The sequence below is a fragment of the Mugil cephalus genome, chromosome 4, assembly GCF_022458985.1.
Source record: "Mugil cephalus isolate CIBA_MC_2020 chromosome 4, CIBA_Mcephalus_1.1, whole genome shotgun sequence".
NCBI lineage: Eukaryota > Metazoa > Chordata > Actinopteri > Mugiliformes > Mugilidae > Mugil > Mugil cephalus.
Window position 1 is genome coordinate 9,154,842 of NC_061773.1, and position 285,932 is coordinate 9,440,773.

The window sequence follows — 285,932 nt, forward strand, 5'->3', positions numbered from 1 at the left end:
ATTTTTTTTTTATAACCACGATAAAGCAAAATCGATTCATCCTTTGTGTCCCGGAAACAAACAATTCTTCGACATTAGATATCCATGCATATATGTATATTTTTAGATTTTTGTTAGAGCCAACACTGTTTAATAAAACATGTTCTGATTCTGCTGGTGTTATCCCCAGCTAGAAATTGGTTGCCAAGCATTGCATCATTCCTTTCATGTGACTCCCATACGCCCCAAATTCGTCCTGGCCGTCTTATGACTGCATCACAATTGCTGCTCGTACAAACTATACAGGCCAGTGAGAACAACCAGCTAAGGCAACATTTGGCCCCACCCAGGTGTGATTCCGGCCACCACATTGGATGTCGCCAAGGAAAAGATCTTAAGTCCGCTCTTCTGATTGGACCGACGCGACGTCAGTCATCCACATCCATGTTAGGTTGTGGTAAGACTAGCTTCCCATGCATAGTTCGGTTGGCCTCTCCCTCAATATAAACACCACCGGGAGTTTCCGTAAAATCACATTCTGCCGTCAAGACTGAACAATGGTTAACATGAGCTATCACCAATTTTTACTAAAATATCTACATTCGAGTTTAAGACAGTCGAGAAGGCGAGCGAATAAAAGAAAAAGGGTAAGTGGATGTTCTTGTTAGTAGTGTTGGCTTATAGTTTGTCGATGTTTTTTGGTGTTTATGGGTGTCACTTCTCTTGAAGTGGTTGGGGTGTAGTGGAAAGAATTTTTTTTATCTATTTTTTGGCAGATATCCCGGTGCAATTTTTAGAGTAACAGCTGTTTTAATCAATCATAATGGACATCTACTTGTTTTATGCGTTTGGTTTGCTGAGTTGACAAAGCTCATACGGACTTCTAAGCTAGGAAGTTTGGATGTTTTGACCGCTGACCGTGCCCAAAGTCTCAACGTGATTTTTGACAATTTTGTTGCAACTCAGAATTTTAGGTGTCATTCATTTTAAACACTTTTGACACATTTTATCATGTCTACTTTTTAGCGCTTGACAGTAACTGTTAACTAATGGAGCTGTCGATTGGAAATGAAACGGCTTTTATTTTTGTTTCCTGAATTTTTACAGAAGACTTTGACAACGACGTTCAGAGTACCTATAAGCATCTTAATTTATATTTTGAGACGTTTGCAACTAATTTTACAGGCGTTTATATTATGTTGTTCCTTTTCCCAACCCATTATTATTTTCTTTCTCGGTTTCCTTTTGTTTCGCCCATTCCTGCTGCTGGACTTAACATTTCCATGACGTAATTGTCTTGGCTTACAGTGGACATGCAGCCCAACTAAAACACAAAAATATACAACTATCGAACATAAAATAGTAATTTTAGGAGGGGAAAAAAATAAGCGTTTGATTTGCCGATTTAAGGTTTTTAAATCCGGCATGTCCACGGTCCCTTGGGAAGTTTGACATTTGACACGTGACGTCTAAATAAGGAGGATTTCTTTATTATTGTGTAACTTTACATTAGTGATTGAAGGTTGATTATTTCACGACAAGGGAGAACGGTGACGATCCTTATTTGTTTTATGTACAAGCTTCAAATCCAGTCGTTTCGATATCTATTGTCAAGCAATGTGTGTTCTTCCTTGGCATTTAATAAAAGCAGAGCGGACTATCAGACCTGGGGAGATTCATGCCTCTCCTCGTCGTTTTTTAACCACTTGTTTATCGATCCTAACCTGTTTTGAGGACCGTAAAAAGCAGGGGGCGCAGTGGAGAACATGTTGGTCTTTGTTTACAATGGTTATGTGACAGGAATTTTATTGCTTTATCTATTTTTGTTCATGATTTTCTCCAAATTTGGATCATTTTCATTTAACTGTATTCTTATCACTCTCCATATCAAACATTAATGCTGCTGTTCGGAAGCCCTTTGCTCCCACTCTAGACTCGCTCTACATTTGAACAAATCATCATTTTGATTCTGAAATCTCAGCAAATTTCAGGTGTGAGAGGAAACATTTGAAGCATTTATTTAGCACTGACCTATGTGATGCCCTTTTCTTTCAGAATTGTTGGGACAAGCTATCTCCAACAAATTGGCAGACTTGATTAACAGAGACTTTTTTAAAGGTAAATTGGACTTCTCATATTTGACATTATGCATGTTTGTGAAGATCTCTTTTTACTTTTAACGTTCAGTTTAAGTAATATGGTTCTTTATGCATTTTTTTTTTTTTTTTTGCAACTTTATGTTATGAACATTTTTGTTTTGGTGCAGTACAATCATTTCCTCACTTAGTGTCACTGTTATCCTGTTTTACAATTAAGTGGATTACACAATATACTGTACTTTAATGCTCACTTTATCATGGAGTGTATGTAGTAATTATGAAGAAAAAAGGCTGGTTGCATCATTTTCAGCTGGTACACACCTTCCTTCATTCATGTACACTCAACATCTAAACTAAACCAGTTGCAGAACAGTGACGATTAAAATGAAGGTGGAGTTATTGTGACGTGTCAGTCATCTAACGTGCAGCTGCTTTGCACTCTTTCCTTTATCTTTCTGGTTTGCCGTCCCTCCTCGATCTGGTGGCTGCCCCCCGCCCCCCTCAGGTCCAGTGTGAACCGTGTGGCCGAGTATCTGTGCTTTGCGACTGATTGGCGAGATGACTGCCGAGTGGCTACACCTGCCCCCGCCATACCCCCCTGGTGTGGGGCCGTTGTATGGTGCAGAGTTGGAGGCGTGGTATGAGGACTTGCAGGATATTCTGGGCTCCGACACGGGAGGGGCAAAAGTGGCACGTGCCCCCACATGCACCGAGGTCAGTACTTTGGAGAACCAAATGGGTGTCACACCCACGATGAATGTGAGCGTTTTTGCATGTAGTAGTTTCTATGTTTTTGATTCATATACGAAGTAATGTTAAATGTATCGGCGCTGTGATATAAGACATGTTTTAAAAGGCGACATTTCTGTTTTGCGCTTGTAGAAAGAGCCGGAGTTTCTGGATGTTCTGGAGAGTTGTTCTCTGACATGGCTGACTGATGGAAGCCAGACGTGGAGCGAGGGTGTCCAGAGGGCGACAGAGGAGATCCACAGCACCCAGCCTCTGCATCACACCTCATCATCGTCCTCCTCTTCCTCCTCCTCCTCCTGCATGAGTCCAACCGTGGCAGAAGAGAGGCAGGTGGAGGCTGAGAGCGGGAGAAGTGGCGATAGCTCGACGGGAGGCGGCAGTGACTTGCTGCCTCCAGAGTTCTTTGAGCTGCTGAGTGATGGAGGGATGGGAATGATGGATCAGAGCGGAGCAGTGATCAGCAGTGGCTATTATTACCACCACCATCAACACCACCAGGCTAATAATGTCCATCCTGCATCTCCCTCAGCCAGCGAAGAGGAACTGCCTTGTGTCCCCGATTCTCCATCCTGCTCCTCTTCAGCCTCCCAGTCACCATCCCAGAATTGTTCTTCTCCCTCGTCACCTGTCCCTTCCCCCTCTGTATACCCGCCCTCCCGCCTGGGAAAACGCAAGAGGACCACCAGTGAGAGAGCCAACGGTGCCTTGTCCTCTTTTGCCTCCTCCACACAGCGCTCATCTTACTCGTCTACCAAAAAGAGTCGCAAAGAACGAGAGCAGGAGAACGAGAGGAAGGTACAGGAGCTGACAGAGCAGAATGAACGACTGAAAGCAGAGATTGAAAGGTTGGGGGAGGAGGTGCAGAGGACACGAAGAGCTCTGATTGAGAGACTAGTCAACACCAGGAAGTGAAGGGGGAAAAAAGAAAGATAGGATGGAAGACTAAAAGATGATAGGTCCTACAGAATTGGAATAAGCAATGGTTGGGAAAGGTCTAGTGTGGGGATCATGAAATGCCTCTTAGAGAAGAATGAAAACCAAAGATACATTTTTTAAGTGAGAGGATGATTGAAACAGGCAGACAGGTAAAGATGGCAAGAAAGAGGAAAGTGATGAAAGTCAAGACAATGAAGGGTATAGAGAGAAGGGGCTGCAACAGCATTGCGGCAAATAAAAAGACACAGCATGTAAAATGGAGAACAGACAGCTCTAAGTGCTAATCATGCAGTGATTTTGATGAATGTCATATTTAAAGAATGCCTAACCTCTTCCATCAACATGGGATGGCAGAAATAACAGTTACGAGCGTCTGATGATGTGCATGTAGGACAGAAAGGAACTTACTTCAGAGAGTGCATTTCTTGTCATCCTTTCCCACCATTTTGCAATAAATTGTAACGTTTCCTTTAAGGGCTGCAATCTGGCTATCAGAGATTATTTGCCCCAATATGTGGAGAGTTTAGGAGCTCAGGAAAAGTTTGAAAGTGCCCATTGCAGTGTGAGTATGAGAGAATGTTTTTGTTTTGGGGATTAAATTCATTAGCTTTTCTTACTTTTGTATAACCACTGGCTTGTGTGTATGTGTATTTAGATGAAGCAAGTAAGACCCGGCTATACTTTCTAAGCTGACCTTTTCTATTATTATCGGAATTAGCGGTAGACTTATTAAGAGTGGTTCTACCCTTATTAACTATTTTTTATACAATGCTGTATATAAAATTGTACTGTAATGGCTTGAACTGTAATATGCCAACATATCCATTGTTATTTTCCCATTGTACTCACATAGATTGTTAATCGTAGAATAATATGCATGGCTTTTTTATTACAGACTGCATCAAATTCATGTATTTTACCATATTGTTTATTTACTCATTCATTGTAATCCCAAATTTGCAATAAAGAAAACAAAATGTGCAATTTTAGTCACGTATGTTTATTACTTTTTTCATATGACTTGCGGCATCATATACATATTTCGTAGAAAATAGTGTATACCAGAGATATTTGAGAAATGGGGAAGGAGAACAATTTAACTTATTATTTTATTATTATTCAGTTTATTATGGATCTAAAAGGGGGTACTTGTAGCAAAAAGAAATAGAAAAACAAAACTATTTTCCAGAGGATATTAAAAAAAAAAAAAAAAAAAACATCTTGGATGCGCAACACACACCTTCCACCGCTCATATCATATGCTGACTTTATCACAGGGAGAGTATAAAATCAGTTTCTTTTGGTGTAGGGATTTGGAAAAATCCCTCCATTCTGTAGCTGTATTCATTTGACTCTCTCTTTGTGTGTTTTCATTTCCCCGTCGGCCTATCCAGCATTTCATTAGTCCTCAGTGCCAATACCACATTGTCTTAGATCCTGTCACGGCTTTGCCTTAAGCTAATACCCTCATCCTCATCTCTCTCTTAGTGTACATCTTGTTCCCATTCTCTACTATCATACCTCTAACCATCTCCGCTTCCCCTTCCTCCGACTCTTCCTCTAGCCTCCATCTTTTTTTGCCAGTCTCACTTCTTCTTGCCCTTCTGAGGTGCAGGCTCAGGGCTCTTCCCCTCAGCGAGGGCCAGCTGTTTCTTCAGGTCCAACAGTTTGGCCACCTCTGCTGTGACCACAGCCTTCTCCGCTTTCTGGGCTTTGAGTGCGCGAACCTTTTCCCCCTGAGATAAACAAGATGACAGCGTTTAAAAGATTTCTCACAGCGAAATTTGTCTTGGATTAAACACTTTGTCGTGATGTCATTAAAAAACAGCAAGCGATTTACTAAAGCGTCAAATTGTGAATTTGAGATTGTACGCTTCTTTCTGCGTTTTGAAATACTGAGAAATAAGATTAGATTTCCAAATATTTAAAAGCCATATTTATCGTAGAAACTAATAGACAATTTAAAGACAATTATTTTTAATCAATTTACCCGAAACCTACTCACAAAAAAATAAATTTCCAAAAAGAAATACAGACTAAATAAAGATTTTAAAAACGGCCGATACTCGTTTTGGAATTTTTTTTTTTCGCGGGCGCAATTCGCTTTATGAAGAGAGCGTTATTTTATATAACAAAAGATCAACTGTATCTGCTTTACTATCCAGTTAAAGACTAAAGAAGACTTAAGAGTGAAAAAAAAAATGTAAAATAAAATTAATTTTGTTAAGAGTTACTCAATTAACTGGTTTAACGACAAATTTCTGATTCCAAAGCGTCGTTAAAATGTAAGAAGTGCATTTGCTTTTGAAGGCTTAGTGGTGCGTTGGTGCCAGTCAGAAATCTAACCTGCTCAGCCACAGCCTGTGTGAGCTGCTTGGCTTTCTCCGGGTCCGCTCTGTTCTCTGTCGCCACCTCAGCTGCAGGAGAAGCTGGCGCAGCAGCAGGCTGAGCGCTCGCAGCGTTCTGAAGGTTCAAACAGACGGATGAAGATGTTTGAATTTCAGGCGTTTCAACGGTTATTATTCCTACCGACCTCTCACTTCAATTTCAGACAATAACACTCATCACTCAAAATGACGAAGGGATTTTATGAGTCACGGCGCGTGAATGGACACTGAATCACACTGGATATATATATATTTATATATATATGGGTAGAAATGAAAAATATGAGGGCGTTAAATTATCAGCTAGTGTTAGTGAAGGCATGCGTTGGCACAGCAACACCGGTCCGGACGGACTCTTCACAGACAAATACCACTCAGTACCTTCTTTTGAGTTGGTTCATCTTCGGGCTAGAGGCGAGAAGGTTTAGAGAGGGATTATTTTCCTCCGATGGATGTGTGATCCATAATATATACATTTACAGTTTGCACTCTTAAAAATTAAATCGAGTTCAAATTCTTAGTGATGACGATGGTTTGACAGACCGTGAACGGTCAACAGACATGCGTCATCAATAATTTCTTATTTCATTATTCATAAATGGTGAACCTATATACGCAGACGACCTGACTGAACTCAGTCACAGACCCTTAAACATCATGAACATCAAATACCTGCTGTCCGCCAAATCTCTTCTTCAAAGACTCAATCTGGTCCGCCTCCAGTTTCTGGAACAACGGGCTGACCTGCAAATGGAGCGGGTGGGCAGAAACGATAAAATAAGTAAATAAATAAAAATAATATATATGTATATATGTATAAATATATGCAAGAATTTTCAAAAAGTTTCCAATTGTCGATTCAGCCCCAGGCCAGTGCAGCAGAAAGTTTCACCTGGGGGCTCTGTGCTCATCTTTGAACAAAGAAAATTATGCGTGTAGATAGCCGAGTATGAGAGTTTCAACGATGATCGCCACTCTTGAATAAAACTCAGCGCTCGTAGATAAGGCTACGATTCATCGTACATCTCTTTGTCTGGAAACCACAGTTTTTAATCAAATGCAGGCTGCTGCGCACAGGTTCCCACAATTAGACCTAAAGGGACAAATGGCCCGAGAGAAACTTGCAGTTTGCTCGAAGGCTGCGGCCTCCAAACACAGTCTGGGCTATTATTGTTGAGTGTGGGTATGTGTGTGTGTACACGACAATATCCTCAAGAGTACTGAAATACTGACGGATTGTTGCATCCTCGTTGTATCACCCACAGTCAACCTACGCGAGGTTTGAGCGCGTGCGACCCCGCGTATCGCACGTCCAGGTCGTACTCACCCTGCCGATGCGGTGGCCGGCTCTCAGGGCGCACACGAAGCTGCCGCTGCCTTGGAGCATCGTATCTATGCACGACTGAGGGGCATTGAGTTGATCCCGGATGATCTGGCTGACTGCTGGCATATACGGAGAGAGCATCACCGACAGCAAGCAGGCGATGTTCACGGAGACACCAGTCACTGTGCCCGCACGCTGCCTGAAGGAAAGAGACGGACCAGTCAGTTTGACACATCATGAATGAAAATGTTTTGGCTAAACTTATAATGGGCAGGATTTAAATCCTCATCACTAGGTCGCTACTTCAAATATTTCCTTCTAAGAACTGATTTTATTCAGCTGAACTTGCACTAAACTAAATCAGAGTTAGTCAACTGAGTCCTTTGACAACGGGTTAACGGTCATTTCTGTTTCAATGAGAACTTGCGCGTTTGACTCTTTGTGCGACGCTACACGCTGGTCAAGGCCGCCTCACCTCTCCGTGTCACCTCCCTTGATATTCTTCCAGGGTTCATTGACCTGAATGTACTGGTTGCCATGGCGAGAGATGTTCAGGATGTGTTTCAAGGCGTCGCGGATTCTGGTGAAGAGAATTAGACGAAGGAAAAACAGGTGGAAAAATATTAGGGCATCTTACAACCACAACCCACGACACGGAATCCACTTCAGCTTACGTCCAAATAGGATACAATTTCAGATTTAACATTAAACTAAACCAAAGATTTACAGGTTTATTTTTTAATATATATCAATTTGAATTAGACAAACTGAATTTAAGAATTTTATAATTACAATTTTACATTTTAAAGGTGATTTCAATTAAATAAAAAAAAATGAATGCATTCTAATATTAGACTCTAAAGACAAGATTTGTCTTCATGAAGAGGGAAAATAACTGAAAAAGACATTGATTCAACTGTGGTTTCATGGTAAATTACTTTAATTAATTTAATTGTGTTGTGACACACGTTTCTGTTATTTTGACAGAGGACTCGGCTAAATAACAGAAACACTTTTCTGCCCAATTCAATCCAGTGTGACGGAATGACAAACTACATCCTCCAAAATGACCACACAGTTAAATGACCACCTTTCATCATAAACTCAACATTATAACCTTCATGGAGAAGGATTTAGTGCAGGGCCTTTGTATTAGAATGCATTTGTTTTCACTGGTGCTCCCAATTAAATGCAAAGCGAGTGTAAACTTCTGTCTAAATGTGATCACGCCGTCTGAACCGCTGCATGTATACGATTCATGTGTTCTCACTTGACTTTGTCCATGAGCTGGATGTACTGCTGCAGCTCCCAGCCCACCAGAGCCAGGAGCTTCTTATCTTCCTGCTGTAGCTCCATCGCAGGCACGCAGCCTTCAAAGAACTTAGTGACAAACATGCCGGCTCTGGAGGAGAGAGGGGGAAGAGGCTTTGAATAAAACAGATGAAAAACAGAGGTCAGAGAAACATGTTGGAGCAGAGACACGAAGGCAGCGAGAGGAAAGCGGGAGCGGGAGCAGAATGAGGGTTACTTGACTTGCTAATTGTTTATAAATTATAGATTTTGTTGCCGTATGTAATACAGTGCTCTTCCAGTGTAAACTAACACGACAGTGCGCTGCATCAATGCACTTCACAGCTCTAAATTGTAGCTGTGGAACAAGCGATATTTGATATGAGTTTGATGTGTACATCAGGAGGATGTTCATGCTGAGAAAGTTTTGTCATGTCTGATGCAACATGCTGTTCTATATTTTACGCATCTCTGAGGAAAGTCTGGCCGACCAAAACGCTGGGGCAAGAATGTCAAATTCCTAATGTGTATGTTCTGTTTGTTTTACTCTTCTAATTCATGAAGCAGGTTTCTACTGTTAAACACAAACAGACTTAACCATTTAGGTTTGTCTCACTATAACTATGAAAACGCTTTGGTTTAACAGCGGACAGCCCAGAAACATCTATAAAACTGGAAACGCTGATATAAGATGGACACGCTGCCACTAATGATGTAGCGTTTCAGGGATCGGATCCGGGCTAGGACGGAATTTCTTTTCTGAAGCAGAATACGTTCTACCTCCAGCACCTTAGGCTGGATGCAATCTACAAGATATTTTTGAACCAATTAGGCATCAGCGTTGCTGCCCGAGACCAATTTTGAAGATCAAGGTACTTAGGAAAAAAACTGCTGAGAAAAATCTTTGATGTGGGATTTAACCCTGATCTTTTAAAAATCATTTGAGGCGATGTAATTGGGGCTAAATTACGCCATCCCAAACAAATTTAGAAAACTAGGGTGAGCCTCTTGTAATAGTTACTGCGGTAACAGACTTTTTTTTTTTTTTTTTTCCCAATGAGTACAACAATCTGAAAACTTAGTTGCTAATTGGACTGGGTGACGGTTTTGCTGCATTTTGTTTTCTGAGAGAAACTTAAGAATAAAGTTTGAGCAAGTTGAAGTCGATTGCCCCATTTTTCTTTCCATTAGTGACTGATTATCATCATAACAATTACAATTAAATAGATTATAACAAAAAAATCAACCTTACAGCACAATGGTGCAGGTAAGCTTGTTATTTCAAGCCAGTTCTGAGGTGGGTTCTTGTCTCTGCGGATTTGTTAATTACATGAAGAAATTAGGGATTAGTTTTAATTCTCAACTACCAACCTGTTGATGAAGTTTCCCAGGTTGTTGAGCAGCTCGGAGTTGTTCTTCATAGCCATGTCGGCCCAAGAGAAAGCTGAATCCTGTCCCTCTGGACGCACGTAGAGGAGGTAGAATCGCCACACATCAGACGGGATGCCCGTGTCCTTTGCCATGTCTCCGAACACACCCACGCCACGGCTCTTGGAGAACTTCGTGTCCTCGTAATTCAGATATTCTGAGGGAGAAGTCAAAACACAGGTTAACGTAAAAGCCCTCGGCCAAAATACATAATCAGTCTGACAACACGGCGTTCTTTGTGCCATTTGTGTGTTCTTATAACGATTTTAAGCCATCTGGTGTGAACATCTATGTCAGCCAAAAAGACCTGTCACATGAGTAATTATTCGACGGGTGCAATCAGTCAATCACAATAAGTGCTCACCAGTGGCAACGAGGTGATTGACAAGGGTGTAGTTGTCTTGGGCTCCCAGTAGGGAGCATGGGAACACCACACTGTGGAACGGCACATTATCTTTGGCCATGAAGTTGTACAGCTCCACCTGGTGGCAAAGACACAACGCTGCACTGTGAGATGACATCATATTAGATCATCATGAGATCATCCAGTTCAAAGAGGACTTATCAGCTCTCCCCAACCCCCATCTCTCCCTCTCTTTACAAATACATGGCATCACACACTCATAACAGGGACTCAATCCTGGGGCTTTAGTTGGAGAAAGATGAGATGAGTCAGTGAGAGTGAAGAAGATGGTGATGCTTATGAGAGAAAATGCCAGACTTTTTGCTATAAGGTTTAAGGTCTGTTGTTGTTCATCTGATTGAAAGAGAATCCACAGTTGTTTCATCTTCGACACTTGTCACTTTATGTGTAGCAATTAAAATGTCAGACTCAAATGTATACACAATACGTCAAGTGTTTTTCCCGTCCATGTTAAACGGAGGAGAGCATCACCAATAACAGAAATCTAAAACACATGATCGTGTTGAGACCTTTATCTCTGAGTAACACAATTCGGACAGAAGTAACGGTATAATGCTTTCACTGCACTGCGTGTAAATTATAACCGTTGGTGTAGAACTGAATGTTAAACTCATTCATTATCAATGAAGTTTCTTTGTTCGATGTCAGGGTCATGTGGGGCTGGTGGGTGAAAAAGAGCAGATGGAGCAGTAAAGAAGCAGCAAAGAAGCAACCAGACCGTTTCTGTGCTGTAAAGACGACAGAAATCAGTGTCGGGCTTGAGCATCACTACTTTGTGTGGCTCGTGTATTTTGACACGGTGTGGGCTGGCGGCTGGTACCTGATGAGGATTCTTCCACCATTTTTCCCATTTGTCAGTGTAGTTGGCGGTAATGGACAGATAACCGATGGGGGCGTCAAACCACACGTAGAACACCTGCAGAGACAGAAAGACCGTTCGTTAAAGGAACCAATTAAGGTTGACATGAGAAGGAGCACGAGTAAATACTGTAGCATTAACTCAGGCATTAATGTGGAAGAACATTTCTGCAGCAGGTAATTGAGTGCTGTTAAAAAGTACTTTGCATTTTTACCCACTTCCCTAAGCTCAGGTACACTAGTGAAATAAATGCATTCTAATATATAATATATTCTAATATATAATAGTCTACACTAAATCGCAGCTGCATGACTGTTATAATGTAGTTGTATGATGTAGTTTATGTGAAACAAAGCAAAGATGGTAATTTAACTGTATGATTGTTTTGGAGGAAGCTGTTTGTGGTGCTGTTATTTAGGCCAGCTCACTGGGTGAATGGGTTTGTCAGACGTGTCATACAACAGTCAATTCAATCGTACCACGAACCACAACCTCTGAAATGAAAGCACAGCGGAAAAAACTCTGTTTTTTAACAAATGCTGACTTTTAAAAAACTAGAATGTATTTATTTTCACTATCGGACCTAATTACCTTCCCCAACAGCAGGGAGAATTGAGCGGGCCACTTATCTTTTACACGTTATGAGCAAATACAAAACTAAAAGGAGACTACAGCTGTAATATGAACAGTGATGTGCATTATACGTGACAACCGCAGACCTTCTCTTTAAAGTCAGGGTGAGGCACTGGTGTTCCCCACTGCAGGTCCCTGGTGATGCAACGAGGTTTGAGTCCATCTCTCAGCCAGGAGCGGGTGATCTGTTTGGCATTTGCTGTCCAGTCTCCTGTGCTGGTTGACTTGTCCAGCCACTGCTCCAACTGACTTTCTAGCTGCGTGAGAAAAACAGGGAGAATGCAAATGCTGCCAAAAACACCCAATGTCTAAACCCTAAACCACAGCTTTAGAAAGCATGAAGCTGTTACAGCACTGGATTATAATGCGCCTTTCCCAGTGACCAAAGAAACAATGTATAAGTGAAAAACTGCAGTGCAGTGTGGGAAGCATACCTTTGGCAGGTCCAGGAAAAGGTGTTTGGAGGAACGAATGATGGGAGTCCGCTTGCAGACTTTACACTGTGGTTCCTGGAGGGGAACATTCGTCAGCACCGATCATTATTCATTTAAGAAGAATTTAAGCACTTATGCAATTATAAATGTTATACATGTGTTACAGGGAACATTATAGACACCATTCCTCAAGTATAAAGAGAAGACATTGCACTTGATATTTATTTTTTCAGGGAAGAATAAAAGTGAACAGCCTCTGGTGTTTCCTCACCTACGATAGTGTTTCCACAGTTCTTGCTCTTGTTTTAATGAATGCTGCTCTTATTTGTAGTGCTTCACAGGTTATTAAATTGCGTGTCTGTGTGTGTGTGTGGGTGTGTGTGTGTCTGTGTCGGGCAGAGTTGGGCCACATTTTGTATGAAAAGTGCGACACAAATAAAGTCTGATCGACTGATTGAACTCCAACATCTCTGCCAACTTTTCAGAATGTCTTTTTTTTTAAAAAATGCGCTCGCATGCTAGTTTCACAGCCGCACATATTTTTAGTGTTTCCTGACTAAACAGACATTTAAATGAACTAAAGATCTTGATAAGCGGCAAACATTTGGCAGCTGATAAAATCAGTGAGAGAATAAAATTAGTTAAGTTTATTTAAGTTTTTGATGAAGTTGACACAGTGTCATGAGACTATTAGAGTTCTAGCTGCCGGTAGAGACACTGTTTGCTACAGGTCTGATGGTGTGAAGAGACAAAGGAAGGTTTGCACAGACTCTAATCTTTTTATCTGCAGGTTTACTGTTCCAACAGCTGCAACCACTTGAAGTCTAACATTACTGTCTACATAAGAACCGTATATACCTGGGGACGTTCTACTTTCCCTCACCATCGCTCTCCGTGTAATCGCCAGAGACAGATCATGACAAGCCTCCACTTATCCTCCGCAATTACTTGAGATGCACAGCCTGCTCCTCAGAACTCACCCTGAGCTCCACAGCGTTGATGAGCCGCCCACATTTGTCACACTGATCACCGCGAGCTTCTGGGTAGCTGCAGTGTGGACAGATGCCTTCCACGAAGCGGTCGGCCAGGAAACGCTGACAGCTTTCACAGCGTAGCTGCTCCACGGTGTCTTCTACTAGGAAGCCGCGCTCGTGGAGTCGCCAGAAAATATTCTGAGCTATCCTGAAACCAGATGAAAGAGGTTGGTTGGAAGACCTTTGTTGGTTTGTAAGTGCGATACAAGACCGAAACGGCTCCTGTCTTAAAAGTAAACAGACGGAGGCTTACGTGGGAACTGACCAACCCTTATCAAGGGTTCAACGGAAAAGAGTTTGAGTTATGGATTTGGTAAGAAAAATATGTAGTAAAATGGTATGAAAAACAAAGAAGACAGTCATCTTTGGTTGGAGTATGGTAATCTAAAACCTGAGACCTACATCCAAACCACTCATGAATCAAGAAAAAAGTCTCTAATCTCTGGGGTGTTTTCATTTCCAAAAGAACATGGTGCTGGCGGTGCACAGTGTTTGATGCTTTTTATATAGTCCTTTATCAAAGCAAAGGCCTATAAACAAGAGTTTTTATCTCTGTAATCCTTTTTGAAATACAAGCAAAAAAAGGTTTGCTCTAATCTTATCTGAAAAGATGTGTAATGCATTTTTATCCCATTTCCCATTTTAGTACAAGCCAGTCCACATGAATTATTTAAACGTCAATACAAAAAAACAATCCGAGACCATCAGCACAGTGATAAGAAATAAAACTCTCTCTCCATTACTTTCTACGCTTCAATACTTCCATGGAAGCACAATCCATGATTCTGAAACAAAAAATGAGTAGTTTAAATACATTTTACTCTTACTCTGGCAATACCTCGGCATTACTTTTCTTTTAAAATCTTGCTTTTGGGAAATGATGCAGCTTCTTAAATAAATACAGGCGCACTACTCCACTGACTTTTTTTCAACTGTTAGAAGAATAGAAAGTATTTGTTAACCCCTGGGAAGTCAGCAGTAGTAACCTACATATCCCACAGTCATGCTCTATAATCTACGAGATTAAGAAGAATTTACGGTGGACGGGGCTGAACATCCACGCCAGTATGCACGGCAAGATTACACTAATCCAATGTTATGTAAAGCGTATAGTAATCATATGGAAGCACGTTTGTCCTCATGCTACATCAGATCTCGATGCAACTCAGGACACGAGTCTTGAAGCCTTTTTTTTTTCTTACGACTGGACACTCTATACTGTATTTAATTATAAGCTTGTTTCTTGAAAGAAAAATTGTGTTAAAGTACCACCAGATAACACTAGACACTGGTGGCGCCACACAGGCCAACACACTCACTCGGTCTGCTTCTCCGTGGTGGTCCTGCCAAAGAAGTCGAAGTCGACCTGGAACCATTTGTAGATGCTGGAGTGAACAGCGTGGTACTTATCGCAGATCTGCTGCGGTGTCAGGCCCTCCTCTCTGGCCTTGTTCTCTGTAGCTGTGCCGTACTCGTCTGTGCCACACACAAACAACATGTTCCAGCCTCGCAGGCGCCCATACCTAGAGGAGTAGATTGACAGATGGAGATGGAGAGGGGGAAGACACAAAGACGATGTGTCAAAAGCAAAAAATAAATAAAAAAAACGAGGGAAGGAGAACGAATGGAGTTATACAGTGCTGTCCATCATGTAATGTGACATTATGTGATGGACAGTTTCATTTTAAACTCTACGTACCAGATGTTCTACGTTTCTAAGTTCTGAATATAAAGAGTGTTTGCTGCCAAGTAAAATGTTTCGTACACCATTATCTATCCCTCTGAGTGTTGTACACAGAAAGGACTGAGAAGACAAGTTTCAACTCCCACCTTGAGAAGACGTCAGCACTGAGGACACAACCAATGATGTTGCCCAGATGGGGGACATTGTTGACATAAGGCAAAGCACTGGTCACCAGGATGTTTCGCCTGCCCTCCTGTGGCAAACTGATGGAAACAATAAACAGAAGTGAATGTGAATCTGCTTTATTATAACCCCTGTCCAGATTCTCCTCGTGATCAAGCTCATGTGTTGAGTCTTTATACACCGATCAGCCACAACATTGAAACCACCCAACTTTGAAATGTTTGTTTTGATTTCTTTTTTTCTGGGAATCCTGAGGCCTGGCATGCATGCAGCTGTTACTTTGAAATCTACCACCACCTGAACACTGCTGCAGATCAAGCTGACCTTCCAACCTGGTCCCATATGTTCCCCAGCTAAGCGGCAGACACAAACACGGACATCCACGTGATGCATGTGGTTAATGAACCTTCTTCCACAACGAGGTGGTCCAGTTCTGACGCTCACATGCCGACTGTAGTTCAGCGGTGTGTGTTCTAACACCTTTTTATCTGAACAAGTATGAACTTTTTCAGCAACATGACCTTAAGTAGCTGTTGGATTGGACTATCTGGGCCTATCAGCCTTCACTCCCCACATACATTAAGCCTTGAGCCCAATGTCCCTTTTGCCGGTTCACTGCTATTGGGCCATTTTTGATTGTCTTTGGAACTATGTTAAGTTTAAGTAAAAAGAACTGAAGTTCTGGAGATAAAGCGTCGCTCTTTGAGTCAGAGTCCAAATGCTGCTTCCAACACATTGAGTTTGAGGACAAAATGTTGCCTAGCTGTCTAAAATATGCGGTTGCGTGATAACCAGACAATCAGTCTTATTCACTTCCCCTGCCACAATGTTATGGCTGATCAGTGTATACAGCACGTTAGATGAGACTTACCAGAAGCACTCTTCAAAATATGCTGTACACATCTAAAAACAAGCACGTATCTCCACTCTGCATATGACTATCTCCCTAAGGTATTGAGTGTAAAATATGACTTTTACTTGCTTACATTGGGTGTTGTCTGCTTGTAGCGACAGGGTCGGTGTTCAGATCCTTCCTCCATGTGAGAACAGCTGCTTCCATTTCCTCTTCTGAAACAAAACGCTCACTTTCTTCGCACTAAACAAAGACACAGAGAATCATTAGATTGGATTTAAAGCAGCATGTAAGGTTAGCAATGTCCACACACAGATAACTGTAATCTCTTTTCTACACATTCTGCTACTACCTCTGACTGCTTCTACTAAATTTGACTGACACAGTTTGAATTCTCTCATGCTTACACAAGACACAGTGCAGAGGGTAAAGAAATGCTGCATGTCCTATATCCTCACACAGGTGTCAATTTAGCTTAAACTGAGCCAAATTAACTCTCACTTGGAGACTGAAGCTCGGACAAAGAAGTTTATTTTAAGTGGGCTGAATTAAAGCCACACTACAGCACAACAGAGACACAAAATGTGGGGAAAGAAGTGTCTGACAAAATGTGTCATAACAGCTGTTTTGTTTGTGGCAGCACATCTACAGTTTTAAAAAAAAACTTAAAAAAAGACGACGGATCTTCCCTTTAAATCTCACACGTACATGTTTCTTGAGGCAAACGCACATGTGCACTCAGGCACTTAAGTTCCTTCGAATCCATATTGTTCAGTACTGTTTAAGCCTAATAGTTATTCTCATGATCTAGCAGATACCTCAGCAGGGTTGCTGTTGCATGGCTGTGTGTCTCTGCACTGGCTGCTCTGAGGGGCAGGCTGCCTCTGCATGTAGCTCTTCATGCCCTGCAGGCCTTTTCCCTGAAGCACTTTCTGAGCAGCAGGCAGACAACCGCGCACAGAAGTCACACGGTCAAACCAGGCTTTCAAAGACTTGTGTTCACCTGAAAGAAAGACAAGGAAATTGAATGGAGGGAAAATGTTACAAACCGATAAGGAGTCTGAAAGGTTGTAGAGCAGACCTTATACATAAAGATACAGACAACGATGAGAGAACGAGGGAGTAGATAAAGAACATCTCAAGATAAAATAGTGGGATAGTTGGTAAATTATGAAAAACAATCATTTAATAAAGCAAAAGGCGAAGGAACGAGAAGAAGAGAAGGCTGGTTCATAGATGAACTCTATGTCCATGGCTAATAAATCATTTCTGTTGGTACTTACCAACTGTTAGTGAAGGTTCAGACAAAACAGGGTACAGTGCAGCCCACAACACAACATCAGCAAGTGAAACAGCTTCCTGAAACACAGCACAATTAAAAATAACACAACTTTTAAGCAACTAACACACATACTCTATTAAAAACCTGACACAACACAAAAGAGGGACTCAGAAGGAGGGCATTTAATCTTCTACATCACACAATCATGCAGAGGACTCATTATGGCAAGTCCGTTTTGTGCGCTAAATATGGACTGTATGTGCCGCTGTAACTGCTTCACCGTGTCTGTTTACCAGAAAATGTACCAGATGAGGCACAGCAGAAGTGTTCAAACAGGCTCTAAAAATAATAATAATAATGCATTGGTTTTATATAGCACCTTATCATAGACGCTCAAAACGCTTTACAATTGATTGCATTACTCATGCGTTCGCACAGTCACACCCTGGTGGTGGTGAACTACCCCAGTAATCACAGGGCAGGGTGATATAAATGTGGCTGCCAATCCATGTCTACAGCCTCTCCAGCTGCCACCAACATCCCTCACTCACAATCATACACTAGTGGAGTTCACACTGGGAGCAATGTGGTTTAAGTGTCTTGCCCAACGACAGAATGGGGATAGGGCGGAATCGAACCGCCAGCCTTTCGGTCATTGGACGACCACTCTATTTATATTATTCAAATTTTTTTCCTTGACTCGTATTCTTATGTCTATGTTTGGTCACATTTATGTTCTCTGTCATCGTGAGACTCTTGGACAAAACAATTTCCCTGCAGGGATCAATAAAGTGATCTTGAATCTTGAATCTCACTCAAAAACCTTTGGTAAACTAGTGAAAACTGATACATTCTAACAGAACAGTCCTGCACTAAATTCCCTTGATGACTGTTATAATGTTCAGTTCATCCTGAAACAGTGTCAGAAAAACTGTCTGATCATTGTGGAGGATGCAGTTTGTGATGTTGTTAAACACTTAAGTGTTTTTGTTATTTAGCCTAGCCCACTGACTAAGATGGGTTTGTCAAAATAATATGGACGCAATACAATAGCACTACTAACAACAGCCTCCAAAACGAAGACACACTATATAGGATCAGCAGCTCTCTAATTTATTTATTATAATACCATAACCTTCATGAAACAAAGATTTAGAGCAGGACTGTTGTATTAAATTTATCTATTTTCACTGGTTAGCCAGAAAACTGGCAAGTGAGTACACGTGGTAAATGAACAATCACTGACAAATATAAAAACCAAACAATAAATACTTTACCCCAGTAAGATATAGCACGCTCCCCTTGCTCAAGCTTTGGTCCAAGACATTTAGGGGGCCCTGGAGGACCTTGGACACCTCAGAACCCTTTCCCTGCAGCACTGCCATGTGAAGAGCCTGCAGCAGTGCAGGCTGTGCAAAAAAAGACAAAACAGAGGTTCATTACAAGTGACCAGGTCACATCAGATCAAACAGTATCCAAAGAGTTTAAACAGTTAATTTCCTTGAATCATGCACAGGCAATACAGATCTGTTTCTTAGCCTTGGATTCTGTTCATTGTTCTTTTAGAGCCACAGTTTAAATCATTTAGCTGTGTTGAAATATGTCTGCTCATGCAACAGACTGAAGCATGGCAATTCTGTACAAGAGGATGTACAAAATCCATAAAAACAGTCCAATAGACGGTACGGTCTGTTCATTTATGTAGAGCTTACCTGAAGATCTCTGGCCTCCCATTCCAGCCACTGATTGCAAAGGTCACTGGATTCTTGTCCGTTTACTTCAAACAGGTATCTAAGGTGTTAAAAAATGATGGGAAACAGAAGGAGCTGCTGTCAGTGTTTCAGCTCATTTAGTGTTAAAAGGGAATTTGTGCCAAACACATGAAACACAAATACATGGCTCACCAAACATACTGTGTACATGTACCACCTCCAACAGGTAGACTGTCTATATGTCTCCAAATGTAGATGCAGTATAATACAAATTCACATATTAGTCATAAAATTATATAGTTCCACCATTACTATATATATATATATATATATATATATATATGATTATATGATTATCTTGGTATAGTCATATAAATCTAATTATACAATTGTCATTAAGATAAACTTTTACCTTTAATAAACTCTACCTAAGCACATTTTTGAAAAAAAGTGCAAAACATATGGTAGTCTTGATTTTATCAGCCCAAGAACTGAAACACTTATTTCAGAGATTTCTTTTGCCAACCTAAAAGAATAAAAATTAAGGAAATTTACCTAATTGATGGAGATCATAGTATTAAAACCTGGAAAATAAGCCCAAACATATCTTATGGCTACCAAGGTTATTAGTGTTTTTTTGTTTGTTGGTGAACAGACTCTTGGTGATTTGAGGCAGCAATTAACATTCACGTCAAACTGGCCCCGGCATTCATAACTAGCCGAGCACAAAGGTCTATGTACAGTCTACTGACCTGCAAATGGCATTGGCACTGAATAGGTGTAGTCCGCTGGGCAGGAGCAGAGCTGGCAACGCTGGACGGCTAAGGAAAGGCACCACGTTTTCTGAGATTGAAAAAATTAAATGATTTAGATAATGCAGAATAAAATGCTCACTACAGCACACAAGCCTATTTCAAGTTAGACGGGTTCCCCTTGTGTTTTGTTGTGTTCTGTTATTAAGACTTACTAGATTTAAGGAGATCTGGACAACGTTTTATGGTTACTTAGCAGACACGATTATACCATATTCACCTGCTTAAATGAGCGATATTCCATACTTGGCAAAATACTGACAAAATATTAAAGAAACCAGTGCTATCAACATCTTACTACACTGTACAGCTTGGATAGGTCACATCTTGTTAGGCACAATTTTGTGTGCTGGTCCATGATGTTCCTATTTATTCACAATTATCGTCCACATCTCAGCGAGGACTAGCACACATCTGGGATCAGACCATGAGTCCAAAGCCGGGATGCATCACCATTTCATCAAAACATAATTTCTTTATGCAGCAGCTTTCAGGTGATTGGTCGTTGACAAACTGGAGGCAAAACAAAATTGTATGTTTTGCTCAGTTTACTGTTATTTATTCTGTAAATATGGCACAAGAATTTCCTTTTGCATTAAGTACGTTCTATCTTAACTTATCGTATCCGAATGAGTTTGGCCAGTACCTGACAAATACAAGTATTCTATTATTGGATTAGTATTGGATGTGCGCACACACAATTAGTAATTTGCTCAAAATCACCTTGCCGTGATTTCTGACGCCCTCTGTAACTGAGGTAGGCACTTCCTTTGGTAAACACGTTTTCAGGTTTTAGGTCACTGGTTACCAGGCCTGGCTTTTGGTTGGTGGTTGTTTGGTTTTTCTTTTTTAAGAGGAGCCGATCCTGCTCGGCAAGTTTAACCTGCATGTGCAAGTCAAGGACCAATAACTAGCAGGTTCAGGTACACTGGAGGCACTTTCTATGCTCAACAATCAAAAAGTAAGGTGACTGAAATTAGCCCTGAAATTCTGCATGTCATGTATAATTCCTAACCTTTTTCTATGGTTCAAAAATAATATGAAATATTTAAGAAAACACACCTGCTATTCATATCTAGATCGCCCATTTCATGTCAAACCATTGGACTAAAAATAACATAGTTCCACAAACTAAATCCAATCCAAACAAAAATGTGATACTGTAGTACACTGTACCTGAGGCTTTGCTCTGCTAAACAAAGGCGTCATGAAGCTTCCGCATGTAAACTAACAATACTAAAACAAGACAAACAAAGGAGCGATGTGCAGTTAAGAGTATTTTCTAGCTGTTTCTCAGATACCGATGGTGTCCATTCATCGTTGACTGACACTGACAGGCAGATGCCACTCACTGAAGGCTAGTTTTACAGCTAGCTAGTTATTACACAGCTACAATCAATAACTACAGCAAAAATTCAGCTCAAACTTGACAAGACTAAATCAAATATTTAGCCAAGGCTGGTTTTTAGGAGACGACAGCTGTTGGTTGTCGCATTTCATGGACTAATGTGAAGCTAATCATGCTTTCTTACCTTCGTGGTTGACATACTGAACGTCGCACTGAACTCCTGTCACTTCCACCGCAACTAACACCTTGAGACAGTGCGGGTTACCTTCACTTACGAACAGCTTCATGTGGCCGTTGGCAACTATTCCGCTATAAAACAAAACAAACACCGGGTTTAATTTTTGTTACTTTAAAACAATGCAAGCTGCTTCTGGTAGTAACTTTGCCGGCGAGTGCTGCTCTCCACGCTGATGCAAGTCGGATCTGTTAAAAATGGCGGCGTTGTAGTTTTACGACGGCATCAGCGTCCGCCAGGTTGAAAGAGAAGTTATCTCTTGGAGGACTACAACTCCCACAAACCTCTACGAAAAGTGCAAATTTGGGGTTTGTTTGTTGTATCTTTTAATACAGTTACACCGGGCGGTATTTATCGCTCACGTTGCACATTATGTGCCGGGCGACGCCGTATAGTTAAACATGTGCATGTCAACGCCGCCATTTGACGAATCTGATTGGTTGTGTGTGAAAATCCGTAGCCAATCATAAAACATCAAACCCACACAGCGCAAGCTATTTTTTTCTGCTGAAAGTGCGACGGAGGTTTGTCATCATGATCTGCGAGGGTAACTCAGTGTCCATGCTTGGCTGTAAATAATTTGCAAAAGTATACCGCGGAGTTACTCTCTGTGCTCGCATTAGGTAAATTATGTGAAGTTATTTTAACCTCGTGAAAAGAAAATCGCAGCAAACTTACCGAGACGCAACTGCTGATCCCCCTCTGCAGTTCACCCCCAAAACACAACTGAACTGTCACCGCGACGCTGCAAGGTGAGTGATGCTCTGTCCCTCACATGCTACGGTTTTGGAATTAGTGCTTGCGTATAAATATTTATGCATGATGTTTTACTGCGTGTTTGTAATGCACACCTCTGGTATTTTAATCAACTGTGGAATTAGACTGTGGAACACATACATACATATAATGGAGTTGTTTTTGTCACATTTGAGTATAATAAAAGTATTTTTAGATTGGATATAGCCTAGACTTTTTTGTTTTTATGATCATCCTATTTACTTCTTACCTCACTATGTTACTATTTATGACAGTTTGTTATGCTTTATTTTGGAAAAAAAAATGCATTTCAAAACAGTTTTAAGTCTTAATTTGGTAGTATCAGTATCTTCTTTTCAGATGTCGTAATGTGACTAAATTTACCTGCCAGTTCATTAGGGACACCAATTAATTGGAATACATTCTAATATAACAATCCTGCACTGCAATCTTAGCTTCACAGAGGTTAAGGTATTTAACATTGATTTAAAATAGCAGTAAGAGTTGTTGATTCAACTGTGTTTTCATTTAGTCAGTGAGGCAGTGATTTGTAGAACCATTGACTTGTTTGTTTTACTGACATTCGTTTCTGTTATTTTGATGACCCCATTTTCACCACTGGGCTGGGCTAACACTTTGGTGTTTAATTCAGTCCAGTTCACCAGCACCACATACTACACCATCCAAAATTATGATACCGTTTAATTCTTTATTCAACATAGCTGAACATTATACCAGTCACCAAAGAGGAATGCATGTTCTTGCAGTGTTGCAGAGTCTTTAAAAAAACACCTAATTTTTGGTCTCAGTACCTGGATGTGTGGGTCTGTGTCTAGCACATTGATGATGAAAACAAAAAACAAGTTGTTACTCATAGCCCACTGCTTCACCTTATCTATTCTGCCACAACCAATGGGTGGCACATGTAGTTTCACAGTTATTAAAATAACGAATGTACTTTTTCCAACGCAATATATATTTTCCACGCCTTGGTGTCAAACCACGCGAAGCCCTTTCTGGGCGCAACTGCTCAAACTCAGCTGGGGCACTGAAAGACGGTGCCACAAAGGGCCAAGCTGTAGACCCAACGTACAGCTGAAGCGTTTTAACCTCGAACCATTTCCTGTGGAAGAGCACTTTCCACTTTTTAGAGTTTCCTGTTCAACTCCTCCCCATATACTATTATGCAGTACATATATTGGTAAAAATACGCACATCTTTTGAAATATTTACAGTTTCCATTTCAAAATATTTTTAAAAATTATTCACCCATGCTGTAAGGATGCAGGCTCCATGACCTCATTAGTGGTCGTCTCCATAAATATCCCCCTGATAGGAAATGCTAACGTCATTGCTTTACATGACATACATTTGGTGCATGCAGAAGTATTTGCATGCTCCTGCAAGCGAGTTAGCCCTTACGTGCTTCACAGGCTTTGAGTATGGACGGGTAAACCACAGGCTGCGTTGAAAACAGTTTCAACTCACGCATTGCATTTTTGCTGTTCCATAAACATTCTTAAGTCCATGCAAAGCAGGAGATTTGCTCCCTTTTTTGCCTGCCTGTGACGACACTAGCTCCAAAGATTATTCTCCCCTCGCAACTTTGCTGATTAAAAGTATTAGGAGGACGGTTACAAGCTGTAATTACTGGTGTGCTCTACATGCTGCTGTTGTCAATGCAGCGTCAGAGAGAGATTGAGAGACTGGAGCATTTCAGATGGTGGCTTGTTGCTGGTCGGATTATTCTGCTGCTCTTGGATATTTGAGCCTACCATGAATGTTGTTTTTTCCCCCTACAGTGTTAAAAGTGTAACTTTTTGCATGTACACTGTGAGTTGTGGTGATGACGTGGCACATCCTGAAGTGCAGCCAGACCAGGAGACAGTCACGTTACACTCATAGCTCCACGTGCAGATGTGTGACTTCTGCTCCCCCAAATCGTCTGAGAGACAGGGATGTTTTTCTTTTTTGATTTGTCATGTGGTTTGAAGGTGTTGTAGTGGTGATAGATGCGTCTCTAAGACAACTGTGTTACTTTACAAACATTCTCGTAAAAGTAAACGGCACCGCTGAGGTGCTCTGTTGGATTATATTAAATAGTTGTATGTATAAAACACATTGACTTTCACATTAGGGAAAACACAGATTTATTCATGAAGCATTCCACTTAGAGGAGGATCTGCTTTTTTTGTTCACTGTCATGGCGCACTGGGACATTTAATGGGACTGAGTCATCATTAATACACCTGTGATTTCTCCGTGTGGCATGTCATTCTTATTTAGAAGATTATAGTCGACCCAGTTAGTTGGTTATTTGATGCACGCAACAGAAATAAATTGAGTCTAATACAAGTCAGCCATAAAACTTTCGATGTATCAAGTTAAACTGAATGTTTAACTGGGTTTGAAAAAATAAAAACTAAGCACAGTTCTTTTAAGCCTGATCACGTACAAAGATGTTTAGCAGCTGTATGTATGAAATCTGTTTATTTTATTTATTTGAAGATTTTTTTTTTTTATAATTTGAGTAATTATTTACTCCTTAAAATGTCAAAAGCATTGTAACAAATGCAGTTGTTCCCAGAGGTCTTCAAACCGTATACACCGATCAGCCACAACATTAGAACCACTGACAGGTGAATTAATTATTTCACTATCTTGTAACAATACAGTGTTCTGCTGGGAAACCTTTGGACCTGCCGTTCATTCATGTTGATGTTGCTTAGACACGTAAGACCCACCTAGACCAGACCAGGCACCCCCACCCCATAGCAATGACAGTCCGTGGTGACAGCATCCATCCCCAGCAGGATGCAGCCTGACACTGACACACACACAAAAGTGGTTTAGGAACAAAGCAAGGTGTTGACCTGGCCTCCAAATTCGGTTGGTCCCAAACTGATCAAATATCTGTGGGATATTATAACATATTTCTTATTACTTAAACAGCAGCATATTCTTGCATATTAAAAACTGAAGTATTTTCTGACGTATTTTATTTAATTAAATTAATGCAACTTTTTAAATATCAACCTATTATTTCTGCTGTAATTAATTATGTTGTAAATTGCACTTATTTCTTTGTCACGAGCAGCCTGTGTCTTTGAATTAGACTAGGTGGCTTTGACCACACCTGCCAGAACAAACAAGGTGTCTTATTTACTCTCTATGCTGCACTGTGTACATTAAGCAGCTTTCTATGTCGTAACTACTCCAAAGCATTTCATTCACATCTGTGCTCTGTTCTTTTAATCCAGTTAATCCTGCTTTTACTTTTGACATCAGTGCAATCACTTTCTGCCTGCTGGTCATGTTATGCATAGGTACAGTACTGCAGACATCATTGGTTAATGCTATTTCATGCACTGTCACAAGATTTAAATTGGACAAAGTCCGCGTTAGAGTGGGAACAATCAGTCCATTGCATGGTAATTGATGGTTAATTGATTGACATGTAGTAAAATACTGCAGCTTCTCAAACATGGTGGTTTCCTTACACTGTAAACTAAACATTTTGAATTCATTTTTAGAACAACAGTGACATCAGACTTAACATAACCAGACCAGAGGTTCCGGTGCATAAACACTTTAACTGATTGCTAATGTTTGATGCATCCTAATGCTTATTTTAATTTGTGTAATGTTCCGTCACCGAGCACACAACCCTTTTAACCCTGTGAATGCATGTCACCTGTGTCTGTGTGTGTCTCTTCTCTATACCATTTGCCCTGGGAGGTTTGCCTGCTCTTTCTTGTGCCCCAGCAGTATCGCGCTCACTTCAGCTGCACATAGCTGAAAGTGGGTCTTCGACTCGCCTGATAGCTTTTGACAGCTCACTCTCATCCCCGGTGGATCAATGGAGCTCAGCGCTCTTCATTAGAAACATCAATGTACCACACATTCCCACAGGCTCAGCAACAACCCACCAGCCCAGGCAGGGAGGGAAGGCTTTTTTTTTATTCTTAAAAAAAAAAAATCTTTCTTCACTTACATGTGATATTTACATTCCCCTGGATGGAAGCGTTAAAGGAATATGGTAAATGAAGAATTGTGTGCAAAGCAGGTCACACGCAATCTTCAACAGAGGAAAAACACATTTGTTTATTTTGTTCAATAAATAATTTGAACGTATCTTATTTTTCTTTGATATCAGTACACAGCAAAACTGATTTTTATTGTGTTTTTGTGGATACCTATATCAATCCTAAATTGGACTTTAACAAAGAAATAAATCAGCCTCTCTACTTCTACAGTGTAGTTTTAGCTTAAAGACACACATGAAGAACAAAATAATACTTTTTTTCTTCCTGCTAAAACAATTCGTCACGAGTTATTCAATTATTCAAAAGGCATTCAGTAACAGAAAAATAAAAGCCAAATATCACGCTCCTGGTTTCTCAGCGTTCTCTAGTGTTTCTATATCCCTGGAAATGAAGGTGGCCTGACTCAGTTCTCATCAGAGAATGAGTTTGGTAACACGGCATTTGAATTTCATTATGTAGTGTGATTCAACTGATACAGAGAAGAAGAAAAAAAAATCTGAAAGCAACTGGATCAACTTCAGCTCCTCTGTGCTCTGATAATGTGGTTGGATCACTACATCGCCGTCACTCTTCTGTCAGTCACTGTGAAGTTAAGCAATGTGATTGGCCAAGTAGATCTATACCGCAGCACAGTCCCCACAGAGCATCTTAGGGTTGCTGCAATTTCTTTACTGTTTTTTTCACACTCAATTCACGCAATTCATTTGTTGCCTTATTAATGAGTCTGTGATTGTCTTTGAAACCAAATTCATGCCAATTAATTGCCTTAAAAACATCATTTTCCCTCAGCCAAAGTAAAATCATAAGATGAGATCAACATTTTGTGCTGTTTCTCGTGCGTAAGCTGCTTATTGAAATAATAAGAGGCTTTTTCATAAGCTTATTCCTCTACTACTTTGTTTCCTTTTAAACTAGAAGAATACCAAAGTGTGTTTTCACCTTCAATTTTTTTCCCCCCCTGTAAAACATGGATAAGCTAATTAAAAAATGTGATGCTTGAATTCATTCTTTCAGGAGTTTAAAATGCCCCCTCGGCATTTCTGTGCTACTTTGCCTCGCTGGCAAACCCTGGTCTGTCTGCTTGTTGTTTGTATTCAAATAGGGGAGCTTGATTATTATACAAGCGAGCCCTCTGAAGAAGTTTGCTATGCGTCGATGCAGGCTGCAGGGTTCATTGTAAACACAAGTGTTGCGTCAGCGGCGCTTGAAATGATGGCATCACACATATGAAGTGTTGTTATGTGCAACAAGACAAAAAATAACACGTACTGGAGCCACTGGAGATGGCAGTTGGTCGCAGAGGTTGTTGTCATGATGACAGTAGGGAGTCGGAGCCAATGGCTGCTTTGCTGTCATCATGTGCTTTTCGATTGGTTCTCTGGCAATTTACTCAGCTAATCACTGAAAGAATCCAGCCCACCTGTTTAGCCCCTTGCACACACACACAAACACACACATATCTACACACATATTCAGCTGCCAGCCGTCACACTGGGAAACGCAGTGTGTGTTTCAGTGTCTCTCTCTGGTCTGATCATCAATAATGCATGGCTCTGGGAGGATGAAAGGCTGTTTTGGCTCCAGGCATGTGTCTCATATGGAGAGAAAGACATCAGTGCTGGTAGTTCTAACTGTACATCTATAGACTAAGTGAATGCTCCTCCGCGTGGCTTTCCTCCGTAGGACTGTTCATCACGCTGCGAGAGGTCTGATTTCAGGCTAAATATGTAAATTATTTTATTAACTAAAGTCAGAAAAGAGATTTTTAGTTGTCTGACTTGAGAGTCTAAATGAAGACGTGTGAAGGAGAAATGCAATTTTTGATGTGTCTTTTGGTGCAGCAGCAGTTACGTTGCCAATAGTACTTAAGTAAATGTAAGAGTTAAATTTTAGCTGTCATTATGTATCAGTTGAGTCATTAAGACATCAAGTTTTAAATGTTGCTTTACTATTTCTTTCAGATTAGTTTAGAGAGGATTATGTAATATATTGGTTGGCATTTTTATCATATGTTACAGCCACTGACTACATATGAAAAGTGCCAAATCCTCCATTATATCACATTTTGGTGTCTTGAAGCCCAGCGTGGTGGCTCCGGAGGTGGCCATCATGACAGTGCCTGACTCTACTTAAGTTGTTGCTGATTTGAAAATGAGCAAAAAGGCGAAGCTAAGACGAGCAAGTGACACCCAGAGCGATCGCACTAAGTGTTTACTCACAGTGGCCACACCCTGATGCATACTTGCTTACACCAGACTGTTACATAGGACTGACACAAAAGCTTAAATGTTGCTTAACTCCATGGCAGACAGGAAGCAATCTATTGCGTCTCAAAACAGCCACACACTTAATTATCCACAACCTTAAGCCGTGAGAGAGTTTTAATAGGCTGGTTATATAAAAGTTCATCGTGTTCAGTTGAACATGGAAATTATCTATATTCAGCTCTATGTATCAGTCTGTAAACATATTCATTTCTCTTGTAAAATTGGGCATTTTAACATGCATTGACTTGCTTTTGGAGCCATCCTCAAGCGGCCATCAGAGAAACTGCACTTTTCGACGTCATTTTGTAGACTGCTAGGTTACAACCTATTGCCCATAATGTACGATGTGATGCAAGATTTCACCTCACGAGTCTTACCTGACTATTCAGTAAAGTTTAACTGCTGTCATACGGTGATCATGCACAAGCCCCGTCCCTCGTGCCATTCTGAAAAACTTAGATACGAGCAGCTGTTTGCCTGACACAGTTATTAAATCATGTAAAATGAATCACGTTTTAACTTTTGTTCTGGCAATTAACGTCAGAACGCCGGGTCTCTCGCGCAGAAACTATTTTTTAAATGTGTTTTCCTGCGACGCCTTCGGATGTAGACATTCGTGTGTAAATACAGTACGGTGTGCGTGCGTATCGAGTGTGTGTTTGCCATGTGGACACGTGGGAGTGCACGCAACAACCCTTTGAAGTTCCTCATTCACTCTACACTCCTCTTGCCCATGTCTCAGCTCTCTTTGAACACCATGTAGCCATGATTATTAAAGCCGCCCTCTTCCCACTTCAAACATATGGAATGAATGTGGATATGATATGATGGCAAACTCTCCACCAACACCCTGCGCTCTGCTCCGGTCCTGCCATGCGTTGAACTTTGATAGGTCCAGAGATCTTAAATAATCTCTGTTGGAGCTAAACCCGCCATTCACTTGTTTGTCTTCGAGTGGAGGTTGGACCTACTTCCAGTAGGTATTGCATAGATTATCTAGAGCTACGAGGGAAATTTCAATATTAATATTTTTCTTGACATCAGCTCATGGGTGCTCTGCTTGTTTAATCCCATCGATTTTAATTTGCATTCAATGTTTCTTTCTGTCCTGGCCTTCACCCTCAGGACGTCACGGAAATGTTATCTTCGGGTGGCTTTGCATGCATGCCTTAAATCACAAACCACAGTATATGGGGCTCATTGTTTATAGTGCCCTTGAACACGCCAGCGACAAAAGCTGCTTGCAGCTCTAGGTGACAATACTATTTATAAAGTGATGTCATGGCTTCCATGCACGGTAGAATTGTGTCTTGCTCATCACATTCCCTAACAACTACCTCAATCTGTGTAGATTGAGGTAGTTGTGTGTACTATTTGGCTCTAGATAGCTCCTTTAATTGTGAACTCGTTCAAGTGGGAAAATGTTTGTGTGCTCGCTTTTGATATGGAAACTCAGAAACTTCAACAAACACGGAAGATTTGCTGTTCGTTTAAGCACAGAAATTAAAATATTTGCATGTTCTGTATTTTTCAATGATGGACAAGGAATAAATGGACTGGCTTAATTTATAATCAATTAATTAAGATTTTGTTTGAGTAAAAACTATACCAGACACTCAATCTTAATATTTACGTTAAAAAAAAAAAAACTGTCTGGGAGAACTTTTAACCAGCAGATGTTGAATGTGATGTGATAATTAGACTTTATTGATCCACAGTGGAAATTGCTTGGACACAGTAGCACAGAGAAATATATCTAAACATGTGTGAATGCTTTGGAAAATGATCAGCTACACACGCAAAACCACCAACAGGGCTTATAATACCTAAAGTACTTAACTCAGTCAAAGCAGTCAGACTAAACCTGTGATGGTTTGTCTAAATAAAAATGTCCTCTCACAGCCAACAGCTGTGGGGTGGCTTGTGGTGTGACCGGCCAAGTTCAGATCAATAGTTCAATCAATCATGTGGTCTGCTGCCTGCTTTTGTTTGGTCAGCACACAGGACCCGTTTGTCTCTCTTCATAGTTTGCAGTCCCAGATATAATTTATTTGCATGAATGGGTAGCAGCCAGCTGATGCTCTCTGTGTCCCTGCCACGCCCTCTGTTTTCATCCATTGGGCGTAATGCTGGCTAAATGAGGGAAGGTAGGGTCAGCAGGGGTTCAGTCAGTAGAGGCTGGATAATTTGGCTGCACAGGATTAACTGTTTGTGCGTTCGTGAATGAGAAGCAGCAGCTGTATTTCACTCTCTGCAGGACGGAGCTGCCTAACTTGTGTCAGTTTTAGTGGTTTTCTGCCACACCTTAGCACATGCTTAACATAACCTCCTTTTTTTCCCCCCTCTACATGTGCTTAAGGCTCATCGGACGTTGGTGTCAGACTACAGACTGAACTGGTGACCGTGTTGACATAGATACACTCTTCAAGTCAATGGTGAGTGGCTCTGATTCTCTCTTGCATGCATGCACAAATTGTATACTTTCCATTTCTTCAGCTCAGTCTGCACACAGAATCTGAGTTGGAGTGCAAGCATCCCGCTTCACTTATTTCTTCCCTCCATGTTTTGTCCTCCGTCTCTTTATTTAGTGTTTGTTGATACCACGTCACGAGCCATGTGGCTTCGCTCTCTGGCACAAACTGCCGCTGCCTCTCAGCGGCCGTGACAGAGTGCCCATGTCTGTCTCTGACACCATATGGCCTTCTCTGTATGTTGGCGTGTGTGACGCCAGTGCCCCGACCTGCAAATAGAAACGCAGTCTGGCCTCATTTTCCCTTTTTAGATCGTCATTTGTATCGTCACCGAGAAATTTAGGTTGCGCCACTCGCGGTAACATTACACCGGCCTAATCAAAGTTGTAATGAGCGTTTCCATTTTTATTTCGTTAAAAACCTCAGTTTACGTCTCTGGCGTGAATCAGACACAACAACTATGATTAAAGCTGTGAGTCATGGGATAATGAAGGCCTACACAACTTGGCTTATCCTGTCTCCCCCTCACCCTTTGGGAGCTTTGTGCCCAAAGCCACAATAATACAAAAGGGACTTTAACCCAGCTTTAACAGCCTAATTTGCTTACAGCATTTTAATACCTCCTCTGCTAGTGTGGAAGGTTTGCGCCTGTGACATCCTGTTTCTTACTGCACAAATGTTCAGTTAGGTAAAGCCTCTCGCTTCTTTTTATCTGCCGGTTGTTTTGAGCAGCAGAGAAAGACAGGAAAAGGCATACAGGTGTGCAGTGGCATCATTAAAGCACTTCCTGTGTGTGCATGGAGAATGATTAGCTTTGCTGTACGCTTTGGTTTTTCTTTAAACCCGGGCCATGTTGTAAATGTTGCCTGCGCATTTCAATGGTAAGTTAAAGCTAGGCGCAAAACTAGGCTCAGTTGTCGTAGCAATTGATGCTGCTCGCATTGTTTGATGTATTGACGGGCCAACTGGTGCAGCTAATAGATTCTATTGGCTGATGGAATTGGAAAATATAACGTAACTACAAAAGACACAGGAAAAACAAATGCTGAGATAGAGAGGATATGACTGGTGGTTGAACCTTAGAGTGTCTAGGTTTCCTGTTTGCTCGCTCATCTCCTGTCGTGACTGTGTCTCTGTCCCTCCACTGTTTAAGGGTTTAAAAGCTGAAAAAAAGAAAGAAAGAAAAAAATTAGCAGCTTATTGTTTTTAATTTTTCCAGAATACCATTTCAGAAATCTTATACTCTTCTACTCTCAGATGTTGTCTACTTTACATAAGCGTGAAGAACGTTTTGCATAAATAAAATGTAGTACGTTGCAACTCGCAGCTGCATTATATACAGCTTTGTCCTGATATACACGCACACATGCAGCATGCATGAATGCAGAGGAAGCTCCTGGAAGATGTAATCAGTCCTGTGACTCAAATAACTTTACATTTATTTTTTTTTTTTTTAAATAAAAAAAATCTACTGAGAACCAGCTTGAAACATTTTGACATTTATTCACAGGAATGTGTACTGTTCACATCTCTCTAATCATTTAATCGTTTAGAATAAGCCAAATCTTGTGATATTTTTTTTCAACTACAACCACACAGACTAAGACTATGTAATAAAAATAACATTATAAAAAAAAAACACATAGTGTATATTACAGAAATGAGAAGTTGAATTCATAAGCACTGAAACGCACTTTTTCTCAGCTCAAGCATTCATCAGATTTGTTACCTTACTTGGTCTGTTACCTTACTCGGACCTGTAGCATATGTTCGCTGTTAGCAAACATTAGCTGCAGGCTAGTTTTTGATCAGTTCCCCAACTAACTCATCACCTAAGACCACAGTAGTCATCACTCATGCATGAGATGAATCTTCATAGCTCAAATTAGACTATTTTCTGCACTCTGTATGCCCTTTTATTATTTAGTTCCTGTATCTTTAGAATATTGAATAAAGGGACACATATTGACTTTTTTGTCACTCACACAAACTAGTTGGATAGAACTCACTTGTGGCTCCACCAGCTGTTTCATATATATTAATGTGTTGCAGCTACTCCTACAGCCTAAACCACTATCTGTTTTTGTCCTGTGAGAAAGGGGCTTTCTTTAGTTACTCTATTCATAATGTATGTTTGGTCTTTATTTCGTTACATTGTGGTGAAGTGCCTCGTAAAGGCTCCTGCGATGCTTGCAGTGAGTGTCTTGCTAGCGTTAGCCGGCCATCCGCGCAGGGAGTGCTCCTGCCCATATGCTGGTACAGAGGGGTTTTACTGTAATTCTCTGCAGTCGTGGGGGTTACAGATTCATTCCCGTGCTTTAATAACAGTGGGATTATCAAGGTTCAGTCAGCTATCCCTTCCCCTTCATTACATCAGCTCACAGCTTCATCCAGCTTCATCCATTCCTCTACTGGTCAGGTTTTTCTTATTTTCCCATCTAGTCCTTACTACCTGTTCCTGTCGCACTGTTTGGCTTTAAGACTTCTCTTCTTTCTCTACCTAAGAGAGGTTAGGTCTGATTGTTGCTCAGTACTTTGGGATGCCCCCCCCCCTTTTAGTGTGTGTTGTGTCATTGTGACAGTGAGTGCATGCACTGCGTGAGGCTGCATTTCTATTTGTCTGGCAGAAAGTTAGATGTTCTCTTATGTAAGTGCATCTTGGCTGGGTAAAGCAAGGGTTTAGCTTGGGGATGCTGGCTCAGGTGGAGAGATGGAGACGGATGCTATTTTGGGTGTGCTGCGCTCCTTACATCCTCCGAGCGCACGAGTTATCCACTCACATGGATCTCTTAGTTCTAACGGGATGAAAGGACAATAGAAAAAGCGGTGTGCTGCGGTGGTGTGAAAATATCTGCACTTCATGCCATGTCTGTCAAGTGTACTAAAATTGGAATGGGGGGGGGACAAAAAATCATTTAATTGCATGGTGACAGTGATGTTGTCAGTAGCAGTGAGTTACCTCGGGTGGCAGAACATTTAACACCAACTCTTTTGTTATTAATCAGTTAATCAGTTGTAAGAAAGATCTCCCAGGCAATTAGTACAAAGGCAAAGCCTGAGACATAAATAAAGAAGATATAACACGTTAAGATGTAGCAGTAATCAGGTTTACCTTTGGAGAGACCCAGGCTTCATGTTTCCTCCTCTTTTGTTAAGCTAAGATAACAAGATGCTCGCTATAGGACATCATTCATGTTGGTTCATAGTGTCAGAAAATGCATACAGGTCAATGTGAGGTCCTCATATCTGTGCTTTATGTAAACAACAATCCAAAAGCGTTCTTCTTTTAATTATTCAGAAGAGTCCTCTCATGTTTGAGGAGTTGGAGTCACCATCTTTAGCATTTTTACACTGAAAAATGAAAAGTGATTTTAAAAACAATGACTGTGCTGCGTAAAATGTTCTCATTGCTCTTTAAATGCTGATGGTCTTCCCCAGATTAACACAGACTGCTGCTTTTTAATATAAAATGATTAAAATTATTTTGAACCGTTACAGCACAGGTTGACGTTTTTACATTGTTCTCTCACAGCTCTGATAATCTCTCTCTCTATCTCTCTCTCTCTCTCCCTCCCCTTCTCTCTCTCCGTCCCTGTTTCAGAGCATGGCGCTGGCCTGGCTCCAGTCTCACCTGCCCCGCGCTATCCCAACCCCTGTCACACATCAGCGCACTCCCAGCAAATCGTGCTGAACAGGACTGCGTGGAGAGCCATGCTGTCTGGTACGTGGCGGCGCTCCGTGGGCCACCAGCAGCCTGCTGCAGCGCCCGTGGTCAGCTCCAAGATGACGGTGTGCGGGGTACCCAGTGGCACGGTGGTCCTCGAGGCCCAGTATGACTACAACTACCGTGGTGCAGATGGACGGCAGGTTTGCATAAGAGAGGGTGAACGGTTTGTTCTCCTGAAGAAGACCAATGCTGACTGGTGGCAGGTGAGAAAGCCTTTCTTCATTCGTTTCCCCTGGTACCAGTGGAATTATGAATATTAGAAATAAAGGGATATAGCGTTCATAATGTTCTGTAGGTTTCTGGGAGTTGAAGGATGGCGTAATTTTCTGTATGTTTAGTATCAGCTAACTCATAAAAATAACAAATATCTGATACTCGCAGAAGATTATACTTTGTATCATAAAGAATTTCATCTTTGCAAAAGTAATTTTAAAGCTCATTTGATGAAATTGTATTTTTGTTATTTTTATTTGGAGCAACACATTTAACTTGCTAGTGAGTATTTACATAGTAAACAGTATCTTGGATGTACAACTACCTGAAATTAAACCGCAGTTCTCAAGTTCCTCAAAATGGAGGAACCCTGTCATTCAGTGCAGTGCCATGATGCTTTTTTTCTAAACTGACAATGTAGGTCAGTGGCGCAGAGTAATACCCTATATTAGGCTGTGGCTGCACAGAAATACTTGCAATTAGGTTGAAATTAATTGTCGGTTCCTGACCTTTTTATGGGATTTTTTAACTGAACTGTCCTTTATCTACTTTAGAAGCATCTTAATCAGTTTTGTGGCCGCCCAATAAGTGCGCTACCACTTAGTATTAAACAATATGGAAGAAATCATGTGTGCGCAAATCTTGCACCGTTGTTTTTAATGGCCTAAAACACCCAAAGATATAATAAGACATATAGTGATAGCTTATAGTGTGAGCTTACTATGGCAAAATGACGACTGACAGACTGACTGTCAACCATTATCAAACTACTATTAGTCACTGACACTTAAAATCTTGTGTAGAAAAAAAGGAAACTTGAGAAGAGAAGTTGTGGGTTGTCTAATTGCGTCTGCCTGGATGTCACAAGAACTCTAGCGTTGTGTATTTCCGTACTGGCTTCAGCTCTCAGCTCTGTTTGCTGCCGATCGGTCGGACAAAGTGGATTTACGTGGGGAAGAAACGGCGAAAGCGCATTGAAATCTGTTTGTTCTGCGACAGGTGCGGAGGATTGGAGCGGCCAGCAAAGCAAAGCCATTGTACGTTCCTGCCACATATGTGACGGAGGTACCTATTGCACCAATGCCCTCGCCACAGCGCATGGTCATGTCTTCCTCGCTGAACTCCAACCTCAGGTTACTCCCACGGGCATCACTCTCTCCCACCTCGACAGGGACTAATTATAACGGACAGCACCAAGGTAATGTGCAAGAGTGAGGAAGACAGTAAAAGTAAAGGGCTAAGAACGTCTGTGGTTTGGGCTGTGGTTGGTCTGTGGTAAAAGAGCCAACGACGAACTAATTTTCAAATCTTCCTCGTGCAGTGAACAAACCTATCTATCGCTCCATGGAAAACCTCAGTTCCAACAGTGCCTTCCGGGGGCTGGGCAACAACAACAACAGCACGGTTGGAGGCCACTTCCCCACCCTGCCCCTCTCTGGATTCACCTTTACCCCCAACTCTCCCACCTCCCCGTCAGGCCACCTCATGGTTCCAGGTTCCCCCGAATCCTTGACCGGACAAAACCCGCCACAGAACCCCAGGGTGGTCCCCATGATCACTCGGAGCCAGAGCTCCAGCAACCTGCCAGAAAATGTGACGGAGAACCCGTACGATGAGGTGGGCGGTGGCTGCGGCAGTCGCGTCATCCACAGGGTCCCCAAGAAGTCCAGCAGCCAGGGGGACGTGGTGGGGACTTCACGCAAGAACAACCATCTGCAGGTAGGGAGACATGAAACTCACACAGATGTTACTGTTACTTACACGTCCGGTTCAGCTTTTTGGAATGACATTAACCAAACATTCATGCTTTTGAAAGTAATTAGTATGAAGCTGTGAAGGTGAATTGTGGAAAATGGGTCAAACAAATCCCTCGCACGCAGCTGACGTTGAAGGAAGTGTGGGATTAGATTAATTTTGACTTCATTTCATTGGCAAAAAAATCTCTAATCTCATGGATTTACAGGTCAAACCCCCAAAACTGCAATAACCCAGCTGGTGGGGTTTTCACTAACGCTGTGAGTAGGCAGGTTAAATTTATATAAACCAGGTACAAAAATATAGGTTAATGTTGCCACTGTTTGTGTTTAGATGCACTGTGCAAGTCTTTGCTTAATCCCAATTAATCTGTTTTTCTGACTCACTATTTAACTTTACACTATTTATACTTTATTCTGCTCATTTATTACCTTTAACTTAGTTTTAACTTCTTTTTAACTTCTTTGTAAGTCATTCCAGCATTTATCTGGAATGAATATGTGTATTGTAGTTAAATTATGCACTGTGAGCAAAGGTGACGAAATCAGTAAAACAAGTCTAAGTCTAGACAACATTTCCAGGTCGCAAAGAAAAGCAGGAATGTCTGTAAACAAAAGAAATTACAAAGCCTACTATGACTTATTTGAATTCCACGAAATGATTGAGTTCAGCCATAGCGACAGAAGTTGTGTTTGATTTACGTCAGTGCTTGACCTTAATAATCCTCCTAGAGCAGCAATCAAGCTAGCATTGTCGTGACGCCACTGCTTCGCTGTATTACATCAGCAGGGATTACACAAGGCGTTGCTGGTGAGAGGAATACTCAAGGTTATCCTTCCGTCAGCTGAGGGAAACTCCCATAGCCGAGTGTCTGACCTGTCTCTCTAGATGGACTTTAGTGTCTCCACTAAACCGTGCATGCAGAAGTGACTGCAGACTTTGAATAGGTGTGTCAGTAGAAATGACAGTGCTGGTTTTCTACCTTATCTCTCTCCCTCTCTGTTTGTCTCTTTCTGCCATTGTGTCAGTTCCTATCGCTCTCTGAAGACCCTCTTTATTCGAGCCTTTAATACCAGTAAGCAGGATTATTGCAGCCACATTCAGGTCATAACTCTCTGTTTTTTAATCCAGAACACGCTCTCTGAGCATACATTTCTGCCAGCCCTTTTTGTAAGTGTTGCCACACTCATGATGAATTTCAATTAAATGTAATCTTAGTCCTCCAGGGGAAAAATAGTTTGTATTTGAAGAAATAAAAAGGACTGTGTGTATTTTTTTCAAATGTGTTTTTGGCTACACTGTTGGATACTGCATGGCCACGGGCACATGGACACCAGAACGTTAGGTGTCCATGTGTATGAGTGATTTTCATTTTTCTCTTACTGTCTCGGATGGTGACTGAACAGTAAGGTGTAGCTTGGTCAGACTGATTTGTGGTAAAGTTAGGGGTCAGCCCACGTCACCAGTTTATTCATTTTTATTTTAATATATTTCTGACTGTGTTCACAGGAGCACGATCATGTTGAAACAATAAGACACTACCATTACCACTACACACTCTTCCACAAAAATTTCAAAGTAGAGCCCACTGAATTTTATCTCATCTCATCTTCGCATATACGTGTAAACATGCCAAACTATAACGAGCTAACTACCTCGCTAGCAGACTGCTTTTGTTCAACAGTGACATACGGACCTACATTTGCTTCAGGGAGTAAAAAAGTGCGTCATACCCAATAAAGTCTGACCACTGTTTAGTGGAAAAGCTTTTTGAAGACTGCTATATAAACCAACAGATACTGACTGCACTGATACTGTTGTCAAGCCAGTATCTGATTAAAATCAGGCGACTGATATATTGGCAGCTATCAAATGCGGAAAACAATAGATCACCTTTAATACTATGAAAATGATGTTAATCTGCAGTGGTTTCACATATTTAGATCTCAGTGAATTGCAGCCTGCTACTGAAAATGACAAACCGTTGAAACACACGCTATACAAACTACGCACGTGCAACACATACCGTCTAGACTCCTGCTACCACAGAAACCAAGCCGTTCAAGCACAACATGTAAAGTTTTAACATCTGACGTATTCACACCTGCAACGATTCAAATTCCCAACCACAGGGATGAAACATTAGTATCAAAGTATTGACACTAGTTAGTTGTGGGACCAGACGCAGATTCACAACATGTCCAAATCAATGCGACACTCACCACTTCTCATATGGTCTATAAATAAAGTTTTGCTCATGTCAGAACTGACAGTTAATAATCTCTCAGGCATCAAAGACAGAAAGTCTTTCACATCTTTTGCTAAGAGATAAGAAAATATCTTTAAATCTTTTACAGACTAATTCATAATTAATCAGTGTATAGTTTTGTATATTTATGTGTATGATTTATGTTATATTTATGTTTTGTGTGCAAAACATAAATATATTGGACACATTGCAAACTATATTTCATAAGAATTTGTAAGTACATACAAAAAGACACCACTTCGTTACATTGCACACTGAACACTGCAAAGGTCTTTAAATGACTAATCTGACACTGGTAGCTTCTTTAATTCTTTAGGATTTAACTGTTCAACTGTTTTTAGTGGCAGTCTATTTGTCAGATGTTTGAAAAGGCTGTTAAGGTGCTTTTCGGTGCATAATTTCAATCAGATAAGGCCTTCAGAAGTACGTCAGATCCAGAGCCAGTGACATAAACAGAAAGAAACAGTGTGACAGGGAACTTCAGGTGAGTTCAAAGACTCTGTGCTGCCCCCTGGAGTTAAACTATGGCCTCAACTCTTACCTCAAACACTTGTGCATCTCTACACACCATGTTTCTTCAGTTATCAGATGAAATACTGTGTTATATAACAGGGATCAACCAGCTTGTCTGTAAATCAGTTACTGAATCATGTCACGGCTGTATTCAGCAGAAATCTTACATGCATACCCAATTAATTTCACTAGATTTATAGTCCTTGCTGCCCAGCTGTGCTGCTTTCTGTCTGGGTGAGCACACGTTTGTCTTACATCTGTCAAATTAATCCAACGACAGGTTACTCAACAGTAAGAAGGAGATGGATTTATTTGTTTCTGTCTGAAATTTATCTGGGGTTTCTGTCTCATGTTTACACACTTTGATCTCCACTTTTGTTCAAGCCACTACAATCAGTTTCCTAATCTGTGCTAGTATTTTTTTTTTATATATATATATATATAAACTAAAACTTAATAAAAGATACTTTAAAAAATACCTTTAAAAATCATTTTATGTATTAGTTTATGTTGCTAGAGGCATCATTTAGAACTTTTCAATGTTCCTCTATGGGTTTAGACTGTATGCATGATGTTGAGGTGATGGTGCTGTGATACATGGTACATATGCATAGCTCTCCTGCCATTCAAACAAAGCAGCTGGACTTGCAGGAAAAATTAAGTCGAAAAGACAGCAGTGCCACAAACCGCAGTTCCTTAAATCATCACTTGCTGCTGCCTCCGAAAGTGAGTCAAAACTATTTTGGAGTCTCTTGCTTATTTATTCCTTTGTGACAACTGTAAAACTTTATTTGCAAACTTTATTTATAAAACACCTTTAAGACGACAGCAGCACAGGGCAAAGGATATATACAAAGCGAAATTAAAGAATAATAAAAAGATAATAAAAAGAGGAAAAGAACTGTCATTAAAAACGGTCAATAAATAAAAAGAAAAGACAATAAAAACAATAAATAAGAGCATTAAAAACAATTACAATTGTAGTAAAACAATCAAAACTACAATACTTTTTTTTTACAGTTATTTTTTTATAGCACAGTTACAGTGTGCTCATTTGTGAAATGCCAAGGTGAAGAGGTGAGTTTATAGGGAGGATTTAAAAGTCTCTAGGGACTGGGAGGTTCTAACGTAGAGAGGGTGAAGGTACCTGTCACCACTAGACTTGAGTCTAGTTTTCAGAAACTCCAATCACAGCTGTTCCGAGGACTTTAAGGCTTTGGTTGGGGTGTAGCAACACAGGAGCTCTAAAGTGGCCGGGCCAGGGAGAGCTTTAAAAACGATTGAGAGCAATTTGAAATCAGCTACAGTAGACTTGATGTGGTCACGCTTTTTCTTGCCAGAGAGTAGTCAATTAGCAGAGTTTTGGATGAGCTGAAGGTGTGAGAATCAGAATACTCTATTAATCCTTATGGGAAATTGTTAAAATTGTTGAGAGATGACTGATTTAAGTCAATTTATAGTGAGTTACAGTAGTCTAATCTAGTTGTGATAATGGCATGGATAATCTTTTCAAAGTTGATCCTTGAAAAATAGGACTTGGTCTTGGTTAAAACACAGAGTTGAAAGAAGCTAGTTTTCACAACAGCTCTGATCTGCTTATCAAATTTAAAATGGCTATCAAAAATTACACCAAGGTTCCTAACACAGGACTAAATGATGGAAGTCAGAGGACCCAATATAAGCAGAGCAAGCTGTGGGGGTGTTTCATCCAAAAAGAATCAATTGGGTCTTGGATTTGTTGAAAAGATTTCTGCATGGAACCTTTGCCGGTCGATTTGGAGAAAATAACTTTTGTGTTTTTGAAACACAAGATGCAACAAATACAAAAGAAAAAAATAGGACCCAGGATTGATCCTTGAGAGACTCCACAGGTCAGTGGGGCCATATCAGAGCTAACATCTTCTTTCTTTATGTAGAGTCAATGATTAAAGCTCACTATGGCAGTAAATATTTCCTAACAAACACAGTATTTGCTCCATTTTGAATAATATTTGCTGAATATTACAATGCCAACGTATTTTAAGAATACATACATACTAATCTGAATTCTTTCATCTCCATATAAACTTTTGCCCTTGTCTCTCTTTTTCTTCTCTCCTCCATCCACCTTCAAGGTCCCAACCGAGTCGTACATGTCCCAGCTGTCCTGGCAGGAATCCCCTCTTTACACAGGAACGCAGCAAGAAAAGCGTCAGTCACAGCAAGAGCCACCTATTCCTGAACCGGGTCAGCAGCCTGTTCAGATCCTGGACCTGTGGGAGCAGTACTCTGATCCGACCACAGGTAGATGGTTCTACGTCAACAGCATTACCAAGGAGAGGTCCTGGAAACCCCCTCGAAGGGCCCGCAGTCAAATTACCCACAAGGTAAAGCATCCAGCATAGCAGGTAGTCACTACTTGTTACTCTTCCTGAATCCTGAATATTTTGTGACTTAAATGGGGAAGGGTTGGCATTTTCTGAGATGGATGAAGGTGGCTCCCCTCAAAAGAGAGGGGAGAAAAGGTTCAGGATGTAGAATGAAAGAGAAAGATCATTTATATGCACACATGGTTTAACTGTGTCAGCACTTAAATGGGCCTTTTCAGTCAAAGGGCTTCATAAAACCTAAAGGAGAGCAGCATGGTTGGCATTTATCTCTTTACTTAACTATAGAGACCTTCAAACACAGCTGGAGTCGAGCGCGTGAGGGGAGACTCCCATATGAGTTTAAATAGTAGATGTACTCACTTTGGCACTAAGTCACATTGAGCTTTAAGGGGTCCTGTAGAGGTTGTTTTATTTTATTTTTTACCTACACTTTCATCCAAAACACTTATCACCACTTCACGGAAACATTAACATGTAACTCTAAAGATATGACTTGTGGCTGGCTAGCTTAGCTTAGCACAGAGAATGAAAACCCAGGGAAAATGATTGCCTCTAAAACCTCACCACCTTAGGGTTAGGGTTTGTAGTAGTGCACACACAAATAGTCAAGGAGAAAAATATCATGAGGGGTACTTGCAAAACAATTTCTTGGCTTGGCTATTCCCTCGAAAGTATTTTGTTTTTTCCAGGAAGACTTTGCACTAGGTCAACAGCCTGTCAGGTAAACAACCCTGCAAGAAACTTGACTTCATAATTACTATACAGACACAGGAATAATATCAACCTTGAGTTATAAACCTCAGAAAACAGATCAGCAGATTACCTCATTATTCAACAAACTAAATGGTACAAATCAGTACCAACCCGCATTTAACGTTTTCTCAGTTCATCATTGTTGAGATTCATGTTTGGGCATATTCAATAACTATAGCTAACAATGTAAAACATTGCCTGTTTCACAATCTGTGTGTATGTTTTTTTTCTTTATTTATTTCCTTTCCTGTTTCAGGTCGATCCGGTACAAACTCAGACATTACCCAGGGACACCAGCCATCTGTCACTACCACTTTCTGAAGCTGGCAATGGCACTATGCATAAGGTAAATACAGTATATTGTTCTTAAACTGATGTTCCCTAGTGATTGTGCTGCAGCTGCTTTAGCCGTTCGGTCACCGTTCCTGCTGGTAATCAAAGGACATATTAGTGTTTAAGATGGAGGATGCAATTAAGCTAAAAAAAAAAGAAGTGATATTGTCAACGTGTGGCCTCCTATAAGTGGAAAATCATATGACCTGCTGCTTAGATTGTTTTCAACATGTGTTATTAGTGTTAAAAACAGGTCAGCAGCAGGCTCAGGTTGCTGAAAGTCCATGTCAGAGCGCCTTCATATATTGTAGTTTGAACATCTGTATCTATATCTATAACACATGTAGTATTTTAATTATATTGCACGTTTAGTTGTGACACTTTCTGCTGTCCGTGCATATCCATACATCCCAGTATTTGGAAAATCTTCAGGGAATTTCTTCAAATTTGGCACAACTGTTCACTTGGACTGAAGAGTAGAATTTGGTTGTCTGAGGTCCTCATGTGTGACCAACCCAATTTCTGGTTGTAACTCAAGAATTAATTCTCTGATTAAGGACTGAATTTCTAATCAGTGGTACCTGATAGCTGGTTGAGCAGGAGCCTCTTCCCCTTCCTGCATGTCTCTCACCTCAATACTTATCGTCTCTCCCCACTGATGGCTATTAAATAAAGATATAAAACTGCCAAAAAATCACACATAAGGAAAAATAAATCCGGTCCTTCAGTTCCTCGAATGGCCACTTGAGGCTGACTTCAAAAGGGAGTTAATCCCCACAGACATCCATGTTACAGCAAAAACTAATAACAGTTACGGCATGGATAATCTTTTCAATGTCGATCTTTGAAAATAGGACTTGGTCTTGGCTGAAACACGGAGCTGAAAGAAGCTAGTTTTCACAAACGCACTGATCTGCTTATCAAATTTAAAATGGCTATCAAAAATTACACCAAGGTTCCTAACACAGGACTAAATATTGGAAGTCAGAGGGCCTAATATCAGCAGAGCAGGCTGTGGAGGTGTTTATCCAAAAAGATGAATTTCTGTCTTGGATTTGTTGAAAAGATTTCTGCATGGAATCTTTGCCCTTTTATGTTTTTGAAACACAAGGGACAACAAATAAAAAAAAAAAACAGGACCCAGGATTGATCCTTGAGGGACTCCACAGGTCAGTGGGGCCATGTCAGAGGAAATGTGTCAGGAAGGGATCTTCTTTCTTCATGTAGAGTCTATGACTAAAGCTCACTGTGGTAGTAAATATTTCCTACAAACACCGTATTCGCCCCATTCTCGGTAATATTTGGTGAAAAATACAGTGTGCTGATATTTTAAGAATACATTCTAATCTGAATTCCCTAATTTCCCCATTGATGACAGATGGGGGTATGTTTTATATAATTTACATGTGTGAATTATATCAAGGTTTAAAGTTGTACGTCATTTAAAGTGAGGCCACTTATGGATGGGTGCCATCACAGGCTAGCTGTCGTAGCTCCACTTTTTTTCAAAAGGCATTTGAATAAAGGCAACTGGACTTGTAAAATTTCTTGAAAACGTTTTCCCACTCATCTGAGTAGCTTCTTCAGTTCAAGAGATTGGTGGGAAGTTGAGGTTTAAATAGAAAAACTCTGTGGGTAAAACCCATCAGAAACAGACTGACTTATTTCTGTAATAACCAGAAACTGGTGCCACCTCTTTTCACATTTTAGTATTGACTGGGAGTTTAGATTTTAGTAAGTAAGATTTTAGTTGTATTTTTTTACATTTTTTTCCGAATCATTTGGTGTTTTAAAATTCACTCCACTACACTGACCTTGGTGACCCTTGTAATGGGGAAGTTAGCACAAATCAGGAAGCTGTGCACAGCAAGTATTCAGTCTAAGAAGTGGGTTTTTAGATGTGTAATGAAGTGTTAAAAATCCTACCCCTTTCTCCTTGGTTGGTGTAAATCTGTATTAGTGGTTTTTGACATTTATAGACACAGGCAGAGAGCACAAACCACAATGAGACACACACACACACACACCATTCTTCTTTGGTATGAATGAATGTTTTGTTGGCCTCTGTCTGTCACTCATAGGGAGCACAGCGTCCAAACAAGCACCATGTTCCAGATTAAATGCGACAGAAATGCTGAGTTCAACCAAATTAAAAAGGCGATTACGTCCTTCTCGTCGCACCCTCATTCACTGACCGACTCACCTCCTCATTTATTTCTTTATATATTAACTGCCCTCCGAAGTCCACTTCCTTTGACATGATGGTTTTTGTTTGTTTGTTTGTTTGTTTTTTTCGCTGGGCTCGTCCCGGAAGGTAAACAACAAGCTAATGCCTCTTGATCTGATCCAGATGAGCAGAAGCCATTAGGGTCACACTGAGGGAGACGGCAGAGTGTGTACAAAACGTTATGAAACGCTGCTAAATTTAAACCGCTCGCTAAAACTTCCCATGGCCTCAAACCACTCCCAGACATTCACAGATGCTGTCGCAGTAAAAACTTCCAGTCTATTATTCACTGCACTCTCTTTTGTAAATGTAATTTTACAACACACGTTTATACTCTTCAGATGAGAAAGTACTTCTGTAGCTCCAGACGTAAGGCTTTGTGGCAACAGCTGCCACTGGCTGAAATTGACCGGCTCGCCGGATCGGTGACGACACCGCGTCTTGATCGAGATTGTTAGAGATAAGCATTTTACATCTCAAGGTTGCATTGCCTCAACGTTGCATCAGTGTTTCAAATTTAATGTTGCTCATCAAAAAAAATATCCACATGATCAAAGCAGTGATTCCCCCATCAAGTCAGTTAGAGATGCTTTCTGTTGACCTATATCTGTCACATTTTATTCAGTGGTACATGGATTACCAAACAGGAACTGAACTATTGATGCATATTGCATGCTGCATGTCGTGTGTGTTTATGACCCAGGTGTTGAAACCCAAGTGGCCCACATCACTTGTTGGCACAGAATGTTTTTTAATTTTAATCTTTATGTTTTCACCACTTTGCTTGTGAGCGAATCAGTGAAGCTTTATTTAACTGGTTCTGAGGTAATTGCTGTGTACTTGCAGCGGTTTCTTACGTTGCTCGTGGTTTCTCATGTTGAGGTGCGCTGAACTCTCATGGCACACATACACCTGCGCCTAACATAAAGTCAAAAAGTCAAATTTCTGGTGCTTTTGTGGAACTCGAATTTGCTGCATTCTGGTCATTTTATTGATAAAACAAGTCGGTCGATATGAACTAATCTTTGTGATATTAAGAGGTATTGTTGTTTATAAAAACATGAAACTACACTATAAGTGGCAAACGTTTAACTTTTGTTTGTTTCTCGTTAACCAGTAGGTGACACATTGCATAGACTGTTGCTTGCACTTTTACACCTGTGCAAGTTTGGTTGGAGTGAATTTGCTTATTACAGTAGACGGTTTATTACTTACTGTGGCAATAAATGTACTAGAGATCAGCCTTTATTTCCTCATATATTGTTTTGTCTTGACTGAGCTTTTCCACGCACCATCAGAGAACTGCTTTTTGGATTAAACTTCCAAATAGTATATAAACAAGGTTGAGCTGCAGCATTAAAATGCTGCTTTCATGCTAATGCATCAGTATTAACCATCCCCAATAACTAGAAAAAGTTATACTTGCAGGAGACTTTTACTTATATAAATATCACTATCTCTTACTGCAGATCTTGGAAAGACAAACAGTTGGGCAGCAGTTGATGTGGTAATGTTAGACAAGTTCTGGTATGATTATACAGTTGAGCACACACCTTCCTGACTGGGCTGCTTTACACGAGGGTGATCGTGCTGTCTGATAAAGGCAGCTTCCCTCTAGAATGGGGAAGTAGATGTGGGCTGTGAGCTGTGACAAGAGGGAGAGCTGAATGGTTCTTAATTTCCTACACTCTCGGTAAAGAGCGGCGTGACATGAAAGGACAGAGAGCTGAGGACACAACAGATAGAAAGCCCCCACACATAAAAGATCGTGCCTGGATTATACGTGTCGAGTTATAATGAGCACCTACGCTGTAAGTTAATTTAACTTTCCTAATGTTGGATTTTTACTTTTCAAATGATGTTGTCGAATGGGTCACAATACTCTTCATGTCAGCGTTGTCGTAAAACTCTTCACTTGTATTTACTTTCCACTGACTTTTATCATACTCAAAATTGCTCATACTCAAGAGGCTGATTTGACTGGATTTATGATGACATGTGTGACGCGTAACCCTGTTCAACAGCTACAAATCAACGTGTTCAAGTCAAACGAATACTACGCAATGAAGGTTTCAGTCTTACTGAGCAGCAACTGTCTCATCAACTTCAGATGAACACAGGGGTTTGTGTCTCTGTGCTGCGACAGTGAATTAAGTAGCACTTTTGCCTGGCAGGATGTTAGCGGGACAGAGAAGTAGTTTCAGGGCTTCGGGGTGAGTGATAGCCCATGCTGCTATTCTGGTCTTAACTGAACAAATTTGTCAGCATCCTGTTTTTCACGTGGGTGTGAAATTTGCTCTGCCATTTTGGTTCAGACTTGCTGTTGCAAAAAATGTAACGTTCACCAAAACTCACGAAAGGTACCAATAATTATATTGGTAATAACACACACAAGTAGACTAAAAGTTAAATAAATGCAATCAGTAGCTGTTACCCATACTGACACACATCTTTGTGTTTCCCTTCTCTCGTCATTCTCTCCTTTCTCCTTATCTCCAGCTGTCGCCTGATTTTGTCTTCGGGAGCCACGAGAGGAATGCTGACGGTGGCTGGCAGATGAAACAGGTAAACCTCTTCTCTACCTGCTGCACCCTTTCATCGCCGGAGGGCATCTAATTCATTTCACCTTGACTTTAACCTTGTGAAAAGAAGAACGCCAGTCAGAACCTGAAGGAGATCATTTACTCGTTTGACATGTTCTCCCTGCACAACAGGATGCATTTGCTCAACAAAACGGGTCATCATAGGACTTTGAGGATTTTCGTCTGCCAACTTAACTTTCTCGCTGCTTCACATCACACCTGAATGCAGTTTCCACCTCCTGCACGTGGAGATGTGTATATTTACATATGTAGTATATTTACATACTGATATGTAGATGATTCTTAAACGCCTGTTCATCGTGGTTTAGATAGAGACCCTTTAATTCTGCTTGTTTGCATATCTGACCACAAAGGTAATCCTAAGTGTTTTGTCAGCGTTTAAAGAGTTTTTGAGGAGGGTATTTTCCTCATGAAAATCAATGAGCCCAGGTCATTAGATTTGCAAAAACTGCATCTCCACTGTATTACTGTAGAATACATTAAAGTAATGCAAGCTGTGCTCTTTAGATTCCCAGAGATCAGCATTTATGCATATCAACTTGGCAAAATAGCAACTCATGGTGTAAAAAGAAAGGCTGTTACCCAAGCACTTCTTACTGCAACATGTTGCATCACGGTGGGGCGTGGGTGCACTTGGTTTAAAGCCCTTTAAAGGCCCCTTTTTAGCAAAGGAGCAGATTTGGCTCTTAGTGCTAATCCTCCTTGCATCAAGAGATGGCAAACATTAGGAGGCATATTTAGTCTGATTGTTGAATCTAGGTTGCAGGCAGGGATTGGGAGGGGTGCTGCCGCTGCATGAAAAGTTGGTGTGAATTTATGCATTTGTGGGCAGTCATGCGCCGTTTACGTTCTGTAGATGCACAAGATAATGAGCATAAATGCGTTGTGTGCATCACTGTGTCTCAGGTGAACTTGTGTTGTGGCTTTGTGTCAAGAATTCAGTATCGATACTTGTTGTGCCAGAATGATGCAGTTCATATTTACAGATTCGGTGGTGGCGTACGTAGCACAACTGCTGCTTTATTGTCATTATTTTTCCACAAAGACTTATTACTTAATTGCTACAACTAAGTTTGGATTGATATGACGCATGGCATCTGCGCGGCACGTTATGTGGCGACTGCCCCTGCGCTGAGCCAACAGTGAACGGCGAGCAAAGCCTCTTAAAGTGCTGCTGCAAAGGAGGTTTGTGTTGTTTGCTTCATTTAAGAAAATGTGTGATCACAAGTCAGTATTCAGAGCAGAGGCTGTGCCACTTTGAAGGTGAAGTAATTGTTTTAGATGTTTTATCCAGAGTACTGTGTACAGAGGTTGGTTTATAGGTATCAGAAACACAACAGTCTCAAACGTCACTGCTAACAAAAAAAAAAACTAATGAGGGAGAAAATGGAGTTTGAGCTTACACAAAAAAATGGAGAAGTATGGGAATAACAGCACGCTCAATTACTTTTAAAGACCTTGACCTTTGTGTTGCTCTTCACTGTTCGTGATTTTGATTGTTTGGGTATTTACTCTCACTGCACTGCTGCACTGAAGTTGCTTGAGGCAGGAGCGTGAACTCAATACTAAAATGCAAAGTAAATATGTCATAAAAAAATCAATTCTTGTAGGATTTCTAAAAGCAAGCAATTGAAGCGTATTGTACTCATATTTCAGTTCACACACAATGAATCACAGATTGCCCTTTCCCTTGTTTGTCTTGCTCCACCTCTCACAACTCATCCTAACCTTTTGACATTGAAGAACATGCACCGTGCCGCCTCCTCTGCCACCCTGAGCACGGTGGCATTCACTAACCCCGACGCCCAGCGCCACAACTCTGCACCCCTGCACGAGGCCAAGCAGCACCTCAGCCACTCCCAGTCCATGATCCTGCCTGAGAATGGAAAGGTATTCGCACGCATGCACAGCACACGCGCACACACGCTCATAAACTGCGCAAAGAGAGAAGAGGAAATGCTGGTAAACTTAACATACAGTTTCTGCATGAAATGCTGCATTCATGCCCGCATACACACAGACAATAGAACACAGAAGGTGATGCCCACTTCCTGTTTTTCAGCTGGTCCAGCAGTGCAAAGACTATTCCTGCAACGTGACCAATATTGTAGTGGAGCCTCCGTCTCCTGAGAGCTCTCCAGACAGCGACGGCTGCACACCGGTGAGAAAGCGACTTCTGTTATTTTGTAGATGAAGCGCCACAACAAGACGTGTATCTCCAAATTGGATGGTTAGGGATGTTCTCCCGATAAACTGAACTATCACCTGTTTCTCTGAGCTTGCAGAAAGCTATTTTCAGGCATTTCCTAGAATTCTTTTCATTCATTTTTAAGGGTGCATGCATAGGTTTTCTAAATGTTTTGAAGCAGTATCATGCATTTGTTTTCAACGATAACGGTTTAACGTAAGTCATGAATACGTTTTTCAACTTAATGTCTCAGTGGAGCAGGAAGGACATTTTTTCTGACATTTTGTGAATGCTCATTTCTTTTTAAACATATCTCAGACTGGCCGCAAATAAACCCCGCTATCTACTGTTGCTCACTATTTAGGGTTTCCCTTTCTCAGTTCTCTCTTTTAAAATGGTCCTCATCCCACTGTGATTCAGGTTGTTCCTCACTGTCTTTGTTATAGTGCTATCCTTCATATTTAGCATGAATTCTGTTCTCTAGCACCTTAAACGGGGCCATACCGCAGTGGGAGATTTTCGAGTGGCTCCCCTCCTGCTATTTTTTTTTTTTTTTGAATGATGCAACAGTCAAGTTAAATGGGTTTGCTCAGGATGAAGTACCACAGAGAAAAAGCTCTCCGTGGTGCTTTTCTGTTGCAGTTCCAGTTGGTCGTCAGATATTCTTTTTTGCCCCTCCAGAAAGATGTGTCTGATATATTTGCTTGTATTGACTGATGGCATCAATGCGATAATGTAAATAATGGTGACGGTTCTTATGTGCTCCTAGGAGCTGGAGAAAGCAGGCCTGTTAAACAAGACAAAGATTGCAGAGGGCGGCAGAAAACTGAGGTGAGTCTGCTTCCATTGAGGACATAGAGGAAAAAGCTTAACTTTATAGTATATATTTTTCGCATAAATACAGAAATACAGTTAAATTAAGGCAAATATGATCTGGTCTAATGAAATCACGTGTGTTGTTTGGACTACAGAAAAAACTGGAGTCCGTCCTGGGTCGTGTTAGTCGGCAACAGCCTGGTGTTCTTCAAGGATCCTAAATCACAGACACCTTCCAGCTGGGTACGCAGCCAACTCTGTGGCATCAAGTGCAGATGTCATTCTCTGCCGTATATTGCACTTTCACATTTCACCATGAACTCGTGTGACTTGAATTCACAAATGGGGTCACGCAAACCTGTTGCAGGTGCTGTGTGCGAAGGTTGGTCAGAATGTAAACAGTGTCGAAATAGGGCAGAGAGTTGTACATCGAAACATTCTGTTTTTAGAAACAGAAATGGGTCAGTGGGCCAGTGGAGACGTGAGAAAATAATAATATAAATATATATTCAGTGCTGTGAATAAGTTTGAGGCGTGTCTGGACCTGACTCTCAAAAGTGGAAGCATTAGTTTAAATTGTTTATTTTCATTGATTAACAAAATGCAGTTAATGAACAGAAGAGAAAACAGTTACCCAAACAATACTTGGTCTGACCACTCAATACATCTAGGTGTACAGATTTTCTGTAGCTGTAAAGTTTCTCAAATCCTCACTCCAGGCCTCACTTTCAGGACGTCTTGTTCTTCTTCACGCTGAAGATAGTAGACCTTGGCTCTGTGTCTGGGGACTTTGTAGAATATATTTGTTGCCAGTCATATTCCTCCCTGACAGTATTGCATGATGGATAAGTATCTGCCCGTATTTCTCACGATTGAGGACACCATTAATCCTGAATCCAAATTTCCAACTCCCCGAACTTGCATGGAAGCTCCACCATGATTCACTGTTGCCTGCAGACACTCATTATTGCACCTCTCTCCAGCCCTTCGGGGCAAACAAATTGCCTTCTCCTACAGCCAAAATATTTCAGATTTTTTTAAAAATTTTGACTCGTCAGGCCAGAGCACCTGCTGCCATTCTTCTGCGCCCCAGTTTCCATGTTTCTGTGCACAGTTGAACCACCTGGCCTTGTTTCCATGTCAGAGGGTTGGCCTTTTGGCTGCAACTATTCCAATTCTGGCCAGACTTCTGCGGACAGATACCTGACTCCCACTGGCGAGATCCGAGCTGATAGCGCTGATGTTTTTCATCTGCTGCACTAAATTTCCTTGGCCGACCACTCCTACAAGATCCATGAGTTTGTGCAGCTGTGTCTATAGGAACTGATGTTAGTTTGAAGACCTTTGCCACATTAAAGTCATAAAATCAGGCAGGAAGTCTCAGCATTTATCCTACAGTGGTTCCACATGCATCCTGAATGTGTGATAGAAGCCTGACAATCGGTTTAGAAAGAACACGAATGATGGACTTGATTAAGTTATGATTTTGTTCGCTCACGTTGCATTTTGGAAATTGATAAAAATGAAATCAAAAAATATCATTTCTATTTTTGAAAGTACTCTTTTTTTGTGCTTGTCACACACAGAGACCAGGAAATAGTCGTCCTGAGAGCAGTGTGGATTTAAGAGGAGCGCAGCTGCACTGGGCCAATGAGCTGTCCAGCAAGAAAAACGTGTTCAAGGTAAGGAACCAGAAAATGAGCAAAGGTCACATACGCAAGGTTTTAAATGATCTCACCCTCTGTTTTTGACAAATCACTGTTGTGATTGAGCATAACCTTCTGTTTGACACTTTTATTAAGCAAAATGCTGTGTGTCAGGGTCTTTTAAGCTGACCTAGACTGAGGACAGACAGGTCTTCATTTCTGAAGGTAGTGAGAGTGGGAAATTTTCTTAACGCCAAGTGACTCAGCGAGCAAGAGGAAGCAAGAAAAAATAGTTTTCTGGAGAATTGTGGTTGACTAAATGCAGGCATGGGCGACAGTCTGTCTTTAAATTCAAAATGTTGTCTTTCCAGCTGATTGAACAATGTTAAAAATGGGTTCATGATAGAGATGTGAGAATGAAGCCTTCCTGTGGACAACATGTCATGTGTGTCTTTTAGCTGAGGACAGTGACAGGCAACGAGTTCCTGCTGCAGTCAGAGACGAACTCTCTGATCAAAGAGTGGTACAACACCATCCAGAATGTCATCGACAGGCTGGTGAGACGCACGCACACGAAGAAATACACTCAGATGGTCCTTTTTTTATTTTACCACTTCTCTATTTGTGGCTACAATGATTTCCCTCTGGAGCAGAAGATAAAGTTCATGCAGCGTTTAGCTGAATCTAAAACATAACCCCGTTATCTTGCTCAATCGCTTTTTTATTTTCTTTAAAAATTTTAAAATGCCATTGAAATGTCAGATGTTTAATCGCAAAATTTTGCATATCTCATGTAAAGGGATTTCAAATTGCTCTGCTGTGTATATAGTTCCTAAAATAAAATAAAATAAAAAAAAACTAACAATGATTCTTTTAATTAAATACACATAAAAAGGAGGTATAATTGTCTCTTTAGGTACATTGTATTATTTTTTTAATGTGTCTCAACAGCAGGTAAAATGAGCCGTTCTGACTAGACTGCCGAGAAGCAATTTGTTAAGAAATGTTTAAAGTAAAAGTGTCCATGGTGTAATTCATAGGTCTTCAAAAGGGGGTCCGCAGAGGTACTGTAGGGTGGTCGCAAAATCTTTGGTTGATTAGACATTTTTTACATATTTTTTTAACTTTCCCCCACACATTTAAATTTCTTTGAAATACACTTTCAGATGAGTCCAGGGTTAGGGTTAGTCAGCGATACAGGAGCTGCCATTTCACACTAGCCAAGACCTGTCAATCCAAACTTCCTGTACAGAGTAGGCTCCGCCCCTATCGCTACTGAGCCAATCATGAGGCTGCATATTACACGCTGATTCTGTCAGGTTCCCAACAATTGTAGGGCCTCTTCAGCCCCCAGATGAAATATTAGCAGAAGAGAAGCTAACAGTGCGGCTCACTCCCATCAGACTGGTGTCCCTACTACATTTAGCTGTGTTTAAAGTTAAATCCTGGAACTGTCAGCTATTTAGCTGATAATTTAGAACCTGTGTATTATTTGGCTACCATAATATTGAATGCAAAATGATAATAATAATTATAAACAGCACTAGGCCGAGGTTAATATAGAACACGTATAGTAGGTAGGTAGGGGGCCCCTACTTAATCTCTGCATCAGTTTGTGGGTCTTTGGCCTGAGAAACATTGAAGACTCGTGGTGTAGCTAACACACAAGTCACTCCATCTGCTTTCCAGGATCGTGAAAACCCGTTAGACAACGTCCTGTTGTACTCCCTGAGGAGGGCTGGCAGCGTAGAGATGCTGGACCACAGCGGTGACGAGGATGACAGGAGAACATCTCGTAAGTCATCGCTATGTGACGCGTCTCATCGCTCCGTAATGCCTTCCTTCCTTCACAGAGCCGCCACCGGAAAAAAAAAAGCCGGCTCTGCCCTCCGCTCCATTGTACTCACTTGCTCCATCGCCATCACTCTTTTTTTTCCCCCTAAACCTCTACACAGGCTTCTTGCACCCCTCCATCCTGTCCTCCATCCTCTCCTCCATCCAGCCCACTTACATTTTCACTCAGCCCCCATGGCAGATCATCCCTCCGTCAGTTCTGTCTCACCTCCGCCGTCGTCCGGCCCTCCCGCTTTTCATTCTCACCACCATCCCCTCTCATCTGCTGTCCTGCCCGGCACTGACCGAACGCCCCGCACTGACCTCCTCTTCCTCCTTCTCTTGCCCCTCCCCCACCTCCTCTTCCTTGTCTCCCTCTGCAGTTCCTCGCTCGACGTCCAACCTGGAGAACACCGAGAGGAAAAGAGTGAAGACCCGACTGAAGAAGCTGATCCTGAAGAGACCTCCGCTACAGGCCCTGCAGGAGAAAGGGCTCATTAAAGGTAAGATTTCTTTTTGAAGCTGTTCTTTTTGAATTCTAAAACTTTCTATATTTTATTTTCTATCTCTTTTAATGTTGCAAGAAAGCTCTTAGAGCAGAAGCTGTCCACAGGACATTTTTTGTTAAGTTAAAGCTTTTTATGCATCATCACGCTGTTATAATGGCAGACAGGAAGTCTCAACATAAATAGCAGTGATGCCACATGCGGTCCCGAATGTGTGGCGCAATCTTCACCATCTGTTTAGAAAGAACCTTTCAATGATAAAGTTTTGCAGCTGCAAGCAAAGCACCTATTTGTCTGCTCTTAAACGATTCCTGCCTTTTTGTGTCTAGTGAGTAAAATCTCAATCTCGCTGAACACCTGCATATGATTTTGGACCAATGTGAGACAGTTCTCGACGACTTTTATTTTATTTTTTCGACTTTTTCTTTAGTTTTGTACGTCTGTGAAGATTGATTCAGGTCATGGAATTACTGAAACAAAACTAAAACAAAGACAACTGGACCTGACGTTTCCTGAAGACGTTGAATCAGTCACCCAAGTGTCTTCTTCAGTTCTGACTCACGGGGGAGTTTTGATTTTAACTTTTAGACCGTCTGTGGGTGGTGGTGAAACTTACATGACTAAAGCCGCTCGATGAAAAATCTAACCGAACTCCAATAAGACCGCAGCTCATACGATGTCACCTCACTGTTCACATGTATTCCCGGCCTGCAAGTGAATGGTAACAAGAAACTGAACCCTGCTAACAGTCTATCCAACAGAATCAATATCAGCCACAGACCACATGTTTGTCTTGCTTTTGATTTGCCTCACTAGAACCTAGATCCTTTTAAACGAGAGTAGGCAACGACACAGCTTTGCTGTGGGGTCATGGGTATTACCTATAATCTCTGTATCAAAGAGACCCATTAACCCCTTTAAGTATGTGGATGAAACCTGTGTTAGTATCAAAACTCTTAATATAGTGTAGTGTAGGTATAGTAACATTGTGTAGGTCTCCTTTGTGCCTCCAAAACAGTTGTGACGCATCAGACATGTGTCTTCTGAGGGTGTCCTGTAGTGTTTGGTAATGGGATGTTGTTAGTGGGGGCCTTTGGGTCCTATGGGTTGAGGGGAGAGTCCTCTGTGGATCATCCCACAGATACTTGATCAGTTTGGGATCTAGTGAATTTGGAGGCCAGGTCGACACCTTGTGCTGTTCTTCATGTTGTTTTTTTATGTTTTTGTTGTTTTTTTTTTAGTTGTTTCTAAACCATTTTGTGTGTGTGTCAGGCTGCATCCTGCTGGGGATGGCAGCTGTCATTGCTATGGGGTGGGGTAGTCTGGTCTGGCGTAGGTGGGAGGTACATGTCTAAAGCCGGATTTCCATACATGGCCTACCCCCACACCGCTGCGCACCGCCCACTTTAAATCGCTATTTCCATTGCTAGAGGGTGGGCGGAACGAGGCCAAAGTCATACTTTTCTGGGTACTTTGGGGCTGAAAATGTGATTGGTCAGAAAAAAATCACTCCTAAGTAATGGAAAATGTAGTAAAAAAAAGTTGGTGAAGTGTGGGGGGGTGTAGAGGTAGGCTGTGTGTGGAAATCCGGCTTAAGTAACATCCAGGTCCAAAAGTTTCCCACCCGAACAATGTATTGTCACAAGATGGTCAGTATTATTCACTGCCAGTGGTCATAATGCTATGGCTGATTCGTGTATAAGCATTCGCGGGGTTGTCAACCTGCCTTACTCATGTGAGTTTTGTGTGTGTGCACCACCTCAGCTTCCCGCTAGTCAGTTACAGCTGAAGAAGCCACTGGGATAAGAGAGTTTTGAGGAACCTCAGGCAAATTGAGTTGCTTGTTTTAACCTTAATCTGGATATGAATTGATCTGTGTGAGAGCCAGACAGCTGTGGGCGACGCCGCTGGAAACTCAAATCACAAATGGTCTATTAAACACCAACACTGATGATTAACCTGTGTGAAGATCCTCAGTGCGCTACGTCAGTGTGTGTCCAGGTTAAGACAAAGACAAGTGCACTCGCTTGAGTTCTCTCAAAGGTGTTTCACCACACACCCAAGTGTCAGTTCTGTATGTTTATTTTCCTTTGCACGGTTAATACCTCTCTAACCTGTTAACGACCAGAGACTCTCTAGACTCAAAGTGTGAATGGGCTTGAATTCTCTTACGGAGAGCTGCCTGGTGTGTCTGACCTCTCCTTGTTTAGAGAAGGGTTTTTAATTTCACGTAGAGGTCTTTCTCTACTCCTCCTTTAAGCTTTCCAGTCTTCTCTTACCTGAGGACCTGGCTCTTCTTTGTCTGTTTTTAAGCAAATTGCAAAGAAGAGAAAGTGTCATGTTCGTCCCATATTTGAATATTTTGAGCAGCTGCCGTGTCCACAGGTCTTTAACACATCTAAATGTCAAGGTTTATTGGGCGTCATGTTACTAAAACTGCAGTTGCAGGTGTGAAAAGGCAGCTACACACGAGACAGCCGAGCTTTTGTGAAAGTAGAGAGTCATCTGGAAACTAATCTATGCATCTTACAGTTACTTTCTCGTAAAACGGTACTAACCTGCAGCAGTGTAATGGTACCGTCCTCCACAGTAAAGGATTTCGTGTGAACATTTTCACCCTATAGTCTATACAGTACAGTTCATGGGTTGCATCATCAAGTGTGAGAGCTTCCTTGTCTGCTGGGAACCGAGTCAAACGTGGAGGTTTTCTCCCATGGTGAACAGAAAACTTAACAGTAGATTAACTTAAGCTCGAAGCTCTTACATCACAGTTTTATCAGAGGGGGAAAAAAAAACAAACTCCTAAACAGACATGAAAAGTGTGTGAAAAGTTTGTGTCCATCTGTCATCCCCCCTCAGATCAGGTGTTCGGCTGTAGCCTGGAGATGCTCTGCGAGAGGGAGAGGAGCACCGTCCCTCGCTTCGTCAGGCTTTGTACCGAGGCCGTGGAGAGGAGAGGTACAGTCGCTGCAGACACGGCTAATGTGATTCTCAACTCAAAGCGGCCGCATGAGAGAAAAACACCCTCAGCCCCCCCCCCCCCCCCCCACCAGTTTGGCGCATTCGCCTGACAGCGGCTCAGAGCACTCTGCTCTTAAAGCTCTGTGACATAAATCATCAAACTGAAAATTTACTGAGAAATGTTTGCGATTGCCCGACAAAAGGCAGAAAGGCTAAGACGCTCAGGTTCAGAGAAGAAGTCGTGACAGCTGCCAGCAAGAGAGAGGGCTAAATGAGAGAAAATTGAGTTGTTTAGAAAGTGTTCAGCAACAATGCAGCGATAAATATTTAATGCAGAGAAAAAGCAGTGTTTTAGGGGATTTAAAAACCTGGTTGTGATGAATTAAATATGTCGAGGGAGTAGCGGGTTCAGATCAAGAGATTTACATTTAAGGCTGTGGCACACTGAAAAAACTTTTGGAAAAAATCAAGTAAATTGTATTGACAGCTCTCATAGCTATTGGATGTAGTTACTGCGATGAAGGTGGACCCAAGGGTCTAATGAAAGAGCATGCCAAACTCTGTGCCCCGGCAATTGACATTATCGGTTAACATCGTATTATTTCTGTATCAGGCCTATAAACAACAACAACAACAAAAAAATGTAATTTACTGTCACGGAAAGTTGAAGCCAGAGATTTATTTCATTGAAAATATTGGTTTATTATTAGTTTTCTCAGTTAACTCGTAATCTAATCTTCAATTTCTAATACAGATCAGAAAGCATCTAGGGTGAAAATGAAAACTTGAATGAACCCTTTATATTTATATGCGACATAAGTCCTCTTCCATGCAGGCCAAAACAAGCTACAGTCAGCTACTTGCAACTAAATTGTGCACTTTGTTCCTTTAAACGCGTGAGAAAACCTGACAACAATAGAACAGAAAGCTAACTTGATGTAATTTAGATCAAATCCGATGTTCACAATGGAGCAAATCAAAAGATCCGCTCGTAAGCAGCCATTAGTGTCACAGCTGAAGCTGTGTAGTTTGAACACAAGTCAGTCACATGGATACTGCTAATGATTCGTTCAGACTGTCACAATCTGCTACTCCTCAGAGAATTTATCATCCATGCGCCAAAACTCCTGAATTTTTCCATCTTCTGATACCGAAACTGGTGTTCAGAAAGCAGAAACTCTGCCTCATACGTAAACTGTCAAATGCTAAGAGGAAGTTTAAAAGTATTTTTAGAGGATCATGTGAACGTGTTAACTCAAAGTAGCAAACTCGTTTTCTACTTTGTCCTACATGTATTGCCACACCACCATTCACCACTGAATTATGGATTAGGAGAAAATATCTGCAAATCACTGACTAGAAAAACAATGTTACAGTAGTTGTGCCCATATCCATTTAAATACTGAAACATGTGACAGTTTAACCAGAGTAGGTCTTTCTTGCGGTCTTGTTGCAGGGCTGGACACGGACGGTATCTACAGAGTATCGGGAAACCTGGCAGTGATTCAGAAGCTACGCTTTCTGGTGAATCACGGTGAGCAAACGGAATAAATACTGATGACCCGTGCTAATTCTGTCTCTGATAATGAAACCCTAGAGGGGAAAATATGTAAAAAGGGGAAGGATTAGAAGTGTGTGCAGCATGTCTTTTGTCACATATCATCGAATTGATCACATTCTCCTTATTCGGCTTCCTGAAATCAAGATACATGTCATCAGATGCTGTTTTGTCTGGGTGTAGATAACACAAACCCGTAGCTGTGTGAAATGTGCGACCGTCTCACTCGATCCACGTAACATCCTCTCGCTAGAGCGGCGGCAGCGCGAGTGAAGTCATCTGAGTAACTGTTGGTTTTTGCAGAGCGAGCGGTGACTACTGACGGCCGTTACATGTTCCCAGCGGAGTTGGTTCAAGGTAGATTCAGGATTCAGACGCAGAGAGAACCGCCTCTTTCTTACTCAGTCTGCTTGTTTTCGTGCATCATGTGTTGCATAAATGTGAACACCTCAATCAAAGCTACCCAGCCGCAGTCTTGACGCGCAGAGCTGAGCAGAAAGACGGACGGCGGGCAGGTTTTTTTTTTTCTGTTGTTGTTGTGCTACCATTTGCTTAATGTATGTGTGTCCCTTAGGCTTTTGTGCTTTAAGTTTTCTGATGTAATAACGCGCAGCAGGTTGTACAGCTACTCGCACACAGTCCATGGCTGCCACCAAGTGGACAAAGCAGAGAATCAGCTGCTTGTGGAGCTCTCTGATCCCACAGTAACGTCTCGCTGACTGAGACATCACAGAGTTCACGTGAACATCAGCCCTATTGACACTGATCAAATTAAATCCTCTCCTTGGGCTCTCAGTGGTGCAATTGGAGAAGTCATAAAGTAGATGTGCGTGTTACTCTTTAAATTGTGCTTGCTTCTGTGTCTTCTCCTACTTCAACAGACCATCTCTATCTCCCTCCTGCAGCTACAAGCCTTCATGTTACGCCTCAACGCTGAACTGAATTCACACTCCGTTTATGTTAAACGTTGCCGTGACAGCAACTCCACTAATCCAGCTCTCTCTCTCTTTTTTTTTTTTCGAATTCCCTCGCATTTCATTCACTTCTTCTGCCTCCTCCGTCCCTCCCTCCCTCCCTGTCCTCAGAGGAGAAGCTGAATTTGGACGAGAGCGAGTGGGAGGACGTTCATGTCATCACGGGAGCTTTGAAACTTTTCTTCCGTGAGCTTCCCGAGCCCCTGGTGCCCTACGGCTTCTTCACCGACATCGTGGAGACAGTCAGTGAGTGACCGGACTGTGTATTTTACACGCTGCACATAAATACAAGTCATAAAGCTCGATCTGAGAAGTTAAAACACCCGTGAAGTATGTGTGAACCAAAGCTACACGATAAGTCGAATAATCTGCTTTACATTTGGGAAAACTTACAGTGCGCATGGTTTCTACATCCACGAGTTTAGAGTTAAATATGATGGAAATTATGCAACCACGCAATCTAATTCTTGAACATCTCGCCCCCGTAGAACCCTTTTTAATTTCACCTCATGGTTGTACCTCTGATCTCGTGTTATTTTGAATACTACTGTGGTCTTAATGAGTCAAATTGGAGCCGTCTTGGTTAGAGAGTTCACTTCGTTTTCACATTTTGTCAAATTGTGGTTAAAAGTAAACTCCACTGCCACAGAACATGAGCCACTCTCAGGACCTTGTCCTCACCTTTAGATGATATCACGAAGATGTATGGATACAGCAACAGAAAACAGTGCGTATCCAACAGAGAACTGCATGCATTCCAAGACGAGAGCGGTTTAATTATATACTGACAGGAAGTGTAATTCATTGAGCCGTCTCAAATTAAAGTGAAGCGATACTTCTTTGATTCTTTGGAGTATAAATCTTTATATTTCAGCACGGTTTACTTCACGCTAGAATTCTGACTCCACAATATAAAGGTTAACTGGTTTTTTTTTTTCGTTTTTTTTTTTTAATTTTACTTCTTGTCCGCAAATGCCATGATAACTCTATCAGATCAACAACACATTAGTTCGTCTTTCTGCTCTTCACAACTTCCCTAAACCATGTTCCTATGGCACTTTGCTCATTTGTAACAAAGATTTAAAACTTTAAAAACAAGCCACAAATGCATAGTTGCGTTTAAATATTTTCCTATGACCGGCGAATGTTTAAGTTTTGAATCTTTTCTGCTCTTGCGTTCGTGGCAGTAGGGCGATGTTGAACTGACACCAAATAAACTGCAGAACACAGTGAATCATGTTCATCTCGTCCAGTGCAACAGTGTGGCCCAGTCATTCATTTAAAAGTTTTTTTGTGCAACAGAAAAATAGTAGATCCATTGCACCAGATCAGAATTATTTACCACACTTGCTAGTTGTCTCCATTGTCTGATCTGAATTGTCTGATCTTTTCGTGGGATTTACTGATAGTAAAAAAAAAAAACAAACAAAAAGAAGAATCAAGCTTTTGTGCTCTTCATCAGTTAATTTGCATGATCCTTTTGATATTTTGATATGTATCCATTGACAGTAGTAGATAATGAAATATTTTAAAATAGACACACATTTTGCATGTTAATATATATATAAATATTCAGTGTAAGAATTATGAGTGCATTCATTATATGAACATCCTGTTCTTTATCAGTTTATGGGACTTTTTTTTTAACACACGCATTAATCGGCAGTTTGGTGTTCATCAGACCACGGTTAATAATTGCACGCTGTTGGATCAGATTAGATGGTGGATATGTAAATGAGGTTTCACACACTAATAAACTGCACAAACAGAATGGAAACGATGACAAATGTATTACGATACAAAATATGTGTCTCTCGATCTGTGTCGCAGAGATGTCAGACTACATGGACAAAGTGGATCGACTGAAGTGTCTGGTGCTGAACATGCCTCCTCCGAACCACGACACGCTGAAGTTCATGTGCCGGCATCTGAAACGGTGAGAGGGTGGAGGAAAAAAAACACGTGCAGAGCATCTCTGCTGATGTGTCTTTATACCCTGTAATGGCTTCAGTGCCTTGAAATGGGTTCAGTTAATAATGCAGAGTAGCTCCCCGGGGCATTTTGGCACAAGTGCGTGAACCTGATGCCCCGGCAGGAAAGCAAAAATCTCCTCTTCATAAATCCTCTTTTTAAATCCGACCACAAGAGGGAGTAGTTCCCTCGGTGGAGGGGAGTCGTTTTCTGTCAGGGATTCTTTGGCCACGGCTCTCAAAGTATGCCAGCCCAGCACTGTACCAGGATCACACTGTTGTTAAGTTTGGGTCCCTGTGAAGATGAAAAGGCTGGAGGAAGATGAATGGTGTACAATGTTCTGCGAGCCAGTTCCTTTTACAGTACATAAAATGTGTGTTTTTTACCGCCTATGGTTTTTCCTTCCACTTCAGGGGTGAGTGTTCGTGTTCTGAGGCCGATGTTTGTGCCAGGGTGTGGTGGGCCCCATGAATTTGTCAACTCTGTGTCTTTCTCTTATTTTCTCTCCACTGTCATTCCTTTCTCCCCTCATTCTGTTTCTCATTTATTATCTCCCTGCTCAATCACCCCCCTAACCACCCACCCACCCGTCTCCCCTTCTTGCTCTCTCGCTAACTCCCTTTTCCCTACTTCCTCTTCACCCTCTTCCTTCTCTTTTCGTTCTCCCTTTCCTCTTCCTCCCCTTGTCCTCCTCTCCTCATCCCTCTCTCCTTTTCTCCCCTTTCCTCCTCCTCCTCCTGCTCCCTCTGCTCTCCCCCTCTCGCGCTCCTCCTTGCCTCGAAGGTCCCATGGGAGCCTTGTGGTTCGTCTGCTGGAAGGCATACCAACACCACCGCCGCCACCACTGGAACCTCTCTATTCGCTCTCTTCCTCGCTCTCTCCTTTTTTTTCTCTTCCCTCTCCTCTCTCCCTTTTTTCCTCCTCTCTTTTTAATGTGGAAGTTTTGAGCAATTGCTGGCTGCTTCTGTGGCTTAGTGGGAATGGCATTTTTAGAAGAATGCCTCATGCTGTGGCTTTAACCCATTCCTGTGTCCCCCCCCATCACACACACACACACACACACACATGCTCCGACGCACCAACATAGGTGGATACGGGCGGTGGATTTAGAACATTTCATCGCATAAATCTAGACCGTAAAATCCAGATGCATGTGTGTGAACGTGCACTCAAAAGCACGATGTCGCCGGCAACGTACACACAGATTCTTTAAGTTGTTTAAGTTGCTCGCTCTGAGTTTGGGTAAATTATGAAGATGTGTCTTCCTGACCACAAACTCGAAACCTCGAAAATGCCTCACATACACATCTGAGAGTCTACAATCTTACCAGCAAATCTGTAATGCTGGCATGCTAGCCCGGCGATGCAAATGTTACTTTAAAGCCCCCTTTAAATGGATACAACTTCCCTTTAAAATAATTTTTTTTAAAAAGTAGCAAAGGATGCCGCCCTCTCTGACTGGTCAGCTCCAGCGTCCAGTGTGAGCAGACGTTGTCCCTGCATGTTTGAGTTGAGATTGGAAGCCAGCTGGTGAAGGAAGCATTTCATTACTTAGTAAAATTAGTGGACGCCCCCGAGTGCAGGATAAGGGATCAACATTTTTAAACATTTTTCCAGGGAATGGCTATATAATACGTCTATAAACCACAATGCTGATGAGTAGGTAGGCAGGGGCGTCACAAGCGGACAGGCAAACTAATTGAGAGACAGCTGTTATTGGTTGAATTTTCTAGTACATCTCTAGTACATCTAGAACATGAAACATTGAATTTATTTTTATTTTTTGGTGGGAGCTGCCTCTTGTCTGGGGCCCACAGAGTGTCTTGAAACAGCCCTGTGTGTTGGGGGCATGCAGATGTATCACACCAACACATTTTAACATAACATTTAAAGGCTCCACTGATTGGCCATGGTCATTTACATAGTTTATTGTTTTTGCGATATAACTTGTAAGTAGTTTGTCCTTATTTCTAACTGCGTAAAGCTATTATTTATTACAATTAATCCTGAAAGGGGCCGTTCATGGCACTCCAGCAGCTTCGCATCTGAGCCGAGTGACACTTATCATCTGTAGCGCCATCCCACTAGTGCGACAGAAATAAAAATTCACAAGCCGAGTGGTATTAAAAGTGCATCTGCCTGGCTCTCCTTTCCCACAGAGTGTTGGAACATTCGAACACCAACAGAATGACCACCCAGAACATCGGCATCGTGTTTGGGCCGACGCTGATGCGCCCAGAGCGGGACAACGGCAACATGGCAGTGAACATGGTTTACCAGAACCAGGCGGTGGAGCTCATCCTCAGCGAGTTTGACCACATCTTCGGAACAAGAGGCCTCTCTTGATCTTTTTGGACGAGGGTGGGGGGGCGGGTTCAGAGTGCTCCTCGAGATCAGACGAAAGTACTGCAGCGCTCGTCCTCTTTGCCTGTTGACTCATATGGTGTAAAATGGATTTCACATCAAAAGATAATTATGGGGTAAAAAGAACCAGGACACAAAGCTGCTAATCATGACATCTGGCCTCCATATAAAGCCATGCTAAAACAATAATAGTAAAACAAGCCAATTTTAGCTGCAATACTTATGCCTTTAAGTGCAGATGTGGAGCCCAGCCCCGGTGTACTTCTCCGCTGGAAGAGACGCCTTCTTGTCACTTCTCCTTGATGTTTCAGATGAGGACAAAGAAAAAGCCATAAAAGTGATAAATCTCCTCCAGCCTCTCCAGCTAGCGGTGTACTTTGCAGTTATTGATCAAGGAGGGACACATCTCGACGTAGCACTGAAACAAAACTTAGCAAAACCATCTCACTGTGAAAACACGCGAACCAGCACGTCTTGCGGGACGGACGGACAGATCCCACCTGCAGCGAATGTGCTGCCGATTGTAGGATGAGATAAAGAAGGACGCACGCTGGCTGTGAAAACGTAATTGTGCTCAACTTACAGATGTTACAGTGTTTAGAAAAAGTTTCTTTTCTCATTTTAAAGAGGTAAAAGTGTGATTTTGACGATGGGATGAATGTGCCAACTGGGCAGCAAATGTACCTTTGTAGCAAATAGTACTTTTTAGTAGGTGGACCCTCAGAAACCTCCCTTGCTGTACAAATTTGAACCCACCTTCTATTTTTATTAGTTCAAACTCCTCATTTTAAATGAAAAAATATTGATTTGTAAATATGTGAAATACTGTCTTTGTCGACCAGTAGCACTTTGCATACGGCGTGTGTACCCTTAACATTACGTAATTCAAACCGATGCGTTTGTTTTGAAACGAACAATTGTGTTGTTGAAATATTACTGTTAAAGCTCCTGCAATAAACACATGTGAACCAACTGATGCGATCTGGTTTGTGATACTCGGTCAGGATGTGTCTGTCAGGTTGTTTGTACTGCGCGACGGGTTGCGTGAGAGATAGTAGAAGCGTGTGGAGGTATGTGGGTCTCAGAGACTCGGGCGGGCGGAGGCATCCCCTGTGATTGGTGCAAATGCTGCTTTTAATAACAGAACAAAAGGGGAACTGGAAATGCATATGTTTTAAAAATGTGGATTTTCCCCCCCAAACCCTCTCGCTCTGTGGCTTGGGTAATTTTATATTGACTGTGGGTTTGGCAAAAGACAAAAAAGAGCAGTAAAAAAAAAAAAAAAAAAAAAAGGCACTGCTGGGGAGGTGGACTTGTGGATTCTGCAAAGTTTTATTAGATGTATTTATTCATTTTTTATGTTTGTATTATTTCAGGTCATGTGAGAGGGCTGGGAGGGGCTAGAAGTATGTGTAGCTGATTGATGGGGAGTCATCCAAACTTGATCTAGCGCTCGCGTCCAAGGACGGCCCTAAATGTGATTGACTCGGAAACATTTCCACTTTCAACAGACAAACCACGCTTGTTTATTTGACCCACATGCACGACTGCGTGGCCATATTCGCGTTTACCCAGGCTAATATCGGACTTTAAATCTAAATAAATAGTCAGTAAGTAGTCGGTTTCTCAGGTTGAGCTGAAAAATGTTTCCATTTATTACGCTGTGAAAAATCTAACGGCCTGAGAGCATCCATCCAATAATTTATTAAGTATTTTGCTGTATGGTTTGTTCTCTTTCCAAATTCTGAAACTAAAAGGATTTTTATCTGTCAATAAAACCCCAGTGCCATTAAATGGCAGCAGACAGAGCTCTGTGATGTGTTTTATTTTACTTTGGTGCAATGGTGCTAATCACCTGCTAAAATTAGACTGAATCCATCAGAGACACAATCAAATGCCCCTCCCTCCTAATCAACAGTTTGTTGGCAGCAGAAGTGCACATCTATTACTTCATCCTTTGTTCTTTCTTTCTTTTTCTTTCTTTCTCTCTTTCTTTCTTTCATTCGCTCTTTCTTTCATTCGCTCTTTCTTTCATTCTCTTTTTCTTTCTTTCATTCTCTCTTTCTGTCTTTCTTTCTTTCTTTCTTTTTTCTTTCTTTCTCACTCAGACTACATATTAAATGTTGCCTCTGTATAATTAGTTTAAAAACAGACTTTTGGAAATGTTTTCTTACAACAGCGTAACTTTTGACACATGGACAGATGAACTGTTACAACTCAAAAGCAAAAAAAAAAGAAAAACAAAATTTTTTTTGCATCTGTAGGTGGTTATTACTGTGTTGCCACATAACTTAAAACTAAATAGTTTTTGGTCTGTGTACTATTTACTAAAAACCTTGGAAATAAGAGAAACGGCTGGGAAGCGTTTTTCATCTGTTACGTGTCCCAAGCAACTCTCAAAATAAATAGATTTTGGGTTATCAATATAAAACGAAGCCCTTTTTTAAACCTTACTTTGAGATCATTGACAGATTTTAGTGAATCCCTCTCTGATTCTTTTAACCTGTGAGAGATTTACTTCATATTCTATTTTGTTGGCTTCTGATATTAATAGTAGTTTAATGTAACTTTCCACCTTCCAGTCTTATCAAATGGTCCTTCTCCTTTACTTTCTATGTAGCCCAAATGTCATGTTTCAAACTGCAGGCAGAATGAAGGAAGTCACTTTAGAAAGATAAAAGCCAACAAGTTCTTGACCTTGCTGTAAGAAGAATAGTTTTTCTCATAAAAACACATCTGGAGCTGTGTTCTCTCTGACAGAGGCTTAAGGCCTGATACTAGGAATTGAAACTTAACAATGCGCATCCCGTCAGACCACCTGCTGCTCACGTGTGGGACCCACTGCAAGTGGTGTTCTCTGGCTGAGGTGTGTTGCGAAGGAAATTCTCAAATGAATGTCATTTTACTCACGGCTGCCGCGGCTGACTAAACGCTGCTGACACATGGCGAGATCAAACATGTGTCACCCAGCACGGTTTGTTAACATCACGGTGTAAAACTAAAGCTCAGTGTATCAAATATATGCAGAGCCTCGCAGCCCCTGCGTGCACACACAAACACACACAGGTTCGCAAGTGAAAGCGGGCACTTCTGATGAATCATCATGCAAATACACAGAGCCACAAAAAGTCAATGTCACAGAGCAGCTCAGAGATCTTCAGTATTGATGGAAATGGTTCACTCTGATGGGAAACCAAGTGGCCCAGGCCACAGCCACTGTCTTATGCAGATGTGTCTGCTTACACCCAAAACTCGGAGAACCATGATCCTTTTGCTGTGATGCCTTTGAGTGTCATCTAAGACCCTGTCTAATTTCAAATAGCCTCACATTCAACGTCATTCTTACTTTCATATGATTATTATTATTTATATACAAATGTTCATAATTAGGTGGAGTACTTTGTAAAGAACTTTATGTTCGGTCTAGCAAACTACACATCCTGAGGTTATAAAGTACAACAGGAAAAAATGTCAACGTTTTAATAATAATAATAATGATGATAATAAAAAAATAATAAGGAAAAAAGATTCTGATGACAACGTATGTACATTTTATTACAAACAACCACAAACATGCAAAAATATATATATATATGTATAAAAAGTGAATACAAAAGTTGCATTTACTGGAACAGACACTTCCTAATATAAAACCATGTGCAGACACAGTGAAAGTAAGGCCCAGAAATAACAGGTAAGGAACTATGCAAGAGCAGAGTGGCAGTTGGTGTGTCACATATGTATATCTTTGGCGATAAACACACACACACACACACACACACACACACACACACACACACACACAAAGAAAGATTTCATGACCAAGAAGTGTCTTTGGCGCCCGGTATGCATGAATGCTGCAAGCTTAGTCACACCTCATGCACCACCGTCTTATCTCACCGTACCAAAGCTTTGTCGGATTACTCACAGAGTCAGAGTACATCTGAGGCACTTTTCACGTTGACTACACCGCAGTCAGAAAGAGGAAGTAAGAAAAAAAAAAGAAAAAAAAATGGTGCATGTGTCCTGAGTCTTGACCCTCTCGCCACACCTCAACAGACAGCCCGAACGTGTGACACATTATTATTCAGGGGGTGCGAAAAAACGCTACAGCACATGTAAATTATTACGAGAAACAGCACACATCTTAACTTTAAATCAAGCAGCTCCATGTGATCATTACACCGTCAGTGCAAATTGTGTTTGCTCCCTCAAGGGAAAAACCCCAAAGGCTGACTGCATCTTTTGCCCCTTTTAACATCCCGTACGGGAACACAGAAATGACTGTCCCCGAGCAAAGCATACAATTAAGAAGGTGCAGTCGGCTGCGTTGAGTTTTTTAAAAAAAATAAATAATCAACCACATTTAACTTCTTCCTCTTTTTGCTGCCAATAAAATTAAAAATTGCTGATGGAAGAAAGCCAACGAGAACCACAGTCGACCTGAAGAGATGAGTTGGTTGTTCCTTATGATTTCACAGTATAAATGATAACTTCTACTGTTTACACTCACACATTTGGCTTCGTGACTAAGTGATAGCTGCATTTTAACTAAAAGAAACAAACATTTTACACTTATTGCTAGTACCTAAAATAGAGGTAAAGATGTGCATCAAATCATACCACAGGATGTTAAAAATGGAATGTCATTTGCACTCACAATGAGGAATAAATAAATAGCTAGACCCCAGGTGAATATGGTGATATGACTGCATATGTAACCTTTGACGTCAGGCCCTGACAACAGGTTAATTTTAGAACCAGAGATCTTTCCTTCCTCCCAACATTTCCTTCAGTGTCTTGCTTCTGAGCTCACTCAGCTGTGTAAATCTACGCATGAAGAGTCAAATGGTCTTAAATGTTGTAATAAAATACAAAAATCTACTAAATTAGGAATACTGTCACTGTGTTGTGCAACAGGCAGCAGCAGCAAGCATGTGAGATAGAGAGCACCTCTGAAAATGTGACATGGCCAAATATTTAAGCTGTTCCAGGAAAACAAGTGAACTAAAACACAAACAAACACAAACATACAAAAGAAAAAAAAAAAAAACGCTATTTTACATAAAAACACTATTATTTGTATTGTCACGTACATTTTATTTTAATGGCTTCATCCACTTTAAGGCCAGGAATCCTTTGGCAGTTCTGTGCATTTTTCCATGTTGAAAAATGAGTGAAAAACATTATATATATATATACATAATATGTATGTATGTGTATGTGTGTCTGTGTGTGTGTGTGTGTATGTGTGTGTGTGTACGTGTGTCTGCGTCTGTGTGTGTGTGTGTGTGTGTGTGTGTGTGTGTGTGTGTGAAAAAAATATCAAAAGTCTTAAAATATGCATTATATGTATTAAAATGGCTTGTTGTGAAGTCACCTTAAGTTTTTATCCTGGGTAACTCTGTTATATCCAGGCTCAGTTCACATTTGTCCAAGTCTCCATTCTGGTCCTCAGTGTCTTGCTCCCAGATGTGGTTCTCTGTGCTGTCAATATGGTTTCCTACGTCATAACCATTCCTCTCACTTTGCTCTCCGTTCTCCCTCGGGGGTGATCTTTGGATGGGGCTACCTCCGAGCTCCCCTGCTGCCTCTGACAAGCTCACGTGTGCCTCTTCCACGTGGCCATCACTAGCTCTCGCCTCCTCTTCTTCGTCCTCCTCTTTGAGGGCGTCCGGAGCGCCGTCCAGACTGGAATCGCTGAGAAACGAGTGGGGAGTTTGTGTGTCTTCCAGAGACAGGGGGGTGTCTTCAGTGAGGCGGCCCAAGAGACTGTTGCCTGCGCCTGGGGTGAGGGGCATCTCCTCCTGGTCCTGGTCGGGATCCTGGTCTTTGCTGCAGTATGCGTAGCGGTGGTTCATGTGCTGGGAGTAAGAGCCCGAGTGAGAGAAGCGTTTGCCGCATTTGTCACATTGGTAGGGTTTCTCTCCAGAGTGCAGGCGGCTGTGCTCAATCAGATGGTGCTTGTGCTTGAAGGCCTTGTTGCAGATCTTGCACTCGTGAGGACGTTTTCCTGTAATGAATACAGAGAGGATGTGTCTGTTACATAATAACAGGGGCTATGATGATATCAAAATGTTTAAACGGTAATTCTGTAGGTGTATGTTCAAACACTCAGGGAGTCGCAAGATTGCTGCCATCACCGTCGCTACTTTCCAAGAGTAGTGGGATGCCTTCAAGAGTAACGGTATCAGCAAGTTACTCGCTTTGTTCCAGAAAGTTGTTGGTCTTAAGTGATCTCTGACATTTGCGCAAGGGCCACCGTGACACTGACATTTGTGGTTTGTAATGAAGAGTGCCATGAAACTTCCTACACAAAGCCACATCCCTCCCAGAATTAACGTAATGACTTTGATACTTTGTATTTGACCATCAGGTCAAAGTTTGATTTATCCGGTTCTTTCAAATACCACATCTTCACCTACAGTTTGCATGTTACGTGTTAAGTGGTGCAAACTAAAAATAGACATTGCTCATCATTGCTAAAGACCCCATTAAATAAAGCCTCATGTGGGTTTACCCTATGCGTCACCTATGTGTCAGTGCCTGGCTCGACATTGACAAAAAGTTTTTTTTTTTTTTAAATCTGTTTTAATAGTGTGCAAACTGGGTATTATAAAAATCTTCACAAATCTTCACAGATTCATACAATCTAAATACTGAAGCTGTATTTAAAAAGTATAAAAGCCACAGCTTAGATGTTTGTATATATAATGTGTTTACACATGGGCAAATTTGTGTATCTTACAAATGAAATGACTAGCAATGTTTAGAAAACGGGTAGAAAATGAGAAATTAAGCATTTCATTGTCTACTTTTTCAAAAGAGATCAACCATGTGGTTACAATGGCAGTCAAAGGGTTGAATATTCTTTACATTATATTAAAGTTTCATATCCTGGAAAACTTTTTTGAAGTGTAGACATCCTACCGCTGTGATGTGCACTCATTTTACGTCCAATTAAACACTTGCTTGAAAGTTCATGCCCCTCCCCCTACATTGTTCATTCACTGCTGGCGTTGGTTCTTGACTTGAATGTAATACCAGTGTTGCCTGGAGCTGACTAATAAGAGTACATTTAAAGGTTTTGTTTTTTTTTTTTTTCAGTGAAGGTGTAGTCACTTCCTTAACTCTGTTTTTCCAGGAAACACATAGATGTGCATAACCAAACTCGCTTAGCTGCTTCGTGGGGACTTTAACGTTGATTTCAATGCAAACTGAATTGCCCTGTTTGGGATAAATAAAGTAGTTTGAATTGAATTAATATACTTTGATAAGAAGAAATAGCCTATACAGTCCTGAGAGTTGCATCGATCCATTCATTTAACTGTCAGCAAGGACGTTTGTCAAACTATTCCTTTAAACACTTAAAAACAACTGTTGCGGTTATCTATAAATTCCAGGAGAACCAAATGCAGACACTCTCAGAATTACTGACCTGTGTGCTCATATTTGTGTCGGAGGAGAGAGCTGCTCTTCTGGAAGGTTTTTTCACAAATGTCGCAGGCGTAAAGCCCTTCGTCTGTCTTCTTCAGTCTCTTCCTTCCTGGTCCTCCATCTCCCTCAAACCCTTCATCGATTAGAGAGAGGTAGTCCAGAGCACCTCGGTTCAAGGCCTCACCCTGCAGGGGAAAGCATGACGATAGTGGTTTTAAAGATATAATAGTTGAGTTCTAAATATGTTTATAGCATTTAATGGGTGTATTTCTTTGACTTTTTACTTGTATTCACAGTGCAATCTGCCTTACTCACCATTAGGCCTTGTCTCTCCTGGTAGATCTTTTTCAGCTCTGCATCTGCCTCCATCATGTAAGCCATTGGAGAGAGAAACCCAGCGCTGTTAGTTGTGTGGCTAAATGGAATTGGTGTGATGCCGTCATGCCCTGAAAGCCCTACACCGGACTGAGCGAGGAGGGGAAACCCATTGTACAAGGAACCTGGAAACAAAGGAGGTCCCACCCCGCCAAAGAGCGGGTGCTGGTGCAGGGGGAGATGTGAGGATGGGCTTGGTCTACCAAGTTGTTGGGTCCCGTGCTCTCTCCTCTCTCCTCTGGCTGAGATGCCGTTCACAGTTTTGTTCTTCCCCGCTTGGTCTGTGTGCTGCTTGGGCAGGGAGAGGTCCAGAGGTTCATTCTGCGCAGACCAGGGGCTGCCAGTCTCTTTCTTGGGTGAGGACAGCTCGGGAGGACAGCTGGTGAGGTCGAGGCAGGCAGGGGAGCCGAATCCTGAGGAGGGAACTCTTTTTCGGCCTCGAGGTGATGGCAGCTCTGGGGAATGCGGAATCAGTTGGCTTGGGCTTCCCTTTTCGTGGCTGGGCCAGTACATTCGTGAAGACAAGGCATCGTGGCGGGGCTGCGTCGGGGAGTGCATGGCAACCAAGAGCTGCTGTGGTACAGAGTGCCAGCTGGGCTTCTGTAATGGTGAACCGTTTCCAGAGAGGCCATTGGTGACTTCACTTTGCTTGCTGTTCTCTGGTGGGAGGGCAGATCTGGGGAAGAATAAAGGGGGTGATGTGTGGTCTTTTCTGCGTAAACCCTCAGGCACCTCCACTGCTTCTCTGTTGAGCTTACAGAGGTAGCGCTCGTGCTGCAGGAGCACCGCCACGCTGGGGAAAAGCTGCGAGCACCAGCGGCATGTCACCCCAAGAACCGCTCTCTCCTCCCCCGGTCTCACTGCCTCTCTTCTCCTGCCAGGGGACACCGTTCTCTCGGGTCCTCCTCCATTGTGAATGGCCCTCCTTTCCTCTACTTCTGATTCTCCTCTGTTCACGTCTTCATCTTTTTTCACATCCCTGTGAAGCATCTCCTGCAGCATCTGCTCGAATTTGGTTCCTGAGTGGAGATAAGGCAGCAGAGTAGTCCCTTTCAGAAAACTGGCCCTCATGGAGAGCTCTGCCGACTGGTCCCAAAGCCTGGCCAGGTCTGATGCGCTGGGGAAGCTCGTGGTGTTCTGGCTGAGGTCCTGCAGTGAAAACTGGTGAGCGTCCGCTGCTGCCCGACCTAAAGACCTGGCATTATCTTGGTTCCGCAGAGCCAAAACAGAGCCCTTGTCATTAGTGGGGGGAGATGTTGGGAATGAGTGGTGATAGGAGCTTTGGTTATGTCCATTAAATGGTCCGCTGGGTCCTCCGGCGTTTCCCCCTCCGTTTCCTCCGCCACTAAGGCACTTTTTGCTGCTTAAATGGGAGCTGTAGGAGCCGGAGTGAGAGAAGCGTTTCTTGCAGTTGGAGCACTCGTAAGGCTTCTCTCCTGAAGGATGAGACAGAGAGAGAACGTGCCAAGATGGCAAGTTGAAAATACCTTCTGCATGGGTGTGATCTTTTTCACATTTTTCATATTTCTCTTGCACCGTTGTGAATTATTTTAGCTTTTCTGTCAACGCTTCAATTTGGATATAATTTCATAACATGTAATTTGCACAATAAGTGAGGGTTAGTGATACAGTGGAAACAATAGCAAATTGATGGGTGAGTACAGCTGTTTTGATGTTATTTTGTCTCACCGCTGTGGATGCGGAGATGCTCTTTGAGGTGGTGTTTGTACTTGAAGGCTTTCCCACACTGCAGACATTTAAACTTCCTGGTCTCTATGCCTTGGTCCAAAGTGATGGCAGTCTAGGATGACAGAACATTATCACTGTTTCTACTGGAGCACTTTTAAGAAGCAATGTCAGGGTGTGACCGTCGCTTCTATAAAAACAAAGTTGCAAATAAATCACCTCGTGACACCAACTAAAATACCAGTGGTGATTCTGAAATGCCTCGTTCCAGTCATGAACGCGATTTTTATGTTCAGTTTCCTTTTGGTGTGTAGCTCACCTTGTCCTGTACTTGGTTGTGAAGGGCCAGATGCCGCTCCATCTGCGACCTAAGGGTGGCAGTGTATCCACAAAGCGGACAGACCATGTGTCCCCCCTCCCTCTCCTGACAGTATTTGACATGGTCCCTCAAAGCGGCTCCTCGCTGATACACTCTGTGGCAAAATGGACAGGCCTGCTGGGTCCTGCCAGTATCTGGGGTTCAGAGAGAGGTGGCATTGTAAACATTCATTCATTTATTTTCCGTAACCGCTTGTAGGGCTGGAGCCCGTCCCAGCGGTCGACGTTATAAACAGTTTGATTAAAATTTTTAAATATATTCATCCGACAGATGTTCCCTAAATTTATTGTGGGGCCTCGGAAGAGTCTCAGCACACCCTAAATGTGTCAGCAGCACATCCCAGGGCCACGGTACATATTCATCATCACATTAAATAACTGTTGTATTTATGTATATAAATATGTGTAGAAGAATACGTACTGAACTAAGACGATAAATCATCTGAATTACTCATGTGATCAAGATCTGAGTAAACTGAGAGTTGTTGTTGTTGGATGCTTTAATGAAAACACTGCACCCTGAGCCCACTGTTTACTCATTTTATAAATGCGTAGACAAAATTCATAAATGTCTTTTTTATCTGACTGAGTAATCTTCAATCATATGCTTCTATTTTAGTATTAAAGTAAACACACCAAACTGTTAAACAACTTTAATATGAACTTGGTAAATTTGATATGAAATTGACTGATGAATAAATGGTGACTGTAAATGCACGTATTGCCCTAACGATGAATGAATGTGTAAATGCCTTGGCCTTTTTGGTGCCCATGTGAAGGTTCTTTGTTGCCCTATTAAAAGTTGATAAGATGATGACAACTGATTGCTCGGAATGACATCACTATATACTGCACAATCTGATATGCGCCTTATCGCTCTTGTTCAGTCTCGGCCTGCCGCTGAGAAAACTAATAATGACTAACTTGCGCTGATTGTTTTATTCAGCGCCGTCACAGCTGTCGCGTAGTAGCCTACCTGCTGCGTCAGGCGAGCAGTGTTGAGCCCCTGGTGACCAGATCGCGGGAGGCAGCTCCTCATTCCTAACGCTCGGAAGGTACAAAGCTGCTGTGCCATTGTGGTTCACGTGGTCCAGGAGGTTGGCTGAGGACGCGGTCTTCCTCAGCTGGGCCAGGAATTCATAGTGAGCTAGGTCTTCAAAGGTATTCTGGGAGTCTGAGTTCTTACCTGCAGGACAGAAAAAAAGATAAAGAAGACCGGCCTGTGTGTCTACAAGAGGAAATGTGTTTGTGTTGTGCATTGTCTGGCAAAAAAAAAAATTCACGCCCTTTCAAGACGTTATGGGAGGAATTTGCTCCAAAACTGTTTGCATCTCTTCAAATCTATTTTTTTTTTAATTATTAGTATTTTATTAAAAGGGCTGAACGTTTTGTTCGAATATAAATCGTGCACAAAAACACAAAAGAAAATGTATAAAATGCAGTATATATATATATTAAAAAACGTGAAACATACAAGAGAGTCTGCTGTATTAATAACATATGTTTGATGTTTTGTGACTTTAACTAACTAAGTCTGGGTTGTCTAAAGGCCTTTGATGAACGTTTCCCGAGACGGCCACCGTCCTCGACATCTGCGCGTTCGAGCCTCGGCTGCTGTTACATTTCCATCTACCGCCGTCGTAAAGAAATTATTCACAGATTGTTTTCTCTCCGTGTTTGTGCGAGCGTACGCGCTTTGTTCAAATATTCACGAGCGCGAGCATGTGTGCGCCCACTGTGTGAAACTGTACAGTGACACCGCAACTGAATCTAATGGGACTAAATTGTTTATGTAAAGGCTACAGATGAAACAATAAATTTGGGGAGCGGCTTGGGCAGATATGAAACGAGATTGGAGAATTCTTTCTCGTTCGTGTCCCTGAGTGCAGTGACAGGCAGACAGAAAGAGAAAGCCACAGATGTACATGAAGAAGAGAGGGCGCCTCCTATCACAACTCAAGCCAATCAACTTTGCTTACAGCGACTCTGAGAAAGATTTTTCAAATGTTTGCAGATGTTGGCATATTTTCAGCTGTATTTTATGTGGTGAAGGGAAGAGCTTGTGTGGTTGAGTGTTGTAAAAACTCAGCTTTGCCTTCATCAGGCAAGGCCGAATCATACGAGGCGAGGAAGTTAAGTGATTGTTAGTAGGCAAGCCGCGTGAGCCTTTGATCTCTCCTAAATAAAAGGGAAAGCCTCACGTCGCGCAGTGCTGATTTCAGTACCGTAACGTCACCTCTTTGATGCATGGAAATATTGTGACATTGTGTGGGATGAGTTCTTTTGTCATGCTTTCAGAAGGCAGCCTTTTCAAAGAGAGGAGTGAAAAAAAGGAACAGCCTGTGCGTAAGGAAGGCATGGTTTCACAAGGAGCCGATATGAAGGTGTATCTAGAGGGCTCTGAGAGGCATCGTGACGCTGGCAGTGTCTTGCATCAGAAAACCACGACAAACTTGTTTACACATACAGTAGTGTCCCACAAACGGCCTCGCATATATACAGTACATATTACATTTTACGCAAATATTGCGTTGCTACTGCTCTGCACCGATCTGTTGAAGCAAATAAACGGCGGCGTAGCTTAAAGGGAGCAAACGTTTAGTGGTTTTTTTCAAACGAGGCGGTGTTATATTTTAGATTTAAACTCACAGTACATCCTCAGAGGTTCCTGATCTCCCTCCCTGTCCGTGGATGTGTAGGAGGCGTCCCCTGTAGCCTTGGCCTCAGACTCCACCTGGCCCCAGCAGTTTCTGCCTCCAGGGCTGAGGCTGTGGGGCCTTGTTGAGTGAGCAGGGCTACTGGGCTCCTCCGTCCCCTCACTGGGGGTCAAGCTCGTCTTATCCAGGCTCTCCTGGCAGTCCTGGGGCTCCACGCTCCACAGACCCACGTCATCCTCCCCTTCAGATCCCAGTGAACTCACTTGCTCAGCGTCCACTGCGAGAGGGAGAAATGAAAGTTCAGGGTTAACAGAAAATTCGGGCCCAAGGGGCCCTTTAAAAAGGAGCAAAAAAAAAAATCTAATAGGTTCATTTTCAGCTTAAAACTAAATTATAAAAATATGTCTTCAATCTGTGTTTAAAATTAGATGCCACTTGGTATCCAGATCAATAGAAGTTTTGGATACACAACTGACAAATCGTCAGCATGTGTTTCTTATCCTTTCAGATGAACCAGACACAATGGTACATAATTTAAAAAAAAAAAAAAAAAATGAGTGAGTGAGTGAGGAACTGAAACCTAACATGAAAAAAAAGCACGACCGAAAGACAAAAGAGTATTATTTATCATAATTCTCTATTTGCATTTATTTATTATTCATTGTTGTTCCTGTGAGGGAAAGAGGACTGAGATAAGGCAGATATTTCATATGTCTCTGTGTGGTTTGATGTACGTATTATGATCAATAAAAGCTGAAGTAATTTCTGATCCGTTTCCAAAAGTGATGGATTTACCCTGACGGTACCAAGAGTAAAGACTGGTTTTCATTTCATGAATTGATTGAAAACATATTGTTAAAATATATGCAATAAAGTCGCGATTTTAAAAACTGACTTCAGGTGATCAAACATCTTTTGTTAATCATTGTTAAAACCTCATTATTACAATAACACTTTACCTTTTTGTTACTCAGACCTGTTTAAACGTATAGTTGCTCTGAAACAGGTTTCTGTATATTTCTGTATATATATATACATATTGTATGACTGTATTTGTTTTTCTAGCACATGTATGATATATTCCTTGCACAACGCATTATGACAATAATGCAGCAAGAATGTAGTGCAGCAGAAAGAAGAAAAGATTCATAACACATTGTAATTTAAAAATATACCCTCTGTGCCCAGACTGCAGCAAAGCACTGGAAAGGCGCATTACTTTTTCCCATGGCAAAGACAATAAATGACAATCACAAACACATGCCTGGGATTTCAGCTGTAGGCTTTTATTTCTGAGGCATTTTTTGGGAGGAGGTTTTCCCTCTGATTGGCAATATCTAATCACAATCAAGTGATGACTATTTAAGAACACAGATAGACTCCTCTAAATTTGTCATCAGACAAAATCCAAACCATCTTTGAGGGAGTAGCAGGGGCCGTGCCGACATACAGTGGGCTGTATCTTCTTCTGTTGCATCGGAACAGGGTCACAATAAAACACTGCTGTGCTTCTTATTCACATTAAATATACTGTTGTCTTTAGCCAAGAGTACCTCCTTTTCATTATATCAGAGGGAAAATATGGTTTCACAGCTCATTAAATATCGCAAAACACACAAGTTTATTAATTTAAATGTCAAAACAGCACTCGCTCGCCCCTGAAAGATTTTCGCTTTTGCTTGAGCTGCTCCAGCTACCTGCCTCGGTACAGGCTGGTAGACGCAACACATGAGAAACATATTACGACGCCGTGCCATGGAACAAGAAGGTAGATCTAACGGAAAATGTACCTTTACATCTTGAAGACACAAACACACGGACTCAATCTGTAACCGAAAGAGCAAAAAGGGAGCCCACTGTTACGGAGGGGGCAGCCCACCAGCAACTAAAACACTCGCAAGTCACCGTATAACAACTTACACCCACCTTTCTGATTAGTATGTTGGCTAATCTCCAAATGCAACACCTACATGTGTATCTGTTTGTATCAGCAAAGGCGTGTGTCCTGTCCCGGCTTCATTACACCCGTGTATGAAGTGCACTCATGCAAGGATCTGATTCACCCGAGGGCAGTCACCCAGTGCATGCTTCGTACGGTGCTGCACTACTAACCTGGGGAGGAATGACTTGCTCTTATGAGGGGTGAAATTGGTCATCAAATATGCTTTACTGTAGCAGGCAGCTATGAAGTTTTGAAATGTAGTTGAGGTTGACCTATCAGGCCCACAGGAGATTCCTGAGATGATAGGACATACCGCTCGGACAAAAAAAAAAAAAGAAGAGGAAAATCTGGTCCATATTAGCATCAAATTGGCTCTAATTTTCTCTCCCATGACAGTGAGTGACACTGAGTCTACATGTGCTGTCATTAAAGAGCACTGAGCTGGAATGGCTTTCATTATCTGGCCTGTTGATTTATTTATTTGGATAGCGACCGCATCCTTCAAATAGGTTCTTATTTTTTTTTTTTATTATTTTCATTGGAGCAGGATAGCACATAGTTTTCGGGTTGGCTGCAAGTAGACGGCGAAGGTACGGAGGGTCTTGTGTGTGATGAATGTCACGCAGTGCGTGAAAAGTTTTAAACAAGTATAACTTGTTGGAACACAAAACAATGCACAGCACCGAAGAAAACAGTGCGCCGCTGTGGTGCATGCACCGTATAGTGCGTGGGAAGATTTTGACTCATATCCAGAGAGTGCTAACCGAACTGTGCTGCATCATCCTTGACATTCTCGATCACTCGGCCTTTTGGGGACTGTTTCTGATAGTTTGACAACAACACTGTGCTCAGATCAAACGCTGCAGAACTATTTTAATCTGTCGACACCCTTCCCTGCATGACGGTGACTGAACATATGAGAGGCTGACAGGCTGCCTACGACAGATGAGTGTCCTTAATTAGTTCGGGGCGCCGGTATTTTTACCGTGAGAATACCCATTGTTGTTTTTGTTATCTTGGGAGTCATCTGATCAATCTGGAATCTGATCTGAGACATGAAGAAATGATGACCTATAGTAGTTCTTTTATCCTCTACACAGTTGAGTAAGATTTAGAAAGACAGAGGCGAACAAAGCTTAAATAACCTTGTAAGCACATGTGTGACACAGAAAGATAGATTTTACACAACCACATTAAGAAACACAAAGGAAAGTCAACATTTCTTTCACGGCGACTGCATTATATGTGAGGCAGCAGTTTCGGTGCCAGTCTAACGCGGCTCTGTTTATATTACCAGGGGGCATCTAGTGTACAGCAACACGCTGCGCTGCAGTTTATTTTATGATGCACACATGTGATCTGGTATTGGCTCAGTAATTACGCGGCTAAATGGTAAGCACGCAATAATTACCTTGAAATTACCTTGTTTGTTTCTTTTGGTTTTAAATGGCAACAAACAAGGCCGGGACCAATTTACCACACAGCGTAACAGATTCCGTTTTGTTGATTCCTACAATTCAAAGATTGTTACAGCAAAGCCAGAATAATTGGGACGTTATATTGTTCGGGACACTTAGATTTGCATTCCCCACATGGCGTAACAACAACCAATTAACAACTACAGATAACACTAAATAGCCAAGAAAATAGTAGTTTTAGTAGCTGTCAGAAATATGCCTCTAAGACAAACACATAATCCTTCTTATATTTGTTTAGAATATTGTAATTCCTTTGTGTGCTTTTCTGTTTGCGTGTCCACGACAACGTCGCAGTGTTTGTTAAATACCAATTAGCGACATGCTACTAAAATTAATAGAAACAAAGATTTACCCAAGATTATATTTAAATATCAGCTTTAGGATTTGAGTTTGTTTCATGTGTCAGTATTTTTATTAATGTTTTTTTCCAGATTTACAGCATATTAAAACACTTGTGAAAATATTAACAAAAGGTTATTCAGCTATCTAAAGAAACCTCACAATGTGCGCCTGTACACTATGACATTGGCATGTGGTGCACACGCCACATTACAGTAACATCTGATGCATTTTATACGGTACAACATGTATGTGGTAAAACTGTCAGAAGTAAGCACAGGTTCAACTGAAAACACAGAGGCAATGTTAAAAAAAAAAAACCCTACAACTCCATCACATGTTGAACCTGAACTCCCTTTGACATCAAAAATACACTCAAAATGTTGTATTCAAAAATATCTGGTCCAGGTTTAGTTAATGTATGAAGTAATGCTTCTTCTGTGCTGGTAAAACTGTAACAGTTTCACAGGAGACAAGAGAAACTCAACATTACTATTTTTAAACTCAATAAATTACCACAGGAGGTTCGTGGACACCCACATGCTAAACAAAAGACAAGAGCAGGAAGATGTATGTAATGTCATTTTTACAGTACCTACGAGAGCAGTTCAGAGACGAGGTAGATCCATATTCATCTGCACAGCGCACTCGTGTCGACAGTGACTGCCTCTCTTTAAATATATCGCAGAAATCAAAGATGCCATTTAGAGAATTCTCACTGTGGCAGCTCTCTTATTCATACCTGCTGTCTGACATTCGTACAATGAGTCAGGGGAGGACTGCAACCAAGAACAAACACCTCCCACCTGATCTCCTTCATCTTAGCGGCAACTCACACTCTGTCTGTCTCTCGGGGTGATGGCTCCTTCTGATTTTGGCACCTTGGCCTGCCCTGCTTTTTCACTTCACCTGCTTCCCTCAGTGAGTGAAAAAAGGCGCATTGATGCCTGTGTGCCAGTCATGTTTTATCTACTCCTAATATATCAGGAAAATTCCCTGGATATGAGCAGCAAAAAGAAAACCCAAAAAGCTTTTGATTTTACTGTGTTTTCAAGTATTCGTAGAAGACCACGGAAGACAAACATGGTGCATTTTCTTTATGTTATTTGTGTCTTCATCACTTCTACGTGCGTGGCCTTTCAATTTTCCCAAATGTTTTACAGATTATATCAGCAAATTGAGAATTAAATGCCCGAAATTACACGACAAACAACAGGAATGGTGGTAATGTAATGTTTTGCTGCATTTTTACTGCATTTCTGTGGCCAGTGAAAAGGAAGTGCAAACATTCTTGTCTAATGATGGTGAACATAACCACAAACACATTGATATGAAAGTTGCACAGTCAAGTTTTAGTTCAATTGATTGCAGTCATTTCTTAGCTGGTAGGCAGTAGGACACAGACACGCACACACACACACACACAAACCCAGACACGCAAGTAAGCAAATGGCTTCTGGCGAGAATAAAACGAGACTGAAAGTGTAACACTGTGATTATAAAGGTCATATTAGCGCGGAGGAAGAGATGCTAAAATGCAATGTGTGTGGTGTCTGGTAGAAAGGGTGAGGGGGGGCAACAGTGAGATAAAGGTGCACACACACACACGGCAGTGCGCGAAGGATCTTGCAAGAGCAAAGACAGAGAGAGGGATGTGAAAGAGAACGATAAGATAGCGACAGAGGAGTGAGGAATTCGAGAAGAAAAAAAAAAGAGAGACAGAAAGCAGCGGTGTCAAACTGTCCCCGACACAAATCCTCCAGCTGATGTCGAGCTGTGAAAACACGTTAGAGAGGGAAATTCCCTCAACATATGCGCACACAAGCTAGGGTATAGAGAAATGCAGAAAAACAAACAAACACGACTTGTGGGCAAAAAAATGGGGAGCAAAGCCCACTTGCCGCAGCAGAACAATGCGATCAAACGCAGCGAAGAGCTACAAGGCAAATGAGCGTTTGCGGGGCTCCGAGAGTGTCTGAAGCGCCGTCGCAGACAGAGAAGAAGTGGCCCACACGATGCCACAGCAGCAAAGTCACAGCTTTTTTTCTTTTTTCTTTTTTTCTCTTTTTTTTTCGATGCCCTGCTCATTAGGAGACACCACCCCGTCACAGTATTTAAACCACCACCGTGGAATGTGCAGCCCCTTGGGGCGACATCCGCACTTTAAAAGACACCGAGGCGCACGAACCGATCAGCTCGAGAAATAAGCACCGAGCTAATTTCCTCCTGCGGATTCAGACAGCATCGACACCGATGCAATTTTGCACATTAAGCAGTGATTTTTTGAATTGACACCAAAAACACCGTACTGAAACTATTGTGCCTTTGTTCGGTGTGGCTTTTAATGATTCTGTTCAATTAGGGCCCTTGTGACACAGAAAAAGAATCCCTTTTGGTGTTTTATTAGGTTCAAAGCCACTGAGTCATTCAGTGATACTCACAGAGTTGATTTGTCAACAAGTTTTGCTTTTAGTGTCACTGCACTGGGGATGGTTTCGTTATTCACTATGAAAGACTATAGCCTACTATGAGCTTTCAGTGCGATTTCAGTGGATGCTTGGCGAGTCAAAGTATGGCCTGCAGACACAATGGCAATGCTGTAGCGTCGCGTACAGCAGCTCTGCAGAGGCCGGAGCGTTTGAAAATGGATTAATATCAGTATTACTGATCTGTTCCCCTCTATCTACATGTCACATCGCTGCGACAAACACCGAACCACACATGTAAATAGAAACCTGCTCTGATGTAACGTCAATAGTCCAAGAGATTCAACCAGCAGCAAGTCGTTTCAGATAATGTACAGTTCAAACCACCAAACAAAAAAGCTAACAAAGCTGTACCAGCTGTACGTCGCACGGTAAGCTAATCTACCTCGTGGCGAAACCGAGAGGACAAGCACTCGCCTGCATTTCTCTTTATCTTTCAAGTTCAATCTCAAACCATTTTTTCTGATAGCTCTTATCTCCTCCTACTCACTTTTCCCATGTGTACTGCACATCTTTACTTAGTAATGACACACACAAATAATATCAATACAGCACATTTCGTGCCGCGTCTTTGCGTCTTTATAATAAAATATGCTAAACTTTTCTTGTCTGCTGCTGTTTTTCTCTACAGAAAGAAAGAAAGACAGAAAGACAGTGAACAGGGTGAGGGACAGTAACAGGTCTGAGTAGTTTGTGGCCTATGTTGTTAATCACACTACAAACGTGCATATAGTACATGCATGTCAGTGAGGTTGTGAGAAAACTGTGACTCACTTAAAGGTACAAAACACAAGAGGGAGTGTGAAGAAGGAGGAACAAACTCATCCCCTCTTGTAGATTCCCACCCCAGCTCTGTATTCTTAGATTGTGGTGAGTCAACTCTAGGCATCTGTGATATATTTTCGTAGCCTATAATGATGTTAACTGAGCCTCAACGGGAACTTCAAAATTAATGGCTTCACATGTCTCACAGGTAGAGTTTCAAGAGGAAAGGCTAATTAGTGCACCGTCATAACTCTTATCTTGTTGTTATAAATAGTGCGTGCCGCTTTAATTTGTGCGATCTCAGCTAGAGTTAAAAAAAAAAAAAGGAAGCACGCCTTGGTTTGTCTTCTACGAATACTGAAAACACAATAAAGCGGGAAAGGAGGAAACTGAAAAATAATCAGAAGTTAAAATGTCTTGTCTAAGATGTACTTTCTAAGAAAAAAAAAACGTGAAGAGAGAAAAAAGGGTTGTTGCTCCGACGCCAGCACCTGTGACCGTTTAGGTGTTTATCAAACAGACACATCAATTTGTGCGCAAAAAAATAAAAATATGTGGCAATCAGTTTTTCTCTTTGCAAAAATGAGGCAAGGTGTGAGTGAAGAGGTGTGTAAACAGCCTTTGTGGTTGTGTGACTTCTTCCTTTGGAGGTTTCCTGTACGCTGCTGCCTGCATGTTTGCCACTGTGTTTACCTGTCCTGTCGACCACCACAGTGACATTTATCAGAAAAAAGAGTCACCTTGTTTGACAGCAGCTTTTACCTTCAAAGCGAATCCATGTGGTTTTATGCATCTGTGCTGGGTTTGAACTTCATGAACGGCTAGTAACGCTGACACACCAGGCAAGAACTGAGCTTTCTGCTGTCGGAACCTCTGTTGAATACCTTTAATATTTCTCATTTCTCGCAATGTTCTTGTATTTTCTGATGAAAAATCTCATCGCTTTTTCACGCTTATTAAAATCACTACAATAACAATGACTTCCGCTGACTGCATGAATAGTCATTGTTCTCATTACTCATCCACTCTCACACACAAAACAATTTCCACTGATCTGTCAGTTAAACTCACACAAGTAACATCATTCTGGACTTCCCTAATATGTCATACTGCCTTTTGAGTTAGTTACCGTGTCAGTGACTCACCACAAGTGACAAATACGCTTAACAAGTATATGCACATTTAGTGCGCACACGCGAACGAAGCTTCTCTGCCGTGTTCGAGCGCAGTGTCGGTGCCATTTCGTCCCTGCGTGCGTGTGCTTGCGATGGAAGCGGGGCCAGTGTTGGTGAGAAAGGTTAGCTCGGTTAGAGGAACATGTTATTTCGAGTTGGCCCTCGGCCTCCTCCCGTGGCCTGCGCTGGTTTCCGTGTACCGAGGGATCGGTGCAGGAATGCAGTAACAGTCACAGAGGGACCCACGCGCTCACCACATTGTGAATCAAACCCAAACTCCACTTCATTAGGCTCCTGTCATTGCAAAGACTCTCACACCACTCTATAAATACCCCTGTCTCCCCCCTCCAAATTTGTTTTCCCTCTTTTTTCTTACACATGAAAATGCTCAGGGACTGTTCCAGCCTTCTGATGTGGCTCTTTATTTTGTACGTTGGCGCAAGAAAACCACACAATAGTGGCTCCTTTTGAATATTAAAACATTCTCTGACAGGGTACAAAGGTTCTGAAGTTTTTTAATAGGGGTATGAGCTAAAATAAAACTTCTCTTTGAGCTTAACAGTTATGCAATGTGGGATTTGGTTAGTTCAACTTGAGTTGCAACTTTCAGTCACTCACTACAGGAGATTTGCCGTGAGGGCGAAACCAGCCTCCGACTTCAGACATCTGTATACAAGATTTCTTGGAGGTGATGTAAAAAAAAAAAGAGTAAGTCTATTGTGTTATATGTCAAAATATCCTAATTTAACCACTCAAAGCTGATTTGAAACACAAGATACAAGAATTCTGAGGAACCCACATTAAAATCCAAAAGCCCAGAGCAGACCGCACGAAGGTATTCGGCACATATGCATGCAAGGAAACACATTAAACTCTCACTGCTTGCGTTTCCCTGTACTTTCAAGCGCGGGAGTGAAAAATAAAGAGTAGATGTAGCTGTAATATTGTGATCAAATACTTTGGGGCCTAAGAACACAGTGTGTTCTACAAGACAGCCTGCGAAGAGGAGATCTGCCGCTCAGCTCTCGAAAGGTTAAAATACAGATGTGGCGCCATCCTCTGGCCGATGCCGTCAGTACACCCTCCAAATGAGAGATGATGTTGCACTGAAATGTTTCCAGTGGCCACAAGTGACCTCGAAGGCTTTGAAACATCGAAAAAAAAAAAAAAAATGTGTCACTCTCCTTTTATTTTCTCTGTCCTTCTATCAATCGCTCCTCACATGCCTGCACACCCACGTCCTCTTTCTCTCCGTCCCTGCCCGTCTGCTTTCTTCTGTCACTTTTTCTGTTGTTAAAGCATCGACACATAAACAAATGCAGACAAAAAAAAAAAGAAAAAAGAAAGATGCTATTAAAGTGGTCTTTCTGCGGTTGGGCCGCTCTCATTAAGAAGATGTATGAATCATACTGCATATTAATTTACACGCATCGGCGTATTAGATTCAGCTTGGTTGTACGAGCTCGCGCGCGCACTGTGCATGTGAAGCCCAGACCAATGTCTTGAAAAAGAAACTAATTAAAGTCATGGAGAAAAATGCAAAGGCAGCAGAACCGCACAAGAAAGTGTGTGCATGTCATTACTGACCTGGCCCATGCTGGAGAGAAAGAAAGAGATGGCAAGAAGAGAGGGAGAAAGAAAGAGAGCGAAGGAGAGTGTAAAACCTCAACCAGTGAAATAATGTACATAAAAAAAGACTCAACAAGAAAAACGTTTAAAAAGCAAACTTGGGGAGTTTAAGAGGATCTTTGATGTGTATCAGAAGAGGAAAGCAGCCTTGCGACTGGGACGACAGTAATTTTAAGTCAAAGCAGAAGGCTGGCTGACTGGCTGCCTTACTGGCTGGCTGGCTGACTGCCTGGCTGACTGACTGTGGTCTTTGATGGCGCTGGCTGTTTGAAGTGGTTTTCGGGGGATGGGAGCAGCGTGTGGTGTCAGTGGGACAGGGGAGGCGCTCAGGGAGGAGGGGGGACATGATGGCGACCGTACAAGGCTGGGGGAGCCCGGCCTGGGAGGAGAAGGGGATGGAGAGATGGAAAGAGAGGAGAAGAGAAAGAGGTGAAATAATGGATAAAAATGGAAGGGAAAAAAAAGGTGAAATGGATAAGGGGCGGAAGACTTGAGATACAAGGAAATGGGGATGACGGATCAAAGGGTTGATTGAGATTGAAAAGCCAAGAGACTTTAACAAAGGAGAGAAGAAAGAGGGGCAACAGATGACAACCAGAAAAGTTAAAAATATGTGGAGTGGATGAAAAAAGACGTTACCGAAATTGAAGTCGAGGAAGTAAAGCTTCCAGAAATGTGTCTGACGTACAAAGCCCGTCTCAGTATGAGGTCTGGACACATTCACACCTACAGTACCTCTTACTTGTATCATATAGATGACGTTACCCCTCTCTGATATGCTGCCAGTACGCCTTATGACTTATTTTCCCTTCCATCCCTCCAGCAATGCAGGACACATGCACGGTATAATCATAACTACGCTGTTTCCCTGAGGTACCAAAGTCGACCGCACAGCCGAAAAGGAAAAAAGAAATTGATTCTGTACAACTTCGGAATGTTTTTGTCCTCCTTGCATATTCATTTTTATTATAACTGAGTGGCCTTTTTTTTAATGAAAAAAACTGCCCGGTTTAGGAATTTTGCAATAGCTAACCTGCCATGTACCACGAGAAATTAAAAGCAATCAGATAAGACTACTTACTAGATTGTCACATGGAGATAAATGACAAGACTGGACCAGTGCTTACAGCGCTGCTTCCTTTCTAGCTCACAAAACTTCCGCTGTATGGATCCTGTTCTTTATCATACCTGAGCTAAAGATTAATTTCTCACATCACACGAGTTATGAGTCAGCGCTGGACTGGTGGGTTCTGTATTGATCAGGCCTAAAGAATCCTCCAGTTTAAGACACAACCCTTTGCAAGAGACAAACATTTTCACATTTTCAGCCTCCTTCAGCACACTGATCCACAGCGCTGCAAATTACAAATGCACGGATGCATTTTTTGCTAATGAAACACATCTGCTGAGGCGATGCGTTCGCTGTCTCTGAAACCGTTTGATGAAGACAGAAGTGTAAAAGTTCTTTCCCCACTGCCAGACAAAAAAAGAAAAAAAAAGGATTGAATGTTAAAGATGTTTTATCACTGAAGTCAATGTGTTCTCTCCATAACAGTATACGGTTAAACTATGTGTATGTATATTATCTGTGTGTGTGTGTGTGTTTACATGGACCAGAGAATTTGTGCGCGTCAGATGAAGGTGGTACCAGGTTACCACAGGTACAGGGAGAGTGGGGAGTTGGCTTGTATCTTTTTTCCACCACCTGGGCTGATAAAGGGTGGTGGTTGGGGCTGCAAGTACACCGGTCTCAGGTCGGGTCAGCAGGACAGGCAGCTTTTCAGTATACTAAGTATAGACCGTCCGTTTCACGCTATTTCCCCATTCAGGCCATAACTTCTGACCTTGGCAACCCAACTGCGAGTGAACGGCTTGAAGTTGCCACGGTCTGCAAAATGCGCCTCCACATGCACCACTAGTCAGCGCTCTGTATGCAAATAAGTACCGCCATCGTTTGGGGCAGGGTCGAATATTGTAGCAGCTGCTGTCTATAATGGTATCAGAACCACAGACAGATGTTCGTTGTGTGACTTGGGGGTGTGTCACACATTTTGGAACAAGCGTTGAAGTCCCTCTCTCGTTAAAAGCACAGGTAATCTCTGCAAAGACCTGCTCAAACTCGGATTAGAACCAAACCCTGGAAGCTTACGATCGCCGTTGTGTTATTTGAAGCAGTGACGAAACAAAAATCAAAAGATCACATCAATAATTATCCACAACTTCTAACACCACACAGTGTGCTCGATTTAAATAATTCCATTTCTTAGTTTTTCCCTTTTCAATTATAATCGTGTGTGAATATTTAGTCATTCCTAGTTGTACCCCAAGGGATGTTATTTTATCTATAACCAGTTTTTGAACCGATTTTCCATAACACGTACCATGTTATGCACGCTGAAGTATGACACTACACATCCTATAAAAAACACATGTATCCCAAACGCTAGCTCCTATTGCTTCACATTAGTTAATTCATACGCCACACCACATTAATCTATCTGGTGCATTTCTGTGGTCTTGGGAAATAAGATCCTTAATATGTTTTTCAGTCACCAGAAAAGGGCACGCAAAGCAGAGCTAAACACGTTAGCTGTTTATTTCTCTTTTGATGCCGCTATTAAGTTACACAATAATTTTAACGTGTGTCAGTGCAGGATACATGTTTTAGTGGAAGGACAGATGCACACAAGAAGAGGGGTTCACGTGATGCTGATTATTGGTTTTGACAGAGCTACACAGGGAGAGCAACTGTGGCGATGGAGATGGACTAGCAGAAAGCAGCTAAGAGCAACAAGAGTTATGAACATGGCTCGGGCTCAAATCTAAATTGGCTGTTTTGTTGTGGTCAGAAAATGGAACACTATCTAGGAAGCATCCAAAGGATTTCTGAATATATACAATGCATTGACAGTATTTGTGTGATTAATCTCAAGGCCAGAAGTGGAAACCACAAGTTCCTTGCTGCAGCTTTAAAACTTGAAACGAATGGAGGAAAACTGAGTAAGAGACTGACACAAAAGTCAGAGTGTTAAACTGACGAATCCACAAACAGGGCTTTCTGTCAGGTGCAATGTTTTTTTTTTGTTTGTTTTTTTTTTTTTTCTTTCACCACAGAGGTGATGAAGGGTGAACTAAAAGAAATACTGCCCTTCTCTTGACTGTTGCTGAACGCCACCACATATCAAACTGTTCCTCATTCAATGCTGACATACCATATCTGGTTCCTTCAAATCCTGGCACACTCTCAGCCAGCTGAGTGGGCCTGCCTGCCTGCCAGGCTGCTCTCCCCTTGCCTCTCTTTCTGTCTCCCCCCTCTCTTTTCTCTCTCTCTCTCTCTCTCTCTCTCCCTCTGCCACCCATCTGGCCCTTGTAATACATGACAGCTGAAGCAGGGTTTCCAAATTTAATTTGAGGTGTGATAAAACAGCACATATCTATAAATTGTGTGCAGAGAGCCTGCCTATCTGGATAGTTTTAACCTCTTTCTTCTGTCAGACATGTGCAGAATATCAAACACACAAACCCAGACCGTCTGCAATAAAGGAAGATCCACAAATAGACTTAATGGCGAGCAACGTTGCCAATGCAGTGACAGAGAACATAATAATAACGCTGCAAATGGGATAAGGCAAGAACGATAGATATCGCTTTTCGGCATCAGAGGACATAGTACGTAAACCTGTTCTATCGTAAAATAGAAGTGCCGTACGATAAAGTGGCTGCCAGAAATACAGTAGGTGTTAAATGTGACAAGAGCATACCCAGTCACCTATATATACACACATGCACACACATGCACACACACCTCATGAACTCTGCGGCCACGAGTGTTATCTTACAGTTTAAACCAGCATGATTCTTAGACATACTGTACACTCAGCTTGTGAGTTTCTAATGTGGTCTTGTGTTCAACAATGTGATATTCTACACTGCGTTCACCTTTCATCAACTAAGGGATCAGAGCATGACTGGTTGAATGTAACGTTCATTTCCGTCAGTTCAAATTATCTTCTTCGACTTCTTCGACAGAAGTGCTTACACTTCCAAACAATCACGGAGCGCAGGAACTAATATGGCGAAAAAAGAAGAAAAAAAAACTCTTTCATTTCTTCATCTTGCAACAGTAAGATTTTCCAAATTTATTCCTCTTAGAGAGTGTGGCAGCCATGCGGCAGGAATGTACAGTAAAACATGGGGGCTTTGCTTACATCTGAAACATCAGAATGAGCAATAATTGAATGAACATGTGAACAAATACCAGAAGATCTCAATCAAGGGATTCCCCATTACTGCTGTGTAGAACTGGCAACTGAACGCGCACAGAGCAAGGATGGGAGCGATCTCTGTGGGAACGTTGAGGAATAAACGAGGAAACACTTAGATTATCCCACGTTCTGTCACCCATCCTGTCTCTTCTGCCTCCCACACGCCCCTCAACCCCTTAATCCCTTGTCTTCTCATGCCGAAGAGCTGTTTTTGCTGCCTCCAGCCCTGTCAACCCCATCAGTCCCCCAACTCTGTCATCCTCCTCTCTCCTCCTCCTCTTCTTCTTCTTCTTCTTCTTCTTCTTCTTCTTCCCTCTCTGTCCCTCCCACCCACTGGTGCTGACGCCTGAGCTGAGCCCCTTGAAGAGTCCTGGTAATAAACTGTGGTGCCTGAGCTCTTCATTGCTGTCTCGCGCTCCCCACCCTTCATCCCCAAGCGGCGATACATCTGCCGTTAAAGTAGGCTCGGTCCAAAAGGCCCAGCCCCTCCGCCCCGTACAGTACAAGCCCGTCAGTCTTCGGCGTTCCAGCGCTTTCCCCCTATTCTCTCTCTTTCTCTTTTCCCTCTCTTTTTTGTTGCTCGAGCCCTTTGTGTACAGTGTGCTATGCTCACAGTGGCAGCAGTGTGCCAGAAAAAAACCCACACAAACTCACACACATGTACGCATGCACATACACAGTCACAGACACACAGCTGGGGCCCAGCTGCACACAAAGACTGGGGTTTGGAAATCAATGAAGGAGAAAGAAGAAAAGGGGAAAGGAGTTTAAATAAATTGGCACTTGAAAAAAGAAGAAAAACGAGAAAGGGAATGAGGGAACACAGAGGGACGGAGAAAGCGCTCTCTTAAAAAGGCACATCCACTCAACGGCGGAGTGAGAAAGTCTCTAATGAACTTGAGAAAACATGAAGTGCAAGGTAACAGAACGACACATGTTTGCGAGTGTGGGCACGGAGCACAGACCTACATCTGACGGAAGAGCAACGTTTGGTTGAGTCTGATCAGTAATTCTAGCAAACATGTTGAATTTGAGAGCAGGGGAAAGCCCATACACAAAAACATTCAGGAGGAACAACTGACAGAAACTGTCAAAGCAGGAATCTAAACAATGATGCCTCCGCTCCACATCAGTCATTTTGTTAGATCAACTAGAGATAGAGAATGAATGTTAATGCCACAGAAGCCGCAAAGGCACAAAAATAATTATTGATAAATGTGAAACAAGTCCTGGCGTGACTTTTGTTTAGGAAACGTTGTGCACAAGCACTTTTAATTATTAAAATATATCGAAGCAATTTCAGGAAAGGGGTCTCCGCTGTGTATGAATGCCTGGAGTGAGGCGGGTTGCTATTGGTCCGCAGCTAATTAATTCGCACGTTTTGAAATGCTCACCTACACCCGGGCCACGTTTTCAAATGTTTTCAAATGTCACGTGTTTCCATGTAATCCCGGGACGGCTCTCACTCTGGCAGCAATGAGGGGTTAGAATTTCCTCACATTTCTTAATATCGCTGAACACTGATGGTTTTATTGGGGGAGACAGAGACATAATCAATAGGCGCCTTGAAAAGAGAAGAAAAGTCAGCCAGTCATTTTTTTTTCTCTTTCTTCTGGCTTGGGAACGATCCCCAAATTGCTGTCTTATGAGTTGGGCCTGCCAAATTCATTTGGTTTTATCAAGGACCTTTAACTCCCTATAACGCGGCCGCCTCCAGCCCCAACACATTCCAAATCCTAAATCCTACATACAGCTTTAACACACACGTTTCTTCCCTGACATGAGGATGCAGCGAGCACACCGCAAACGCGCACACACACAACTTCTGCATTAACGCCTGCGAGACACATGCTACGTCTGAGCACCGGCTAACTCGGGCAGATCCACCAACGGTTCATGAAGCAATTACAAATATATGTAAGAGAGAAAATGTCGCCTGAACTGCCATCTGTGTGGAATATATCAAAGACAACATCCATCAACTTGCCATTTAAAAGCATTTCACATCAACGGTTGAATATCAGTTTATAATCAGTTTCCTTTTCTTCCCTCTCCGCTGGCTTTTGAAATTGCGTTCAGTTTATTAAATCCTCATTATCTAATGAATTTAACTGTAAATCGCGTGTAGGTGATGTTTGTCTCTCCTCTGAGGCCGCTGCAGGAATTAAAGGAAGTGGACTGTTTTTTTGTTGGTTGTCTCATAAGTGACAGGTCCTTCTCGGTAAGTGTGCTTAGCTGATAGCTTTCACAGTTGTGTGATGCTGTTGATTTGCGAAATAGAGTGGAGTCGGTCGACAAACTGCTACATGACAGTAAAAGGTGAGAGTGTGTGTATGTGTATGCGTGTTAGTGTACACATGCCCACATAAGTACCCGTTAATGCTAAGCAGCTAGAGAGGATCTCACCCTGGTGACACTCTGCTCGGCTTCACACCTTTCTGAATAAAATGAGGAAACACTAACAACTAATAAACAAGCAAGCAGGCTACTTACAGAAAATAGGTCTGCTGTAGTTTCACGGCAGATAAGAGGAAAAGAAGAACGCGACATGTTTTGTGATGGGTTTTGTGAAACTCGAGAGAGTCATGACAGAGGCCGACGTGTTTGTGTGTTCTCTTACACCGGCCTCGTTCTAAAGGCAATGTGTGTTGTTAAGTAGCGTAAGATGACAAATTAACAAACTGACCGACTTAGTTCTGCTTTTTTTTTTTCTGGGTTAAAGGCCTCATCTATGTTTGGAGTTACGTGTTTCACTGAAATATAGAGCCAGCAGCAAGGGTCTTGATTGTCACTCATATCCCATATTAGCATATTTTGTAATAGGTTAAACAAATGTTTTGAAGAGTCATTTAAATCAGGGGCTGTGAGTCAAATTTAGGGTTAGAGAAACTTTCAATATTCAGTGCCGGGGATAATTTTAGAGTAAGGGAAGTAGGGTTTGATTCTAACGTTCCAGTCGTCATCAGGCGACTAGAAGAACAAATGTTGTGTCAAATGCATATTGTCTGCAGGTGTGTGTCTCCTTACATCTGTTTGTGAGTTCAGGGCGTCACACAAACAAGGCACTGCATGAACAAAGCCTCAGCGAGGTCTCGAAATTCATCGTCTTGTCTCAAAGTTCCTCACGGTACTAGTGATAATGGACATCATTCAAGGTCCACTGCAGTCTTAACTAATTCTTGATCAGGCGATTAAAACAATTTGAAAAGTGCAGTATTGCAGAAAGAAATACAGCTAAAGTAGAGAGCATACAAGGTACCAGTGCACACCTCATTCAAATTTTGTTTCTGTTTATGAATTTTATTCAAAATGCTAAATTTTATCCAATGTATGGCACTGAAGATGTATTTTTTTTTCTTATTTCACATGCTGTAAAAATAGTGTCCGTGTAAAACACTACACTGCATTTCTTAACAAGGTCTAGAATATATAAAATAGGGGAACAAGAGCACTAAAAGTTTCAGTCTGAAAACATGTTAATCTTTTACAATGTTAACTTAAGACTAGATTAAGAGAAAGGCACTTTAACGTTCAGTGCACTGTGACAAAAACAATGTTTCTTGGTGAAAACAACAAACTGACTGGCTGCTAGAGGTTCGTGGCGGTGTGAATTCCTCTTAATTTTGGACGATTTGACTTTAATTTGGAACTGTTTTAATCGCGTATATAAAGCATATCACGTCCATGACATTTCTTCTCATGGATTTCTCGCCTCGCACCTTTTATTGAACGACACGTTTGAGCACATGGATTAATCCTGTGAGAGCCCGACCGGGACAGAAGTGACTGCTGCCTGCTCATCCCCGCAGCTTATGCAGCAAGTCATGCGCAAGCCATGCGCATAAAATCTAAAATAAAAGATGTATTGAAAGTCTGTGCAGCCAACTGCCATACACATAACATGAGCGGGTTTCACCAGCGAATTCCGGAAGAAATCAACTCGTTTCGCGTGAGGTCCCCTGTCCGCTGCAGCGACATCTGCCCGCATCATTTACCAACTTATCAAAACTTTCCAGCTCTGCATGTTTCTTACCTCGATTCCTCCTCGGGTTGGCTTGTTTCCTGCGTTTCCCCCTACTTTCGTCTGTCATCATTACGCTTTATTTCTTTAAATATAAAAAAAAAAAAAAAAAGGAAAAAAAAAAGAAGTCCGGTAAGCGGTGCGAGTGTGCGTCCTGAGTGCCTGCCTGAGAATGAATGGTGCTGAGGCATCGCCTTCGGTCACAGCGGGAGACTCAGACCTTGATGGGACTCCAAGCGGAGGCGACGAGCCGTGAGCAGTGATGTCAGCAGCAGGGTTGGCCCTGAGGTCAGTCTTGGCATCGTAAACGTACACCTTCCCCAAAGCCGTAAGACCTGCTCATATAGGCTGACTGTAATAAGCCTCCCTTATACTTTCGCAATATATTGTCCCGAATTCGCTCCATTGCACATCCTCTCCGGAGAGGGAATCCCGGGTGCGGCCCTTGTTCTTAGTTCCTCCAACTTTAATGGAGAAATATAATGAGCGGCTTTAAGTTTTTATTCCATTACACAGACCGATTTTATGCATGAATATCATTTATTTCTATTTAGTATGGTCTAAATCATCTTTGATCATTGATTAATTATTTTTTTTAAAAATGCGATCGATTTCATCTTCAGGTTATTTTGCGTGTTTAGTTTACACGTGTACTTTTCATGCTAGAACTATAACATATGCACAAGTTGCCTTGTGTTTCATCTGCTGCAGCGCAAACTCTCTCTCTCCCTCTCAGACACAAACACGTGCTATTCGCGCCTATGGGCTTTTTTGACGAGGTGCAAATGGGGCCGTTAGCTCCAGCGGCTCATCTTGCACCGTTTTCACCGAGGAGACATTATACTAAGCACAGGTTAATGAGAACAGGTATGTGAGAACCCCCCTCTGCTCCCCCCCAGTCCCTTCTGTTTTATGACATGACTGTTATGCATGTCGCACCTGCGCTCAAGTACCCCGGAGTGGACCCCGTCCTGCGCCCCATTCACCCGTGCGCGGCTGTAGGAAGTGGTGCATTGACAGTCCTTTGTGTTGCAGCCTGGACCGTAATCTGTTTTGCAACTGAAAAAAACATCCGAAATAAAACTCTAACGCGGCGTTCAGGACCCCCACCTTGGCTTTCTAGTGCCCCCCTACCTTCAAGTGGCTCTGCGAGATAATAAGAGCGAGACGGGTAGCTTTTCACTGCGCATAATGTGCCCCGCTATAGAGTCTGTGCGCAGTAAACAAACAGGGATCTGACACAGTGACACAGATTAAGTAAATTAAAGACGAGAAAAGAGAATCTTTACTGAGCGAGAAAAACATCAATCACCCGTAAAAGTATTACAACACTGCCACAGGAAAAAAATAAGTAAATTCTCTTACAGCCCCTTTGTATTTGCTTTTTAAAAAGTCTTTCATATCGACTATACCACACATAAGACTTCACATAAGCACATTATTTTATTGTTTAGGCATTAAAACTCCAGACATTTCCAACGCACTTCATGTTCTTCCACTTCATGAGCTCAAGTTCACATTTTGAACCAGATCAGCTCAGGTTAGAAAAACTGAAATGCACAGCCCTGCGCTCCCTCACCCATCATGACTGCTGGGGGGGTTGTTAATGGATTCTGTAAGAGAAAGCATCCTGAAGGTGGGGAGGGAGCAGAGGGCTGAAGAAAGAGAGGGACAGAAGGGTCATCACGGCCCTTTGTGGTGGGATGGATAGAGGAGAGGGAGGAGAGAAGGTGGACGAGGAGGGGGCAATAAACTTTGCCACAGATGAGGGTCATAGAGGTGCAGAGGTGCCTCAGAGGTCCTGGGAGCTGTTTTTTTTTTTTTTTTTTAAATTATCTTCATATAAATCTGAGCAGAGGATATTTTCATTTAGAATTTCATGTGGTTTTCCTCCAACCTCAGCCCAATTTGTTTAAATGTATAGCAGCTTGATGCTCAAACGTTATAGCTTTTGCATTTCACTCTACTTTTAATTAAAAAGAGCCATATTACACTTCTGTAGATAAATCTACTGCTCGCTGGTAAACATTTTCTGATGGATTGTATGAAATGCCTTTGTTTGCTCTAAACTCGGTTAAAGACTTGTGTACAGTAATAAGGATGCCGCGGTGCTGTGGTGGTATATTTTGAGTTTTCTACTGTCTTGTTAAAACAACTACTTACTCTCCCTCACACACACACACGCACTCATACAAGAGGGAGCATGGAGGAAGCAGTCCCACTGGGGTTTTGTCCCAGTCTGTGGTCTATGAGTTCAAAGCTTCTCGCATGGGGAGGAGAGCCCTTACACAGCATATTAAGCAGGAGTTAATTATATGCCAACCTAAGTGACAAAGGAAAAGAAAAGCCTCCCTCTGAATGGCAAGACAAGAAAAGAGAAAAGTCATTATGCTGCCCACTTCTTTGCATTTGAAAAACTCAGTTCTTATTTTGGCATTGCCATTTGTAACACTAAAGAAAAGTGAAGATACCACTGCGGAGAGGTGACAACTCTACGTTTGCTTCAAATTAATCTGACTTTTTACTTTAGATATTTAAGAGTGTTATTCTTCAGAATGGTATTCTTCACATGCGCACGCTTTTCAGAGAAAGGAAATGAGGCATTTGCAAGAAACAAATATTTCCTATTTTGAGGTCTCAGTGGTTTAGATGTCACAGCGTCAAACAAGGTTACAGTATGTAGTAAGCGTTAAACAGTAACATCACCCATTTCTTCTTCTTCTAAAAAAAGAGAGTATCTCTGATTTAGTATGTGTACCCTGAACATCTAATCTGATGCATTTAAAGTGCGACCTCTTAAACTTTTTACAGGCTATACAGGCCTACAGATGTGGTAGCAGTAATTGTTTCTTGTGCTGTTATTTTGCGAAAATGTTTAGTTGAAGCTGTGACTTGTCTTGTGTCTGCTCACCCCTGCCCCAAACACCCTCCGTAACCCCCTTTGTGGAAACTCAGCTATTGTTTCAAATCACAAATCGGGATATGCCAGATTGCGAATCAGTAGTCCGTCAGGAAAACTTCCCCTCGCCTCGGAGCAAATGAGTCAGCTTTAGCACCACTGCCAGGCTGTAGTGGCTGCCGTGTGTCTACTGTGCCATGCCACAACACCACAATGCCAATATAGCCTAAGCACACTGGGGCCCCCCGAACCAAAACGAGCCAACGCTGTAGAAAGTAAAGGTGGGGACTTTTGTTTAAATAAACAAAACAAAAAGTCACTGTCAGTTAGCTTTTCGGCCTCACCAAACACAGGAGATTAAATTAAAGGTATTTAGTGAGTTTTACCAATACGTTGCAAAAATAAAATTTTAATAATATCCGGATATTTTTACTCACATACACTAATACCGCGTGTGCTGACACTAACCACAGACGTATTTAAAAACTTGCTAAAAACAGAGCTAGCTTGTTAAGCTAGTTTGTAAAGGAGCAGGTGAAGATACCGTTGTTATGGTTACTGAGGATTAATACCTATTTGAAAAAGTGATCAGGTGAGTCTTGACTTTACATGTTTTTAAAAGGCAACTTCATGCAGGAAAAATATTACATTTTTAGTAGTTATATTTTCAGTACTTATTTACAGTTGGGCTTTAAGTTTTACCTTGAAGTGTAGTAGTAATTGTACAGCAGTGGTTCACAACCTGGCGGAAGGATATCTCAAACTATGTTAACTATAGCAACCAACACTGAACTACTATTGCACTGTGTTTACTGTACATGCTCCCCTAACTATCATTCATTTTTACTTTAAACCACATATTATTGTTGATAGTTTTTCAAAGCAATACTTGTGCACCTTTAGTTTTTTACAGTATTCAGCAGCCCATAGTGCCAGTCCCCACTGACCACAGAGAGTCTGCCCAGGCACTGATGTCATCAAGAGCAGCCATTTTTAATACTCATCCACTTAATCGTAGGAGATCACTGTAGCCCACCATAACAAGGGGGTTTCCACTTACCCTGGGGGATAAAAAATGGAAGGATGCTTTAGGATATATATCCATTTCGAGAGACTAATCCATTTCGAGAGAGTCATTTGGTCCATAATATACTGATGTTTAAGGAGCGATAGACTATGCAGACGAAGTATGTGGCATTCAAGTTATTCTGTGGGGGCTCAATTTGTAGAGGATGGAAGTGAAATGCTTGGTGCTTGTTCCCATGCTGTGCTGCACTCTATTGGAGAAAGGGGTCATTGCATTAATCCACACGGAACAAAAACAGATGTCTTCCAGAAACACCAAGCATTTTTACCTGCGAAGTCATGGATCAGCGACTCCTCATCCTGAAGTTTTAATGACATCCATATGCCACAAAACCCGTGACTTGAGTTGTGTCAGTGATGTAACAACACGCATGAAGAAGAAACATCAGACAAACATTCTGCTTCCATCCCAAACTGAACAAGTTTATTCATAAAATGGTAAAATATAGCACATATTATAAAAATGTAAAAAATTGTACACAAAATATAACACTTGGCTTTTATCTAATATAGTTATTGCTACTATTATAGCTTTCTTTTGCTAAATGTGATATTCTTTTGCCAGCAAAAAAGTCAGAATGAAGAATGACAGCTATAAAAAAAAAGGCAAATACAAACACACAAAAGGCAACATCCATGAAGTTCATTAATATAAAAAGATAGATTTATACCAAACATCTCATACATTCTAAAGAACAGCACTATCGGTCAATGTTCATGCCCTTATTGCTAGTGTTAGTGTTTTGTTAAAACAGACTATTTGTGTATCTTTTACTCAGTCATTTTTGGTGTCTTTGGTAGGTTGTGCACTTTTTCCAAAATGAAGAAACGTTCATTTCTGCTATTGCCTAGTGATCTTTGCTACACTACTATTTTACTCTGAAAAGTCACATGAAATGCTTTAGCAATACTTTAATGTGGCCTGACTCGGCGTGCGTGTGCGCAGATGTGCTCTTGAATGACTATTTAAAAAAAAAAAAAAAAAAAAATACTGTTGTAATTCTTTATTGTTATCAAAATGAGGTTCATATGAATAGTCATAAGAGACAGGGACCTTTCCACACAGTGCTGTAGTCAGTGCAAAGCCACAGTATAAAATTAGCTTTCCTACAAAGAGCTGTAGCTTGATGATACAGCTCAATAGTTACGCAAAAGTACCTCAGTGTACTCATGCAATCGTATTTTACTACAATGGTAGTAAAATGATGAAATGCATGTTTCCTGCTGCCTTATCGTGAATTAGTAATGCAGAATTGTCCAATCTTTGGGATTAGAGTAAAAGTACAGCAACACTTTCCTAGCAATGTACCTCAAAATTAGGTAATTATTGTAGATCCACTAGATACAACCCAGATGACCACATTCAACAACATGACAGCCATCAATCTCCGCTGACTCGTGTAAGAGTCATAGGTCAGTTTAATCTGGAACAAAGGCATTGTTTTTCAATATATCTGACATACTGTCACGTGACAGTGATTGTTGATACAAGTTATGTTTCAGCTTTGCTCATTGTATGCACCTTAGAAAGGATGGGGAAGGATTTCTGTTTCGCAGTTATAAACACCGAAAAAAAGTACACAGCTGCTTTAGGAACACTTACAGTAAACATGTGGAGTGCAAACTCTCTGTCTGGAAAGGCAATTATAACATACACGTGAATAAAGAATCAAACAAGTCCTGAGTGTCTGTGTGTGTGTGTGTGTGTGTGTGTGGGCATGTGTGCGGGGATACTATGTGTGTGAATTTGCATCTGTGCATGTGTGGAAATACTGGTACAGATTGTGCTGTTCCTGACAAGGAGGAAATCCCTAGCATTACAGATGAATACTTAGTAGCACCGAGAAAAAGTTTTCACTAAAAGCATGTCTTTCTCGTCTCTTCAAACCACCATTTTACTACCATCGGCTGAACATTCAGAATCCAAGCAGTCCATGTAAAGACAGTGGATGATTATCCAATGTCATGTACACAACATACTGTGTGTGTGTGTGTGTGTATATATATATATATATATATATATGTATGTATATATATATATATATATATATATATATATATATATATATATATATATATATATATATAAAAACCTATTTACATAGATCCTTCTCTGCTCCACTGTTGCCAAAGCCCTCCGTGACTGGAATGCCTGTTTAGGAAAAAAGTTGAGTATCATCAATTTATATCAGGCAAATAGCTCTGTGTCTTACATTAAGGCACTGAAAAGTACCAAGGCAGCAGGGGAACAATACAGTGAGGGAGGCTGATCAGGCACCTTTGGTTTTAAGGTTTTTGGGAGTGGGTTTGTATAGTTCTCTAATTTGTGGCGGGGCTGCATTAGTAGCTTTGTCTTGTTTTATCTGTTTTATCTGTGGAGTATCCAGTAGATTCAGGATTCTGGCTTGAGTTAGACTTAATGTGTTAGATTTACATAAAAAGGAAGGCATACATATGAGGCGTATGTATGAAAGATGACATACTATGGATGCCTTACATGAAACATTCCATTCATAAATTTTTAGTAGGCGGAATTTTCTTGCAATGAAAAAATCAATATCACTATAAGAATCAGATGTAAGATGACAGTTGAGTTTTTAAACAAACTGGTTACATGGAAACCTGGTCAAGGCAAATATTTGATTGTTAGACCAATATGTACGCTTAGCTGCCCAAGAGTCTTTTTCTAAGACAGTGTGTTCAGGTATTTATTCTCCCCAGCCAGTGAGGTAAGCATGGATGTCATGTCACCCACAGCCATGTTAGAGAGGCCAGAACCTGCTGCAAGGCTGACAGAAGTCTGGGGGGTGGTGAGACGGGACGAGGCCTGGGAGGATGATCCGGGCTGACCCTGAAGGGGATTGTTGACAGGACTGAACGAGGAAGAGTCAGCGTCATCTATAATGGAAGTGAAGTCTATACGAGCATTGTCCAGGTCCAGGTTTTCTAAGGCATTTGAAATGGGGCCAGACTCAGGATAGGGAGCCATGGGGGCAGACTTTGTGCTACCTGTTGGGTCCAGATTAGACACCATACTGTGCTGCTGCTGGTTGAGACAAGGTCCATTCTGAGGGTCCATGTGTTTATCCATATCGACATTTATCTGACCTGTGTAATACATGTTGTTGTTGTTGGAAGGAGAGAACATTTCATTTTGTGGGTGCTGTGGATGCTGGACAGGAGGAAGCCGGACCCCTCGTCTAGGGCTGGAAGTGGAGTGGCCGGGGCTGAGGTGTGGTGGGCTGCCAAGGTAGCTGCCTACCTGTGACATACTATTCTGGCGGCTCAGAGGTTTCCGTCCCTGAGGAGGTCTGGGGACCGCCATCTCCTGGTTATAACATGAACCTTGGAGACCTGTGAGCTGCTGGTCCTTAGTCGTCACTGAGCTGGACCCTCGGTTGTGGGCTGTAGGGCTCATTACCAGATTCTGGTTGGGATATGAAGGATAGGTCTGGCTGGAGTAAAGGTTCTGGTTTTGGTGCTGTGGACTGTGTTGCATCATCGCTGTCTGGCCACTTAGATCCATACTGTCAGAAAGAGGAGGAGGCTTTATTCCACTCTGCTGTTGCTGTTCTTGTTGCTGCTCCCACATGAGTGCTTGCTGGGACTGTACGTAGCTCCTCACCATCATCTCTTTTACCTGCATCATTGGTGTTTCTGACCTCTGGCCATCAGACAGTGCAGAGCCAGCACAGCCCAAGCTCAATCCCCCTCCACTGGGAAAAGAGTTTTGGTTCTGCCCTTGAAAGTCACAGCTGGGATTGTTAGAGTTCCTCATCATTACCTGGCCTGCCTGTTGCGGGTAGCCCTGTGTCTGCTGAAGGAGCATCCGTTGCTGATGGAGCTTAGTATTTTGACAGGCATCTCCACCCCCCATCCCAGGATGGAACTGCTGCTCAGGCTTAATGATGAGTTTGTGGGTCCCATCCGAACTGTTGTAGAGACCTGTCTGATTGTTGAAGTGGGCCTGAGTCTGAGGCTGCAGGTTAGGATCTGAGTACTGCATTCCTCTCTGGCTCTGAAGAGCATGACTGGGAGTTTGGACTTGGCTGTGAGTATCATTCCAAGGGCCTCCAGAATCACCACCCTGGCCAATGTTAGGGTAATGTGGGCCTGAAGGACTGAGCTGGCACGTGCTCATACCGTATTCAGCCTGTTGGAGAAGTGTATTTGACATGCCCTCTGACTGAACAGGCCTTGCCTGGCCCATTGGATTTCCACCGGCCCTGGAATTGACTTCCCCTCCCTGGCTCTGATAGTGGCGCTGCATGTAGCCCTGGTCTGGGCAGCTCAGAGAGTCATGGCTTGGGGAGAGTTGGTTTGAAATGGGACCACCACCTCCAACTCCTCCAAGGGTCTGATTCTGTTGCTGGTAACCCATGAAGTTTCTCTCTCCAGGGGGCATCATCATGGAACGATCCCTGGCAGCAGGAGCGAGATGAGGTTCCATGCCCATAGCCTCCATCACCACATTCTCTGATATACTGGGTGGCCGAGGGGAGTACATGTGGCGGGCAAGGCTGGTGTCAGAGCCACGTGGTTGCAGTGCATTCCTTCGGCTCATCATGGCAACATTATTGAGGCTATTAAAGCGCTTGGGGAGAGCTTGAGGATCTGCAACAGATCGAACTGGGTCACTGGCTCGTCTGGTGCCGTTACCCGGAGCCTGGTGAGGGTAAATAACACCAGTTCCATACTCTGTATTGGCACTGTGCCTACGAGGCCCAATTTGTTGAAGGAAGGGAGGCAGGGGCTGCCCCTGGTACTCACTCAAAACGCCCCTTCTGCCTGGGGTACCTGGTTGCTCCATATTTGGTAACGGTGTAGGCGGGGGTCCACCAGTAGCGGCAGCATATTTGGCCTTTAGGCTGTACTGCTGGGCAGGTGTTAAATTAGGAAGACCAGGCAACCCGCCTCCTCCATGACATGGGGCTCCTCTGCGATTTGTTTCAGGAGAGAGGGGGTCTCCCCCAGGCTGTTCTGGGCCTAGAAGGTGGCATCCTCCACCTGCTGTTCCTCCCATTTGTGAGACCTCACTAGAGCGCCGGCTGGAGAGGTAAGGTGACACCATGGATGAACGACGGCTCACGGTATAGGCGGAGCTAAGGCTACTGGTGCCACTTCCTCTCCTATCGTTAGTAGAGCAGGCAATTGATCCCCCTCCAAGCTCGTGGTTGGAAAGCTCCATAACCCGTCGATTTGAGAGTAGTGGAGAAGGTGCACACATTCCCATATTTTCCCCTGAACCTGAAAATGAACATTTAAAGTTTTTAGGTTACTTACATTTTACAGATTTTATACTACAGCCCAACAGAAAAGGTCCATTATTGCGCAAAAGTTTTAAATCTTAAGTTGTTCGGGAATAATACAAACCAGGAAGAGCTGGAAGCTTGTTGCTAGCACAGCGGCCAGGAGGCGTTGGCCTGCGGATTTGCTTGAGCTTGTCAATCTTCAGGTTCTCCAGCCTCTTCAGGGCCTGTGCTGACATCCCCATTGTTCCCGGTTCCCCCCCTCCTCCACCACCTGCCACTCCATCTTCCAGTGCTGTTAGATCCTCCAGGCTGCCCGCTGCATTAAGGTTCATTTCCACGCCACTGTCGTTGTTGTTGGCGCTCCCCAGTGGAGAACGTTCACTACTGCAGGATGATTGTCCTCCAGGACTTGGCTGGGATTTCTGAAAAGAGCAGAGACATAGTTCTTAACCATGTACATACATTATACATGTTATAGACAAATAACAGTAAGTGTATGTGAAACTATGGGCGCAGGGGTTCTATGCATGTTTTAATGTCCCTTTTCAGAATAAAACTGGAGCTTTTTTTATGTCATTCATGTAAATAACCTTAACTAAGATGTTATTGCTCACCAGAGCAGTCTCAGGGGCCAACAGTTTGCAGTCTTCTCTGCGTGTCTCTTCTTTCTCCATCAACAGTTCAGAGTTTGGGCCTCCGGGTGTCATAGCTGAACCAGGAGGTCGAGGGCCGGTGTCTCCGCGATGCTTCTTAGTGATGTGGGCCTCAGGGCCATGTACCGTCTTCACATGTTTGCGCAGAGAGCTTGGATCTGTGTACCGCTTAGTGCAACCAGGGATTTTACATACATAAGGTTTCTGTAAAAGACCAAAGCATCTGTCAGTACACAGAATCCTGTTTACGTGTACACAGCTGTGTCCACCAAAATGTAATTAACTGCAGCTTTACCGCTCCTGAAAGTATCTTCTAACTCTTTATCAGTTAGCACTGTAGTTGTCAAGGTTCTGTACAAATTCATTGTCTTATAATTCATACATGTATATAGGCTATGCATATTTTTCAGTGGTGTATGCTACAGTACCTCATTGGAATGAGTTCGGTTTTGGTGCTTAGCACGGTCCGAAGCATTGGAGAAGGCTTTGTTGCAGCCTTCATGTTCACACACATACGGTTTCTCCCCGGTGTGAGAGCGCAAGTGGGTTTTCAAATTCTCCAGACGAGAATAGGCCTTGTTACAGCCTTCAAACTAAAAAAGAGAAAACATGCATAAATGTTTTTAGTTTTAAAACACAACCCAAGTCAAAATGAAGAAACGAAGTAGTGGATGTTTTACTAACACACCTACAGTACTATATTTAAGCTAGTAGATTGTAAGAATGAGTCATACTAGAGTTAAAATAGAGGTGCAATTATGATCCTCAAAGAGGAAAAAGCAGAATGATAGCATCAGTAGAGAGAGGAGGTTCCTCATTGAGTTTTGCCTGATCGGCCAACTGTAGACATATTCAGAAGCCTTTCACATACATATACTCTACGTGCACATACTAACCTTCATCAATGTATTTTCAACACTTTAACTTTGAAGCAGTCTTGTGTCGTAATAATTGTACAAGGCAGCGGCCATGCTTGTGGTATTTCTTTGCTTGCAAGTGCAAATGTCTGAATACTGACAAAGTCAGAAACAGGAACAAAAAGCCGAGACAGAGATAACCGAATCACTCACAGTGCACTTGTGCGGCTTCTCTCCTGTGTGTCTGCGCATGTGAACCACCAGCATGTACTGGGCCTTGAAGGGCCTCTGCTCTCGAGAGCACTCCTGCCAGTGGCAAACAAACTCCTTCTTCTCTCCGTGGATGTGCTCATTATTGATGTGCTGCACAGTAAACAGGTGAACAGGTGAACAGGGACACATTCACAGTCAGTGAGTAGTCTCCTAGAAAGATTCCACTAAAAGAGCTTTGAGAGGAGAGAATTGAGATATGTTGATCCAACCTTTTTTTTCCACTAAAGCATGCATTATCTTGCTGCAATGATCAGTTTTTGCATAACTTACATGAACTAGCTGGTCTTGTGTGTCAAATTCCTTGTTGCAGCTCTCCCAGTGACAGTTGGTCTCATAGACGGCCTCTGGTTCAGGCTTCCCATCCTCTTTGTCCAGGTCATCTCTGCCATCCAGTAGACCTAGGAGAGGATCCTGGCGACACAAACCAAAATCATGTGAGTCCATGTTTATTCTACACGTTTGTGAAATGGTCCGATGTACCCATATCATATAATGCACAGCTAATATGACCAACATCAAAAAGGTATGTGCAGCAGGTGTGACTGCTATAAAGCTCAAAAGTAAATCTTTTTCATATGTTGATTACTGTACCTGAGTACCAGTGGAAGAGGGACTGGCTACATCTCCCTCTGACCTCTCCTCCAGGCTCTTCACATTGATGCCGTCTATCACACCTCCCAGTCCTGGCTCTGTCTTCAGCTGCAAATAACATATATGTACATGTAATATCACCTTAATCAATTTTTACTTAAATTTCCACTCATTTATCTGCATCAGTCAGTGCTCAGAGCTTCTCTGAGCCTTCACTGAAAGTGATTAACCCTTTATAGGGGGCTCACTGAAATACTTGGAAATTTTTCAAGATTAATGAATTTACCATATATGGCTCCATGCCCTTAAGTGGTAAACAAATGTAAGCATATATTTAGACCATTAGAACATAAGTGCTGATTCAGGCACTTGTCAGTGTACACATTACTGCATAAGACAACATTAGGACACTTCTTCTTGGTACCCAATACGGATTCACTGATCCGTCTTTTTCACCACCAATACCGATACCGATACCGATATCTGAGGTTTACCGATACAGAAAAACAGCGCGGATCTTATGGTAACAAACGCTAAGTTTCATTGTGTGGAAAAGAATGGGATCGTTCTTTTGTGCAAGGCAACATCAGACTTGACTTAAACATTTCTTTCCTATTTGTTTTTTAAAACAAATAAACAGATATCAATGTACTGAATTACTTATTTATTTAATAATTGTGCACCAGTAAAACAATCTTAACCATAAAAATATAATAAGTGTAACTGGTTCGGTCAGTGCAATTAGGGATTCAAAATCTAATGTAAAACAAAATAAATATTAAATAATAAATAAAGGAGCTGAAATTGAGAAATAAACGATAGCTTCACTAGCTTGGTTGGTAGACTTTCAAAATAAATAGCAATCAGCTGTTAATATAGTTTAGTGCAAATGGGAATTAAACATCCATTACTGATATGGAGCTCATTGTCATCAATACCCGATCTAGAATTTTCTTTGATTGTGAAAATTTAAAATGTGTGTTGAAGTTACCATGTATGGTTCCTTGGCCCATAAATGGTTAAGAGATCTTACATGTCCATGCTTGGGCGGAGCGTGGAGCCGAGGATTGTGGGGAGGTAAACGGGAAGCTTGGCAGGGACCTGGTGTGTGTCCACCCATAGGTGTCACCCCTCCATACATGGAGCCTTGTTGTCTGGACTGGCAATTTATGTTGCTGGAATAACCCATCGACGGGCTGCAGACAAAGAGAAGAGACAAAAAATGAGGATTCTTGTCACTGAATGGTCAAATAAGTCTTGAGCAGTGCAAATTGTTCTTTATCACCTTCTAGGGTGGCTTAAAGATTGAATCACCTCACACTAGATGATAAAGGGGACTATGGTATGTGCAATGTTGTGGATCAGAATATATCCTTTAATTTTAAACCATGTAGGTCAATGTCCATGGAGATGGGTGGGTGTTCTATTAATTGTATGCTTTACAATATATACAATAGGGACATATCTGACCTCATGGCGCTCACAGAGAGGTGCCCATAGGAGCTGGCCCCGTTGGGGTTGCAGCGAGAGTTGACAAAGGCCACTAGGGAGTTGGGTGAGGTCCGGATGACCGTCTGCAGGTCTACGCTGGCATCAGACAGAGGAGAGATGGACAGAGCTCTCTTTTTACTCAGCTTGAGCATGGAACGAGGTGTTGAGAACCTAGAGCCTAAAGTGGAGAGAAGACAGGAGGAGGGTTAGCTTTGACAACACAAAATGAATCACTGAATTTTGAATTTTCACAGTACACTGGGCTGTTTTCTTACCATCGGCGGACCCGATCTGATCAGAGCCGGGCTGGACCTGGCAGAAGTTGTGATGCGACGACATCATGTTGTTCTGATTGCAGTAGGGGGTGCTATTGCCTCCTGTAGGACATCACAGTCAGACAGAAAACGTTAAAACATGTCACTGTGATCAAGATAATTAGTAGATGCGCAAAATGTCAGCAATACATGACGTGGATGTAAATTTCTGTGCATCAGAAAACAGTCTGAAATCATCGCACATGAGCCTTTAACTATGAAGGCAAAATGGCTTTTACATTTAAGCATTTCTGTAGGGGGATATTTTGTAGTCTGCGGCTCTTAGGTTTTAGAGAAAATAACAGAAAATAGTAAAAAAATATATAGAGAGTGAGAGACTGCAGCAGCTTTCACACTAGCAGCTTATTTGACAGTTTTAATATGTAAATCCTGAGTATTTAAAATTAACTGCCTAAATATTTTGTAGCACATGCATCACACTGAGTTTCAGGTAGCCTTAAGTCCAAATCAATGGCAGCTGTGAGATTAGAGGAATGTAAAAAGATACTCTGACTCACCCTCTGTGGGCGGCATGCCCCTGTGGCCCATCATACTGTGTGGCGGTGGAGCTTGTGGGGGCCTCATATATGGATCCAAACAGTGGCCAATCCCCTGGCCGGGACCGGATCCGTGAGTCATGGGATTATACATGGCGTGGCAGTCCTGGGGAGGGGCGTCGATCAGCGGAGCACGCAGCGAAGACACATCACTGTAGGGAGACTGCTCTGATGGGACTATTCTGTAAATATCAGACAGCTACAGTTACACAGGAAATTACAACTATGTGCAAAATGGTCACTGCAAATGAGGATCAGATAAAGAGACAGAAATCATGATGGCAGAATATGATCTGTCTGCGTCCAAAAATTGATTTAATTGGGATTTCTAGATTGAAGCGTTTACGACAAACATAAATGAATAACTGAATGAATGAATGAGCAATAACATAATAAATAACATGAATTTGACCAAACATTAATCAGACCCCTCACACCCTGGACACAACCTGTTTAGACTCCACCATTTCCCCCCAATCTTTTTATTCCTTAAATCTATGTTGTACATTTTTAATTTTTACACTTTTATTTTTTACGCTCTGTGTATGAGCAAAAATTTTACTCAAATTCCTTTTATGTGCACACATACTTGATCAACAAATCTGTTTCTGATTAAATGTGTGAAAAATATCATATTAGCTTGTGTTTCTTGTGCTTCAAAAGGCTTTACTTTATTATACCTCAACCAGCCCAAGCATTCACAGAACCTTTTTTTTGAGGCAGTGTGGGAAAAAAGCTTTGCCTGAGGAGCTGACCTCTACTTCATCCCTCCTCTGAAGCCGCCGTGATGTCTACCTCCCACCACTAGGTGGGGTATAGTGCTTACATTTGCCTAAAGGGTAGAGATGTGCTCATCTGGGTTTTCCCCTTCCAAACTAGAGTAGTTAAGCTTCACTGGAACTTTCCAGTCTTCTTATGAATTTCAATGGATTCTCTAACGTCGCCCGAGTCTCAATCTGTCTCTCCTGTTTTTTTCCCTCTTTCGCTCTGTCCCTCTCGCTCCTCTTCTAAAGGGACAGACTGCATCCATCCACCTTCCCCTAAGTCGCCCTTTCAGCTCCTTAATGCTTTCACCACAACGTGTATTCCACACAGGAGCTTAATCTGTCTTCTCTAATCCACTGTGCCCCCCCACCCCACTCCTTCCCGAATTTACCTCCCTCTCATTCTCACTCTTTTCCCCCTTTCACCCCCTCTGTTGTACTTTTCTAATTCTCCCCCGTTCTCTCTCCCATTTCTGTCTCTTTCTATCTCCCCTTCCTTTCTTCCCTCTCCTCTGTTTTTTCTTTCTTTCTCTCTCTCTGTCCTGCACAGCCACCTTTCTCTCCAACTCTCTCTGCTTCTCCCTCATTCTGGGTAACCTGAGTGGGGCGCGAGGCAGTCATGCAGAGCACAGCGGGGCCTGGTCAGCCTGTAATTAGCAGCTGTCAGAGAGAGGCCGAGTCCACCCGCAACCTGGGTGGCATGAGGGATAGAGGGGAGGAGGGAGGGAGGGAGGGAGGAGGGCGCGAGGGTGGATAGGGGAGGAGTGAGGGTCGGAGCTAGCACTCTGTCCACAACAATCACAGAGAGACCTGGGTTTCTGCATCCTCAAAATATCTGCGTGACTAAAATAGGAACAGTTCATCTCTGCTTCCTGTAGAGGAGCTGCTGTGTTTTCTCTGATTGTGCCGATCTGTAGCAAGATCTGAGAGAAACACTGAGGACAAAAAAAAATTTAAAAAAAAGCTTCTGGTGATTTACTTTTGAGATTAGAAAATGTATCGTTCTCTGAGAAAATAAATTTTTTGTCCACATATTCCCATTTGAAAAACAAGCCTACCATCACCTTTAACTTTTATTTAATTAAACCTACTCAGAAAAGAAACAGAAATGGAAATGCATGCCAGATGGTGATTTTTGAGGGAGTCGCACACTGGAATAATTGTCCAAATCAATCAAGTTAATCAAGAAATTGGAAGAATTAAGTGGGCAGATAAATGACAAAAAACATGATCCACAAATGCAAAGCTTTTTTAGGTGTCTCCTAGCAATGCATCTAGCAGTGTGTTCACATTATGTGCGTATGCCTATATGCGTAAATATATACAGTCACACACACATATGAATATATGGTTTGATAAAACAAGATACGACTTAGTAAGGTTTATACTGTAGTTGGTAGAAATGTTCTGCACGTGGCAGAGCATGCCAACAGGCGTCTCACCCTCTGGGGGGCTGGCCGGGTGACGTCTCATAGTAATACAGCCCCTGGTGTGGCTGCATGTCCACTGGCATTGGAGCTCCGAGTCCTGCTGCTCCCCTTACACCCTGGACCTGACGCAGAGAGAGCAAAAGACGCGGTTAAGGTGAAGACAGGGAAATCAAACAAACCTAATCCAACCAAACTCAACCAAAGAAAAGCCAAATATACAAGGAACAATTGTGGTTGCTGGAAAAAAGAATACGTAGGATGTTAATAACAGGGCAAACCAAAGCAAGCAAAGCGGAGAAGCTTGAGTCAAACTTATTTTAAACAAAGTTGGTTCAAAGCACCAAATCGCTTACTCGCCGTCAGCAAAGTTATACATGAAACATTCTTAGGCATTTAAAATCACAGACCAGAGGTCTAGTCCAGCCTCGGTCATCTGTCTAGTTTAGTTTTGTATGTGCAGTCTCAATTGGAAGTTTTTACTGCAGCATTCATAAAACGGAAACTCTAACTACGGACTAAATTCAAACTTTTTATGCGTTGTGAGTGATCGGATCACGACTGGCCAGTTTTAAGTGCGTGCGTTCACACCCAGCATTAATATGTGACTCCATGCGCGTCTCAAGCCAGCAACAGTTTCTCCCTCTGTATGCCAAATAAACATTTGTGACGCAGTAGATTATTGCGCAAAGAGCTGCTGCGTCAAAACAACGGTTTTCTACCTGCTGCTGTTTTCAGGACCATGAACAGTTTCTCGATGCACGTGAATCCCAGGTCTAAGCATTTCAGAAAAAAAAAAAAAAAATAATAATTTTGGCAGGAAAGTGCCTGAGATGCTTTTTGCACATGAAACTGATTGATTTGGACTTGAGAATTTCAGATTTCACTGCTAAAAACAGAACTCAGTGCAGCACAGAAATAATGTGGGATGACATAAAAAAACTATGTCTGTGTTTTCCTCGTAGGTCAATGTGACCGTACACAAACATTTAAATTAAAATTGCTAATATTTGTAACATCTAGTTCTCATATTATAAACTTGGTGCTGCAGTGACTCAGCGCTCAGAGATTTAAATAAGCAAAAGGGGGTGACTGTATAGGTTACAGATACTTTAATGGCAGGCCATGTGATGGAACTGATGTGCCCTAACATACGCTTACAGATTAGACAAAAGCCTGTGACACAAACAGTGGGCTTGGCTGTAATCTCTCTTCTCCAAACACAGTCATGCACCTCAAACGTCGCTCACAGACGCCGAAAAGCAGTCACACCTTCGCTGCAAAGCAGTGATCGGTACAGGAGAAGAGGCACACAGAAGAAGAAAAACTGGCTTTTACGTCGAAGCTTAAAGGACAAAAGTTTGGGGATGCTAGCAACGCAAACGAAGGGAGAAAATGGAGGCAGAACAAAGCAGCCTTTTGTGGGAAAAACTCATATTGAGAAGGTATCTTTCAGCAAGAGTGTATGCATAAGGTAATTCTAGCTGAGAGATCTCAGGAGAAAGCACCTGCTCATTACATCCAACCACATCAGTGCAGGTACTAATAGTTGGGACTGCAGGTTCTTAGAAAGATAATTAGGACCCAAAGAACAAACTCACCCGTGTTTAAGCTACGACAAACAGATTTAACTGTTGTAAAAATCACATTTTAATTCTGTTCATATTTTATTTTTTTTACCATTTTATTTTTCAAATATGTTTGGTTTCTTTCTGACAATGTTTGAAGATTTTATTGTCAGTTCTCTATATTTTCAGGACACAGAGACTAATCGAAAAAACGTTCCATATAAAAATACGAATAAAATAAAATACATAAACACAACCTACTGCATGTAGGACAGTGGCAGGAGTGCAACACAGAAGCGGCTGGTTGAGATGTGCATGGGCAGCAGTGCAAACGGTGCAATATCTGACTTCTATGGCTGCTGTGAATGTGGACACAAAATGTCACACTGGTTCTGTTTATGTGACAAACTGGGAGCGCTCATGTCCCGGCACTGCAGATCAAAGCTCTATGGTTTCAGTGCAACAGGTTGCCAGGCCTGTTATGTAGTAGCACAAGTGTTAAAAGGGCAGTGGGGACCTATTTAAGCCCACATGCCGCCACCAGTGGGGGATTTGGTACGCAAATTTAGCTAGCGGCTAAATTACGTGGGCGGTCCGAAGCTAATTGCATATAGTCAGTATGATAATTAGCCGGAAGTGCTAAATAGAGATCCTTCCGAGCACCTCAGCTGTCCAGAACTAATAAATACCGAGAGGGCAGCCTGACACACACACACACACACTGTGGCCCACCTGTCAGTCTCGCCAGGGGGTAGCATGATAATCCAGCGCTCTCAGAGTGTGGCAGTGAGAACGCTGAAGCAGTTTATAATGTGTAAGAGTGGCAGCAGGTGTGTATGAGAAGTGAGTTTTGGGGACAAGTGCACTTGCTGGGAAGAGTACGGGTGCCCTCAGACGTGTGCTGAGAGTGTGCCAGACATGACGAACGGTGGTGAGAGTGAATAATGCATGAGCCCACCCGCACATAAGCAAACTGGAACTTTCTTTAAAAAAAAAAAAATATGTTTGTGAGTATTTCCTCAGGGAGTGAGTGAGAGTGTTGTAGCTACAGTATGCGTACACACACTAAACGGTGTCTTTTGTGTAATTAATCGCCACAGTGCAGATGAATATTTATGAATATTTACAAAGTGTGAGCAGCCCTATCTCCGCAATGTTTCCTTAAACGTTTGGGCCGGCAAGTAAATCAAGACAGTGGGTATAAAAACCCCGTGCGCTGTTAAATCAGCAGCATGTGCGTGTGTGTTATACGTATATGTACGCACGCGTCGAGTGTGACAATACGGATTTGGCTCTGGAGCCTGTGCTGATGGATGATTTCATATATATTCTCGGTGCTGACACAGGTGTCGTGGCGTTGTGCTATTCTGGGTCAGTATTCTGTGAGAAACCCTGAGTGAGTTTGCTCGCCGGTGTAATTTTGCGGTGCTGGGTTTGAGAGGGACGGGGCAGCAACGTATTAAAAACCCCAAGGCCATAAATCAAACGGTTAACTAAACACGAGCGCTCCACTGCGGCACAGCGAGCTGGGCAGAGACCAAGGAGCTGAGGATGAGGACAGGATGTCCAGCCACTTTCTACACCCAAAACCTCGCCATTCAAACACTCAAGGTTCACTAACCTTGCAGCAGCATCCCAGCCCAGTGGAATTATGTTGAAAAGTCAGACGACCAAACACAGAAACCTCACACGGTGAATCTGCCCTCTACTTCACCAACAATACACAACATTACACTGAATGGGTGCTGTCGTTTTGTGGAAACGTCAAAACACAACAAAGTCTGATTAAGCCAATTAAAATAACTGAACAGAATCATCCATCTGTTAAAAATGCTGTTTTTTTCCCCACTTTCTAAGTGCTGCAGTGCTTTTTCCAGAGTGATGCAAACGTATGAATCTCCAGGTGGACGGTGATATCAGCTGAGCTCACCTCAGTCACAGGATATTTTTAACGGTCCCTAGAAGTCCCGCCTGCAATGTCACCTAATAAATTTCCATTCCTTCCAGCTTTAACCTCCTCACTCACCAAACCAACACAGCCCACCACTAATAAATATGGTATGGTTTTGCGTCCTTAGTGGCCCATTAGTCATTCACTGTCAGAAACCTAACCACTGCACGACAGAGACCCATCATTCAGCAAAATCTGATCCGGACTAAAAAAACAGGACTGGTCTCCAGGTATTCTGCCGGAACTTTTGCCAAAGAAATAAACAAATATCATGTGGATATGGTCCCCCCGTTTTTTTTTTCCAGTGGTCTCCAACAAGAAAAAGGTTATAAATGGTTAGTCCTCCCTATTGATTGTTTTCTCATGAGACAGATCGGAACAAAGCCGGATTTTTATTATCTGGAGAATCTCTAGTTGATTTCAGTGATCCAAATAGCGTACCAAAGTTCTGACAAATCGAAAATGAATAAACTTCCTGGGATGCATCAGCTAAACTACTTCATTATATAACTATAAGGTAACTGTATCGGTCCGTGGGTGATGTGTGGTCACACAGCAAACGAACCACTGAACCACTGGCTGAGACCACCCTCTAACTGGACTTAGCTCAGTCAGCGCATAAACATCAGACCTTCAATGCTCTCTAACGAGCAGAAGAACCACAACTGTGAGTGGTTTGTCCTCGATGTACATTTGTTTTTTTATCAGACTCAAATCCTAACTCTGAGGGTGGAGATTAATTTCTATCTGGAGCATCAGAAACGTCTCAGTTCCTAGAAATCTTGTTTCTCTGTTTGTTTGCTCTGTTAATCAACTTTTTTTTTTTTTTTTTTTACACCAATGTATTTCGGCCTGTGGCCTTTAGTGGGGTCATCCCTCAGTTGTTGCAACCGCTTCGTACCTCTAACCTTCATCAGGGGAGTAGCTGACGTAGCCTTACTTGTATTTGTATGACCGGCCAATTATGGAACAAACTAAGCAGTGTGTTAAGCTGAGAACGTGCGTGTTGTATTACACACTGATTTAACCTTCACATTGTTGAGAATTAAAAATGTGTTTTTTGTTACTTTTTTTTAAGGTTAAATAGAATCTAATTTAAGAAACTAGTTCACCACTTGCAGAGGCCGGACTGGTCATCGTTGCATGACCTTTTCCACTAATGGCCCTTTGGTGCGTATCTGTCCCACTAGATTGAGTTCTCAGGTGGAAGTTTGTGTTTGTGGTACACAAAGAGACACATTGTTTAGTCTTGCCCGGTTTGGCTGTTTGTGACGTTCCCATAAAGTGCCGATCCTCCTCGCTCAGAGGAACCCTCCAGAGAGGACAGACATTTCCACAGGTCACTGGTCGTGTCAGACAAAAGGTCTGATCCGGCCCCGCTCCGCTCTGCCTCTTCACTCCTCTTTCTCTAGGGTGTAACACTAAACTGGGGCTCACGCACATCTCCCCCTCCCTCCCCCCCGTCTCCCTCCTCAGCCAGTACAAAAAGAGGCCTTCAAGATATGAGACGTCCTTTCCCTGTTTAACGTCATTTCTCATCTCAGACGGGAATATAGTGCGTGTGCTTGGTAATCTATAACTTGGAAGGACAAAACAGACTAAATAAAAGTCAGCGCACATCTCTGGAGCTTCCAGAGTAAACACTCATCTGAAAGTATTGTCTTTCTCCTTCGTTCCGTGCTGTCCTCCTCTCATTCTGTCTTTTCCATTGCTCTGTATCTCCAACTATCTCCTGCTCCCTCCTCTCCCCCTGCTGCCTCCACCCTCTCCCTCGTTCCTTCCCTCTGCTCATTCCTGCTCTTGCGACCTCTCCCTCGCCCCTCCCCCTCCTGGCGGGGCCGCAGTCGAGGTGGGTGTTCTCTGGCTGTTTTGACTTGGGAGACGATAATGGCAGCTATAATGTAGCCAGCCGTTCCTGATGTGGCTGGGCTTGTGGGGGATTCTGTTGTGTTAGGGTTGGAGACGGAGCGAGCGAGGGAGCGAGGGAGGGAGGGAGGGGAAAGTAGGCGGGGCCCGGGCCCTCGGCCAACCATAGCCCAGATTCTACCTCATTTTCTTCCTCAATTTTTTTTCCCTCCTCATCTTTGTTTCTCCCCTCTCATGCTGACATTTTTTTCGAGCCGTGTTGTTTTCCTTCGGTGGTAAACTTTGTTTTTAAATTCTGGCTTTGTTTTTGTAACCCCCACCCACCCAACACGGGTTCTCCTCCCTTCCTGTCTCTCTCCCCCATCCACCCTCCCCCTGTGTTTTTTACCCCCTTTTTACCCAGACTCCGTGAATTCCTCACAGCTGCTGTAATGTGATGGGGGCCAATGGTGTGACCAATGAAAGGCCACGAGGCTGGAGACATCACTGTAATGTACAATAAGCCCTTCTCACTGACCTGCTGCAGGGAAGATTAATGTCATATCTACTTAGGAATGCCAATTTTATGTTTAATTACGGACATTTTCAGAAGATACGCCTTATTATGAACAGCAAACAGGTGTTATGATAATTAAGCATTTTGGTTTGGTAGCTTTTAGTGGCACTGTGATAACATCATAACAATATAATACTAATATGTGCTGCTTTTTTTGTTTTTTTTTAATAGACCTTGACTTTTTTTCATCAGCTCATATAATTGGACTTAATCTTGATTCATATTTCTGCACCAGAATGTGGCTACAAGCCGTAAAGCCTTTATACTTGTGCGCCAGTGTGTCAGCGTTGCTCTGTATTAATGCAGTCAGCTGTTAAATGCTAGTCAGCTGTGCTGAGTTTCTCTCCCTTCTTCAAATAATGGCGGTTGGAGACGGAGTTGGAGCTCGTCAACGTCGAGCGGCTGCGTTTCGGACCATTCGCAAAGGGCCACTTAAGGCCACGGCGAAACTGCACAGAGCTGCACGGTAGCTCATGTAGCTACAAAACCGTTTGGGTGACGGCTTAAATGCAGCTTTCATTTACATGAAAATAAACTACACTTCTCTTCAATTATTAATATAGTAATTATATGGAGAAATAAAGCTCATGAGGGAGAATATGTAGCACAGTTTTACAAGACAAAGGCGACCTCCATCAGGATGTCAGTTGTTCCATGTGCTAACAGTGAAGTTAAATGTATTTCCTGTCTCTTTCCCAGCTTTCTTCACGTTGGAAGTAGGCGCAAAACAATTTCTTGCTTCACTTGGATCAAATGGCGAATGAAACTTTCGCTGAAATTGTGCTGAAGACGAGTCATGCGAATGTTTATATCTCTTCTTCCTTCCCCAATTGACCTTTCCTCAATGCGTTCTGTCTTTATTGATCCAAAACAATCAATTCGAAAAATTGCAGAGATGGAGAAACAGTAGGGAAAAACTAAAGCAGAAACACGAGCAGACCAATCACGGCTCTTGCGCTCTATGTTGCAGCACTACGGCGTTGGGGTGTGTGTCGGGTCTGGGCTGTCCAAATACTTCCTAAAAGTTTACTGAAACGTTGATAAAAAGTGGAGATCACAGAGTCAAAAATGTGGCTAAACAAAGAAAAACACACAAAGTTTAGGGCTGGGTTGACGCACCTGGATGAACCTCCCTGACAAAAACTGTTAAAAACACAGTCCGCGCCGTAACCCCGGCCTCAACCCCGACGGCTCACACCTCTTCTGTCCCTGTGCTGTAAACTGTGGTCTAGGGAAGCTGTGGTGGTGATGTCTCACTGCTGGGGTTCTCACCTTGTCGAAATGGCAGGATGAAACGTTGATCCCCTGTTGCTACACAGGAGGAGTGACTGATGACAGACGTCTTGGCACTAGAGGCCTCGAGTGCCTCGGCACGACTAAAAACAGCCGGAGAGTGTGCTGAGCAGAATCCAGACCGTGATAAAGCTCGAGTGAACTGAGAGCCGAGGTGTTTTCACTACGAATATGATGAAAGGTTGTCCTAGAGGTAAGAGGGAGGCGCACGCACTGCACAACCTTGCAGGGTGTAGAGAAAAGTACAAGAGACAAAGAAAGGATTTTAGTGTAGTATAATTAAATGTCGTGTGAACAGTAACAGCTCCCCTGATTACTGTTTTATCACCTTTGTAACTTTTGGCGCGATCAGTCAGTGAGTTGATAGTGTTTGTTTTAGGATTAGGAGCGGTTCACCTCTCCTTGTTTTCATTTGCCTGTACAAGCAGCGTTCTGTGCTGCCGGCCACGGAGGGCGGTTCGATTTTAAGCATTTGTCAGTTCGGGGATCTCAGCGAGCGACTCTATTAAGGCGACAGATGCTGTGCTACCGACACGTGTTCCCTCCGTCTTCGTCCTCCGCCATGACTCCTTTCATGATCCCACTTTTTTCTCCGTCCTCTCTGCAGGCCACCCACCCACCACCCTGCACATACCTGCGGTTTCCTGTTCCCCTCCCCTCCCCTTCCCTCCCTCCTCTCCCTACCTCCCTCCTCCCCCTCGCCCTTTTTTCTCCGCGTCTGCCGAGTATTAAACTCCTGTCTTGTCTTCCCCTCTCCGCCTTTTACTACCTTTGCAGAACTTTCTTGCACGTCTCTGTTTCAGATAGGTAATGCCCCAGCCACAAGTATTTCTTTGAACTCCTTTTAAGGCGCAGGAGCAGAGGAAACAGGGGGAGGAAAAGGAGGGAGAGAAGGATGGATGGATAAAGCAGACGAGGAAAGGTTGATTCACGCAGCTGGCTCCCAGCTGTAGGCCGAGGCAGCTCGCAGCACTGTGCTCCATATAAACAAGTTGGAGCCCATCCCCCATTTTCAAGAGCCCACAGAGCTTTGTCATTGTAAATCCAACACTCCTCTTCACCTTGTTCACCTTGCCTGTTGCTCTTTTCCTCCCTTCCTTTACGCAGCTTTACGTCATTTCTCCTCATGGTGTTTTATTCACTCCACTCATCACCGCGGAGGCCACACTTTCGCTGCCGCAGGTACGTTTCTCTCAAGTCAATCATCTCTCTGACACCAGCAAAAGGGAAAACGTCCCGCACAGAAATACACCGTCGGCGCTGTCAGCTAACGTCTGACAAGGGAACCTGCATCGGGGAACAAAAACCAGATAATAATCTGTTCGGTTTATAGAAAGGCCGCAGTGATTATAAGAAAAATAATAATCCTAACAGTCTTGGGTGGGCAGGCAATATTTATAGCCGGCCTGCTGCTACTTATATTCCTTAGCTGTATAACACAGCTGGAAGCGAGGGAGGAGAGAGAGGAGGTGGAAAACTCAAGAGTAAAAAAGAGACAGAGGAAAGAGAGAACGAGGGGCTCCGGGGTATGGAGGTGGAGAATGTGTGTCTGTGTATGTGGAGGGGCGGATACCCGGTAAACGGAGTGCGGCCGAGAGCAAGACAGACAAAGAAAGACAGGCACTGCACGAGTGTGCATGCGTGTGTTCAAATCCGGAGTGTGGGAGAAACCGCGGCTCCGTCCCTCCAAAAAGACGAGGTCTGCAGGCCACCAGACGAACAAAGTGGCCACAGCCCTGAGAGCCTCTCACCAAGAGGAAGCGAGGAGATATATGACACGGACGGCACGGCCGTTAGAAACAACAGGCAAGATTAAACAAGAGGCGAGGGTACATTCATTTTAGGGTTAAGGAAGGTCTTTCCTGTGCAGGTGAGTGCAGCCACTTAGACGGACAGGAAGGGAGGTACTGTCTGAACGTGCAGATTTAAAGGCATCAGCCTCTGAAAGACAGGTCCCGTAAATGCTATCATTGGCGGGTAAATGTGTGGTCATGCTGACGTACAAGTTAACTGCCAGATGGAGTCAGTCGGCAAAAAGTGTTTCCGTCACTGGAGCTTTGCAGTATGCAGTGTAAGCTTGGACACACAGTGTAATGCTTATTTGAAGTAGCAAAAAAAAAAGTGCCTGCCAACTGTAGATTTTCCCCACAAAATGAAACCCTGCACATTCACGAAATCTGTTCTTCAAAAAAGAAACTAAACTAACTTAAAATATGCCAGACTTCTCAGTGGAAAATGTTGTTTTTGTGTGTAACACTGTGTTCTGACTGACCAAAAAAAAATCCCCTAACACAAGACACCATGGAAGAACTTTTAAGGCGGGAGAGCCAGAGATCATTTGTATTTCATGCATTCTTCCCTCCTGTCCAATCCCGGTGCCTACATTACCCACAATCCAAGCCAAGAGCCAAGAGATCTCAGTGTTTTCTGGTAAATTCGCTGCTTCGTATCTCCACTCCCCCTGAATTGTTTTCATTTTTAAGCAAATACTTATCAGCCAACTCTGCGCTGCTCTCCCCGCAGCCTCTAACTGGTTTATGCAACATCTTCGCATATCGGCGCTCCCCTTTAACGGGAGCGCTGTTGCTCCGTCGCGGTTTTCAATTACCGAACACAAATCTGTCCAAGTCATGCTGCTCTCCGAAGTCTTCGTTTTTATCTCAGCATGTAAACTGCACTTAAATTTGTCCCAGCAGCTGAACACACGTGTGGAGACTTGTCTTCATCAGTTCACACTTGCGTGACTAAACGTGCACACCTGTGCACATCTGTGTGTGTGTGTGTGTGTGCGCGCCTTGACGTGGGCCGTTGCATTATATGGTGTTAAATCAGCACTTTTACGCTTTCCTTGAAAAATGTTCCCATCTTCTTCTCCTCTCGCCCTCCTCCCCATGTAGGGAGAAAAGAAAAACGCATTCTCATTTTTATAGTTGTCTGTTAAAGAAAGTGTGCACGAATCCGTCTCAGGCCACAACTCATCTCTCTCGCGTGCCTACCGGGAACTCGCAGTGTAAAGTATAAATCACACGAGAGTTGATGGATGGCGTGATCCGAAGACAGATGTGTTGTGATGTGAAACAGTGAGGATGAAAACGGTGGTCTCCTTTTTCATTCTACTTGCCATTTAGTTAAACAAACCTCATCAATTTGTGGAGTGAACGAGTTACAGACTGTAAGTTAATACATGCACTTCTCCTGTGTGGTCCTCCTCATAGCTGCTGACTTCATAACTAATATATCGCAGGCGTTTAGTTTAATACCCAGATGTTGGTAGGAGAAAGGCATCCGGGCCTGCATTAGCTTTTAATTGGCTGCAATCCCTGAGCTGATGTTTGGAGCTTAGCATGTGACCAAGGGAGACTCTCTCTCTCTCTCTCTCTCTCTCTCTCACACACACACACACGCACAAGGAAAAGCAGCCACACACAAATATGAGTACACACACTTTCCCTGAACGAATGAAAGGCTTGGCCGGGCTGCGATAGGGCGGCAGTCTCATACGCTGTCAGGAAGAGACGAGTCATGGCTGTCCAGAGCAGACTACAAACTAAACAAACACAGACAACACACATGCAGGGACTCATAAACACACACACCCATGCGCACACACACACACTGAGTTGCATCTTCAAGATCCCAGGACTGACTGACGCCATGCTGAGGACACTTGCGCTGAGGAGCAGCCACGATAACTAGCGAGTAGATTACAACCGTGTGAAATAAAAAAGGAGATGCACATCAGAGAGAGAGAGAGAACTAAAAAAGATGGAAAGAGAAAAGGAAGAAGGGTGGAAGTACAGTTGAATAATGAGAGAGAGGGAGAGAGTCCTGAGTTCCCACCGGGGCTGTAATTAAGTGGCATTAACATAACTAAAAGGCAACAAATCAGCTAATCAGCTGGCTGTGAATTGGAGGAGCTTAAACACACCCACATACGCACAAACACACAATTGGAAATACAGTCATTACTGGCACATTTTAAGGTTTTGCTCTCAAATGAACACAGACACGCAAACTTTTGGGGATGGGAAACATATGAGGAATTTCACTGATCTAGACTGCAGCTCATTTGAATCGATTGTGAAACCGGTGCTTAAGCGGGGAACGGATTATACAAGATGTTCTCACTGGTGGTTGTGGAAGACCCCACACATGAAGTATGTTTTTGCCTCCCTAATGTGTATCATTAACGCGCGGACACCTTTCGACTCAAACGAGAGTCCAGGCTGCCACTCGTTTTTCATGCACAATGCGAGACTTTTGAGAGAAACAAATATTGTCTTAAGGAGGAAATGGTTCAATGAGCGAAGTGTAAGGGAGTGACTGCAGAAAGAAAACTGGAAAAATGTTACAGATGCCTCCATTTTACGTCTGTCAGTGCAGACAAAATTGATCCAAACTGATTGAGGATGGTGGGATTAACTGAATCAAGCCCTGCTTTAGTTTGGGTAATCCCCTTAGCTGAGCCTACTTTCAATGGGAGCCTTTTCTTCTACGGGAATGTAGCAAACGGCACCTGAACCTAACACTCTAGTTGATAACAATACATTTATGATTCTTTAGTTCACACAGGCTGTAAGAAAACTTAAAAAAATAAATAAATAAATAAAATCCATGCATTAATTAATTCCAGGATTTAATGATACATGTGATCGGCCGTTTGCTGGTGTGTCTCTCTCTGCCACCACTAGTTCCTCTGATTAAAGAACGGGTTGATATAAGAGGGTCCACCATTGATTTTACATCTACATCTCATCTGAACAATCAAACAAAAGAAACTGATCAGTGATCACTGATCCCTCACAAGGAGCCAATTCTGTGCGAAGATGTGTAGATCATCCCACCAAACAAACCAGTCCCAGTTCATTCGGTTTCCTCTTTTTCAATGACCAATACAGACTACTGCCAACTGCTGGTAAGGAGAGGCGTTTCCTCTCATGTGGGCCATGTGGACATTGGCTGTAGTCTTTACATTATGGCAACATGCAGCATGCTTTGTAGTCGTATTTTATTGACAATAGACCTTTGTTTTTGGTTCGGTGTATCTGGGCCATAATGCACACCACTGGGAACAAACAATGAACTAGAGGAAAAAGTTATTCAAAGTTTTCAAGTACAACAGGCAATTTACCTGTGAAATTTGCCTGTTGTACTTGGAAACTTGAAAACTTTGAATAACTTTTAAAATAAATATGAAATTTCACTGACAAACAAATGAGATTGGAAACATATCCAATATATTTATATTTACATTTGTTCCTTTAGCTCTGGTTATAGAACCATTCCTGAATCACAAACCCCCTGAGAAATGAACTGTGAACCACCAAACAACAAGCCAAAATATTAACATTTGAATTCACATATGAAATCCATCCTTTCTCTCACATAGACAAATCAGTGAACAAACACAATAATCACGCACCACTGTCTCACGACAACCAACGTAAATTTGGCTGAAAGCTGCCGAGATACAGAAAGTTTCACCATCTGTCATAAACTGTGGTTTACGCTAGGTCAATCAGAACAGAGATGTTTTGCAATGACAGAAGCTTTCTGCTATTTGTGCATGTAAACACTGATCCTATCTCGTGCATGAGGAAGAGGCTTCTCTTTTCACTGCGTCTCAGCCCTAAATTCCAGTCTGTATCTCTGCGCAGTGCTCAGTGATGCGCGGGGAGCACATGCGCGCATTGACACACACAGTCATTCACTCCCTCCTCCCTCCTGCGCGCTCCAACATATGCATGCACGCTGTATACACGGAGCACAAATATTTACACGTTAACTGTCAGCTATACCTAAAAGAGATGCACACACAGGTACAGATATACAAGCATACAAATAGACACGTACAGGCACACGCAGAAACAAACACACACGCGCGCACACACACACACACCGTTGATAGGGTGGCTGATGGCCCGGATGACCCAGGGACCTGATGTGACAAACAATAAGAAAGAAAGGCACCATTTACGTCAGCAGCTAGTGAATAACTCACTAAAGTCGTGCAGACACACACACACACACACACACACACACACACACACACAACTACTGGAGGGTTTTTTTTGTAGCATTTCTACTACTACACTTGGACAAAAACTTTCTAAGGTCAAGGAGTCAGAAAAAAAATAATTGATTTTTTTTTCAATTTCCACAGTGGTTGATTGAGTGGCTCGGTTTTTAGTGTGAACCGTTTAAAAGTAAACTACAGTTATTAACGGAATGTGTGGAAGAAGTGCTGCCTTTTTTATAAATAAAGTTTCTGAAAATATTAAATGAAAGACTTTTGGTGAATTTCACCATATATATATATATATATAGCCTAATTTTCCATGGAGTTTCTAAGAAACTGAACTTTACCACTTGTTGCTGTGTAACGGGTAAATATAAAAGTTGAACTGGCTTCAGCATTTTTTACTAACCGTGTCTCAGCCAAGTCAAACTTGAAGGATTATTTCGTAGCTTCAATCGCACAACCATGAGGCTGGAATTTGTACACACTCAAATCTCCCTGTCTTCACCGTATGACGTGAGCACTGAGCGTTCGGTGAAGACTCAAAACTAACTTACGCACGCTTTATGTAACTGCACAATTATTTAACTGAAGCAATCAAAAGCAAAACAAATCTCATGAACTTAACTTTTAAGCTTTTAGACTTAGAAGTAGTGGAGCACACTTTTACCACCGTTTCCTGCACAGAGGGAAAAAAATACGAGGTGGAGTGATTCACTTGGGATGGAAAAAATCTGGCTGCAGTGATGTTGCTGAGCAGCGGGTGACTCAAAGTCTGTGTGTGGCATTCATGTCGTCCTCTTTCTCTTTTACAAAGAAGGAATGGGGGGAGAATCAGAAGGGATACAACGACGGAGGCAGAGAGGTAGAGAAAATGAGAGTGACAAAAAGAAACAACAGAAGAAAAAGCAAGCTGATGGAAGATGAGGAGCTGAAAAAAATAAAAGAGAGAGAGAGAAAAAGAGAGAGAGAGGGAGCAGCGTTGAGCGGTACTATGCTTGAACAATCCCTTTGACTGAGAAGGACCAGAGACCCATTGTTGGAATCCCATTCCTCACTGTATTGTCTGACCTTATCAATGCAGGGTCAGCAGGAACAATGGAGAACGCTCCTATAGTTCTCATTTGTTTCGTGTGGTAGAATCAGCCCAATATATTGTATCTGTAAAACCTTTCACTGGTCAGTAAAGGTCACATGATGTCCTTTGCCAGTTATCTATAAAACACTGTATCTACAAGCACAGCTTAATCGAGCTAAGCTCAAAATTCAACTTTCTGACTACAGTCCTTGTCCCAGTTTACATGCAACGGAGAAAATCAAACAACTGAAGGGAACATGTCCTCCTCCTCCACACTAGGTGGCGATATGTGTCTTTTCAGCACGTTAATACCATGTAACTTATTACGTCATATATTAAACAAGAGCTGTTCATGACCAGCATTTCAAACATCAACCAGATGAATACCAGTCCAGCTTTTTTAATCTCATACGTAATGTGCGTGCTACTTATGGTGCAGATAACATGCGGGCTGTCCCTCAGGCGGTTCTTCTACCGGCCCCGTTTAGCTTCTTCTTCTGCGATCAGCTTTCTTGGATGTTTTTGTTCCAGAGTCACACGCCAGTGCAGTGGTTGTGGATCATGCGCACACACGTTATCCAGCTAAAAGTCTGATTAAACGTATACATGCCGGAGAAAATTTATTTCCAACCGCATTATCTGGGTGTCTTAATCGGGTAAGGAGAACTCTGATTTTAGTCCCAGTAACGTGTTTGACATGTACTTAAGTGGTCCAGTTAAAGTCGGATTAAGGCAAAAAAAAAAATTCAGTGGGTGCTTTACCAAACATCTTCCCTGGAATTAAAATAATCACAGGTCAAGTAAAATGCATTCTAAAATAATTTCTTCATTTATATTTCTATGGATAAAATTCTGTGCTTTTTTCTGACTAATACTACTTTTCACTAAATAAAGCTGCATACATATGTCCATACCTCATTCTGCCTTTCACACACATAGCAGAAAACATGATATTATCCCGGTTAGAAACCATTCTCACTGAGGTAAATATTGTATTTTGAATGTTGAGAGGTGGCACCTGTCTAGAGCATACAGGAGACAGGACATGACCTGCACACATGAGCTCAATTGAATGTTTCTCAGACTTTGCGTTTGGGATGGTTTGGCTGTGTCACATTTCCTCTAGGCTGTAGCGCATGTGTGTAAGTGGTTTTAGTACCTTTTGAGTCTCAAGCTAAAGCCGACATCCCGTTAGCTTAGCATAGCATGAAGTCTGAGAGCAAGACAAACAGCTTGGCAAAAAAACAAGAAAGTCTTTCTACCAGCAACACTAACTGTCTTTTGTTTGATCTTGTAGTGTTGCAAGCCGGACAATGTTTTGGCTTTCTGCAGTAATTTCCTGCAATTCCTACTAGTTAGCGTGCCAAGCCAAAAACTAATCAGTATAAATGAAATAAACTAGATATAAAATCTAAATTTGTGAGCTCTTAACTGAGCTGTCCAATCTTTACGCTAAGCTAAGCGAAGTGGTTGCCTGCTGATCCAGGTCATTTATGGGAAAAATGTGTAAGCATATCCAAAAAATGTCCAATCCTGAATGTACACTATCAATCATTTCCCATATGTCAAAGTAGCTAAAAATGTCTTTCCGTTAGAAAAATAAACAAAACAAACAACAACTAGAGGTCAGAGGATTTCACTGGAACTTCCAGACACGGGAGCTGCCAGAGTAAAAATAGTAAAAGCAGAATATAACCAGCAAACGTACAGTGAATACCAATGGATATGGGGCATAAAATCCCTCTAAAATTTTTGTTCCTGTAAGAGTTTTATCCAAATTACTCCAGGACAAGTTGAACAAAAGAGAAAATTCCACCTGCAATGGACAAAAAAAAAACCTCCTCTTGGGTCACCAGACGTTTCTTATTCATTACAAGCAATAAAGCCTGACAAAGAGAAGGCTTCTAGCCCTTCATCTGCCTCTTCATTCCCTCTCTCCCTGCGGCTCTCCATGGAGAACAGAGAGGAGAATCATTCAGTGACTGAAAAGGTTAAAGTCTAGCAGTGGGCTGGAGGTCCTGCGTCTGCCAGGGGCACCTGAAGAGGGGCAAACATTTACCGGCAAAGAAAAGAAAGGGTGGAAAAAAAAAATCAACAGCCTGCCCGAGAGCTACGGGGTCTGCGGTGAGTGGTGGTGTAGGGCCCTCGGGGAGTTTGTCTTGTAATTGAGTCAATTGTTGACCCCTTGTTCAACCTGCCTCTGCAAATCTTGGGAGGAAACGCTTGCCGAATAATTAATGTTCTCTCTCCTTCTCTTCATCTATCCATCTCCTACTCCTCTTCACTTTCCCCCTTCTCGTTCCCTTGTTTTCCGTTGTCTCAGAGGATAATTGTGCTGCAAGTAAAAGGCAGTCATTTAGGGAGGGAGGAGGGCTGTTCAGGGATCTGCTGAGGCTTACAATCTTCTTTTCAACCCAAATCTTTCTTCAGCCCCCCCCCCAACACTCACTCGCTCTCCTCTCCGGCATTCTCTCCCTTTTTCATTCCTCCTTTTGTATGCACCGTGGGATGAATTTTAATCACTCCACCCTCCACCTCCAATCTCGGTCGCCCCTCATTTTTTTCCCTCTCTTTCCCCCAGTCTGGCCGTTCACTCCCCGTGTCCAACTTACACATCCAGGCCTGTAGCACCTTCTCTCCTTACCACTCCTCCACCGATCGTCCCCTCAAAAGTGAAAACAAGGGGCGCAGATGCAGCCCTTTGATGGCGAGAAGAAGGGGTATTTGTCACTCGGTGTTCACTAGAGGCCAAATGTCTTTAACAGGCACCGGGACAGACGAGAATGGGGAGCAGGAGGAAGGAGAAGGAGCATACAAAAAGCGGGGGTTTAGGGAGGTGTGGCAGGGACAGCAGGACGGAGAGAGGAGGATCACATTCTGTTTGTGGAGAGCGATCATTTTAAAATGCCTCCTTCATTCGAGAACTCTGTGTTTGCACAAGGGCTTTAGGGTTGCGCTCCCATTGTGCCGGTTTATCCCGTGGGGACAGTGCAAGCCGGGGGCACCGTTGTTATTCACATTTCACACATTCACTAATTAACAAGAAAAGTGCATTAATTCAACTTAAAAAGTGAGAGTAAAAGCACGTTAGCGTAAGTGGAGGGTGCACCGAAATGAGTGAGGAACACTCACATCTCAACACATGCTCCTCAGCAGCCAAACAGAGACAATTAAAGTCTCTCTTTTTTCTTTCTTTCTTTTTTTTTTTGACAAGTCCTTCCGTATTTCCTTCCTCAGCCAACACATTTGTCTTAGTGGTCTGCAGCAGCTGACGACATTTACAAGATGACATGAGAAGGCTTGATTCTTTATGGTGATGTTAGGATGTCATTTGAGAGTCCACAACTTTACTAACCGAGTGAACTCCTGATCCTTGTGGTAATGTTAGGATTGCATGTACAGTGTGTTTGCAGAAGGGAGGGAGGGGGGGCTTTTATATTTATCTGACAAAATATAAATGGATGTGTAACAATATATTTAAGGCTTATTTGTTGTTTAAGAAGCAAATAAAACCATTTACTAAAAAATTCTTTACCCGTTTTCAACATTAAACCACTTAACTGCCACAAAATGCAGCTAACAAGCAGATAACAAGATTAAAATATTATGATACGACTATTTTCTACAATTTCTACTTTCATACGAACCCATATTTACGCACTTTATTGTAATAAGACTTCGGTGCCTTTACTTTATTAATCTGCGCGAACAGTTTCTGTCACTGCTGTGTGTTTGTGTTAAACTACCAGCGTCCAGTCGCCATTTACTGCTCTGTCTTCTCCTCCGCAGGCAGAGTCGGGTCCCGTCTGCCTCTGTTTCCTCCTCTCTCCACCATCCGCGGCCCTCCTTGTCGAGTGTTTGTTAGGAAATCCTGAACAAACCGTGGCTGTTTGTTCTCTCTTTGTCGGCGACGGGTTTTTATAGAGTTCTACTATTGACAATTGTGTGACTCCTGTTGGCCTCGCACAAGCTGGATAACACTGTGCAAACAGGTGTATGTACACACACGTTCACAATCTGTCCGGAACGCGCCCGCAACCTGTGTGCGAATCATCTGGGGCACATCGGAGGGGGGGCGGGATTAGATATTAGATAAATAAGAATCAACGTCTTCAAGCTAAATTAATTACATTCATACGTGGCTAACTCGAGTCACGTATGAGCTGCAAACTACAAATGGTGTTTAGCAGAAGCTTTAACACACTAAATGACACAAACTAGGTCATTAATGACACATACTAAGAAGTATGCAGGCACCTACTATATATGTAAAGCTGTGCATTAACCTAATTAGAGCTAACTGTCCTCTAGGAAGGTTTTCCTAAAGATGTAGTAACTAAACCACAGTGATGTGTTTACTTTAACACGCATCGACCAAAGACACTAATGTTGGATGGAGGCCTGACTCACAAACTACTTCTTTATGGACATTGTGCACAAGGCCTTTGCCTCCTTTCCTTGCCACCTTAAATGCAAATTCTGTAATTTTCACGCTTGAATTTCAGTATAATACTGTTTATTTTTTTGTTTTTTTTTTGTTTTTGCTCTGACTATTTATGGCTGAGCCGAACAATTCTCTTGTCCACAAGATGTTTTTGCACTGTTAACCCCGCGTTAATTCTGCACCTGGCAAATAAAAATGCACCTGAAACAAATTTGGGAGCTTGTCCACACTGGTGCCGCAAAACATGCTCTCTCTTGAGCTGGATTAAGAGTCAAATGTTGGATTTTTTTAGGCAGATGCTGAAGTTTTTAATATAAAAAATTACAGAATCATTACTTGAATTAAAATGACAGCTGTTTAAAGTAACAGTACTGTGCACATTTAGGACAGGGCAGAAGGATGTTTGTGCCGATAAGCAAGGAAGTCATGTCATGAAAACTATAGAGCGCGACAGTTAAAGGTGTTGTATTTAAAATATTCTGCGGGGTTTGTATGGGGAAGTGGTGGCTGCAGCCTCACCACAGACAGAGGCGTCTACACACTTTAAGTCATACAGTATGTGTCTGCGTCTCATGGGGCCTCTAAGTTACACGCATACAGTAGCAGCCGACACCACGGTGAAACCCGACTGTAGCAACCTGTCATCATTGCCGTTCACAGCGATTAGTATGAATCCAGTTAACTCAAACAGAACAATGAAGGACCCTCCAGATTCTTTGGCTGTGACTCAGACCAAAAAAAAAAAAAAAACAGGATCGAGGGAAGTGAAGAGACGCCGTGAGCGAGAGGAAAGCGAGAAAAAGGTTGACAAAAACACACAGAGGGAGCGGAGCAGAGCTTCTGTGTCAATGGAGGAGATCATGGATGCCAGTAGGGGGCTCAGCCTTCAGCACAATAGACCCCCAACTGAGCCAAAACCCCTAATACCCATACTCCCATTTCACACATCTTTTCAAAGCACCCCATACAACCCACATCTAACTCCCCTCCCCACACACACACCTCCACACTCTGGCTGGCCCTAGTGATTGCAGCCGGGTGACAATAGCGTGAAACTCTTTAGGGGCCGTCCGGGGACTCACACAGGGGCCATCAGGACACCTTGTCTTTGTGTATTGAAAGACAATAGCGACATCTTAGGAGCAGCAGTAAAAGCTTCCTCCGTCCTGGCAGGGAGCTGTTAATAATGACAGGGGCATCAAGTGTCAGTGATAAATGGATCATTATCATCTGATCTAAGGTGAAGTGTGGAGCCGATAATGAGTCTCTGTGTCAAAGTCACAGTTACCAGGGAGAGAGCAGAGCGGGGCGCAGCCTCTTGAATGACTTTTGCAACCGCTTGCCGGCAATCGGTGTCGGGAGTCACTCTGCAGAATCAAAAGTTAAACCGCAACAGCACGCGCTAACGGCTGCTGAAATATTCTAGACCCGCCTGCAGACAAAGGCCTTTAAGTCTTATAAGGTACGATCTGGTCGGCGCAATCGGAGAGAGAGAGAGAGAGAGACAAGCAAATATTTCTCTTATGCAAAAAGAAAACATCTTGAAAAAAAAAAATGAATCGTTGGGAGGAAAAATATACCTCAACATCCTGGGCCGTTCCAAGGGAATTCTGGCTCAGACCCAAACACTGGAAACGGGGTGAAGAAGGCTTGGCTTTGTGGAGTAATGTGGTAGGGCGCTTAGCGAAGGGCATTAGGTAACTAAGACATGATTTACATTGGCAAAGATGTGGAAAGTTTTCTCTTTGCATCAAGCTTCAGAAAATTGTGCAGCAACTCTGTGTGTGAGAACACAATTTGCGTTTTAGTTTTTCCCCTAATTCGCTAAACTAACCCTCCGACCAATTTCTACATTTTCAACAAACCACTCTTTTGCTGCTGAGCTCATTGCATCACTACCCTCGGGGCATTATGAGCCCGACAAACTAGCCTTTAGTCATGACCTAGCTTAGCTCCACTAGCCTCTCAACTCGACTACTGGCCTCCACTCAAGCAGACCCCCTCCTCCATTTACAAGGCCCTTCAGTAGTCGACTGGTTGCTAGACAATGTGCTTGGTTATGTGGGTTATGTAAAGACCCTCCTGCACACAAAAGCCAATGTGGGCGCCTGTTATGTGCAGCTCTTCAGAGCCCCGGGTCAGTTAGCAGAAGAGCTCTGGCGCTAACACTCCAAGTTAAAAACGTTTGCTCTTCAGTGTGTTTACTGAGACTGAGACTGTGAGGAGAGGAGAAAAGGGGTGAAACGAGGAGAAAAGGGGAGAGGAGAGATCAGTGTATTATCTATCACTAGTTCATTTCACTTCAACCACCAAACTCCACTTCGCTGAGGTCAAAACAGCTTGTTGACCCGTAGAGGCAAATGGATGTGTAAGCATGCGTGTTTGTTAGTTGCCGTCTATGTGGTTCATGTCTCATGTCTAAGAATACATGCATCAATCAGGCATAACATTATGACCACCTTCCTAATATTGTGTAGGTCTCCCCAGTGCCTCCAAAACAGTTGTGCCTCATCAGAGGATGGACATGGACCTTCTGAGGGTGTCCTGTGGTGTCTGGAAACACAGTGTTTTAGTGGGGGTCTTTGGGTCCTGTGGGTTGAGGGGAGGGGCCTCTGTGGATCATCCCACAGATACTTGATCAATTTAGGATCTAGTGAATTTGGAGGCCAGGTCAACATTATTTTTCATGGTTTTTGAGTTCTTCCTAAACAGTTTGTGCATGTGTCTGTGTCAAGCTGCATCCTGCTGAGGACGCCTGTTGCCATCGAGGAGTGTCAATTCTACGGGGCGGGGGTGTGTGGTCTGGTCCAGGTGGGTGGTACATGTCTAAGTAACATCCACACTAAATGCCAGGTCCAAAAGTTTCCCAGCAGAACACTGCATTGTCAAGATGGTCAGTGTTATTTACTTCAGTGGTCATACTATTCTGCCTGATTTGTCATATGGTCTACTGCCAGTCAAATGTCTAAAAGAGCAGACAGACACATTTATACAAAAGCCACACAGCAATTTTCTGAGGTCAAACAATACAGTCAAACATTTCTGTAAGACTTTATGCCAAGACTGCAACAGTGTAAGTTCAAACATCTTCCCACGTCCATCACATCTTCCTTTACACATCAGACTGTGAAATCTGTGAATAACTTGCCACATACTTTACACACAACATATGTAAAAACTTAAGAATAAAATGCAAAACATAAAATCAGCCTTCATGTGTCACCCTTCCTGGCCATCTAGCTTTCCACCTATTAGTATCTCTTCCAGTTTACTCTTTTAAATGACGAATACAGACTACTACTATCTGCAGTTAGGAGTTATTTATTTAAGTCTTTGCGGTGAGTTTTTAGCTACAGACACGGGGACGTGAGGCTACTTCACGCTACTTCTTCATCCGACGCCAGTTTTACGTGTTCTTACTGTCAAAATCAGATAGATGTCACGCTTTAGATGCCTGAAAAAAGGTCTAGTTTCTACTCAGTTTGGTTGTTGTCTTTTTAATACAAAGGTTGTGATTATTCAGTCCATACGGTCCAGATGTTTTATCAAAGTTTATGTGTAGTTTGAACTACGTATTACATAAGTTTGCTTTTAATTTGGTGTTTTTTTGTTACATTTTATTTTTTTTTTTGTCAGTGGTGGCTTTTTCTTCTTCGGAGAAGGGGAAACACAACAACTGTCTGCGCACACAAGGTGACAACAGACAGGAGGAGCCCTCCAGGCAGTGACATGGTGGTAAGCCACACACCTCAGACATCACCGCCAGTCTACACCAGTCTTCGGGGGGTGAAGTCCTGAGGTACTGAGGTAAAGCGCGCCACTGAATGTGTGCAGGGCTCAACTTAAAGACGCGCGGAAGTTGCCAGCACAGAAACGCACACATATCCAGTTGATGTTTGCACACCGCAGAGTGTCTCCAACATGCCGCCGGCGAGAGATCAGGCATGACGTGGAGCCACATAAACATGCCAAAACTCAGACTGAGTGAAATTATAGCGCAGAACACTTTGAAGGACAACCACAGAATTAGTTTCCTGAGTTGAAAAAAAAAAAAAAAGAGCAGCCACGATATGTTGCTCTTATTTAAAGTTCTGATCTATCCAAAAAAGAAAATTTGAGATTTTTGTTTTTATTTGTTAAAATTATTTTACTAATGTATTTGGTTAAAAAAAAGGCTCTACGGCTTTTTTTTTTTTTTTTTTTTAGATTTGTTGTTTGTTTTTGCCTCATGTGATAATAAAATGACCATTAGCAGGTTTTGAGAGCTGAAGAGACAAAAATACTAATTGGAAACATCATCTCTGACTTTAGGAAACGGTGCGATTACACTGGAAAATAAATAAAAGGCATCTTTGAATGGCAACATTTTAGCAGGGCATGTAATTCCCTGTCACAGGATATCGCTTGCCGCTGAAAATTGAATTTGCTAGTTAATGCTAAGTTTATTTGATTATAGTAAAAACTATGATGCCTCTGAGATATCTTTTCCTGTCTTAATGTGAGTTAAAGGAGATTTAACAGTTGCACAGTGACAAAGAGCGCTCGCTGCGTGCAAGTATCACATATACATAATGTTTATTTTCCATTGCAACCAGAGACAGTAAATGTTTCTTGTAGTTCCTTTTACATTTCTGTAACTTTCCGGGGGCCGCCGTCCCTCAAGCGAAGCTCAGGAAGACAAAGTGCGTTCAGGCAACCTGAGATGAACCTGCGCCGCACTGAACTCCTACTAATTGAATTTTTCCTCCTGTCCCAGACAGTCCACCTCCACCCACGGAGAGAAAACACCATTATCTCTGAGCATCTTAATACTTGCACAAGGAGGCGGCCGGAGACACACAGACGTATAGGCACGTACATGCGTACACTCACGCTGACACCCTACTGCTCTCGCACAAACTCGGCCTGACAAGCTGGAGCATGTGTGACAGAGCTCGTTGGTTGGAAACAGACATCCCTCTGCCCCGAGGCTCGACTCTATCCCACAGGAAGCTGGAGTGTGAGCCGGGACACACAAGATGAGGGAGGGAGGGAAGGAGGGAGGGAGGAGGAAGGGGGGGGGGGGGGGCAACCACAAGGGCTCAGTTCACCATTAACTGGAACATGCTGTTTTGCAATTACAAGACTGATTTGTTACTAAAAGCTGAAGATGCTTAAATTACGGGAAAGTAAATATGGGATAGAAAATCGTCGAGCAACCTGATTTATTTTGACCTAAAGTCTCAACGCTGCGTCACTCCAAAGCACAGCAGAGAAACACTGACCTCTCGAGCAGCTCCATTAGAGACAACAATCCAAAAACAATGGATTTCTTAAGACCTGGACACACCAAGTTGACATCGGAGAGTTAACAGATGAAGAGATAAAACTGTGGCGTCGCCTCGTGTTGCGACTGGACCGAATATTTGCACCTGAACACACCACAGAGTCTAAACCAGCTGGCACATACGTTTGTGTCAGTGTGAGATGGAATAACTCTTCATTGCAGCAGGTGGCAGTAGTCATCGGCAGTATTTAAATGTTGTCAGATGTCATTTTATTCACGTTCATCAAGCCAACCATCAGCTTTGTGCATCGAAGATAATGGATGCAATGATCCTTCTCCCGTGAATGCAGCTTCAGCCAAGCGAGGGGGACTCACTCCCGTACTGGATTTACCACAGACCCAGTGAACAATAACTCCTAACTCCAAAAAACACTTCTTGGACAGCACCTATAAAATAAAAAAACCTTTCCTCATACGTGCCACAAATCAAGACGTGTGTTTTCCAGCGCTGGTCGCCGATTCTGTTGAGTTCCTCACACATGATCTGACGATCTGACGTCCAGTGACTAATAAAAGACCAGCAGCTGCTTAGCACAACATTACTGTACCTTGTCTTTCTGTCATTTCACTTTTACACGGTGGTTTATGGACTGTCCAGCTCGCACACAATGCAATGCACTATTGCCAGATTCCACTGCAGGATTAGCCATTTCTAATATTGTCTGTCGTTTACGTTTTCCATGCAAAGTTTACAACGGTCAAATTACAGTGTCTGCCGAAAGACAGCACAACAAGAGTGGATCCAAAGGTTCGGCTAATCACCAACAACTTCCCTACTTGCACAACATCCACATCTGGGACCCTTCGCCCACTCTACACCCAAGCATGCGCACGCCACACTCAACATTCATGCAGACACACTGACACGCACAAGTGCTCACCACATTTCTGCTCCACAGCTGCACGAGAAGACAAGAGTCGATAAATAACCCCTTTGAATGGGATCCTGCGGGTTTGACTGTTTGAAACTTTGAACATCCAGCGACTGTTCTCTAAAGCATAACAAATTTCCGTCCGTATCCCAAATGAAGTGTTGCTCTCAACGCGCTTGGAGCTCAAAGACCTGTCAGTCCTATCTGTCGGTCTGTCAGCACGGCAGAGCCTTTAATGGACTACAGGTGCCAGCTAATAAGGGCCAATAAATGCGCCGTAGCTGAGCAACTGCCTGTCCGGTCCTGAATAGGAATAACGGGAACGGAGGTTCAACTGCTGGGGAAATAATCAGCGGTCGGGAAAGTCGCAACCTGCTGCAGAGTCATCAGATTAGGAGAAACTGAAGAGGCACTACGTGGTTTTTGTGTGGCTGAAGAGAAAAAGTGAGGAGATTGTTAGGAAAAACTGATGTAAAATATTGTGTCTTGCAGAAGTTTGAGGGTTTTTTTCTCCTTCGCAAATAGATGAGACTTGCACATCATCCCTGATCTCTATTGACAGGTGTAGCCGTGCTCTTTCACGCCACTCAATACAAAACTAAAAGCATCAAAAAAATATTGTGTTAGTGACAAGTTTATACCTGTCTCCCAACCATTTTGGCTTCTCCTCCTCCCTTGATTGAGCACCAGGGACAAAATTAATCTGAGAAGCATGGTAAAAGTTCTCATCAGATTTTGAGATGTATAAAGAAAGAGAAAAATAGTACTACGCACACACCCTGGCAACCTTTATATATACACGTACATTCCAGCTTCTTTTCAGGGTACAGCAAGGCGGCAGCTGTAGCTTTTCCCAGCATGCAATGGGTGAAAAGAGGGGGGGGATCACCCCGCACAGGTCGCCAGTCTATCGCAGTGCGGGCACAGAGCATTGTACATGCAGTGTGAAAAGAAAAGTGAGCGCGGATCCCTGTTGACCCTCTGTGTATTCAGCTGAGCGCGGTCCCATAAGCCCGCCATAAATGCCCAGCGTGGTACTGCGATCCTCCGAGCAGCCCAAAGACCAAGAGACTCGGTCTCACAGCCTCTTCCTTTCTCTGTACCCTGCCCTCTCTCTGACTCTCCATGACGCTCACAGAAGGACAGTGTCTCTCCCCCACCAGCTACTCTTCCGCCGTCTCACACAAACTTCTGCTAGCAGGTGCATTGCTGTGTGAGCTAACTGTCCCACGGCCTAACCCCTACTCTGCAACCCCCCCTCACCCCCGGCATAAAGACAGCGATGAGGACAAGGAGAGCATCAGGAGAAAGAAGTACAGGAGGAGGAGGAGGAGGAGGAGGAGGAGGAGGAGGAGGAGGAGGAGAGGACAACAGCTCTGGACCTGAAAAAAAACAACAGCTGCGACAGCCACATTGTCATTCCAACATTTGTTTCATGCTGAGTGCAGCAGCAGGTCAGTTCACGGCATGGGAACCACAGGACTAACACCGTTTTGATTCTGCATCCCCAGGTCAAGCAACAAGACATACATAGTCTGATTATTTGGCGATAATTCTGAGAAGCGAATAATGATTTGATACTTAATCATTAAGTATATTTATTGTAATAATCAAGACACTAAATAGTAGATTAGTCAATAATGGTAAATAAGTATGAGTTGCAGCTCATAGATTTTCACTTACAGTCCTTAGAAATCTCAGTTTTAAGCTCTGCTGTCATGCGCGCTGACGTCTGTGATAAACTGTGAAGGGTGACCTTTAAATAAGCCTTTACACTCTCCACAATCAAGCTGAAACTCGGCTCTATCGCGGCGTGAAGCCATCACACCTGCATCCATCCAGTCGCAACACGTAGGTAAACCCATTTCGCCGGCTCTTCTCCAGGAGACATGACCTGCAGGGAGCTTAGTGTGTGGCCAAAAGCGTTAGCTACCAACGCGGGAGGAACAACAGGCCGCGCCGTCGATTGTGACATCAGGAACACTGTCGAACTAGCAACTGTGTTGCCGGGTCGCTTCCCTCCCGCTTCGCTGCGAAATCCTGCCATAGATTTATGCAAACTACATAAAGTCACTCAACGTGAGGACTGGAAATACCATACAGTATATTATGTGGCTTCTTTAACCTTGCTCATACATGGAAGGCCGTGTTTCATGTTTCACCACGCTCACTATAATCAGTGTCCTTTAGAGCCCTTCTTTACTGGCTGTCTCTCTGTTAGTTATGGGCTACCCGGAAATGAAGGCCCTCCTCGTGTAATTAATGGGCACAATTATGTAATTGAGGAGTGGTCTGCAGACGGGACCAGATGGCCCGCGGGCCTGCCAGTCGACGAGTCCTGAAACGCTCACAGCGGGGTCAGCGGTCGTACCAAGACCTAGCTCGCCCCCGCGCACACACACACAGCCACCCAGACCCTCTTTTCTTTCTCTTGTAAATAAAGACTTAATGGTTTACAAGCCTTCCAATAACCGTAATACCTTCAGACTGAATTAGCTCGCAAAGCAGCCAGACGCGCAGGCTGGGACGAAGCGAGGCAGAAGAAACACACCCACGCACATTTCTCCTCTTTTCAAAGGCGGTGCTTTTATGTTTTAAAGTTTAAAACTCGAAGTCGAGCGAGGCTTCCTTCAGGTGTCCTGCCGATGCACTGTGTACGCACCAGGACGCTACCTCTCAAGTTAAAGTTTAGATTGCGAGTCTGCTGGGAGCTGATTTAAATGCTGCCGAAGTCGTGTCCTCGCTGCAGTCCCGTGCTCTTACTGACAATGTTTTCAAAAGTTGGAGAAACTCAACACTGAGCAGGCCTTTCAGGCTAAAAGTAGGGCACCACGTGAGGAAGGACTGAAACTCATACATTTAGCTAAAGGTAAGTTAAAAGTTGTAGGATTTGCCGGCCTATGCATCGTGGCAAAGAAGAATGGTGCTTGATAGCGGCTTGTCGAGGGAGCTGCTCTCCTTCATCCTAAACATAAGGGAATCTATTTGTAGGCGAGATGTGGGCCCGGATCTTTCTCATGCTGAGCAAAACAAACAGTCACTGCTGGCACGAAATACAGAGCAGCCAGAATTATGTCTTATCTGATCCAAGTTCTTGGGCTGAGATGTGAATTGTTTCTGTCGTTTCTCGAGTACAAAGTACCTCGGAGCGGAAATCAGTTTAAGGGCTGTCTCTCTTTTTTTTTTCTTTTTTTTTTATGAAAAAGAAAAACACCGCCTCTTAAATGTAACAGTTTTGCACCGATAAAGAACTTTTGCACTGTTGTATCTTCCGGAAGTGTGCCAAAAGCAACGGAGATGCCATTTAAGGTGGAAATAATGCCGAAAAACACTGAAAAGCCTTGGTTGCCCGGTGAGCGTCGGAGAAGTCGGTCGCTATACTTGAGTGGGTTAGGGCAGGGCCAGGCAGTCAGTCAGCCAGTCAGGACGGCTGAGCTGTAAATGTGTTCCAGCAGGAAAAGCTTCAGAGCAAGGCGAACAGTCTGGAGTCGGCAACTTTCCCCTGCTCCAGCTAGCGCACCGCCCTCCCTGCAGCCCACCCAAGAAGAAGCCCATGGGCATAAATTTGAGAGCCTGACTCGCTGCGGATTTAAAACAATCTGCATCTCTCTCTCTCTCTCTCTCCAACTCCTCCACATTCACTATGAAATGTTTTACTCCTTTACCCTTTGCTTCTTTCCTTTCCAACAAATTCCACTGTTAATGAAAATGGAAAGTTCTTTCTTAGCGTGTGCCAATAATATTGTTTTTCTAAAGGCTTAATTAAGTTTGCAAATACATAGCGCAGGAACTGTATTTTTCTGTTAATATAAAGTGTTTGGAAAGGCCACTTCTTTTTTTTTTTTTTTTTGTCTCTGCTGGAAACAAGACACGGGCAAAGCTTTGTTGAAATAAAGTTAATTACACCTCACAAAATGTAACCTTCCAATAGTTTGTTGTTTCCTGAAGGGAATTATTTTCTGAATAACTAGTCCGACTCCTAGTTTCCATGTACGTTTTATGGCGGCAGACCACAGGGAACATGAGTGTAAACAATATCTGATGCTAGAGAAGGAAACCCCGGTCGGTTTACGCTATCAGGAAAGCAACCAAACAAGCACACTTTTCTTAATCATGTGCTGCCGTGATGTTTGGCCTCACTAAGTTCGGTTAGGCCCCAGATGCTTCTCTTTGAGTTTGAAATCATCGTCCCGTTCCTGCTGCGAAAACAATCAGCAGATGTTACGTATAAATTCAAATGAAGGTGCAGAGTTTTCTCTAAATCATCCGCGAGAGCCCAATGTTCCGCGGGGAGCCTGGAGTCTGACCAAAGTGCTCTGCTGACTGAATGTCACGTCCAGTGTGTTGTATTAAATATGAAGCTGTTTGACCGGGGACGCAGTTACCTTTGACCCACAGCAGATTGATGTCAGCGTATCAGTGACAGCTCGGCCTGCATTTGGCTTGGAGTGGTAGTAAGTCATGTGCGTGTGTCACTGTGCGGCGTCCATGAATGTGGACCGACTTCCTGTTATGGCATCTGATCTGGTTAACGTGGCATCAGCAAGCCACTGTAGCTCTTCGCGACTGTCGCGTACTTACTGAGCAGGGAAACAGGAATAGAAGACGACGCAAGAGGCCGAGCCGCGGAGAAGGAGCACGAGAAGAAAGACGGAGCCGAGGGAAGATTTGTTTATGCAGGACGGGAACAAAAAGAGAAGAAACGCTTAAAGAGAAAGAGTCGTCTTTCTTTGTTGGTCTGGAAATCTGACCACACTACTTCCTACTCATAAACATGTAGTGTAAAGCAGCTATGGCACAGTGGTTGGGGATTTCTACTGGATTAAAGTTTGTTTTGCATCTCAATAAACCTGAAGCACATATACATACAAATTCACATATAATTGGGTAAATGCATGTAAACCCAAAAATCCCATGATAACCTTTCATTACATTGTAATTCAAGGGGTCTGACAGAAACCTAGACTTGGCTCCGTTCTCTGGCTTTAGAAAACTACGTTCTATAAATGCAGATGAAGATCTCATCCACAAAAGGATATAAAATACAGAGAAGAGACACAAAGGGCTTAAGGCATAATAGTTCTTTCCTCAGGTGCTCTATTTACGACGGGTGAAGTGAGAGATCAAAAAAGAGAAAAGATTGCAAAGGCATTCTGTGGTAGAAAAGTAGAAAGGGCCTTTATTTAAGCAGTGGTGAAACTGGTTGTTGCTATTCCCTGATGAAGGCCAATATGGCCGGAACGCGTGGGCCCATGTGCTCTTAACCAGTTTCGCCATGCTTAAATAAAGGCCTTTTCTACTTTTTCTACCACAGAATGCCTTTGAAATCTTTTTTTTTTTTCTCTTTTTTGATATAAAATACATTTTGATGACACCACGCTCTCTTGCACTTCTTTCTCTTTTGAGATCACTGCCATTGGTCCGGCAAGGTGATGCTAAGAAAACACTGTGGCTAGGCATATAAATTCTTCAATAAACATCATCTTAACTTTTCCTTTGACATCCTCCAAAATACAAAAGAATCACTTAGAATCGATCATCCACCATTTTTGACACAGAGGCGTTTATTCTAAAAGTAAAATATAAAATGATGACATTAAAATTCATATCATGGCAAGGACCAATGAGCTAAGTTACCGCAAACAACAATACATCATCGCTTTGAAAACTTTGAATGTGCTGCCAAATGAAGTCACAAAAACCATCAAGCGCTACGACGAAACAGGCTCACATGAGGACCCCCCAGGAAAAGAAGACCAAGAGGCACCTCTGCTGCTGACGATAAGTTCATCTGAGTCACCAGTCTCAGAAATTGCAGATTCTAGTAGCAAACTTGACTCTTTTCAACTGTTTAAGAGAGGAGACTTTGTGGATGAGGCCTTTATGGCTGTATAGCCGCTAAGAAACCACTACTGAGGAAAAACAACAAGCAGAAGAGATTTGTTTGCGCCAAGAAACTCAAGGAATGGACATTAGCACAGTGGAAATCTGTGATTTGATCTGATGAGATCTTTGGTTCGGCCTGCCACGTCTTTGTGTGGTTTCTACATGCATGGTTCCCACCTTGAAGCATGGGGGTGTGGGGGTGCTTTGTCAGTGACATTGTTGGAGATTTATTCAAAACTGAAGACGCACTGAACCAGCATGGCTACCACAGCATCCTGCAGCGACACACCATCCCATGGCAAAATACCAATATCGTCTCTGGTGCAGCATCAGATAATAATACAGTGAATTAAATACCTGGAAGCCACCAGACCCCGTGTGAATCCCTATCTGACAGCGACGGGTGAAACACGAATCGCGATAAATCACAGATTTACCTCCGTTGCTCCAATATCTGTCTATAATATCCATCGTACTCGTGGTATACGTTGAGGAAGGGTGCGCGGTATGTGGAACAGCAAGTTGCTCAAGAGCGTATGCCAAGCCAAGATTCTCAGGACGCTATCTAATCTAAGATAACAGAGTTGTTGTCCAGAAGCACCATCATAAACACACGCAATGCGAATATGCACCCTGTCTCAGGCCCTCAGACTCTCACTGTGTCTCCGCCGTCTCTCGCATCGTGGAAGTCGGAAACAATCGTTGCAGTAAAGCATAATAGCACATTTAAACAGTCTTGACAATTTTGTAACTTACACGTAAAGCGCTAAAGGGAAGGAAAGCAACTTCTCTATGGACGTGGGAGGATAAAAGTTGATGTTTCATTCAAAGTCCTTCAAAAGCTTGTCGTATCGCGCTTAAACTCTCAGGATGACCCTGCTCTGCTATCTGACAGCCTAAGACAAGATCTCAGAGGGGTTTTTCTAATTGGTGGACGTCAGAGAGACGCAGGCAGTGAGGTGGGTGACAGTCAGACTCTTTGTTGTAATTAGGCCCATGATGGCAGCACCAGAATGCATCGTGGCTATGGCAACCTGGTGAAATAATAAACACCGCCTCCTCTTCACTTTCTGCCTGCCGACAGGACGGCATGACATGAGTCATCGGCGGCTGAGAACACACACAGTCAAACACACACGCACGCCGAAGACTCACACATACGGGCACCTAATCTCGCAAGGAATACAAATACTCGGCGAAAGCACAAACGCGCATCTGTAAACAACAAATCCGCGCCGTCAGTTTAAACCTGACGGAGGACGCTTTTTATCGGACTTATCAATCAGACAACTGAAAAGTTAGAGGATCAGGTTCGCTCCACAGCTCCCGTTTCTGCTTTTGTCATCCACGGCCGACCACCGTCCCTCAAAGAAACCCCAACCGCATGCTCATTGTTTCAAATATGGCTAAGGCAACACAGGAGGAGGAGCATGACCCACTGTGTGGGTTGTTTGTGCGCACACAAGCTACGCACAAACTAACCTGGATCCTATTAGTTTGATTTCTAATATCAACCACATGAGACGACAGCTAACGTGCCTAACTGCTTTTACACACACACACACACACACGCATGAAAAAACCCGCCACCCTCATTCAAAGAAGAAAGGATGACGGGAAAGGGATCAGCTCCACCTTTTACTGCTTAAATCTATATCACATGCATGCACATATTCCCTCAGGCATAAGCCCATGCCAAAGAAACAACACTGCATTTGCTGTAAAACAGAGCTCAGCATCACTCATTGTTGCCTGCTGTGCCCCTTTGCGACCAGACCCAACAAGATTACGACTAATTGAAACACATGCATCTCTAAAATTTGATTAGATCTGCAGTTATTTTCATCACAGATTAATCTGTCAGCTATTTTGGCTGATTTATTGATAGTTGTTTAGCCTCTAAAAGTAGTTATACGAACCCAGATAGAACTCCGTTTCATTTTACTATTGCTCTCGCTTTTTTTTTTTTTTTTTTTTTTTTTTTTTTTTAATCTCCGTGACCGCAATTTGTCTGGCACGTCCTCTAATGGGTGGGAAAGCTAGCGAGTGACCAAGAACAATGATTTTGGGAATATTTCCCATGACTGCAACATTTCCCCTTTCTATTATGCGTGCCCTTTGGCTAATATGATTCGAGCTTTCTAAGTGTCTAATGCCTTTGCCCTCTGGTGTCAGCACACTACTTAGTGACGACCCCCGCCTCCCTCATTCCGCTGCCTCAATTCAGCATCGTTTCATATAACTGATGTCGCATTTCTCGGAAGACGGGACCTCGGCGCGTCTTAAGTTCGATCTGAAAGCGAATTTAGACGCTTGTTGTGCATAACTGTGGCTTGTTGTGACATTCGGATGGCTCCGTCGGGATAAAGTTTGGCTCAGTAAAAAAGCGAAGTAACCAATAAGACAAGAAACAGTATTTTCTCTTAATGCACGATGTCAAAAAACTATGTGAACGCAGCAGTTTGAAAATGAAATGAACTCAATCAGTGGCCGCAGGGCCGAGGGAGCCTTGAAGTAGACGAGGAAAGTAGAAAAGACTAGCAGGGGATAAGGACAGAAAAGAGGAGTGTGTGTGTGTGTTTGTGTGTGGCTTTGCCGGCGTGTCCTTTGGAGCATCCCAGGCCTGTCTACTGCTCTGTTGATCGGTTCTGCGCTGCGAGCCTACATGGTCTTAGCCAGGGCCGGCACAGACAGACAGCTGCTATTAAACCCTGATTGTTTCAGGTTCACAGGGTGTGAAAGGGTCTGATTGAGGGGCTGTGATCCCAGTGAGGGTGGTCTTTCTCCCCCTGCTCTCTCTCTCTCTCTCTCTCTGGAAGGTGGGAGGAGGGTGTCGGGGAGGAGGATTGAGTGTGTGTGTGTTGGTGGATGGGGGGGTTGCAGGCGTCACGTGACGCGTGTTTCTTGCTGAGCGGACTAAAATGGAATCTGGACAAAAACACACCACTTGTTGCTGCCTGCCTTTGGTTGCGTGGGGCTCACGTGACTCACAGTTGACGGTGGCAGTGAAGAAATTCCACATCATTAAGGCCGCGGAGGTATTTTCATTCTCCTGATTTCGCTTGAAGCTGTCAGTGATTAGATTACCACTGTATTCAGCCCCACAGAGACTTATCACCGCTCTGATGTGGCTCTGATAGACTGATCAGTCCTCACCTGTGACTGGCTGCAGGAGGACAGTCGCTTCCTGTATGGTCTATTTGTTTAAGAGCATTCCCATTAAGGAGCCTTTTGGCATTAACACGCTTGATAAAGACCGGGGAGGGCGAGGAAGCTCCCCTGCAGAGCTTTTCACACGTGGCCAAAGGACAAGTGCACTTTCCCCACTCAGACTCTCCCCCATCTCAACCTTGAGAAACGCTCTCTGCTAATAATCAAAAAGCTGTATCTGTGCTGCACTGAAACACACACTATCAAACAAGTAGAAAAACTGAAATCCCTGCACCGACAGAAGAAGAATCTCTGCACGAGCTTGCACACATTAATCCTACTTTCACGGTAAAAGCTACCAACTACGAAAGAGATATCAATAGTTTGTGCGCGATCCCTTCTCTTTAAATAAGCCAAATAAATCCTATAAAGTGTTTCACCCTCTCGTGTTATTGAAGGAGTCCATTCTCTCTCTGTGTTTGTCCGTGCAAATACTGTTAAAGGAGGTTGTGAGTCTGTGTGCTTAGCACTTCTCACTGTCACTTTGGAATAAATAAGTGTTTGGCTCTTCTATTGAGTCCAGTGTTGACGCTCTTCAGTGCAGGGCCCACTACATGAAGACCGGCAGCCTAATCATCCCACATTAGCAACTACAGTCAAGCCTAATAGAGATAATTAGATTAGAATCCATAATCTATCTCAGATTAGAGATAGATTACAGAGGTCTTCGGTGCAAGAAAGAAAGAAAGAAAGAAAGAAAGTCCTCAGCCAGCACACGTCAGTAGGAAACCATTAAATTACTGAGACACTTATCAGTCAGGAGCTTTCTGCTCATTGGGGCCTCACACAGAGCTCAGTGATGGTGTTGTTTTGTGGGTGCCCTGGCGGAAACTCGTGTTTGGAAAAGATATTGGCACCTCAAGTATTTCAGGTTACAAGAAACAGCTGTTCTCGGGTGGCCCTGCGTGCCACCCTCCTCTGTGCCTGGTGAGTTTAAACTGTGCAGGCAGCCAGACCCGTAAAAGAAGCTGCTCTCCGAGAGATGAGCGTATAAAGGCAGGGAAACTTTCTTTCATGTTCTGATGCCTGGGCTCTCGCGGTCCCTCATTCCGTGCCAGCATGTTCCTCGGTCCTCCGCGAATGGATCGAAAAATGCAGATACACAAACGCGACTTTACGCAGACGAGGATCTAAGTGAATGAATCCCCCCAAAAACGTGGCGTATCACGATGAATGAGGTATTTGGAAATATAATCCAATTCGTGGGCTGCAATGTGGAACATTCAAATTAGAAAGTAGCTCAACTAATCAAGACAAAGCTGCAGCCAGTAAAAGTTGCGCACAATCACCTGAGATTATTAAACCAAAGACAGGACTCGCTGTGGCATCACTAACAATACAAGTGCAAGATTTTTTTGCTGAAAAGTATTTAGAGTACCATGTAATTTAATTTTCTGTCATGGATAAACATGCTATTTATCAATATTGGGTTGTGATTTAAAGCGCGAATGTGAGTCATCAGCACGGCTTACCTCAGATAAACGCAGGGATATTCAGCATGAAACTTTTGGACTGGGTTCCCAGAGTCCTTCGGGGAGCACAGAGGGGTCCGAGGACTGAGAAAGTCGAGTTTCCAGTAAAAGCCTCCCTTCTGTCCTTTTCCCTCTCCTTCTGTGTTTTCTGGCAGGCTCGCTCGGATGGAGATGACTGAATTCTTCACAGAAAGCGACTCATCGTCCTCCCTCAGAAGCGCTTCTCCATACTTTTAATCTTCAGAGTCGCTTTGCGCAAACGGTGACAAAATTGAACCCCATGTTCGGCTATGGAGTCCCGCAAAGCGCCCTGGAATTGGTCGCACAGCCAATGCGGGAATGCGCACCCCCTTCTCCCCCCCTCACTCCCTCCCTCCTCCCTTTCTCCACAGTCTGTGGACCACCCCGAAACAGGAAGTTCACTTTTTGTTTTTCTTAAAAAAAAAAAAAAAAGAGTAGCACGCTGCTTCAGTTTTTCCCCACCAACTTCACATGCGCCCCCAGACACCCGGCCGAGCTGCTAGATTATCACTTTATCGCCATTTTTCTCTCTGCAGCTAAACCCAAATACTTTTGCAGCGTTACAGTGAGTTATATAAAGACATTGCAGCATGTTTATAAAATACTTGTGCGGACAGGGCTGCGTCTATATAAAGTGCGATGCCTTCTAGCAATTGGGGTAATCTATCTATAAACGTTTGTGTTTACTTTAATAGTGTAACTTCATAGCAGCTCCGCGCGGACAGCGTGTGTGGCTGACTACGTGTGGGGATGCTGCGGATCGCTTGTCGCTGCGTCTTGCCAGGGAAAGCCACCACAAAACCCGGAGTGGAGTTCAGTCTTCAGCCTGGGGCCAGCGACCAGCGCCAACAGCTCCATCACATTTATTCCCGTTAATTCAGATAAAGTGAAATGAAACTGGTTAAGACGTCGCGCAGCAGCGATTTTGCTTAAAAGTCGAAGCTTTTGCCACCATTTTTTTTTCCTGATTTGTCAAAGTGAGCAACTTAATACGCCACAACCCTCCGACTTTGCCAGATCCTGCATTCATTTAGTGTCTGATGTTTTCATCTGTAAAGTACAATATCAGCCAAACAGGTGTTGCTTTGTCTAAGAGCATTTTATAGATACTTGATCAGTTTAAGGTCTAGTGAATTTGTGCTGTTTTTCATGTTTTTTTAAGGTTGTTCCTAAACTGTTTTTGTGTGTGTGCCTGTGTCAGGCTGCATCCTGCTGGGGATGACTGCTGCCATCAAGGAGAGTCATTACTATGAGGTGGAGGTGGGGGGTACCTGGCCTGGTTTAGGTGAGTGGTACATGTCTAATGCCCTAAGGTAACATCCACGTCACTGGTTTTAATGCTGTGGCTGATTGGTGTATAATACACACATCCCATATTTTATTTCTAAAATGAAAGTGTATACAGAAAAAATGAAGTCAGTTATACACACAAAAATAAAAACGTCACATAAAAGACGTTTTACTCAAAGTCCGTAGCATGTCACCGTTTTATTTTATCTTATGTGACTGAACTTGGGGACACATTCAAGTTTTTTTTTTTATATAAGTTTTTCGGACTGACTGACCTTCAGCCCTTAAAGTAATGATGGGCTGTGATTTCTCGTAATTTAACTCATTGTTTTTTGTAATAATGTGAATTCTAACAGTTATCAAATAGGGCTGTCAGCTGATGGCCCCAACCCCGTTAAGAAAGGTAAGAAATTCCACAAATGAACCCTGACATCTGTGAAGTGAAAACCATTTCAGGAGACTACAGCATGAAGATCACTGAGAGAAGGGTTTGCAGAACTGTCAATAAAGCAAAGGGTGGCTATTTGGAGGAATTTTGAATGTAAAACATATTTATAGTTAGTTTAGCAACTTTTTCTTTGCTACATACCTGAATTCACACATCTTGCTCATATATTTGATGTCTTCTTTTATGTATCTACTATGCAGAAAGTTGTAGAAAACAATGAATGAGAGGGTGTGTACACTGGTAGTGTACATAAATAAAAATAAATATTCACCACCACCAGCTTGGTACACGTGATGAAAAAGTGAGCTTTAGCCGTCACATTTCAGGAGAAAGGATCATGATCCCTCACGTCATGGCTGGCAGGGTTTGTTTCTGCGTACATCGGAAAACAGCTACATTCATGAAGCCGTGTAAAGCAGCAATGAAAGCTGAGTCAAAGTGTGAACAGTTGGTGACCTGAGCCGGGGCCAGGTCCCATTGAGAGCATACGGCCAGTGGTTAAATGAGATTTTGTCAATGAGAGTCGTGGGCTTTAGTCCCGATATATCTCCCGCTGTAGCTGCCAAGCAGGGAATTCCTGGCTGTAAAATCTGCCCGCAGATGCCGGAGCCATATGCTTCATCTGAGCACGGGGAGAATACAGCACCAGCTTCACTTGAGATTATCGACGAGGAGGATTAAAGGTGAAACATTCAGTGAAGTACATGGTCTCACTGGTCTCATTGCATCATGCTGTGAAATCCAAAGCTGGCGTATTTCCAACTTCAATCATAATAAGACGTATATCAGCTTTAAATCAAATTTAAAAAGGGATCATTTCCATTTCATGCTCATTAAATAGTGTTGCATCGACAGTTGTTTTGTCCTGATTGTTAGATGGATGACTCCACTTTTTAAAGTTACTTTCATTATTTTTGGCTACTTGAGGGCAGCAGAACAACAAAAAAAAATCTTCTGACACATTTAACTTGGTCATAAAGTTGGTATGTGTTTGCTACACACTTTGCTATTATTACTAATTAAGTTTGCATGACAGTGGCATAGTCCAAAGTCCAAAGAGCACTAACACTTTAATGATCCCTTAATCTTTACACCAACGAGCATTTATGACTGAATTATTTATCAGTATAGATGAGTGCGGTGACGCATCATATGGATTTCATCATGGGTGGTGTCTCAGCTGCAACAGAGAACACAGTAGCTCTGCAAGCAATTAGGTAGTCGGACCAGTCGGAGCAATAAATGATGTGACATCAGCATCCGATGGTGGAATCAGCAGATATTTAGTGGTAAACAGAAAACTGATGTGTATGACTATGTCACTGTTACTCTTATTACTGTTACTCTTACACTTATGTCTATCACCACATGAAGCCCGAACAATGGGGCTGACCTGGCAGATCCTCACCAGACATAATGATTGAATATGAATTAATTACTTCAGACTGGAATTTCCTCACTAAAATTGTGCGGCCTGGCTTCCATTATTGGCACATCATGCTATAAAAATGTTGATGTTGTAAAGCGTGATGAACTGTGATTACAGCGGCGATAAAGCTCAGATTTCCTGTCTTGTCAAGTAAAAGAATTTGACTTAAGCTTGAAAAAACGTAACGAATGATGCGAATGACGCAAAGTGCTTCCACAGAGTTGAACTGGGTGACGGCAGCGAGCGATGCGACGCCTGTATACACATCACACATAATGAAGTCATCGGTTGTTGTCTAAAACATTAGCAAACCGCGCTTGCAAAATCAAAGTAGTAAGTTTGAAACAAGCTTGTCTTAATAAAAGGTACAAATCCAGCTCACCTTTACTCTCGCTCAGGCATGGAGAGGAAAGGTGAATGGGACAGAATTAAGAGTTACAGATGTCTACCTCCAAAGCTCATCGAGGGCTTACAGCACCAGATGGATTAGAGGCGTGGTAATGTTGTAGTTAAGTCAGAGCAAAAGCTTTTAGCCATTCAGCACAAGTGACCATGAGGAGTCAAAGCCGCGCATAAGAGGCTGCTTCACCTTCTTTTATCAATGGGAAACATTTGGTGCAGATTTACACTGCTGAAATATAGTTTTACTTCATAAGCTATGATTCTAAGTATGTTAATGTGACACAGTGAAATAGTTCCACTATTGGGTGGGAAGAATATGTACATGTCATGACGTGTAATTGGAGCAAACATTACATTAATAAAAACATCACTCACTGATGGTTAAAGTGTTTTATGGGTGCAGCCGCAGCCAGGTTTAAGGGTTTGAGGCGACCGGAGGATACAGAGGAATGTGCAGGTTGGTCAAGTGAGAGGGAGAGAAAGCATCTGCCACTAAGAATCAGGGCAGCTGGACACCGTGCCCGCGTGCAGCAAAATCCACCAAATCTATTACAGGATTTGTTTTTCCATTACAGATGGTCCTTTGCACATGTTTTCTTTCCATTGGCCCGGGGTCCCTAGCTGATTGTGCTGCAGCTCATATAAGGGTGCTCTCTGCCTGCAAGAGGTCCCTACTCATTGGACAGAAGAAGACGAAGATGAAAGCCTGCAGACCCATAAACTGGAGGAGCAGCTCTTCATAAGTGCTCTCTACCTTTAGCCACTGCGAGATTCATGAGGTAAGCACTCTACAGAGGTCTTGTGGTCTTATCAAGGGATGTAATAGTCAGTTCATTTACAATTTTTGCATGCATGCGTGCATGCAAAAAAAAGTAAATTTGCAGGGATACATGAGGTTTGCAGCATGCATTTGTTCTGCATATACTGCTGAATATTGCTGCATGTTATTACATTCACTTGTGTAGTATTTCTACCATACATTTGTTCACATGAATTGAGAATTTTATAACGATGTCTGCAATTTCTTAAAAAAAAGGTGAATTCATAAATACATTTACAAATTCATTTATTCATACGTACATATTTTCAGGATGTTTCAAGATTTTATTTATTTATTTATTTTTTAATCCTGGAAATATGTCACCTGTATTGTTACAGATACATTAACATTCTATGTTATTTTAGTTTTGATTTAATGTCAACCTGTGTGCTGAATACCCTTCAAATTAGAAATTATAGAAATAGCCACTATAGGAGCAGTGACTTGCTTGAATTGACAAATTATGAATTTCTTTGACAAGAAGTTAATGTTTGACAACAAATGATTATGCATGAATCTGTTAATCCATGTTGAGCAGACAGACAAAGTAGTCAAATTATGGGGCAGAGTACAAGCGAAATTAAGGAAAACAGATTATTACAGTTATTGTTAATGGCTATAAAGAAAAATAAATTGTGGAATATTGTATTTGCTATACATGGAACTGCACCTGTAATGAATGGCAAATATAATTCAATTTGATAGTGAGACGTGTAAGTGGCAGGTGTACTACCTGCTGGCACTGTTTCGAATGGATTAAGCACACCAGCCTGTAAGACAATTTAAACAGGAGATGGACTGAGTTAGAGCATTTTATTTTATTTTTTATTTATTTATGATTTCTTGATTATTATTATTATTACTACTATTATTAGTATAAATGTTGTATTTTCATTTCTAATGTAATTAGTGTTGCAAATAAGACAAAACATATACATGCTATCACACTGAGTCTGCATGTTCTCCCTGTGTCTGCGTGGGTTCACTCTGGGTGCTTCAGCTTCCTCCCACCGTCCAAACACATGCTCGTTAGGTTAACTGGGGATTCTAAATTGCCCGTACATGTGAGTGTGAATGCTTGTATGTCTCTGTGTTAGCCCTGTGATGGACTGCAGACCTGTCCAGGTTGTACCCGGCCTCTCGCCCAATGAAATTGAAATGAATTTTATCACATCATGGTGTACCTATAAACGAGTTTGAATATTTGACAGCCGTTTCTGGGTGATGTGTGTTTACTTGTTGAGGGAATTGTGTGAACAGTGTGTTAAGTAAAATTGCATTTGTCAATACTACAAGAATACATGCAGTTATAAATGACAATATTTTGCATTTCTAAGTCTTTGGGTGCAGTAAGTATATGTAATAACATATACTTTTTTAGAATTTGCCTGCAATTTTACTGTGATGAAAGCCAAATTTATCTTTGCTTCTTTAAGCATACAATAGGTACTTCAAAAAAAGAAAAAAAGAAAAAAAGAAATCTGAGTCACAGTCACCAGAGGGCAGCATCATACAGGTTGAAAACAAGACAAACTGAAACACCATGAAAGCGATGCAGCTCTGTACACAGTACTCAATGTTAGAAAGCCATAAACTGGCAGAACATTATGTTATTAGAGTGTGATGCACAGTTTTTGCAATATTTCAAAATTAACTAACCCTAACCTTCATGTTCAGTAGTTTCATTGTGACTTAAGGGGAACATTTTAACATTAAATGTATTATTCACCAACAACTTTATGAATCTGGTGACAAGAAGAACTTCAGAGTTACATCATACAGTTTTTGTAGATGATTTTAAAATAAAACATCCATTATCCATACATAGCCCATTTTGGGCTAACATGGTGCAGTCAAATCTCATGTGTACATGAATTCTTTTCTGGTGTCATAAGTGTCTTGTGTCTGTTACAGACTTGCAGCTTTAATCAGACGGACGGATCTTCATTCTTTATAAGATGAGAGAAGTTGACTCTTATTGTTTTGCGCTGGGTATGTATACAGTCACACACATGCAGCGTCTACAGTCATAACTCTGGAGTTATTAGGTATTTTGAAAAAGTTTGATTCATGAAAGAAAATTAAAAGTTTCAAGTTTAAAATGGTTGACCTGATTTATTTACTGTGATTAATTCACTTGTTTGTGTTTTTTATGTAATAAGGCGAGTCATTTATTTTATTTTATTTTTTTTAAATCTTATCCAGCATGCTCTCTAAACTAAATCTGTAATCTATCATATTAAAAATATTAGAAGCTTGCATACAAAAACCTGATTGGATGGCTTCTGTTTAGCTGTCTTTGACAGAATTAGGTCCCCACAGGAAATTGTGTGTGGTAAGACCTGTGTGAGGGTTAAGGTGGAACAACGAGGACCGTGACATTAATTCCCTGAGCTGTGCTGACGAAAGCTCCCGTTGGATCATGGGCTATTTAAATCCAGCAGCCCCTGTCCTCATTGAAACACCCTTAAAGCCCCCCTGTTTTAGAGACACAAGCATTCAGAAACATTCATCCAGGTTTCTTAATCCTAACTAAAGATCGTAGTATATGTGAATCATTTCATAATAATATATACAGGATTTTGCATTTTTGTCTTTTGCAACTGTGTAAATAACCTTAGTTTGTCTCCCTCTGTTGGATGTATGAAAAGAAATTGTAGCAGATAACTTCCACATCCTCTTCCACTCACAAATTTAGTCTAGAAACATAAAACACAGATATAAAGACTGTGGGGGAAAAAAAATGTTCACTTACTTCCTGGATTGCCCATTTTTTAAATTGTTGCTTCTGGGAAATTGCCATTTTGGTTTATTGCCCTTCCAAAAACCATCCTTCAGATTCAGTGTGTAGGATTTGTGAGTAGAAATTAAATATAATATTTTTATTTATGTTGCATGAATGTATAATCACCTAACGATGAGTTGTAGGTTAATTTGAATGAGACTTTTATGTACACAGGAACCTATTTTATGTAGGGGTTCCTGCAGTGTTAAGTTCAAACTTCACAAGAGCTTCCTCAAGGTTTAATCAGATTGAACTGAATAATTTACAGGTTTATTATGATAATAATTAACTCGAAAATATTTTTGTATGTCTGGTTATATATAGTGACCAGTTATTCTGACAGTAGACTAGTTTCTGTCAGAATCTAATGCAATCAGTCCATTAAATTATCATTTAATGAAGTATTCCTTCAGATATTAGCATGAACTTCTAGCGGTGGAGGGGTATTCCGTTGGTTGTAATCTGTAACTTCACCACTAGATGTCATTACATCTGACACACTTGTCCTTTAAAGCAAGAAAAGCCTGTTTTTTCAACAAAGCTGATCTTGTAGTTGTTGTTTTTTTTCTTTCTTTTTTTTGCCTTTCCTTATCCATATTATTCTGTATACTGCTTGAAGCAGAATTCAATAAATATACAATAAAATACATTTTGCACTAACAATTGATTGTTTACAAGCACTGCACTTTTTAGTGCTTGGTATGCTTATAGCACAGTGTTTTCTCATTGGTACATCAGAGGCATGCCCTATTGCTTGGACCCTTATCAGTGCAGTGTTCTCATAAAGTTATTGGTTCCCATATATTGATCAGGCAAGTGATTTTGTTTTTTACGCTGACATTGGAACAACTCATGCTTCTTTTTATTTCACTGAAAAATCTCTAAGAAAATGTTCCTTCAATCTACCTTACACCAAACAACAGACAAATGCAGCAACTCGCTGGTGAACAAAGTAGAGAATTGGTCAGAACAGTCAAAGTCATCCTTCAGGAATTGGTGGACACAAACCTAGAGTAAAAGTAAATGCTAGACCTACATTTACCCACAAACCAGAAACACAACTGTAACTGAATGCCAATGCAGTGTTATTGTTGGTGTTGTACACATGCAACATTTTGTCTGAATGGTTTAAAGTGTGGCAATGTTGTGTTAACTTCTGGTATCTGCTGCCCCCATGTGGCCCCAAAAAAAAAACAAATGTATAGAATCTGCAGTGGCTTCTGTATCGTAAAAGTAACGCATAAATGGTGATTACTTTGGCTTCCAATTTGTAGATGCTACACAGCATCTGCTACACAGCACAGCTGGACATCCAGAACATCCCAGAAGGACGTGACAAGTGTTTAGTCATTAGCAGCAGTACCTTTAGCTTTAGCTAACTTGACCCCGGTTTAAAGCTCGAAAGCAGCCATGTAGACGACAACTGTTTGCTAAAGCCGTCCTTAAATTTGGAAGAGGTTGGGGATTCTAGTTTCTGTCAGGTGAGTTGATGCAGCTGCAACCAACTTAATCAAGGAGCTAGCACTGGCAGGTTGATTCCCGGTACTCTTGTCTGAGTTCTGCAGAGACTGACTGAGACTCACCCCAACCAATTTGGGCACGTCATAGAGAGAATATTGGCGCGAGACTGGCAAGATCTGGGGAAACAGACTCACCAGCTCTCAGACCTGGGAACCAGAAGAAGACCTGTGTACCTGGTATTCCCCAGGCAGATTCTTCAACCACTGTTGGACCAAGGCAGTCTGCATACCAGGGTGGTTGTGCAAATCCAGTGTAAGTTTTTAAAACAAGTCTTTGTGTGTCTCTTGTTCTGGCTTCTACAGTTCCTCAAACCAAATCAATACACTATTGACGGATGCCGTGATCCAAGAATTCATTTTGTGCTCCTAGTCCAGTTTACATCAACAAGGTAAGTTGATGATTTTTAGAATCTTGGGCCAAGGTTTGTATCAGTCAACAATTTGGAGTTGACTGTGTCACCAAAACCACGAAAAACTTCTGATCCATGAACTCTGTGTGCATGTAGCGTATGTAAATACTCAGTAGTCAGTAATACCCAAGATTCATTGCTGCTTTGACTAGAGAAATGCAGGATGCAAACAGTTGCCTTTTTTGCTTGTTGTAGTTTGCATTATTGCTTATTGTATTGTGTTGTTTCTTGTTTACAAGTTGTAAACAACGATAAGTCAAAGCTCTGCACAATCTGTGGACCTGGTAGGCTCATAGCGCAGTGTTTTCTCCTTGGTACATCAAATGAAGAAGTCAAGCATACCCTGTTGTTCAGACACCTGTTTTGTGCAGTGTCCAAAAAGTTCAAAATTGTGTTTCCAGTTACCTCCCATAAATACAGTAGATCTGGGAACTGAGCTGTAAATCTGTTCAGATTTTAACATATATCTGATGTTATTTCAAATGTAGATGATGCTGACGAGAGTGGAGGACTGCCTCCTGGATCTGGGAGTTCTTTTGGAGAAGTAGAAGCTGTTGAGTGAGTACCGTAAGCTACAAGTGGCATAGAACTGTCAGGTTGACAGCTACAAATATTGTACCTGTTTGGCTTTTAAGTGTGCATGTCACGATGTGTTTAAACAAGAGATACAGGTACCAACTCTGACTTGCCTCAGGCTGAGGGCTTGTAAGGGATTTCAATGCATTTTTCAGATGGGAAAAAGGTTTGAAAGACTGACTGGGAGCTTTCTTGATAAGGAAAAGTTATGGTTTAGTGAGCTACTGTATCTTAAGTCTGTACCCTTGGGTTTTCAAGCTCCAAGAACTGATCTCTTTGAGCAGATTCTATGTGACACTGCTCCAAACATTTGAAAATGCCTCTCTAGGCTCTGGACACTGGGAGTGACACTCAGAGCTTTTTAAAACGTGTCTTTTTTTCCCACCTTTGATCCACCAAAGGTTTCTTCTCTCACAGTGAAATTGTGATTTTAGCAACAAGCAGAGGCTTGGGAGTCAGAGGTTACAACCTATTCAATGGTGATGTTTGAATAGAACATCCCATTTTGGCATGCCCAAACACATTACTCGTACAGAGACCCAGAGGCTCATTTCATCCTCAAATGCCAGCTAAATGTACATGTAACCTTAATCATCTTGAAGTAAGATTGTGTGCGTTCTACTGTAGTATAACCAATACAAAGGACACAACACAGCCACATGGTTGGAGTAGTTCAAGGATATGTCTGCCAACAATTGATTCTCAGACTGATAAGACTCTTTCCACATTCCTCATTCATGTTATATTGATGCCTCATGCCAAGTATTATTATCAAGGCTCAGTACTTAAACTGACCAGTAAACATCAGCAACAAATTCTTGCTCAACAGTGAGCTGGAATACCTATGAAAAGGGTACTGACTGACAACGCTGTTTGACGCATACCTGAAGTGGTCCTTAGATCTCATGAGGTCCACACCTCATACACACGGACAACTTTCAGAGCTGTTTCTTTAAACTTTATCTTAATTTTTACTCATCCATACATACAAACACTAAACCTAGTGCCCTCTGCTGACCAAACTGTAAATATAACTATAGCAGAAGACAATATTCACTATTCCCAGCCCTGTCTTTGGTGACAGTCTCTGAACTCCAAGAAGTAGCACTGATCGGGCATGATGGTTCAGACGGACATTTGTCTAGACATGATGTATTGATTTCTCCAAGATTTAAAAGATGACGATGCAGACACAACTGATTCTTGTACAAGGTGGACACTCCATCTGTGTTTATAGTCCCTGAGCTCAAATATTGGTTTTGATCTGGAATCAAGTTGGCAACCTTGGAATTTGAGGTTCTTGGAGGTGAACGTGACAGAGTAAACAGCACGAACAGTAAAGTAGGAGTCATCTTAAGTGGATTTTTTCTCTGTGGTAAATCTCAACTAGTAAACCTCAAGCTTATTACTCGAACAACGCCACCACGTGGCGAAACTGAACGGACTGATGCACAATTTGGTAAACACTGGCAGCATACCAACAGATGCAGTGCCAACGGCTTGGCAATGCCTCTAAAGCTGACATGCACGTTTATAATAATAATAATAATAAAAATAATAAATTATTTCAGAATTAAAAATTCAACACCAGTTTATCTTAAATATTTTGCTTTCTTAAGTAGCAATCAACAACAATGGATAAAGATATATTAATAAAGGGTCTCTGTGAAAAATATCTTACATTTAAAATATTGATATAATAATTTAGCAGTTCACATTATCCACCCTAAACCGGTCCATTTTGGAGCATATTTACATGGCCTTTATTTGCCAGCATTCAGCGCTATTTAATTTGTCACACACAGTGCAGATGATGATAATTATATGATTTGACAGCGTATAGAGTACATTTACGTAATTCTAATCTTTGATACAAATACAAATTTAAACAGCTGCCTTTATTCAATGACGGCGGCTGAAATCAAATGACCTCTTTTACGTTGGTCACCAAGTCCAGAGCACATCTCCGACCTACTGAGTTCACATTAAGGATGCCGGATTGTTCTGTAAGAGGGCAATTCTGATGTAACACATTGAGATATAAAAGGCAACTGGGTCTGTCCTAATGGGATCATCCTGTGGATTTAAAGTTATTTGAAGTGACGCTTTCATTAGTACAAGTATACAGACGACATCTCAGATGTAGGCCATTTGAAATGGCCATAGAGTTATCACAAGGGTTGAGGTTAATGTCCATCAAGAAAACTGACTCTTCTTAAAACAGATTAATTATTGTACTACCATAAAATAGTTTTCTATCATAACAATGCTTCATACCAAAGTAGTATCTTTGTAACCACTGAGAGATTTAAATAAAGTTTAGATATTGTCCTTGAATACTGATACATGAAATATGCCAAATGAAACTGAATTAATTTAATAACAGTTAGAAGTAAAATGATTAGTGCTTTGGTTAGACCAGGTTTATAGTGAGTTTGATGGCACTTTTTAGTGTAATAAAATGTAACTATTCAAGCATTTTCTCAATGTGATGAAACACATGACTTCCAAAAATCTTGGAACATACAGAAAAGGGTTGTTTCATCTTGGAGTTTTTACTACTACATGGCTGTTTGTGCACTAATCTACACAATCATCACAACAGCGTTGTTTACTGTTTACCTGAAGCCTTCTGAGGGGAAGGAGAGAGTGTGAGAACGATTCCTTCCCGTGTTGTCCTGTCATGACACTGCGGGGGACGAGCCTGACTGACATCTTAACCCTAACCCAGGGGATTTGTGGGATTGCGAACGGAGTGAAGGATTAGGGTTTTAGTGGCACACAGTAAACAGTGGGTCAGTGTGTCAGTGTATCAGTAAGTCAGTAGGCTTTTATTTTACCCAGAGTAGGTCGTTTATCTGCTTTCCTCGAGCGGGTCCAGCGCTGTCACTTCCTGGTGACAAAGAGTACTCGCCTCCTCTCATGAACTGTCCCCATGCTCTAAAACCATCACACAGACAGAAACTCAGGCTTTAGCCGTGTACTTCAACCAGCAGCATCATCAGCAGGGCTCTTTACTCAAATTTCTATCTGTCACGCCATCATTTGTGTTGCTGGTCAGATTCTACAAAACCCCACACATCTCAGTCTCTGCTGGGATACTGTGGCATCATTACGCAGATTTTATATATGCAGCGTGGTTACACAGTGGTGTTCATGCTTCGTGGTGATTCTAAAATTGCCCCTAGGTGTGAGTGGTTGTTTGTCTCTGTGTTAGCCCTTTGATAGACTGCTGACCTGTCCGGGGTGTACCCCGCCTCTCGCCTGATGACAGCTGGAATAGGCTCCAGAGACCCCCGCGACCTTAGCGAGGATAAGTGGTGGTAGAAGATGAGATGAGGTATATCCAGTGTGTGCTTCAACTACTTCCTGAAGGACTGCCATAATGGCTTTCTTGACCCTGTGTACACCTGGTTGTATTGGTCCAGACCAATTGTTTTGGCTTAGTTTGAGCAAGGTTTAAGACATCCACTCCCGAAACATCAGTCGTCATACTAAACACAATGGAGGTGAATGGAAATGCTATTTTTTTGTTGTTGTTGTTTTGTTTAAAACATCAATGTCACTCTCCTAATATGATGTCCTTATCACCCTGCATACTAGGTGTCATGATGGACAGTTTATTGCTTTGTTTGGCTTCAACTAGAAAAAAAAATCTTTTGAAGAAACATCTACTATCAAAGCTGTCTATAATGCATTTGACGGTCTATAAATTAACGTCTGCCTCAAACCAAGTTCTCTACACATCTTGTATACAAACGGTGACAGAAAACTACAACCCAATCTATCTATTAAATCCAGATTTAAATGAGAAAATATTCCTTGGGATGTTGGAGTATAATAACATGATAAAGGCCAAGAAATGACAAAAATGAGATCTGCTGGCATCCACAAATTTAGCTTTATACAGATATGTGGAGGGGTCTATAACTGAATCTATATCTGCATTTACAGACGGTGATTTCAAACCAAACTTACTCAAGAGTTATTCTGTCAAAACAACCAAGAGCACACAACAGGGAACTTTGATCTATAATGTAGACTCTGTCCAGGATATTAGACAGTCACGTAATACTCATTGGTGAGATGAAAGTATTACCATTTCTTGTCTGACTTTACGGTAACGTGAATGCACACCTGATGTTAAAGCACAACTGTGAAAACGTTGTGCTTGCCCTGCAGCTTTGGTTCGGGAGTTGGGTTTTGCTTCGTATCATCGTCATCGTTGATGCCGCGGGTGGCATGCACTTGAGCGATGTTCAGATTTTGATCGCTTTCTTCGAATCCAGATCTGGAGAAAACGGCTGATTAGTTTGTCATGAGTGAAGCTTCAGTACGCGCCAGCAGCAGGGCTACAAAATCGCCTGGTCGGATTTCTTCTCATCTTTAACAAGAGTAGGCCTAAGGGTAACAACTGCGACACTGGTTATAGTCCATTTCAGATGGTGTAAGATTGGCACCATGTTTGGTTTTTAGGGAACGTTTGCAAGAGGGAACACAAGCCAAGGATTTTGACAAATGATCCACCACAAATGGTTTTGTGGACTTTTATAGCATGTAATCATTCTGAAATGGGTTGTAGAATAGGTATGGTATCGTTTCTTTGTTTAATGGGAGATCCTCCTCTATATTACCGTGTCAGCTTTAGCCTGGAGTCTGTCTCATATGCAAACGCATGATGTGAAAATGATAACATGCCAAGGGAATGTGACAACTGTTTACACATCAAACACAGACAGTCCATAAAGCCACTTCCAGTGTTTGTATGAGCAAACACACCCTTTGCCTTACCAACAGTATCAATGTGATTACATGGCAGATCAGGTTGGGTGAATTCAGGAACCGATGAGGGAGTTCTGTTTAAGCAATTGCAGCTTTCTAGACACAGATAAAAAGTACAATGTTTAGCTATTTGTTTTGTCAGTTCAAGTTGAATCTAATTTCTATTGACCAGTATTCTGCACACTGTGAGACAATGATTTAAACATATAAAACAAAACACAATGTAACCACATGGTTATTTTTGAAAATGTTTATTTATTTATTAAAAATATACTTTATACTGTAATCATGTCATTGCAGCCCAGTGCGACACTTACATGCTATTACAAGTGAGAAATTTTTCATCAAATATAGTATGATACAAAAGAGTAATAAAGATAATAATTACCATTTTGAATTGAAACATAATTTCATATCCTGGTTCCATTCCCACCAGTAACAATGTACACAGATTCCTGCATCACCCGTTTGCTCTGCAGGTTCATACAATATCACATGTTCAAACACAACTAGAGCTTAAGAAAATAAGCTGATTGACATTTGCTTTGGTGTGCCTGTCTACGTTTTAGGTAGCGCCCACCTGAGTTATAAGTACAGTAATAGACCCGTCAAGCAAAATTTGCTCTAAAAAAAAAAAAAAAAAAAAAAAATACAGTAGGGTGATAAAGTGCTTAGTAAGTTATGTTAAAATGGCACCTCAATGTCACATTGAGTCCTGAGACAGGAAGTGCTTACGAGAGAGATACAATGCTCAGTAAATTCCAGCATTAAAATTTGTGTTATTCTAATGCATTAGTGCAGATTTCAGAGGCAGCAGAGAGAAGTGAAAACTACTTGAGGGCAGTCGGAAGATAACGCGTTGCTTCTTTGGGCAAAATGCCCTGTTGTACTGCGTGAACATGCTTCCTGCGTATCCCGGCAGTACAATCTAAGTCCTTAAGACATGCAGCTTACCAACACAGTGAGGACAAACGCTGACCTTTACACTGCTTAGGGTAAATATAGGCGAGTTGTAGACAAGGCCTGGGTTTCCACTCTATACTGAATGCTTTGGTGCTTGCAGTGCAGTATGTTATAATATGTATACATTAAATTCTCCTACTGTATAATATTTAGTAACATAAAAGGCAAGTGCTGACAGATGTCAGTCTTGGGCTCACTTGCACCGCTGCCAAGTTCAAAGTTGAAAATGAGAATCTTTTTCCATTAGGGATTTACCACTTTTTGTTTTGAGAGCAGTCGCACCACTTTTTTCACGTTTCCCAGCCATGAGTCAATACTCACGTTCTTCTTTTTGAAGACTTTCTCACCAGCATCACACTTCAAATCAAGTGATTTTAAATATTCTCCCTCTGGTATTTTTTGCAACATGCACATCCCGCTTTACATCACACACAAACCAAATATGAATCGTACAGTTATAAACCAGGGCTAATTAGACGCCAGGAAGATACAGATAACAGGTACCACGCTGACTGGAAAGCGGCTAATTTTAAATCACCTGGGAAAACTTTAGACTTTGAGAGCTATAAATGCCAACGTGCAACGGCACATGCTCATTGACCCAACATCCTCAAAGACCTTCACATTACCTGACACTGAAGCAATAGCTAAATGTTTGCTCACACTGCTGCGAAATGACCTAAGGTTCATATGCTGTCAGAGCCACAGTTACCCAACAGATTAGCCGACGTGTGTAAATAATACAGTGGAGATGCTGATTGAACATATTTCAGCTGCGTGCAGCATTGGTTGGACTTGGGGCAGATTGTACCAGCTCAAACCCTTTCAGTCAGCGTGTACTTGCACTGTAACAAAGAATAATGCACAATATGACAGAAATGGTTGGTGAGCGTAAGGAAAACGTTAAATCACAGGTCCACATAAAAAGCCATTAATGTAAAAAAAAACAAAAAAAAAAACAAAGTGGTAAGATTAAACTAACATGGATAAACAGAAACACTTTATTTAGACATCTCTTCGTCAGAACGACTTGGAACTCAGTCTTCAAGTTGTGAAGAAGGCACACTCTGAATCGAAATCTCTTTCATTGTTTTAAAATGGCAGCATATATAATATAAAAGTTCTGTAAAAGTAAATGGTTAGATTCTGTACATTGCATGTGGACACTGTGACCATAACGTCACACATACTGGAAACGTGGCTAAGTGGTGTATACTTTGCTCACAATCTCTTGTGCTCCCTAAAACATTTTACTTCTTCTTTGAACCAAATCTTGGCAGCATCCGTTGAGAAAAAATACTGTTACAAAAGTTCAAATTAATTTATACGACAATGAAAAGGTTTAAGCGTTTCTTAAAATATTCCACCCTGGCCTGATCTACATGTCACCCCTGTAAAGGTTTTGAATTAGAAATTGCAACTTCCTCATCTGGGTTGAATCTTACGGTTGCTTTCCATCCTCTCCTCCAGGTATGCCTCTGACATATGGATGAAGAAATGCGTCTGCATTCAGACTAAGTATGTACACTTATTCAGGTTCACTCACTTCTAGGCACTGAAATGTGTTGACTTTCATCAACAACCTGCTATTCAAAAACTACACATAACTTACTATAAGATTTTATAATTAAATAGTTCTTTTAAATCTCTATTCTCTCTGTGCCTGCAGTAATTTTCCCGAACCTATACGTCATTTTGAAACAACATGTGTAAATGTGTCGCTTCTTTTTGTTCAAACAAGTATTAGTCACATCTTAGATAAGAAATTAAACATTTGGTATCTGTATTGCCAAAGATGTAGCTTTTTGCATTTCTCATTTTGTAGCTTCTGCTTGTCCAAAGCTAGACCTATGCCTCGACCGTTCATGTGTGTGTTTCTTTACGTCTGCCTGTCTACAAGCTGCATAAAACTAAACGGATAACTATACCCTGTCCATACTCTGTCCTTTATGTGCATCCGCAAGACTCCACAATCATGTCGGGCACGTCTGTTTTGACAATGCTGTGCTGAGAGTTGAAGTAGACCATGGAGAGTGGTCGGCGCTCAGTGGGAACGCAGCACGAAGCCGTGGCCGTGTTAATGCCGTTGACTTTGAGCTGGCTGAAGACGGTGGCGTGGAATGAGGATGCGATGCCCGGGGAACCAGCGAGATGTGGGGAGCACTGACCCATGCAGTAATTCATGTGGTAGCCTTCAGGTGCAATGATCCACTCATCCCACTGGATGTCCTTGAACTTGATATAGAAGTCTCTCTTGCAGCACACGGTGACTTCTTCCCCGCAACGCAGCGAGCGCTTCCTGCGTAACACTTTGGACTGGTCTTCACGGAGGCGCACCTGGGCCACGAGGAAGGGCTGGTGGGAGGCGTCAGAAGAACCGTCCAAGGAGCAGAGGTTCTTGCCGTCTTCTTCGCAGCTGACCTCCAGACGTAGCCGACGCTGGCCCCCATCTAAAAAGGACTGCAGGGTGTGGGTGATGGGGAAAGTGTGCCAATTGCTCTCCTGAACCTCAAGCATCTTTTCCATCACCAGGGTGCGATTAGAGCCTGAGAAGCCACCATCTGCGGACAGGAAGACCCGGGCAAGGAGACGGGAATCTCGGTGAGGGTCCTCAGAGGACCTGGCATAGATCCACAGAGAGGACTGGAGGACCTGGATACTTTGCCCATGTTCCTGCAGGAACTGGAAGGTGAGGCTAAGGCTTGCCTTGTCGCTGCTCTCGGTCTCATCTATGAAACGATAACAGTTTAAAAACAAAGAATGGTTATTCATTTGAGCTTTTAAAAGATCACATTTATTACCCAGCTAAGGTGGAACCAGTTTAAACCCAGTCAATGTCCTTCTACCAGTTTTAAGCATTACACCTTATCACAATGTTTGACAAAATTAAACTAAAACTTGCAGAACACGCAGAAATGAGGCATGTGTGGTGAGACAAGAGGTGTAGGAACATTACATTTTGTAGCCTAGATAAGTGTCTTGCACGCAGAAAACATGGGAGGCTCAATTCAGATACTCTAAAAGATACAAAAGTTACGGTTTCTGTGTTGACTGCCAGGCAGATGGCATTCATTTTTATAAAATACTGCATTCCCTCAAATACTTCCCTGTCAGGCAGACAAGCTGTCTTACCAGAAAATAGTTTAGGTCTTCCAGATTTTTTTTTTATGTCACCAGTTCCTTCAGAAGTCCTAATTACTGATTTTAATCCGAAGGAGTTAATGAAGTTCAGACCTGTTACAATTAGAAAGGAGTCTACACATGCCCCATTTATTCTTGAACCTTTTTCCATTTTTGAAGCTGGAGAAGTTAAATACAATGTTATGCAACATGTCCAGGGGTGTATACACCTACTTCTTTTCATTAAAAAAGAAGAATTATTGTTAAGAATATCAGATGTTCAGAGGAAACCAAACGTTTGTGCATGACTGATGCTGATGTATAATACTATTTTTCTTTCCCGCATCGCATGTAACATTGCGATAATACTGTTAACAAGTCACTGGAAAACCCTGACCTTAACTTGCCCATTTTATGCACAACCGCACACAGTTGCGCATTTCTAGCGTACTGTTTCGCGCTATTGAAATCAGCTGTACAGTGTAAAAGATAAATGTCAAACTTACTTATATCTGCAAAGCTCACTATTTCATAGCCTTGATCTTTAGTTGGTATTTTGTTTTCTAGTTCTAGGGTGCCATCCTGTCTGACGCGCCCCGAGTGCAGTTTGCGCAGCGCAGTGAGAAGCGCTGCCCGGGGCACCGTTTGCGTGATGTTTGGTCTTTCTTTCAGGTGCAGCTTTTCCAAAAGTTGCTGCTTGGCGAACTCTATCATCACCCTTTCTTCTGCGCCTTTCTCCATCGCCGGCAAGCCACAAGACGGGCAGCCCGGGGAGCCGCTGACCCAGAGACCCTTGAGCAGCAAGGGTGCCAAAAAGAGAAACGTTGAGAATGGCAAAGGCGACGTCATCTTTGCCTCAGAAGTAAAAAGATGCATTTTCTTGCACTTGGGGTGCGTAAACAACCAATAAAGATCTTCAAATCCTTTCGCTTGCGAGTTGTCTTTGGAAGGCAGAAGTTTCCAAAATGTTTTCAGAGGTCCTCGCTGGCAGCTGGGTACCGTGAAGGCAGGAGATGAGAAAACGGAGTGGTGTTTCACTCTCCTGATGGTGAAGATATCTGGGGTAATCCACCAAAACTGGTGACACGTTGGAGGGATGCACCAATGAGCGCATCGGTGCACCGGGGAAATTACTGGCAAAGCATCTGTCTGTCCTCTCTCACAACACAGACACTCACACAACACACACATAACACGCAGTCACACGTAGGCTATTGATTCATGGTCACTGCGGAATCCATAAAACTTTTAAAAGCCGAACACCTGGTGCATGATCTCATCGCTGCTGTATATTAATAAATGTGTAAAGAGATTGCTTTTGGTGGTCAGCAAAGTAGTCACAATCCGATAACGTTTATCACAACAGGTAATTTCTGTGCCACGTTGCTGGGGCTGAGCGGGATTGCTGCGCAACCTTTCATCACTCTCACCGATCAAAGTTGAAACTCTTTGCCTTTTAACCCAGATACTGAATACAAAAGACCCGCGGCCACCAAACAATTGAGTTGTAATACACAGTGTGCGAGTGCGCTCAGGGCTGTGAGGCGGGGAACTCAGCGTGGTATTTGAAACACGTTCCGTCATGTTTCTTTCTTTCTTTTTTTTTCTTCTTCTGCAAAGTGGCATTATCATGCGGTAAAACGATCCCTGTTGTATCTGTGTGAGAGAGGGAGATAGATGATATCAGTGCAGTCTTTGCTTGTACACGTGCTGTCTGTTTGAATTATAACGGCATTTTATACATGGAATAAAATTCCTAAAAGGACAAGTCAGAGCAAATAATGAACCACACACTGTCATTATTATGAAAGAAAAAAGAAAAAAAAAACAATAGATGGGGAGACCTTTGCAGTCAGGAAACGGAGAATCATTTTAAAAAGTCATCCCTGGAATTAGGATTCAGGATTTTCAGACTAAAGAACTTTTACTTTCTCACTGACATCGAACTCCTATGCAGATGACAGGAGTTTATAATCAGGTTCTACCACAGGCAACTAATTTGACTGTTAACAATTAGATTTTGACACGTATAACTGCACACTCATTGCTAACTAACTGTTGCACGTACAGCTGGTGCAGTTTATATTTATATTTTAACATGTTGTTTTTTTTTTAATGTATTGTATGTCAATTATTGTGTAATCTTGAAATCATTTCGACCTGCACGCACCTAATCATTGTGCACGCTCCTCTACACTGACAAAAGAAAAGTTATTTGGATATTCAAATTGAGTTTGTGTCATCTACCTGCCTCTTGTTTCTTTCTTTTAGTTGTTTTATTGCCTTGTGACTGGACTGGAGATTGATCGTCAAGACCTCACCATGGCGTACTTGCCTGCCGACGTGTGGGACATTTTGGGAACTACAACTACCTTTACCTGATACTCTGATACTCTGATACCTGTGAATGATGTGTTTAAATGAAAAGTAAATTAATTAATTTATTTCACTCCACAGCTCGTTATGAATGTGGACGGTTTCCAGAGGGAAGTTAAGAAATCAGAACTCATTCAGTGAGAGCCAATGTGAATAATAAAATGTGAATAAATGTGAACAAATCTTTGATTATCAAACAGCTTAGACAACCTCCAATAATATTTACATTATTTATTGTCATTGTACAGGTTCAACGAAATTAATGTGGCCTCAGATCGCCCCAGGTGCCGTATAAGCGCAATAGAATAGAAAAAAAAGATAAAATAAAAAAAATAGACTAGAATAAGAAAAAATATGTACAAAAATAAAACACTAGCAACACTAATGATCCCATTCATACATAGTAAGAGTCACTGTCACTGTACGTCACTTAGCTAAGTTACATAATTTTTTTATGACACCTGATGGCATTTTGATGACACAGACAAAATAGTTTTTTTTTTGTTTTTTTTGCTTCGCTTTTATGGTTGGCCGATGGAACAAATTAGATAAAGCATAAACAAGTTTACAGGCTCCTGAACGTCTCTCCCTTCTGCGACTGTGAAGTACGCCACTGACGTAAACTGTCGGTGAGGGGGGGGAAAGTGACGCTCACACACACACACACACATACAAGCCGGAGCCGAGAAGGGGGAATAGCGTTTTGTTTCTTTTCTTTAATTTGTGTCCTTTTATTCTTTGGCGTTTTGTTGTTGTTTAGCTCTTCTCCTGCCACGGTCCCGGCTGCCTTGCTCCTCAGCCCTCGCTACCGTCCACGCCGCTCTCCCCTCACGCGGCGCTGGTTTGACAGTCGGGGTCGTGTTGGAGCTAGCAGCTAGCAGCACCATTATATTAGCATCCGGAGAGCTAGCAGCCCGTAGCAGCTAGCACCTCGTACTTTGAGACCCGACAGAGCCGGCGCGGGCTAATAACAAGGTTTGCATCGCTGTAAACATGCGGCACTCTGTTTACCAACTGGTTTTAAAATAATCACCAGGTTTTGTGATCGCTGGCTCGCTAGCGCTCACACTGAAAAGAAAAGGCTAGCTAGCGGGCTAACGTTAGCTCGGTGGCTAATTATACTCCAGCTAATACCGTGAGCTATAGCTATTGTTAGCGTGTGGGCAAGCTAATATCTTCAGTCAGCTGCACAGCCACGACTCTGACCACACTGCCATATGCTCTCTACAGACACAACTTGAAGGATCCTCCGCACGGACTCGAAACACACAACCAGCAAAAACGGTAAGCCGAACCGCGAAGATGACTTGAGGTAACTTCGATGATCTCTACCTTTAGTCCGATTGTAACGTTAAGCACCATCTTTAAAAGTCCTCCTTCTCTACACCAAACGCGAGATGGCCATGTTTATCGTTTTATTATTCCAACACTACCTAAGACATGTTACTGAAACTCCGTCTGTTCGTGACTAGTGTTTGTGAATTAAGTAATTAATTATTTGGATCCTTTGTAGTTGTTCTGCACAGCCATGCTTAAAGCATACATTAAATGTTGACGACGAGGTGTTATTTATGGCATTGCACTGCGATGTGGGTTTATTCAGTGGCCATGGCAAGTTCAGTGTTCGTGCCATTGAGTGCGTCCTAACTGTAGCAATCAATGTGTAAATGAAAATCCAAATTAACCGGAAGTTACGGTTTGTATACCCAATGGCTGTGAGTCTGAATCTTGATTTGGCGGATTTTAAACTTGTTCTGCAAACAGATGCATTGTTCACTTGTAGTCATCACACTATAGCATGTAGGTCTATGTTGTGCTACATGCATCCCTCAGCTTGCTTTGCTACATTCCTATGTTAATTTCCATCACCAATGGCCTTGGTTCGTTGACATAATTCTTGTTGAATCAGAAACAAGTTTGACACATGTGTGTTCCAATCCATAGCTGGTACAACACACTGTTGAGAAGACTTAAGTCTCAGCTTCTCATCTGCTTTTTGACACTTCAGCAGAACATACACTGTTGTGACGAACAATTTGGGATCACAGTACAGACTATCTAATATGTGATTCAAACATCTGCTCTGGGAAAACGTCATGTGTGACAGAAAACAAAAACCTTCATGTGAATTGGCACCGGCCAGTCATGTAATGTTGTAAATTTACTAACAGCATACTCGTATTTGATGCTGAGATTCTCAAAGAAATATCATAGTATCTCCCTCTGTACGCTGAGTTAGATCAGCTACAGCTTAAGGAGGTACACTTGCAGATTAATTTTAGTTCTGTTTTCAATGAATTGTGAATTGCCGCCACTTAATTATTTATTTTTTTTTTGCACTGGGCAGTAGCTTTCCTAAAAAGCACTGAGCCCATTAAGCTGGTGTAAGGGGACTATCATTGAGAAAAGGCTTATCCATAGTAAGATCTGGTGGAGGTGAGTCACTGAATCAACTGAATCTACTGTTGCTAAGGCCACCAACAAGAAAGATGGAGTATCCTTCCTCCCTGTCAACACATTCCCTCCTTGTACTCTGTAGCTGGTGGATCTTAACGCACCTTAACTCATACCTGTGAAGCATAAATACATTGTTGTGCAGATTTATTATAATAGGAGTCTCTATTTTGTGGTACACAAGACAATATGTGCTCAAGATATTTTGTAAGCATTCTTTATTTTGATCTGGTGCATGGCTGTTAAAATCTTTTTTTTATCGTACAGTGGTAGAATATTCTATTTGTGTGTGTTGTGGGAAGCCCCTGCTTGCTTCTTGTATTCACCTACTGCAATCAAATATTTATACAAGCCAATATAAGTGGTGTAAAGTGTTTTCAGTACTGTATTTTGTGGGCAAGTGTAATCAAAACCAATAACTGTTTTGGTTCACTAAGATGTGATCTCTGGTTATTTGTCAGCCGGTTATCCATATCTGCTTCTGTCTCTGAATCTCTGTTTGCAGCAGCATAAGTAGAAGAGTGGCTTTTTCTAGAGAGATTTGAAGAGCTATTTATAGATCTCTGCCAGAGCACCAAGCGTGGTGCTGTTGCTGCTGCTCCTATCCGTCTCTTCTCTTAACTGCTCTGGCTTCTCTCTCTCCATCCTAATTTTTCCCTTCTTCTTTCCGGTTCTTTTTGTTTTCTCAGCTATTTTTTTTCATGGTGTCTTCCCCCTTCAGTGTTTGCCAATCTTTTTTTTTTTTCATATCCACCCTTCATTGCTTGCTTTGATGTAAATTATTGATCAGAGCAGAAGGGAGGTGACTGGTTGCATGGCCTCAGCTTGGGTATATCGTCGGGTCTGACTCATATCACTGTCGCTGCTGCAAGAAGCTGTGCTGGAGGGTTTATGAATGATAGTTTAAATGAATGAAAATAAAAGGAATGAAAATGGTTCACCATATATTGAAATGCACAATAGGATTCAAATAGAATGAAAAAGTGTTATTTTTTCAGGTGAATTGCAAACACTTGTAGGATGAGTATCTAATGACTTACTGGATGCAGAATCCTAAGTCAGTAAGAACTGGTTGATGTCCGTATTAAGTTTGGGCCTGTTTTGATATTCTGCATTTGCTTAAAACAACCGGCTGAGCTGTGGATTCAACTGTTTTCTCTTTGGAGGCACGTTTCCATTATTTTAACCACTAAGATTTAGCTAACATTTACTAGAGTTTACTAGTTGTGATGAAGTATCCAGTGTTTTGTCAAGTGAGTGTATATACCGCATGTCGGAAACGCAGTAGGTAGTTTTGCGATTGTGTGCACAAATGGTCTATCTGTGCAATCTTTGGCTTCTGATTCATGCTCAGCTCCTGCCCTCTCTCCTTCCTTCCTTCCTGTTAAGCTCTTCTGTTACCGCGCTGTGAAAGAAACTACCTGGTTTCTCAAGTTTGGAAGAAGCAGGTCGACTGTTTTGAGGCATTAGGTGGCATTAGTGCACACCATCCCTTTTATCCCAGTCATGTGGTCAACCTGAGACGAACCTTATTCCAAGGCCATGCTTGGATTGCAGATGGAGTTTTTGTTGGTGACAGTGACGGTGCTAACCAAGCAGCTAACCAGTGACCTGGCGGCTCCAAACACAACTCTGTTCCAAAGCAAAAGGAGTCAAATCTGCAGCATTTAACTTGAGGGGGGACTCACACTTGAGACAGTTGTTCCGCACCGTGCCGAAGCATGAATGACATCACACACATCCTACGCCGTCATCATACAGTGTTACTTTACTGTGGTCTTCCTCTAACCACTGCCATTGTTGCTGTGATGGAGACAAGGTCACTTGTTTTATACGTCATAGTTATGTTTCACGCGTCACATACTTAACAGAGTACTTCCAACTGTACTGTGCATGGGAAGCGTACTGTACTCAGGCATGGACTTTAGATGGAAAGCATGTTTTGGTATGTAACGATTACCCAGTGTGAGTGCACCCTAAGTGGCAAACTCCTCTGTAGAGTTTTTTTCCACTGTTTTCCACTGTAGTACTTTAGAGCAGTGGGGACCCATTGGAAATAAACACTGGAAGTTTAGGACAGCGTAGTATTAGGGCAGCATATTTGTTAGCATTTCAGCTTGTGAAAATTACAGCGGTACTTATATTTAACTGTGAATATAAAGAGTAATGTGCATTTTTATGTATTGACCACCAGTCTTACATAGATGAAATGGATTTAAAAAGAAAAGGAGAAATCCAACAATGACGAGCCCAACAACTGATTGTACAACCAGTATGTTGTATGACTATTGTTTGACCTTAACTTCCAAAACCATGAGAATAGACTCAACTTTACTTCTACTGTTCCACCTGCTACAAGTCTGCAGATATGCAATTACCTTATAAAGGCCTACCTGTTTTGATGCAGTTCACAATTGTCTTATTCACAGTTACTGATGGGCCAGCCTGGGCACTGCTGTTTAAATGTACTGTAATTCAAAACTGGAACGTCGCCTAATTTGACCACATGTTTACCTTTTTTTCCAAGGAAGCTTGCGAGAACTTTACTATCTGTGAGGCGTCTGTTTTGCGGATGTGTGCACTGATGCTGAACTTTTGACTGCCTCTTCTCCACTGCATCTTTCAGCTGCCGTTTACAGTTAAGGGGCTGCAGGGAGAAGATGCAAATATGTTGTCTTGTGGGATTAAGGTTTTTTCCTTGCTAATGAGGCGGTTTCATTATTTTCCCTCTGCTATCTATCTAATTTTGACCATTGAAGCAGTGCTCTGTTTCACCAGCAGCTGTCAGTGCTTTTATGTTTATTATCAGATATGTCAGATTGTGATTTAAGATATTCCCATGAAATGGAGAGTGAAGAGCGGTGACTTGTGTGTGCGCCGAAATCTCTGACCTTTGTGGAGCACGCTACTAAAACGGAAACTGTAGCTTTTGAAAGAATAAATTTCATGTACTGTAAACTCTACAATGAGATTGTAGAGTCCTGCTGTTGCATAAGGTGGCATACTAGCAGAGAAGCAAGCAGCCTTTTAAACAGCTGGGCTTCTTGCGCGCCCTGGTTTGGCTGTCAGTGCAATTATATTGTTTCACAGAGGCAGAGAGCGAACAAGATATGTAAGAGAGAGAGAGGGAGAGAATCCACACGAAAGGGAGGGTTGGAGGAGAAGGGAGCGGTGCAAACTGTGCGCATGATAGCATAAGAGTGGTGGAGAGAGAGAGAAAGAGGGAGCCAGCTATCAAGCAAGGTTTTCTTGTTCACTGATGTGCTTCTTTTTCATTCAGAAAAAGAAAGTGGGCAGTCAAAAGTATGACGGTACTCTCAGACAGGAAGGAAACGGAGCAAGCGTGAAGACTAGGAAAGTAGAATGAACTGAGGAGAGTTACAGACCTAACTACTCCTGAAACTAAAATGGATTTTATTCATTTGCACCACTTGGCGAGATAAAACTAATTTCAGCGCTGTTTAAACTGAGAGCTGCTTCTGCCACTGATTCTCCCGTGATAATGTGCTTTTATCTGTGAGACACCTGATTCCGATTTGACTGGAGGTCCAGAGTGCTGAATTCTAAATACAGTAAGGATGGACTGTTCATATCTATGTGTCTGTGTGTCTTTGTGGTTGGGTGTTAATAATTCATAGGTGAAATGTATCTTTAACTGCACTTTAACATACAGCCACTGCTGTTGTTCTAATTGCCTCTCATCACAGCGCATTTAATTATGGCTCTTTGTAAAGTTCCTGAAGTAATTTCCTAAATTATGCCTCAGCAACTGTGCAAAACCGCACTAGAACGCCGTTGTAGAAACCGTGCACACCCTTTCTACTTATTCAAGCTCAGCTCATCTTGTCTGGAAAGACGGTCCTGACTGTATTTGCATATATGGATTTTACAGCGTTACAGGTCATAAGACGTTTTCATATGTGCCGTCTTTGGTGTTTGCACCGTGCCATCACATTATGTTAATATATGTATAGGCACGCACAAAAGGTGTTTCATGAGGTAAATGCTGAGGTAATGAGGAATTCCCTAGCACTGTGTCTGTGTGGCATGAGGGAGGGCGGAGGTGGCCTTGTGAGGTGGAGAGTCACTGAGAAGTAGGCGTTGCTCTGCGATACTGAGGAGGGAGAGTGGGAGAGCTGCAAGGAAAAAAGGACAGCATACATAACGCGTGGTGAACGTCCTGTATTCAGAAATCCCAAAGTGTGTCCCCGCGTCTCGGTGGCGGAAAGGGGCGGTAATGAGCAGTTTCAAAAAATATTTAATGCTTCTTCTTTTGAGCTCGAAATGCCATTTATATTTGCACCTGCATATGTCAGTGTTTTCCCCTTTATTTGTGGAACACCGTGTGCACGAACAGAGAGAATAGGGAGGAGGTGTGAGAGAGAGGCAGCATGAGCGTGAGAGAAAGCACAACAGCGCAGCCCTCTTGAATAAAAAATCTGCCGCTATAAATAGCAAGCCATCCTCATGGCCCGAGCTCCGTTTCAGGTTAAGAAGACCTGGCTTTGCCTCTCGTCGCTGTTCTGATGGTTATAGCCTCGCAAAAAATTTAGGCTCGCAATCCTCTTCATCAATTCCTCTTTTTTTTTTTGTTCACTTGGCCCCAATCTGTCTTGGATGGCTGGATATGGCCCGTTTATATAATGTCTGCCTCTTTGTGTACGTGTGTGCATCTCTTTCAGCATTGTAATAAATCAACATGCATCAGTGTCCCAAGTGACACACCCTAATTCAACTTGCTTGATGTTCGCGAAACGGCAATAACGCCGTGATGCCACCGTCTCGTCAGCTAGAATTTAAAGACATAACCATCGCTACAACCCCATATTAGATAGAAGCTGCCCCTTTGGTGTCATTTTGCCAGAACTAATGCTGTTTTCTTACGTTGTTGTGTTTGTCGACATGTTAACTCCTTTCTCGAGAGAGTTAACTCCTCACGCCAGGTGCTTAACTTTGACTGACGCGATTGAGTTCATCCCCTCACGCCAGGACAGCGTCCGTGCATCGTGCAGGACCGCTGCTTTTTTTGTTAGTTTGTTTGTGACTTAGCGTCAGCTCCCCAGGTAGCTGATGCCCCTATAGCCTCACTCCTGAATACTAATTGCCAGTGCGTGGGAAAAAGCCTGAGTATGGACTGGAGGAAAGGAGAAAAGAAATCAATAGCAAAACCCCAGCGAAACCTCTGCTGTAATTGCCTTTTAAGTCGGTAGGTTCACATTGTTATAAGGAGCTTTTTCAAAATGGAAATAAAAATCCTGGACACATTTTTATTCTGTAGCTCAATAAATAGATGTGGTTAAAATGGTTACCAATATGTAACTGCCAAATAAGAAATAAACTAATTAACATCCCATTGCATGTCCTTTTTGTCCATAGTTTTGAATCTCTGTCTCTAAACTTTTTGTGTCTTGTTTATTGTTGAGTTTGTGTGGTGTCAATACAGGCTTCGTTATGTTGGCTTGATGCCAAAGGTGGCTGCCTTATAGCAGCTAGTTGGTAAAACTATTAAACTCTTGCCTTTTCCTAACAACAAATGGGATAAACACAACATACCCCATTGTGAATTTTCTAGACAGACAATCTGAGGGTGTAACAGAAAGAAAGGAAAAGTAAAAAAAAAAAATGTCAGTAGTAGACCTCTAAAGCAAACACATTTCCTTTTCAAACATGCTGTGTTTAAACAGAACACGTTTAGGAGTGGTTGTTTCTGACATAATTAGATAGTTGTGACGAAAGGGAACTAAGGGAGGCAAGAAAAACTAGAAGAAGGTGGGAGCAGATTAACTGCTATCCTTAGGCAGGCACAGGTACTGGGAGTGGTTGGCTTTCACAGGTAAACAGATGGCGCTGCACAGCGCTACTCTGACCTGCCGCCGCTGTCAGGTCAGCTACGTGATCTGGTGACTCACTGTACTGTGCAGTTTCTCTAATTAACGCTACCTTCTATCTGCGCTGGGCCTGTTGTGTGACATACTCTCCCTCCCTTTCTGTCCCTCGCTAGTAGAGATCACAGTATCTACGAATTTAACAATGTAAATGTAAGAGTGAAGAACTCATCTATTTAAAGTACACGGTGTAAGCATTTTTATTAAAGACACGTGGACTTGGTCAACATCTTCAATAAGAGGTTGTTGTAGGGGCAGTGTTATTCCTAACGTGTCAAGTAGAAGGATGCTGATTAAATGTGAATCAGTCCGGCTGTATTCGGATGTAATAAATTAGCCCCGTTTAACTGAACTTGCGTGTCTGTCGAAGGCGCTGCACAGGATGCATGTCATTTTGTGTCTACAGCTCTTCCAGCCAACAAAAAGCCCGTCATCATCCCCCTATTTTTCTATTTTAGCACAGTGTCGTCATCGTTGGAACAGCGCGGTTGTCCGATGTCTGTTGTAATGGTAACGCATAAAGGACGGAGGCCAAGTTTCTGCCTTCTCTGCTGACTTACTTGCATGCTAGCTGTTGTTTTTGCTTTTAGTGCCGTCTGTGTTGATGACTGCTGGGTCTCATCTGGTGTGCGATAGAGAGTTTGGAGACCGTGCCTGGTTTTCGGACCCTGCCCCGTGCGGTTGTGGCCTCTACGATTTGATGGCCGGCCAAATAGGGGGAAGAAACACTAAAGAGGATGCTTCGGGGCAGACAGCTGAATGTCGGTTGGCTGGATGGACGTCTGAATAACCGGAAATGTTGCCTTTCTGCTGGCTGTTCTGGAGCGCGTAAGCCACGCTGAAAGAGACCACATTTTTTTGCCGGCCCCACATTGACAGCCCTGGCAGGTTGACTGGCTGGATGCCGGTCTTCTGCGTTAGGGTTGGCTGTCTGGCAGCACTCGGGCGTCCATCAGTGTTGTGGAATGGCAGCCCAGAAAGCCAGCTGTCATCATGTACGGTTGTGGCAAATGCAGGTGTCTGTGTCGGCCATAGAGAACACTGGTCACCATCTGGACACATCCAGTTGTTGCTGACTGCATTATTTAACATGTGCAGACTATAGCTTAGTGTTCCGACCTCAAAATAGCGCTGTGTTAAAAAATAACGCGAGGGGCTCCTCGGTGTGGGTGTGTTGCTACAGACACCACTGAAAAGAAGACATGCAGTCCAGGAAGTCCAGTTTGGATTGTATGAGAGATCACACAGTGGTTTATAACACTGTGATCTGCTGTGATCTTTCTAGTGTATATGTCACCATCCAACAACAAAGGTAATAGTTCTTGGATGACGTTGGATAGCTTTCCTCCACATGATTAGCCAATGCAGCTTCTTTCTATGACCTCTTGGACACTCTGCTGTCATTTAGTTTATAGAGCCAGAGTAGTTGTAGTGAATAGGTGTTACTTGTTTAACTTTTCCCAGTAAAGCCCACGTGGAAGCCTCGGTGCTCTGACAGCTTTACATAATTGAAAGCATTTTTGGTCATTTGAAGTCTAAGGCTCATTTTTTTTTTTATTGCAACTTACAAGCTGAGGTCTGACTGTGTAAAGTTCACACTTTGAGCAGCTAATGATTAGAGGAGTGCTGTATTTGATAACATTTAACATCTACGGAGAAACGGTTCTAAAAAATCATTTCTTGATGTTTCTTGATGGCAGGCTTTCATTTAAGTGGCGAAAAGTATGCGCCGTGTTCAGTGGAATCCTTTGTTGTGTGTAACCACACGTGTCCACCGGTCTAGTGCTCTGAATCTGTTGCTTAAGTGTGTGTATCTGTTGTCATTGAAGTCGTTTTGTTTTCCCAATAAGTGATCTATCAGGATTATCTACATTCAGCCGTGGTAACTGACTGGGCCTGTGTTGGTCTACACTACACTAACCATTTGTCAACAGAGCTTTTAAAGGTACTTTCTGCAGTAACGGCACATTTATGAGTTTTGCGGCGTATTTATCAGCGTATTTATCTAGTTTGATCAGGACGGGTAATTATAATAGGCTTAAACTATTCAAATGTTTTCAATGTGTTATTTATTGTTTTGTAAATGTTGTTTTGTTGCATTGTAGAAAGACAAGACCAACATATGTGAAATGATTTGTGGTGACAGAAGATTCTTCTTGGTGTGAACAGGAAGCACACAGGAGACAAGCTGGATTTATGATCCGTCCAAACTGTGGGTTGTTGCGCAGAAATACGCACACTTTTCCAAAATCCACTGTCCAAGTTCATACTAACTTGATTATGACATACTGTGATTGGTCATAGTTGCAAGGCAACTGTAATCTTCATTGTAGATCCTTTATATTTGTTGCACATCTCGTGTGGATACCCAGCCATCCAGTGTGTCAAAACAGTAAGAGCTGTTAACGTATTTCATTCTGGCATGATCGGGCAGCACGTTTAAGAACTGAATGTAGAGGGATTTCAATTACAAGATCAAACTTTGAGACCTGCCACTGCACTGCATTTAAATATTGACAGACACAGTGCTGAGCCTTCCCGTCCGTACACAAACGGACACAAAAGCTCTTTTCAGAAATGCCTTGCGTCCCTTTGGTAGAGTTGACCTGAAATGGACCAGACACAAGCAGCAAGCTGTAATTGGTTCGGTGTACTCACAAGTCACACTGAAAAATGCAGAACAGGCACTACAAAGTGTCCGTCTCTGTGTGTGTGGATCAGAAACACTGCTCTTGATTTATTGCTTCTCTTCATAGATAAGTGTTATCTGTGCCTTTGCTGCTTGACATTAACATTTTGAGGGATTTCTTTAGATGAGTAAATTTACCTTCCCATGTGTTATTCATAAAAAAAAGAAAATATTCAGGTTATGTGAACCGTGGTCATAATTCTGCAGCTCAGTGCTTAACCAGATACCACTTCACTGTACATCACGTAGTTAGCTAAGTAACATATAGTGTTTTGAAGATTTACACAGCTACTGATAAAGGTAGCCAGAGAGAACATGTGAGCTCTTCTTTCTGAGCAAGACTCATACTTTCTCTGAATAGGAAAGTAGACGAGCCTTAAAGTAAAGAACTGAGTATAACAGACATGTTACATGAACGACATTTAATACCTAATTTTTATCTTTATTCCACTCAACACAAACCTCCTTGCGGAGGCTGTGTGGCAGTATGTGTGTGTCATGTGATGGGGAACATCATTTTTAGATCCAAATTGATATTCATTTGAAGCATCAGACCTTGATTCATAAACTCCTTGAATCAGTTTTAGAAATGTATAGTATTTCCTGTCTAAACATGTCGCTGAGGTCTTGTGAGACTAGTTTCGCATGGTTTGTCTTGTGAGCCTGTGCAACAAGATTAGTCCAAAAAAAAAAAAAAAAAACGATAGAAGCTACGACTCTGAGAGCAGCATGTGGCAGCATTATGGATTTGAAAAATGCAGTGACAGAGAAGGTGAGGCAAAACACTCCTAGAGGTAAATATCATCAAAAGATAATTATATAAATAATGATTGTAAAAATCTCTTTCATAACTAGAGTATATCTCAATGGAGCAATATTGAATTGAACCAATCTGGGACTTTGTGAATCAAAATTGAATTGATTGAGAAAATGACTAGTGATCCTGAGTCCTACTCTCATGCACGATGACTTCACACCGTGCATATGTGCATCTGTGACAAACGGCCACTGCCCGGGTCCCGGGTCCTACTTAGCTGTTCTTAAGGTCTGTTCTTTTGTCTGTGAGCTAAATCTGTTAAGTTCAAGGTTCACCTCCACCAGACCTTATAGTTAGTCACCGCTCTCTCATCGGGACAGAGTGGAACAGAAACCGTCTGCAGTCAGGGAGTGTGTGAGGGAAGTCATCGCCAATCTGCACATTAAAATAACCGTGTATGTGTGCGCGCGAATGACTCACATTCGGATCACGTTGTAAGCCCCATTAAGTCTGCGTGCTCCTGTGTACATCTGCAGGCCTCGTTTGGCCATGTGTGTTTGTTGTGTCTGTGTAATTGAGCGGTGTTGTTTGGGCTGTAAGTAACCCATGATGCTCCTGTGTGTCTGTATGTTGTTTTTATCTGCCTTTATGCAGAACCCGGTGATAAATACGCTGGGCCTTGTAATTGGGGAAAGGAGGGGGGTCGTGAGAGAGAAAAAGAGAAAAATATGGGGGTGTTGAGGGATATGGCTGCTTTTCTCTTGGTGACAGAGCCTGTTGCCATGGAGCTGGTCCTCCCATTGGTGGAAGTCTGGTCCAATCGCTTAACAGTGCAGATTGTTTCATCATTGAGAAGTTTTTCCTCTCTTCCTGTCTCACTAGCTACCCCTCGCTTCTCCATCTTTCTCTCCTCTTTTTTTTTTCTCCCCCTTCTCTCTTCCACCCTCTTCCACTGTTTCCTGCTTCTCACACTAAAAGAAGCCGACGAATTGCATAAGGTTTATAATGAGTGCAGGAGCTGCCACCCAGCCTCATTTTGACACAGTTATTCATTTTACATCAGCTTAAGTGTGGCTTGCAGACTCTTTCACAAATCTCCTTATGGCATTCAAAGACACAAGCCAGCCTGTCAGTACAATATCTATTTTTTGCACAGCTGAACAGTGCCCTTATTATTGTTTCTTATACTCTGGAAGGCTTAAAAAATGTGAGATGCCCTTTGGAGAGGCAGTTGTCTGTTATAAGCTTAATGTTAATTATTGCTAAGGTAAAATGTTAGTTTTGGTCTGAATCCCCTGCAGTGTAAACCTTTTCTTGATGCACTCAGCCAAGTCATTCACAAAGTTCTGGAGCTGCCAGCTAAACATTTTTTCATACTCGATAACACATAAAACTTGCATGTTACAGAGTAGCCTTTCAATTGAACATTTTCTCATCCCAGCAGCTGCCTTCCAAGATTTACAAAGCACTATCCTTTGCGCATCCGTGTCTCCAAAATAGTTCAGACACCGTGAAACATAAATAAAAACAGAATGCTTGAATTTGTAAATCATTTAAAATAATTGAAAATAATGCAAGTTGGTTATTTATTTATTTTTTTAATGACATCACAGGGAACAACTAGGCCGGAGAAGTTGTTTAATGCTAAAAAAAAAAAAAAAAACACTGGAACATCTCAACTAATTAGGTTAATTGGCAACTGATCAATAATGCGATAAAAAGAGACTCTGACAAGTCAAAATGAGGACGGGTTCATTATCTGTTAAAGACTGGGCATGTTGCTCAGCTGCTTAAGAGTCACATTTCTGAGCATCAGGTTGCACTGAATTTTGAGATATATATATAATCTCTGTATTTAAGAGTCATGGCCAAAAACAGCTGTTGAATGGTTGTGATCTTTGATCTGTAGAATTACTCTAAAAACATTGTCTGTGAACACTCATTGTCACTGCATCCCCAGTTACATGTAAACTCAACCATGCATTAAGGAAAACAAATATATAAACGTGATGCAGAAACGCCTGTGCCTTCTCTACCCAGCGAACATTTGAAAAGTCATCATCTGTGATGTGATGTAGGTGAAACCATGGCTAACCGTACTGACGACGTCTCTTTAATTCAGACGGTGCCAAACCACATTCTCTGCTTGCTACAGCAGTAGAGCTCAGCCAAATTATAGACCTAACATTGCTCTCTGATGTTTCGCCACTAGCTACACTAGCAAATTAAGTCTTGATAGTCAAAGTTCTCCATTAAATCTGACAACAACACATAATCCATATTTTGGTGCAGGTCTAGTATTTATTTCCACAGAAGTTTTTTCGCCGTTATTTTTTTTTTTTTTTTTTGTCTTTTTGGCTGTGACTCATTTTTCCCTTTTCAGTTGCTTAGAAGCGTTGTCTTTTACTGTGGTTGTTCACACGTTAGATTTGTTTCTCCCTCCACTCGTCTGTGCACGGTTTGTCACGTGATGTGATCAGTGGTTGATGCAGCTCTTAGGATAGAAAATGACTTCTTGCTAAGATGCACTGAGAATGCAGCTATGTTTGCTCCCAAAACACCTGTTTAAAGTTAAGATATCATTGACCAAAATATCTCTGGACCTAATCTATTAAATATTATTAAATATTAATGACTTTCTGATACAAAATAAAGTCAGTTAATAGTGAATACTTTTTTTGGTAACAATGTTAACTATTTAGCATTTTTCTGCATAAATATAACTCTTATTTACGTGCTTAAACTTTGCCCACGTGGAGTTGAATATTTTCCTCCGTCGCCCACATTCCTGCACTCTTGCCTTTTATCAATAATTCATCCAAGATCAGGATCCCCTATCTCTCTACTGGCGTTCGTTCATTATGAAAAACAGTGACTGTCTTTTATTTGGCTGACACATCACACACTTTCTCCGTGCTTTTTCATTTTTTATCTGATCGATTCTTCCCATGTACCGGCTGCATGTTCCTCTGCACGTATAGCAGCATACGACCATACGCTGCTCTTTCTGACTAGCAGAGAGAGCAGCAGGGAGGGGAGGAGAAAGCCATAGAAAGGTAGGTAGGTAGGTAACCAGGGAGGGAGGGAGGGAGGGGAGGGAAGCAGGGAGAGAATGAGTCATAGCTCGTCCCACAGGACTGAGTGGGCTGGCTGAGTGGAGGAGGATGGCGTCAGCAGTAGGCCTGACAATTTAAGAAGACACATTAAAAGAGGAAGAAAAAAAAAAAGAGAGCTAACGTTTTAGTAGTGGGTGGATGGAGAGAGTGAGATATTGATAGGAGATGTTGACGTGGAAGGCAGGAAGGGGTATCCTCATAACACGGAGACAAACCAGAGAGAGAGCGGAGGGGGGGGATTGAAAAGGACACAAAGAGACATAGATGGAAGAAGAGGAACCCTGTCTTCCGCTGCACATGTCCATTTACGTCCCCGTCATCTGTGTTCCCTGCGTCAAGGATGTTTTCCCCTCTTTGTCGCGGTTACTGTTTTTCACGTGTCTTTGTAAGCCTTATAATAACCTTAATCACTCGTACATACCTCATGTTGGAGAACCGTAGAATGGAGATTTGGACAGTGATGTTTCTGTGCGAACGTCAAGTGAAGCACAGGCTCTGTTTTAGATTAAAAGAGCCTGGACTGTTCCTCTACGGTCCCCAGTGCTCCGTCAGCCCCCTCGTCCCCTCCCCGCGTGAAATTGTGCAACCAACGCAAAGGGGAATCCTCTCTGACACAGACGAGCACTGGTACGCACACACTGCATGTGCCGCTGATATATAATATGTGCAGGCACTGAGCTTGCACAAACTCTGCCATTACCACACACACACACACACACACACACATCAGCCTCCACTCTGTGAAGACATAACCTTGCTTCCTTTTGTGAAATGGGTTCTCTCTGACGTCAGATGGGCGAGGTGCGCACTTGAATACAGAGGAGCTGAATTGGGTCGAGCTGCCTGTGTGTGTGTGTGTGTGTGTGTGTGTGTGTGTGTCTCTCCCACTGTTGTGTGTGGGTTTGTACGCGCCTGCTCACTCCTGTTTGCAGCGTTCTGCGCTTCCATTCACCTTCATCTTTCATTCAGCCTCTGCAGAGAAAATGGAGAGGAATGTGTGCGACACATGCTCGTTCGCTGTGAAATCTGAAATAATGGCAGTGAATTAAATAATTCATAGGGACTCTTAACCCTCACCTACACGGAGTTTAAAGTGCGTGTTCTCTGTTCACTCGCACTCTGGCTGCCATTGATGAAATTTAAACCGGATGAGGCAGGCCAGATGGCCACTATAGATTCATCTGTCCATTTCTACTGTGATTATATTTCTTTTTTTAACCTGATAAAATAGATCAACTACTGTTTGTTTTTGATCATACAGTATATTATTGAGAGGCCATGGGAAAAGTCTATAACCCCTGTTGTAGCCACTGAACAGTCTGGTCCTGACATGTGTTAATTACATTTTGAAAAGATACTCATAATTATGAATGAGTTTAAAGATTGTCATGGGATTTATTTTTCTTAAGATTCACTAATTGATTTGTTTTTTACGTGGACAAGATGACATTTGGATGTTTGGGAATTAAGTTCTTAAACTGTGGATTTTGGCTCCTGTGCGGTGACACCGTCAGTCAGTCAGACATTAGATGACTGATAAATTAATCTTATAAAACAATATCTTCTTACCAGCCGTAAAATTCCTCTCATTTTTTTTGGCTGCCCCGCTTCTAACTATTGCTGAGACCCTGACCCCGCCTGACCCAGGGCAGCTAAATTTGACAGTGAGCTCATACCTGCGTGAAATATTTAGTCTCGCTGCTTTACCGTCTGAAGCGTCTGCCTCGACACAAACGCACTCGCACACTGTGTCGACCGGGCGGATAGCTGTCTGTGTCTTTCACTAGCGCGGGCTCCTTTCCGTTCGTCGTTTTGGATGCGGTAACCTGACCCACTGGGCAGGACACTGTATTGCTTGAGTGTCTCAGCTGGTCCCCTGTCATCAGGAGGAGTCCATTTAAGTATGCGACGCTGGAAATGTGGACGATGTGGTTCGGAGCGACCCGCACTGTTTTACGACGGGGAGGATTTATGATCTGAGACGTGTGTTGGGTGGTTAATACGAATAAATTCATAAAAACATCTGCGACTTTAACGTCTTAATGTTAAGGTTGACTGAATGAAACGTGAAAATAGAAATGGATTGTTTGACTCGTTGGAGAACTTCAGATAATGCACATGCACAGGATGGAGGACTGTGCAGGAGTTTGAAAGCTAATAAGGATATTAGTGATTTTTTCCAAGAACATAGCATCATATAGCAAAATGTAATTAATTGTTGCTCCTGCAAAAATAAAACATTACACCTGAAATGAGCAGCTGTTACTAGGTAGGACTGAATTAACGATGTCTATAGTGAGACTGGACTGAAACATCACAGAAACACAACAGTTTGATTTAATGAGTAAGAGGTTTAGTTAAAAATCTTAACCTGTGAACCGGCCAATGCTCACGACTTACTTGTCCTGCCATTTTTTTGCTTTAGTTTTGAGTTTGAGAATGATGTGGATAAATCTTTATGATGTAACTGGCCCGAATCCTGTGTGAATCAGCCGTCCTGCTGCATATGTGCAGCCACATGTGATGATGCAAAGAGTTGCCAAAGAGATGTCAGCATCCAGCCCACAAACACACTGACTGAACTGGGACACAACAGGCGGGGAGTGGTGCTGCATCTGGTGTCGTAGTTGTTGAGTCTGCAGTTTGCAACCCGTATTATGACTCTCTGTAACTGCATGGTGTTACAGGGCTGTAAAACCACTAAGAATAAGCATGTTTGTTTAACAGTATTAGTTGGAATTGTTGATCTTCTGATGGCAACAGTAACAATTTAAGTCTTGAATTCCACAATACGCGAGACACACGGCTGAATTGAACTAATTACTATCAGCGTCATTTTTTCCAACAACACAAAGAAACTTTGCAAGGGGGTTTGTTGTCGTGGGTGTTCAGTACAGTCTGAGGCTTCTGTTTGATACGCCTTGTGTTTCAAATGCATACTCTCTGAAGTCTATTTAAGTCACATACTTGAACAGACAGAACTGAAATTCTAGAGCGTGAGCTCCTTATCATTTTGTTAGTAGCAGCCTGGGTACATGCCAGTAGGGTTGGCCTTGAAGACGCAGACAGTGTGTGGATCTTATTGTACAAAGTGTTCGCTACGCATATTTCTTTTATTTCTTTTTTTTGCTAACGCGTACAGTGCATTATTGGTTGTTGTTTGGAGCTGACACAATGGTTTATTGCAGCAGAATTTATTAGCAACTGCTTTACTCAGGTCTTGTTTGAAACACAAGAGAGAAGGATACATATTGAGTTATTTGCAGTTATTTGCAGGATAATACATTGTTAAACAAATGTATTTTTTTTAGTTTTTTTGACAGACTTAGAGAGATTGGTGGCATTTGGCCCTCTCTTGTTGGGATGGCTCACTGACATACTGACAAGACGTGTTGCTTGTTTAAAGTACTTTTAATGTGTGTAACAGTACAGTTATCCCCATTTTTAAAACAATGTTATGTTTCCGTCTCCCAACCTCCTTTATGATCCTAGCTTTTCTTTGCCACTTTCAGATCTGTCATTGTGACTGACTGTGAACACGATTAATCATCCGACATGATCAAAGATGACTGCCGACCCATTTTTATACAGTTTTATTATTGTTTGAAGGCGTCGTTGGTATAGTAACAGATCAAAGGGAAACTGCTTTTGAACAAGTGGTACTTGATATGGCATGACCTGGGTAATCGAGAGCCCGTAGTGTTGAATTTGCTACAGTCAAAGATTGCATTAATTTAGAAGAAATTAGAACAAAAGCATGTCCTGGTCTCTCACCTCTTTCCCCTCCCCTGCCGTGTCCTCTCTGCTCCTGTCCCCCTCTCTCTCTCCGTCTGCACGCTGCAAGCCATGTATTTATTTTTAATATCACTCTTCTCCCCTCGCTTCTCACTGGTGTTTCGCTCAACGCGAATGGCAGCAGTTGAGAATGACGTTACCATCTCCTTGGCAACCCCGTGGGCTGGTGTGTGTTGAGGGAAGCTGGGGTGGGGGGGTGTCGTTGAGAGAGCCGAGGGAACATATGAGAGCGATGGGCGGAGGAGGACAGAATATGTAAAGCTAATCAGAAGTGCTGTTTTACTTGCTCTGATTTACAATTTTCCTCGGAGCACCTTCCTGCCATTAATCCAGGACCAGATCCGAGGCACTTAAAATGAATGGGCTTCTGTCTTTCTAATCCAAAGCCATTCACTCTTTTTGTGGAAGAATACACTGTATGTGTCTGAGCAAGCGAATGGAGGAGATTAAAATGAATGAAGTCTAGATCAGTGTGTTTTTTTGTTTGTTTTTTTGCTTGCTGTATGGTAGTGCTGTGTAAACAGGACGGGGCTGGGCCATGTGGGTGTCCTGGTCAATGATGTGGTCTGATGCTGCTGCCTGTGACGCCGTTGCCGTTGCATTGCCTGGGTCTTTCCCACTCTGGGAATCCCTGCCTCGTTTGTTCACTCATCTCATCTGTTTTACAGCACAGCGCAGTGGCACAGGCAGGGACATGCATGAGTGGCACTCGTCCACCCTGCATGCATGCATGCTGGCAGTCAACCTTTTGGATGTCTGAATTCGCACTCAGCGACGTGGAAGCGAGATTTGATGTGTTTTTGTCTTAATTTCTGCAAGGACTCATGCTGTTGTTGACTGTGGGATGGGGAGAATATAGACTGGTAGGACAGATGGATTGTTATTCACTGGTGACTGTGTGCATGTGTACTTGTAAGACACCAGAATTAACCCTAAAGCAGTCTGTCGTTACGTTACAAAAATAGGTTTATTGACGTAAATGAAGGGAAATGAATAGTTGTAGTTGCTGTAGTTCTTCATTTTTAGTGATGATGACGGCACAAATATTGACAAAGAGCCGCTCTAATGACGCCTGTGATCCCCTTCTTGTTTTATACCGCAGTCTTAATGTACAGTCAGCTGCTTTTTTCATGCTTTGCCTCATTAGTTTAGACAAAAAACAAACCTGGGAAAAGACCCCTTAGCTGTAAGAGGTGATTTACAGTGGTTGGCAGAGGCAGTACATTTTGGTGCATTTTTAGCATCTCCCATTCATAAAGAGGGGAGTTCACGCTATCAAAACTTGTATTTTAATCACTGACATGCCAAGTAAGTGGCATTTCAGCAATTTAGGGAAGATTAAACTGGATTTTAGGAGCTCATTTCTAAATCTATGTACCAGGAGGCTGTGAGCTTTCAGCTGCCTGTCCTGCTCGAGGTAGCAGCAGTGGCAGCAGCAGTGATGAGTCACTCAGTGTGTGAAACATGACGTCATTCGTGTCTTCCTCTTGTGCTCTCGGTATCCAGGATTCCTGACTGTAGGACAGACCATGCTGCTGCACTAAGTCGGAGGGAGAGAAGAGAGAGAGCGAGGCCCCAGAGGACGGCTGAGGTGGTGGTTGGCCTGTTGGTGTGCCCCTCCCCCTTGTCTGGCTGGCTAACCGCTGCCTCTTCAGTTCATCTGATCGCTGTAAATATTATAATTTTATTTTTTTTTAACAAGTGTGCATGTTGTTTTAGTAAAAAAATGTGATAGGACTTTTGTTCTGACATTAAATAATTGATTTGAATGTGTACTTTATGTGTTAACCTGGGTCTTTTGTTTTCTTGTAAAATGAAGGTAACTCATACATATAGACGAGAGATGAGGAGATTACGACATAAGTTGCAAAGAGCAGTAGTTTAACTTGCTAGTGTTTTCATTTTTCACACAGCGTTGTCACTCTCTGCCTTTGCCTTTTTGTTTCTACAGCCCCCTCCCTCCCAAACCCTGAGGCTTGCTATGGACTGCGCTTCGCCCCCTGCCGCAGCCCAGCCCAGTACACTAACTTAGTGGGTTCCCCTCATTTTTCTGTGCGTGGTTCCTGTCCAGAATCACTGTACAGAGTCCAGCATAGATCTGGTACCACCTACAGGTAGGTGGTGTAGTGGTGCACTCACTCATTTGTCTATGTATTTATTTATTTATTTATTTATTTATGTATGCCTAAAGTTTCCCTCTCTCATTTCTTGCCTCTTTTTTTTTCCTCAGCCACTCCTGGGCCTCCACCCAACCCCCTCCCCACTCCCACCCTCTCCCCCTCCCCTGAGAAGATGTCAGTAAGCCTGACAACAGACATCCAGCAGGAGGGAGAGAGTGGGCCACTCATCGAGCCCTGCAGTCGAGGCAAGACCTCCCCTCAACCACAGGGCACCAAGGAAGGGACAGGAGAGGGCCTGGAGCCTGATGACAGCTCCCCACAGGACGCACAGGTGGGAGGAAGCGACGGTATCAGTAGTAAAAACAGTGGATTTGTTGAACAATTGAGCCAGAACCTTGGAATCTAGTCCTATCGACTCGTAATAATGTCTGCCTCCTTCTCTCCATATGCACGGGTTTAGATGTTTAGTGCTGATATCAGTTACCAGTAGTTATGTGTTATGTGACCAGTTTGGTAATTGATACAGAAAAGTAGGAGTGTTCATGAGTGAGAAACTTGAACTGTCCTGGTTAGGTGTTTCAGGAATGGCTCTGTACCTTCTAACTGGCTTTTTATAGCACTTCAGGAAGACGAGCATTGTTCTCTTAAAGTCAAGTGAGATATTACCATGTCTGTGTGTGATGAACCACACCCTTGTACAAACAGGCAGTGACACAAAGATCAGAGCCTAGAAGAGGACGATCACCACTTTCAACTGGGTTTTGAGTGGCCTTGTTACATATCATCATATTTATCAGAACAGCAATTAAACGTTCTTGCCAATGATATTTCAGCAACAGACGTGTGATTGACACTTTTTCTGTCCATAACTTCTGGGGGACATATATATATAAATATATACACACACATAAAGGAATCTTTATACCGGTGGATGCACACAAATCTTTTTTTTCCCCCCACTATGCTGACTTTTCATTTTTACACAGTTTTACACAAAGATGTTGAGAATGTGGCTATTTGAGAGCTGAAACGCTGAAACCATCATTTGTCTTTTAAAAACCCTGTTACAAACCCATCTGGGAATACAGAAGATCGATAAATGAGATTTCTGCCAGTGAAAATTATAACTACATATAACGGAGCAGCAGGAACTTTCATTCAGCCCTGCACTGTATGAATACTTTTGTGATCTTTGAATTTGTGTTTAGAGAGAGACTGTAAGGTCACTCGCTCGAATCTTTACCAAGTCCACGGCTGAGGTGTTCTGTGCAAGCGCCTCAGCCCCCAAACGTCTTCCTGTGCACCGCATGTGTGGCTACCGAGCGTTCAAAATACTCTGTGTGCTAAAAGATGGGTTAAATACAAAGAAGGAATAAAGGAATAAACAAGCAAAATTCCTTCTTCAAGTTGTATAGCAAAAACATTGAATGCAATATTTGTTAATCTCATTTCAGATGTGTTCATCTCCACCTAATCTGTTTTATTTGTTAATTTGGTAGCGCTTGTAAGACATGAGTAATGTTCACCTCATTACTAAAATTAATCAATTTACAAATTGTTGTTGCAGAAACGCGCTCCTAACCATAGCCATGGCAGGAAAAGAGCCAAGGTAAGTGATGTGCAGTCTCTCTTCGCCTCTTCGTTGTGTAAGAGGACCTTCCATTATTAACGTTCTAATCCTCTCAGCTACAGTGGACCACCTTGTTACTGTTATTGGCTTAAAATCTTAAATCCAATGAGAGGGTTACAAGTTAGGTCTGTGGGAGTGACCTCAGTGAGGGTATGACACTAACGACGCCATAACCAGTTAATGGGCGGCTGGAGGATGATAGCAAAGCTCACATCTTATCTTTTGATCTCCTAAGTGAACGACTTAACCAGAGTACAGGGTGAGTGACAGCACTATCGAAATCTCAGTAGTCAACTCTGGCAGTGGTTGGTCATAAATTTAACCCTGTGTACGGTGACATGCCATGTTAATCTGCCGTTTGTAAAATGTATTAAATGTTATTGTAAATTTCACAGTGAAAATGTTCTCTTGGATCACCCTTGTTTTATTTTGCTTTGTCTCGGTTCAGTGCGTAGTCTGTAAAGGGACAGTGTCCTTATCAGTTTTGTAGCATTTCAGTTCAGTGTGTTCTCCGTGTCTCGCGTCAGCTCCTCCCCCCATTTTCCAGGGAAGTCTTTTATCAGTTGTTGTCCAGGGTTTTATGCAGCTTTATACTCTTACAAGGGCACAAGACATATATTAAAGGTCTTGATTATGCTATGAAACACAAACACACGAGTTAACATCAGGCCTTTACGAGGTGCAGCAGGCAACAGTTAACTACGTGGTGTTCCTGTCGAAACACTGAGTGAAATAAACACTTGATAGTAGAAGTATTGATGCACACACTGGGTGGGGGGGGGGCAATAAACCTATTACCATATCAGATTGTTATATGTCTTTTCAATCAGAGTTTACAGGAAACTGCTTGAGATGTGTGTTATAGCAGAAAGTGTGTGAGTGTTTCTGTGTGTGGCTCAGTAATTGTTCAAAACAGTTTAAAATCATTGGCTGAAAGATCTTTAAAATGCTTAGATTTTATGTCAGAAACTTAAAACTATTTGCCTCCATTTATCCTCTGTGTGATTGTGTTTCAGTCTAATGCCAAACTGAAGCTGGTACGGAGTCTGGCAGTGTGCGAAGAGTCATCTGGTCCGTACTCCAACGATGGACCTCCAGAATCGGTACATTATCTCTTTTATTGACTATAGCATCGCTTCTCGACAGCATAGTTTAAATAAAGGCAGACAGACTTAACAATATTAGAACAAAAACGATTTAATCCATTAGTAATGGAATGTGCTTTTCTAGGAGATCATCCAGCTTCACATCAGCTGTCCGTCGGACAAAGAGGAGGAGAAGTCCTCAAAGGACGAGTATGAAAATGAAGAGAAGGAGAAGAAGGACAAGACTCCCCGAAAGATGCTGTCACGTGGTGAGATGCACATTTGAGTTAAATGAATTTCGTAGCCCGTTGTTGTCGTCCAAAATCAAATCTGTGTCGCAGGATGATAACAGCTCTACACAAATACAGCAAGCGCTAAATAACACTGTCAGTGGTCGGTGCCCTGCATTAGTGTTTGTCAAGTCAATACCCAAACTAATATGATATCAAACTAATTTCCCTGAAAGATAATGGGATCCCTCCCTCTTCTTTTTTTAATTACCTGCCTCCTTCCCTCTCTGCTTAGGCCCTCAGGTGTCATTAGACTGAGAGCAGCAGAGCTGAAATGGTTAGCCCAACTGTCTAGTGTTGTGAAAAATAGTGGAAAATGATCCCCTGAAGAGACCGTGTTTGTGTACGTGAAAACATAGAAGAACAGCGAGCTGCCATTTGCTCACGATGTTCATCCTCCCCGAACAACCTGGAATGTGGCGTCACGTGTGTTTTAGGAGCTTAGCAGCGTTCTGACTTGGCTCATTTGGTAGCTTGTACTTTCTAAAACTGTCATCCATCCCTTCCATCAGACTTTCCTCTCCGTCTCACCTGCCGTACATTTTCCTTCTCTCTCCTAGACTCCAGTCAGGAGTACACTGACTCCACGGGCATCGATGTTCACGAGTTTTTGGTCAACACACTGAAAAACAATCCCAGGTATGAGACTGCAGCACATTAACTGTAGAAAGTTCTCAATAACCCTTATGAAAATGATTGTATTTCGATTGTATGTAATTGACTAATAGATCCATTTTATCAATGAAAAGGAATTAGGAGGCTTGCCTCATGTCTTAGTCTGGTAACATTTGAGTAGATCTAATGGCGACAGGTAACCTGGAGTCATGTGGCTCAGGTGGTGGAGCAGCTTGTCCCATAGACACAGGATACATATCAGATTTACTTGACAGCAAACCTCATGTTACTCCTGATGACATGACACTTCCACTGCCTTCGTGTGTGGAACTGAGAAAGATTTAAATGCGCTTTGTAATGTACTGTAAACTTAATATGATGTGCAATCACTTGATTTGCTGTAAGACCGACTGTGTAGTACACAATGTCAGAGGCAAGGACGGCCTAATGCTCGACATTCATCCTATGCAGGTTTTTGTACTTGAAATATTTATGCAAGTTGTGCCCCACCACAGAACATACTAAAATGTTTGGATCCACATCTTTAATGAACAAAACAATTGGGATGCAGAGTCAGAATCGTCTGAGAATTTCAGATAATGGTGATGTTTGTCACGCTCTTCTTTAGCCGCTGACTCTCTCCCTCGCTCTCTTTCCCCCTTTGACCCAACAGGGATCGAATGATGCTGCTCAAACTAGAACAAGATATCCTGGAGTTCATTAATGACGACAAGTAAGCCACGTTCTTCATAACACTCACTTGTATTTAAATTTAGCCCTCTCGCATTCATCCCGTATTATTTATAGATCGCTGAGGTAATGAGATAAATTTTGCCAAGTTGTAGTTGACATATTTATCCCTTAAGGGGCAACTTTGGGCCGACAGTATTTTTGACTATGACTGCGTTTCTCTGTCACCCTGAGTAGTTTCATTAAACTTGAGCACTGTGATTTGAGTCATTCTCAAAGTAGTAAATAACTGTGTCGTCACCAGAGCCCACAGAACTGTCCCCTGACTGAGCTGTCAAACACCTCCTTAAATTAAATGAGCAAAACAAACAGAGCCGAGACAACAGCAGATATTACAGAAGTTACACATAAGACATAACTGGACCGCCCCCTTGACTCTTCTCCAGAAATTATTTCCTACACTGTTTCATTTTAGAAGAGATCATTTATTCTTATCACAAAATAATCACAGTTCCTCAAATTATTATATGTACTACAAAGGTTTGCAGATATTTATTGAATAGCAATTCTTTGCAATGTCGTGTTGAAATAATGTGCTTCTCACATTTTTTTTTTTTTTTATTTATTTATTTATTTTTTTTTGCAGTAACCAGTATAAGAAGTTTCCTCAGATGACTTCTTATCACCGTATGCTGCTGCACCGCGTGGCTGCCTACTTTGGCATGGACCACAATGTGGATCAGACTGGCAAAGCTGTCATCATCAACAAGACGGGCAACACACGCATGTGAGCCTCATTTAGGACTTTGGTTCGATCCTCTATTTGCCTGAATTGTACTGACGTTAACGGAGTCGTAGTAAAGACTGGTTATATGCAAATGATGTGACATGAATAATGTAAACAGGCTCGAGGGAACATAACAGGCTCACATGACTGAGGCCACAGCGTCACAAATGAATCACAAACAGTGTGGCAACTTGCTAATTTATCAGCTAGGTGTTTATGAGCAGGTAGTGAATGTAATACTAGTAATTCAGTAATGTTCCAAAATAAATCTGTTTCACAAAAATTAATTAAAGCCTGGCACACAGACACATCATCTTTCTTCCTTCCTCGGAATTCATCATTTTTGTGCTTAAATAATCTCAAATAGGCAAAGTTTATTCATTATTTTTCCTTGCTCACAGCAAAAGCAGCGTCTAATATACTCATTAAATACTATACAGGTATTAACATGCTAAAGCCCCTTTCAGTATGTTGCACTAATGATACCTACTCAGTGTCATTAGTTGAACAAGGAAACATTCAGTCTATAATTAAAATTAGTTAAGAGATAAGAAACAATCATTGATGATGCAGCTAGAGGCTGATGAAAACTAATTCGATATTTTTTTAATAGTTTTTTAATTTAATAATAGTTTAGTGTAAAGTACTAAAAGTTGTCAACAAGTTTGTTAGGAGATAAAATAGGCTTGTGTTGATGGTGTAACAGCAGCCTGGTGCACCTTAACACTTCAACCTTTTCAAATTAAGGTCTGGGAGATTTATTTATTTTTTCTCTATCGCATAATCAAATGTTGTTTTATCCTCATTATTATTATTATTATTTTGTATATTAAAAACCGTGCGTCCTCTTCCTCTTTAACAGCCCAGAACAGAGATTCTCTGAACACATCAAGGACGAACGTAACATGGACTTCCAGAAGAAATTCATCCTGAAGAGAGATGATGCTAGTATGGACAAAGATGATAATCAGGTCGGCTACCACAAAAAAAAAATACTAAATTAAAATGTGTATTTAATGGTACAAACACACTACTACTTCTCATACTTTCCTTCCCATTGAACTGGGATTTGTTCAAAGCTGAATTACATGGATATTATTTCAACTGGACAAACCCAGTAGGTTTTGATCTTAGTCTGTTTTTCCAGATCAAATCAAAGACCGAAGGTCTCGTTTTCATGAAAAGATGTCAGTCAGACATTGAGTGTCATCCTCAGGCTGTACAGCAGTGACGTAGCTTCCAACAAGTAATACAGCATCATCCTGGCTGTATTAATTAAATGAAATGAATCAGTTCTATGTGTAGGAGAATACAGGGTCTGATTAGGATTGTTACAGGGTTTGTCTGTACATTGTTGTAGTTACAGAGTTGGTAGATGGGAGTGAAACTGCATTCATTTAGTGATTTGTGGGGGCTGAACTGCAGTGGACCACCTTTTTTGGGGGGGGCAGCTTGCAAAAGGTTGAGAACTCATGTTCTAGAACCAAAGCGTTATGAACTTTCACAGATGAAAGGAATAACTTTTAATCCTTTTTTAATATTCATCCTGTAACAACAGCTCGTGTCAGTGTTCAGTATATATGTATTTGGTGTTAAAGAATTTAGCCACTGTGCTGTCAGAGTTGTTAATGGATTGTTGTGCGCACAACTAGCTTTGTGTGTTGGCTGTAACAAAGCTTTGTTGATGTCTGGAGCAGGTTTTAGCACCTCTTTGTTTGGTTTAGTTTGGAAGCTATCACACTTTCATTGGCACCTAAGGCGTGTACAGATTTGTTATATTCTTTTGCTCTGTCACATTCATGGTGTTAAACCTCCCCACTGATTCCATCCCTCAAAGTATTCCCGTTTCCATTCTGCGTCTTGTTTTGTCATAAACATAAATCTGCCCTAATCCACGCGATGTTGTTGCTATAATGTGTAGTTTCTTAACTTCAGGTGACACAGATAGTGTGTGTCTATTTTAATGACGTACATTTCACAGTCAGTCAGTTTTTCACTGTGATTGTCTTCCCAAACGTCAGATCCGTGTGCCGCTGCAGGACGGGCGGCGTAGCAAGTCCATTGAAGAGCGAGAGGAGGAATATCAGCGGGTACGAGACCGGATCTTTGCCCGAGAAGTAAGTATCTGGATAGGGTAGCATTTTTATATCGGTTAGCTGTTACCTCCAGCTCCTTCTGAATTAGTGAGAAGTCGGTATGAATTAACAAGAACAAGAGCTGTTCATTTGTTAAATAAAAATCTAAAAAATATAAATATTGTAACATTGTAGTTGGCACCACTCTGCACACCTTAAATGTTGGGTACAATGTTCATTCATATATAAATGTTTGCTGCATTTATCTTGTGACCATAAGATAATTTCACTCTCCCTTGTAGCTGTAGCCTTAAGTAACATAGCTCATCGTATAAAAAAACATGTCAAAGTTTGTGTAAAATATCAGTCTAAAGTGCTGCTCTAAGAATTATGCATTTCATAATGTGCAGGTGTCCTTTTTTTTGCAGTCCTCTCAAAACGGATACATCAATGACAACAGGTAAGACGATACCTCCTCTTGGAAACAAACCTAGTGTGTGTTGTTCATTAGAGCCCGTCCATGCTACCTCTCCTGTTAGAGATACAGTTTGCTTGTTAGGTTTCAGTTATAAAAACCCATAAACCTGTGATTTAACTTGCTTCAAAGACCTTTGGCAAAGAATTAACTAAATTAGCCGTTTTATTGCATCAGCTAAGTTTGCTTATCTGTGCCAGAATTTACATCTTTGTACCATTTTATTGAGAAAGATTTGTGGGTATTGGAAGAAATCTTCTGTTAAAGTTAGCTCACGCAGCAGTTAGTCAGCCTGCGTCCCTAAGCGCCCTGAACACTGAGGTTGAAAGATTAGGACTTAATATGCTGAGAAAGAGAGAAAGAGTGTGCGTGGGCTTTTCAACAGTCAACTTTCTGCCTCGTATGCGTTTTTTTTTTTTTTTTTTTCCTTCTCAGGGGTAAAAAGTTCTACATTGTGCCTACTTCTGCCTTGAAGCCATCTTTATCTCACCCTTCTCTATACACTCACCTGTTCTCCACTCCAGCCCTGTAACCCTAGCGTTTTCTCCTAATGTTAACCCAACAGACTTTCCACTGAGGGCTACTGCTCTAGCTCTCAAAAGAGGAGGCAGATCTTTAGGTATTGGGGTGCTGCTGACTGACGTTTGTGTTGCCTTGCCCATCTTTGAAAGTGGTTTGGTGATGGTAGTGGTGACTTGTGGTGGTTATTATCTCTGCTTGGCGTAGTCGGCTGATTAATGGCTATTCCAGTGTTGCACCGTGGGGCTTCCCATGGCCCATGCATGGCTGCTTTGTGGTCTCACTGAGGACTGATTGACCTACTTACCTCTCCACCCATCCGCCATTTTGATATGAAGTACCTGCATTTGCTTTCACGGTATCCTGTTTGTTTTGTGATTGGCTTAGTCTTGTAGTTCTTGTTAACGTGTCACCTGTTTCCTAGCAGTACTAGTAGTACGTGATATTAGATGAGCAGTACCTACCGTACATGTAGTTGTGCTGCTGAAGTGAGCTGAGAACCGTGAATTAAACTGTTATGTTTTTCTGAGAGGTTTAACAGTTACATTACATAATATGTTAATATAATGTCAATGTTTTTGTCTATGAAAGAGTGAAAAAATGAGCCCACAATCGCATATTTATGTTGCCTTTTAGTGTTTAATCATCCAAACCTGTAAAATAGAACTTAGTACGACCACCTCACTGATTTGTTGGTTTGTACTTTCAAACTAAATTCTTCATGGATGCCACAAGACTTTTTATAAATGTCCTCTGAGTTTTCCTTTAAGTCGTGTAAATTGTAAGATGGAGACACACAAATTTGATTGATTGATCTTTGTTGTCATGGCAACATGTTTCCTTATTAAAAGATAAGAAATAACAGAATACAATATATACAGCAAGACATAAAAGACAAACACACGTGACATGTGTTAATGCACAACCTGTGAATGGTTATGAATCAATTGTGATGTAGCAGCATTTAATACATTACAGTGACATTAGGGCTTCACATTAAAAAAACAAAAACCTCAGTGTCTCTGGTTAGTAGTTTCAGTTTATCAACAAATGTCCATGACTACAGTTTCTGCTCATCATTATTGTGTCAGGAGTTTTTTGTTGTGATTCTGTAAATACGCATTGTGCTGTTTTTGAACTGCCTTTTGTGTGCAGAGCGTAATGACTTTAATATTAGCTTTAAGACACAGCCTTTGTTTCTTTTAAGTTTTGTGAATCATATGTTGTATTCTTCTGTAGTTTCCACTAACCTTTTCATCTTAAGCCGTTTTAACGATCCAATTATGTGGTGCATATTTGCAGATTTCATTCTGACCACTTTTTATTTGCGCTGCTTTCAGAAATGTGACAAGGAATCTAAAATGCGATTAATCATACAGTTTTTCATTTCCACCGAAAAGTGATCTTATAATAATAATAATACAAGCACAACATTCAATCACATGAGGTGCTGTTAAATTACTAATGCTATTAAAAAAAACAAAAAAAAAAACAGACTGCAGTTGAATTAACAGAAACAAAAAGCGTCAACATCCACCATGCGATGGAAGCACATGACACCGGTCTTCCCTGGTTCCCCTGATCTGTGCGTGTGATGGCGATGCTGCTATTGCGAGGGGAGAGCGGAGATGAAATATCACATGATCAACAGCCTCCTCCTCCTCCTCCTCCTCGTTCTCCTGCTCATCCTGCTCTCATCTTTGTCTGCAGAGCGAAGCAAACAAGTGTGCGGCTGCCTGTACGGAGAATGTCAGAGCACCCACCCTCCCTTAAAATAGGCCGTGCAGAGAGAGGCTGAAAATAGATCCTCCATTAATTACAGTCTCTCTGAAATATTTATGAGCCAAGTCCACCTTTTAAACACTACTTGCTGTTGCAAGGATTTTACAACCCTTACCACATCCTTGTTTTCGTCATGGAGGTTCCCACAATCTGTCTTACATATATTCAACACGTTTCGCCCTTGTTCTCTCTGCCGACATAATCTGTTTGTTACTCTTTTTGAGCTGGGAGGGTGGAGAAAAATATGAGCGTTCTCTCATCCCTTTTTTCCTCAGTGCAGAGCTGTAGGTCTGTATTCACCTGTTCACATTCAGCAGTTCTCATCCTTTTTTTCCCGTCAGTCTGAACATTTATAAAATGTTTAAATAGACCCAGAAATAATCTTCTCAGGTCAATAACAGACTCGGCCGTTCACTCGTGATGCTGGGGTTTCTTGAGAGTGGTGGTTGCGCTTACAGTGCGATCATTGGTTTTCTTGGCTGCTGCCCTTATCCAGGGTGACGGCATCACAACAGCACGATGATTGTGTACACGGCAACATAGTTCAAAGAACCGTAGCGGTGAACCAGTGGTAGCAAGTGATTCTTTTGTCAATAGTGCGTGCGAGTCTGAGAGTTGATCACATCTGGTATTAATTGAAAGGCGTGTCTTGTTCCTGTGTCATTCCTTGTCTCTAATACAATATATTTTAAGTGCATGTGTTAGTTTTTTGTTTTTTTTTATCTGTATTTAAATGTGTATGTTTGCAAGTCTCCCATTATGCAAGTCCATTTTGTGAATGGTGTCTCGAGTCTGTGCTGGTTTGTGTGTTAAATCTGCAGAGGTTTGTATCATCTGGTGTCACTGTATCCTCCTCTGTCTTCACTCTGGTGTTGTTTGGAGCATCTATCCTCCCTGCATGCGTGTTTTCCTATGTGGATGGGTTTGCGTGTGTGAGCGTGTGTCTGGTCTTACGTTTAAAACTGGACAGTATGCCATTTGGTGGTTTGTTGCCTGAGTTTGTGTTGTGGTCACACTAAACCAGCCACTATGCATCAGTGTCGAATGCACCATCCAAAAAAAAAAAAAAGCCTGTCAAACTGCGTGTCCTCTCTAGAAGTTGATTATCTCATTCTGCTCTCCCCCTCTTCTGTCTCCAACTTTCTCCACCTACCCCATACTTTCTGTAATACACACACATCTCCCGCTGTCTCATCGCTCTCGCCTCAACTCTTTAATTCTGCCAATTTTCCCCATTCAAACTTTTTCATTTCATCTCTTTTCTCTGTCTCCTTCCTTCCCCGTTATGTCGTCCCCCCAGAGGGAACCGTGAAAGCTCCAGCCGGGCGTCTAGCAGTCGTCAAAGCAGCACGGACAGCGACATGAAGTGCCTGGAGCCGCGGCCCTGGAGCAGCACGGACTCGGACAGCTCTAACCGCACCCTGCGGCCGCCCGTCACCAAGGCCAGCAGCTTCTCTGGCATCTCCATCCTCACCAGGGGGGACAGCCTTGGCAGCAACAAAGGCTCACAGGGAAGCTGCAAAGGCTCTCGCTCTGGTAAGACCTCGCCTTGTCTCAAGTCGTGTAAGCCGCTTATAGACACAATGGCTAATAGCAGCTGAGACTCATTAAAGACATGTGCGGTGCTGCACGAGTCCAAATTCGTGTCTCCAGTTTGGACCATAAACACAATCTGTTTTCAGCATGTGTCTGAAAAAGAGCTATTTTAAGAGTTTCGTGTGTTGCTCACAGTTATTGCTCAACCCAGTGGACGGTAAAGGTTCCAAAATATTGTTTTGGAAATACTTTAGTTTGAAGTCGTGACTAGTCCTTTCGAAAATCACAAAAAATCCAAGATGGCTGCGCTCGTCTTAATGTTTTTTTCACTTCATCAGTAAGGAGAACTTAAATGTCAGGCACAGTCTCACACATTAGGCTCTTGAATAATAGTTTTTTTCATCATTTCATTTCGTAAAATTATGTGATAGCAGCAACTCTTGACAGATGATTCAGTCCCTGCAGGTTCTGCAGTGACGTTGAGGCACATTATTTCAAATAATGACAGAAGCTGTTATTATCCTACATTACCTGCTGTTGATACACTTTTAAGACTGACTGTACACTCTTAATATTACTCGTAATCTTCTAAGATTATTTCAATTTCAATTCACTCTGGCCTTGATTTAACTAAGTAAATAGGTAGGAGCCTCCTATTGGATAATTACTGCATGGGTGATCGTCTTTAAGCTGGCAGCACGTTATTTAACCCCAGCAGGTGCAATGAGTAGCTTCTTATTTGTTAGACAAATGTCCCGTGGTTGTGGAAAAGATGTTAGTCTGTTTGAGAAGTGTCAGAAGTCATTGCCATGCATCAAGCAGAAAAAAGCAAAAGCAAAGTAGATCGAAGTAGAAACTGCTGAAATTGAGTTAAGAACTGTCCAACGCATTATTAAAAACTGGAAGGGTAGTGGGGGAACATTGTTTTCAAGGAGGAAACGTGGTCGGAAAACAAACCTGATTGATTGTATTCTGTGATCACTTAAACATTTGGTGGAATCAAATCAAAGAAAAACAACAGCACAACTCAAGGCTATGTTTAATAGTGAGAGTAAGAGCATTTCCACATGTACAATGTGAAGGGAACTCAAGGGACTGGGACTCAACAGCTGTGTAGCCTTAAGAAAACCACTAATCAATGAGACGAACTGGGTAAAAAAGTCTTCAGTGTGCTAGAGATCACAGACTCTAGAGCAATGGAAGAAGGTCATGTGAACAGGGCGAGAAGAGAGACAGATGTAGTTTTATAGACTAATCTGAGCTCTTCTCAGAAGCGTTTCTTTGACACCTAAAAAGTGACTCATTCACTGTCATAATATCAGAAGATTCACAGAATGCACATATCGTTGATCGTAGAAGGCGGTGGAAGGTCTGGATTTTTATGTTTTGTAGAGATCTCAAAAACAAGTCCTTTTTTATGGTGTGATCTTTTGTATCACTAGGCCTGCCCCTAGTCAGTCCTGATGTGTGTCCCCCGCCTGCAGCCTCCCAGTCCAGCCGTAGCCTGCTCCCCTGCCCGTCTCAACAGCCACAGCAGCCACAGCCTCCGCCTCAGGCTCCGCCTCAGACTGCACTGCTGCCCACCCCGCAGCAGCACCCCATGAGCAACCACATGATCGCTCAGGTAAGTTCATCCTACCACGTCAGTAAAAATTAAAGGACACTGAAGTTTCAGAGAAGCTAAATAAACGTTTTTAGTGCGTTCGCCATGTTCAGTAATTCTATGCACACACTTTAGTTAAGTGCTGTAGTCTGGTTACATGTAAAAAAAAAATATTACACCTGTGCAATATTTAGACTATACAGTGCGTAATTTCCATTACTATCCTGTCTGCTTATTAACAACTATTCCTTTGTGTTTTAACCCTCATCTTTCCGATGTCTTTATTTCTCCTTCTTCCCTTCTTTCAATCTGCTTCTGACATGCGTCTTCTCACTGCCTTGCTCCACTCTGTCTGTGCTCTACCTCTTTTATTTCCTCCCTCTTTCTGGTGCATCCAGCCGGTGGCATCTCTGCAGCCCTCTCAGCCTGTCTCCTACTCCAGCCCTTCCTGCCCCCAGGTTCTCCTGCCAGTTTCTCCTCCCCAGCAGTACACAATGGTACTGATGCCTCTTATAGCTTCAAATCTTTGGCCTCATTCGTACTTTGCATTAACATTTGACGTGCAAGATCCAGTTGCAAGTGGCCGTGCTAAAGTACAGATGAGAATAATCTCAGAACACATTGAGGATGCATTTGAGTGATCCAGTGTCAGGCCACATTTGGGTTTGGGCTGGGAAGCATTTGATCGTATTGCTCTGGTAGTGTGAACACACAGTGCATCTTTTCTCATATTAAAGACCAACTGAAAAGGTCCTGTCATGTAAGTGGAGCTTTGCCTCATTCATTCAGGGAAAAAAAAATTTTGTTCTTGTAGTTGCTAACAAACTAGATAAATAAATAAATAATTAAAATTAAACATTACAGCCATTGTCAGGAAAGTAAAAAACATTGAACCTCTTTTGACAATTCAATGTTCTGCTGGGAAACTTTTGGACCTCCATGTACATGTGGATTAGACATTTACCACCCACCTAGACCAGACCAGGCACCACCGCCCCACAGCAATGACACTCCTTGATGCCAGCAGTCGTCCTCAGCAGGATGCAGCATGACACAGGCACACAAAAGTTTAGGAACAACTAAAAAAAAACATGAACAGCACAAAGCGTTGAACTGACCTCCAAATTCACTAGGCACCAAATGGTGTGGTTCTGGTACAGCAGTAAGTGATGATCTATCAAAGGCAGCAGATGTAGCAATATTCCTGCACTCCAAATTATGCATAGAGAGCATGAAACTGAGATTAGATCTCAAGTGCTGGATAAGGAAGCTTGTGGAGATGCATTCTGTTCTGGCCAACTACGATAGGATTGCCCAGGATGGATGTTGCTACAAGGTCTGAATGGGGCTTCATCTCAGTTCATTGAGACTAAATCAGGACTGACACCCTCATACTTGGCAAATGTTGGAGTAAAAACTTTCCCATTTCTCATTAACATCTATTAGGTATTTAACAACAATAACAAATTGACCAATCAACTATTACTCTCTCTACATACATATATCTGGCACCATGTGAACGACCATAGTCATGTGGTGGCATGTACCATCATGACGTACGTATATGTTTTTGTACTTGGAAAACTCGAGGGTACAGTAATACTCCTGGCTTTAATTTAAGTTTAACATTTAGTATTTATTTGTGGGAATATTGCTTTCATCAAGCACTTAATATATCGTTATTTTTGTCACAAAAAGAAGAGCTCAAACTATTTTTATGTAATCGTACATAACTAAATAAGTCAGTTGCTGAAATTAACACATAAACTTGAGAGCAATGTCTTTGTAGACCTGGTCACAGTTTTTTCTTTGGGTTTCTTTTGTTTTGCGTTCCCTTTGTACTGGATGCAAAGAGGTGAAAATGATATTCATCACCTAAGCTAAGTAAAGACAAGGGTGTTTTCTGTAGGGACGTCTTGTTCTTTAAATGTCTAACCCACTCTCCAGGGCTTTTAAACTTTTGCATATTTAGCATTACTGCTTTGATGGCCACTCTCCATCTCTCAGTTACACCTTACACTGCAGCTCCAAAGTTCACTGCAGGTGTCAACAATCAAAACCCACATGTGACGTCATTCCCCGCAGGGAGAAGAGCTGGCGTCCCAGTTCACCCAGATGACGCTGAGTCGGCAGGGCTCCAGCGAGAACCCTGAGCCTCCTCCTATGTATCAGCATGCCCCACCTCAGACAGGCTACATCATGGCCACCACGGGTCAGCCTATGGCGCCTCCGTCTGGCTACCAGCCTGCGACCGGACACCCCCATCCTCCGCCTCCGCCACCGCCTCCATCCCAGCCTGTCATGCAGGCCCCGCCACCTCCACAAGGCTACATGCAACCCCCTCCACCTCAACAGGTACGCCTCCGCAGGTTGTCAAAATAAAAGGCGTCGGACAAATCTGCGTCGTCCACAGATGTTATGCACTTATGCGTGGATGTTTCTGTATGTGCACATTAACCTTACGAACATTTTACAAATGTTCCACAAGTCGCTAATTTAGCTTTTCTTTTTCTCAGAGTAATAATATTGTAGTAATCAAACCTGTTAATGGATTGGAAACAAGTGTAAATGGTCTCTGTGTTTATGGGCCCTGGAATTTTGTTTGATTTGATTTGGTTTTGATTTGTGGGTGTTTTCTCAAGAGGTTTGAGCACTTAATGTTATAATGCGACTATCTCTAGCTGGCCAATACATAAGTATGGACACAAATACAATATAAACCAGTGTTTATTTATAACAACACCACTTAAATAGAGCATAGACGTCACAGTTGGTTTTGTGCTAATTATTAAGCCTGTTAAACATTGACAGCTGGTGTTATTACAGATAAAGTTTTATAACACCTCATAAAAGGAGGCGGAGCTAGGAAAAGGGTGCTTTATTCGTTCAACAATACAAAATTATGAACTGTGGTCCAAAAATTGAAAACTTGATCTGTAAAATCAGGTGATCAGATGAACTGTCACGCGTTAGCTTTCTTCCTTAAACTTATAAATTGAGGTGATTATGTGAATTAGTCAGAGTTGTTCCCGGTTTGGTCCTCGCACCGTTCGTCACCTCCACAAGCTCGGTCCCTCAGTCAGTCTGCCAGCCTGCCACGTTCTTTCGACTGCAGAGGTGGTGGCAATAATGAGTTCCCTCACTCTGTCATTCACAGTCTACCTCCCCTCCCTCAGGCATTAGCTCGAATCCATAAAGCAGTTATTATAATTCATTTGAGGAGAGAGAACTAAATTGACCTGGCCATTAAACACCCTGTGGGAGACATCAAGCCCTGTAATGTTGCTCCAGGGCTACGCTTTAAAATAAGATGGTCTGTTTAGTAGTTTTTAATAGCGGAACTCACTTTTTTTTTTTTTAACTAACTTGCAATAGTTTTGTTTTCGTGAGGAGACAATTAGCGGTCAGATGTGTTTCATAAAAACAGACCAACGGTTGCAACAGTGATGCACCAGTGGCTTTGTGTTATCAGTGCTGCAGAATCGTTCTTTTCCTCCAAACCGATCCGTTTCTCCTCTGTTTTCTTTCTTTTTATAGCTTTTTTCTCTTCTCCGTGCCTTTACTGTCTGGTTCCGGGCTTACATAGATAGTGTCTTTTCATGCCTTTTATCAACCTACGCACCTTCCGGTATTGTCCTCACACTTGGATCTCCATACGTGTGTAAACAGCTTTGGTTGGGAAAGGAAGATGCACTTTGTTGTTCAGTGTGTGGGCGGTGGACAGGAGTGCAGATACTGACACCGCTGCAGCCTCTAGATGTGCTGATTGTTGTCATGTATGTAGATGAGGGTTGAGGCAGGAACTATCGATCCTTACATTCAGCTTCCTCTCCGTTCGTCCGTTTTCATTTGGATTCTTCTGTGCTACATTTAGCCGGTTGTATAAGCTACAAGTCGTTCAAGCTTCAACAGTTGCACCATACACGCTTGATATACGTTACTGTGCAGTAGTAACTGTGGCTCACATTAAAACTTGTATGTTAAAAGAGTTAGTCTTTGTGACTGCAGTGTGTTACCTTTCTGCTGATTGTTTTGGTTTAGTCTGACCCCTGTCACATGACGTCAGTGTTAACTTTGCAAAGAGCCGGCCCCTCCTGAAGCACGCTGTTTGGGTGATCCGTACATTATTAATTCCAGATGACCCTAATATTTGTGCTTTTCAATGTTTACATGAGATTAAGAGAACAACTAGACGAGCCTTTGTGCGCTATTGAAGCAGTCACTGGCTTACTTGGTAAAACAGGTGACTCCAAGTGACATGTATCACCAATGCGCTCCATAGTCGATTCACCGTGATGCAGCGGCTGAAAAGTTTCAACTAGTGCCAGTGGGGTCACAGATCCTTATCGACTGCCTTAGTTCCAGCAAACGGCCAAACATCAGCTTCGAGTGTCACAGCCTTAAGCTGCCAAATATTTACTTTAGGAGTTTGTGGAGGCTGAAAACTTAAAATGAGAGTGAATATTGTTTTTTTTTATTCCATCAGCGGATCAGAAACACAACACCAAATAAATCTTAATGTCATTTCATATCTGGTGGTGTGAAGATAAATGTTACGTAAGACTGAATTGTTCCTCAATACTTAATAAAGCAGAAACAACTCTACATGCATTGTGTTCTTCTTCTCTTGTCTGAGATGTATTACTCTCTAAATTGTGCTTGTATTTGTTCTCTACAGATACAGGTGTCCTACTACCCTCCTGGTCAGTATCCCAGCTCAGGCCAGCAGTACCGAGTGTCCCAGCCTATGTCCCACCAGGTGTCTTATCCTGCCCAGCGCACACAACCCATGCCTCAGCCCACACAGCCGTCAGGTCAGTCCGTTTGGTTGTCGCTGTAACGTCATAAGATCAAACTGTATAGATTTAACAGACCAGTCCATAAAAATATTTTATTATGTTGATGTTGGAGGTGAACGGAGATAAAATAGCTCTGCCGTAGATATTAGGAATGAGCTATTTGTCAAATGCAGATTCTTTTAGAAGGAAAAAGAAAATTAAAATGTAATTGCGTGCGCGTGTGTCATCATGTGGACTTCAGTTGGATTTCCAAACCGCTAATGCTAAGGTACATATTTGGCTGGATTCCTGGACCTTGACATGTGCTGCATTTTATTTGCTTTTTTTATTTATTTATTTCTTCTTTTTTTTTCTCCATTTATTTAACTTGATGAAATAAAAAGAGTTTATTAATAATTTACTGTAATTGCGACAGAACCTTCCCGTGCTTCACTTCAAAAATCATCAACGTGAGCTGCTCGTCTGTCTCCTGTCTGTGTCATATTGACAATCAGATATGCACTTATAAATTACATCAGTCTAGACATAATAATTAACCGATTCAGACCACAATCCAAAATGTATCCAGAACAAGTCAACACACAAAGTCCACTTGATTTTATAACTGTAATATGTTCTACCTTTGGTATAAAAAAAAAAAAAAAAAAAACCTGCAAAATCGAGTTTACCAGGCGAACGGTCCAAAACAAACAACCTTGTCTCTGTATTGTTCTGCCAAGTAAAATATATTTTAGTTTAATTTGGAGCGGCGTTATTTACACTACAAAGCAGCAGCTTCATCCTCCAGCCTCTTTAACATGCGGTTTGCGAGGCTATGCTACATGCTTGTACAGTGTGAGTGATAGATGGACATTACTGAAAACCTAAATGGACTTTGGATCATGATGGAAAGCTGCCAAATCCATAGCTCATGATTACTGAGTTCTCTAAGACCTTGCATCAGTGCACAGCTGCTGTCTGCTTTGAAATAGGAGTTTTGCAATGGTGGAGTGTGGGTTAACACCTTTCCACATAGTTTATTTAAACTGGGATTAATCACTATTAGTTGGTATAAAAACTCTTAGTAAAAGCTAATATAGATAGATGGATGAATAAATGGATAGATATGGCACAAAAACCTCAGCTAAGTTGCTTTATTTTTAATCCCAGATGAAATTATCCACTATGTGTGGTATTCTGTAAAAACACTGACCTTTGTTTGTAGATATTACACTTTATGTTGTAATGCTTATTTTATTTTTTAAGGTAAAGAATTGTCTCCCTGTTTTCTGCACCTGTTTACTTCATTCCTTCCCTGTACTCCATCAGAGGCGTACGTTTTCTTCTTTCTTCACTAAGTTTTCTTCTCCGTCTGTGTCCATCAGGTCTCCAGACCATGATGCCCAGCCAGCAGCCGAGCTACCAGGGCATGATGGGTGTGCAGCAGCCCCAAAACCCTGGCCTGCTCAATTCCCAAAGGGCAGGCATGGGAGGACAAATGCAAAGCATAATGGTCCAGTATCCACAGATGCCATCATATCAGGTACGGACTGATTCACGTCATGTGTGGGACAGCATGATTCATTAATAATGAAAATCATGTTTACATTACTGTAGTGGTAGGTCTTATTTTTCAATCTTTTTTTCTAAATGATTAAATGAGACATAAAGATACTGTATAGGTCCCTGCTTTTAAACTAAGAAATTGATCCCAGAAGTACAAAGTAAGTTTAAAGTAATGACAGTAAAATGGTCTGTGCACCTTTAAGCTGAGTGAAGTGAATCTCCTCCATGTGCCTGTACATGTCGCTCCTTTAACCAGGTTAAACAGCTCCATCTGGTGCACAGTTGCAACAATATGTTATGTTGAACAGTCAAAGTAAAACGAGCCTAAAATAGATTCTCTTGATCATTTTTCTTGATGAATGTCCTAACCGATTGGGTCTGAAGTGTCCACTGCCGTACACAGACTTGGGTTTGATCCAGTGCTGTGGCTGTGTTTAGAGTTGGGAAGTAATGAAAGCTGCTGCTCTTTGCCTCTGTAATTCAGTGCATGTTGTGTTTATGGCTCATGTGAAAGAACATTAAAAGGGCCGTCATTCCCAGTCCACTTAACATCATGATCATATTAAGAGGAAATAAATCTTCTGGAGGATGTTGTTGCTTGAATGAACAATTGCTTGAGATAATTGAATGTAAAAGTGGGAGCCCTTGAGTGCTTCTCTCTCTGCTAATATTTTTTATCTTTGACAACAGAATCACCATTAATGTTTTTTCTTTTTTTTTTTCTTTTTTTTTTCTTTTTAATCGACCCCTCACTCATCTGCAGGTACCAGTGGGAAATGAAAATCAGCAGGTGGTGCAGCAGCAGTACCAGCAGCAGGTGATGGTGCCCGTCAGCCAGTCAGTCCAGGGCCCCATGCCCGTCTACTACAGTGTTATCACACCTACACAGCAGAATAGCACAAGGTACGTACCAACACTCCCTGTTCATACGAGGACTTGGCAACGCTGCCACAACATTCATCTTGTGCATGAAATATAGATGTTAGGAGCTATGAGCGTAGGTTACTGTATTTTTCGTTCCCCTGATTGTATCTGAATCATTTTCTGTGTGGATGTGTGAAAAAAAAATTATATTATATTTGAATTTAAATATATTTGTCCGTGGATGAAGGCTACATCTTCTAACCTGCCTCCTCAGTGTTCATACATCAAGATTTAAGGATCGTTCCTGCGTTGCTTGCATGTCAATTATCTTGTGATGTGTTTGTCCCGCAGCCCTTCAGTAGGTTACCTGCAGCCCCCCAGCTCTGAGCAGTATCAGATTACACAGTCGCCGTCCCCCTGCAACCCGCAACAGTTGCAGCAGCAATATTCAGGTGAGACACGATGTCAAGATGTGGCTATCCGGTGAACATTACTTTAGGTTTAAATGTTTATTTTAGTTTTACTGTTTAACCAAAATATGATCAGGTTACCGTTACATACAGAGTGAGAGACTGAGCTTTAATTTGAGGGTATTTACATCCAAATTGAAGAAATGATGTAGGAATTACAACCCCGTTTATGCACAGACTCTTACTTAAAGTGTCTGTCCTCCTCTGGGATCATTTGCCAAGTCTTTCCCGCTGCTGTATTCACTTCTTAGTTGTTTTTTGTGCCTTTTAGTTTCATCTTCGACAAATCAAATGCAGCTTAGCCATTGCGCAACATTTCACTTTTTCACCTTCAAAATCTTCTTTTGTTGGTCTCACAGTGTGTCCATCTGTGCTGTAAACATCACTAACATACGTATCTGTGTCCCAGCATATCTGGACCCAAGTGTATTTGTGATCTATCTCCGTATAAATAACAGCGTGTTCGTCCGAGCTTATCTGTCCATAAAAGCTTCTGAACACTGTGATCAGGCTGATGAGATCCGTGTTTGAATTTACATCAGTAGTGACCCTGCAAAGTCATAGTGTGCTCATGTGACGGACGCCGGGCTTACTAATTGTAGAGTTTGGAACTGTACTTTTCGAAACAGGGTGAGAGGTATTTAGGGGAGAGTTCAGGCAGAGTTGCACAGGTTCACATGTTGAACGTGCAGATCAATGACCTAGAAGGGGTAATGGTTCAAGAAATCATGGAAAAACCACAGGACCGTGTTCCCGTTTCAGCCGTAAATAAATGTTGGGCAGAGTGATGGTCACGCCATCTGTTTAATGTCTGTTTGTACTGTTTACCAACTTTGTGGAGGTTTGTTTTTAAAGTGTAATTTGATCAGTCAGTCGGTGAGTGAGCGAGACCCGTCTGTGTTAGTCGACCTGAGAGCCGAGTCTCTGTTTTCAAACCTTCAAGTGCTCTGAGACGGACCAAGCATTAATCTAGATTTTACTTATTTGATACTATGAACGCAGTTTGTCTTCAGCTATTTGACAGCTTAAGCTCCTCCACTGGCAGACGCTCCAGATGGTAATGTTGACCCAGGGAATATCAGGCTAGTGTGTGTTACAGGTTATCTGCAATTCAGTTCTAGTTTCTCTAACGTTAACAACTGATGTACAGACTTTTGCAAATGAAGACATATTTTGTTATTTGTTGTTTATATTTTGTTGATACTTTGCAATCATGCAGTATCTGTTTACACAGCACCATATGCTAATAGGTATGGGATAGGTCTGTGCTAATGAGCCACAGTTTCTTTCTTATAAAAACACATTTTTGCACCGACTGTATTTGAATGAGCCAGTTTGAAGCTGCTTTTGTTTTGAATCAAGGGTTTTATCTTTCACCAGCGTCACGTCAGCGCTGTTCTCATAACTCATGTGTTACCTTTCAGGAGTACCTGCTCCTGGGCCTGGGGTGATGGTCATGCAGCTCAGCGTCCCCAATGGACCGCAGCCTTCCCAAAACCCTCCTCTGGTCCAGTGGAACCCATGCAAATACTACAGCATAGAGCAGAGGCCCGGCAAGCCCGGAGACCTCTACAAACCTGACAACACTGCACAGGTACACAGACCCGCTCAGTCAGCGAGGAACTCGTCCGTTAACGTGTTAATGAGCTTTGTGTAACAATAAATCACTTGATTTCACCTTTTTTTTTTCTTTATATCCAGGCCAGTACTCAGCTGACAAGTCCACTGGCCTCCCCCACTCAGTCTCCCACCCCGTCTCCCTCTGGAAGTGTCAGCAGCGTCTGTTCAGGCCTGGGACCATTACCCCTCATATCCCAGTTCCCTCGAGCAGGAGGACCAGCTCAAGGTACGACTCAACAGGAAAAGCAATGGTTCAGAAACATAAACAGACACTTTACACACCCGCATTCTTCTGCATTCACTAGAATTTTAATTCTATTCCCCCCAAAAAATCACAGACATATGAGGTAGGTTATTATATTACTACATAAAGCCTTTTCTTTCTGATTTTCCCTCCAAATAATGTAGTTAGGCTTAGGCAGCTTACGTTGCTGACGACTTCCCCAAATCTCAGCAATTAACTCAAGTAGAAGGTTATCCCATCATTTAAACATAATGGCCAAAACTATAAAAATAAGGACCAGGTTAATAGAAACAGGAGCTTTGCTGCCTTCCAGCGAACACGTCCCGCTGGTCCAGCTGTGTGCTTTGACCCCTCATCAAGCTCGCGCCCTTTCACCCATTTCCAGGTGGCCGTTGGCCCCGAGCTGCAAGTCACATCACCTCACCTCAGCAAATTCACATGACTGGCACGAGGCCATCTGGTCAAACCACCTGCATCCACACATGGCTCCACCTCATACCTGTCCTCTGGCCTATATTTACTCTCGGAGCCACGACGCTTTCACTGACAAATAGACCCACTGATTGAAAGCCACTGTTACACATACAAACAAAGTCTTGCATCAGTCGCTCGTGTCATCACAAGACATGCATTGTCTTCAAAACACCAAGGTGAATAAATATTGTAGTAGTCAGCTACTTTAGGGCTACGTGACCCACTTCTAATGGTTCAATTAATGATTATCCAACTCCTTTTTGAGAAACTGTGTCATAGGTTATACTCAGTTATTTGTTTTTATTCAGCCTTCGCGCTGGTTTTAACTTGTGATTTGTTTTATCCAGGTGATGGTCGCTACTCTCTGTTGGGTCAGCCCCTCCAGTACAGTCTGTGTCCTCCACCCCTCATGCACGGCCAGTCCTCCTACAGCTCCCATCAGGTCAGTGATGGCAGACTCTTGTACTGAATCCAAACGTCACCTTCGGACTTTGGCTGGTTTACATGCAGTTTTTTCATTAGTTTTTTTTAGTTTGATCTTTCCAGGTAGCACAATGTTGACAGTGACTCAACTCCCTTTTACTAGGAATTTTAAGCTGGGCTGGCTCGTGTTTGTTTGTTCATGTGCTAAAATTAGCCTTTTCAGTTGTAGCCTGTAAAAACTGAAGAAAAAAACACCAGCAGGTATGTATGGTTATACACGAGTGAAAAATGTAAAGGCAATATTTGATTCTTTTAGATTATTTAAGTGGTCATTAAAACACACTTATAGAAGAGAAAAGACAATTCACTATAAGAAGAGAAAAATACCAACTGTGTGCTTTGTTTTTATTTGTTGATTAAGAGAAAAGAGCACAGATGTCCTTTTAATTTCTTACTCGCTGAATAGACACCACAGATATGTTGAGGTTTACTGGAAGTTGTGAGTCACGTGTCCGTAGTTAATACGGCTGCAGACATTTCAAATGAAACTCTACTAATGAACATTTTCTGGTAATGTGTTGTTTGGGAAAGTGGAAGGCTCTCGCTGACGGCTCAACGGCTCCACCTAGTGTCCTGTTGTGTTGCTGCATCGCTATAACATCTGCTGTTGTGTTCAGGGCCAAGGAGTAATGAAACACGGGGCACGAGGGAAGAAACAAACACTCAAATCTGCATCGACAGATCTCGGCACCACTGATGTAGGTAAGTCAGAAATACGTCATCACAGCAGCGTAACATGTACATTTTAGCATTTCGTTTTCTGCAGGTATGTGAAACAATTAAACCCAGTTTTGTTTGAGTTAGTCTCTGTTCTTATCAAAACAGCTTAGTGAGTTGTTAGGGTGAAGCGTGCGCAGAGGATACAAGATGTTTGACACTAGTTGAGGCCACTAAGACAAACAATAGTAGATAAACGTGCTCCCAGTTTAACTATAATGTACATTTCTACATAGTTTATAAATTAAACAACATAATCATCATATGTAGTAGTCACAGTGAATGTTATGGATTTAAGTATCTCTGGTGTGACAAAATACCAAACTTATTTTTTCTCCTTCGAATTAATCTGCAACGTGAACACTATGACAGTGAAAATCTGAAATGTCCGAGTTGGAATATAGAATTTCCGAATTTTTGTGAAGGCATCATCTAACCGGCGTTTTTTTTTTTTCATCAAAGTCACTGTTGCCAGAAAGATGGAGAGTAAATTTATGAAGCTGAGGAGAACATGTCCTAACTGCAAACTAAGGACTTAAAATAGTAAAAATAATAATAACTAATATTAAATTTTAGATGTAAATTTTGCAATTTAGAGTTTAAAAGTTCAGGCTAATCTTTTTTTTGTTTGTTTGTTTGTTTTACTTTAAGCCCTGGATTTGGCTGCAAGTATTTCCCAGTAAAAGCAGTGTTTATAAAAGTCGTTCAATCATTTGAAACGTGAGCATGCATTTAATTTGAAACGGGTACAGAAAGGAAGGCTAAACAGACTCCACATTAAAATGCTCTAAATTATCATAATCATTTTCCATAAAAAAAGAAGCCTGAAACCTTGTGCAGTTGAGACTGAGTCTTGAAGAAATCTGGTATTGTGATTAGTTTTCTTCCTGCCGGTGTTGCTCTTCAGCTCTGAGCAGATTTCAAGTAAACGCACGTTTTCTGAAACACATGCCTCTGGTCTCTGAAGGTGCAGCTCGGCCCTGGAGCCCGGCTAACGTGTTCTTTGTCCCTCCTCATCCAGTGGTGAGTCGAGTGCTCGAGGTAACAGACCTGCCAGAGGGGATTTCGCGTCCGGAGGCTGAAAAGCTATTCAACCAGCTCTCTATGTGCGGTGCCAAGATCCAGTGGCTGAAGGAGCCCCAGGGAGGCCGGGGGGGAGCGGGAGGCTGCGGCCCCTGTCCCGCCGCGGGGCCCTCTGGGCCCGGAGCCGCCATGGGAGCGGTGGGAGTGAAGGGCGACGGCAACGACCCAGCTCACCTCTACACGGTGGTGGCCGTGTTCCCCAGCACCATGGCTGCCCAGAGTGCTTCCTTCAAACTTAACAACAGCGGCGCCAGCCTCTTCAAGCTGAGGGCCGCCAAAAAGAACTATGACCTGCGCGTGCTGGAGAGAGCCAGCTCTCAGTGAACGGAGAAGAGAGGGGGAGGAGAGAGGGGAAGTGAAAGAGACAGAAAGAGAGACTCTCGGTGGAATGGTGGAAAAGGAAGGAGGGACTGAGGGGGACTGCTCTTAGTGTACAATTTCAAAAATCAAAATGGAGAAAAAAAAAAACAAAAAAAAAAACTTGAGTTAAATGATGTGTCAAATGTATAAAAGGGAAGAAGGTGTGAATCATGAGGTGGCTGGTGTTTGGCTGCAAATATGATTTTCGTTGTTTGTTTTTATTCATTGTTTTTGTTTTGTATTTATATAGCAGAAGAGCACACGAGACACGCGAGCATGTGTTTCGCTGTTGCCGTGGCATGTGTGCTGCCATCGTACAAAAACCACACGGCAATGCTACACACACACACACACAAAACACAAAACACAAAACACACAAAAGACACACACATCAGGAGACACAAACGGATACACAAGGCGCAGGCAACAGGGTCACGTAGCACATAACAAAAACACACTGGACAGTCGACCTCAGTCAAACCTTTTCCTCCTCTTCCTCCCCCCCTCCGCTCTGCAACCTCCTTTTTCTGCCAGCGCTTTCTCCTCCTCTTCTCAACTCTCTTAATCTCACATATTTATAAATTTTCATACGCACAGTTGCGCACTCTCTCTGCTTTCCCCTGCTGCCCCGTCCCCCGCCTCTTTTCTTGCCACTTCTCATACTGCCTCCTATCTCCCTCTGCTCTCTCCTCTCTTGCTTTCTGTTTGCCTTACTGCTGTTGTGGGTTTCCGTATTGCGCTGTTTTGTTTTTTTTTTCTTTTGTTTTGTTTTCTCAGAAGAATTTTTCTTTAGTTTTTTGGGGTTCAATATATTTATATAAGTGATGTAAGGAATAAAAGAAATCTATATATTCAGTGATTTTTCTTTCTTTCCCCTGAGTGACAAAGTTTAGGCCTTCCTTTTTATCCTTTCCTTCTTTCCTCCTCACCCCCGCTCCTCCTCCTCCTCCTCCTCCTCCTCCTCCTCCTCCTCCTCCTCCTCCTCCTCCCCCTCATCAGCCTCCTCCTCACTGCCCTCTACCTCACTTCTTCTGTCCTCTCCTCTCTCCCACAACTGTTCCACGTCCCCGAGCTCCACCCCCCGACGCCCCCATTGTGTTTGCGTTTTTTTGTTGACAGCTGTGCAGAACGTATCAGAGAAGTAGTTAAAGTGCACAATGATTGCATATGTCTACTGTAAATTTTATTTAATCTGTTATTTTTTGTTTGTTTTTAAAAATATAAAAGTCGACAAAAAATATATGAAAACACGTTTGGCGTCATGTGGTTTATTTGAATTTACTGAAGCTAACGTTGGTGAGTCGCAACAACACTTATTTCATATAATATAAATAGATCGTGATGAAAAAACATGCATGTATGTGTGTGTACACATATATATGTATATATATATATATATATATATATATATATATATATATACACACACATATACATACATATATACACACACACACACTGTCTCCAAAACATTTGTTCACATGCAGATGGGGTCAAAGGGGGCCTGAAGTGTCTGTCATCTTCATGTTCCTTGATATTTACAGTTCCCTAACTTTAAAACTGATGAGTAAATGATGATGAGTAAAACTCATTTGCTGGTGTGAGGATAATGATGCACAACATTTCAAAGCAAAATGCTCAGAGTATTCAGTATTCAGAAACCTTTTGCTTTTTCTGTTATTATGAATGAGTAAAATGATGCTTCCACATCAAACAACACTCAGTAATCCTTAATGAGAAAGTGGAACCATGTTCTAGAAAGATAAAATCACAACCCTTGTAGAGTCCCCTTGAACACGTTGCATCATTCACTAACTGTGGAGGTTGGGTTTTGTTTGGAAGCGTCTGAAACACATTAGTGAACCAGTACTCGCATGAATTAGAGGATGTTGGTTGGGTGGTATCTTATCACCATGGTTACCTAATGACACACGTTTTAATAAATATGACCAAATTCATTAAAAAATTTAAAAGCATCTCTCATAAGGATCAAGAGTAAGTCTCAGCTGTCTCTGTGAATCTGGATTTATCCCACTTTATCCTCTGAAGCTCCATCAGGGTAGAAAGCGTCCATGAGATGCTCCTTTGTTTTATTTGTTTGTATTCGCCCCCACAACATAACAGGAGTTAAATGTTCTGAATCAAATTTGTGAAACAACATTTGTGTTTGTTGGTCATTTTCTTTTAGAAAACATGTAGAGGAAGAAAAGATTAAAAGTTGGTATAATTCAGCATAAAGATGAAAGAGGACGTCCACAAGTAGGAAGTGCTCCCGTCCTTTACTGAATCTACAGGGACCACGATGTGGAAATCCTCTTTACCAGAAGTGCTGTAGTATTAATTCCTTGTAAGTTAGACTTCAGTGACGTCAAAGCTCTTCCTGAGAAGATCTAAAGGCATGTCTAAGGACACCAGACTCTGTCCCAGAGACGGTGGGAAAAGATTATTTACTGACCAAGTCCACACAGTTTAGAGGGACAGAGCTCCTCTCCAGACGAACGAAGCCCGGGTCTGCTTTGGTTTCTTTGCTAATGTCCATGGTGGAGCTTTGGGGGCTTAGTGAAGACTTCCTCTCAGGAGATGGACGGAAGTCTTGAATGGACACATCTGTTCAAGATACAGCTCTTCATCAGAGAGACACTGGAGTAGCTACCGCAAGACATGGACAGATGTCATTGCTGGGCCATACTGAAGTACTGGGAGACATCTATTCAGGACATTTAGCAGGGCCTTCATTTGAACATATTGAGGAACTGAGGGACATACCTTCAAAACATAAAGACGTCTCATCAGGAAGAGATGTCTTCATTCAATAATTGATGATCTGTATGTTGTTTTATTATTAAGTGATTATTTTTTATGTTTTTTATTCGTTACCTTAAATAAAAAAATGTTATTTATTTAGTGACTATGTTTGACACTCACATCCAGTTTAAGCTTTTAATTCATAAAGGAGAAAAAAAAACTTTATGTATCTCTTTCATTTTTACTTTTTTATGTATTTTTTTATTATTTTTACTTTTCTATCTCATCTTCATACAACATGAAGTAATGTTTTAATATTTTCTCTCTTTCTCTCTCTCTCTCTCTCTCTCTCCCTCTCTCTCTCTTAGATGTTTTGTCACGTGTTTTATTTCATAAAGGAGAGAAGCAAAAAGCTGTAGATATATGCTATTCCTCCTTCCTGGATTTTCTTTTACTTTTTTAAATGTATTTCTTTTTTTTAATTACTGTTTTTGTTTTTTTTGTGTTACTTTTCTGTGATTGCATCTCTCATTTACCAACATGTATTTCCTTTCAGATTTAATATTCACCCACACTAACCATCTAATAAACCATGTAATATTCATGTGGGAAGCTTATAGTTACATAAATACATACCGGCGAGGCCAACGGGATAAAGAAAGAGATTTCTTTCCCTCTGTCACATTGAACCGTTGTGTTTGGCTGTCGGTGGCAGTCTCAGTGACTCTGAACGTAGTCCAATCAGCTTCAAGCCATGTCCCATGTGTGACTCATGTCCCAGGTGTCTACACTTGGATGTCGCTGAACGGGCGTTTGTATTTTCTATGAAGAGACGTCCCTTCATTCTATTGAATGTCTCATTAAACTGTCACATTAGAGAGACAGAACACATTCGATAAATGTCCTCAGGAGTCGTCAAAGCAGATGGAGCCGCATCTTTTTCTTATGCGCGTGAGAAGTACAGATGTAGTCCTTGATTCAAGAGCTACAAATCTTTTGCTGTATTTCTAATGTAACACATGACCTCACATAAAAAAGCTCAGATGAACAAACATTAGTTTCGTTCTCACATAAAAAGAGTTAATCTTTATGTTAAGAGCGGTTTCGTTCTGACGACATAACTTATAATTTTCCGTCTTTGCGGGAGATTCAGCAAAAACACGCGCAACCGATGATCAGCTGACTCAAAATGCTTCGTGAGCGTGACAATATTTATAACGTGACGTGTAACCTTCTCTGCCGAGCGAGGGACCGGGAGCAAGATCCCTCCAGGTTTTTCTTCTGCTCAACTGGGAGCGCTTCTGTGCTTTTAAAGTGCTCAGCTGTTCCAAACAGTCACATGTGTGCTCACACTGGCATACATGCACACACACACGCACAAAGTGAGGGCCGGGCCGGCTTGGCCTGCTGGCATTAGTCATCCCAATGTCCCACCTGTTGGAGCCTCATTTGGAAAGTTCAGCATGTAAACGCCTGAACAACAGGACTGGGGGGGAAATAAGCTGGAAAGACTCGCATGAGGCTTTGGAGCAGCGAGGGAGACCTGCGACGGCAGAGAGTGACAGAGAAGAAGTGGACTTCAACTTTAACGGTCAGTTGACTTTTTTGTTTTTATTTTTAATGAACATGCTTCCAGAGTTGCTATCTAACCTCCCCCCGTCCTTTTAAACCATTCTCACTAGTACTTAGCACGCTCTTGTTAATTGTTGGATTGTTGGATATTTTCTAGCAACCTGAGAGAGGGTGGGGGTGGAGGGGCCTGTTAACACTGCAGTCTGTGGATATACACCAGTCGTATATCTTGTACCAGCTTACGGCTGAGTCCTGTTTTTACTTCACCAAGATCAAATCGCCTCTGTAGTTCGGACCTCAGAGCAACCAAGCAGGGAAAACTAGTTTTAATACTACATCAACATTATTGCACTTCATGGATCTTCACTTGTGATGCTTCCCTCGACAGTTGCCATCTACCAGACCTGTCCCTCAGTATCAGGAAAGCTCAGCCGGCAAACACCACCATGGCTCATTACGACTCGTAAGTTCAGCCTGTAAATGACATCAGCTGTGGAATAAATAACGTTTTCTTATTCACCTGGAGTTGTGAAGTTGTACAGGACGTCTGTGTAGGTGCTTTATAATAGTCTCAACAAACAAATGACTGAAAGGCAAAAGCTTCACATAGTCTAATTTGTAATTATTAGTCATAATATGTCAAAAATAAAGAAGAAAAGAAAGAAACATTTGGTTGTTATTTACCCAAATAGCGGGCCATTTTTTATGTACGCTGAAACTTCCCTGTCTCTGTTGTACCTTTAAGACGGGTCTAAGTTTTTCTCCTGCAGTCACGCATTTGCTTCACAGTATGACATTTGCCATCGATGATGACAGGTCAGATGACAAGGACTCTGTGGATTTTCATGACAACCCGCCGCTCCCCGATAACGTGGTGAAAGAGGAGGACAACACGGTGAGACATCCAGTATCACAGCACACATTCATTCCAGGGCCGTTTGCAAACCAGGCAGCTGGAAAAGAGATTTCTTAACGTGTAGTGACCCCGAAGGAAAACCTCGGCCTCACTGGGACATGTTCACGTATTTTCATTACGAGTCGTCGTATCAGACTGTCTTACTCCAAAATCACATAGACGATTTAAAACCACTACCAATCAGGCATAACATTACGACCATCTTCCTAATATTGTGTAGGTCTCCCTTGTGGTTCCAAAATTGTTGTGACTCATCAGAGAATGGACATGGACCTTCTGAGGGTGTCCTCTGGTGTGTGAGGGGAGGGGCCTCTGTGGATCGTCCCACAGATACTTGATCAGTTTGGGATCTAGTGAATGTGGAGGTCAGGTCAACACCTTCATGTTTTCTTGAGTTGTTCCTAAACCGTTTTCGTCTGTGTCAGGCTGCATCCTGCTGTGGATGGCACCAAGGAGTGTCATTGCTATGGGGTGGGGGTGTCTGGTCTTAGCTGTGCTGTGGCGTTGCCGTAGATTATGTTCAGGATTCCTGACAGCTAAATAGAGTTGCAGATCGATGGCGCTGTAATGTGTGAACTATCCCTGGCATTACCAGTTATTGTGGTGTAAATCCACAGCCCGGCGGCCGCAGGGATTCCTCTAATCCTGCCAGTGACTGAGAGCCGGAGCCGGTTCAGTCTGTGAGGCGTCGTCCCAACGATGCATGTGCATGTGTGACATCCTTACCTCTGTTTAACAAGGCTGTATATTTAGTAGTTGCACTGTCTAGTTTTGTTACTGTGCGTTGGGAATGCCGTTCAGTCTCCATTGAGGGCTATTTTGAGAACTCGGCCTTTCTGAGCCTCCCACCTGTGGTTTGACAAAATCCCAATACCCTCAGGGATATAAGAGACTATCTCTTCATGAACTGTCAGTAGTGTGATTGAAGTTTATGTATTTGGCCATATAACACAGTTAGTATGATTCAGACTGCGGTATTAATAGAATCATTCCCGTGTAAATCTGTCGGCTTGTGGTTGACTCAGGATACTGATCCTGCTTGGGATGAATGAAGGCTCTGGCAGTTTAATGGAATCCCCACTAAATTAAATCAGAGTCAATTAAACATGATCAAAAGCTTTTAATGATATACGGCATTGTTGCCGTCTTCTATTTTCTTTTCGCCTATAATCTAAAACCCTAGTGTTTTCCATTAACTGGGCGTCAATTATGAAGCTGGGTTGCACCGCACAGCGAACTCTGCTCCTTTCTCACCCACAGTGGTAGTTTTACACCGATCAGGCATAACATTATGACCGCTGACAGGAGAAGTCAACATCATCGAACATCTTGTGACAGTACAATGTTCTTAGGACCTGGCATTGGTGTGGATGTTACTTAGACATGTAGCACCCACCTACACCAGACCAGGCACCCCCACCCCATAGCAGTGACAGTCGTTGATGGCAGCAGTCATCCCCAGCAAGATGCAGCCTGACACAGATAAAAACGGTTTAGGAACAACTCAACTAACATGAAAAACGACGCTAGGTGTTGACCTGACCTCCAAATTCACTAAATCCCAAAGTGATCAATTATCTGTGGGATGATCCACAAAGGCCCCTCCCCTCAACCCATAGGACCCAAAGACCCCACTAACACCCCAGGACACCCTCAGAAGGCCCATATCCACTCTCTATTAGGAGGGTGGTCATAATGTTATGCCCGATCTGTGTATGCAAAAAGGTTGATATCTGGGGTACCCTTTATCCATTTTTTTTTTCATAAGACCGCAAACAATTGCTTGGTTTGCTTGCCCTGACTGTGTAAACACTATTTACTCTCTTCTGTGCATTTCACTGATCTCAGAAAAAGTAACTTGTTCAGCGTTTATCGGATCCATCTCCAACATAAGTCGGTCATATGGTTAAGACCCCTTGTGGGAGTCGGCCTATTGTCTTGTCTTCCGGCCACTGACATACTTGGCTACTATTTTATTTTTCTCTCCGGGGATTTTCAACCTCCACCCTCATTTATTTTTTCAGGTCTATTTCATCTATGACGAGGAGGTGGAAGAAGAAGAGAAGGATGAGCCTCCTCCACCGGAACCGGTCAAACCGGTCAACGACAGGCCGCACAAGTTCAAGGACCACTACTGCAAGAAACCCAAGTTCTGTGACGTCTGCGCGCGCATGATTGTTTGTATGCGTCGCTTATCTTCTTCTGCTCTGTTTTGTGCATTGACAAAACTGGTGAATTCAAAATTCAGCTTGATTCCCGTTTTTCTCTTCAGTAAACAATAAGTTTGCGTTGCGATGTAAGAACTGCAAAACCAGCATCCACCACCAGTGTCAGTCGTACGTGGAGTTCCAGAGGTGTTTCGGCAAAATCGTAAGGCACCGTCCCGGGCTTCAGTTGCGTATTTGTGTCATCAGACCTTGGGTCCTTTCTTCACCTCTTCTCATCTGCTCCTTTAGCCTCCAGGTTTCAGAAGAGCCTACAGTTCTCCTCTTTACAGCAGTCAGCAGAATGCCACGGTCTCACAGCTACTGCCCTTTTGTGAGTCACACTTAAGAACACATTAAGATAAATTCCTCCTTATAACCAAATGTGCTATGACTTGCGTCAGGACAGTGTAATTTGGATAATAAAGTTTTCATTTTATGCAGCAGAATGTTTTTGTGCAGAACATAGTAGAATTAGATTAGGTTTTGTCACCTTATATTTTGAACCTTTGCTCAAATTTTTGCAAAACTCTATGAAAACAGACAGTTACCATTTCAGCTTTAAGCCATGATGTACTCACAGTGTGAGTTTAGCTACTCATTCCCAATCAATCAGCACCATGAACTTGTTTTTCTACTTCAAATTTAACCGTCTGAGAATATTTAAACAGACATCAGTGTTGATTGTGATTCCTTCAGTATTGACTCACAGTAAATGAGGCCAGTCCATACATTCTCACTCATCCACATTTGTGTGGTTTCACCAATGATGACGTTTGTTTGGCAGCACAGTCAAACCGCACCGACCCTGTGTTTGAGACGCTGCGAATCGGCGTGATCATGGCCAACAAGGAGCGTAAGAAAGGCTCGGAGGACAAGAAGAATGTGAGTGTGGACGCGTCATGAGACGTTTAACACCGGAACATGGAACACACTTGACCTGTTTTTGTTGATTGTTTGTCTTACAGATGATGATGATGATGATGGAGGAAGACGAGTCGCAGCCCAAGCCGGAGGATGAAGGAGGTGAAGGAGGTGAGAGCGTCTTCACCAAAGCTGTTGTCGTTAATAAAATTAGTAACACAACGGCGCTTGGCTTTTAAATCCCTCAGGCTCATGATGAAAATGCATTAAATGAGGTTTCTGTTTTTCATGTCAAACTAATTATTTCTCATTTGTTTCTTCTTGTTTTGTGAGCTAGCAAACACAGATGGAGACAAAAAAGGGGACAAAGCTCCTGCCGATGAAAAGGTCTGAAAAATGTGACGATGAAGACAGCGGTGACGCCAATGAAAACTGGTGGGGAGGGCAAACAGGAGCTGTTCTGGAGGATAATGACACGTTGTGCTTTCAGAGTAAAAAGCTTCAGCCGGGGAAGATCGGTGTGTTCAGTCAGTCCCACTACTACCTGGCTCTCTACCGCTTCAAGGCCATAGAGAAAGATGATCTGGACGTGCAGTAAGCTTCTCCTCTCCGTCTCAGTTTTTCCCCGAATATCTCTCCTCCCGCTATCTCACACAAAACATTTCCCTGCGTGTGAATGTGCCTCAAAAACATTCATCTCTTGTTTGTTTCCAAGTGCTGGTGACCGTATCACAGTGATAGATGATTCCAATGAGGAATGGTGGAGGGTGAGTCACACCTTATTTTTTTTATTTTTTATTTTTTTTATCATGCTACTAAACATCAGATTCTTGTCTATTCATGATCAAGCTGATGTTTTTCCAGGCCTGTCTGCTTTCCAACGCATTAGAAACTGTTACTGCGAGACAGCCAAGGGGCTCGAGGACCAATGGAGATAGATTTCGGTCATTATCAGGATCTAGGATTTTTGCCATGAGATGATGATCTTTGTGGATCTAGAATTCATTGTCACACCGGATAAGATGCTACAATCCCATGTCCCCTTGTGCCAAGATCCCAGGCAAAACACATTTAGAAGCCCAGTCCACCTGAAAACCACCCAGCGGGCTAGCCCTAAGCTACCAACTAGCAGCCAACAAGAAGATACCTGCTACCTAGCCTAGCCTAGCCAACAACAGTAGGCAGTACGCGGCACATCATTGGGGTTTTCAAGTAGGTACCTCCCTTAACCGATGTCCCGTTAACGACACCTCAATAAGACTTAACAGTGAGATCCAGCATCCTGGAGTCACCCCCCTCCATGCTGCCACCACACAACCGCATGACTTTCAACCAGCGAGAGAATAGCTTAGCTCCTTTTACTGCTATCCAACAAAATACACAGTGGTGTCAGTCTGTCGTCCAACAATTACACTGAGAGCCCTAGAGCTGTGGAGAAGTTGCTGTGATTCTGCCAATAAGTCAAAACTCCTGCTCTGCTCTCTTTCTATATATGTGTGTGTGTACAGTATATGGATACATACTGTTAAACCTTGCGTTCCACCAGGGGAAGATCGGAGAGAGGACGGGGTTCATCCCGGCCAACTACATCATCCGAGTGCGGGCGGGAGAGAGGGTCTATAAGGTGACTCGCTCCTTTGTTGGTAACAGAGAGATGGGCCAAATCACTCTGAAGAAAGACCAGGTTAGCACACATGCATGCACACAAACAGACACGCAGGTGCACAATCTACTATGCACACACACATCATTATGTAACCGAACCATAAATGTCCCCGATATATTTATTTCTAATCCCAAAACAATCTCCACAAACTGAAGCCAAACACCCTGGATAAAGCACTGGGAAGCTGAAATATGTGTGAGTTGTTCTATAGATGTCGGAACAGTTGAGCCTCATGGGCACACACACACACACACACACACACACACACACACACACACACACACACACAAAAGAGGTTTTCTTCTTTTTCGGTCTTACATTTTGTTTTACATGCACTAGATAGTCAGATCTGAGTTTTTCAAAGACTGAGAGGACACAAATGATAAGGCCTGTCAACATGAGGAGACAAACGTTGTGTCTTCTGTGCGTTGTCAGATCGTGGTGAAGAAGGGCGAGGAGGTGAACGGTTACCTGAAGGTTAGCACAGGACGGAAGCTCGGCTTCTTCCCCTCCAACCTGCTGCAGGAGATCTGAAGAGGAGCAACATACCTCTGTGTTTCATCACCTGCTGTAGCTGAAGTTCTCGACCGACTTTTGTCGAGCACGTGTCGACATTTTTACTTGGTCGCGTTCTTCCTGCATCACTCCACATAACCTTCAACGTGCCTATAATCAGCTGAGCTGCAAAGATGACTGGTGCATAAACTAAAAAGTCATGCGTGTCACCTTAGTTTAATAAAAATATGCAGACATTTTTTTTCTGTCATACTGAACTACACTGTGCACAGTTTTCCCTCTCTAACCGCGTTACGAATAATACGAATTTCATTTTGTATCTCTAATCCCACCAGATCACTGTGACTTAGATTTAGTGTCTTTTTAATATCACAGATTGTTCTACCTGTTGTATTGAACTTTGGTGGACTCTATATGAGCGTGTACTCGTGAGTCAATTTAAATCAAACGAAAAAAAGTGTCACATCTCTCTGAAAAGGATTTTACTGTAAAACTCTCTCGTATCTTGAAGCATGTGTTTTGTTGTTTCTACTGGGTGTCAATGATGGCTTCCATGAGAAATATAACCACTCATTAGCAGACGTGATCTACTGTAAATGTGATGACGATTAGCATATTAATTAAAGCAATGACATGTAGACCTTTCTATAAGTGGGGCACGCTCTTATTTCAATATCATCCATCAACGAATCTGAATAGGTCAATGATGTTAACAGAACTCCATGTGGGCATGGGTTGACTTGCCAAAACATTAGGTACACTAGTGAATTTGTATGCATTCTAATACAGCAACACTAAATCTTATATTCTTGAAAGTTAAGGTATGCAGCATTGGTTTAAAACAACCGAGAGGGGTGTTGATTCAACTGTGTTTTCATGGTACGGGGCCATTACATTAGAATACATTTGTTTTCACTGGTGTACCTGTTTGACAAGAGTGAATGTATAAGGTCAGAAACCTACCTTGTAAACACACGGCTGCTTCTTTATTCTAATGCTACTGGAGAAAGTTCCTGTTCTACGTGAACACCATTTGAGCAGGTTTCATTATATTATGCAGACTTACTGTGTTGTGAATCTGCGAGAAGGTGCAGAATTTGTTAATACTTGGTTATCGGAGTCATCCCTAAGGTAAGAATGCATCCGTTTCTTTACAGGTCAGGGAATGCACAGTTCAAGGGGGGCTGAGGCATTTCCACATCTTCAAAAGGGATGTAGAGAAAATTTTCTGTAGACGCTCCGAGTGCTGCGTAATTAGCCGGGGTGAGCGTGGGTAAGGTTTGGCATGTGAAGGGACGGCTCAAGAATCAGGAATGAAGGGAATGGGACCTGTTATGTCCAACGACACGCTCCAGCTGCGAATACAGGCCTCCTCGGTTCTTGTGCTTTTAGTCTCTCCTTTCCCTCATGCAGCCTCCGTGATCTCGTTCGGATGCAGATGAGGAGTCGGCCGATCGCGCCCTCCTCCCTCCTCTGCCGTCTGTCAGAGGAGAGGAGCAGCACGGCCCGAGCAGGTAGCGCTGGCAGGCTTCAGCAGTCCTCTGATCGGACTAACAGAGCACCCCTTCAGACACGGGTCACTTCCTTCCCGGGCAACGGACTCCGCTTCATGACTGACCGAGTCACACTATACGGAAGATACAAGAGCTGCCATGTTGTCATCCCCGACCCCGTGACCCTGCCACTCCAGACAGGCAGGACGGAGGAGGAGGGCTGCCAAAATGTTTGCAGATTTGTGTGGGTGAATGGTTTTGTAACTATATGTGTGTGTGGGCATGCGCAACCCAGCATGTGCAAACTCTGTATATATATGCAACTGGTGAGAGGCCGAGGGCGTGAGGCTGCAGCAATAAATCTGTTCAGTTAAAGAGAGATACATCCCCAGCTGTATAAGATTTTAGTTTTATTATCAATAAATGTCATAAAATAACAGTAGGAAGCAAAAATGGGCTCATTTATAACCCCTGAATAAACACAAAACAAGCATGGACGTCCCACAGGACTGAATGCGCTACCAGACTATGAAAAATAGTGTAAAAGTTACAGTTAATTGGAATTTAGTAACGCACATTTCCACTGCAAATTCAGCTGACAAAGACCATGTGATTCTACCAAAAGCTAAGCGGGTAGCTGGAGCTTGAGTTGAGGTTGTTTTGACAGCTCCCTTCTCACATTGTCAGAGATTTATCTGATTATGCTAGAAAGAAAGAAAAAAACATTTTAAATGCATTTACCTTTAAATATATAAGGAATGTGGGAGTCAGCAGGTTGATTTATTGTTTTGGGGTTGACATTTGTGCAGGCAAAGATTTTAAGGTTTTATCTTTGAGTACGTGTTTAGAGTAAAGTCTGTTGCAAATTAAAATGCTGTTGGCAAAAGACAGAGACACATAAAGAGGAGCACTGGGCTGAGGTAACTGTTTGTTAATGTGTATTTTTTAAGAGATGGTGACTCTCTCTCAGACAGGGAACCGATACAGTGATTTTGGAAAAACTGGAGTGTTTACTGGGGTGGGATGACTTGAGTTCTCAAATACTGTTGGAAATATGGAAAAGTTATTTTCCGAATAGGAATTATGTTTAGAAATTCAGAATAAAACTTCAAATGCAAGGTGCCTGTGAAGTTTCTCAACAATCCCAGTCACGTTACATTTAAAACCAAGCTGAAGCGAAGACAACTGGATTGCGGCAAATGGCAGTGGCTTCGACAGTTCTTACTGACTAGAGGGAAGTTAACATTTTTATTTCATCTGTTGTTGGTGCCCACCGGAATCTCACACGACTAATCCCACAACTCACCTGCAACTAGAGAAAGACAGTGAGACGGTGAATTGTTTACTAAGCTATCTAAACCTTAAACCAGTCCAGCTGCCTTTGATTTAGCTTAAATAAATACACAAAGTATGTAGGAGATGGAAAAGGGAAGTATAGGAATGGAAATGTATGTAAATAAAAGGGGACTAGAAGAAAAGCTCTCAGTACTAAGAACTTAAATTCACTTTTACAACAATCACATTTACAAAAATCATTTTACTAAATACAACAGATGAAATGGTGCTTTTAAAAGAATGTGCAGATAACAGTATAAATACCACTATTAGGGTCATGGCTGATATTAAGGAGAATGTCCATGTGTTGCGATGTGACACAGTCGCCATGCAATGACGATTTAACCCAAAAGAGGTCCCTGTTGCACCAACTATGAAGCAAATCATGCCGCTCACCTCACTGAAACAACTTCCCTCACCACAGGGAGCCAGTGTGTGTTTATTGCTCATAACAGATGTGAAGCTGGTGTGAGGTACAGCTCTGCACTTGCAACCGGGCATCATCCTCTCTGGAGGACGGAAACGTGTTATTTTTGTTTGTTTGCTAAAATAAAAGTCCAGAGCTGCTATTAGCAGCGATGCAGTGTCAAATCCAACATGTCCATTGTATTTAAATGTTTTTTTCTATCTGTACAGTCAAGGCGGATGTTTAATTGACTGTTATCAGTATAAATAGTTTGAATTAAATGCAAAAGTTCAATAAACCTCCACTACTTAATTTGTGATTCTGCCGTGTTAAGTATCACACCCAAGGGTGCAGTCAGAGGCAAACGCAGCTTGTTGCTTTCCACTAATAACAGAAGCCTCCCCGAGTGTGTGATTTCTTTTTTTTTTTTTTTTTTTCCTGCAGCACATGTCGTAGCAGCATTATACAGCGTTAAAAACTAATATAACTTTGAGAGGTGTCAAACTGCACTTATGGATGTGCAGAAAGTGACGCATCCCTTTTTAAGAGTGCAGGCTCTGCATCATCTCATTGAACCGCCCGCACTCAGAATCACATTTACCATCCAGTCGAAGAGAAAATCTATCTTCCCTCTGCCAGTCGCTGAGAAATGTAGCAACGTGTGAGGAAAAATAATAACATAAAACTATATTAGAGATCCTCTTTGCCTAGCAGAGAAGGTATTGATTTTCAGGGGGAATTTTTCTGAAAGTCTCTTACATGGCCAAATGCTAATACTGCTTCTTTTTCCCAGACAACAAAACCATTTTGTAGGCCTTCCACAAAAAAGGCCAGATTTATTTTTAGAAAGTTAGTTTCACTCCCCTGCTCCCTGTCGGCCTCGGTTTTTTGAGACGCAAAGAATGCGTGAATGTGCGTGCAGTAGCATGTTTCAAATCTCATATTTCCTGACAGGATCTCTGAAGCGTTAGATTAAAACTCTGACATGATTCTTTTAATAACTGTTGCAGAATAACACCTTTTATTTCCCCGCCATTTCTCACTGAGGCGCCAAAATTCAATTATCTAATCGGATTTGTTTGATTATTAATCTCCGTTATTCATACATTCAAAATGACTTTGCAATCATGTTTTTTTTTTTTTTTTTTTTTTTTAAGTGGAAATGTAACGAGGTAGGTGATGGCTGGAGATAGGATGACAACGGGGCAGGGGTCGGAGCCATGAAATACACAGACAGATATAGAGACAGAAACAGTTTCCTGTCTGGCACCATTAAACAATTCAAGGTGTTTATATGCACAGGCTGCCAAACAGACACCGTAAGGGAAGATGGTTGCAGCCTGTTAACACATTACAGTAAATGGATGTCTGTGCGACTGCTTATTTTCACTTCTGTCAATCCATCTATGTGAGAAGAGGGACAGAAAGACAGAAAGCGCCGGTTTATACTTGTGGTTACGTGCTCGTGCAAGAATAAATTAAAGATAGTGATGACACACACAGACAGAGGGAAAGACAAGTTTACAGAGTGGGTCCCGAGGCCCACAGAGACGGAGAGAGGTAAAGAGGGAGAAAAGGCTCGAGAGAAGGCTGCAGGGTTGGAACCAATTAAGCTAGGAGAGGCTCCCTCCACCTGCACTGCGAGGCCCCCAGGGGAGAGCCCTGGTGACAAGATGAGGGATCATCATCATTACCATTATTTATTTGCTAAGCAGAGGCCGACTCTGGGGCCAATCCTAATAGGATTCACGAATTACAATGAGTATCTTGCTTTTGGGGCAGGTAGGTTGCTGGAACAGGAGAGGAGGGTTAATGCATGGATAAAAGCGAGCATACATCTGCAAACAGAAGCAAATACAACAGACTTATGCTGAAACAAGTTCCTTTTAATCAATTATGCAGACCTATTATAGGCTCCCATGCTATCACCAATGATATATGTGGTGTCCCTGGAAGTTTGGTGCATTATGTGAGTAAGTCAGGTCAAACTGACCCCAGGCATCAATCCCGTTAATTTAGGTGCACACTAGAATTCACAGGAGCAAGACCAGGTAGGCATTTGATATTACTACTTACTTCCTTAGTTTTAGAAAAAAAAAAAATGCAGCCATTGTCTTTGTGAAATTTGTTGTAATACTTCATATTATTTTTTCAAAATTTAAAAACAACAAAAAAGCAAAGATAAAAATACAGTACGTGGTGGCAAAACCCAAACGGGCATTGCATTTAAACAACAACGCAACGACACAAACTTGTAGCAGACTAAATAAATCATCACAATAACAATTTTTTCCATAATTCATTACAGTAGTTGTTTTGGTGACCATTTGTTTGTGAGCACTGAAATATCTCGTTCGGTTTATTGTTTCCTGCAGTATTTGTGCTCTTTTTATGGTTTGTTGTTGTTTTTAGTTTTAAATTGTTTGCATTTAAATGCACGTTCGAGTCAGCGCATGTTGTTTCATACAAATAATCTGAGCAGAAACTAGGCCAAATTAAGAAGCTCTTCTTCACATACCAGTTTTTGATTCTACTTAGACATTTGACAATGCTGTCAACAACGAAATAAATAAATAAATTACTCTTTCAAACAAAAGCATCAGTAAATGAAAACCATCAAAATGACAAGAGAAAAACAAAGAAAACCGGCGGACCTCGGAGACGCAACACGTGTTTTTAATATACCCGGAAGTGTACGGTCAGTTACGACAGCGTTTGGTGAAAGGGCGTAAACCAGAAGACTGCTAACAATTAAAATGGAAGACGTGTATTCTCATATTTTTTTTCCCCCACACATTTTAACAACGGCAGAAGGACGCCTAATGATAAAGCACCAGAGCAGACAACTTGTTTGGAGACGACTGCAACAGCAACAGGTGCTAATTAGCTAATTGTTAGACATTTGAGGCCAGTCAAAGTTGAACTAGCAGAGCGCGTCAACTAACGGCTAACCGCATGTGTTGCCTTGGTGATGACCGGACGAACACGGAAATACCACGAGGTTAGTAAAGTAAATTTCTCTGGTTAATTTAACAGTTTCGTGGTATTTTAATGTTGTAAGGGACAGATAGCTTTTAGAAATATTTCTAAGGAGAACACCGTGAGTTTTTGATACTATAAAGCAGGTTTAATAGTGTTGTTCTGCAGCTTCTGCCGCTGAGATATATTTGATTAATCGTTGTACCTCATACTGTGTGATACAAGCTATGTTTCCAATGCATTTACTTCTGTGGTACTGGTAACCCTGATCCTAAACTGTCTGCCTCAACCAATTCGAAATTGGGGATCTTTTCTTGTAGTCTTACAGTAGACGAAGTCTTCACATCGTTGCAGTAAAGTACAAGTGCTATCCTTATTCTAGACATACCATATTATGGAGTAACCAGTACTGATGTCTTGGTCAAATAAGACCTAACAGTCCTATGTGCAGATTGTAATGCACTCTGTGCCCAGACCATCAGTTTATATCTGGGCGACAGATTTGCCTGAGATCATAGGTCTTCAAGGGGGATCCGTGACCCCTGGGGGGGGGGGGGGGGGGGGGGGGGGGGGGTCCGCAGGGGTACTGTGGAAAATCTTTGGTTGATTAGACATTTTTTTATACACATTTTTATTTATTTTTTTTCCCCCCACAAATTTCAATTGCTTTAAATCCACATTAATCTAACATATTTTAGTAAAGGGATAAGGGATAACTTACTATTGAATCCAAAATGATAATAATAATAATAATAATAATAATAATAATAATGTATATTTATAAATTGCACTAGTTCACGTTTAATATAGAACACATGTAATAGGTAATAAGTAAGGGGTCCCTACTTAATCTCTGCATCAGTTTGGGAGTCCTTCATCTAAAAAATCTATCTCTGTCTTGGACAATATGCTTGGAGAAATGCGCACATTATTATTGAAATGTTTTTATTGAGTTTGAAATGTGCACATTAATAGTAAAGACACATGAGGTACCAAAACAATCTATATTGGTGCTTAAGAATCATGCATTTCATGCAACATATCTGTTTGGTTAAAAAGTAATGCTTTCATAAAACTGTAGTGCATTACAAAGTAAAATAGTTATAATGAGATGTAATGAAATGTCAAGTTGTGTAAAATGAAATTACTGAAGTTAAAGTTCATAAAATGTGTATTTAACTGCTTGAGTAAATATAGGTGGTTACATTCCACCAGTGTTCCTTCCTAACATAGGCTTCTACCAGATAAGTTATTTTAAAATGACAGATCACACTTCCCTCGTAGAAAAAAACCTTGCATCCCAAATTATGCTTACAGAGACCACTCATACAATATTATTGGAAAGATAAGAGGACCTCGACCAACAGCTGTTTTCACTGAATGACACATTTAAATTGCCCACTTCCTTGTCAGACTAAAGGTTTGGACACCTAAAGATGTTCAGACTAATATAGTCTGTATCACTTCTTATAAACACGTGAACATTTATGTGTATGAGCTGACATTAGCAATTATTCATAAATTTATTTATCAAATGTATGTAATTTAACCAATAGATAATTTCAGCTTTCTAAAGTATGTTAAATGTGCTCGTATTAAAAATATATAATCTAATATTTCTATTGTGTTTTTTCATGTTTATGGTTTAGCTGAAACTGATTTGACTTAAATTGTAAGCTGTAATGAAAGTTGTGTAGTTGAGTAAATGACTCCCTGCCTCTGTTTCATACTGATCATTTTCAGTGAACGCAGATTAACGGATTCCTCACTGGTCCTAAGCTTTGAAAGACACCACAACAAAGTACAATGAGGACTGAAAGGATATAATTTTCAGAGGGTTCACCTCTTGTGGCCTCCTCTAACAGTGAGTAAAACTTGCATTTTAACCTCCTTTTATCATTGTTGTAAGTCTGTTTTTGATATTTTGCAAACATCTGTGACAGTTGATGCTGTTTGAATCATGGATGTAGTATTAGAGGAGGAGGGGAGAGGTCAGTTCTGGATGCGATTTTGAATACAAATGTGAAAACACAAAGACACCTTTCAGTTATACCTTGGTCAAAATTAAGATACATCCATGAGCATCAGATCTTCTGTGTGTGTGTCAGCGATCGTGTGATCAATGTGTATGTCCTTGTTTTTGTACTCAGTGGTTGGTTTGCATTGGAGGAAGCGGTTTGTATGTGTGGGGATAATACCGTGTCTGCCTGTGATTCAGGTGTTGTGGAAGAGTGACTATAGTTAGTCCATAACTCATGATGCTCTCCATTCAGAAGACACCTTAGGGCCCGCATTACACCCAGTGAGACTCAATCACAGCCTACGCTAAATCGATAATCCTGGAGATAGTTGGTGGGAGGGAGGGTGAAAAAGATGGAGAGAAAGTGACTAGGGGAGAGAAGGAGGGAGAGGGAGGAGGGGGAGAGAGGACTGGAGAGAGGGAGAACAGGCCCAGGATGGGAAGATGAAAGATGAGGACTGGTTTTCCCACAAACTCCCAAAGGCCACTTTGCTGACTGTGTTTTTATCTGAGGATGTGAGGACATAGTTGAGGTGAATGGAGGTAAAGACAAAAGAGGGAGAGATGTTTTTGAAATTTTACTTAACTTTATTTCTCCGTCTTTATTCAGCGTACTTATAAAATGTAGTCATTTTACAGGTGGAGTTGAATGTTCAGTTGTTACTTTTTTTTTTCACCATGTTACTGGAATAATTTAGTTTGTCTCTTATTTTCCGTAATTATCTTGCAAACATCAACGTGCTAGTCATCTGCAAAAGCCACTTTAAGATACTGACACACCAAACTGACAAGTACCTGAAGCGAAGGCTGATTGTGACGTCATGTAATGAAACCTGTACTCAGGCAAAAACAAAAACAAAAAAAAACACTTGAACGCACCACAGAGACAATGGCCAGCAGTTTTCTGGTACATCCACTATGTTCTGATCCTGCTTATAACTTTCACTGAAAAAAGCTACTATTAACAGGGAGGCTGGGAAGAGATACAACTCGTCTTCTGACTCATGCTGATTCACTCTAGATGATTATGCAGTTGTGAAAATATAAGTGTGTGAATGTTCAGATGAGATGAACATGTGAAACGAAAAGAGCCTTCTGTGCTCCCAGATTGATCTCTCTGACCAGCTCTTTCTGCCGCCAATTCAATGCGCTCAATCAGCTAAAAAGTTCAGCTCCACGTCATTTTATTCTTAATAAATATAGTAAAGCAATATATAATCATGAATATATGTATAGTTTAATTAAAAAGTATGCAGTAATTGCCTGGGCACCGTATGTCAGTAAATGTTATTCAAGCAGAAGTCAGTGGTCTATTTCGTTGTCTATTTGTTGTCGGGTGTTTCACACCCAAGTCTGAGCTGTGGACTCAGAATGCCCATGGTCAGAGTGATAAACCATTGTGAGCACAGACGACTTGTGTTCAATATTTTTGTAGAAACACAGTAGGGAAGAGGAGAAGTTGATAAGTAGGGGAAATGGAGCTTCGGAGAGATTCGATCGTAGGCTGGTGGGAGCTGGCAAGACTCTTCCTCGGAGCCATCTGTGGGCACAACAGGGCAACATCAACAGGTCGGCTCGGAGTGGGCAACAGAAAACATCAGATCCGTCTCTATCTTTTTCTCTCCCCGTTCAGCCCATCACCGCTGCGCTCTGTCCTCACACCCTCTTTCCCTCATTTACTTTCTCCAACCTCCCAGATACCCCCCCCCCCTCCACCACCACCGCCTCCCTCCCTCCCTCCCTCTCTTTCTCCGAGGCTTTGCGGCGCAGGCCCCCTCCTCTATTTTCCTCCTCTCTCTCCATGACTTGCTGTTGTTTTTGAGTGATGTGCGGCTGATGGCGAACGCTGGGCGATGACAGATGGATGTGACAAGCAGATGGTTTTGCTTGTCGTCTCTTTAATCACACAAATTCAGTCGGCCATGAAGTCGGAGCTCCGTCTTGTCAACGCAACACAAAGTGGAGACAAATTTATCCAGCGCGCCATAGATTTTGATACAGAAAAACGTGTAGGCATTTGAGAAGAAGAGGGGCTAAACATAAACGAGGGTTCTCGCGCTGAGGTCGGCCCTGATGTTATTTTGATGAGTGTTCACTGCCGTTTGCTCGCACGGGAAGAAGTAGAATTTTTAATATGACAGTTATGATGATGTAAAGCGGGGCCAAGCGGGATAAGCAATTGCCCTTGCCATTGTGCTTGTGGAACTTTATGTGCATTATGACTGGTGTGTGCTTCCTGTGTGATGTCATGCAAATTTGTAACATCAGTCCTTTCACCTTGTAAATTCTCGAAGCTTACAATACTATTCATATTTAGAAATGTACAGATAGCAGTAACATAGCTAGATCTGCCCTTTCTTTCTAAATAACAGCACTGGCCTTGATCCACACAAATGAGCTACTTAAAATAATGATTGACAAAGACAAACATGGATTATCTTTGTTGTGTCTTTTCCTGATTGGAGGTCAGTCTGTAGACATTTGCCATATGCACAAATCTGCAGCAGTCTGTGTTATTACGCTCGCTGCCAGAAGGGGGAAGGAAAAGGTTTCCTTCTGTACCTTTAAGTCCAGTTTATTGATTTGTTGATTTGCCTACAACTGCCTCAAACAGGCTGACAAGTCAAAAAAAAAAAAAAAATGCTTTAATTCTGTTAATTGCATTTTTGCCAAAATTATCAAAATTTACTTTTTTTTTTTAGCTGTCTTCCAGGAAATATAGGTACAAGAGCAAAGGCCAAAAAAACACCATTAATGCATTCAAATAAATGTAATATTGTCAAAATTATAATTAAATCTGGAAGGATGCAAGCATATGTAGCTCCAGGGAAACGTTTCATTCTGTACCAACAGGCTGTTGAGTTTTGACCCCCAGATTATTAACATCATCTCACTGTGTTAGTGAGTTTGGCTTCAGACTCTACTTTCCACTTGGGGACTATATGTGTTAGTTAAGTTATACATTTTTCAAGAGCATTTCTATCGACCAAAATTAGATTTAACCAATAAATATTCACCACAGTGTAAATGAAAATGTTTTTTACTGTGTAAGTTTCCTAGCATTATATTGAGAGAAGTTTCAAATATTGATCCCACGTATTTAGGAACATAGAGGTACAGAGACTGTTATTATTCAGTGTAGTGTAGTATTTTTAGTTTTCCCTACAAATTTAAATTTCTTTAAATACACATTAACATGAATCCAACATATTTTAGTAAAGGGATAAATGGAGACAGAAGACGTTATCTTTCAGTCAGTACTTGGCTCTTTCAGCGATGCAGGAGCTGTCTCAACAGCTCACCGTTTCACACAGAGCGCCACACAAACCCAAACCTAATCTAAGCCTCCTGGACACAGTTAGGACCGGCCTCATCACGAAGCCGCATATTTAGATATGTTTACGTTTATGTTTACGGCAATTGCACGGCCACCCTGCTGTTTGAAATATTGTAATATTTGAAATATATTTGAAATATGTTTGAAATAAAAAAATAATAATATATGAACCTGTGTATTGTTTGAATAACTTAATATTGAATGCGAAATGATAATAATGTATATTTATAAGCACTAGGTCGGGTAGGGGGTCCCTACTTAATCTCTCCATCAGCCCTTGGCCTGAAAAACGCTGACCCCTGATCTACTGCATTTCACATGACACAGTGTTTTAATTAGAGCTTCGGCATTTGTTTTTACATATCTCCAGTTAATTTCCGGAAAGCTTTACCGAGAGGACAACAAACCCACTAACAAAGAACGTTAATCTTCAAATGATAAAGAAACAAAGGCAAATTAAGTAAGAGTTGAACTCCGAGGTGCAAACGCACACAAACACAAACCGCAGCTAAGATGCTTTTGCAGACTTTTCAGATGAGAGATGTAATTAGCACCTAAATGATCAACTCAGCAGAATAAGTTGGTAATTGTCTGATAAAGTGTAATGTTGAGCGCACAAACAAGCCGCAGCGCCTCCGCGGAAACCTATCCCACACAAGCACAGTCTGTCTTCACTCTGACAAGGAGATAGAGCAAGTGATTTCTGCCGGTGTCGAGATATAGTCGATCATTTCAATCCTTCCCCGCTGCTTTTTCTTCAAATTCTTTTTCTCTTATCCTCCTCCCTCCGTCCCACCAGCAGCCTTTCGCTTCAGTGTCATGGCTTCCACAGCTCTCAATCTCAAGGTTAGGCCGGCAAGGTCAAATTGACTTTAGATTAATTAACTGTCAATTAAGGGAGTAATTGTTTCATAATGTGGTGTGCCCCAGAGACGAGGTGTGTGTGAGCGGGGCCGGCACTGTCAGAGCTAGTTTGAGTCGATAAGCAGGTGAGTGAAGCCTCTCGGAGAGGGAGGGCAGGGGAAGGATACAGGTGTAGGTGTGTGTGTGTTTGTGTAAGAGGATCTGTAAGACGTGTGTGTGTTCGGGGGAGAGAGAGAGAGAGATGGAGACCTCTAATGAGAGAAACGAGTGATACATCCTCCATTATCCCGTAACAACGGCGCTGCCGGACCCCGCTCGCCATCCTCCGCCGCCGTCGGGGTGCGGCAGGTCACCCTGAGGTGGCGCCGTATGCATCGCGCAAACATCAGCGCGCGCGTGCAGTCGAGAACTTTCACTCTGGGGTTGCGGGCTTCGCTCAAATTAACATTCATGCGCGCGCGGAGGCTGATGAATGGACGCATCCACCGCCACAGTCAACCAAGGCAAGAGCTCAGAGACAGAGAACGGTGATGAAAACGGAATGAAAATGAGAGATGGAGGAGGAAAAACAACTAAAAAGAAAGAAGGCATGAATAAAAGAGAGAGGGGAAGAGGGCGTGCAGTGAACGTTGATGAAATGGTGATTGCCTCTTGCTTGCTAATGGTTGGCCTGGAGGGGTGTCGGAGAATGACATGTGCAGCTAAGCTCTTCCCCCCGCGCTCGTCTCGCCTCTTCCTATTATCATCGGTGAGGTTTGCCAATGCAGACAATCACAGAGACGTCCACGGAGAGAGCAGAGGACGAATCAATGAGAAATCAATAATTTGTTAATTGTCTGAAATGGCAAACCTTGCAAATATCAGATATTCTGTTTTTACTGGCTTGAGGGTGATGCAACCCAGAGACACGGCTTAATTTGGTGTTTACAGAACAGGTAAAGGTCTTTTCAGGATCATTTTTTAGAACACGCGGTCAATGTGGGATCAAGGTTACACCGAGCATAAATTCATCGCGCAGAGTCTGATATGTTTATTTAATCTCTTAACAAAATAGTTTTTTTGCTCGCCTGTAAAAATATTTATGGCTTTTCCAGTCTAATATCCACGTAAAGATCCACTTTGTAAGGGAAGTTTGTCACACAACTAAAATGACAAAGTACAAATTGAAAAGAACCAGACTAATTACTGTGATTCAGTTGATGTGAACAGCAGCTGGCAGCATGTAGACACCCAGGTGAATCGTTGCATGTCACCCCAGGGGAACGTTATCTCAAGAAAAAAATATATTAAAAAGAATTCTCCTATTATTAAAGATTCATTCATTCAAACAACCGAAGCAGTTGAGGTAAAATCAACGTCAACTTTTTTATCTGTGTGACACAAATACTGGTTATCAGCGTTCAACCTAGACCTCCTGAAATGAAGCCCACTCACTGGCCACATCAAATAAGGGAATGAAGAATAAAAACTAAGAACATGGAACAAGGTCGATGAATCATCTGCTTGTACAAAAGCAAATACAGCTTCAGTTCTTCAACGCACTCAAATCAGGGAGTGATTATGCTAGTGCTGAAAAAAACTCAAAAAAACTTCCAAGTCATCAAACTGTTTCTTTAATCTGGAAAAAAAAAAGCCTAGATCTCGACAGTTTCACTTCTATACATGACCCGGGAATAATCTTTAAACACTAATCTATTTCAATTACAAGACGTATCAGTGAGGTTGTAATTGATTCCAATGACAAGAGACTCGCTCGGTTCAAACGCCTGTTCATTGTTTTCGACAAGTGTCTGTTTTTTTTTTTTTTTGTATTTCCCCTCAACGATCGTGTCGCATGAACATTTTCGGTTTTCCCGTGCGGCTGATCAAAGAGCCGGCCTGTTTCACGTGTGTCTGTTTGGAAGTCGTACGCTGCGGCCTGCTCCGCTCACGTGGGGCGCCATAAACAACGCGCAGCGTCCACGCCGCCGCTGGAAACTGATGGAAGCAAGCGCGTGTGCGAGAGGGCGGATGGATGGATGGATGGATGATAGACAAATGGATGAATGATGGGAAGCTAAATGGATGGGTAGATGAATTGCTGGATGGGTGCACAGATGGAAGTGTTGATGGACTGATTATCTGAAATATGGAGGAGAGGGAGAAGAGTAGTGGAACAGACTGGGTGGATTGTCATCAGATGAGCTGATGAATAAATGGGCAGACAGATAGGTGGATGGCCAGGGAGAGATTGATAGGTGCTTTCCTCGGTGGGCCACCTGCATCCTCAGCATTTAGAAGAGGGTGGGGAGTAGATACTTATATGTAATACGGGTAATGGAGCTCAAAATAAACTCACAAACAACTCTATTTCTGTCTTATACTCCCCCCTTTTCACCCTCTCAGCACATCCTCACTCCCTCTCACACTCTTGGTAAGAACATTCCCCATGTACCAGTCGCTCCATTTGGTATTTTTTCGAGGGGCTACACATGCTCTAAAGTGGAAACTAGCTCAAACACAGGAAAAAAAAAAAAAAAAATGGAGCGTGCTTTGTGAAAATAACAGCCCATGCAATAAAAGTGCCAGTTCCTCCACAGACCATCCCACTCTCATGATTTTATTTAAGTGTAAACATAGCAAGTGCTTCCTGACAGTTATTATTTCCATTAGTTATTTATATATTTATCAAAACTCAAAACAGTGAAAAATGTGCATTTCATTTCTCACATGTTTTACTGACTGCAGAGAACAGTAGTGAAAACAAATGATTCCTCTATAACAGTCCTGCACAAAATTTGCCTTCTTGATTGTTAAATGATCTTTTTGATGTGTTGAAACAGCAACAGATTTTATTGTAATTCAACTATATGATTATGTTGTTGGTACAACACAACAACATGGTACAACAATTAAATAGTACCACAACCATAGCCTGTAACATACAAACAGTTGAATCCAGATCTCTGTTATTTTAAATGCAGAATACCATGTTATATTTTATATTTCAGAATACATTTGTTTTCACTAGCGCACCTAATGAACTGTCTAGTAATGATAAAGAACAGCGAAAAGCAGTACTTAAACTATCGAGGATCAACTATTAACAGTCCTTTTTTTTAATGTCCTACTCTCACGCAGCATACAATTGGAGCTTCTTCAAAGATTTAATATTATTTTAGTTGATTTACCACTGAATAAACCTAAATTCTCCCATTAAATTGAAGAACTTTCTCAAAATAACATATTTTGACTTGATGAAATGAATGAAAGAGGAAAACATTTTAAACCTACTAATGCTATTCGTTTCAACATTTAGTGTAGACCAATTTAGAAAAGGTGTTCGTTACTTTAATTAGCGTAAATAATATGATTCAACTTCAATGATTTTTAATTTTTTTTTCTGATTGTTATTGCAGCTGTAATTATTTATCTGCAAAGGGCTGCAAACCAGTCAGGCATAACATTATGACCACTGACAGGAGAATTAAATAACATTGACCATCTTGTGACAACTAGACAATGTTCTGCTGGGCAAAACACCCACCTAGACCAGACCAGACACCCCCACCCCATAGCAATGACACTCCTTGCCATCCTCAGCAGGATGCAGCCTGACACAAACACACAAAAACCGTTTAGGAACAACTCAAAAAAAAACACGAAGAACAGCACAAGGTGTTGACCTGACCTCCACATTTTTAGATCCCAAAACTGATAAAGTATCTGTAGGATGATCCACGGTGGCCCCTCCCCTCAACACATAGGATGCAAAGGCCCCCACTAACAACATGGCCCATGTCCATTTCCTGATGAGTCACAACTGTTTTAGAGGCCTAAGGGAAACATGCACAGTGTTAGGAAGGTGGCCATAATGTTATGGCTGCTCGGTGTATGTCATTGTAAAAATGCGTGTCACTCGCTGAGGTCCTGTCTGAAAAACAGCAGATGAGAACGTCACTGAGCACCAACTAAAAGTCACTGTAATATTCCAAATACTGACGCTGATGTTTTGTTTTGAGGTCAGAAAGTTGGTGGATCTTTTTTTGAGGTGCTTGCACATAGCACGCTGCTGTGGTCGGTGGTTTACAAAACGCACACCTTACGTGACCTCTGTTTGAACCTCAGCATCAAGAGTGTGATCAATCTTCAGTCCTTTTTCTTCTATATTTTCATCCCGTTCGGGAATAAACTGCAACGTGTCAACACATCCTACGCAAAACAACACATTCGAGTAATGGCCATCGATTACCTTGAAGTGTTTTTATTACAGCTCTACATACAATGGTTGAATATATTTATCCTCAGACTTTCCATCTTATCCTTCTGTCACGCGTGGTTGTTCTTGATACTACTCGTCTTCACACACACACACACACACACACACACACACACACACACACACACACACACACTTGTGTGCCCGTGAATCTGTAGTACACGACTCTCTTCACATTCTTCATATGTGATGAATGTGCATTTATTCCTTATGCATGGCTGAGTATCACTATTATGTTCTGCAAGCATAAGTCTGTGTGTCGAACACAAAAGTGTGTTTATGTTCTGTGTAATGTTTGTCAGTTCTGTTATATTAAATTAGACTGCTTTCCGCTCGTACCAGTACAACGCATTACAGTTCTCCTCTCCTCTCCTCTCCTCTCCTCTCCTCTCCTCTCCTCTCCTCTCCTCTCCTCTCCTCTCCTCTCCTCTCCTCTCCTCTCCTCCTGCATGTCTGAACTCATTTTGCTGTCCTCTCTCAACAGATGGGCTGGACACACATTGGTGACTGAGTTTGTAAAGAAAATGATTTTGAAGCAGTATGATTGGTCTTGTATGCGTGTGTATGCCTTAGTTTTCACATGACTGTGTTTATGTGTGTGTGCACGCGTGTGCGCGCGCGTCGAGTGTTGACAGGTGGCAGTGGAGGTGGTAATGCCACTAGCCACACACTCAGAATACATTTCCATGTCTCTCATCCCCCCTTCCCATCTAATAGTCATCCCGGTGGCTTCTGCATTCAAACCCACTTATGTTAATGTGTTTTTGGGCTTCAGCCAGCCTGATCTTAAACCATTTTATATCTGCTCTATTGATCACTGCTTCGCTACAAATAATTGTTCAGATAACTGTTATCTGCCGGTAGGAAACGCAGGACATACAGATGGGCAGGAAAAAAAAGTGAAGAGTTTGCAGAGAGAGAGAAATCAATAGAACGTAAGCAGTTTTCACTCTCTTGAGAACAGTTCAGGGAAAACTGCCATAATGCCTATTTGCAAAGCAGAGAGTCATTCAAACCAACCAGCCATTATCATCATCGGCCCAGGTGCAAAATGTGTCATGTATTTCAGCTGTAGCAATTTGAAATGGAAACGCATGGATCACTAGTGCATTTTTCCAGTTGTGTCAAAGTAACAAAGCATTTTTTAGTAGTTTTACAGTGTAGGTAGACATGTTTCTAGATTTATTGTTGATTCAGGTAGGAGACAGAAACCACCACAAAACATCTGCTTCTTGCTACTGGTACCTTTGTTTCAGCACGTGGTATGTTACAGATGATATAAATGATTTAATGATCCTTCTCATTCACTGAGAAGGTGTGTCCAAACCTTTGACTGGTAGTGTACATAGGCGTGACACTACATTCGAGACTAAATGTTACATCTTGTCAGGGGGAGGTGTAAAGTGAATAAGTCTTGACCGATTTTATGATGAAAATAAAACTGTTGATCCAATGTTCAGACTTCACTAGCAGCAGGCGTTCAGGCGTGAAAGAGTAATGAGAGAACACACCAATATTCTGGACACATTGGTTGTGTGTGATAAAGACTGAAACTAACTGATGTTGCAGCGCGGTGGTGGGAGCTGCCCATGGTGCATCATGAAGCATGCGTGTGTGTGAAAGGAGGGATAGTGACTGTTCAATATAAGTAAAGTTCAATATTTTGCTCTTGTTTCACGACCACAGTAGTTAAATTTCCTCTTTTTTTCAGCTCAGCAGTCAGTTTTAATCTAATTAACGGTGCACGTTCAAGTAAAGATAAGGAAAGTAACCGTAGCAACATGATAACCGTGGCATCTGTCACTGGAAGAATGCGTCAGCGTGGATGACCATCTACGATGCTCGACTTAGCTGCGTCTAGGCGTAGTTTGAGATGATACAACCGATATAGATGTTTGTGTAAGGCGGCAAGAAGAGCTCCCCCTGGTGGCTGGCTGCAGTGTAGGGACATAAGCTCCAGGATGTGGGCCAAACTAAAACACAAAAATACACATCAAATATTTATTTTTTCCGGGATAGTTTCTCTCATTTTAGGTGGTTAATATAATACTGACTACCAGTTCCCATGTCTATGTCTATGTGCCGTACCACGCCAAAGCATTCCCATATGATTCAGTTCAGTTCAATTTATTTTAATTTATATAACATAAATAACAATAAAAACTGTCTCGAGATGCTTTACATAAAACGAAAGAAAAAGGAAACACAAAGGAAAGTAGGAAAAAAGACATAAATAAGTACAGTATATAATCAAGCATTTAGTTGTAACAGCTGGAGGCAGAGCAAAGCGCATATTAACTAAACAAAAACACGAGTGAGTGTGGGTGAAGCGTGGCTGGGTCATCGATAACGCCGCTCCACGTGGCTCCACTCTTGGACAGTACTTGATAGATTCTGCCTCCAAACTCATAAAATGGTGCCGCCTGTGACGCCACAAAACTAGTGTCAGTTCGACCAGTGCACGGACGTGGGGACACATTGTCCATATTTATATACAGTCTATTGTCCAGCTGGTGTAAGGAGCCCCCGGAGTTACAACATGCGCTGTAAAGTGCTGCAGGGGTGGACATGCATGCAAGTTATTCTCAAACGTAACAAAAAATAAATAAATAACCAACATCAAACCTTATGTTAAAAATTCATGATACTGTCACCAGCTCAACACAGAACAGTGGAGCAGTATCTCAGGTTGACCAGCAAAGAAAAATGGTATGAACAGGCATGCTACTACTCACACCAGAACTGACATATCACTGCTCTTCACATCACTTGTGCATCCTGTCTGAACCAACAGTCACATTGTTGCATTAGCATTTCATTTAACCTTTACTCAAATAGATCCATTCATATATGTCGGCCCTTATTTTTGTTTGGATATCGGAATAAAAAAAAGTGTTGGCAGTATATCTTCAGAGAAAGGTTGACAGACTGATGGACACGGACTGTGCCGTTTCAAGCCTTTGTCTTCAGGTAAATCACTTGTATTGCTGAATGACAGAATGGTGCCAGTGATCAACAAATACCCTCTGGAGAATATATCGGGTCTCTATAAACTGATTCTGAGAAATGAACTGTCAAATAAAACCCGATGGATGTAGTCTTTTAGTAACTTGTAGTTCAGATTTTACAGATGAATGCTGCGACTCAGGGACCAGGTGTTAACAAGGGTTACGTCTGTTTCTTTTGATAAATATGGCACTGGCTAATATATATTTAAACAGATTTAGGCAGCTGTTTCTCATGATTTTGAACTGTGTTTTGTTACAGACATTGACGGTCCCCAGAAGACACTATGGTGATGTACTGATTTCCACTGTGTCCTCTTGTTTATTACAGGATACTAATTCCGATATTAATGAACCTTAGCACTCTATGCTAACAGACAGAAATTGTCATGAGATTATGGTTTGCACATTAAGGCAAAGTACAAGAATCATATTTCCAAATGCATGCAATTGGAAGTGTTAATCAGATACGTTTGTATAACACTAAGAATAGTTGTAAAAGTGGTGCAAACTGTATAAAAACACAGAGAATCGAGAGAAGTCTAATCATTTCACCATTAAATCCTTTATGTTAGTTTGTTGAGGTCCCCGCATGTGGCCAACTCTTGAAAAGAAAAACACTCTAAAGGACAAAAAACTACATTAATTACTTATACTGTACAAACTGAGGACATGTCTTTCCTTTTGGTTACACAATATTGAAATGGAGGCAGTATATCTGCTACAGCAGTGACAAACTGAATTTTTATATCAGGTGTGTAACAAGGTGGTCACACCAGCATTCTCATATTGCACCGTGGAGCTTCATGCAGTGCAGTCCTCTCTTTTCCCTCACCTGCTTGATATTTTGATTTTTTTTTTCTCCTTTCATGAATATGATTTTGGTGGAGTGGAGGGAGAATCACAGAGGGCTGTCAGTCATGGGCAGGCAGTACCATGCAACTTTTATGACAGGGACCACTCAGATCTGTGCTTAACACGGCCTGTGCTCAGGTATAAGGCTTTATATAAAGCTTTGGCTATAGACTTAACAATTGTCATACAACATTTAGCTGCTAGTGTGTACCCAAAATACAGATACTACTGTGTAATATCGATGTACAACTTCTGGACATGTAGGTTGAGTAAATTTGTACATACAGTATGTCCCTTTCTTGTACTCATGCTGACCATGACTAGAGGAAAATGGTACCACATTGTTCTGTCCCCATTTCAAGACACTATTAATTTGTGTGTTTGAGTTGATGTAGAAACAGCATCTCCATTAAATAGTTTGTCCAGTAAAAATCACATTTATTTTTCAAAGGTAATATATTAATCTCAGTACCAATAAATCCCCCAAACATAGGATTATTATTAAATAACATTATGCATTAGAGTTGTGGTTTTATATCTGGTATTGTCGGTATGTTTCTGTTAAAATACTCATTAATTTAGCGCTCAACTAAATACAAGATATATATTACACACATGCTGCAGCACAGACACGTACATGCAGGTAGGCATTAAATATGCGCACGCACACACACACACACACACACCTGCAGTTCTATTGGTCTTTTGCCCCAAAGGTAGCACAATCAGTCAGAGTGGTAAGTGGGGAAAGACAGGTTGACCTTCACAGCCACAGGACTGCTAGGACACAGTGGGAGGCAGGAAGGGAATAAGAGTGGAGACAAAAGTTTAGAAGCCAAATGTCACAGGATATGAATGTTCATTTGATGTTAGTTTAATGAGATTTGTTTCTAAAAAGAAGTTGTTATCAAGAGCAGAGAAGAAAATAAAGCAGATCATTTTCTTTAAACTGATAAATGGAGACGGATTAATGTACATTAGCACGGGTTTCCACTTTATGGTTGGCGAGAAAATGCTGGCAGGTCTTTGAGGGGAAATGTTGGCTGCCTGCCTGCCTGTTACTAATTTTGGTCGATTCTCTGCCTACATACAATGTGCAGAATTGATACACAAAACCCAATCAAAGCACTCATCATTCCCTCTATCCTGACTTTTAGTGTTTTAGTTAACCCTGAGGAAAATGATCATGTAGTGAACACCGGTGTAATGAATAAATGAATGAATACGCTCAGATTAAATCTAATATTCTAATGAAATAAGACAGAAATGTGACATCTACAGTAATTGCTTTACCCCCCTTCATGCGGTCATATGGGAACCAAATGCATATAATGTGTGTTGGTGGTATCATACTACACTGACCACATTCGTACTTTTCTCAAAGCTGACGACATGACAGTTCAAGGTCTCGGTTCAGGTCATAAGGGTCTGATTCCAACAATCTGGTGCTAGATTGCTTTGCAACAACCCATAAGTCACAGAAACCACATTAACAACACCTTACATTAAACTGACAAGTGACAGTCTGTATAGAAAGCCTCTTTGGTCATGATACGTTAACCGTCACTATAGTTAGTGGTTTATTCTTACATTGTACATGGTATGGAAGTATATTGTCTTGAAAAAAAGGTTGAGATCTGAGTATGGGTCATTTCTACGTAACAAAGAACCATCTCCCACACACTATCCCAATCATATCTTCCATTTTTCACACACCAATCTTGTCTAGGAGTGTCATGTCAGTATTTATACAGCTGTGACCTTCCCCCCTGTAACCCTCTGATCCTGTTCACCATGTACGGTTTATGGGCTGTCTGTCCACCACTAAATAAATCACATTTGATCTGTTTTCTGTCTCTTTCCTTCATCTGACCAAATATTGTAGTCGAGAGAAGACGTGAATGCCATCTAAAAGAAAAGATACAATGGCCTGATGCTGGCTTGACACAGCCAGTCGGTCCCAGTAGCAGACTGGGTAAAACACAAAATGTGGAACAAGATGTTAATTTTGTTGTTTCTATTTTTACCTGTGCACACTGTATATGTACAGCGCAGACGAGCATAGAGAGAACAGCTCCAGTGTTCCTTGGCAAAGACGTTCTTTAATTGGCTCACATTCCACAAGCCTCTATTTATGCATCAACCTGATTATATGCTCCGTCGTAGCTGGTATGTGGGCATTAATACGGGCAAATAATTATATGTTATGTTTAAATAGCAAGAGAAAAAGGCCTCATACTTGAACTTAATTATTTGTCCTCTTCAAATTCACTTGATGTTATGTAAAAATTACCACTGTAGCAAAGCGTCTGACACGCGCGCCTGAAACAGTTCTTAATGTGCTCGAAGTCAAGGGTGCAATATTTTTCACATTGTTTAATAAAAAAAAATCGCCTGTTACCTGTTAAAAAGCAATATCGTGAACTCAGGATTCAGTCGTTTAGGAAGAAGGGATGTATTCCCTTTTTCCAGTTCAAATGTTAAAAAATAGGGTCTCCGAGGCATGGCAGGCCTCAGGAGACGTGCTGACAGGAAATAATGAATTGGGAAGAACCCTCTGGAGGCTGAGGAGATAAGGGGAAAGATGGAGAGGACCAAGAAATGACGTTATGAGACGAGGGGGAAAGAAGGGAGAAGGTTAGGGGGCAAAAAAAAAGGAAAAGTTTAAAATCCATCTGTACCTGCTTCCTGCTCTGCAGCCATGTAGATCATCAGTGACAGACACCTGTCATATCATCATCACACTGAATGGGAGAGATAAACATCTGCTTATCAATAGTTTCAGTCTGAAACTGAAGTGCTCAGGAGTGAGTATTTTTCCCAGGAGAGGCCTGTTCAGTAATACTGGTGAAAATAAGAGGCAGCACTCCCGGATAAACACATAATATTGAATCAGACAAGTGGACAGGAAAATTAATGCATCCGTCAGTGCCACATTATAAATTCTGACAGTTTACATTCAGAAGTACAGAAGTGATGATCAGGGACCTACCATCAAAAAAGAAAAAAAAAGAAAAGAAAAAAAAAGAAATCACAAAACATCCCCTGGCAACAAAAGCTCTTTGTTTCTCATTTTCATGGGGTAGAAAATCTGATTGTGTTTCTGTACGTGCAGAGTAATGAAAGATAAATTCTGTTTCAGGAAAATGGATTAGTTACAAGAGAGTGTCTTAGTGAGAAATGACTCTGTCATAGAGGAAGGCACGAGCCTGGCGATAATAGAGCAAAGATGATCCCAGCACTCTCTAGGTAGGTAAAAGCAACAAATAATATGGATACAAGGTGACCATCTACTTCCAATGTGCCACCAAGGCCTCAATTGTAGTCCTGTGTGGACATGCCCACAGAAGGCCACACATTGTCCTGAAGCATAGTTGTTCATTATTACACTTGCAGAATTTTGTGCGCTCATGTGTAGTAGATCTGTGCCTATAGGACGATTTATTCTGTAAGCAATGCTCTGTCTGTTGTATTTAGTCCTATCACACAAACTTCTTTACTCAAATTATGACACAGTGTATTGTTTGTAGTTTAATAGACAAGTTGTACAGGTGCGGGTTGTTAGAGTTCATATTCAAATTCTATATGTTTTGTGCAGTTCGTGCCGCAGCGTTGATGAAGTTTATATGTGTTGGACCCAATTGTACTATTGTACTTGTGCCGTGTAGGACCAGGCTAGTGAAGTTACAAGTATTCCGTGGGTATCTATTATCTAAACTAATCTAGACTTTGAGGAGCGTATGGTACGATTGAGACTGGGCAAATGAAACTGCACTTTTCAGTGAGCTGATACAGACAAACCTGGAGTGGTGGTGTCAATGCTATTTTCTTCTCAAACATAAATGTGACTTTTACTTGAGCTGCTTTTTCCACGGCCCAGAATGTACAGTTTTGCTCTAGAAAAATGAACTAAAACGAATTTTGAATTTTCACCAGGGCTTGGTATCAGTCTTGATTTTCGGAATTGATAATGATAATAAATTATCGTAGAGATGTTTCAGTTTGAAAAACAAGTGGATGTAGCTACAAAAGAGATTTTCACAAAACTAATATTTTAGCTGTAGTTGGCACATCTCCCATATATCTTTGCTTTTGTTCAGGTCTTCTCTGTTGTCACACATTTAAAATCCAATCAGTGTTCAGGCCTGACAGTAGTCTCAGGGTTATGGCTTCTGTCTTCCTCATGAGGGTAGTCAATATTGCAGGAGATGTGCGCAGCAAGATTTCTAACGAGAGGAAGCAGGAAGGAAACATTTGGTGGGAAATATACAAAACAAAGTCAGTCAATTTGTATGTGGACAAGGTTTTAGAAATTGTTGAAACAGTCTGTCATTTTCAAACAATTATCTACCAGAGGCCAATGATACTCTCAGTCATCATCTGTAAGTAATGCCTCCAAACTATCTAAACTATCTATGTATCTAAAAGTATTCATTACAATTCATCAAGTATCTAACATTTCAACTCTGTTGGACTTAAGCAGGTCAAAATGTTTAACATGATTAGACTTAGACAGACTTTAATGATCCATAAGGGAAATGAATTGGTCATAGTAGCTTAGTTGGTGAGCTGTTATACAGCTGAAGAGAGTAAGGTGTAAAAGAAGTACTGAGGAGTTCACTATGGGAGCAGAGCTGAATCAGTCTGCTGGAGAATGAGCTCCTCCGTCCCTCTAACTTTGGTGTAGTGGATGGGATGGATTGTCCATAATAGAGAGCAGTTTGTCCAGTGTCTTCCTGTCTTTCACTGAGACAAATGTCTCCCAACTCCCTACCAGTCACGTGTCCTGCCTTCTGGATTCATTTGTTGATCCTACTGTTCCTACTTACTGGTACTACTCCCCCAACAAACCACAGCAAAGTGCAGGGCACTCATTACAACAGACTGGTAGTAACTTGCTGAACACATTGAAAGACCTGCAAGTAGAGTCTCCTCAGGCCCATCTTGTACACAGCATCATTGTTGTCTGTCCAGTCCAGCCTGTTGTTCGTGTAGACTCCCTGGTACTTGTAGCGGTCCACTACTTCCACCTCCAGGCCCTGGATGGTGATGCTCCACTGATGTCCTCTTCCTCAGTCCTCTTCCAAATTTCTCTGTAAATGCTTCTCTGTATTGAGAAGAAAAATGCTCCGAGATAGATAAATTAAGATGAGATAGCTAGTGTAACTTCTTCTTCTGCACCTAGAAAAACCTCTGGTTTTATATGAATCAAATAACATCTCTTTTCGTGTTTATTTCCCTTTCTCTTTTCTGTTTTCACCTATTACTATTATACTGACCTGGCTGAAAAACTAGGGTCTCAAATGCTCTGGTATGACACCAGAAAACGACACATCTTAGCAGAGCTTAGTGCGTAGTGACCCTCAAAATAACAATGCTGGACATAAATATTAAGAAATACTAAACATTGCATGACCAAAAGCTTGCACCATTCCAGTTTTTGACATGTGCATAATGAATATACAAATTGTGTGTGTTTGTCAGTAATGGTTTGTTTTTTTTGCATCTCCCAGATGTGAAGTGCTGATGTCAGGTGGTCTTGGTGTTTGAGTTGCCAGACAATCATGCACATATGCACAAGCATGCTGATACTGGTTTACAAATGAAACACAGACTGAGTGCTGGCACTTTGGCCCCTGTCCTGCTCCAGCTGGGATCTTATCAGTGTGTGTGGTGGGTGGTAATCAGAAGATATAATACATCAGGCAGCTGGTCGCCCAACCACACTGAAGGCCGCATTGCAGCTATAACCACAAAGCCATCACACATCAGCAGCCAACGTGTCCTTGAAATGGAAAGTGACACTGAGGGGGAAAAATTACCAGTCCAGCACCCAGTGATGATGAGTTGGCCAACCCTGTCCACTCTCTTTTCTTACTCTGCTTGTTTTTCTAGATCAGATTGGATTTCACATGTGGTTCATATCTACTTTATGACTTGTATGACTTCCCTGCCAAACGTCTGACATTGTCGATATGTTGTATGCCCTGCCTGAAATTTATAATCCATCAGATTTTCATGATATCAAATCCCATTGTGACCCTTGGACTGCTCTCTTTGTTTGATTTTTTAGGTTTTTAGCAGAATAGAAGTCTATACATTTATTTTTTGTGATTTAGTATGTTGAATTTTGACAGGAACTCAGTTGTAGAGGTGATAGGCAAACAAAACCTTTGGTATTTTGTAAGTGGGTGGGTACTGTATTTTCTTTTCAAATAGAGAGTCAAGATGAGCGAGCTTTTAGTGATCCATAATGTACAGCTTTGGTATAAAAACTGTGCTAGATCTGTCTGAGAATCTCAGGAAAACTGGATGAAATATACCTGTTGAAGCCCAGACCAGCTCTGTCCAATCCTGAGCAATATTTTTAGGTTTTCCTGGGGTTACCTAGATAACCAGAGAATAGAACATCCATTACCTGCATCCTGTCGGCCACGAAGTAATGGGTAGCGAGCAAATCTCTTCATATGATTTCTACTGCACAGTTGTCATTTTCTGTGGTGTTTTTTAAAACACAAAAATAAGGATTTGACTGAACAAGATAACATGAGAAAATAGACAACTGGTCACAATTACTTTATTTTAGGTTTGTTGCATTTTTTTTTTTTAGGTTTCCCTAAATAAATAAAAATATGTTGAAAGAACTTTGATAGGGTTTCTTCCTTCAGGTAGTAACATCACCTTTAATAAGAGAGCAGCATCAACACGGTGACATTGTGCAGTGTGGGATTGTTTAATCTAAATTCTCTTATTCCATCTGCTACAGTGCCTCTCTCCAGGGGTCCTGCACTACTCTGGAGCTGGCTGTCACTGCTCCGCTCCCTGCCTGCCTAAATGAACAGCCCTGCCTGTATCTCAGGGTCACCTTCCCCAGCTCCAAGCCTCCACTCTCTGATTCTCTGACTCGTTGTTTTTTACTGCCTGCGCCTCTCATCATGTGTTCACTGTCACGCACTTTATACTTCATAACGCTCCCTTCACTGTGACTAAGTGTTGGTGTTGGCAGCAGAAACACCATTACATTCCTGACTGTGTCATCAGCCATTAATTGCCTGGGGTTTACCCATCTGTAGAACATGTATAGTAGCTTCCGGTTTCAGAACGTCTCTGTTCACTGCTGATTGGTAATGAATCAGTAAAATGCTACATAGATAAGACATAGATAAAACATAACAGCACAACCAAGGAGATGTATTAAAAAACTACTTCTGGACGTAATTCAACAAATCTGTGATGGCGGCATGAACAGATAATAGATTAGCTAATTAGCTAAAGGCTCGATTGGTATTTATGTCTCTGACCAAATATTAGACTTGTCATAGGCATTTTTCCACTTTTTTATGTGTGCAGTTACACTCACCGGCTGTTTATCAAGTAAACCTTGCTAGTAAAAGGTTGGACCCCCTTTTGCCTTCAGAACTGCCTTAATTCTTCCTGACATACTTTCAATAAGGGGCTGGAAACATTCCTCAAAGATTTTGGTCCATATTGACATGACAGCATCACGCAGTTGCTGCAGATTTGTTGGCTGCACATCTATGATGTGAATCTCCCGTCCCACCACATCCCAAAGGTGCTCCACTGGGTTGAGATCTGGTGACTGTGGAGGCCACTGGAGTACAGTGAACTCATTGTCATGTTCCAGAAACCAGTTTGAGATGATATGAGCTTTGTGACATGGTGCATTATCCTGCTGGAAGTAGCCGTCAGAAGATGGTACACTGTGGTCATTAAGGGGTTGGACATGGTCAGCAACAATACTCAGGTAGACTGTGGCATTTAAACCATGCTGAGTTAGTACTAAGGAGCCCTAAGTGTGCCAAGAAAATATCCCCAACACCATTACACCACCACCACCAGCCTGAACCATTCATACAAGACTGGATGGATCCATGTTATTTGAGTTACTGTTGCCTTTCTATCATCTCAAACCAGCCTGCCCATTATCCTCTGACTTCTCACTTCAACAAGGCATTTTTGACCACACAACTGTCACTCACTGGATATTTTCTCTTTTTCAGACCATTGTCTGTAAACCCTAGAGATGGTTGTGTGTGAAAATTCCAGTAGATCAGCAGTTTCTGAAATAGACCAGCCCATCTGGCACCAACAACCATACAAAGTTCAAAGTCACTTAAATCCCCTTCCTTCCCCATTCTGAGGCTCGGTTTGAACTTGAGCTAGTTGTCTTGATCACCTCTACGTGACTAAATGCATTGAATTGCAGCCATGTGATTGGCTGATGAGCTATTTGTGTTAACACGCAATTGAACAGATGTACCTAATAAAATGGCAAATAAGGCATTGCGCTACCCTAAACTCCTTTAACAATTTACATGTAAGGACTTGTGTTGTACCTGTAAGATTTGGGATTTACTGACCCGAAATATCATGTTGGAAATGTCACACTTCTCCACAGTCAAAGAAATAATTGCCTCTTGTAGTGGGTCAGTTGACTCATAAAACCCTTGTGCACTCTAGAGCCTCTTCATGTCCACTGACAAGCTGTCATTACAAGAGAGCATACCAATCACTGGGCTATTTGGATACTGAGTACCTTTCTCCAAAGACAAATTGCAAAAGACGAATGAAGTGTTGAAGTGTCAATTTAGTCAATTGTCGAAATGCTTTTTTCAGACACCTTTAGTTTTGGTACAGGGAACCAGCTGAGACACCGGCTTTGTTGATGTCCATCCACACAAGCTTTGGGAGGATTTGGGGATTGAAGCATTCTGGTACTTACAGATATTGTAATAACAAACTCTGCTTTTCTGTCAATATAGCACGCACAGAGAAATGTATTGCTTCAGTTGCCTATCCAATCAGTGTGGACAGATTGGGTATCCACATGAAAAGTAGTACATTTTCCGTGTTTTGTTTGATGTTTGATTATCCAGATCTCTCAGCTCAAAGAATCACGCTGCTTCGTTTCGCTGCCCTCCCTGTCTGCATTACAGTTAAATTTGTAGTTGGGTAGTTTTGAACCAAGAATCACCAGTCTTTATTGTCATTATGAGAACATAACAAAATTTTGCAGAGACCCCTCAGCTTAAGGCATGTATATATACAGAGACATTTAGATAAGATATATGAAAAAAAAACACCCTTAGAGAAAAAAAGAGGAGAAATTATAAGACAAGATACTTTTAAGGCCAACCATGACATTATCCAGCTGTACAGTGACGCATATAATCGTAATTTAAAAAAAGCACAGGTAGTCAACTGACAAAATGTCCCCTCTAGGGATTTTTGACTGACGATTAGAATGAAGGATTTTAAGGAGGCAGCCGTCAGGATGGAAGGTTTATCAAAGCTCACTGAAGTATTAGCAGACACGTGACTGAGTTTCTTTGTTTCAAAAACCATTTTTTGAAGAATACAATTGAGATTTTTTTTTTTTTTTAAAGCTATTATTGTTATTTCTGAATAAGGAGAAAATACGTTTTCACCAAAATAGGATTCAATTAAACCCTTTATATTCCCAGTAATTAAACCGGACCGAGGATTCAAATTGCTACCTGAAAACCTTTTGATTGATCAGTGGGTCAATGCAGCAATTAATCACCTCATTAATTAGATCAAGCACTGATTGTGATCAGGGTGAAGGTCAAGACACGGAGAGAAGAGACAGTTCCTGTTAAAGTAGCCTAAGATTTTTTGGGAACAGTTTCAGATAGATAGCTAGATAGATACTTTATTTATCCAGAGGGATCCATTTTTGTGTGTGTTTTGTAATATAATATAATATGGGAACAGAGTGTAAAATACTATTCTCGTGTAAAAGCTTTTTTATTAAATCTCACACATGTAAGATGCACTTAACTTTTGGAAAAACACTATGCAATATTCGTCTCTATGTCAAGTATAATTGTGGATGATCTAAGCTGCTTTGCATTCTTTTCAAATGTGAAATATGGTAAAACATTTTTTATATTTTTTGTTCATTCATACTTTTATACGGATTGTTAATCTCAATACCCCAGTATGCAACTATAGATTATCCATCCTCCACTGAATGATCCATGAACCAGGAAACAGGTTTATTTTTTCCGCAACAGATTTATTTCTAAGCCCTTTATCCACCTGTTTGTGTGGCAGGAAAAAAAAAATACTCGTGCCATATGTCTGACCATGTGAACCCTTAATATCTTTGTACAATTTGTTCATCAGAGTCCTGATAGCGACAACTGACAAAAGTCCTTAGAGATAACAGCCTATCCCTTGTTGATAGAAGTTTCACCTTTTCTTTCGCTCTCTCTCACCTTAACATCACACTCATGACTCGATAACACAGAGGCTGCATCGTACCATTAATCCTTCCCCTCGCCTTTCTTGTTCCCCCTTTTCTGTTAAGACCTCATTGCTTATGCGCAGAGCCGAACAGCGCTCTCCTTCCCTCTGGGCGGCACTCATCGCTTGCGGAACTGATATGGTTTGTTGGATGCTAATTGCGTTAGCCCAGTGGGTTATTGAAGTTTTGCTCCACAACTTGTGGTCAGCGCAGAAAAGATGACCTCAGTCACCAGCCCGACCAGCAGGCTGAGCATCAGTGAGTGTGGGCAGGCAGGGCGGTGAGTTGTGAGACACAGTGTGGTTCCTATTAGTGTCAGCCACACAAGAAAATATGGAGGTTATTTAGCTCCAACAGAGGATCGCAGTGGAAGGATCTTAACACTGAACTGTCACGATTAAAAGGGCCCCCCGCTCCGTACACTCTGTAGATGCTTCCAGGAATGCAGCTTAGATGTTGACTCTTTTTTTTTTTTTTTTTATTGCTGCATTAATGTAAGAGATGTTTCCCCCTCTGCTCGTATCACACCAGCACTGAGTGATACGTCCACACCAGATGCAAAATATTTTACGTTTCGCATCGACTCTTTGAAAGCTTCACCGAAGCGAAATAAAGTGAATACTAAGATGTGATCAGAGTCTGTTAGGATGTCTGTGATTAATTTTAATAATAACATTGGTGAGCAGCTAATTAAATTGTATGACTGCACAAGGAGGGGGCTGATTAAGAGGGCATGGAAATGACAGCAGGTCGTTATTTAAGCCTTGGGCAGTCTGTCTGATACGTTCAAGTGTTTGAATTTTGAAGACGTGGAGGAACATACACAACACAATAGGAGATGGCTCACAAATACTTCCCCGAAGAAAAGAAAAATACGACAACTGTTCAGTCATAAACGTCGTTCAAGTGTTTTTCTCCTCGATGTCTCTCTACATTTCTCTTAAACATGGGTCAAGCTTCAGAAGTGCAAGTGGGACTGATGCCTAATGAGCTGAAACACTCTACTGGATTAAAGATTGTCAGGCAACTTCAAGTTTATAGCTGCTACGCTATGTAGTCTGGGAGTGTCTTGTTATTGAAAGAGAACATTTGTTTTTATCCCTCAGTTCAAAGTGACTAGCTGTCACTGGGTTTTCGGAGGCAGGGGGCAGCCGCAGTAAAGAAGAGAATATATTTAGTACCTGGCATATGAGAAGATGAAATAAAAACAAAAGGGAGGCCGAGACAAAGTAATCGTGAATGTCGGTTTCACGTTTGGAACAGGATTAGAGATGAAAGGAAAGAGGTCAGTTTGCGACACTGCTAGGCTCATTATTTGTTTTAGATTATAGAAAATGTTCAGCAGCAGCGAAATCGTGATATAAATTTCAGAGGAAGATAAGAATAAAGAGATTTTAATGAGACATGCCCTTTCCCCACACATCCCTATATAAGAGAACAGAGAGTCTGGCTACTTAGGCCACGATGTCAGGTATGATTGTCACAGAGAAGATTAGATGAGAAGGGATATGATCTTTGCTTTCTCTGGACTTACTGCAGAAGAGCCTGAAGACAGAAGAATCGGGGTGCCGAAGCAATTCCAATCCGTCGTGAGGGTGTCGCTCGTTGGTCACAGAGAGTTAATGAGGCGAGGCCCTGGGCTCTAAGTCATCCTGCCACCACCGCCGATCCCCAACCCTGATTACTGTAATGAAATGGTCAGGAGATTATTAACCAAACGCCACTATATACCCACACACTCATACACACAAACAAGGCTCAGATTGAATCTCGAACGGACACACAAACTCAACAAACACAACAGGGAAAAAAGAAAATAAAATGAAAATACATAATTCAAAAATAACCAAGAGAGCACACAATGTCATTGAATTGTTCCAAACTGTGTTCTAGACCAATAGACAGGATGTAGTAAATGCATTGCTTTACAGCGTTTCAAAGAGTGCTGCTGTAAAACAGATTCGTTCAGATGTTCATGTTCATAGTAACTAAAAGAAGTTGCACTGAACAAAGTGTTTTTACTTGGCTGTGACTCTTGTTCCCAAACTATGGTTTACAGAATTAAATTGTGTCGGTGTGGACCTAAAAACAAACTGACCAATATATCTATTGATTTTTCTTTTCCTGATGTCTAAATACCACGTTCAGGTTTGCTGTGCACTACTGGTCACAGGTGTGTACTAGGTACTCGGGCATAGGTCTTCAACAGGGGGTCTGTGGAGGTACTGCACGGAGGTGGCAAAATCTTTGATTGATTAGACATTTTTATATATATTTTCCTCCACAAATTTAAATTAAGTTACCGCCACCCTGCTGTTGCACATTTTTGAAATTAAAAAAATTAATATTTGAACCTGTGTATTATTTGAATATCTTAATACTGAATGCAAACCGATAATCATAATTATAATTATGTAATTGTAAATAGCACTGGGCTGAGTTTAATATAGAACGCATGCACTAGGTAGGGGGTCCTTACTGAATCTCTCCATCAGTTTCGGGTCCTTGGCCTGAATAATGTAGAAGAAACCTGCACTAGGAGTTGCACGACCTCAGATTTTTAAAGTCGACTGTGATAAAAATGACTAGTTTCTGATGACGTCACTAATAAAAGCACAGTAGAACCATTGAATCAGCTACTTCCAATTTTTTTGGAACAACCGCGAGCAAGTAAACCAGAATGTCTTGACAAATAGCGGCTTTTTGCTGTGGCTTGCTGAGAGGCAGCAACAGAGGTTGAAGTTAGTTTTAAAGGTAAAGTGTCCATGCTGAACAATAATAAAACGGGACAATAGAATTCTATTTTTGGCTGAATGTCTTCTGAAAGGCAAAAGCATGAAACCTAATTTTTAACCTGCGTAGTCGGGTCTCTGTGACATGTTCTGCGCGGTGGAGAGGAATTGGCCTGTGTACAGAGCAGACCGTTCGTCCGTCTGCCGCTCTGCTGCTCCCACGGAGAGCAGAGGTATTTTTCACTGAATTATCTCCCCTTAATGACCAAGGGATTCTAATTAAAGGCATGATTAGGGATCGCTCTTAAGCACCTTATTGGAAATTAAGTGCAATCCATTCTGCCTGACAGCAAGTTTCTAAGATACAATTTTGCTGATCACCAGGTGAGCAGCAGGGGGGAAAGATGCTAAGGCTTGCTGTTTTGTGTGTACCCTGGCACTACAGGGCAGGCTTTTGGCCGGTTTTTATCCACCAGAATATTGTTGGGATGCGTATCGTCAAGATAAATGAGAGTCCCTCCTCCCTTTTGCTAAAAACTATAGAGTATAACAATATACCATTTTCGCTCTCCACTTTACTAATTTTCTCAGTCCTCCTTGGAAATAAGGTTAATGCTTCATTTTTCATCCAAGTTATTTCATAAGCAAGACCCTCCATTGTTTTAAAGATATGTTGGGATCAGTACCTTTTTTCAAGGTGTAATCTAGAGATATTCAGTTCACTGTTTTCTCAAGTCTTAAGATCGGCCCAGACTACAGGAGCATTAAAATCCTACATGGTTTGGAATCAGGTTGCATCACACATTTAAAGAGAAACCTAATATGTTACAGTGAGGAAAACAAAAAACAAGCGTTAGTCTAAACACAATCTTAAATATCAAGTTTAATGGTGCACTGACAACCAGATAATCTGAGTAGAACCTCAGTACTGAGCAACCGATGAATCTGACTTAAACTCCTGTAGTCTTACAATTTACTGAGCAAATTCCACTAAAACATCAGCTTGGTGCATTAATGAATTTTCATTGTCATTGTGATTGACCAGTAAGTAATGTGAAAATTATTTTGGGATTTATTTTACACACTGAGCAGATTTAATTGCTGACAAAAAGTAAAATGTAGAATTTGTTTCCCATGTATGCATTGGTGATACTTCAGTTTAAGGCATGGCAAACACAAAGCGGCCTCACAGTTTGTATCTTCTGGCAACTGAAAAGTAATGAAATTGAATTAATCCTACGACCGACTCTTATTGAACCCCTTCAATCTATTTTAGATACTGTGTACACACACACACACACACACACACACACACACACACACGTGCACTCACATGCACACACTTACCTCTAGCTTCACTATCAAATACACACACAACAAAAACAATTCTATTACAGTCTATTGATTTTCCCTATGCAGCAATACAACTGTGCATTATTGATCCAACCTAATTATGCTATACATAATTTGAAATGCATTACTCAGGGTCTAGCAATGCTTAAAACCTTTAGTTTTATGACATTTACCCCAAATTGAATACGTCATTAAATGCAAAAAAAAGGTAAAATTACTTATTAGTTATCTTAATATTGCATTATAGCATTTATCACATTTTAAAGACTGGAAACTGTTTCGCTAGTAAGTGTATAAGGCCCCTCTGCCAAGTTTAAGACCATTTATCATCAGAGTAAAGAGAAGGAATAATTACTTGATTTTCAATTACGACAAAATGTATGCAGCCACCCCCCCTGTCAAAACTACAGAATCCATAGTCGGGATTTTAAAGGTGCGTGCTCCGCGATTGCTGCATCCCTCACTATTCTGACAAAGTTTCTTGAAAAGGTCATTTCTATCCTGTTAGAAATGAAAATCCTTTAGGAGAAGATTCTCTACCCTTTTGTAACCTTTACACAAGAAATCCCATTGGGTTGACTCATTGTGCAGTGGAGGGGCTCATAAATCTATATCCTAAGGAATGGATGTCTTTAATCAATGGCTTTTGGTGCTTGTCTTGTCTAATCACCTGGTCACGCCGATTGATCGTGACAACTGGGTCAGAACGAGGGAAGCAATTACCAATCACAATGCACTGTGCTAGTGAGCCGTGGGTGCATATGTGTAATTATGTGTATACATGAAAGCTTGTGGTAGCTGCACTACTGGCTGTATGTGTTAATTGAGCTGCTGTGGGACTAAGTGGATCGTGGAACTTTGGCTTCACCAGCTGAAATGTGAGTCGTGTGTACTTGCTTGGGAGCGTGTGACAGGAAGGGTCAACGGTTCCCTGAGGGCCGCGGTCACTCCTGACCTCGCTACAACACCAATTTAACCATCGGTTAGTCCGTGTGTGGCATGGCGTGGGCTGTCAGCGGTGGGCTGCTGCCATGTCTGAGGGCTGTAGATGTGTCCAGGTGACATCTTAACTAACTCTGCTTCTATCAATTAGAGTGAAGAAGTGAGAGGCTGTGGCACCGAGGGGAGGCCAGAAGTGAGAGAGAGAGAGAAAGAAAAGAAACACTGAGGGAAGGAAGAGGCAAGGTGCCACACTACTCCGAGAGGTGGGTGTTGGTAACTATGGCTTCCTTAATTGACTTGGAGAAAGGGTTGATAAAAGATGCTTCATTATCTGGGTTTACATGGAGCCAAATATTCCGATTAGAATCGGTTTGGAAGCCCAAACCAAATGAAAACACCTCAATCGGAATAAACGGGCCCAAAACGAATGAAGTCAGGCCCCGTTCTGTCTGCGCATTGTCTGCCTTCACGTAAATGCGCAGTGACGTTCGAGTGATGTTTCTTCCAGTGGTCTGCGGTGCTGCGGAGAGTTTGTTTTTAATAACACCTTTAAAAAACATGACATTATCGCACATTTAGACGGTAGAAAAAAAATGGAAATATTGAACTGTTTGAAAAGGTCCGTCAAAAATTCATTGAAGATAGACCAAAGAGTGGAACAAATTGCTGGAAAACCTTGAAGATCGGCTACTGTAAGCAAAAGTGGATTTGACCCCACAAACTTTCCGAATTGAGCTGTTGCTTTAATAATTAATTGTAAAAACAATAGTAACAATAGCTGATTAGATGAGAGACCTCCACCTTTGATCAGTCACATGATGTTTTCATCGATCTGTGCATGTCACATGTCTGTACAACGGCCATTCTGATTAAAAGTAGTGGTACATGTAAACATCAGATTGGAATAGATCACCTCACATGTAAACGGTTGACCTGAAACCTTCAGTCAGAATGAGTAAAAAGCCTCCATGTAAACCTGGCTGCTAAATCAAATCAATGGTGATCAGTAATTATTTTCCATTGCTCCTTCGCGTTTTCCTCGCCGATGGCTTTGGCTTTTATGGGGCTCTATTGGTTGAGAGGAGGGGCCTCTGTGGATCATCCCACAGATACTGGATCAGTTTGGGATCCAGTGAATTTGGAGGCCAGGTCAACACCTTGTGCTGTTCGTGTGTCATTTCAATGAGGTGGGGGTACCTGGTCTGGTCTATGTGGATGGTACATGTCTAAGTAACATCCACACAAATGCAATATTGAAACGTTTCCCTGAACATTGCAGTTTCACAAGATGGTCAATGTTATTTACTTGTTAGTGGTTTTAATGTTGTGGCTGATGTTGTGGCTCCCATTGTCCATCACCTCAGATGTGTTGCTTCAGAACTGAGATTGGTTCTCAGTTGCCATTGTTGCCATTTTTTCACCTGTCATGACTACAACTCGCTGAATTTTATTTACTGTCCGTGGCAGCATGGACTCAATGCTGCCACTTCCTGTGTCAAAGCTCCATTAAACACATTCCAGTCCATTTCATTGTTATGTTTCATGTGAGACCATCGGATCTGGCTTTAGTCAAACAGAAGATGGCACTTACTGAACTTTACTGCTTCATGCTTTGTTGTGTTGCGCTGCTCTGCTCTGCTCTGCTCTGATTTCCCATCACAATTCTCTGTTTCCAGCACAGCTAGATTTGCAATCTGGTCATTTTGAGGCAGGTGTGAAAGTTTGTGAGGTGAGATATTATGCTTTTTAAACGTATGTTTTCACCTATGCTATTTCCTGCTGTTGCAGGCTGCCTCTGTTCCTTGTAGGTATCCCGACAGGAACTTTAATTATATTTAATAGTAAGTTGTGACTCATATGAACTTGGCTCAGAAACCTTCATTAAATGGTGTTATTGCAAGTGTGCAAAAATGCATGAACGTCCTGCAGAGATGGTCACAGTAAGCGTCGGCCAAACCACAAGGTTCAAAGGACAAAGACCATGTTTAAATTTGGGAGATGCTGACATTGCATCTGTACGTATCTTTAACTCATTCCCTTTGTCTCCCGTCCCAGTAACACTTACATTCCAACACTTCATGCAAAGCTAGTGTAGCCTTACTGCTACTTGGTGAATAAATATGCTTACATGCGAAAAGAAAAAGAAAAAAGAGATTAATAAATGAAATAAAATGCGGATAAACAGACCGACACAGTTTATAATATAAAACTTGACATCTTAATACATACTGGCCAGTTAATGGGTGTTCCATCACAATCAGCCTTAGATGTAGATGTAGTGGTCTTCTTGTGCATCAGACAGTGCTTCATCAATCTTAGCGGCACTGTCCCCACAACAAAGAGGAGAGGAAAGCAAATTGCTGCATTTAATTAATGCACTGCCTCCTTTGTTGCACTGCTGCTCAGCATCTTTCAGTCCACAGTAGGAGAGAAGGAACGAGAGAAACTCTGCACACACGAGAAACGCAAAAGAGAGAGTGAGGTAAAAAAAAAAAAAAGATGGAGATGAAAAGAGGGAATGCGGGGAGAGAGAAAGAGAGAAGGGGTCTAAAAAATGAATGGCCGAGCAGAACAGGCTGCATCCATCGGCAAACTTTATAATGAATGTCTAAGTTTGGCAAGCATGATGGATGAGTCGGGAATAGTGTTTGTCACAAATGCAATCTTCTTTGAATCGCTCTGCTGTTTCCCAGTTCAGGGAAAGTGCTTGTGTGCTGTGCTGAACCAGCTAGAGCGTTGCCCTAATCGTGTCATTAACGTTTAATGATCTGACAATTAACTCAATGACTGCGGAGCACGTATGTGTAACAAATTCCTCATATTAGTGTGTGTAAATGTTAATCTCGTTAGACTTGTTTACAGTAACACATTGGACAATTAAAGCCCAGCCGCTCCATATTCAATTACCTTTGAGTGATGTGCTGTAGCGGTGCAGTTCAAATGACGTGAAGTTTATACGATGGTCGTATTGTGCTGGACCAACACAGCGGGGCTCCGTAGTAACCACGTCAGTTCAGACGAAAATCCCCTGATGGCTGATGGGAGACAGAAAAATACCTTTCCCTCCAACTTTTAAAGGAATTTTTCATATCGAGTCTATAGTTCTTCAGTCAGCTCACTATTTTTAGGCGTTATTACCTATCTTTATTAAATTTCATATGTAAGAATATTTATTTATTTTTTCTTCCTAGAGTATGGGCTGCCCCTACAGGACTCAGCGGTTGTGTACGTCTTTTATATATTTCCAATACATGTTGTTTCATTACAATATATTAATATAATAATTAATATAATATTAATATAATATTAATTTATTATTGTTAATCAACTACTTTGTTTTGATTGTTTTGATGATGTCCATTGGTACCACTTGATAGCAACTCAAACTAAAGAAGATAACCTGAATATTCACACTTGTTAAAAAGTTTTTTTTAGTTAAATTTACATCATATGCAAAGACGTGTGCAGACTAACAACCAAGGTGGTGCTTAGTTAACTGATATCTGTATGATGAATCAGGTCAGTGCATCGTTAAGAGTTTGAACATGTGTTACTGAAAACATACATGGTTATGATGCACTGTTTTTCCTGGTCCATGGGTGTCAAATTAATTGTAGTTCTGGGGTCACATGCAGCCCAGTTTGATCTCAGTTGGACCGGACCAGTAAAATAGTAGCACGGTAACCTTTAAATTGTTTTCCTATGCTGTAGTGCAGGGGTCGTCGACGTTTTTCAGGCCTAGAACCCCCGAACTGATGGAGAGATTAAGTAGGGACCCCCTACCTACTATATGTGTTCTATATTAAACTCAGCTGTGCTATATATAAATATACATTGTAATCAACATTTTGCATTCAATTTTAAGTTATTCAAGTAATACACAGGTGCAAATATTATTAGTTTTTTTTTATTTGAAACATGTGCAACATTAGGGTGGTGGCTGACAGATAACATCTTCTGCCTCCATTGACTTGACCTCCACTTCCTTTACTAAAATATGTTGGAGTTAATTTGTATTTAAAGACATTTAAATTTGTGTGGGAAAAATAGAAAAATAAATAAAATAAAAAATATATATATAAAAAATGTCTAATCAACCAAAGATTTTAGGAGCCCCCTGCAGTACCTCTGCAGACCCCCTAGAGGTCGCAGACTCCCTGTTGAAGACCTATGCTATAGTGTAGTGAAGAACAAGTACGTTACGAAAGTCGTTTAATGAACATTTAACAAACTCTATTTACAAAACATCTTATGAACAGCCTGAAATGTCTTAAGAAAAATAAGTACAATTCAGACACATTGCTGTCATCTACCATCTTGTTGTGAGTGCTGTGTCTGCTACTTTTACTAAAACAGTGGACAAATTAGAAATAGTAGTTACTTTTATTGAACAGTTGCAGTTTATGTCTTCTGTGTAATTTTCCCTTTTTGCAGATTCTTGCTGCGGGCCAGATTACACCCTCTGGCGGACCACTTTTGGCCGTATAATTGACACCACTCAACACCTTGAGATATGCTGACAAGACGAAGACATAAGCTACCACTAGTGCTGCAACTATTTCCACTCTATTGTCACTACTTTAACTACTTCCCCTACAGCATACTACAACACAGAATACAAAAGGAATATACAGCGTACATAAAGAAGATTTGAAGTGGGGAATACTGTGCATCCCAGGACATCTGGGAAATGATTCCAGGGTGGGAGTAAGTCTCTCTATTCATTGAGTGACTGGGATGGTCAAGAATCATAATGGCAGTGTGCTGGTTTTCATATGCAAATTAATGAAGGAAAACGCTCGTCGTTCTGTTGTCTTTTTTGTTCTTTTTAATTCTCTCTGGCTCTTGTGGCTGGTTGTTTGCAGCCGCTTGACAAGTGCACGACGTGAGGACGCATTTTGCAGCCACCAAAAGAGAAGGAAGGAAGGGACGATGTGTCACGTTGACAGGACTCTCGGGCTGCTCCGAAGTGTTAAGGAAGTTTGCAAGAGTCAAGAATAATGGTGCAAGCTAAAAAAGTCCTTGTGCTCCTCGTAAAATCCCTAAGACAGTTATCAAAAACGCCACTGCTCCACATTATCTAGGGATGTTGTAATATTTATATTACAACATATATATTATGATACTCTCTTGCAGGAACTCTGTAGTAAGTAACTGCCTAATAATGTGCCCTACAAAAACAGGATCCGCTATCCTATCATTTTCCAGACAAAGCCATTTCCACCTACTACGCTTTAAAAAAAAAAAAAAAAAACAATAAAAAACACCCCAGACCTGATGCTTACCATCTCCCACAGTCTGCTCAGTCCAAAGGACGAACAGCAGGGTCCATTTCTCAGAGAAGTGGGTGGCCAGCTGCTTGCCCACCCATCAATATCATGCAAGTGCGTTGCTGTGACCTGCCATGCATGTCCCCTCGGCTTAGATCAATAACATGAACAGATTGTACGCCCCACCCTCCAAGCACCCATCCTCACCTCCACCCTCTGAGGGATTAGTGTGTGCCTTTTCAACATCATTATCATATATCCCCTCTTTGAAAGGGCAGTGTCAGCGAGACTGAACGCTACAGAAATTCAATTGACAGAGTAAGCTCTACGGGACATAATAGGATAACTGATAATAAAACAAGTAGACTGTTTCATGAGCTAAATGCGAATGTTTTTTTTTTTTTTTAGTATTTCTTTTATCATAGTGTAGGTTTACACGTTGATCTGTTGATAGCATTTCTGAAAACGGTGCGAAAGTACGAAACTCTGCAGCAGCGAGTGCCAGGAAACGGGAAAACATTGCTCACGCACCTGGGTCAAAAACAACCAACGGAGAGGGGCCACACGCTGCAAGTCTCAGTGGAAAAGGGGACACGTGGGATGAAGGGAGCGGGGGGGAGGGGGGAGCAGAGAAAAACAGAGGAAGGAGAGGTGTTCACCTTGAGAGTGCTCATCCATTACAGGAAGGCTGAGGCCCGCTCTGTCACACTGTCACAGTGATGCCACCTCTACACCACCCGAAAGGTCACCTAGCACTTCGCTGCACTGCTTCAAACACACACACACGCTCGCGCGCGCTCCATTTGTGCATTTACAAAAACACAGATGGACACACTCCCATCTGTCGCCTTATCGCTGAGAAGTCACTGCCGCAGCGGCGCAGACACAAATAAGCAGAGATATGCACACATCTACTGTAATCTGTGAGACAACGTTACATCCGTCAATTTCACACTAAAACACATAAAACGCCTCTAGCGCACATATCTTATCTGCAACCCCTTACCGCTCAACTCCTCTATATTATTTACACTTATTATTTTAATCAGATCTAGTTTTTAAAGGTGCCTGCACTCAGTCCTGTCCTCTCAGTCCTATTCTGTTATTTATAGTGCATGAGGTCAGCAATGAGTACATATAATGATACTTCCACATTTCAAATCACGCTGAATAAAAGACAGGGGTTTTTTGTGTGATTTCACATTGTACCAGGTTTTACACAGCGACCTTCAATATCTTTTTATGCTGGGGTAAACAACAAACAAGCAGTGGGACTGGACAAATCAGCAACGGTGGCACAGCTATTCAACATACATATATTTAACACCACAATATTTATCATGTCAGTAAAACATTTGCATCCTTTGTGCGTACTGACTACATGAAAGACACCTGACAAATGTCACTAGACAATGACCGGCTATCAATAAAGAGTTTCTTTTTTCTTTTTTTTTAAGAAGCTGGAATTGTTAAACTTTTAAATTTACTTCACACAGAAAAATGTCTGAGACTTGTGTTTATGTAACTATCTATTAACTAAACTGATCACAAAGGAAGACAGCATAATCTGCCATCTGTTTTGACAATTAAACAATTGAAATGTTTTAATAGGAGACCAGATATGTTATAGTTAAAAGACTTCCATGTTCCTAAATAAGTCCTTAAACTACACCGATCAGCCACAACATTAAAAACGCTGACTGGAGAAGGAAATATCATTGACCATCTTGTGACAATTCCATGTTCTGCTTGGAAACTTTTTGACCTGACATTCGTCAGGGTGTTACTTAGACACCACCTGGACCAGACAAACCCACCCCTCAGCAATGACACTCCTTGATGGCAGCAGCAGCAGGATGCAGCCTGACACAGACACAAAAACTGTTTAGGAACAACTCAAAAAAACACGAAGAACAGCACAAGGTGTTGACCTGACCTCCAAATTCAGTAGATTCCCAAATGATCAAGTATCTGTGGGACGATCCACTCCCCTCATCCCATAGGACCCATTGGAGGCACACGGGAGACCTATACAATATCAGGAAGGTGTTCATAATGTTATGCCTGATCGGTGTACATCCAATGTCACATCAAAATGATAATATGGAGTGTTAATTAATGTGATAACTGTGTCGATGTGGAGTAACAATATGTGTGTTCTTTTCCTAATAGAGTGGAGACAACCATTTGTAATTTCAGTATCAGTGTGAAAATAACTGCGGCAACAGTTTATTTTAATTTTTGGTTGTTAATTCTCACTTGTATCAGATGTTTAGAGCTAACACATTTACCTTTATAAGGCGAGTCAACAAAACGTCAGACTTTGCAGTACTTAGAAGGTGTAAACGGAGTGAGTTTATTTGCGCTATTTCTAACTGTTGAGGTATTACAATATGTGCGTGTATATGTGTTCGGACCATATGTGCAGTACAACACGGGCCCTTTTATGAAGTGTGCGTTTGCGTGTGTGAACTGTACACTTTATTAAGTCTCGGCTGGCAGAAACAACTGCTCCGAAAAAGCGCTGTGGCCCCATTTGCACTGTGTTGACATTTTGAAGAGTGTCCAATCTGTGTAAAATACAGATGATATATAGTTCAATTTGTTCTTGGACACACACATAATAGCAAAGCTGACCGTTTCCCATATTTTCCATATTGGCTTTGAAAAGCTATGTTCATATCCCGGCTGGATCTACTGGTCCAGACCGCGGTGGTAGCTGACCAGAAGTTGTTTGTTCAAACTAAAATTTTAATTCGATAGCTATTCATAAGCACACGGACAACTCATATTTAGGAACTTCTGTGCTGATCATGGGATGGATAAACAATACAATAACCTGGTATGTGGAATGGCTCACATTTCTTTCAGTCCATTTTATTTACTTCCACTTGACTAAATCCATTCAGTACAATTTTTTTTTCTTTTGATATCCAGCACTGTCAAAATGTAAATGATGTGTGTGGTTTGGTATTTTGGTTATACTGGTATGCTGTCACTGGCATTTATGAGGACAATATTTCTTCAAACTTACGGTGGAAATCGCATCATTCTGACTTTCCAGCTACATGGATAATAAATAAAACGACTGCATGAGACATCAAATATACAGTCTGGTATTCAAAGTGTTTCTTTTTTTTGCAAGCTGTGGAGCGTCAAGTCTGCTGGTAATAAAACAAAAGAATATATATTTTTTTTTATTTACCACTGGACTCTGAAAGATCAAGACAGACTCAAGAGGCTGTCCAGCTCTGTTCACCTTTTTTTAATACTGTTTCTTGCTTTGCTACCACCATGCTTGTGCCCCTACCCTAAACTTGTCACCTCACCTAGTGTTTACCCCACGTGGTACGTACATGGACAAAAAGTCTTCGTTTGTGGAAGTCGTTTGTGACTTTTCCTCTGTTTTGTGCTGTCACTCTTGTTACCCTGCCTCGCAACCGCAGACACTTATGTTCCTTATTAGTAAGATTTCTTTAAAGTCCGCTTGTGTCCTGCGCTGGGATCCTCACCATACCTCACAATTCAGAACATGACGCATTCCAACCAAAGCAATTACTTGGTTGTCTATCCAGCTAAAAATTTTACACCCTGGTTAAAAACTACCATCTGATAAGGCCACTATGTTCCTGTTGAGGTGGTTAAAGGAGGCACTTTTATTCAGATTTATTCTGACTACTAGGAGAATACTAGCGTCCATGTAAACAAAGGCATTGTTCCTTTTTGTCTTTTCTGAGTGTCATAGTGGAAGCTGCCAATCACTGGACTGATGCAGACAATAAACTGTAATTTCAGAGGAAAGACCACGACGGCCATTTGTTGGAAACTTGGATCCTTCAGTTGAAGAGAAATCATTTCCAGTGCCTCTCCTCCACTCTAGCCAACGTCATTATTTATTTGCTTCCTATTCTGCTGAATAGAGCATCACAGCCAATAAGACTGAGAAGGACATTATAGATAAAAGTACAGAGAGTGAAGTGGGGGGCTGCAGAGGTTGAAGAAGGACTAACGGCGTGTGTATATGTGAGTCAGAGAGGTGAGAGAGAACACGACAGACAGACTCGGTGTGCTTCTTTAGGATCTGGAGAGAACAGGTGGTGTTATGATATCAGCACAGTGCTTCAGAGGCTGCCTCGCACAAATGTTCATCTAAGCGTCCAGTTAGCGGTTACCTCAGCATCTGCTTGCAGAGAAGAGCCTCACAGCAGGACATTTAGAACTATCAATAAGCCAGCAAACCTGCAGCCTTTCTGCTTCAGTTCAACAGACTGCATTTTAAGGCTGGCTGGCTGGCCCTAGATAAAAAGGAATAATGGACAGTTCAACAGTCTGGTTGTTTTTTAATTGTACATTTAATTGTATATTCCTATTGTAAAGAAGATTGTATAGAAGATTATATAAAGTATCAGTGAATAAAACATATTTTAAGAAAACTGGAATTTCAATCTACCTTTGCGACTTAGCTGTCATAAAGTTAAGCAAGTTCACATTACGTCTGGAGTCTTTCCTCCAGTTTCCACCAGCTCTCTTTAAATAACTGTAAGTCTCCATGGTCTAAAAAGTCAAGAGCACACACATCGGGTTTTTAATTTGTTACTTACAAATTCAAGGTTCAAATGTACTTGTGTTATTTGTATGCACATTGAGCAGAGTGGCCTTTGTGACTCATATCAATTCACGCAAACATGAATTTGGTAAAATACAGCTTGAGTTCTCACTAAATCACTTAACTTTGGGATTTGCTATAATGCACATTTTGAATATGTCCATCTTAAATTATCCCAGATTTACAAGTTATGATTTAGGTTTAACTTTAAGCTTTAAAAACACAATCCACAATGTCACCACTGTTGTTCTGCTTAACGTCAACAGGACAAATTTTCATCGCAGATATCCCTCTTCTCTGTGCTCTGATTCATATCATAGCTCTATGGCAACTAGCATCAGCAGTTCATAATGTCCTTCAGACAGTGATCAATAGGTCTGAAGAGCTGTTTCCATCAGCCTCATTAATTATCCACAATAACACTAAATACTGCCAAGGGTATTCTAGCTTTTACTCAGTTACAACTTCACTTTTTCTACCAGAAAACTGTGAATATAGATAATACGTCCCTGATAAGCTGCCCGATTAACAGAACAGTTGCCATAACAACTGTAAATTGCTGCAGAATCGACACTGGTGTAGGTGCTTGAGTATAAATTTGTATTGAAGGCATATAAAACATGAATAGTTATGTTTTCTATGTGCAGGGGACAGTGTCAGTGTAAATTGGTTTACAAGGTACAAGGTTTTTTTTGTTTTTGTTGTTGTCAAAGCAACTATTTTATCTTAATAGCTTCAAAATCATTCTGATACACAGACTTCTAAGGTAATTTTATTTTAACCAGAATCTTAATACCACTTTTGGCCACAGAGGTTGCTGTGATAAATGACAAATTTATTTCCTCTTACCCAAACACAGAACATATGTGCTAGTTGGCGTTAGGTGTAGTCTTTGAGATTTAGTTTTAGTGTGTGTAATGTTTTGATAAACTATTTTTTTGGTCTTTTATACCGAAATATGTTGTTACGGACACATAAAATATGGCGATTGCTTTAAAAATCCTCAATGTTTATACATATTTTTACCTACGGGGGCTGCCATTATTTTACCTGTGCAGTGCACTCTGGGACTAATGACGTAAAATGGCTACACTAGTGAGAAAAGCTGTTTGCCCCCCACGTAGAGTTAACCTGCCACTGAGAAGGAGATAGTACTACAGTGCCACATTGTGCTGCTTTTGGATGTAATTCCAAGTCGAAAGGTAACAAGGATGTGCAGTGGTGCATGGGATATCTGCAAAAATGATCATACCCATGAAAATCTGGTCAGTGCGTTTCCTGTTATATCCTCATAATGCAGGCTATAAAGCACACAACAGTGGCGGATGCTAATCTCTGAAATATTGACACTGGAATATTCCCAGAAGTTCACTCAGGGTCTTGTGCTCCTCTGTAAGCCATGACTGCCATTTGATTGGCATGTTTGATGCGCACTGTAAGCACTCTTTCCGCGGATCATCTGTGTTCCGAGCAGTGGATAGCGGCTAGCGGCTGGTAAGCTAGTGACTAGTGGCTAGAGTGATTCTTATGGGTCACAGACCAACGACGATTCATTGCACCACTATGGAACTAATCATATTTAGTCTCCCTCTCAGTTGCCATCGGTGCACGTCTCCTCTGGCCTTCATTTTGATGTTCATATTTGTGTATTTATGTTTTCCTCCTTGCTACCGCTTGGGTTCAAACGGAAAAGGCTCTCGCTGTAGAGCCACAACTACAGAACCGGCGAATTGACCGAACTGAGCAGAGGGACCATTTGACGTCATTACCCAGACTGCATTGCGACATAAACCTCAATGGTGACCTACGAGTGAAATTATATTTTCAAATTTTCTACAAATTAAGACATCAAGGATAATTTCTGAATCACATTAATATAAACCCTACAGCATGACAGTCATCAAACTTCCTGAACGTGGCACATGTGCGAGCTACACCTTCCTGGAGTTTTGAAATTGATCTCGATGTCCTGAAAGAATGTACAGTTTCTGATGTGAGTGCAAATTAGAAAAATAATCCATGCTAAAGCACAGGTCACTTCACAGTGCCAAGCCCAGAGGTTAAGAGAAGGAGAGACCGGGAATGACAAATTGAGAGATATAAAAACCTGTAAGATTACAATCCAGTAAGTGTCAGAGATAAGTCAGTTAAAACTGCAGCACCTCGACTGCAGACTGTCAGAAGGAAAAAGAGACGTCATCAGGGAAGGAAAAGGTTAATTGTATCTAAAAATACTTAGGACTGTTTGCATTTTTCATCAATCACAAAGGCCCACCTTAAGGTGCTCTGACCTTTTGTTTGGTACCTAATGATACCCATGTACTAAATCACAGCGTAACACACCTCTTCCTTCGCTCCTCCTCCTTGTGTATTTACTGGTGCTGGAAGTCCATGCGCCACCTCTCTGTGGCTACCCAATTCTCTTCTCTCTCCTGCTGTGATGGTGTGTCTCTCTCCCATTTGTGGACTCTGGGCCTGCATTAATAACACTGACACTCCAAACAGAGGAGATAAAGGGAAATGAAGCTGGGAACCAGAGTCTCTCAATGTGTCCACTTCATCATATACCAGACAGTCACTGAAACACGGGGAGGAGGGTGCCAGACATGGAGGGAGCTATGGAAGGACATGGAGAGACTGAGAAGACATGGGAAATGGAAGGGAAATGGGTGAGGTCAAAATGTGGGTGACTTGACTTGTGGCGGAGAGGAGGAAGGGGACAGGTTGGAGTAAAGAAGCTGAAAAGATAGACGGTCTTTCATAATATCTAGAGCATTTGGAAAAGAACCAATGGAAGTTGGCAAGTTTATGAAGGTCGCCAGTAAATTCATAGAGAGAAAGATTAGAATTAAAAATAAGTGGCAGGGATACGAAACACATACGTCTCTGCTTGTACCTTTCTATCCAAGCTGTGTTTTTTTAATCACCAATCTCGGGGTCTAATTTTTATCTTCATCATCTTATCGTGACATTAGCCGTGGTGACTTCTGGATAATTGGCACCGTCTCCGCACTGTCAACAGATGGTGGTAAAGATTAATGATGGTGTGCTGCTAACAGCCTCAAAATAGACTGGCGCAACTGCTTTTTCTTTTACCTTGTAGTGACATGAGTGGTACATTTGTTCCAACTACACAGCCATTCACTCTCACAGTACTAAGGAATGACGTTGGTAATGTGCTTGCACACTATCCAAGCAGGGTCCAATCTGAATGTTAACATTTTAAGGATTGTCTGTCACCTAGTCCTGTGAAGCCATGCATCTTTTCACATGGAAAGCTTAATTAATCCTTAATTAAATCCTTATTTTACAGATATCTTTACAAATTAAGAGACTAGCAGTTGTATAACAACAAAAGACCACAGAGTTGTAGTCATGATAGGTAGAAAATCTTTGTTGGGAGGACACCAACTGATCTTAACTTAGATGGTGACCAATGGGATCGGCTGATAAGGTTGACTGGCAGATGATGGAAATACACAGGAAACAGCATCACATATTGATATATTGATGAGCGTCTAAAACCATTAGTACACACTTGTCCAGCAGTTAAATCCATCACTGCGCTCAACATAAATTGATACTCGGTGACAAAATGGTGTTTCCTTATAAACATCAACAGCTGAAACAACCGATCTTCAAGCTTAAAACTGAGTGTAAAACTACCAGGTTTTGAGACACAGAGCTTTCACTGAACAGTAACCAGTGAGGTATTTGTGGATGAAATCTACACACCACTTTTGGCTTCACTGCTTCACAGCTTTCTCTCTTATTATTCTGAAAATTCCCGGATTAAAAAAACATATCGGTGCTTCAGTTGCAGGGTTTTCTTTTCAGGTACAGGTCCATTTTCGAGTACTGTTACAAGTCAAAATATGTTTTGTTGCCCTTCTTTTCTGTAAGAAAATATGAGACTTTCTGCTGCGAGACAGATTAATTTGTAGAGTGAAAAGTTGGGCAGTCGTGATCGAAGACTCAGGGCCGTCTGACAAGTTCCTATCATCATCAGCAGCAGCCTCCTCTCTCCCAGCGTCACCATCATAATCACCATCATCACCTTTCAGTAGCAGCCCCAACTTACAGGGAGGGTGAGAAAGTTTTAACAAACATTTGTCCGTTTTATCTTCCTCACTCCACTCTCCACAGCCACCACATGCATTTCTTCAGTAAATTTCTAGTATTAAAAAAAAAAAAAAAGAAACGAGCAGCCACTTTGTTTTTCAGAAGCAGATTGTCCAAAACTCTACCAGTAATTAACAAGCAGAGAGACATAGGGAGAGCGAGAGGCAAACAGAAAGACAGATCCTCAGTGGCTTTAATTGGAACAACATCTCACACTATACAGAAGTGTCGTACCGTTCCCATCAGCTGCAGCCCCTCTGGTTCCCTTCATGCCTCCCTGTGCTGCGCTTTTTTTCCCACTTCTTCACTCTCTCTTTGTTCGCCTTCAATTAGCACTAGCCAATCAGTAGCCCAATTAAGTATTTTTGTGACTTCCTGCCTCTCTCCTCGCAGCCTGATGAACACTCAAGCATTGCCCAATTAGAGGAATATTAATTAGGATTAACAAACAGGAAGTCACTGACCGCAGGCTTATCATCTCACTCAGTCTTTGCCTTGATACGTTTGGGAACGGCTCTCTCATGTAATAGAACTATGCATGTTTATTGTGACACACAAAAAGACAGATAGCGACCGGATGGTCCATCCGTTATTGTAGTTGCTCTGTTTTGTAACACCTCGTATTTCGAACAATGCAAATATTCTCTCCAAACCAGCTCCAGCCAAACCCGGTCAGCCGCTTTCCTCTACAAGCAGACAGAGTTGAAGCGATGGGCCAGGGTGGCCATGCATGGCTCCTTGTGTGCAGGTCTGTGAGCTTTGTTTGAGCTCCAGGATGCTCAATGAGACGCGGAGAGTGTCATTTCTCAGGCCTGTCCCACAGGCTCGCCAAGAGGACGGAGAGGGGAAAATGGAAGTGTAACAAACAGACTGTTCAATTAGGGGCAGAATGGTGTGAAATTGCCTCCAAACGATAAGCTTCTATTATAGCTACTTGTCTGGTAGGTGAGTATTAATGCACCTCACATAAATGATATCTGTGAACGCGTCTTTCTGACAAACATAGCCATTGGAAATTGTGCATAGTCAGGGGATTTGGTGAGATATAATTACATTAGGATGAAGAGCTCAGTCCTCTTAAGGCTGAAAGACTAATCATGGATGGAGGCACACACTGTCTCCCTTTTTGTAAAATTTGCCAGTTTATTAGACACACCAAGGTAAAATTGTAATACAGCAGACCTGTAATAAATGCCTCATTCATGGCGTTCAGTCTCTGTTAATACATTCAGGGAAGTGTTTCTGATTTTTAGTTCACCCTTATTGGTCGATCAACAACATATTATGGAGACGCTACAATAAAAAGCGTCACAAACTGCAGCCTCCACAATGATCCTACTGTACCGCTCAAGCAAAAGCTTCATAAAATGCTTACAGTCAAAACACAAACTGAACAAAAAAAAACACTTGATTTTATTGATTGGTGTATCTGATAGGATTTGTTTTCACTGGAGTCTTTACACATCAATGCAGTTTATGACTAATTCACAGCATTCACCCACTGACTGTATATACTATGGACAAACCCATTGTGATGTCACCATTGACTGTACATACTAGGATGTCACCTGTTGGATTTTGAACTGGGGGCGGAGCCTGCGGTTGCCATGTTAAATGAGCTTTACCTTGCCCACTTTCGGATACTCTAAATACGGCCACGGGGTTGTGTTGGGGCGGAGCTAAAGCAGCCTGGACATTGAGAATAGGCGGAAACCTCCGGGGCTGAGCGATGAAGCCCATGCGGAAGTGCAGAAAATTGCAGTTCATCGAGTGGCCGCTTGAGGCTGGTTGCAAAAGGGAGCGATAGCATGAGCTAACTGGTAGCGGAGGGTTGGGGGGGGGGGTCTCAACGTCCGACACGACCCCGTACGTCCATATTTGGAGTACCTTGGAACCACCTTAACGCACTAGTTATATAAAACCTTTTTGAAGAACTGCTATCCTAACTTTTAATTTCATTCTGTATGAATTTAATGACTTGATTATGTTTTGTAATTAATGCCTTAAGCCAAGCTCAGACTACAGCAGTTGCTTTTAATTCTACCCAATTATGAAATCAGGTTGCCTCATGCACTTGACGTGAAACTCAGAAATGCTGTATGATTTGAAAATAATAGCATGACATCGTCCTGCTGCCAACTGTCAGTCAAACCGAAAGAAGAAGAACAAAAACCTGCTGTAGCTTTGTAATGCTTTGCAGTGATAAAAAGAAGAGATTTTAACTGTTTCAGTATATGTCAACAGTAGAATGGTAGCTACCGTTAGCCTCCAGGGCTTGAATATTTACTGCTGCTCTGTGTCCATGTAGACTAGTTTCTCTCATTAGCTATTGTGAAAGTACTGACAGGATCCTCCATATTTAAAACCCTTAAAATCAAAAATATTTGACAATAGGACAGCCCTGATGTATCTACGGGCGATCTGGAGGTTTAGCAGTGGATCTGCAAACCGTCTCATTACCAAATAACCTGGACAGAAACTAGGTACCCGGCAAGGACGGATCAGATTCCTCCCAGAACTCCTGTAGTCGGAGTGCGGCGTTAGTCTAAAAGCCAGAAAGTACTGAAAAACTCCTGTCAGATTTGCCCACAGGCTATGTGATATTTTCAAACTGCCACTTTCGTCCTGCCAACAGTATAAACCCCAAAGAATATAAAACTGAAAAGAAATTTTAATGTTCACATTATAGAAGCTTTAACCTGATAAGTCAGGAGGAGAGTTGGATGCTGCATATCTAAAATTTGTCTTTAATTATTTAAAGCCAATTAAAAAGATAACAGTCCTGTTTATGGCTTCCTCACCCCTCCTGTGCCATACTCGACTTCTCTCTGACATTATGGATGCACAGGCCTGCAGCCACTCCTCTAAGCTCATACATCACTGGATAAAGGTTAAGGAACCGAACTCTCCTCAGACAATGGGCCCAGGAAAGGGCATGTGTAAGTTATTGTGCAGAGTTTTCTTTCTTCCCTCACAATGAAGTGGGTAAAATCAAGGATTGAAACTTTGCAGAGGAGCATAACTCACAGAGGGACGACACCTTTGCTAGTACTTTTACTGCGAGATAAACAGGTTGATTAAGACACATCGCAGCTTTGGAAATCCAGAGGAGAAACTGAGATAATTCCTCTGGCCCGTCTTTCCTCAAGTCTCCGTAGGGAGACCGGCACTCATGCAAAACAGGGGTTCTGATGAGGGATCACTGCAGAGAGGAGGAGAGCGGATAGAGAGTGGTAATAATTTATTGAGCTTTTCAAAATGCTTCTAAATGAATTATATATCAACTGATACCAGTATTCAGTTCATTTATTTATTTCATCATTAATCCTCTTCCTCTCTAACGTGTGTGTGCTTGTTATTTCACCTGGATGTTTGACTTTGACTGTGCACAGTTTGATACTACAGGTGTTACCAAATCAACCGGGCCTGAAGTCTTGAAGAGATTTCCAGTAGTTACCGGTGGCCATAACAAATGTGGTTTAATACTATAGCTTATATAATGCTGGAGTCAGCAAAACACACTATTGTCACGTTAAGGTAATTAAATAATACTTCAGGTCCAAATGAGCCAAACTAACTAAGAGACAAACTAACAATGACTTTGTTGCTGACTGTGGGTCACATGTGGCTCCTGACTCTGACACCCCTCTAGTAAATAAGTAAAAGTAATAATTGGTTTGAATTCATGCTCATCTGTGGCTGCTTAATGTCCGCAGCTCTTCATCTAACAGATCACTGTGGCTGCTCCTTCTTGTTCCATCACTTTCTAAAATATTATTGATTGGCTGTCCCAAATGACACAAAAAGTATGTTCTGAGGTCACTGTCAAATCAGACTGTGAAATGGTGAGGGAGTACAAGTAGGAGGCGTTTGTATTAGCAGAAATATCTAACAGCTGTCTGTTTATGAAGATTATGTTAGCAGTAGCATGTTTCCACAAATGTCACCACAGACATCCACAATGACAATATATAAACACTGCTATACTTCAACAGTGGGCTATAGCCTCAGTCATCATTATGATACTAGTATGTTCAGTTCCCTTTATCGTGACTATACATCAGACAACCCCAAAAGACGTGCTTTAATAAAAGAACATGACCTCTTTAGTTTGCATTAAGCGGCCACAGTGGGGGCGTATCTTCATGCCTGTTCGCATTGACTTACCTATTCAGCTGTGGTGGTAGCTGCTTGCGTTTGACCCGAGACCCAGCTACAAATGTAACAGGGTCAATGCGCTGTTTCCCCAGTCAGTTAGAACACTGTGGGGATTTCAGCTCGGCTGCTCACTGATGTCATCACCACTAGAGCCTGGCATCAGCTGCCAGAACCCAGAAAAAGAATAATTACATTTTTATGGATGACTTTATAGGGAAGAGTAAAGAGGCTCTCTCCCTAACAATGCCATGCAGGTATGATGTTTAAATCCCTATCCTGCTGAAATCAGCAGACCATACCATCAGTGTTTTTCCTCAAGCAGGTTCCTGACAATGAAAAATGTCCGTATTCTCAAGTTTAGGCCGAGGGAGTCAGTGTGAAAGAGAGAGAGAGAGTGTTCGTGTGTGTGTGTGTGTGTGTGTGTGTGTGTGTGTGTGTACAGCATAGATATCTAGCTATATATATTTATATATTGTGAGAGAGAAAAATGGAGACATAGAGATTGGCTGTAGTAAATAAAAATCATCACTGTGTATGCATGAGTCTATAAGCAAGTTGCACAAATTGCGTACAATTGCTTACTGTGGCGTACTTACTTCTTCTGTTATCCTTAATCAGTAGTTATGAGGTGACGGGTCCCTGCACAGTGTATTTTTCCCCTAACCAGCTGGCCGTTGCAAATATCAGGCAGATAGAAACACTACACGTGCATGTACTCACCTTTATGCTCTCGCATACACACTCACACCACCCACGGCTATCCCACCTAACCAGGCAGACTTTTCTCAGTTTGGGAGGAAGGGGTAATGCCCCCTGCAGCTGCTCAGCAGCCACTCGATTGGAGAAGAAGTCAAAGATTTATAGCAGACAGGCTCTCGGTAGGTCTTTTTCTGCGTTCCTTCACCATCTTATCCCTCTTTTTGTTTCCCCCCGCTCGCCATGCCTTTTTTTGATCGTGCTGACATAAGCTGAAAAACCTGATTGTGGTGTTCAAGTTCCCGGCTGCATTATGTCCCGATTAAACGCCACTCACATGGAGTTTGTGACTCCCACAGAAGCTAATGTAGAAAAAAGCGAGGTGCATCTAGGGAATATTTAAAAATGCATTTAATGCTTGGAAATATCAATTAGATAAGGTAGTTTATAGAGGAGGCCTGTGGTTAAAGATATTTCTTGATAATGAATAATCATTTTTAATCACCTGGTCATTTCTGTCTACATCAGGTACTCATAGATCTGATGAGCATTAAAGGCGAACAGGTTTCTCTGAGGAACATGATTCAGTTCTCCCTCTTAACAGACGGTCGGTCTAAAGAAAGTCGACTGTCAGCGGCGCTGAATACAATCGGCAAACATGGAGCGGCACATGAAGTTACCTGTTTTGGGGGTTGTGTTTGTTTTCTTTATTTATCAAATGCTCATCGACCAATAACTGTGAAGTAATGTTACCGTTACAACAAATGCTTTTTTTCCACAAGGGGTTTATTTGTTTAAATGTGCAAATAGCAGCGTAAAATAATAACAACACAACATGACAGGGTCCAACTTGTGTGTCTGTCGCCTTTCAACAGCAATAGTTACATGTGTGCTTCACAAAATACAAGTGGTTTTCTGGAGTGGAGGTTAGCCATTAGCCAGCCGTGTTGTACAACGCCTGTCAGTTGTTAACAACACACAAGATGCATTTGCGAGCGAACCGAGACCCCCGTCTACAAGCGGACCAGTGTTCACTTGTTTGGTCTACGCCAGAGTTCGGTTGAGCTTTCACACCTGCTCAAGTGAAACGGTCTATTGGAGGAAACGATCTCTGGTCCGTTTAAAGTGGACCAAACTGTTCTGATGTGAAAGTGACCTAAACCAGGTTTTCCACTGAGTCTTAAAAAGTCTTAAAAATTTGATAATCCCAAGCTTCCAAACTCAAGGCCCTAAAAAGTCTTAAATACAAGAATATTTTGCATCGTAGGTCTTAAATTACATTTAGTCATGTCTTAAATCTTTACGTCCATTTATCACTTCATTCACAGCCTGGCCCCCTCTGGGCCATGGCCTGTTGTGCTTCTGTGTCTCATTAGTGGAGCCCACCTCAGGGAGTTGATAGTTGAATGACAATACATTTTGTTATTTTGAAAGTAATTCTGGTTCTCTGATTTTCCTTACTTCGTACTTTGTGTAGGCCTTGAATTTAACCCATAGTGGTCTTAAAAAGGTCATAAAAAGTCTGCAGAAACCCTGTATAATTACATAGAGTACAGATTTCCCACTTTAGTTGATTTAGGAACAAGCTACGTAGTTTGAGTGAGAATTTATGAGTGGTGTTTTCTTACCAGTCCACCCCTCTTAATGTGTCACCAAGGTGACATTTTGCTCAGTTTTTCATGTAATAACCAACTACAATCTTTCACTTAATCTGTAGATATATAAATTGGTTATAGATTGTGAAAGCAAAGTCATCTAATTGTAACATAGTAGGCTATGTAAAGTGTGTTCACCGCAGTTACACATAGCAGCTAATCACAGATATTGTGATTGTCTTGTAATAAATGTAACTCTCAATACTCTGATTATCAATTGGATAACGAGGATGGAATCTCAAGGGCAGTAAAATGCGACCTGCAAGAATGATGATGATGAGATAAGCCATAAATTGGAATATGTAGCCTATCTTTCTGTCTGGTACCACTGATGAGATGGAGGAATGGAGCATTATGGGTCCAGTCCCCCTGGAGCTGCATGGTACAGAGATGACTGTCCACTCCTGTCTGTCAGAATCTCCTGTTTCTCATTCACCTCCTAGAACTTTTCCTCCACTTTGGCTCTCGGGCTTTAATTATGCCTTAGGCAGCACAAGGCAGTCTCTCCCGGAGCATAAATACATAAATACATGACAACAGACAGAAAAACATACAGACAGGTGGGCAGAACGGCGCACGCGGTCACTTGCCGCACACGCGCTTAAACACAAATGGATGCATTATTGAATCTGCGAAGAATTGCACGTTAACACAAGTCATTTAAATGTAACACAGAAGCTGTCAGCTGATGTCCCAAGGTTCCTCAGTCCAGCTAGTCAGTCAGTTGTTGTCTGGGTCCACTGCCTCTGAATATAAAGCGCCATAGTGAGAGTCTCCTCTTTTTATAAACTCAGCTGCATGTATCATATAAAGTATATTATATATGTCATATATATAATATATAAATATAATTTATATTATATAATATATATATATATATATATATATATGTGTGTGTGTGTTGGGGGGAGTATTGTATGTATGGGCCATTAATCAAGGGTAGGGATCAGAATGTGATTTCTTGGGCAGTGTATGGAGAACACAAATCCAAGACAGGCATGCAGTGTTTTACAATAAATTTTAGATAGCAGACATCATACCAGCACAACTCTCACTGACAAGCAGAGGCAAGAATGCACCAAGACTACATTATAACACCCGATCAGACACTGTTTCCAACACCTTCAGACTCCATCATTACCTATTCAGAGCCTATTCCACTGGACTGTCATGGGACTCATTACTCCATTGCTTTGTGAGGCTGCAGACAGTCGCCCGGCTGTGAGGTGGGTAAGAGAGAAAAGGCGAGCGCTGACCCAGGGCACAGGCGCTGATTTGGAGTGTCTATCAACACACACACGCGTGGAGTACACAGAGTTTGACTCCACCGAGGGAGGTTTAGAGGTAAAACTGTGGCGCGGACACCAACTGTTCAGCGGAGATCGTGCAAGCTGAATGCATGTGGAGATGATGTAATGCTGTGGGGCTGGCATTGAAAGGAAAGAAGGGCTTCGTTAATGAATCAGGATCATATATTTTTAACTACAGCACTGTGCAAAAGTTTCAGGCAGATGTGAAAAAATACTGTAAACTAAGAGTGCTTTCAAAACTGGAAGTGTTAAAAGTTTATTTTCATCATTTAACAAAATGCAGTGAATGAACAGAAGAGAAATCTATATCAAGTCAATATTTGGTGTGACCACCCTTTGCCTTCCAGACAGCATCAATTCTTCTAGGTTCACTGACACGCAGGAAGGAACTCGGCTGGTAGGTTGTTCCAAACAAGTAAACACAGATCTTCTGGGGATGTAGACTTCCTCAAATCCTTCTGTCTCTTCATGTAAACCCCATCACTGCCAGAACTTCTTGTTCATCTAGTACTTAATGACCTTGAATATATATTTGGGGGCTTGGTCCTGCTGCAGAATAAATTTGGGGCTGATCATGCGCCTCCCTGACGGTATTGCATGATATTTAAGTATCTGCCTGTATTTCTCAGCATTGAGGACACCATTAATCCTGATCAAATCCCCAACTCCTATTGCAGAAATGCAGCCTCACACATGCAAGGAACCTCCTCCATGCTTCGCTGTTGCCTGCAGACACTCATTATTGTATCTCTAGCCCTTTGGTGAACAAACTGCCTTCTGCTACAGTCAAATATTCCAAATTGTGTCTCTTCTGCACCCCAGTTTCTATGTTTTTGTGCCTAGTTGAGTCTCTCAGTCTTGTTTCCATGTCAGAGGGATGGATTTGTGGCTGCAACTCTTCCATGAAGGCCACCTCTGGCCAGACTCCTCCAGACAGTAGATGGGTATACCTGGGTCCCACTGGTTTCTACCAGCTCTGAGTTGGTGGCTCTGCTGGACATCTTCCTATTTCGAAGGGAAATAAGCTTGATGCGTTTTCCAAAGTGTATCTATAAGGATTGATGCTGGTTTGAAGGCAAATGGTAGTAACACCAAATATTGATGTCTTTCTCCACTATTAACTATCAGAAAATCGAGGACAGTTTATACCCGTGAATCAAATTTCAGAAGCGGTCATCGTATCACTGACATTTTCTCTTCTGTTATAATTTAGATAAGACATTAGTACATGGAGTCGAGACCTACGGCAGTTCCTCAGAACCTCACATTTTGCATTAAAATGAGCACAAGAGTGTCGATAAAGTGTGAATATGTAAGTGAACAGTGTGTTTTCGTGCACATCTGCCAGCCGATCTGTTTGTGCCTGCCTTTCATGGTACGTCTCTGACACAGTGTGGGCGTTCATGTGTGCAGGATAAAAAGAAGCACAACTGTGCCGTCAGACAACAGATCTAAAGATGATCTTTCCCCTCTCCTCTGTCTTCTTGTCTCTTCCCTCCCCTCCTCCCAGACGGTTCTCAGGACCCGAGGTACTGGTTAAATTAATATCAAACACACCTGTCCTGGGCCTCAGTTATACAAACCAGACATTAGAAAGATTTAGACCAACAGAAGAGGCACTTGGTGAGACACTGTGGTATACAGCACACACATACATACAATCGCAGCCAAACAAACTCTGGGCACACACACACACATGTGCAGCCCCGTGTTATATGATCCAGAAAGAGTGGGATAATGGAAAAGCCTGAGGGTGTGAGAGGATTGTGTCTTCTCCCTAGCTACAACTCTCCACTGTCCGCTGCCTTACAATCCTTCACACCACTCCAGTGAAACCTTCAGCCAAGCTTCAAAAGCTCATTACAGCAGTTTACTGCAAAAAAAAAGAAAAAGAAAAAAAGAAAAACACATTGTGAAAAAGCCCATTTATTTAATCTGTCTTGTGGCTGCTCAGTCAAGTATGGCTGTGATCATGTTAAGCAATGCCTCTCATGCTGAAGGTGAATTTAAATAAAATGACAAATAGTTTGGGTGGTAATGGAAAGAATTCTGCATTTAAACTCTGAGCACTGACACCGGCTTGTGTTATTCAGTGAGGTGATAGGGGACCGAGCCAGCCTCTGTCTATGCCAGGGGCTATCACAGCATATTTATATTTCCTGCTTCATGGGTCCAATTCCTTTGGAGCCATATATGACGAGTTCATGATGACATAAAATTAGCCCACTTCAATTAGTGCCACCATTAGTGGATCATTAAACAGGTGTGCTGTCCCACATGAGACCGCATGGAAGTGTCACAATATATAGAACCAGATCAGCAGAGTCCCCCTCTGTCCCCTCTCTGCCACTGCCTCTTCTTCTTCTTCTTCCTCCATTTTTGCCAGAATTTATTTGGCTACGAAGGTTCAGCAGAACAAATTATGAGCAGTGTACTATAATAATGCTCTGGAAAGGTGAACAAAAACAGCACAAGCACTTTAAGTGAGTATCCAAAAGAAAAAGATACACATGCTTTCTCATGTATGTTTCACTGCTGGTGGTCAGTGCCAATTTTCAATTACAATCAGAAAAGGCAACATGAAACTCAACACTATCTATGTATGCTAATTAATGATTTAACAAACATAGTAAAGAAAACATTTCATAATTAGATCTTAAAATGGTTTTCGTCAGTCATGATCTCATTTCATGATGAGATGTGTTACTATGAGAACATTTAAACGAAAGGTTGAAATATTGATGGTAAATATTCTATTTATAGACTCGTGAGAAAATCATCATCTGAAGAAGTTCGCCAGACGATGTCAACAGCTTCCACCTGAGTTCTCTCAGAAACAAGGAAAAACTCCACATAAGGTAAAAATAGAAGAAAAAAATGGGAGACGCTAAGAGAAATCCTCCCTCCTCTGACGGCTTAGTGCGCACTTGAAGCTGTACATGGTTTATTTTTAACAGTTAATACAATTTCAACGCTCATGGGATTTACAATTCAACAATGTGATTGTCATAAATCCAATACTAATATATTATATAATAAATCCAATAAAAGAAGTCAGCTGGGTCCAATGAAAAGGTCTGATGGAATAAATTAGGATTTCCTATGACATTTAAGC

The 285,932-nt window shown here is 41.9% G+C and overlaps 8 protein-coding genes and 1 long non-coding RNA gene across 29 annotated transcripts; 5 read left to right on the forward strand and 4 right to left on the reverse strand.

Moving 5' to 3' along the window:
- The first annotated feature begins 473 nt into the window (after window positions 1-473).
- Window positions 474-4,745, forward strand: ddit3 (DNA-damage-inducible transcript 3). Its single transcript, XM_047582374.1, has 4 exons — window positions 474-626; window positions 2,035-2,097; window positions 2,584-2,792; window positions 2,961-4,745. The coding sequence occupies exons 3-4, from the start codon at window positions 2,637-2,639 to the stop codon at window positions 3,738-3,740; spliced, it is 936 nt and encodes a 311-aa protein (XP_047438330.1). The 5' UTR covers window positions 474-626; window positions 2,035-2,097; window positions 2,584-2,636; the 3' UTR covers window positions 3,741-4,745.
- mars1 (methionyl-tRNA synthetase 1) lies at window positions 4,744-21,886 on the reverse strand. 2 transcript variants are annotated; one of them, XM_047582371.1, is made up of 22 exons: window positions 21,636-21,886; window positions 20,044-20,134; window positions 19,292-19,370; window positions 18,857-18,988; window positions 17,581-17,656; window positions 17,116-17,300; window positions 16,431-16,540; window positions 15,408-15,524; window positions 14,897-15,100; window positions 13,524-13,725; window positions 12,544-12,618; window positions 12,196-12,366; window positions 11,438-11,533; window positions 10,558-10,675; window positions 10,137-10,350; window positions 8,746-8,877; window positions 7,951-8,055; window positions 7,479-7,674; window positions 6,824-6,895; window positions 6,533-6,559; window positions 6,111-6,227; window positions 4,744-5,500 (listed from the first exon to the last, which is right to left on the reverse strand). In XM_047582371.1, the coding sequence occupies exons 1-22, from the start codon at window positions 21,736-21,738 to the stop codon at window positions 5,351-5,353; spliced, it is 2,772 nt and encodes a 923-aa protein (XP_047438327.1). In that variant the 5' UTR covers window positions 21,739-21,886; the 3' UTR covers window positions 4,744-5,350. The 2 variants fall into 2 exon arrangements, with proteins under 2 accessions (XP_047438327.1, XP_047438328.1); XM_047582372.1 differs by lacking the exon at window positions 6,533-6,559.
- Window positions 21,887-22,191: 305 nt separating this feature from the next.
- arhgap9 (Rho GTPase activating protein 9) lies at window positions 22,192-65,777 on the forward strand. Of its 3 annotated transcripts, XM_047583408.1 has the most exons (22): window positions 22,192-22,438; window positions 31,115-31,190; window positions 34,828-35,156; window positions 36,166-36,364; window positions 36,488-36,885; window positions 41,818-42,069; window positions 43,082-43,171; window positions 47,885-47,950; window positions 49,732-49,878; window positions 50,051-50,149; window positions 50,946-51,007; window positions 51,148-51,235; window positions 52,579-52,674; window positions 53,097-53,195; window positions 54,328-54,433; window positions 54,855-54,974; window positions 57,837-57,935; window positions 59,395-59,472; window positions 59,800-59,853; window positions 60,582-60,716; window positions 62,301-62,406; window positions 64,601-65,777. In XM_047583408.1, exons 3-22 carry the CDS (start codon window positions 34,938-34,940, stop codon window positions 64,785-64,787), a joined length of 2,700 nt encoding a protein of 899 aa, XP_047439364.1. In that variant the 5' UTR covers window positions 22,192-22,438; window positions 31,115-31,190; window positions 34,828-34,937; the 3' UTR covers window positions 64,788-65,777. The 3 variants fall into 3 exon arrangements, with proteins under 3 accessions (XP_047439364.1, XP_047439365.1, XP_047439366.1); XM_047583409.1 differs by lacking the exon at window positions 59,800-59,853; XM_047583410.1 differs by lacking the exons at window positions 60,582-60,716; window positions 62,301-62,406; window positions 64,601-65,777 and having other exon boundaries at window positions 59,680-59,821.
- A 2,562-nt stretch (window positions 65,778-68,339) lies between these two features.
- On the reverse strand, window positions 68,340-95,833 carry LOC125006134 (zinc finger E-box-binding homeobox 2-like). The gene is made up of 8 exons (XM_047581893.1): window positions 95,451-95,833; window positions 77,331-77,615; window positions 75,658-75,867; window positions 74,623-74,816; window positions 74,307-74,418; window positions 72,558-74,053; window positions 72,244-72,427; window positions 68,340-70,818 (listed from the first exon to the last, which is right to left on the reverse strand). The coding sequence occupies exons 1-8, from the start codon at window positions 95,509-95,511 to the stop codon at window positions 70,187-70,189; spliced, it is 3,174 nt and encodes a 1,057-aa protein (XP_047437849.1). The 5' UTR covers window positions 95,512-95,833; the 3' UTR covers window positions 68,340-70,186.
- A 3,986-nt stretch (window positions 95,834-99,819) lies between these two features.
- gli1 (GLI family zinc finger 1) lies at window positions 99,820-147,475 on the reverse strand. The gene is made up of 13 exons (XM_047583432.1): window positions 147,144-147,475; window positions 111,618-111,727; window positions 109,373-109,593; window positions 108,816-108,917; window positions 108,520-108,718; window positions 108,083-108,245; window positions 107,050-107,157; window positions 106,729-106,869; window positions 106,399-106,548; window positions 105,757-105,921; window positions 105,290-105,532; window positions 104,797-105,097; window positions 99,820-104,670 (listed from the first exon to the last, which is right to left on the reverse strand). Exons 2-13 carry the CDS (start codon window positions 111,686-111,688, stop codon window positions 102,110-102,112), a joined length of 4,425 nt encoding a protein of 1,474 aa, XP_047439388.1. The 5' UTR covers window positions 111,689-111,727; window positions 147,144-147,475; the 3' UTR covers window positions 99,820-102,109.
- A 3,879-nt stretch (window positions 147,476-151,354) lies between these two features.
- On the forward strand, window positions 151,355-164,187 carry LOC125006528. The gene is made up of 5 exons (XR_007112593.1): window positions 151,355-151,512; window positions 153,468-153,545; window positions 156,162-156,247; window positions 156,757-156,826; window positions 164,060-164,187. It is a non-coding gene; the product is annotated as an uncharacterized LOC125006528 (long non-coding RNA).
- On the reverse strand, window positions 162,241-166,900 carry LOC125006527 (inhibin beta B chain). Its single transcript, XM_047582636.1, has 2 exons — window positions 166,216-166,900; window positions 162,241-165,318 (listed from the first exon to the last, which is right to left on the reverse strand). Exons 1-2 carry the CDS (start codon window positions 166,898-166,900, stop codon window positions 164,537-164,539), a joined length of 1,467 nt encoding a protein of 488 aa, XP_047438592.1. The 3' UTR covers window positions 162,241-164,536.
- Window positions 166,901-168,718: 1,818 nt separating this feature from the next.
- LOC125006525 (R3H domain-containing protein 2) lies at window positions 168,719-215,897 on the forward strand. 16 transcript variants are annotated; one of them, XM_047582618.1, is made up of 28 exons: window positions 168,719-169,060; window positions 169,316-169,369; window positions 188,288-188,450; window positions 188,733-188,895; window positions 189,012-189,232; window positions 190,469-190,510; window positions 191,548-191,634; window positions 191,762-191,885; window positions 192,467-192,545; window positions 193,195-193,254; window positions 193,858-193,998; window positions 194,861-194,969; window positions 196,020-196,115; window positions 196,484-196,533; window positions 197,114-197,167; window positions 200,150-200,385; window positions 201,828-202,009; window positions 202,387-202,485; window positions 204,074-204,343; window positions 206,667-206,802; window positions 208,152-208,309; window positions 209,096-209,235; window positions 209,548-209,648; window positions 211,091-211,260; window positions 211,368-211,512; window positions 212,352-212,446; window positions 213,105-213,189; window positions 214,172-215,897. In XM_047582618.1, the coding sequence occupies exons 5-28, from the start codon at window positions 189,074-189,076 to the stop codon at window positions 214,609-214,611; spliced, it is 3,258 nt and encodes a 1,085-aa protein (XP_047438574.1). In that variant the 5' UTR covers window positions 168,719-169,060; window positions 169,316-169,369; window positions 188,288-188,450; window positions 188,733-188,895; window positions 189,012-189,073; the 3' UTR covers window positions 214,612-215,897. The 16 variants fall into 16 exon arrangements, with proteins under 16 accessions (XP_047438574.1, XP_047438578.1, XP_047438577.1 ...); XM_047582622.1 differs by having other exon boundaries at window positions 214,226-215,897; XM_047582621.1 differs by having other exon boundaries at window positions 201,870-202,009.
- Window positions 215,898-218,780: 2,883 nt separating this feature from the next.
- Window positions 218,781-225,775, forward strand: LOC125006857 (SH3 and cysteine-rich domain-containing protein 3-like). 3 transcript variants are annotated; one of them, XM_047583311.1, is made up of 13 exons: window positions 218,787-218,983; window positions 219,353-219,427; window positions 219,754-219,859; window positions 221,905-222,061; window positions 222,153-222,250; window positions 222,337-222,418; window positions 222,872-222,969; window positions 223,053-223,119; window positions 223,286-223,335; window positions 223,439-223,542; window positions 223,664-223,715; window positions 224,495-224,632; window positions 225,050-225,775. In XM_047583311.1, exons 2-13 carry the CDS (start codon window positions 219,411-219,413, stop codon window positions 225,146-225,148), a joined length of 1,068 nt encoding a protein of 355 aa, XP_047439267.1. In that variant the 5' UTR covers window positions 218,787-218,983; window positions 219,353-219,410; the 3' UTR covers window positions 225,149-225,775. The 3 variants fall into 3 exon arrangements, with proteins under 3 accessions (XP_047439269.1, XP_047439267.1, XP_047439268.1); XM_047583312.1 differs by having other exon boundaries at window positions 218,789-218,983; window positions 219,781-219,859; XM_047583313.1 differs by lacking the exons at window positions 224,495-224,632; window positions 225,050-225,775 and adding an exon at window positions 223,813-224,458 and having other exon boundaries at window positions 218,781-218,983.
- Window positions 225,776-285,932: the final 60,157 nt, after the last annotated feature.

Coding starts and splice junctions, on each gene's coding strand:
- ddit3 (XM_047582374.1), top strand. CDS start 2,637: ATGACTGCCGAGTGGCTACACCTGCCCCCGCCATACCCCCCTGGTGTG. Junction 2,793..2,960: donor GTGCCCCCACATGCACCGAG/GTCAGTACTTTG, acceptor TTGCGCTTGTAG/AAAGAGCCGGAGTTTCTGGA.
- mars1 (XM_047582371.1), bottom strand. CDS start 21,738: ATGAAGCTGTTCGTAAGTGAAGGTAACCCGCACTGTCTCAAGGTGTTA. Junction 20,135..21,635: donor TCAGTATGTCAACCACGAAG/GTAAGAAAGCAT, acceptor TTTCAATCTCAG/AAAACGTGGTGCCTTTCCTT. Junction 11,534..12,195: donor ACCCTGACTTTAAAGAGAAG/GTCTGCGGTTGT, acceptor CTGTCTCTGCAG/GTGTTCTACGTGTGGTTTGA.
- arhgap9 (XM_047583408.1), top strand. CDS start 34,938: ATGCTGTCTGGTACGTGGCGGCGCTCCGTGGGCCACCAGCAGCCTGCT. Junction 51,008..51,147: donor GAGGGCGGCAGAAAACTGAG/GTGAGTCTGCTT, acceptor TTTGGACTACAG/AAAAAACTGGAGTCCGTCCT. Junction 52,675..53,096: donor GCAAGAAAAACGTGTTCAAG/GTAAGGAACCAG, acceptor TGTGTCTTTTAG/CTGAGGACAGTGACAGGCAA.
- LOC125006134 (XM_047581893.1), bottom strand. CDS start 95,511: ATGATGACAGACGAAAGTAGGGGGAAACGCAGGAAACAAGCCAACCCG. Junction 77,616..95,450: donor CAACCCGAGGAGGAATCGAG/GTAAGAAACATG, acceptor TCCCTCTCGCAG/TGGACGCTGAGCAAGTGAGT. Junction 70,819..72,243: donor ACACAAATATGAGCACACAG/GTCAGTAATTCT, acceptor TATTCATTACAG/GAAAACGTCCTCACGAGTGC.
- gli1 (XM_047583432.1), bottom strand. CDS start 111,688: ATGCCAGTGGACATGCAGCCACACCAGGGGCTGTATTACTATGAGACG. Junction 108,918..109,372: donor GGGCATGCCGCCCACAGAGG/GTGAGTCAGAGT, acceptor GATGTCCTACAG/GAGGCAATAGCACCCCCTAC. Junction 106,870..107,049: donor CCTCTTCCACTGGTACTCAG/GTACAGTAATCA, acceptor TTGTGTCGCCAG/GATCCTCTCCTAGGTCTACT.
- LOC125006527 (XM_047582636.1), bottom strand. CDS start 166,900: ATGTGTGTGTTGTGTGAGTGTCTGTGTTGTGAGAGAGGACAGACAGAT. Junction 165,319..166,215: donor AGTGAGCTTTGCAGATATAA/GTAAGTTTGACA, acceptor ATCGTTTCATAG/ATGAGACCGAGAGCAGCGAC.
- LOC125006525 (XM_047582618.1), top strand. CDS start 189,074: ATGTCAGTAAGCCTGACAACAGACATCCAGCAGGAGGGAGAGAGTGGG. Junction 196,534..197,113: donor GGATACATCAATGACAACAG/GTAAGACGATAC, acceptor TTAACCCAACAG/ACTTTCCACTGAGGGCTACT. Junction 211,513..212,351: donor AGCAGGAGGACCAGCTCAAG/GTACGACTCAAC, acceptor TGTTTTATCCAG/GTGATGGTCGCTACTCTCTG.
- LOC125006857 (XM_047583311.1), top strand. Junction 219,860..221,904: donor TGAAAGAGGAGGACAACACG/GTGAGACATCCA, acceptor TTATTTTTTCAG/GTCTATTTCATCTATGACGA. Junction 223,336..223,438: donor AAGCTCCTGCCGATGAAAAG/GTCTGAAAAATG, acceptor TTGTGCTTTCAG/AGTAAAAAGCTTCAGCCGGG.